This window comes from Bos javanicus, chromosome 25 (assembly GCF_032452875.1).
Source record: "Bos javanicus breed banteng chromosome 25, ARS-OSU_banteng_1.0, whole genome shotgun sequence".
In the NCBI taxonomy this organism is placed as follows: Eukaryota; Metazoa; Chordata; class Mammalia; order Artiodactyla; family Bovidae; genus Bos; species Bos javanicus.
In genome coordinates, this window is record NC_083892.1 from 39,194,911 (window position 1) to 39,433,356 (window position 238,446).

A 238,446-nucleotide genomic window follows, 5' to 3' on the forward strand; every position below is an offset into this window, starting at 1 on the left:
AGATGTGATGTGTATACACACAATGGAACATTACTTAGTCATAAAGAATGAAATTCTGCCACGTGCAACAGCATGGAAGAACGCAGAGAGCATTAAGCACAGTGAAATAAGTCAAAGACAGATACTGATTATCATTTATATGCAGAATCCAAAAAATGGAATTAATGAATAGAACAAAACAGACTCACAGAGCACATACTAGTCGTTATCGTGGAGACTGGGAACTGGGGAGGGGAAGGGGTTAAGAGGTACAAACCAGTATTAAACAAGGTACAGATACATGGTACAGCACAGGCAATGCAGTCAATATTTTATAACAACTTTAAATGTAATATAATCCAGTAAAATACTGAAGCACCGCATTGTACCCCTGAAACTGATACTGTAAATCAACTGTACTTCGACTTTTTGAAAAAGCTATTTTCCCTTAATAGAGCTTCTAAATTCAAACGAGCCTTAATTGGAATAGTGGAACTTGAGTATTGGAATGTATGTCCAAGATTGAAGGAAACAGAGACGTTTTTGGACGCAGTGGGAGAAAGCACTAGCCTAACAGATTTTCAAGGGTTTTTTTTGACTACAACAAACTTCTGCTCCATTCACAGCCTTTACAACCTAACACGTGTTCAAGATCTTGCTTCCCTAAGATCACAGGAGCCTCAGTTCAGTTCAGTCCTTCAGTCGTGTCCAACTCTTTGTGACCCCATGAATCGCAGCACTCCAGGCCTCCCTGTCCATCACCAACTCCCGGAGTTCACTGAGACTCACATCCATCAAGTCAGTGATGCCATCCAGCCATCTCATCCTCTGTCATCCCCTTCTCCTCCTGCCCCCAATTCCTCCCAGCAGCAGAGTCTTTTCCCATGAGTCAACTCTTAGCATGAGGTGGCCAAAGTACTGGAGTTTCAGCTTTAGCATCATTCCTTCCAAAAAAATCCCAGGGCTGATCTTCAGAATGGACTGGTTGGATCTCCTTGCAGTCCAAGGGACTCTCAAGGGTCTTCTCCAACACCACAGTTCAAAAGCATCAATTCTTCGGTGCTCAGCCTTCTTCACAGTCCAACTCTCACATCCATACATGACCACAGGAAAAACCATAGCCTTGATTAGATGGACCTTTGCTGGCGAAGTAATGTCTCTGCTTTTGAATATGCTATCTAGGTTGGACATAACTTTCCTTCAACGAGCCTAATTTTTTCCACCAACTGGTCTAGCTCCGAATCCATACCTGGATTTCCCTTTAAACCATGGTTCTGGCCGCCTTTGCTTCTCCTCGAGTAGCATCGAGTCTTACACTGACGGACTGCGGGATCTGGGTCCGAGTCTACATCTGTTTTCCCCCGTGAGTGGCTAGTTGGTGAGGAGAGAGCTACCGACTAGTCAGTGGGCGTCCAGAGGCGACCCGGGGCCAGAGGACGGAGGAGCATCCCCTCAACACGCCCAGCGCACCCGCGAGAATCTAAGTCACTAAACCCTTCGCGGCTCCCCGAAGCCGTCGGAAGGCACCGGACTCGCAAACCTCGCACACAGAGCCCGCCACGGCTCAGTCCAGCAGGCTCCCCGGCGCCTCTGTGGCTTTCCCGGCCCTGACGCCGCCGAGCCTCCGGCCCACCCGCGCGGGGCCCCAACCCGGCCAGCTTTCCGCTCTTCCCTCAGAGCGCCGCTCGGGGCCCGCCGCCTCCCCCGGACCGCCTCACGCCGGGCCCGGCCTCCTCCGAGGCCCCGCGCTGAGACCCACCGCCACACGCCCGAGACGTAAAGCGCGCTCACCTGGCCTGGCGGAGCAGACTCTCCGTCCCCGTCGCCAACATCCCGCCGCCACCGCCGCCCTGAGGGCGGGCCGCGCGCTCCAGACAGCGGCGACTCGCGAAGCAGTGCCCGCAGCGACGCCGGCTTCCGGGCCGCGCAGCGTGCCGCATCACGTGGGCTCGGCGCACGGCCCCCGACCAATAGGCTTCGACGCGGGGGGGGCGGGACTGTGCGCGGGGGGGGGGAGGGGGCGGGACTGTGCGCGGGGGGGGAGGGGGCGGGACTGTGCGCGGGGGGGGGAGGGGGCGGGACTGTGCGCGGGGGGAGGGGGCGGGACTGTGCGCGGGGGGGGGAGGGGGCGGGACTGTGCGCGGGGGGGGGGCGGGACTGTGCGCGGTGGGGGGGAGGGGGCGGGACTGTGCGCGGGGGGGGGAGGGGGCGGGACTGTGCGCGGGGGGGGGAGGGGGCGGGACTGTGCGCGGGGGGGTGGAGGGGGCGAGACTGTGGGCGGGCGGGGGGGAGGGGGCGGGACTGTGCCCGGGGGTACCTGCACGGGCTTCCGACGCTGTAAACCGCGGGTCCCGCGGCTGCGGGGGCCGGAGCCGCCTCACTCCGGGCGCCGTTAGGAGCCTCAGCCCAGCGCCCCCGCTCCGGGTTCTGTCCCACAAACGCCGTCCGCTCCGTCGCCGGCAGGTCTTGTGTGCAGCGCGGCTGAAACTGCTGCACACACCCCGGCCGTGGACTGGATCCGTGTCCAGAAGTTTGCAAGGAACAGCGGCAACTCTTAGAAGTTCCTTCCTAAAATTCCCATTTCATTTTTGCATCTAATGTAGGCTGTACCTGCCTCTTAAGAAAAAAAAACAACTTATCTCCACCATAATCACAGGCTCTCCGTATCTCGTTTTACAGATAAGGGCAACAGGCTCAGAGAGGAAAGGTCAAATTCAAGTTAATTCTGAAAGGTGTGCTGGCCACAGTATTTCCACCCTGCAGACCGCGTGGGGACACAGGGCGGGTCCTCTGCTCAGTGACAGTCCAACGGGATAAATGCTGTCACAGCCGAACCAGGAGTTCTCCGTGAGGGACATGAGGGACGGGTGCCTCAGATGAGCCCCGAGGGTGTCAGGCCAAGGGGTGGGAGGGAAAGGCAGAGGGAAGGTTCTGAAGGCAGTATGAAGACCTGCTTCTAGGGGCTTACATACGCCTGAGGGCAGCCTGCTGTCTGGCAGGAGAGGAGAGAATGGACTGGGGGCAGGGGGGTGGTGTAGAAAGCGCTGATCCAGAGTGAATGTGTGTGCGTGTGCATGGGTGTGTAGAAGGGGCTGATGCAGAGGAGAGAGGGAGGGAGGGAGGCTGCCTGAGCTAGGTAAGGGCCACGGGAGGAGGAACAGGGAAAACCAACGGTGCCAATAGCTTTCTGCTTTTAGGGTGGTGCCGTTCCGTCGGCGATGGGGCGGGAGAGGATGAAGAGGATTGTGGAATCATTCATTCATGGAACAAGCAATGATGGTGGCCCTGGGCTGTGCTCGGCAGCGTTTTAGGTTCTGGGGAACAAGAGAGGCTAAGTCCCTGTCCTCCCAGAATTTACAGCCAGAAACACGGCTATCAAATACATGATCATGTGCAGCTCAGTGGACAAACGCTCTGCAGGGTTGACGAAGGGAGGAGAGGGGAGGGCAAGGTTGGGTGTTTTTGCATAGGGCAGGTCAGCGAGGCCTAGGAAGGGTGAGCGGTGAGGAAGACCCTGGATGGGGGAAAGAGGGATGGCTCAGTGCTCATCAGGAAGGGAACGGGGGAAGGGAGCCTGGTCACAGGCCGTCTCGCTGAAGGCTTGCCACGCACTGCACAGCAGCCATCTCACACCTCACACGAGGAGGGCTGTTACTGAAGGAGGTGGCTGACGCTAAAGAACCGGCTCAGGGCCCGGGGTCATACCTGCAGAAGAGGAGGGATACGAACCGGTGGCCGGAGTCCCGGTGAGCTTGGAGCCGCTCTGCCCACTGCCTGCCGAGGAGTGGCCGGCGAAGCGGGAGGACAGCCAGGGACACATGGGGTCCCAGAGGCCACGGGACGCAGAGTCGAGTTCCAAGTGCCGCGGGGAGGCTGAGCGAGATCAGCCTGACTCGGGGCACCTGGTGTCCATCTGCGGCTGGTCTGGAGATGGAGGGCAAGTCATTTCATCAGAAGATTAGACAGAAAGAACTGCAGTGAGGTGTGGGAGACAAGCGAAGAGGGTGGAAGGGTTACAGCCCGGGACTTGGCCGAGGGATCCGGCACGGCTGACGTTGACCAGGGAGGAGGCCCGCAGGCTGGGACCACCAGATGCCATCAGCTGCTGTTGTCAGGACGCCTGCTGGAGCCGCCACCCCCCCGCCCCCACACCCTGCATCAGGCTGCCGGAAGTCGGGGAGCTGGCACAGCAGGGATGGGCTGGCAGAGGCCTAGCCCTGGAACCACGAGACAAGCTGGGTCTGCAGCTAGCTGACAGTAGCCTAACAAGGACACGTGGTTCTGGTGGGAGTCTGCTGGCCCAAGGGTGACTGTCCTGGGGCGGATGTGCACTCACTTCTCATTGGTCCACACCCAGGGTCACAGGGGAGCTTATTTTTCACTGAGAACTGTGTCCTCTCTCCCCACACACATCCGACTGAATTACCAAGGGTGATATTTGACGGTTTCCTACGAAAACATTGTGTAAAATGCTATTTTAAGGTCTTCACCAAAAACAAACCTTTAAGACCTCAACAGTTTAAAAAGATGCTAATTAGCCAACGTAGCTTCCGAAACTTAACCACTCTCGCTCCCGCTTGCTGTACGGCTGGACTCCCAGCCTCTGCTTAACCCGTTACCGCGGCATTAGGGCTTCACCGATCTGCCCTCTGGACTGGTGGCGGAGTTCCAGAAGGAGGAAGAGAGGTGCTGGAAGCTCCTTTAGCACCGCAGGCCACTGAGAGATCTGAAGAAGGCACGTAAGTCACAAACAAACACGGGAACCTTGACCAGGACGGATCAGCGACGAACTTTCCTCAGACCCCGGTCAGAGGCGGCCCGCAGTGCCGACGCCTGAGCGCCCCCTTCTGGTGATCTGTCAATCCGGCAGCACCTGCTTGTTGGAAAAGACCCTGATGCTGGGAAAGATGGAAGGAACAAGGGGAAGGGGGCAACAGAGGGTATGACGGTTGGATGGCATGAGTGTGAGCAAGTTCCGGGAGCTGGTGATGGACAGGGAAGCCTGGTGTGCTGCAGCCCGTGGGGTAGCAAAGAGTCGGACCCGACGGAGCGACTGAACAGTGAAAAAGCAAGCGGCAACTCCCTGCAGCTGAGAGGGGAGCCGAGTGCCCAGGGCACCTGCCTATCTGTCGTCTGTCCCTCAGCAGTCGCTCACAAGACCACGCGGAGCCCCATGTCGTTTCTTTAATATATAATTTTATTTCTGGTTATAGAAACAAATGCTAAGAGGAAAGACAAAACTTCCCCGTCCACATACAACAATTTAATAGATAAAAGAACAGTTAAATGAAAAAAAAAAGGTAGAAATTTTAAACTTTGTTATAGCTTTAAAACATTAACGTCTGGTACAATTAGAAATCACATTCAGATCTCAAACTTTTTTTTTTTTAAAAAGTATGGCTCCTTATTAAAAAAAAAATACTGTATCCCATTTGAAATGAAAACGCAGGCTGGCCTAGCTAAGGTGGGTCCCCCCTACTTGCACCCCTCCCCCCGCCCTGCCCAGGTGCTGGGGTGTATGTGTCCCTCCTGGGTGCCCCAGAGGCCAGAGCCCACACGTGGATGGTGAACCACGGTAATGCGCCGTGACTTCAGCCTCGCACCAAACACGCCGCGCAGCCCAATTCCCACTCTACAGGATACCGCCACTTTTTTAAAGCACTGATGATTAAACATATTGTCTAAAAAACTTTAGACGGCCACCATGAAAAAAAAAAAAAATGCACACAGACACACCCCCTAGCAACATCCGCCCCGCTGAAAGATCTTTACAGGCTAATTGTCAGTCAGGTAAGAAAACACAATCCGTGCTGGGTTTATCCCTTGCCCATGTGCACCAAGCTGCCCGGGATCTGGGTCTGAATATAAGCAAGAATTAAGGACACACTTTGGTCTCTCCTCCTCGTCCCTGTCCTAAAGCAGAAACGGAGCAGGGTCAGTCCCCCTTGACCAGGTACCCAGAAAGCCCATCCTGGAAGGAAGCTGGGAGAGGCCAGACTTAAGAATATTTGATTTTAAACCCTATTTTTACTTATTAAAAAAATTTTTTTTTGATAACTCAGAAATTTAGAGGCTAAGGTCTTAAGAAGCCATAGGCGAGGAGGGAGGAGGGTTCAGGATGGGGAACACATGTATACCTGTGGCGGATTCATTATGATATTTGGCAAAACTAATACAATTATGTAAAGTTTAAAAAAAAAAAAACCTGCAAAAAAAAAAAAAAGAAGCCACAGGCGTAGTTCCATAGCCTTTTGGCCAGTTAACTTCATGCACAAGAAATCCATTTCAGGTTCACGGGCCTCATTCCAGCTCAGCCAATATGCTCAGAATTTGGGGACAGCTCATAGCATTCCTTGGGGGTCATGGCAACAGCTTGAGAGGGGCCAGTCTTATCACTGCAGCTAAGAAGTAAGTAAATGAGTGAAAGTCGCTCAGTCGTGTCCGACCTTGTTACCCCATGAACTTATACAGTCCACGGAATTCTCCAGGCCAGAACACTGGAGTGGGTAGCCTTTCCCTTCTCCGGGGGATCTTCCCAACCCAGGGATCAAACCCAGGTCTCCTGCATTGCAGGCGGATTCTTTACCAGCTGAGCCACCAGCAACTAAGAAAAACCTTCACATGAGCAGCATGGAATCTTTAGTGAGTGGGACCAACACGATGGTAGCCCAGGGGGGTCACAGTGTTGAACAGCCACATCCCTCTCCGGTCTGGACTCCTCTGCACTTCTTACTGTTTTTCATGCGGAGTGAACCACCAATAAATATTTGGATGAGTCCAATGAGCCACTGATTGCAGAAAAAGGATCTCAAACAAAGAATAATGAACTAGAATTCTTCCAATTCTATTTTGACTCTTAACAGATCTGGGGCAAGAGAGTGAGAATAGCTTGGAGACCTCGTCTCCCTTGGAAGCAAAAGGGTGATGGAGGGTGTAACCTGAAGACCCCCTGGCTCATCAGAGCCGGGGGCGGGGGTGAGAGGTCCCATGTAGCCAGTGTTCAGCCCATCAACTAGAGAAAGAAGCCTGTCTGCTGCAGCTCCCCGCCTCCCCCTCCCCAATTGGTCTTCTCAGGAACCTGTACCAGTTGCTTCCAGCGTGACACGCAGGTCCAAGGAATGAAGGAAATCCTCTGAGTAAGATTCTTCCCTGGAGGAAAAGAAAGATGCCTAGAAAGAGTCTGCAGCCCTCAGTCTTTTCTAGAACACTGAGAGAGAGGAAGAGACGCTGAACACCCTGAGGCTTGCCTACTTGAAGAAATCACCTCGGGGGCCCCGTGAAGACACAGCATAAACGTCCCTCCTGGTCAGCGCTGAGCCCGCAGGAGGCCTCCTGTCACCGGGCGGTGGGCAGGGTCACTGGGCGGGGCCAGGCCTGCAGCTGGGGGCGGGGCCAGGCCTGCAGCTGGGGGTGGAGGCAGGGCAAGTTTTGCAGACAATCAGACCTCTCATGGTGGCTGCTGGGACATTAACTCAGACGTGATGGGGACAGAGGGGGGTCTTGTCAAACCCAGAGACATGAACCCTTCCAACCTCTATCCTCTGCTGAATCCCGTGTCCCCGGGGATGAGGGCAGAAGTGGATGACTCTGTGGGCTGGGGCAGAGCTGAGCCACGGCCCGAGCCCAGAGGACAGGCCTTCCACAGGGACGCCCAGACAACCCGGTGGTGCTGGGGGGGCACCGAAGACTCGGCAAGTGACCGTTCTTCTCAGCAGAAGAGCAAAACTACTTTCCCTAAACACACTCAGCCAACGAGCCCACTTTCTGTTTCCACTCAGAGCAGACGCTCGCGGTGTGTCAAACACAGTGCGCTGCAAGGCAGCTGTGACTCCGGGTGGGCCCCTTACGGTCGGATGAGGCCACCCCAGAGGCTGCGTGGTGACTGATGGCCCAGACCGGCCCTTAGACCCAGCGGGGAGCAGCTTCTGGGGGTAAGAGAAGAGGCAAGAGGCCGGGCCCGGCGGGAAGGGCGGGTCCGCGCGATGGAGACAAGCCTGGAGGAAGGGACGAGTGAGATGAGAGGAGTTCATGAAACGCATGAGAGCAGCCTGAGGGCCGAGGACAGAAGCCGCTGCTGCTCCCCTCGCCAAAGAGCCTCCCTCCTTCTGCGGCCCGTCCCCGCCTCGTAGCAGCACGTGTGAATAACATAAAGGAGGCGCGGTAAGTCACTTCACTTCTGGGCAGAGGCATCCCGGAGGGCGGCCTCGAGCGGCTGGCCGCGAGGGCGGGGCTCCCACTGGCACCCCCCCCGCCGCGGGGCCTGCCTAGCAGCTCCGTCCATTCCTTCTTGCACCAAAGCCTGAGGTGCAGCTGTGAGCTTGGCGGCGCCCGAGGCCGGTTCCCCGGGGCTCGGCAGCACCCCATCCCAGACGAAGCCGTCTTGGGGCAAAGCAGAACCTGGGGCTTGGGAAGAAGACAGCTCCTTCTCCGGCCTCAACCGCCCCTCAGTCTAAACCCTAGAGGAGCCGCGCGAAGGACCCTCTTCTCTAACACACGCTCACGTTCGGTCTTTTCTTTGCCTCCAAAAAGGAAGAAACTGACCAAAGGAAAAAAGCCAAAAGTTTCTGTCTCCTCCTGAATTTCAAGGGGCCAGCGAAGGAGTTTCTGTCTAGAGACCTTGGGACGCACCCCAGGAGCCGGGCGGCTCACTCTGACTGGTCCAGGCAGACCTTTCTTTAGGGGAAGTCAGCGCGCCAGCCGAACAAGGCCTGCTGCGACCTAAACCAGTCTCCCTCCAGGCCCAGCAGGGTCCAGATAAGCAGCCAGCAGCCTGGTGGCCCCACCAAGCCCACCCCCTCCCGCCTGAGAATCACCAATGCGTGTTGATTAGCAGCTCAGAAGTCCATTTTTCACCTTCTCCATTTGGCTTAATTCTGAAGCAGAAAAAACAACCTCCCACAAACAGCAACCGTGAAAGTGAGCCAACCTGGCAGCAGAAAGAGCCTGAGGGTCCCCTGCAGCAGAGGGAGTAGGAGGTGACGATGTCCAGCCCGGGGGCCCCCCTAGTGCTACTCCGACCTCACAGTGGATCCCAGGGGGGTGGGGGGAAGGACAGATGGTCCGAACCCCGACCACAGGCTCTGCTCGACAGCGCCAGGCGTCCTGGAGCTTCACATAGAGATGCAGGTGGCGGGCAAGGACACTCAGCGTCCACCACGGGCCCGCGAGAGGGTGACCCTGGCCGGAGGGGAGGACACTCAGCGGGGTAGGGCAGGGATTTCCGTGACGCCCGCCATGCAGAGCGGCGCCCTCCTGTATATGGCGCTGGTAAAGGGCGAGTACAGCTGGACGGGCAGGCCTGGTATCGATGGAGAGTGAGCAGCCATGACGACGGGCCTGAGCGCACCTGCCCGGCCGGCCCTCTGCGGAGTCCAGCCCCTGGGTGACCCGAGGCGGCCGTGGCCCCCGCGTCAGGCCAGGTTGCCTTTTTATTTCCCAGCCTCGGGTGGGTTGGTCCATGTGCCACAACCCAGGCATGTGGAAGACCACGGCTGCCGGCTCTCCTGGCTGCTCTGGCTCCTGCAGACGGGTGTGGTGGGGGCGTGTGTGGCCCCACGGCTTGGGGAGCTCTGAGGACACCAGAGATCTTTCCGGCTACAGCAGCATCTTCCCTGGGGAGCTGCCCACTCCTGGCCTCTTGGTCTCAGGACAAGTGCTGGCGGGTACCACGGGCTCTCTGGGGAGATGACCAAAAGCCCACCCAGAGGCTCACCAGGAACCTGGAGTGGCTGGTCCCCTGAACCTGGCCCCACGGGGTCCCTTCTGCCCAGAAGGAGCTAAAAAGGCACGCGCTCAGCACGTGGCAGAGCGTCACTGAGGACACCCCGTCCCCGTCTCCCTCCCAGTTCCAGCCACAGACCCCCCTCTGCTCCTTTCTCCCTGAACTACTGCCAGGATAGAACCGTGAGGGAGTCCACGGTAACACACAAAACCAAAATGCCTCGGAAGTCAGGAGAACACAGGGTGGGGCCGGACTGGTCGGGCCAGGCAGAGGGGACGGGGCTGGGCGTGTCCTCTGGCCAGCCGGCCTGGCGTCTGTCTCTGGGGGAGGCGAGCTGTGGCGCAGAGGATGGTCTGTGAGCAAGAAGGCATCTGAGCAAGACCCGCACAGCCCCAGGGCTGAGCAGCAACATAAGAAAGAGACGATGGCCCCCAGCCCTACCCAGGACCTGCGGAGCCAGCCTGGCAGCGCCTGGATGCCCGTCTCGACCCACTCAGTCTCACGCTCTGCACTCACACCAGACGGGAAGCCATAGAGAACGCCAGGGCGGCGTGGGTGCGGAGCCGGGCACCCGTCCTCCCGTCTCTGACCTCACGGGGGCACCACGGCCACGACGTAGGATGAGGGTCAGTGGCACGGACGCACCTGGCCTGTGGGCTGAGTGGACACCAGCCTGGAGGAAGGACACTCAACACCGGTCCCCGTGGGGGGCCTGGGGACAACCTTGGCAGCGCAAGCGGCCCGCACGCCTGCCCCTGCAGCCACTATGGCGATTTGGAAGCGGGGAGCCCATGTCCGTGGGGACCCCCAGGGCAGGGCCGACACCAGGCCGGACCTAAGCCACTCTTTGCAGACACACTGAACGTTTCCTGAGAGTGCTCTCCCGAGATGTGAAGGACCAGGGGTGCCCCGCTCTGCCCGAGGCCCCCTGAGGGCCCTTGAGCTGGCGAGGGCTGTGGGCCCAGACTGGGGCCTCTGGTGCCATGGGCCGCAGAGCCAGTTCTGGTCGGTCACGGCAGGCAGGCTGTCGGGCGGTAGAGACTCTGGCAGCTGGTGAGGAGGCTGGGCGGGCAGCCGCGGGGCCCCCGGACGTCAGAGCAGCCAGGAAACGGGGCCACTCAGCGTGACCGTTCTCCCGCGGGGGCGGCCACGTCCTTCCGACCCCAGCAACCTGGTGTGGCCGGAACGAGGGTGGACGCTGCAGGTGGGCCTCTCATCCAAACAGCTCTCTGCCTTGAGCGCCAGTCCGGGAGGCCGTCGGTCTTCCTTGAAGTTAGCAGACGGAGCGGCAAGAGTTCACTCTGTGGGGACCGATGCCGGGAAGACCCAGACACCCAGCTGTTAGAGCGTCTTTGGGTGGAAACCTCAGGAACGATCCCAGAAGGGCGATCCCTTCTGTGTCTGTCTCAGGCCGTCAGTGAAGCCTCGATTCCGCCTTTTAACAAAACCGGAAACACGTGGGGCTCAAAGCCAGACCAGACCCCTCCCCTCTGTCCAGCGAACGACGACACTTTCGGTGTCACTTTAGAAGCAGCAGCGACGGGGATGGTCTGACAGCTGGCAGCTCTGCGTCTCTCTCGCCCAGGTCCTGTCTCTTACAGACAGGGCTGGTGCCGCCGGCCCGTGCTTCCATACCATCTGGGGGTGAAGGTACCCCGGGAGCCTGGCTTCTGTGTGGGGCCGGGCCGCCTGGACATGTTCCAGGAGACGCTGGGCTGCGACCTTCTTCCCACGCCCTTGGCGAAAGGCCTGGGGAGAAAAGGCAGTGCTGGCAGAGTGGAGAAGGAAACGAAGAAAAAGAATTCCAGAATCGTACAATCAGCTGTCTGAACGAGTTTATGTGTTTTTGTTTGACTCCAGATTGGGGGCAGGAGGACGGGTGTCCGGGTGCGGGCAGGTGGAGGTGTCCCGCCCGTGGGGCCCTGCACTCGGCCCACTGGGAGCTTTCCCGTCTCAGTCCCAGGGGCGGCGGGGTCAGCCGCCCTGGTCCGGCCACGGAGCTCTGTCTGGCGTGTGTCCCACTCCACCTCCACGCCACAACGTCACTCCCCGGTCCCGGGGCCCTGCGGGCCGGCGGCTGCCATCACACCGGCCTGTGCAGTCACAGTCCCCACAGGCTCCTCCACTCGGGACCTCTTGACCTCGGGCTCTCCGGTGGGGGAGGCGGAGGTGGCGGTGGGGGGCGCCGTGCTGGTGGCTGCCGCTGGCTCCTCGGGCCCTACCTCGCACACGCGTGTGACCACCACCGGTGTGGACGAGCTAGCCTGGGCTGCGAGGAGCTGCAGAGGGCTGGTGAGGGCTAGGGTGGAGAGAGAGAGAGTCACGTTGCGGAGCTGGTCGGACCAGCGCCACCACACGAGGGCGAGGAGGGCGAGGAGACAGCTCCCCAGCACGCTGGGCACCTCCTGGTACAGCCAAGGGCAGCTCCTGGGCGCCAGCCCCTTCCGGCCCCCACCCCGGGGGGCCTCCAACCCTGTCCCCCCTCTTTCGGTTGCTTCTGTGTGGGGATCCCCTGTACACCCTGACGGCTCCCACGTCACCCCAGCGGGTCGAGCCCTGGCCTCGGGCGCCCTCGCCCCCGCCACTTTAACTGTGCAGTGCTGAGTGCCTTCCCATCCCCTCTGACGCTGTCCCCGCAGGGTGCTCCCTCGGGGCTCCCTCGGCCTCAAATCCCAGCCCGGACACAGAGCAAGTGCTCAGGAAACTGGCCGGATGAACTGAGGAGACATGCTCACTGAACTGACCCTGGTTGGGCTGGCGCTCAGGGCCGAGTGGGGCATAAGGGGCCGCCCCAGGTGGGGCCTCACCGTAAGCGTTGCCGGCGAGGCTGCTTGTGGGGACGGCATGCTTGCCGTTCTGAGTGACGGCCCGGACTGGGAGGTGGTGCTGCCCCAGAGTCACTGGTGTGGCTGGCTGCAGGATGGCGACTGTGTGTCCGGGGACCCCCGGGGCCATCTGGCTGGCCACCGTCTGGATCACCCGGCTGGCAGCAGGGATGGTGGCGAGTGCGATGGTGGGCTTCTCTTCCAAGCCTGCAGGGGCGGCACGCGTCAGAGCCACGGTCACGGCCCTGCGGGGGTGCCCCTGGGTGGGGCGGGGGGCCAAGGGCCTGAAGCCGGGACACTGGGCAAAGACCTGGGTTCTTAAAAGAAAACTCCCACTGATGGAATGTTTTGAAACAAGAGAAATACAAGCCATAGGGTTTTAGGGGAAATTTTAAATACTGCATACTTTAACCAAAGCAAGTTTAATCTAAGAAAGAATGGGTATCATCTGGAATGAAACGATTTGCACTTGGAGCTATGACCTAGCTTTCTCTCACCAAAATGCACGTTTTTAGGACGGGATCAGAAGGGATGTCACTGCTGGGATGAGCCGCCTGCCATCCCTAAGACACTGCTTCATTCAGAGTGTCGGCTCCAGGGCCTCCGAAAGCACTGATGGTATTCCCAACCATCACCGCGTTAATCCTCTGGGACTCTGACTTCTAACTCAGGACTCTGTGACTCTTTCACTCTGAAGGACATCTAAGGAGCCCTCGCTGGGGGCTCCAGTCTGAGGCCCCACACCTAGTCCAGGGGACGCCTGGAGCCCCAGCTGCTGCTTGCAGGGAGCGGCATTTCAGATGATCAGCGCTGCTTCATAGGAACGTACCCCCGGAAAACGGGAGGGTACGAGGGGTGACCCTTCAGAGACATCCCGCCCGAGATGGCCTGAGCCCCACGGCCCAGGCTGATGGCTCCACCTTGAAGACCCACGAGAGCCGGACGCGACCCCACCAAGGTGACCGTATGGTCAGCTTACCTCTCGCTTCGCCACCCAGGTCCAGCACGGCCGTGCCCGCTGCCTCGTGGGCGCCCCCCGCCGCCGCCTGGCTGGCAAGAATGTATCCGTTGGCAGAGCTGGCGGAGGTGGTGACCACCCTGAGCATGGTGACCGGGGGCGCCTGCTGCACCACGTGGATGGCGTGGCCCGAGGGCTGCTGGGCCGTCACTATGGAAGCCGGCACATAGGCTACGGGCTTGGCCACCAGGCTGGGCGGCCGGGGCGGCACGGCCACAATCACCGGCTGGGCACTGACCGGAGAGCCTGCAGAGGAGGGCTGGGTCAGCGGGGCCCCGCACACGCCCTGCTGGGGGGCTCGCGGCTCTGAGTCCCGGGACATCAGACGAGAGGGCGAGGCCGGGCTTACCGGGTGCGCTTTGGGAATAGCGGTACTCGGGAACAGAAGTTAACTTGGCCCCAAAGTCAGGGTCGTGTGGAATGGGCGAGCCCTCCCGGGACAGGCACTCTGGAGTCTGCAGGCCACTGGAACGCGGGGACATCAGCCCAGGGTGGGTGGGTGAAGCCGGGGCGCTCCTAGGAGACGGGGACACGGGACTGTGGCAGTGAGCGTGCCCGAGTGCTGCCCGACCCTGCGGCCACAGCTGGCCGCCCGCCACATGAACCACCGCCCCGCGATCCTGGGCCTGGGGAAGGCCACGACCAGCGCGTTCACCTCCGAGGGGCCTGGCCAGCCCCCCCTGGAAAGCGGCTTGTGCTTCTACATTAAGAACAGCAGTCCTGCTGGGATGGGCACCAACCTCCCCCGGGACAAACTAACACCCGGAGAGCAAAGCTCATCGTGGGAATCCGGCCGACGCCCTCTCCCTGCCTCTCGGGCCCAAGCTGGTCTCTCCGAGAAAAGGTGAGGCGGCTTCACTGGCCGCAGCCGTGGGGGTGGCGGGGCGGGGGCTCACCTGGACGACAGCGGCCCAAACGGGGTGCGGAAGCAGGAGACGCCCCGCTGCCTCCGTTTCCGGAACGCCTGCTCCACCAGCTTGGCCTCTGAAGCAGGGTCTATCCGCCAAAAGGATCCCTTCCCCGGCTCCTCCTGGGAGCGAGGGACCTTGATGAAGTAGCGGTTCAGGGAGAGGTTGTGGCGGATGGAGTTCTGTGGGCAGAGCGGGGAGTCACGGGTCATGGTGGGTGTGGCTCTGACCCGCGCAGGCCCGGCGTGGGTCAGGGCCGGAGGGGCCCTGGGCACAGAGGTGTCACAGTGGTCGTGCCTGTGAAAATTCAGCACGGGCTCATGAGCAGCCCTTACAGAAAAGCCAGAACGTTAAGGAGAAGCCCTTGTTCAGGGGACGCCAGGTTCAGAACGTGTGCTGAGCCAACTAGAATACTGGACGAAGGTCTTATGAACCTAAACAAGAAGTCTGTGGAGAGCAGGGACGCATGTTTGCAAGGTCACAGAGGAGCGCCCCGTGCACTGAGCCTGGGGACATTTTCCCGTCTGTGGGCTCCCAGGAGGGACGACGGACTCTGGGGGTAGGGTCGGGGTCACAGTGTACGGCCCGGGGATCGGGAAGGGGCGCACCTGCCAGCCCTTGTCGGCCGTGCGGTAGTAAGGGTAATGCTTGGTGATGTGTGCGTAGATTCCGCTCAGAGTCAGCTGCCGGTCCTGCGCGGACGAGATGGCCTGCACGATGAGCTGAGCGTACGAGTACGGCGGCTTCGACTCGTCCTGGGGGTGCAGACGAGGGGGTGAGCCTGGAGAGACGCATTTCCAATCCAGCCACCCCCCTCCAGAGAGGACACAGGTTCTCGGGGTGTCTAAGAACATCACCCCCACCTCCTCCTGGGGGTTTAGACTAGGAGGAGCCAATTCTGCCTCATGGGGGAAAGTCAGGTTTGATTCTGAAATTTCTCACCTCCTCTGCAAACTGATTTAAGGACAGCTGTCTGATGGGAACGAACTAAGACTAAGCTGGGAGGCGAGAAGCCTGACGCCCTCCCGGAAACTGTAAGGAGGCTCTGGAGCCGACCCGGCCCCGCAGACGAGACAAGGGGGGCTCGGGGAGGAGAGCAGGGACACCTGCACCCGCCGGGCACCAGCCAGTGCGCCCAGGGCTGAGACCTTGGGGCTGTCCCCTCCGGACGTGTCGGCCTGCTGCTCGGAGGCGGCCCTCGCGGCGAACTCTGCGGCCAGCTGCAGGTCGGAGGTCACGTTCTGGACGGAGCGGTAGCTGGAGGAGCCGGCCCCTCGGGGGCTAGCTGGGCAGGAGTTGGGGACACTGCGGAGAGAAAGGACACGTCCTGAGGTTTGACTCCGGACCGAGGCGGCCGCTGTCCGGCCCTACGGGACGTCCGCGCTGCACCGAGGGGGCGCGGTGCCCTCACTCGGCCACACGGGGGCGCCCGAGGGGAGGCCGCGCAGAGACACGTGCTCGGCCCGTTCCACCACCCTGAGCCCCGGCCTCCGGCTCGCGCTCCTCTCCGGTTGGAAACTGCGCGCCTGTCCGGGGGCGGGAAGCGGCGGGGCTCCCCCTCCGCACCGCAGTGCTTTCGGTGCAAGGGCCGCTCTGCCCGCCCTGTCCCGCCCAGGGCTCCACCAACAGGCGTGGCCCGGTTCCTGCCGCTAACAAGTTGGCTGCGGTTGTCAAGCCGTGTGGAAATTTTGGTTTTGAAAATTAAAAGTATTCAGAGAAAACCGTCATAAACTCTAAAAGTGGGTCACAAATCCAGGTATGAGGTGCCCCGAGCTGGGGGCTGACCAGAGCTTGGAGGTCACCGTCTCCTTCCACGCATCCCCAGCCTCCCTGCGTCCACCTCCCACCTGCAGGGGGCCTCCCAGGCCCACTCCCCACAGCCCGCGAGGGCGTCTTCCTTCACTGTCCAAGGGACAAGACGCCCCCAACTCCCCCGTAAGTCAAGTTCATATGAAAGCCCTCCATGCCAGTTTCCTGGACACAGACGCAGAGCCTCCTCTCTGGCTGGGCTGCTGTCTCTGGCTTCCCTGCCCGGCTCCTCCAAGGTGGGGAGCCATCTGTGGCTCACAGGAAGGGCTCAAGAGATAGTTACTGATCCCAGGGAGGGATGAAGGAAAAAGCAAAACACTGTGTCTGAGAAAAAGGGGACAGTTGATATTAATGATGAATTCCATCTCCGTCACCCACTTTGGGGTCGGGAGTCCCAGCAACCCAGGCGGGAATTTTCAGGAATCAGTCCCCTCTCAACTAGACTCTGCAGATACAGAGACAGGTTAAGTCGTGCAAGTATAGACCCTTTAACCAACAATAATAAACCAGCTGCTGAGAGGTAGGAAGCAGTAATAAAAACAGCTCTTTCTGAATTTCATTGTGAACCAAACATACAAAACCCAAGCTTTTAAAGTAAGGTGGGAGGGGAGGGAAAGTGTTTTACTGGTAACACGTTCACACACTCGGCATCAGGTTTCCAAACGTGTCCATCGGGGAACCAAACACCTCAGCACATGGGGGTTCAACTCGGACGGGGGTGGGGGAGGGGGTCCTGAAGATTCTCTCCTGAAGATGCTGCAGGACCTGCCACTGCAGAGGCGCCGGGGCACCGTCTCCAGTCCCAGAGGGGTTCAGTGCCGCTCTGGACAACACCTAGTCCATGCTCTGACCACAGGCGTGAGAAGCGTGCCCCAGAAACACACCAGCCCCCAGCAGACAGGTCAGGTGATGTCCAGCTTGGTGGGCGTGCAGGGCTCCTCTGGGAAAACCTCGCTGGCATCTGCCGTACGTGACCCACGCGGCATCCTGACTAGTGCAGACGGCAGACAGGACTCTGGGCTTGGGCTCTGGGGTCCACTGCCCATCCCACGTCCACACTTTGTAGAACATCTCAGAAGGTTTACATCTAACCCTCCAAAGGCAAAGCCCAGAGAAAAGGCTGTCACTCCCACAGAAGTTTCCAGTGGAAACAGACAGCAAGACTGGCTCCCCAGCAGGAGCAGAGGCCGCTTTCCACAGCGGGGGAGGCTGGCGCTGACAGCCCCTCCCCAGGGAAGCTTCCTTGGGCACAGAGCACCGCTGACGCCCAGAGGGCCTGGGGGGCTTGGTCTGGAGAGCGTGTGTTCATGCGTGTGGCGGCCCCAGCCTCAATAAACCTCATTCAGCTGTCTCTGCGGGCTGGCCTGAGCCCAGAGGGCTGTGCCTGGTACCCGGCCGCCCTGGGGTCACACGTCCCGGGTGGGCAGAGCTGGAGGCAGGCGAGCAGGACACCTCTGGGTGGAGAATGTGCGATTCAGAGATGACTGGAGAAATTGACCAACGCACTGAGTGTCCCCCAAGGGAGTTTCCTAGTCCAGGTCAAATCTCTTGACCATCCACAAAACAGGGAAGATCCACAGAATAAACACACAGGGCATCTCTAGAGGGTCCCTGCTGTGACACCAGGCTTGAGTAAAGAGCTGCTTGCTCCAGTGGCAACCAGTCCCAGGAGCTCAGGCTGAAGTGTGAACGGCACATGGCCACTCAGGGGACAGTAACCAACAATTGTGACATTGATCTCAGTGAGGAGGAAAAGCCAAGTCCTTTATCCAACAGGCAGGCAGTCCAATGATCTGAGACTGAGAAACCAGTGAGGAGGTGCCGAGGGGCATGAGGACCAGTGGGCGTGGCTAGCCTGCAGTAGCCTCTGCTTTCTTCAGTTCAGTCGCTCAGTCATGTCCGACTCTGCGACCCCACGGACTGCAGCACGCCAGGCTTCCCTGTCCATCACCAACTCCCAGAGCTTGTTCAGACTCATATCCATCAAGTCAGTGATGCCATCCAACCATCTCATCCTCTGTCATCCCCTTCCCCGCCTTCAATCTTTCCCAGCATCAGTGTCTTTTCCAATGAGTCAGCTCTTCGCATCTGGTGGCCAAAGTATTGGAGTTTCAGTTTCAGCATCGGTCCTTCCAATGAATATTCAAGACTGATTTCCTTTAGGACTGACTGGCTGGATCTCCTTGCAGTCCAAGGGACTCTCAAGAGTCTTCTGCAACACCACAGTTGAAAAGCACCAATTCTTCGGCGCTCAGCTTTCTTTATGGTCCAACTCTCACATCCATACATGACCACTGGGAAAACCACAGCTTTGATTGGACGGACCTTTGTTGGTAAAGTAATGTCTCTGCTTTTTAATATGCTGTCTAGGTTGGTCATAACTTTCCTTCCAAGGAGCAGGAGTCTTTTAATTTCATGGCTGAAGTCACCATCTGCAGTGATTCTGGAGCCTGAGAAAACAAGTCTGTCACTGTTTCCCTGTCTATTTGCCATGAAGTGATGGGACCAGATGCTATCTATGATCTTCATTTTTTGAATGCTGAATTTTAAGCCAGGTTTTTCACTCTCCTCTTTCATCAAGAGGCTCTTCAGTTCCTCTTTGCTTTCTGCCATAAGGATGTTGTCATCTGCATATATAAGATTACTGATATTTCTCCCAACAATCTTGATTCCAGCTTGTGCTTCATCCAGCATGTCTCATGCTATACTCTGCACATAAGTTAAATAAGCAGGGTGACAATATACAGCCGTGATATACTCCTTTTCCTATTTGGAACCAGTGTGTTGTTCCATGTCTAGTTCTAACTGTTGCTTCTTGACCTGCATACAGGTTTCCCAAGGAGCAGGTCAGGTGGTCTGGTATTGCCATCTCTTGAAGAATTTTCCACAGTTTGTTGTGATCCACACAGTCAAAGGCTTTGGTGTAGTCAGTAGAGCAGAAGTAGCGTGTGAGATGAGTGCAACTGTGCGGTTTGAGCATTCTTTGGCATTGCCCTTCTTTGGGAGTGGAATGAAAACTGACCTTTTCCAGCCATGTGATTGCTGCTGGGTTTTCCAAATTTGCTGGCATACTGAGTGCAGCACTTTCTCAGCATCATCTTTTAGGATTTGAAATAGCTCAATTGGAATTCCATCACCTCCACTAGCTTTGTTTGTAGTGATGCTTCCTAAGGCCCACTTGACTTCGCATTCCAGGATTTCTGGCTCTAGGTGAGTGAGCACACCATTGTGGTTATCTGGGTCGCTGAGATCTTTTTTGTATAGATTTGTGTATTCTTGCCACCTCGTCTTAATATTTTCTGCTTCTGTTAGGTGCATGTCCTTTATTGAGCCCATCTTTGCATGAAATGTTCCCTTGGTAGCTCTCATTTTCTTGAAGAGATCTCTAGTCTTTCCCATTCTATTATTTTCCTCTATTTCTTTGCATTGATCAGTTAGGAAGGCTTTATCTCTCTGGAACTCTGCATTCAAATGGGTATATCTTTCCTTTTCTCCTTTGCCTTCCATTTCTCTTTTCTCATCTATTTGTAAGACTTCCTCAGACAACCATTTTGCCTTTTTGCATTTCTTCTTCTTGGGGATGGTCTTGATCACCGCCTCCTATACAATGTCACAAACCTCCGTCCATAGTTCTTCAGGCATTCTGTCTATCAGACCTAATCCCTTGAATCTATTTGTCACTTCCACTGTATAATCATAAAGGATTTGATTTAGGTCATACCTGAATGGTCTAGTGGTTTTCCCTACTTTCTTCAATTTAAGTCTGAACTTGGCAATAAGGAGTTCATGATCTGAGCCACAGTCAGCTCCCAGTCTTGTTTTTGCTGACTGTATAGAGCTTCTCCATCTCTGGCTGCAAAGAATATAATCAATCTGATTTTGGTACTGACCATCTGGTGATGTCCATGTGTAGAGCCTTCTCTTGTGTTGTTGGAAGAGGGTGTTTGCTATGACCAGTGGGTTCTCTTGGCACAACTCTGTTAGCCTTTGACCTGCTTCATTTTGTACTCCAAGGCCAAATTTGCCTGTTACTCCAGGCATCTCTTGACCTCCTACTTTGGCATTCCAGTCCCCTATGATGAAAGGGGTTATTTCTAGAAGGTCTTGTAGGTCTCTCTTTTTTCTTTTTGGTGTTAATTCTAGAAGGTCTTGTAGGTCTTCACAGAACCGTCAGCTTCAGCTTCTTCTGCATCAGTCATTGGGTTTCTTTCTTAGGCGCACGTAGTATTTTGATAAGAATAAAAAGCATGAGCACAATTAGTACTGCCTTTCCCTGTGGGCGCCCGCTGAGCATGCAGCCCAGACACCCAATGGTTTTGCTGGAGAGAACGACCTCCGAGGAGCCTCGGTTTCCTCATCTGCAAAGAGCTGGATGGCTCTTTGCAGGGGAGTGCTGAGCAGGGAACTGCGGGGCGAAGGGTGTACTGGGCACCCCGCCCTCCTCGCAGGCCTGGCAGGAACGTCAGAGCCAGCTCTTTTTTAATCGCTGTTCTTAAAATGCTGTGGCTCACGACCCTAATGAGAGTATTGTAAACAAAATAATCAAAGCTCAGGGTTTGACGGCCTCAGCATGAGCCGTTTATAGACGTTTCAGAGAGGCGACGGGCTTCCCTGATGGCTCAGCTGGTAAAGAATCCGCCTGCAATGCAGGAGACCTGGGTTCAACCCCTGGGTTGGGAAGATCCCTTGGAGAAGGGAAAGGCTACCCTCTCCAGTATTCTGGCCTGGAGAAGTCCATGAACTATACAGTCCATGGGGTTGCAAAGAACTGGACACGACTAAGTGACTTTCATTCACTCACTCACTCAGAGAGGCGACTTCAAAGCAGACTGGCTGCTGAGCTGCCCACAAGACTAAGAAACCGGCAATGGCTGCGTGGCTCTTGTGGGGGAACTGGTCAACCGAGGCCATGTCAAAACAGTCTACCGTGCAGCCACGAGTGATGCGGTGACAAGGAAAGGGGCTGAGACAGAGGGACAGGAGGAAAGGGTCTCTGCAGGACCCTCTGGGCTCCACAGCGCCCTTCCGGGGCGGGGTCACAAGTACTGACACCCATGCGACGAGCTCTCTGCTCGTTCACATGAAGAGGCCCCTGTAGACGTCGCTCCAGGAGTGTCACTGAGGCGATTTCACTTTCTGAAACATCTCTATTTTGTGTAGTGCGCACATAGTATTTCTGTAATCTGGGGGGAAAACAAAGAACAGGCAAAGAGAATTCATGGAAGCCAGTTTCTCAGCACTCTCTTAACCAGGTCTGTGCCCCCGAAGAGAAACTCTGTGCTGTGAAACCCTGGGAAGTGACTGCAGAAGGGGGAGCTGGTGTCTGAAATGCATGTCGTGTCAGAACATTGGAGAGCCGGCCTGAGCTCAGACCTCCCAGCGCCTCTCTCTCCAAGCAGGCAGGGGGCAGATCTGGGAGCGGAGGGGGCCCCAGGCCTCCTTCTGCTCCTCCCCCTCGCTCTGCCTGCTTCCTGAACCACAGCTGTCATCTGGAAAGGAAGGGCCCTCGGTGGCAGGATGCCAGGCGGGCGCTGCCCTGAAGGCACAGCCAGGAACACCAGAGGCAGGATCTTCAGGGCCCCAGGGTCCCCCTGGAGACGGGGCTACAGCACAAGCCTAGCCCACCTCCTCTCAAGAACTGACGGCCCAAAGGCCCCCTGGTCCCAACTCCCAGAGAGGCAGGAAGAGAACCATAAAGAAGACGGAAGGCCGCATCTTTCTGTGTCCATGAACCAATTTTTATCTTTCCCCAGTTTCCAGATGAGGAAAGGGACCATGTGGGTGCGGGTGTGTGTGTGAGGTACGGTGAGGGCCACAGGTGCACAGGCAGCCTCCCCTCCGGGTCATCGGGAGAACCGAGGAAAGGCAGAGTAAGTCACTCTCAGGCAGGATCCAGAGTTTGCCAGAAACACAACAGCCGTTCTCACACCCCATCCAAGCTCAGAAGACACACAGCGTTGCAGAGCGAGTGAGGACTGACTCTCCCGCCACAGTGAAGCCGGAATGGACTGCCAGGTCAGGGTGACAAGTGGTTTAGGAACCGAGACCAGCGGCTTAATGTTTATTTCATACAGGGTTCCGCTAACCTTGGATGAATTCCACAAAGCAGGTTACTTTTGGTTTTGTGATCTCTATGTTAGAAAAATCAAGAAAGGCCTTTCTCAAGAAATAGCTTCCAGTCTTCGTTTAGACGTTCAGTTGTGTCCGACTCTTTGCGAGCCCATGGACTGCAGCCCAGCAGGCTCCTCTGTCCTTGGGATTCCCCAGGCAAGAATACTGGAGTGGGTTGCCATTTTCTCGTCCAGGGGAATCTTCCCGACCCAGGGGTCGAACCGAGGTCTCCCCCATTGCAGGAGGATTCTTGACTGTCTGAGCCACCAGTCCGCTGCTCTATCCCTGCCCCCCTTCTCAGGTTGAATTCCAGCAGTTTTCTTTAAACTGCAGCTCTAAGGATTAGTCTCTTTTTGTAACACTCGGAAAATGATTAACCAGTTGGTTCTTTCTTAAAGCCACCAGTTCAGTGCAAAACGGGGAAAGAAAAAAAAAAAGTCAACAAAACGCTGCTTAAGATAGCAGAACTTGTTTCAAAGAGAGTTCATTCATGTTCTGGGTGGAGTACTTCAGGGCAGGGAAAAAACCGCACACACCCGCCCCCGCCCCCGCCCCCACTCGGCCAGCAGGGAGGAGGGCGGGGCGGCGGGGCAGCCCCGACGGGTCCAGCCGCCCCCTAGTCCTGGAGAGGACCCGCCCCAAACCCGCTCCGGAGAGGGCCGGCCCAGACCGAGCTCTCCGAGCCCCAGCTAGCCGACAGACCCGGCTGCGGGCACAGACGCGGCAATAGAGGCCTGGGCGGGGGGAGGAGGAGGCGGGGTGCGCGGCCTACGGGAACCCCCGCGGCCCGGGCCGCAGCCTACCTCCCCGGCGATCCGCTGGGACCTGGTGCGCAGGGAGGGGCTGGGAAAGAGAGGGCAGCTGTTTGTAAACACGCCGGCCCCACCCAGCTCCTGCGCCTGGGCGGGAGCAAGGAGATCCGTGCAGTAAAACCTCAAAAGGCCCCTGAGGTTTCCAGCGCGCAGAGACAAGCGGATGTAAACAGAAATTCTTCCCTGTGACACTTAGAGGCCAAGAGTGCGGGAGCCCGTCTCAAAGCTATCGCCTTCCCGCAAAGATGCTCCAACCTGTGTGGGCACCGGAGACCCCATGCGGCCCGCCCCAGCCCCTCTCCAAGCCCCGCCCCCCCACCGGCCCCGCAGCCCCTCTCTGAGCCCCGCCCCCTACCCCCGGGCTAGGGCCAGTTCTGCTCAGGGAACCCCTTCTACCCTAACCCTGGCCCACTCAAGAGCCGCCGCCGCCTCCCCCAGGCACACAGGCCTCCACACTCGCGGGCTCACTACTCCAGCTCGACCTGCTGACCGCTGCTTTTATTCAAAATGTTACTGGGAATTATATTTATTCTATGAAGCTCTCCAGGAACAAACCAAAACACTTTCTGCTCGTAAAAGCCGTCCATGTGGCTGGATCCTAAGCTGATTGTTCACAGCCCCGTGCCAGTCTGAGCTGGTTTCGGCGGACGTGCAAGGGCCTGGGAGGGCCGCCGCGCCCGGCCGGAGACAGGCCCTTGGGCTCCCGGTGGCGTGGGGCACGTGCCTGGCCAGCGTCCCCGCCCCTGCCCCGAGGTGCTGCGGGGTGAAGGTGTCAGAGCAGGGCTTCGGTACCAGCTCCCCGCGCTATGCACGCCGCACAGTGCGCCCGTTTCCAGCGCACGACTCAGGGGCTTTTAGTGTCCGGAGTGGTGTGAACACCACCTCGCCCCACAACATGGTCATCACCCCAGAAAGAAGAAACCCAGGACAGGGGCCGTCAGTCCCTTAAACCTCGCGAGTCCCTGGCCACTGCTGTCTCCTGCCTCCTCTAAGGCTGTGCCTACGCTGGGCACTGCCTGTCAACGGAAGCACACGGCTTGTGGGCGCCTGCGGACTGGTTCCTTTCCTTCTGCATCACATTCTCAGGGGTCACCAGGTGCCAGCACTTTGCTCCCTTTTATTCTCCACGTGGTGGCTGTAACACGGTTTCCCTCCACTCAGCGGCTGATGGACAGCTGAGTTGTTTCCATTTTGGAGGCGGCTATGAATAACACTTAAAGCTCAACATTCAGAAAACGAAGATCATGGCATCCGGTCCCATCACTTCATGGGAAATAGACGGGGAAACAGTGGAAACAGTGTCAGACTTTATTTTTCTGGGCTCCAAAATCACTACAGATGGTGACTGCAGCCATGAAATTAAAAGACGCTTACTCCTTGGAAGGAAAGTTATGACCAACCTAGATAGCATATTGAAAAGTAGAGACATTACTTTGCCAACAAAGGTCTGTCTAGTCAAGGCTATGGTTTTTCCTGTGGTCATGTATGGATGTGAGAGTTGGACTGTGAAGAAGGCTGAGCGCCGAAGAATTGATGCTTTTGAACTGTGGTGTTGGAGAAGACTCTTGAGAGTCCCTTGGACTGCAAGGAGATCCAAACAGTCCATTCTGAAGGAGATCAGCCCTGGGATTTCTTTGGAAGGAATGATGCTAAAGCTGAAACTCCAGTACTTTGGCCACCTCATACGAAGAGTTGACTCATTGGAAAAGACTCTGATGCTGGGAGGGATTGGGGGCAAGAGGAGAAGGGGACGACAGAGGATGAGGTGGCTGGATGGCATCACTGACTCGATGGATGTGAGTCTCAGTGAACTCTGGGAGTTGGTGATGGACAGGAGGCCTGGCGTGCTGTGATTCATGGGGTCGCGAAGAGTCGGACACGACTGAGCGACTGATCTGATCTGATCTGATGAATAACACTGAGGTTTCCAAGGAGACCTCACGACCCAGTGCGTTGCTGGGCGGTTAAGGTAAACTTTTAATGTCTTGGAGAACTGCGAGACTGTTTCCCAAAGTGGCTGCTTCGTTTTACGACATAATTTTTTTATTGGTGCATAAATTACAGATGTATGAGTGCCAGAGCATTTTCATAGCATAGCTTCATCGTGAACTCAAGTGGAGCCCTCATGTTTTAGGCTGTTATCAGGATAGATGTCAGAAAGGGCAGGGAGGTGGTGTACATTTCAGGTTGGAGAACAGAGCTATTGCTGGAAACCTGAAAAGAGCTTAGGACGGAATCCCTCTCATAAATCCCTAAGGACTAAATAGAACAGTGTAGGTACAGCTGCTGAGCGGCAGGCCTGGCCCACGGCAGGTCTCGCCACTCACTGCTCCTCCCTGTCACCCCGGGCCACCGTGGGCTTCATCACCAGAGAAGACAAGGTCCGAGGAGGCTGCAGAGACCTGCTCCCGGGTCTCCCACCAACTAGAGATGCGGCCAGAACCAGAACTGGGGTCCCAGACCTGAGTTCTGGGCTGTGACATTTCAAAGGCATCCCTGAGCTCTTTCCGCGAGAGAAACACGCCTGCTCACCGGCTTGGGAGGGAACTGACTCCCGAAAGCTCAATGCAAATGACTCCCACCTGGTCACAGACACGGGGTTGAAGAACACGGGGCACACGTGAGGCCAGCGACCATGATGAGATGAACCAACCTGAGCTCCTAAATGTAAACCTTTAAAGGTGCAAAACCAGGGCCCCCACCCGGGCTGGTTGGCCAGAGAGTGACTGTCACTGATGACACCTGCGGGGTGCCGGGCGCCAGCTCTGCTGGGGGAGCACAATCAGAGTGTGGTCCCCAGGGACCCTGAGACCGTTTCAGGGGGGACATGAGCTCGAAACTAGCTTCATGTTGACCCCGAGACATGGTCTGCCTCTCTATCTCCAGGGCCCATCTCGTGTTAAAATGTCAACGAAGCAGTAAACTGCTTTAAAGTTTATTAAATCTCGATCCTCAAATCCATGTCTTCCAACGTGTTTTTACAACAAAAGGGGAAGAAGGCACAGGACCCGCTGTGTTCCTGGGGGGCAGCTCACCCCACCTCTCCCCCTCCCCAGCCTCTGGTTGTGGGCGTCACCCTCAAGCCTCCCCACAGGGGTTCTCTTTGTATAGCACGCCAAGGATGAGAACGTTTGAGGACCTGCCTTTCTTCGACATCTAGATTAATTTCTAAAACTTTGGAAAGGAGTTCTACAAGTTTAGAAAAGCCAAGTCCACCAAATCCGGGTATACAAACCCTCCTTTTAAATAGTTTCACTGTCTGTAAAACAAATGGTACCTATGCCTGCTTTCAGAGGCCCTAATGCACAGAATTTCACACTGGAAGAGTGACTAATAGGTAGTGATTCTTCACTTTGTAAGATCATTCTCCAGAGACTCGGTTCAAGTTGTCAGGTCCCCTGATGCGCTTAAAATAGTTTCAAATTTTCCGCCCACGGCCCATTTTCCAGAAACAGACTCCACAGTGTATCAAGCACAGAACACCCTCTTTGTATCACTTTCCTCTTCCTCAGCCGCGTTCTGGAGGCCAGCGCCCTGGGTTCGCTGGGCAGCGGCGGCACGGGGCCGGCCGGGCCGCTCACCTGATGGTGCCGGTCGGGGAGGGGATGGGGCTGACCAGGCTCCGGAGGTCCGGCTCCGGGATGTGGATCTTCAGCGGGGAGATCTGCGGGTAGAGCGGCCGCAGCGGGGACGCGGGGGCCTCCTCCTGGTGGTACAGCGACGTGAACTGGATCTTTATCGCCGTGCTGGGGAAGCGCAAGGTGCACCTGCAACGGAAGGGCAGCGGACGTTAGAGGGGTGCGGCGGCCGGTGCGCCCGTGCGTGCGATGGGCCTTGCCGTGCGCGCCCACGCGCCCAAACCGCGCCCGATGCGCGTCCTCGGCTCCCGGGACAGGACCGGCCGGGCACGGCACAGACCCTCGCCCCCACCCGGCCCCCACCCTACCCGTGTCCCCGCCCACGCCAGCAGCTGGCCGAGCGCTCCCCGCCCCGGAGCAGCAGCAGCAACAGCCGCATGTGCGGGCGGGGGGCTGGCAGGAAGCGAACCTCGTGTCCTCTACTGCAGGTGACCGCCCCCCAGCCCATCACAGACCCGAGTCCCCTCCGTGTGCGCACAGGAGCCCCGCGCTCCTCGCCTTCTGAGAAACCCCTGCCTGTACCGCAGGGCGTTGCCTGTCCGGCACACCACGCCGCCAAGTTCTCCACAAGCTGCTAATCCTGGAGCAGACACTGGGTCCACACCAAAAAGCGCCTTATATTTGGTCCTGTCAATCAATTCGGCATCTAAGTAGCAAATCGGGGATATAGCAAGCACCACTTCAGTTGCATTCCCTTTTCTCTCAGTAAAATAGGCTTTCAGAAGGGGGATTTAAGAACCAGTCAGAACAGGCTCGGGGACCCAGCAGGCAGGGACCCCAGCGCCCTCCAGCCAAGAGGGGTGTGTGCAAGCCTGCTGGGAGGGCTCACCTCGCCCTACATGACTCAGCAGTGCGAGCATCTACGCTCAGAGCCACTGCCTGCATGTCAGAGGACATCAGGAGCTTCATCTGGCTTGACTGGCCAGCGCAGATCCTTCCAGAGACACAGAGCAGAGAGGGCTGCGGGTGGCCATGAAGGCAGAGCCCCGCCTGTAGCAGGCGGGGCGGCACCCCCGTGCGGGACTCACGGCTGACGGGCTCGTATTTCCAAATCTAAAATCAGAACAAGGGGATCTTGATACTCTTCCAACAGACGCTGTCTTCCTGTTTGATGCTGTTCTGACTCAGCACCAGAATGTCACGGGGGGTCTGTAACGGCAACGTCATCCATGCTTCTGCTTAAAGGGCCACCAGGCTGTATAGAAACAGCCTGCTGTTTCCGTCTTGTAAGAAAGAAGCCTCCTGTCCCCTCCACTTTCCTCAGTCTCCCCACCACCCAATGGAGATGTGCTCCGTCCTAAGATGCCTTCTGAGGCCCAGGGTTTCCTCAGACCTGGAGGCCAGTCCGCTTCGGTAACTCGAAGTCAGTGTGCATCCATGCCGAGTCCAAGACGGGCCCAGCGTCCCCCAGCCTGGAAGCGGGCTGAGGACAGGTGAGCACCACCTACGAGCGAAGGGCCGTGATGAACAGCGGGGGAGTCTGTGTCCACGGACATACACACCCTCCTCTGCCACCAGTGCCAGGGAGGAAGGCAGTAACGGTGACAGGCAGTTAAAGAGTTTCTATGGCCCTTAACTGCTGCAAGTTAACAAAACAAGTTACGTGCTCCTCTCTGCCAGAGGAGGGCGGAGTTCTGACTTCCTGCGCTGTGAAAAGTCCCTGTGCTAACATGGCATCAGACCACAACCTTGAGGTCATCTTACAGCTACAACTGTCAAGACAAGTAGAGAGGGGATGTGGCTTCTGGCCTCTGGTAGAGGTCATAAGATGGTGGGGGAATCTTAGAAAACGGGGTTTGGGGTTCAGACGAGAAGACGCACGTGATCCCTGAGGGACGAGCTTGGGAGGAGGACCGGCGAGGTGCCGGGGAGCACTGTTAGGCCCCCGTCCCTCCACTTCCCAGCCTGACTTCTGCTCTGCGCCCACCTGCCCTAACACCTCTGGGGCCCTGCATACTCGGCAGGAGCAATCCCCTCCCGGGAGCTTTCCAGTCCAAACCCAAGGCGCCAGATAGATGGTCTGGGGCTTCAGTGAGACAAAACAGGGCTACTGACAGGTCAGGGACGTGGGCACGCTGTCAGCAGCAAAATCGACTGCCGTCGATAACTGATACCAGCAGGATCGTTTCTCACTGGAACAGCGATTTCCCAATTAGGCTTTAACCATAAATATTTTCACAGTATTTACTGCAACAGCTATTTCAGAGGCTTCTCCTGACTCACTCTTCCAAAATTATCCCGAGGCTGCCAATACGCTACTCAGGAGGAGGAGGAGGGGAGAAGAGGAGATACCGGGGAGCTCCTTGATTAAACAGATGCCTCCCCAGGGTGCCCGCAGAGCTGGCCCATTCTGGTTTAGGGCTCTGGCTGGAGTTTTAATGAGTGCGTTCTGCAGTTAAAGCTATTCTCCTGAAGGTGCCCACATGCAGTCTGAACCCGGGTGCAATCTGCCTGTGCTGGTGGGGCCCCGGCTGAATGTGTGGGTGCGTGCTGAAACCGCCGCCCACCAGCCCAGGGACGGCCCCTGGCAAGCATCCACCCACCTCGCGGGGTGGTCCCTTGAGAGCTTGCCTCAGAATTCTTGCCCTAATTGGCAGAGATGACAGCACTCTGGGGGCTGCCAGGGGTCGGGGAGGTGGGCATTCAGGGGTGCCTCCCCCAGAAAAACAGGGACCGAGTACTGTGGTAGTGGAGGTGGGGTGGGGACTGAAGAAAGCGTGTTCTAGGAGCAGCAGAGGAGCAGGACCACTGGCATCACCCAGGCCACAAATCCCCGGGGGTGCTGAGAGGGTAGACAGAGACAGCTAGTCCCCTGGACACACGTCTCTCTTGCTTCAACAACAAACTCCTTTCAGCTGGACACATGGCTGCTGGACTAAGGATGATGTTTCTCTGCATCGCGTGCACCCGTGAGACTGTGCTGGTCAGTGAGAGGTGGACGGTTCGTGTCCTCAGGAGAAAGAGAGCGTCTTCTTCACTTCTCCCCTTCCTGATGGCCAGAATGTGGGTGTGATGGCAGGAGCTGGAGCAGCCACAGTGGGCCATAAAATGGACAACGGGAAACGGAGCAACAGAATAGAGCCTGGAGCTTCCGTATCAGGTCACATCATGGGGCTGTTATGCGCAAAAGAAACCCACCTCACCCCTGTCATTATGACCTCTGTTACAAAACCAAACCTACCTCCCAATTATAAACAGCTGTCAAGGCTGTATATCGTCACCCTGCTTATTTAACGTATATGCAGAGTACATCATGAGAAATGTTGGCTTGGATGAAGCGTAAGTTGGCATCAACACTGCAGGGAGAAATATCAATAACCTCAGATATGCAGATGACACCACCCTTATGGCAGAAAGCAAAGAGGAACTAAAGAGCCTCTTGATGAAAGTGAAAGAGAGTGAAAAGGTGGCTTAAAACTCAACATTCAAAACACAAAGATCATGGCATCTGGTCCCATCACTTCATAGCAAATAGATGGGGAAACAATGACAGACTTTTATTTTCTTAGGCTCCAAAATCACTGCAGATGGTGACTACAGCCATGAAATTAAAAGATACTCGCTCCTTGGAAAAAAAGCTATGACCAACCTAGACAGTGTATTAAAAAGCTAAGACATTACTGACAAAAGTCTGTCTAGTCAAAGCTATGGTTTTTCTAGTAGACATGTATGGATGTGAGAGTTGGACCATAAAGAAAGCTGACTGCCGAAGAATTGATGCTTTTGAACTGTGGTGTTGGGGAAGACTCTTGAGAAACCCTTGGACTATAAGGAAATCAAACTAGTCAATCTTAAAGGAAATCAGTCCTGAATATTGACTGGAAGGACTGATGCTGAAGCTGAAACTCCAATACTTTGGCCACCTGATGAGAAGAGCTGACTCACTGGAAAAGACCCTGATGCTGGGAAAGATCGAAGGCAGGAGGAGAAGGGGACGACAGAGGATGAGATGGTTGGATGGCTTCACTGACTCGATGGACCTGAGTTTGAGCAAGCTCCAGGAGCTGGTGATGGACAGGGAAGCCTGGGGTGCTGCAGCCCATGGGGTCGCAGAGTCGGACACAACTGAGCGATTGCACTGGATGAGTCCCTGTGGGAACAGCTGAATGCACCAGGGCACCCATTCATGGAAGAATATCATTTAGCCATTTAAAAGGACGCCTTCCAGGACCGCGTGTCTCTGGGAAAATCTCTTAAAGCTTCCAATCCGTTCTCCTTATCAGGAAAACTGGGATGTTCTCGGTGTGTACGCTCTAAGAGTCTCGTGACTATTACATGGACTACTCCAGACAAAGCCGTTAGAAGTTCTCGTGGTGTTGAACAAGTAACGCACACGCTCAGCCACTTCAGTCACGTCTGGCTCTTTGCGACCCCCTGGGCAGGAGCCCACCAGGCTCTTCAGATTCTCCAGGCGAGAATACTGGAGTGGGCTGCCGTTTCCTCCTCCAGGGGATCTTCCTGACCCAGGGATTGAACCCGCGTCTCCTGAGTCCCCAGCAGGATTCTTTACCACTAGCACCAACTGGGAAGCCCTAACAAGTAACCGTCACTCGTTAAAACTGGCCCATGGAAGATGATTAAAAATGCTGATGATACTCTAAGAAATGAAAACAGCAGAGACTCAGTGGTCCGGCGTCATGGCAAAAGGCACAGGATTTGAAATCAGAGAACGGGCTGCTGGGATGAAGCAGGGGGACCTGGGGTGTGTGGCTCAATCTAATGCCTCTCCCTGGTAAACCAGAGACAAAGCACCAAGCCTGGGTGCAGGAGGAGCCCAGGGTGGGCGAGGCTGGCACCACAAGTGGCTGATGACATGGGCTCTGGTCCGTCGAGGCGGACGAGGACTAGGAGGAGGCGTGAGAGCAGCCCCGGGGAGAGGGTGGCCTGCAGAGGTCTGGAGTCTTTCAGAACGTTTTCTGGATGTTGCAACTGTGTCCTTAAAGAAATGAAAGACTCGAGAAGGAAAAAAGCCGTTACGTATTCGATGACCAGTATGTTCAAATTTTGTAAATAACCACAACCCAGGCGTGGGAAGATGGTCGGGCCTCTCCTTTCGGAAGGGAGGGCTGGGGCAGCTGACAGCCAGCAGCGCCTTCCGCCTACCCTCGCCGGGGCGTTCCAGGCACGGGCCAGTGGGCGGCTTGCCCAGGGTGGGCCCTGGGCCACAAGCAACCCCGTCTACAGAGGTCTGGAGCTGGACCCCCAGAGGCAGTAGAGGCTCTGAGTTCTATAAGAACAACCAAAGAAAAACACGACAGTTCAGCAAACGGTTTTGAGAAACGTTTTATATATACAACCCCCAAATCAAAGGAATCTGACAATCCTAAGTGTCTTTAACCTGAAATATCTATTTCCTATTAAAAACGTGATACATTTTGCTAGAACATTTTAAAAACCAACACAGAGCTGGGCCTAGGAGGCTGGAGACGGCAGAGGCCAGATGTCTGCTCTGCTGGGCAGCGGTGTGGACCAGGGACAGTGAACACGGGACAGACGGCCAGCAAGGTGAGGAGATGGATCTGAGCAGGGTCGGGGAGGGCCCCCCTCCAGAGGCCAGGCTGCCCGTGGCCTGCACCTCGGGCTCAGAGGGTCCCAGCAGAGCAGGGCCAGGCAGGGTCCCCGGGAGGACCCCAGGCCATATTCCCAGGGACATTCTTACCCCTCGGTGGGGAAGCTTCAAGTTTAAAACAAGCGAACGACAAGAAAATGACTCCTAAGTTGAGCTCCCAAGCTTTACAGTTTGGAAAATCAGACGGGGCAGGAAGTCCAATATATCTGAAAAAGCAAGTACCTTCCGGACCTGCCTGGAAAACATCAAAGGTGATCCAGTCAGGTGAACGGGGGAGCTACAGAGATCAGAATTACCACGTGGAAGGTCCTGGCTTCATGAGGGTCACTGCCCAGTGAATGGGTGCTGCAGCGGGGAGTCAAGTAGGGACCACAGGCCGGGCCTCTGGCAGCGGAGCCTCAGGTCGGACACCCGCTGAGCCCGCCGGCGCCGGGCTGCCGCCAGCTCAAGGCCCGGCTGCATCCCCGCGGATACATGGTCTCCAGGCTCCTGTCCCCAGGGCCACCCCTGCACAGAGCCCACCTTGGGCACCCCTGATCCTCCCTGCGGGGCTTCCCTCGGAGGGGGTCACCTCAGTGGCCACCTGTCCCTCCACACTGCATGCATGTGTGGTGCACACTGCAGGAGCGGACCACGTGTCACGGGGCGACGTGGGTGTGCACGCCGCAGGAGCGGACCACGCATCACCAGGTAACCAAGTCTACCAGGAGGTAAAGGCCAGGCCTGAGGCCGAAGGACCCTGATTCCTTCCACAGGGATGCAGCAGCCCGGAGGTCACGGCTGAAGCCCAGCATCCAAGCCCTAGTGCAAGGGTCAGACTTCCCTGACCCTGGGTGAACCGTGCCAGGAGATGGACCACACACCTGCTCTGTGTGTGCAGAGTCACAGGGCAGAGCGCCAGGGGACAGCTGGAGGCCCTCCCTGCCACCGGGGCGGGGAGGGGGGGGGATGCCGCCCGTGTCACCGCTCAGACCTGCACCCACGGTTTTTACGGAGAGAGGATCGACTGAGAACGGGAGTGAGAATGGGCTGAGACACCCCATGTGCAGAGCCCGGCGGGCTGGGCCACGCCCGGGTCCAGCGCCACCACAGAGGGGGCTGGGGGACTGCTGGGCTCTGTGCAGAGACCACCGCCCACCCACTGCGACACGCGCCTGGTCTGCGGTCAGGACCCAAGGTCACCCCCATTACGGCTCCCCTCTCCCTCCCTCCCAAGGACGAGGACGGGGTGTCTAAGCACAAAGACGAAGACCCAGGAAAGTGCCAAGTGCAAGAAACAAGAACGAGCCTGCAATGAGTAACACCCTCATCAACACTCAGACTCCACCCAGGGAGCGGCAGTAACCCCCGCCTCGGGGGTAGCAGGCCGCCCCCTCCCAAGGAAAGACGCTGATGCGACATCGGGAATTTGGGGCTGGCCAGGCCTTCTTCCCTGCTGGCTCAGCTGGTAAAGAGTCCGCCTGCCATGCAGGAGACCCTGGTTCGATTCCTGGGCCGGGAAGTTCCTCTGGAGAAGGGGCAGGCTACCCACTCCAGGATTCTCGTCTGGAGAGTCCCCGTGGACAGGGGAAGTCTGGCGGGCTGTGGTCCGTGGAGTTGCAGAGTCGGACAGGACTGAGCGCCTAGCACGCAGCACAGGGAGGCCGCTGTCAGCCGCTGGGGTGGAGCATGCGAGGTGCTCCGCAGAACTGAGATCAGACCTCAGTCAACGTGAAGTGTGAGAATACGACGATATGAGAACGTAGTATAATACGATGCAGCGAAAGACAGTGAAAAGGCAGCCTAGGCTGTCATTACACGTCCCTGGTAACCACAGGCTGGCAAGTTAAGTGTGTCAACTAACCAACATACTCCATTTCTCTGGACACTTGAGTTAAACACGTGTGTCTGGAGGACATTGTGGAGAGGGCCCTGTGCGATCACAGCTCCTGTAAGTCTGAGGCGCGGAAAGAAAAAGGCTCCAGGACGCCGTGGCTGGAGGAGAAACAGGAAAACAAAGCAGGAATCCACTCTGCACGCTGACTCTCTGGGTGCTGGCCCTTCTCTGTTGAACTTGGCCGGAAAACGCTGTCAGGAGCTGCGGGCAAAAGAGCCTGGGAAGGTGTGGGCACCCGGGCTGGCAGGGAAGGCCCGGGGCGGCCTCGTTCTTCCCGCGCAGACGGGTCCAGGTGGACCTGTGGGGCCTCCCGCTCAGGGTGCACCGCCACCCAAACCAAGGCCTTCCTTTCGATACCTGCCTCAGAGATAGCAGCGAAGCTCAGCAGGGAACCCCAAAGACAAACCTCAGCCCCGCCTCCAAAGAGAACACACAGCCTTTGCTGTTTAAAAAAAAAAGAAAGAAAGAAAGAAAAATGTTCCATTTGTCAGAACACAACAGGAACCCTGTCTGACTGCTTCCAGCTTAGCTCAGCTTGCCTTCCTAATTTGGAGAATCCGACAGGCACACACGGAAGCCGGACGGAGCCGCCCTGCACAGAGGCTGGGGAGGGGCGTGGGCGGCCCGAGAACTGCACTTGGCTGCCAGCCCATTTCCCCAAAGAACCGAAACCCCAGGAGGCACCTGGGGAGGTATCAGAGTCTACAGAGGTGGATGAACCCCTGCTGCACGTGGACGCGTTCGGGCCAGGTGGTGGGGGCCACCCTGTCCACCCCCATGCCCTGGCCACCCCACCCCGGCTCTCACCTCTGCTCAGGCGGCAGGGAGAAAGACCCTCCGACCCACCGCCGAGCCCCCTCCCCTCCTCCCACAGGCTCCAGCCAGAGGGGGGTAGGGCAGGGCGTCCCTGGAGGGAGACCCAGGGGCAGGGGCATTATTCCCGGGCAGCTCCCCCACCCACAGGAGCCCCGGCTTTCATGGGGCGAGCCGATCCTGGGGCTGCCCCTGGGAAGGTGGGGAAACCGGGTTCCTTGCAGGGCAGGCGTGACGTGAAGGGGTACGCCAGGGGGTACCCTGCCCCGACCCACTTCCCTCCCAGCGCTTCTCCCGGGATGCCGATGTCCCCAGGAGTGACTGATGGACAGTGGCGGGGGGAAGAGAGCAGAGGCCAGCAGACAGCTCCCGAGGGTGGATTCTTGCCCATCGTTCCTCCTCCCGCTCCTCGCCCGGAGTGGAAACGTGATGATCGGCTGCCAGCAACCACCCTGGGCAAGGAGGTCACCCTAAAGTGGGAACCCCACCCCCGGCCAGGACTGGACTGTGGGACAGAGAGATGGAAGCAGCCTCCACAGGCGCGAGGCCCGGGGCCCGGCCTGCCTGCAGGCCAAGCTAAACACACGGCTGGCTGTGTGATCCCTCTGTCCCTGATGCGTTCTGGACGAAACAAAACTAGTTGGCTTCAGAAAGGAAAATAAGCCAGAGCTCTCCACTGAGGGACAAACAAACCAGGGGCCATCTGCCGAGTCACAATGGGCAGGGTGGCTGCGTTTCCAGAGCCTGCTGCCGCCCAGCGGGGCACAGGGCGCGGCTGGCCCGGCACCGACCCCTCGCCGGGGTGGACGGAGAACCCAGCACAGCACGGCCTCCACCAACGGAGAAGCAGGAAGTGCAGGGCACGTCAGCTGCTTGACAATTAACGACAAAAGCCCGAACAGCGTCTGCTTGGAGGATGGACTCCCTGCCGTCTGCGCTGCCCTGCGGGGCCCTGCCTGGGGCCAAGGAGCTGGGGGGTGAGGGCACCCGGCGGGCGGGCGGGAGGGACGGCCAGCGTGGAGCTGGCTTCTCTGGGCTTCTGAGTCAGCTTCTCACAGCAAGACGGTTTGGAGACGGGCCTTGACCGCCGTCAGGGGACAGGGGCATGAGCATAGGGGCCTGGGCGCAGGGCGTGAGCGGACGATGAGGCCGGGGTTGGGCAGTGCTCACCAGCAAGTGCTCCGGCCCGACCTGCCGCTCCGTGGGAGCGCCCCCGGGCCTGTGCCTGCTCTGTCCTAAGACAGACCCCCAACCAGGAGGGGACCCAGCCTCAGGCTCAGGATCGCGAGGCTGACGGACGGGACGCTGGGACCCAAGTCTCTCGTCCAGGTGGCACAGTCTGGGGTGCCCCGCCTGCCCCTCCCTCTGGGGGTGTGTAGGGCAGAGACCCCGACAGACTCTGCACAGGGGCTTCTGGGCCTGAACCACAGGGAGAAAGGAGGGGGGCTGCAGAGTGGGGAGCTGGGGCCAGGGGGCCTGTGGACAAGGAGCAGGGACGGGCCGACCAGGCCGCTCAAGTCTCCGTAACTTTCTCGTAAATCAGGCCTCAGAAAGAGACCGGGAAACCACCTGTGATGGATAATGAGCAACAGTCCGCCCACAGCCAGCACCGCGGTTCACACACACATGTGCACACAGCTCTGACACCCCCAGCCCCCAAACACACACACACACCCCACTCCGAACACACCCCCAGCCCCCGAACACACACACACACCCCACTCCAAACACACACACACCCCCGTCTGAACACACACACACCCCTCTGAACACAAACACATACACACACACACACATAGCTCTGACCCCCCCACCCCCTGAACACACACACATACCCCACTCCGAACACACACACACACACACCCGTCCGAACACACACACACCCCTCTGAACACAAACACATACACACACACACAGCTCTGACCCCCCACCCCCCTGAACACACACACACACACACCCCTCCGAACACACACACACACCTCTGACCACACACACTGTGACCCCCCCATCCCCCCCACACCTGCGAACACACACACATACACACACACACACACACCCCCCTCTGAACACACACACACAGCTCTGACCCCCCCACCCGAACACACACACACTCCTCCGAACACACAGACACATACCTCTGACCACACACATACCACACCATATCTGAAAGCCCCCAACCCTGATCCCACCAACTTGGTCAGCATAGGACACGACCCAGGCCCAGGGCCTCACCCGAGTCAGCTCCCCCTCGAGTCCCTGTGGGCCAGGATGGGGGGCGGGGGCACGCGGGGGTCCACGCCCCACCCCTCGCCCCCCAGGGCCGCCAGGACACCCCGCAACGGACTTCAGTGGGGCAAGTCCCCAGCCCCTCGGTGGGGACACTGTGCGCCCCTGTCCTCGGTGGGGCAAGTCCCCGGCCCCTTGGTGGGGACAGCAAGTGCTGTCCCGCTGGGGCGGGAGTGACACGCTCAGCCGAGAAGGTGCCACAGTGCCCGGGAGAAAACGCGGACGTCTGCCGAGGGCACAGGCCAGGAAAAGAGGCAGAGCGACAGAGAAACTGCCTCTCAGCCACCGGCAGAGGGGACGCACGGGTCGGGTGCTGGGTTCCTCGCTCTCCATGAACGACTGTGCTCCGCGGGCCCACTGCCCGCCCACAGGCAACAGGCCTGCGGACTCCAGGAAGGCCGCCGAGGGGGCATGCCCACGGCAGAGGCCGAGGAGCTGCTGGGACTCCACGTCCACTTCCCCGGCCACACACGACGCTGGGCCCTGCCAACCTGAGTGGCCTTGTAAAGGAGCACGGCTCCACTTCCGCAGAAATCCGATGTCCAGGCAGCGACAGCAGCGCCCGGGGTCTCAGAGCAGAGAGTTACAAGGGAGATGGAGAGCTCTGAAGGCAGCCTTGACGGCATGGGGACGGAGGAGTCTCAGGCGCCCACGCCGTGACGGGGAAAAGCTAGAGAACTTAATCAGCCCAAGGACAAGAAGACCCAGCTGAACGGGAGACAGGCCGCTCGGCTTCTAAGACAGCTCACAACAGGCTGCTCTGATTCTCAGGACGCACGTGGCCAGCGGTCGGGAGAGGAAGCACCCCGCACTGGGGTGGGGGCGAGGTGGGTCCTGGCAGGTGAGGCTGCGGAGTCATGGCTCTGGCTCAGCCAGGGACCCAGAGGAGACCAGTCCTGCAGCCCACGCCTCCCCCACCCAGGGCGGGACCCACGTCCTCCCCGTGGAGTGTGGGGACGCAGCATGGGCACACCAAGGACGGGCGCACGCTGTCCCCACCGAGGGGCCGGGGACTTGCCCCACCGAGGACGGGGAGCACGCTGTCCCCACCGAGGGGCCGGGGACTTGCCCCACCGAGGACGGGGACGCACAGGCCAGTGCAGAGAGCCAGCAGCGGGCGGGTCTGGGGCGGGAGTGACACGTGAGTCCCTGGGCTCGTTCTCAGCACCTAGGGGGCCACGTGGGCAGTGACGGGGGCGGTCCCCCTTCGCCCAGAGGCGTGCTTATCAAACACTGGATTTAAATAAGGTCCAAAGTCTTCAGAGCTCGTTCCCCCAAACGTCCAGATTTCTGTTATGAGGAAAATCTCAAACAAAATGGGAAAAGGCGTGAAGACACCCACACAGGAGGATGCTGGTGTCAGAACACCGTTCCAGGGTTCTAAAGCAGTGATCTTAAAACGAGCAATTAAAGAAGCAGAAAAATCTCCGTAAGCAAAAGACCACCATGGGGAATGTTAGAACTAAACACGCAGTAACTGAAAACTCAATGAAGACTCAGACAGAATGAAAAGAATGAGAACAGAACCAGTGAACCTGAAGCCCAGAACAATGAAATTACCCAGCTGGAGCCACAAAGAGAGGAGAGCCTGAGGTAAAGCACAGGCGTCTAAGGAGCCTGTGTGACTGAAACAGAAGGTCGACGCCCAAGTCCCAGGAGAACAGAAAGTGGGTGGGGTAAAAAAAATAGCTGAGAAACCGCCAAACGCGGCAGCAAGGTAACCTACAGGTTCAAGAAGATGAGTGATCCCCAGACAGGCGAAACTCAGAGAAATCCACGCCAACCTTCAGAAAACGGAAGACAGACGGAAGGTCCTAAAAGCCTTAGTGAAAAGCTGTTATCACCCATGGGACGAAAAACCAGTGTGACTAGAGAGTGGACGCTTTGCTGCAGGGACCCACTGCCCATCGGGGGACACGGGGGGGCCACCCCGGAAGACGGCTGAAGCAGTGCCATCTCCCCGCCCTGCCGGTGGGACTGGAAGACCAGTGGGCAGTTCCTCAACTAGACACAGCCCGTGATGTGACCGATCCACTGCGCTCCTGGGCGCTCATCCCGAGAGGAAAGATCAGGTGGGCTGGAAACCTGCCCGCAGCTGCTCACGGCCGCTTTATCTGCAGGAGCCGCGATCAGCCACCGGGTCCCACAGGAAACACGGGGAACTGATACAGCGAGGCAGTGACGACTCAGCGGCGAATGGCCCAGACGGACGCACGATGCTGCGCCTGCAGGGCTGCGACGAGGCGGGACTGCGGGCCTGACTCAGAGCACCCGTCTGGGGCGCCCTGGACTCCCGGGGTGGGGGGCAGCTCCTTCCTCGGAACGAGGCAGACAGGGCTTCGCATCCTGACTGTGTGCATGGCCACTGCAGCCAGCCCACCGGGACGAGGGCAGCACACACTGACCACAGCTCTGCGGAGAGACCCCCGTCCTGCGGTCCTCACTTCTGGCCCCTACTCACAGCTTCCAGACTGTGGGGTCTACGCTAAAGCCTGGTGACCCCACCCTGGGGCCGGCCGCTGGAAGCACTGCTTTCCCAACGTCGCTCCACCTCCAGGGAACTGGCCGTGGCTCTGGGCGCTCTGGTGCTGGCATCTGCGAGCTGCCCCGGACTTCCAACGTGACCACATGCCCGGTGCAGCCACTTTGGCCAGACCCAGGTCCTAATCCGTCAGTTACAGAGAGAAACAAAGAACCCTGCTTCCTATTCCACAGCACCGGAGCACTTCGCACGGTCCTGGTTTGTTCTGAGCTTGGCTCTGCTCAAGCCAAACAATGATAAGCAGACGGCTTCTCACAGGTCAGGCTTCCAGCCTCTGCCTCCAGCCAGTGCAGGGCCAGCCGCGGGGCCGGCAGGGCGCACGGGGCCGGGACCCAGGCACACCAGGGGCCTGATGCTACGGGCTTTGCTCCTAGAGACTCTCTGCCAGACAGAGGCAGTCGGCCGTGACCCCTCCTGGAGAGGGAACACCCAGACCCAGCGCGGTCCCAGCCACGCTCCCACTGAGGGTTTTCTGTGTGGGATGAAGCCAGGAGACTCGCTGGCCAGCAGGGCGCCCCTCCCTGCCCAGGGACTTCTGCTTCTCTCTCTGGAGGTTTTGCTTCTGCGCCACGTTTAGGAGGACGCGATGCCCGGTGCTCTGGGTTCACGGGCGCTACCACGCGCGATCGGGCACAAGCGCAGGTGAGGACAGGCGTTCCTGGGGCTCTCTCTGTGGGAGGACGCTCCTCTCAGGTCTGCAGGACGCAGGCCGGGGGAGGGGACGAGGGGGGCCGCGGCCGTGAACCACCTCCTCAGACAGCACGCATGTCAAAACCTGTAAGATGCGTCCTAAAGGCAAGACGACCCCAAAGCAGCCCTTACGCTAGAAGTGGAGGTGAGATGAGCGAGAGGGCAAGAGTGCCATTAACCCAGAAACGATGTTAATCCTGAGACAACGCTCCGCCACTCGGCCCGCCCCGGAGGCAGCCGGGGTCACAGGGAGGAGGCAGCTGGAATCACTGGGAGGCCAGGGTCACCCAGAGAAGGAGGCGGCCGGGGTCACCGGGAGAAGGAGGCGGCTGGGGTCACCAGGAGGAGGCAGCTGGGGTCACCGGGAGGACGGGATCACCGGGAGGAGGCGGGCGGGGTCACCAGGAGGACAGGGTCACAGTGAGGAGGCGGCCAGGGTCAGCAGGAGGACAGGGAGGCCAGGGTCACTGGGAGGAAGCGGCTGGGGTCACTGGGAGGAGGCGGCCGGGGTCACCGGGAGGAGGTGGCCGGGATCACCAGGAGAATGGGGAGGCCGGGGTCACTGGGAGGGGGTGGCCAGGGTCACCGGGAGGAGGCAACTGGGATCACCGGGAGGAGGGGGAGGCTGGGGTCACCGGGAGGAAGAGGCAGCCAGGGTCACCAGGAGGAGGGGGAGGCCGGGGTCACTGGGAGGGGGGGGAGGCTGGGGTCACTCAGAGGGGGAGGCCGGGGTCATCAAGAGGAAGGGGAGGCGGGGGGTCACCGGGAGGAAGGGGAGGCCGGGGTCACTCGGAGGGGGAGGAGGCTGGGGTCACTGAGATCCCCATCAGCACCATGTGAGCCCTCAGAGGGTGGTGGCTCTCGGGACCTCCCTACTGGGAAGCCGACTTCCTGTGTTCCCGAGGGCAACGGGCCTCTCCAGGAGCCCCAGGCCTCTCCCAGGAGCCCCGACTCAGCCCACACACTGCAGTGCTGCACTGATTATGTAAAAAGACACTTTTCACTACTTAGAGCTCACACAGTTAAAGGTGACGAACACTTATGAACTTTCTCTGTTGACTGCTAAAAAATACAACTAACAGATGGAAAGGCCAGAAATAGAACTTTCTGAAGTTACGAATGTGCTTGAGTAAAACTCCCTGGGCCAGGCTGCCTGCCTGATTTCAGATCTGGAGATGAAGTTCATTGGCTACTGGAAGCCCGGGAGGAGGTCTGCCCCTCGGAGGTACTGACCTTCATCCCTTTTCTCACCGTGGGGTTACAATGAAATCTTGTTTGTAGTTCTGCAGAAGTCACAGAGCTGTGAGCACAATTTAAAAATAAATGTCATCTCTTGCCAACTGGAAATAAACAGAAGAGGGAGATAATTCACGCCAGCCCCGGCACGCCATCCTCGCCGGCTCTGCTCCAACCTGTGTCAATAACTCTCCCCCTGGGTGTTTGGGCAGTGTTTAATCATAAACGGATTCGAACGCACTCAGGAGCAGACATAGAACTAAACGCCACCTGCCCAGCAGAGGGGCAGGTCAGCACAGCGGGAGGACAGAAAACCCAGCTGTGAAGGGGGCAGCCAGCACACTTGACCCCAGCGCAGACAGGACCACCTTCCCATGACAAGAAGGAGCCCAGAACCCATGGAGCGGTGGTCTGGTTGTCAGCGGTTAGCATTCCTTCCCAAAGATGTATGAGCAGAACAGGCGGGTCTCATCCCTGACAGCAAACGGGCAGATGCTGGCCTGTCCTGTCCACAGCGGGCGGGGCTGTCTGCACATGCGGGCCGGGGGGCTAAGCCCCCGCGAAGGCCAGCCCCCACCGCAGAGGGCAGCCCTGTCCTCGGTCTGGATGCCTCAGTCCTTCTGACCGAGCAGACCCGCTGAGAGCATCCCTCCGGCTCCGTCCGAGGCAGGTGCACTCGCCAGCAAGTGGGGGACCGAATGGGCGCTGCGGGCTGCAGGAGCGCACACGCCACTGACCGCCGCGTGCGGACGCGGTTCCCACCCTCCCGGCCTGTCTCACACGTGAGGGGGCGAGGAAGGAATAAGCACCAACGAGCCACCTCCAACATCCGGGAACCGGGCGCCTGGCCTAGGCCCTGCTGGAGAATTCCCGAGGCCCCACCGCTGCCAGCCCCGTTCTGCACACAGTGCCCCAGCTCCAGTGCTGGCAGCCTGACCCCCCTCCTGAAGCCCCAGGCTCCTGCCCCGTGTGCCCGGGTGGCACTTTCTGCACCTGGAGCCGCTGCGACCCACTTCCGCTGCGTCTGAGCCGCTGGGTGTTTGTCACAACGCCCTGGCTTCCCCGACTGACACAGCGCACTAGTCAGACCCCGCGCAGCCTCACCTCTGCCTTCAGCGGAGCTGCCCAGCGCAGAGGGGCGGCAACTCACTGCCCGCGCAGGATCTACACTGGACTCGCGTAAATCCTGTCTTAGGCATGACATCCCGGGGAAAGCCTGTTTTAGTAGAGACAGCAGTGGTGCTGACCGAGGATCAGGAGACGTGGAGTCTGATCCCAGCATGGCCACCTGTACCCGACGTGGTGGTCAGGCTTGAGGTGACCCGCTCAGGGCTCTCTGGGCCCTTCTGAGCTCAGGGACGCTCCAGCTGCTCCGAGGGGGAGGGCTGTGGCCACGCAGCAGCAGCATCGGGCTCGTCCCGACGCGCACACGCCCCGCCACCTCCAGGAGGAACAACACGGAGCAGGGCCAGTGAGGGCACAGCCGTGAGACCGCCTGCGACGACTGGGGGAAGACGACGGCGTGGGGAGACTCCAGACGGCGCGCTGCTGTAGCTCCACGTGGGGGAGAGGCGAGGCTCTGGGTTCAGTTTCCATCAAAAGCAGCGTCAGTGGTGCAGACTGTCTGGCGCAGACCCTTCCCGCCACTGGGCAGCCCCAAGGCCAAGACCAGGCGTCCTGAGGCAGGAGAAATACCGACCACCGCACGTTTTCGTTGCGGGAGTCACATGGCAGTCGGCAGGGAATCCCGGCGCCCCGCCCCTGAGCCAAAAGCCAGTCAAAACCCCCGAAGGACATGCTGTTCCGTGAAGCCGCTGTGGGGGTCCTGGCAGGAAACGCCCCTTAACCCAGAACCTTTGCAGAGGCAGCCATGACCTCACCCTCCTCCGAGGTCAGCCCAGGAGCCCAGGGCGGCTCTGACCTCCCGACTCCCCCGGGGACGAAACAAAGACCACAATAAAACACCATTAAATAAAAACCCCAAAAACCTGCTGCTGAGTCAGCCTACCACCACACAGCTCACCATCTCCCGGGCCTGCTGGGCCCACCCTCTGCTGTCCTGTCATCACCCACAGGCGAGTGGCTGGCATCGTGGGGCGGTGGGCACTGCTCGGGTGCTCAGGAGGACGCTGGGCCCGGCCATCTGAACTCTGAGGCGGAAAATTAGTTCCCTTTTCCCAACGCGGAATCCTGAAACTTCACCCCCCTGCACTATGTCTTGCGGCCCACCCAGGAGCCACCACGAAAGCAACAGCTGTCGCGGGCATGGCAGATGCAGCTGAGGCCTGTGTGGGTCCCGGGGCCCCCGGGCCCAGCCGGACAGGGCCATCTGGGTCCACCGGGCGCCCGCTGACAGGGGAGGCCCCGCACGGGCCCCGAGGACGGCAGTGTTGCTCTCTCCAGGGAGACGGGCCTGTGAGCTGGGCAACCTGGCGGATGCGAGCTCGGGAGTAGAGCGCACGAGGGGCCCAGCACAGGCCCCCCCACCCCGAGCGGGAAGCACCCTGCCAGGTGGAGGCGGGGGCTCCCCGGGCATCAGCAGCGTGGACGACGCGGCCTGGTGACACGGCCGCCCGGCGCCCACCCGGAGCCCGTGGGTCGCCAGTCTCTGTCCCTGGAGCAGCACCTCACTGCCATCTTCACCCCCAAACCCCCTAGGACGGGGCAGCGGGGGTGGGGTGCCCGGGGCCCACTCCCAGCTGCTGGGGCTTCACCAGATGTCCAGGAGGAAACCCCTCCCGGCCACACAGAAGTAGAAGCTGACACCACTTGGAGCGCCCTGTCTCTATGACCCTGCTTTGCTACACTTTCACGGCCTCTTTCCCGTCTGTCACGTGAAATTCCGGACTAACCCAACAGGATCACTTGATAATCTGTGCTCACCTTAGATTTTAACCCCTCCAACCCTTTCCAAAGGAGCGCCCTTTCTCTGCTGACTGTGGGCCACTGAGAAAGACAGAAGCCGGAGCCCAGGAGGGAGGCGGCGTCTGCAAAGCAGAGGGGCTGCTTAGAGACCCCGAGCCAGCCCGGAGAAAACGCACACCTGGAAGAGGCCTCGGGCCTGTCCCAGGGCTCACCCCTGACGCCCCAGGAGCGGAGGAGAGCCCACCAGCATCCCGTGGCTGTCCGGCTCTCCCCGCGGCGTGAACGAGGACCGGGAGGAGCCCCGCGAGCGGTGCTGGTGGGCTGAGTGTGCGCACGCGCGGAGCGGGAGGGCCGGAGGGACCGCCCCAACCACGGCCCGCCAGCCCCGCGGGGCCGCTCCAGCACCACCGGCCCCCGCCAGCCGGGGCCATGTCTCCGCTCAGACATTAGCACCGCGGAGGAGAAACGACCCGTCTGGGGAAACTGGGTCATACAACAGGCTAATGACACAGAAACTGCGCCGGGAGAAGCCTGTGTTCAGCAGTGTGGGGGTAAACCAACCTGGCTTGTTATGTAAATTACAGCCTCAAACCCATCAGTTTATCCCGGATGGCCTATCGTCAGAACCGTTTTCTCTAAAATAAAGACTGAGCCAGACGCCCATCAGGGGTCCATACCCACCCTCCGGACAGGGCCAGCCCCACTGGGTCTCCAGGGGCCCGCCCTCTCCTCTGCTGTCTGGGCAGCACCTGCCTCCCCAGCCGGTTCAGGGAGCGGGGTAAGGGTCGGGGGCGGGCGGTCTTCTCTCCCTGCGGCTGGAGGCAGCCCCTCCGCCTGGGGGGCATCGCTCTGGTGTGTCTGCATCTTGGCCACGCAGCATCTCGGCCGCATGGGGACAAAGGCAGGGGACCCTCAGGTTTTATTTTTCACTTTTACAGAGAAAATGCAATGGAGTTCAGTTAAGGCATAAACCAGCTTGTATTTTTCATGACCTCTTGTGTTATTTATTCAGTTTCATTAAAATTATCTGTAGATAGACCCTGCAAAAAGTGTTCATGACACCAGGTCCTGTCTGTAGGGGGCAATTGCCCCGGCAGGGGAAGGAAGAATCAACCTTGACCTCTTGGTCAGACAGGACTTATAGCATTTACAGCCGGGGCAACGGCCCCTCCCCCCAAGGCTTCCAACATTCCACCCGCGATGAGTCTCCCACCAGGAGCATCTCGGCCTCTTCACCCACACTTCCCCACGCTGAAAACCACCCAGGAAGATGAGGAATGACGCTGCAGTTTGCTTCAGTTCAGTTCAGTCGCTCAGTCGTGTCCGACTCTTTGCGACCCCATGACTCGCAGCACGCCAGGCCTCCCTGTCCATCACCAGCTCCCGGAGTTCACTCAGACTCACGTCCATCGAGTTAGTGATGCCATCCAGCCAGCTCATCCTCTGTCGTCCCCTTCTTCTCCTGCCCCTAATCCCGCCGGGCATCAGAGTCTTTTCCAATGAGTCAACTCTTCGCATGAGGTGGCCAAAGTACTGGAGTTTCAGCTTTAGCATCATTCCTTCCAAAGAAATCCCAGGGCTGATCTCCTTCAGAATGGACTGGTTGGATCTCCTTGCAGTCCAAGGGACTCTCAAGAGTCTTCTCCAACACCACAGTTCAAAAGCACCAATTCTTCGGTGCTCAGCTTTCTTCACAGTCCAACTCTCACATCCATATATGACCACTGGAAAAACCATAGCCTTGACTAGACGGGCCTTTGTTGGCAAAGTAATGTCTCTGCTTTTCAATATGCTGTCTGGGTTGGTTATAACTTTCCTTCCAAGGAGTAAGCGTCTTTTAATTTCATGGCTGCAGTCACCATCTGCAGTGATTTGGGAGCCCCCCAAAATAAAGTCTGACACTGTTTCCACTGTTTCCCCATCTGTTTCCCATGAAGTGATGGGACCGGATGCCATGATCTTCATTTTTGAATGCTGAGTTTTAAGCCAACTTTTTCACTCTCCTCTTTCACCTTCATCAAGAGACTTTTTAGTTCCTCTTCACTTTCTGCTATAAGGGTGGTGTCATCTGCATATATAAGGTTATTGATATTTCTCCCAGCAATCTGGATTCCAGCTTGTGCTTCTTCCAGCCCAGCATTTCTCATGATGTACTCTGCACATAAGTTAAATAAGCAGGGTGACAATATACAGCCTTGACGTACTCCTTTTCCTATTTGGAACCAGTCTGTTGTTCCATGTCCAGTTCTAACTGTTGCTTCCTGACCTGCATACAAATTTCTCAAGAGGCAGATCAGGTGGTCTGGTATTTCCATCTCTTTCAGAATTTTCCACAGTTTATTGTGATCCACACAGTCAAAGGCTTTGGCATAGTCAATAAAGCAGAAATAGATGTTTTTCTGGAACTCTCTTGCTTTTTCCATGATCCAGCGGATGTGGGCAATTTGGTCTCTGGTTCCTCTGCCTTTTCGAAAACCAGCTTGAACATCTGGAAGTTCATGGTTCACGTATTGCTGAAGCCTGGCTTGGAGAATTTTGAGCATTACTTTACTAGCGTGTGAGATGAGTGCAATTGTGCAGTAGTCTGAGCATTCTTTGGCATTGCCTTTCTTTGGGATTGGAATGAAAACTGGCCTTTTCCAGTCCTGTGGCCACTGCTGAGTTTTCGAAATTTGCTGGCATATTGAGTGCAACACTTTCACAGCATCATCTTTCAGGATTTGAAATAGCTCAACTGGAATTCCATCACCTCCACTAGCTTTGTTCGTAGTGATGCTTTCTAAGGCCCACTTGACTTCACATTCCAGGATATCTGGCTCTAGGTGAGTGATCACACCATCGTGATTATCTGGGTCATGAAGATCTTTTTTGTATAGTTCTTCTGTGTATTCTTGCCATCTCTTCTTAATATCTTCTGCTTCTGTTAGGTCTATACCATTTCTGTCCTTTATCGAGCCCATCTTTGCATGAAATGTTCCCTTGGTATCTCTAATTTTCTTGAAGAGATCTCTAGTCTTTCCCATTCTGTTGTTTTCCTCTATTTCTTTGCATTGATCGCTGAAGAAGGCTTTCTTATCTCTTCTTGCTATTGTTTGGAACTCTGGAACCTGGAATGTCAGGTCCATGAATCAAGGCAAATTGAAAGTGGTCAAACAAGAGATGGCAAGAGTGAATGTTGACATTCTAGGAATCAGCGAACTAAAATGGACTGGAATGGGTGAATTTAACTCAGATGACCATTATATCTACTACTGCGGGCAGGAATCCCTTAGAAGAAATGGAGTAGCCATCATGGTCAACAAAAGAGTTTGAAATGCAGTACTTGGATGCAATCTCAAGAACGACAGAATGATCTCTGTTCGTTTCCAAGGCAAAACATTCAATATTACAGTAATCCAAGTCTATGCCCCAACCAGTAACGCTGAAGAAGCTGAAGTTGAACGGTCCTATGAAGACCTACAAGACCTTTTAGAACTAACACCCAAAAAAGATGTCCTTTTCATTATAGGGGACTGGAATGCAAAAGTAGGAAGTCAAGAAACACCTGGAGTAACAGGCAAATTTGGCCTTGGAATACAGAATGAAGCAGGGCAAAGACTAATAGAGTTTTGCCAAGAAAATGCACTGGTCATAGCAAACACCCTCTTCCAACAACACAAGAGAAGACTCTACACATGGACATCACCAGATGGTCAACACCGAAATCAGATGGATTATATTCTTTGCAGCCAAAGATGAAGAAGCTCTATACAGTCAACAAAAACAAGACCAAGAGCTGACTGTGGCTCAGATCATGAACTCCTTATTGCCAAATTCAGACTGAAATTGAAGAAAGTAGTGAAAACCACTAGACCGTTCAGGTGTGACCTAAATCAAATCCCTTACGATTATACAGTTGAAGTGAGAAATAGATTTAAGGGACTAGGTCTGATAGATAAGAGTGCCTGATGAACTATGGACTGAGGTTCGTGACTTTGTACAGGAGACAGGGATCAAGACCATCCCCATGGAAAAGAAATGCAAAAAAGCAAAATGGCTGTCTGGGGAGGCCTTAGCAATAGCGTTTTGGTTACCAAGAGCCTTATCTGATCTGGCCGCTAGGAACTGGGGCCCACGGGGATGGGGGAGGGGAGTCCCACCCCAACCCGCCCCCGACTCTGCCCAACCCCAGGGTATTAGGTCCCTAGGCCAGACTCTTCGGGGACCCTCCCTTCCGTTTAAAGACCAACTCCGGGCTCAGGGCCCTAATCTACTCAGCCACACAGATATTAACATAAAAAAGGTGCTTTAGAGCCCCTGGCTAGACGGATTCCAATTCCCCAGCAGCAGTGAAATTGCAAATATGCAGTTTCAGCAGAGCCCCTGCTCTAGTGTTTTGTTTTGTTTTTTAAAAAGGAAACAAGGCGCAAGGAACACTCCGAAGGCAGCAGCGGTCACCTCCGTGGGGGCCACTGTCTGGGGCTCTTCTCCCCACATTTCTGCGTTTTCCAAAGTTTGTATGGGCGCAGGTTGCATATGTAACACCAAAAGGTTTGAAATAGTAAAGGCTGCATAGATGTGTGATGTCAAGCTAATGTGTGTTTTTTTGGCTTTCTTTTAAAAACAGACTTTTCCAGAAAAGAAATGACTCTGAAGAATTTTGACTTTTAAGAAAATCAGATAATGCAGGCTGAGAAAGCAAACTCGCCAATAAGCTTGAGAATTCAAGACTTTCAACTCCTCTGCTCTGGCGAGGATTAACTACTGCGGTCGTTAGTCATGGAGTCATGGAGCCCTCTGGAAAAAAGCCTCTGGACAGACAAGTTCTCCAAAGATAGAGACCCTCACCGGTGCCTTTAAAAAAGTGACCGGCTTTATCAATTTTTCAGCATTAAAAAAAATAGTTATCATGTTAAAAACACATCAGATTTCCTTGGCTGCTTAAATGGCAGGGGGAAAAAAAATGAAATTACACTTCTGAAAATGATAAAAAGTGAAGGCTGAGACACTGATGACCAGAAGGAGCTGCGGGGCTTCCCGGTGGCTCAGCTGGTAAAGAATCTGCCTGCAATGCAGGAGACCTGGGTTCGATCCCTGGGTTGATCCCCTGGAGATCACCTGGGATCCCCTGGAGAAGTGAAAGGCTGCCCACTCCAGGATTCTGGCCTGGAGAATTCCACGGATTGTATAGTCCATGGGGTTGCAAAGAGTTGGACACGACTGAGCGACTTTCACTTCACTTCACAAGGAGCTGTAACAGAGAGACTGGTGGATCTGCCCAGAAAAGGGAGACACACCTGTGGGTGCTGAGTCCCCAGGGCTCCGGCTCAGTCCCTACAGGTCACAGGCCCGTCTAGAGGGAGAAACCTGCTGTTGCCCTTTGGTTGCTCAGTTGTGTCCCCATATGGGGACTGAGGTCCACCAGGCTCCTAGAGACTTGAAGAACCAACTGCCCCCAAATATGGGCCGAGTGTCTTACAGGACCCCTGTACTTGTGGACAGTGTCCGGGGACACCGGGCAGCTCGGAAGACGCCCGCAGGGGAGGTGGACGGCGGGGACAGGGCCCGCCGGCTCAGCCTGCTGCTGGGCGGGCAGGGCGGCCACCTGTCTGGCCAGGACTATTCCAAGCGTGGTTCCGAGTCCCGAGGCCCTTCCCACCCTGCTCTCCTCTGGGGTGCGCTGCGGGGCAAAGGCCCAGGTAACCCTGACCAACTGCCGCATGAACACTTCCATGCACGGACCTCACCCCCAAGACCTTCCAGGTTAGTGGGGCAGCAACACATACGTGTCACACGGGAAACGCACGGGTGTAAGCTCCAGGAAGACCCGGGGGACGCAGAGCACACATTGCTGGCCCACCCGGCCCCGCGGCAGCGCCACTGGGCGACCGCGGGCGCGCCAGGCAGGGGACCAGCGGAGGCCCGCTGGGGCCCCCCGGATCCAGCCGTGAGCTCAGGGATGGCGGCTGAGGGTGAGCCCGGGGCCCCGGATGGGATGAGGGGTGGGCAGGGATGCTGGGGTGAGGCCTAGGAGTGCACGGGTGCAGGGGTGTGAGCGCTGGAGCAGGCGGGACAGGGGAAGGAAGGCGGGACCGGAGGCTGCGGGGCCGGGAAGGGCAGCGGTCAGGCCTCGGGGCTGTGAAGACACGGTCGGCCGTGCATCTGACCGTCTCGCCCATGAAGCACTCCTCCTGCAGCCGTGGAAGCACACTGACGGTGAGACCCCACTCATGTAAATCGGCCCCCCGCCACCACAGACACACACACAACTGCACAAGCATCACTCGGAGACGGCTCTGGGTCGGGAAGGTATGACGAAGGACTAGAATCAAACTCCTAAGGCTCTCGGGAACTCAGGGGACCCCAAAGTCACCTGCGACCTGTTGTTTCTTTTGAAAAAAAAACAGAAAATGACCGGACATGACGGAGGACACGTTACACTGTCCTCTGCACTTTCCTGTATTTCTTAAAACGCCTTCCATAACGTGCGAGTTATTTCATCAGTCCCGGGCTTCCCCCTCCAAGGCACAGCTTTTCCTTTGCAAAGTGCCCTGCACCCCCGTTTGTGGTGCACGAACGCCGTGGTGATGGTCAGGCACACAGGAGGCTGGTGTGAGATTAGAGCCCCGCCTGCCCACCTCTCGGGGTCCTGCCCGGGGTGAGCCAGTCGCTGCCCCTGCCGGGGGGCCCAGCCAAGCCAACTCCCATCACTGAGAGTGAATTAAAACACTGCTATAGAAGGGGTAAATGTGGCTGGATTAGAAATTACTGTTTTATTCCAGTACCGAATCTCAGAGATTACTAATCACAAGAACACCAGTAACTATTTGGTGGAGGAGCCCGACAGCACAAAATCCTCCTAGTGGCCACACGATCCAGTCGAGAAGGCTCATGTGTGTGCAACACTCAGAAAGGGCACGCGGCCCGGGCCAGCGTTCCAGCCAGAGACGCTTCCCCAGAACCCAATCAGGACGTCGTCAGATTGGACAGACCGGCTGAAAATCGAGTCCCTCCGACTCAGTGACTCCTGTTTTCTCTTAAGAGCGTCAAGGTCACTGGAGACGGGGCCCTGGGTGCAGCCTCCAGCCTGGACCCAGCCCAGCTGGTGACGGAACCAAGAAGAGGGCCGCCGGAAAACAGGTTCTGTCACGCTGCCCGGACTCAGGGCCAGACCTGGCGATGGACACACTCTTACTCTGGGGAAATACACACTCCAGAGTGAAGGGAAAGGGCCCCCTTTTCCTACCTAGGAGCTCTGACCTTTAGAAAATGATCAGGGAGAAAAGTCCCCATCACGTTACCCAGCCCCGAGAGAAGTCTATAAACGCCCGGGATTAAATGTGACAAGGGGCATGGGGCTCCTAGTGAAGAGGACTTGCAGATTCTGGCTGTGATGCTGGCGACCATGCAGTCTGGATTCTGTAGCCCCGGCAGGTGCTACGTGCCGAGACACGGCGTGGCCGAACGCCAGGAAAACCTGACCAACAGGAGCCTGGGGAAGGGGCCCGGGCCCAAGCCCATCCAAGGGCCCCGCACGACTCCCTGCAGGCCGGGTGCAGACTGAGCTGATGAGGGGGTCAGGATGAGCGGACACGACACTGGACGGCACCTGCCTGGGTCCTGGCCTGGCCACTCAAAGAGTTTTCTAACCACTGGTCAGAAACAACTGTTTTGGACTTCCTGTGAGTAAGATGTTGGAACGGACCCTGTCCAGCCACCCGCAGGCCACACAAGATCAGGCACACAGATCTGCTCCACGGATGCGGAGTGTCCCAGGGGCCATGCGTGTGAGTGCCACCCTCAAGGAACCTCCAGATCCCTGAGAGGGACACAGGACCAGAGGGACGAGGGCCAGTGTCCACTCAGCAAGTGACTGGCCCAGGAAGTCCTGCCAGGTCAACACACGGGCCCCTCACAGGCACACAGACCAGAGCAACCTGGTCCAAGCAGGTGTCCACTCCAACTCTGGACAGGTACTCACCTGCTCAGCAAGGAGGGAAAAGTCTGCAAGGACAGAAACCCAAACACGAGCCTTAGGGAGCTGGACTCGCAGGGGATCTGTCCATAATCAACGTACCCAGGGCTACAAAGGGCCAGGGAGAGGGTTTTCACTGTTAACTTCCTGCAAAGCTGCAAATTTGCCTTCGTCTTCAACACCCACAGGAGTTGTGTCTCAGATCCCCTGACTTTCTTCCTCTGACTTCAAGTACTGAGGCAACGAAGGGAAACACAGAAGCCGTCCATCTGGACTTAGCTTCGGTTCAGGGTGGCAGACACTGAACGGGGCCCTCCTCTGCGGAAGGACCACTTGCCCCGCACGCGACCTGACCCCATGGCCTGGATCAGGCTTTCCCAACCCCACACCTCGAGGTACACGGCAGAAGCAAGACGCATGCTTCGGAGGCCAGTGGAGTAAACTGTGGTGGCAGCCATGCCCTGGGGCCTGGGCATCCACAGACCCACCACCTCCCCAAGGTTGCCCGGGGACAGCCCCACACACGGGCAGGACGGATGTGAGAGCTGGACCACAAAGAAGGCTGAGTGCCAGAGAACTGATGCTTTTGAGCTGTGGTGCTGGCGAAGACTCTTGAGAGTCCCTTGGACTGCAAGGAGATCCAACCGGTCCATCCTAAAGGAGATCAGTCCTGAATACTCATTGGAAGGACTAATGCTGAAGCTGAAACTCCCAATACTTTGGCCACCTGATGTGAAAAGCCGACTCATTGGGAAAAGCCCTGATGCTGAGAAAGATTAAAGGTGGGAGAAGAGGATGACAGAGAATGAGATGCTTGGATAGAATCACCAACTCAATGGACATGAGTTTTGAGCAAGCTCTGGGAGATAGTGAAGGACAGGAAGCCTGGTGTACTGCAGTCCATGGGGTCAGAGGGACTTGGACACAACTTATTGACTGATTGACAACAAAAACTGAAAAGCAAAATAAAAATTAGAACTCAGGGGCTCTCCTGGCAGTTCAGTGGCTGGGCCCCCTGAGTCCACTACAGGGGCCCTGGGTTCCACTCCTGGTTGGGAAACTAAGATCCCACACGCACACCACACAGCCAAAAAAAAATCAGCTCTCTGGTTACATGAGCCACATTTCAAGTGTCAACAGCCATGCGGGGCCCGGGCAGTCCTGCTGGGCACTTCTTTTGCTGCAGGGTGTTCCAAACACCGGGAAGATCCCCGCCCGGCCACCCGGGGAGGGGCCTGGAACCTGCTCCCAGTGCCACGCCAGGGAAAGACTGAACTGCTGAGAAAGCCCGACGGTCGGCTGAGCCACCCTGAGGGCCGGGCGCTGCAGGCAGCAGGCGCTGGTACACGTGGGGTCCAGCCCAGCCGGGCACTCTGAGCGAAGGTGTTTTCCTCCGGCCACAATGAGTCACTGTTCCCAGCGTGGGGCACGTAACTACCGAGCAGACCAGACACTTATGTCCCCGTGGCGGGGGCGGGGTGGGGGGGTGGGCACAAACTTCCACCGGGCCGTCGTCCTCTTCACGTGGGCCCTGGGCGCCAGCCGGTCTGCTGCCAGCCACTCCGTCATGAGAAGCATCGGGCTTCATCCTGACAGCCTTTCCACATGGGATCGGGAGCAGCACTGAGTTTACAGGCTACCTTTCACTGACGAACGCTCCAGCGAGGCTTCCTGGTAACACACGGAGGCTCCTCAACCTCCTCTGTAAACGCATCCAAACCAGACACGGGGGCGGGCGCGGGGTTTCCGGGCAGGCTCTCCAGGACCCACGCCCGGCTCCCTGCAGCCACCCCCAGCCCAGCACTGCGCGTCCCCAGCTGATGGCACGCTCGCCTCATCAGGTCAGCACCTAGACTGGCCCTTCACCTAGAGCATCTGTGACTCAGAGAAAGGAGACGATGGGGGTGTGTGTGTGGGGGGGCCGGTCCCAGCGCATCTGACCTCACAGCCGCTCATCCAGAAACACAGCAAGACCCTCGGGCTTTTCTGACACAAACCACGACAGGCAGTCTTTCCAGAATGGGACAGAAGACGAGCCTGATGCTGTGTGTGACGCCGAGCTACTGGGGGAGGGAAGACACAGACAGACAGACAGAAAGACATCCACTTGGAGGAGATGGGAGCAGGAGGAGGGAAGGAAGGTTTATGTTCACCAAAAGGGGCCCAGTCTTGTTTTATAATTGTGCTTAGAAATGGTTCACGAAAAATCCCAAACAAGGAATAATGCCATAAAATCCCATGTTGTCCCTGACGTCCTAGAGGGCTGAGTCACTCCATGACCGCTGGCCTCGCTCTCCCATTTCCTGGTGGGTCCACGGCCGCAGCTGGAGGGAAAGGGAGGGGAGCCCCCAGGGACCCCACGGCACCCCTCCAGGGGCAGGGAAGGAGCAGAAGTCACTGGTGGGCTGGACAGCTCCACCTGAGCTAATCCAGAACTGACTGCACATACGAAAACACTAAAATTTAAGCCAATCATGCCGCAGGATGCTCAGAAAGGCTGGCAACAACACTGACTTACTTCTACAAAATGTGCTCTCACTCAACTTTTAGAGCAAAATTAAACTACATCAGGAAGACTGATCCTTTCAAAGATTTCTATTTTCAAAGACGTGAGTTATTGGGTTCGAGTGGATCAAAAGTAACTAACGATAGAACAAAAATAAAACATTTGTATAATAAGATATGTTGACATTACATCTGCATAATTCAATTGGTATTTTCCTCAATGACCAAAGCATGAGGCTACAAAATCACCCATGGGTAAAGATTTTTTCAAAACACAAGAGAGGGCAACGGGTTTTAATGTTCGGTTTTAAAGTCCAGGGATGAGGTTGCAGATGGCATCCTGCAGTCAACTTTCAAGAAACCACTGCTGTCCAGCCTGGAGAGGCATGGGAGAACTCCCACAACTTGCCCAAAGACTAGAAAACTCTCCTCCCTTTCCCAGGAAACTTAGCTGAAGCAACGTATCACAACACGGTAAGCAGAGGCCGGCCGGGGAGAGTCAGGTCTTGCATCAATCAGGGCAGACTTAAAGGACGCTTACCAAGAAATGAACACCCATCCCAGTTTCTTTTGTTTGGGGAGACGGAGCTATTTTCTCATAGAAAGTTATTTTTGAAATAGGCCTCTTATTGCTATTTTTAAATAGATTAATAAATACATAAACCTTCTTTTCTCAGGGCAACTTCCAATGTGGCAACTGTAACAGACACACCCCATATAAACAAGAGCTCTCTGGGCTCCCCGGTAAACAAACAGTTAAACACGTCCCCGGTGACTAAGGACGAGAGTTCCTTCCTAACTCCTTTCTAACGGAGTCACCGCCAACAAATACCCACACCTGAGCTGGCTCTTAGGGGAGAGGAGCCTCAGGAACGGACGCGGAGCCCTCAGGGCTAAGCAAAGCGAGCCCCCCACGGGCTCGCCCCGCACCCAGGCAGAGCCCGCCAGGCCCCAGGGTGCAGCCGCGGGCCGGCGGCCACTGAGCCAGCGCGAGGCCGGGTGCACCGGGCCATGGTGCAGAGCCTCCCTCTCCGGGGCCGTGAAACGCGTGCACACAGGCAGGCTACATTTCTCTTTCTTTTTAGATCTACCAGCAACATTTTTTACCAGAAAACTAGAAACTCGTGAGAAGCCACAGAAGCCACGAGAATGAACTAGAAAATCTCATAACAAGTCACAAATGCGAGGGCCTATTTTCCAGGAAATCAAAGTAAATGCATTTTATATAACCCTCTCATTTTAATATGAAATGCTTTAAATGCAGGGTAATTATGGAAATGAGGCACTGCTGTAATTCGAGTTGTCATTAACTTAGCAAGTTTATCCCCTGACATTCGCAAGATGCAGAAACAGCACAGGGTAAATTACCGTATCTACACATCAAATGCTTTCCTTTCACGCCAGCATGTAATTGTGAACAGAGCCGTGTCTTTTTCAAAAGTACTATGAACACCACTAAAACTCTTCTCAATGCTCTTTTAGCACCTACCAATTCCATTCCTTCATCAACGATGAAGACTTTCATAAGTTTATTATAAATTCAACACATACTGCATAATAAAAACCATCCTTACCACAGATTGATTTTTTTAAGCACTATAGAAACTTTTTTACACAGGAGATGAGTCCAAAACAGCCAATGTGAATTCAATACTGGAACATAGATTCAATGCACGAACTCTCACTTTGCTATTAATACACGCCTACAAACGTTTATAAAGTAAGTTTTTAACAAGACACATTCTTTGAACTGGCATATGTGATAACACAATAATTGCCAACCGACGGCTCAACAGGTACGGAGTCCACCTGCAAAGCAGAAGATGCAGGAGATGTGGGCTTGATCCCTGGGTCGGGAAGACGCCCTGGAGGAAGGCACGGCAACCTGCTCCAGTATTCCTGCCTGGAGAATCCGATGGACAGAGGAGCCGGGAGGGCACGGTCCATGGGGTCACAAAGAGTCGGACATGACTGATGTGACTGAGCACACAGTAAGAAACACACAACAAAGCTCCTACTTAGAGAAAATGCCACATTTCGTATTTCAACTACACCATCCAGATCCGACTAGCTGGACTCCAAAGCTCCGTTTCTTCCACGGCACGCCCCTCCAACCTCCCCTGAGTTTCATTCCACGTGGGCACCGTGCCCGGAGCTTCTAGACACACGCCGCCTGGCCGGCTCCATCACCAGATGAGAGCACGCCTCCTTTAGGAGGCCTTTCGGCTGCATCTCTTCCTCTCCGGCCCCCCAGCCCCCCGCACCCAGTCCTCAGGGGTCAGGCCTGATGACCGTGTCCACGGGGCTCTATGGGCCCCTGGCTCCACACACGGCCGCACGCGGCCCTGCTCCCTGCCCACCGCTCTCCTCTCCACACGGAAACACAGCCAGCACCACGAAGTCTCACCTCTTCACCCCTGGGACCTGACGCCCTCCCTGCCCCAAAGGCGCCCCCAGCTCTGCATGCAGGCCTGCTCCCGACCTGCCGCCCAGGATGGAGAGACCGCGTCTGGGGGGCCCCCGCGGCACTCGGCGGGCTGAGGGTGGGGGTGGGGGACAGGGAGGAGGGTAGGGAGGACAGGAGCCAGCTGCTCTCCCTGGGGATGCTGGGCCCTGAGGCCTTCCACCCACACCTGCAGTCCTCACCAAGTCTTGGGCATTTTCCCATTAATTTCAATATATTTCAACCTGGTGACTACCCTAAGATGGTTAGTAACAAATTCAATATTCTTCCAGTGACCAGCTGGAACAGCAACAAGCATGTCCTGTATGGGTCCACAGTGCGCAAGCTCAGTTGTGTCCGACTCTTTGTGACCCCATGGACGGCAGCCTGCCAGGCCCCTCTCTTCATGGGATTTTCCAGGCGAGGGTACTGGAGCGGGTTGCCGTTTCCTTCTCCAGGGGACCTTTCCAACCCTGGGACCGAACCTGCGTCTCTTGTGTCTCCTGCGTTGGCAGGTAGGCTCCTTACCACAGGCGCCAGCAGGGAAGCCTGTATGTTTTCATAGCGCCTGAACAATTATTTATGTAGTTAAATGCTTTGGTGGTTACAATTAATTTTTATCACGGGATGCCTGCAGAGGCCATGATCCGTAACATCTCCGTTCACGACACGCCTTTCGGAGGGCGGACTGCGTCAGCACGGCCCGGGACACGTGCCGGCGGCCACCATCAACGATGGGAGGACTGGGGACAACAGGCCGAGGGGCGCGGGCAGCGCCCATCAGAAGCCCGCCACGGGGACAGGCACGTGCCTGCCCGGCCTCTGCCCGCGGGGCAGGCTTGGCCAAAAAAAAAAAGGCATTGGACCCGAGTCTGACCAAAGCTCCAGGTCCGAAAACTGATTTACAGAACGCCAAGGGAGAGGACGCAGTAGACACCACGGGAATGCAATCTGGGAAGAGAGACCGTGGGAAAGTGTACGGGACCAATGACCCTGTTTCTTCATCAGGGACAAAAAAAGGGAGAGAGGGGAGGGGGGATGAGACGAGCCTGCAGTTTGAAAGAGATGTGAGAGACACGCCAGCCAATCACAGCGTCTGGACCTGATTTGGTTCCTGATTCGAAGGAACTCACTGTGAGAAAAGAAAGAAAAGGGAAGGGAAATCCAAACACTCATTGGAAATTTGATGATAGTAAGAGATTGTTATTAATTTTTTACGTGTGATAACGACACTGTGGTTAGGTTTTTTGAAAAAGGAATCTTTATCTTTTGTTGAAATATTTACAGACGGAGTGCTCGGACAGTTGCGACGCGTGGCGGGCGGGGGGATGCAGATAAAACAAGCTTGGCCATAGCGCGGCAGCCGTGGGAGCTGGGCGACGGCACCGGGAACCACTGTCTCTACGCTTGAAACTTTCTGCAATGAAAAGTCTTCAAAAGAAGGAAAAAAAGACCTATGCTCATCACAGAAAACTTGGGACGCGCAGAAAAGTAAAAAGAATCCCATCAGTGTCACCGCCCGCGGAAGCCACCACAAGCAAAGTCTTGCTTTTACTGTAAAAACTCACGTCCACATGTTCACATGCTTATTTTATGACGCTTTTGGGAAAGACGGTTGGAAAGGGGAGACGAGAGAGCAAGCCCGAGGCCGTGCGGGGTCCCCCTCCTTTAGTTCACAGGTTCCATCTGATGCAAACTGCAGATCTGCTGGCCTGACGACCTCCAGCCACACACAGGAACCACGCCCGCCCGCAGGGCCCAGGAGAGGCCCGGCGACCACCCGCCTCAGAAACCCAGAGCCTCGGGACGCTCTTCCCCCCGGGGGGAGCTGCAGGCTCGGTCACTGATTCCTCATCGACAAACAAGCCTGTAAACACCGCGCTTTTTACACACCGAGTGCTGGGGGGCCTGTCTCCACGTGAAGCTGACGGGCGCCGCGCCCAGGCCTGGGGACCCGGGGGGCCCCGGAGATCTGCAGGGGAGGGGCCGCGGCGGGACTGACAGCATCGCCCCCCCAGTTCTCACGGTCACCCAGCGGGGTCGGCCCCCAGGGCTGTCACAAGCAGTTTTTCTTTTCCTGCCAGTAATTTCAAAAGTGTTTCATTTTAGTTTTGGAAAAACCTACTCGTAGTCACAAAGGTGGGTATATTCTGGGTTTCCTCGCCACCTCGTGCGTCCCTGAGTCGGGGGAGGGACAGAAGGGACGGCCCGGGGAGCTGTGTGGGGTGGCATGTGTGTGCGGGGCGGGGGGGGGGTGGTGGTGGTGTGCAGGGATGCATGTGTGTGTGTGTGGGGGGCGCGTGTGTATGCCCGGGTGCGTGTGTGTGTGGGGGGGCATGTGTGTGCCGGGGTGCGTGTGTGTGTGTGTGTGTGGGGTATGTGTCTGCAGGGGTGCGTGTGTGTGCGGGGCGGGGGGTGGTGGTGTGCAAGGGTGTGTGTGCAGGAGGGGTGTGTGTGTGTGTGTGCGGGGGCACGTGTGTGTGCAAGGGGGGGCATGTGTGCGCAGGGGTGCATGTGTGTGCAGGGCGGGGGTGGTGGTGTGCAAGGGTGCGTGTGTGGGGGGGCGCGTGTGTGTGCAGGAGGGTGTGTGTGTGTGTGCGGGGGGGTGCATGTGTGTGTGCAGGGGTGCGTGTGTGTGCGGGGCAGGGGTGGTGGTGTGCAGGGGTGCGTGTGTGTGTGGGGCGGGGGTGGTGGTGTGCAGGGGTGCTTGTGTGTGTGTGGGGGGGCACGTGTGTGTGCGGGAGGGGGTGCGTGTGTGTGCAGGGTGGCACACGGGGGCGCCCAGCAGGACGACCCGCACAAAGAGCCCCAGGTCTGGGGCAGCGCCCACCATAAGCGGGCGATGCAGCGCCCACTAGGGTAAGCACTCTCTCAAAGTACGACGGAGAAACACCACAGCTTCGTGCGCTCGTGGCGACACCGGCCACTGAGGCCTGAGAGGAAACGGACTTCGCTGCTGCCATTCTTTGACAGTCAGCAGCAAACTTCCCATCCCGAGGTGACACCCAGTGCGCACAGCCAACTTCCTTCCTCTGGGCTCAGTAACCCTGCCTGATCGCTTCTCCACGTGCTGAGCCGAAGCCCCTGCCCCAACTCGAAAGAGCAGCTCTCAACAGCCCCTCTGTCCCATGGACATGACCACCTAGGCTGAGCTTCCTCAAATAAAAACAACATCCAACCAGGCAGGCTCCAACACGTCTGTCCACAGGCCTGGACGGTCTGAGAAACAACTGCCCTCTCCCAGGAAGGCCGACTCGGATGTCCACGAGGGGTCTCTCCACCAGCATGCCCGTCCTGCTGTGTGGATTCTCCATCGCCCTGGCGCGTGAATCTGAACACAGCCCAACGAGCGCTGTGGGCAGGGTCCCGGACGGAGAGGGGCAGCCGTGCGGGCTGCTGGCTCCAAGGGCCAGGGAGGCAGCGTGATCACCAGTCACGTTTCACAAACAATGGGCCGGGGACTCGCCTATTCAGCGCGTGAACCGAGGGCTCCTCCGGCTGAAATTTCTTCCCCTTGACTTAGAGAAAATACTGGTGCATTCACGATTCGGTGAGCCTCGCCTCGCCAGGGCTGCACCCACTCAGCGGCTGGGCAGGGAGCTCTGAAAACAAGACTGCTGGGCGGACGCCCTTCCAGAACCTGAATTTATACAAAGAAGCCCTAGCAGACTGGGCCTCCGAGGGCTACAGGGCAGGGAGGGAAAGGCACTGCTTGCCTGTCACTTTCTCACCAGGCGAGGGGCTGGCCCCAGCACGCATCTAATGGCCTGGATGGGGAGTGTGTAGGTTGTGGAGAAGACACAACAGAGAGACAGCAACCACTGGATAAGACAATTCTGTTATTCATCAAGTCCTGGCTTTACAGAAACACACAGCTTTCATGTTTGGAAAACAAAGTTTGTCTACGCCTTCACCTTCCACCCCCCACACTCCCCAGGCCCTAAACACCAGTAAGTCCTTGCTGATGCTGAAAAATTACTCAGTACAATACTTAACAACCAAACGCGCTGAGATCTTAGAAAGGGGAGAAGGTTACAGAAACAGGCTTTGGGCCCTGGGACTCACCCCACCAAAAAATCCTGTAGACCCAGGGTGCTTATAAAAAGCGAGAGTAATTAGTCAGAGACAACTCTGGAACACAGGTCCGCTGCAGAAGCAGAACACTGGTGAGGAGTGGGAAGCAACTGCTACAGAGAAAAAGAAAGTGCCCAGCGCGGCATGACTACCTGCACAGCGACCTGACCGCAGACGGGAGAAAGCAAGGACCTCCGGGCTAGGGCGGTAGGCAGGCTGGGAACCGGAAGGGCCAGGGAACACGAGGGTGTTGCTGAAGTCCCACGGGGCATCGGCCGCCTGTCCCCCAAGCGTGGCGGGTCCCCCTCTCCCTGCCTCCTCGCTGGGACGTACCCTCCTGCCCAGGAACCCCGACTGTGCCCTGGATGCCCGAGTCATGGGGACCCCTGGCCCGCATCCTCAGATACACAGAGGAGAGGACACTTCCTGTCCTCACCCCAGCGCACTCACCTCTTGTCCCCTGAAGGGGCCTGACCTTCCCGGGTCCCCCCCCTCCACCCTGGGGACCCCGCAGACTGCCTGGCGCAACCCTTCCAGCCAGTCCATTTGAGAGCCACCGCAGTCCAGACAAGGGGCGGGGATAGAGGGTCCCTGGTGTCCAGGTTGTGCGGGAGGGCAAGGGCGACCCTCGACGCCCTGGGCGCCGTCAGGGCAGGGGTCAAGAGTGACCCCGTGTCCAGATCGGGAGGAGACGGGGAGACCCCACGCTCTGCTGGGAAGAGGGGCAAGGGCGACCCTGAGGCCCGGCCCGGGATGGGGGGTGGGGGCTGCCCCCGGCCCAAGGTAGGCTGGGGTCAGGAGGTGACTCCTGTCCAACGCGGGCAGGGATGGGGCGCGGGGGGCGGCGACCCCAAGCCCAGGGGCAAGGGCGACCGTCAGGGGTCGGAGGGCCGTCCTCGGGGCGGGGGCCGCGGCACTCACTGCTTGGGCAGCTGCAGGGCTGGCGCGCCGCGCCGCTGGAAGGCCCCGTCCACGAAGACGCCGTTCTTGCCGAGGCAGCGCAGGTAGAAGTGCGGCTCCTGGAAGCTGAGCTGCAGGTGGCGCCGCGAGATGAAGCTGGACAGGCCCATGCTCAGGTCCACCGAGCCCTGCGACGAGTTGCGGCCGATGGTGACGCTGGGCTGCCGCATGAGGAACTCGAACTCGCGGCCCTCCAGGCGCGCTAGCGCGGGCCCGGGGCTCCGGCGCACTGAGGCGGCGGCCGCGGCCACCAGGGCCTCGCCCGCCGCGCCCCCCGCGCCCCCGGCGATCGCGCCCGGCGGCGGCGGTGGGGGTGGCGGGGGCTGGGCGGGCGGCGGCGGCGGCGACGGAGCGGCGGCGGGCGCGGCGGGCGGGAAGGCGGCGGCGCACAGCACCGGGCTGCAGGGCGCCGAGCGCAGCGCCAGCAGGGCGCGGGCCCCGCCGTCCTCGCCGACCTCGGCCATGTTCGCGCAGCTCCGGGCGGCCTCCGGCGGCGGCGCGGCGCGTGGGGCGGGGCTCCGGGCGCGGCGGCCGCGGGATCCCGGCCCGGAGCGCTCGGAGCGGAGCCGCCGGGCGCGGCGCGCGCGGGGCCGCCAGGGGGACGTGTCCGCTCGCCGCGCCTAGCCCGCCGCGCCCGCCCGGGGGTGGGCCCTGGCCGCCGCTGCCGCCGCCGCCGCGCCCGGCCGTGGGAAGCCGCCTCCTCCGGCCCCGGGACGCGGGAGGGGAACCCCCGCCCTCACCCCCCCGCCCCCCAAGAAGCCGCACTGGAAAGTTTCGATCCTGGGTCACTCGCTGCAGAAAGGGACCACTGACGTCAGCAGCCTCCTGGGCTCTAGAGGCTCCACCCGACACCCCAAAGTGCGATCCTACTTAAGCACCAAGACTGAGGGGTCTCGCGCTGTAACTGGAGTTTGCTTGAAGGTGCTGGCGACCCCTGATGCCCTGTGTTCCAATTCGGAGTCATCCATTCACTCAACAAGTAGCTACACGAGTGACCCAGGACGCAGGCCAGGCGCCTAGGTCCTTACATCCGTTACAGTCTAATGCGGGGCGGGGGTGGGGCAGGGAGACAGATGCCTGCAGGGGGGTCTTCAGTGAAAAGGCAGATCCGGCTACTTCAGGCATCCTTCAGAAGTGCTTCATGCCCGTTCCTGAATCAGTCAGGGCCCTCCAGTGTTTGCGCGCTGTCATCATTTAATAATTATTGAGGTGGGGAGAAAACAGACCCTTCCTAGTAGAGCTTACAGTGTAGTGGGAGATGCAGGAAGAAATCAAGTAACATTCTAACAAATACAAAATTACAGCAGTCTCAAGTCTGAGGCCTTGTTGCAAGGTGACATATGTAGGGAGATGGGCCCAGCCCCCTCCCCTCCCCCCTCCCCAGGATAGGACGCTTGTCTGCTTAGCCACTGTCTAGTCTGGGGCTGCAGGAGGTTTTAACCCAACCATCATGTGATTGAAAACACAGAACAAACAGAATCAGTGCTTGCGGTTCAGGGCAAGTAAGACGCTTTTACAAGAAGCTGCAACAAGAGATGGTACTTGTCCATGGAACCAGGACAAGGTCGTGGGATCTGGGACCCTTCTCTGAGCCACGATGTGCTGAAATCCAAGGCTGTTGGGGGGTGGGGTGAGAGCTGGGGATGGCATTCCAGCCAAGGGACAGCGTGAGCTAAGGAAAGGGGGCAAGGTGCTTTCTAGGGACTGACAGGTAGCTGGGAAAGGGAAGAGCCCAGATCAGCAGTCATGTAACTTGGGTCTGATCCCAGAGCAGTGGGAACCACTGAAGGGTGGTGAGCAGAAGGGCATCACGCGGACCACAAATTCGAAATAGGATCACTGGCTGTCGTGCGAAGCCTGAGTTGCAGAGGGGCCAGCGTGACTGGGAGGCCGGTTAGGAAACCAGGAGGCCAGGCGAGAGGCTGCATCTGGGAGGTGGAGAGACACTGAGGGCGTCGAGTGGCGTTTATCTCAGACAGAGACGCTTCCAGGCATGCTGGCGGTGGGAATGGAAAACGGCGCGGCCCCTCTGGGAGACAGTGGGGCGGAAAACACACGCTCGTCTGACTCAGCAGGTCCACTTCAGATCTGTGCCCACAAGCACTGAAAGCAGGGTCCTGAGACGGGATTTGTGCTCTCACGTTCACAGCAGCGTTATTCGGAGTGCCCTGAGAAGCCAGAGGCCCGCCAACCTGTCCAATGGGACATTTTTCAGCCTTAAAAACAAAAGGAAGTTCTGACACCCATGACAACGGATGTACCCTGGGGACAAAGACACCAAGGGAAATCGCACAGTCACAGAGAGACAAGCGCTGCCCGAGTCCGCCGGGTGAGGTCCCTGGCAGAGTCAAGTTCACAGAGACAGACGGGGGACGGGTGGGCACGTCGCCGGGGGACAGGGAGTGAATGGGGAGTTAGTGTTCAGTGGGGACAGAGCTTCAGTTCTTCAAGATGAAAAAGCTCTGGAGGTGATGGCTGCACAACGCTGTGAATGGACTCTACCGAACTTTACACCTAAGATTGTTAGGGGACTTCCCTGGTGGCCCAGTGGCTAATTCGGGGTTGGGGGGGCGCGGTGGCGCTGGGTCTGACCTCTGGTCAGGGAACTCGATCTCACGGGCCGCCACAAAGACCCTTCTTACCACAATTAAGGCCTGGCACAGCCAAATAAAATATTTTAAAAAATAGTTAAGATGGTAAATTTTATGTATTTTACCACTTTTTTTTTTAATAAAAAGTTCTATATACAACCTCCCGAGTTCTTTCCTCTGGCTCATCTGGGGCGACTTCCCACTCTTTAAGGACAAGTCTGTGATACACGAGGGCCCCTCAGGCCCAATAACGTTAAATGTGAAGACTTCCGCGCAGACGGACAGTCATAGACAGTTCTTTTCCTGAAGAGCAGCAACCTGTCTGTGATAATGGCAGGAGCGTACAGGGCTGACTCACGATGACCTTGCAGTCCCAGACTCCCGTTTAACCTTGCAGTTCTTTTCTCCTTAAATGGGGAGCCTTCATATACACTGACAGCTTTGACATAGAGAGGGGCCAGAACAGGGGCAATAAAAAGGCATTAAAGATCCAGAATTGGAGAAAGTGAGCTCTTCTCACACTCCCTCTGGGTCTACGGGGCCTGCGAAAGTTGCTTCATGACGCCTTCACTTGAAAAAGGAAAAAGAAAAGGCTTGCAAGGGAGAACCTGGACAGCCACTGAGCCCGCGACACCCAGGCTCTCAGTGCAAGCCATGGGCGCAAGGCCCTGAGCCTGGTCACAGGAACAAAACAGGACAGAATTAACACCAAGACACTAAACCATCGACAAGAAACATACACTGTTTTGGGGGTGACGGTGAAGGCCCAGTTAAAAAGAGGCGACTGAGTGTCTGCAGAAACAACCCATTAAAATGAAAACCATGGACTTCCCTGCTGGTCCAATGGTTAAGAATCCTCCTATCAACCCAGGGGGACATGAGTTCAGTCCCTGCTCTGGGAAGATTCCACATGCTGTGAGCCTGTGAGCCACAGGAGAAGCCTCTGCAGTGAGAAGCCCGTGAACTGCACCTAGAGAGTAGCCCCTGCTTCTGCAACTAGAGAAAGCCTGCACGCAACACTGAAGACTCAGTGCAGCCAAAGATAATCAATAAAAAGTAAATCTAAAAACATGTGAACAGATCTTTCACTAAAGATACAAGTGTGACAAGCCCAGGAGAGGATGCTCAGCACCATTCATTGTTAGGGAGCAGATTAAAACCACACTGGTTAAAAAACCACACTGGTTTTAATCTCATCCGTTTTAAGTTCACCTATTAAACATTAAAATGGATGAGAACTTCTAGCATTCTTCCACAGGGCTTGGAGAATTCAAGATAGTACTGCCACTGTGGAAAAGTCTGGCACTTTCTTATCTAGTTCGACTGATTTACCAAATGGCCTGCAATCCCATGACTAGGTATTTATCCAAGTGAAGTGCAAACTTGGGTGGGCACAAAAATTGTTCATGATGGTCTACAGTGGCTTTTTCCTGACACCCCAAACTTCAACAACCCAACAACCCCAATGCACCCCACCTGGGGAAGGGGTAACATATGATGGAACACAGTGGATGCAGTACTAGGAAAGGAGCAGGGTTTGCATAACAGGACACCGCGGAGGACGCCGAGTGCAGAGCATATGCTTTCACTGGAGGACATTCTGGGAACAAAAGCAAAACTGTGGAGACAGAAACAGATGAGTGGTTCCAGGGGCTGGAGGTCTGGGGAGAGGCTGACCGCAAAACGACATGTGGGAATCTCGGCGGGGGGAGCGGTGCTGATTGTGGTGGCAATTATGTGACTCCACGTGCTTGTCAAAAGCACAACGGTGCACGAAAATAGAGAGTGAATCTTACTCTACAGGTACATCTACCTTAATTAAAAAATGGAAATATCAGGACTTCCCTGGTGGTCCAGTGGTTAAGAATCTGCTTTACACTGCGGGGGACTCGAGTTTGATCCTTGGTCAGGGAATGAAGATGCCACAAGCCACAGAGCAACTAAGTCAGCGGGCTGCAACTAGAGAGCTGGAACGCTGCAGCGGAAGATTCTGAGTGACGCAGCGAAGGTCTTGCGTGCGGCAACCAAGAGCCGGCATAGCCAAATAAACAAACACTGAAAAAATATGTATCCAGGGACCACCCTGGTGCTCTAGGGAGTGACAGTCGCTCAGTTGTGTCTGACTCTTTGCAACCCCATGGACCATACAGTCCATGGACTTCTCCAGGCCAGAATACTGGAGTGGGGCCTTTCCCTTCTCCGAGGGATCTTCCCAACCCAGGGATCCAACCCAGGTCTCTCGCACTGCAGGTGGATTCTTTACCAGCTGAGCCACAAGACTGGAGTGGGTAGCCTGTCCCTTCTCTGGGGATCTTCCTGACCCGAGAATGGAACAGGGGCCTCCTGCATTGCAGGCAGATTCTTCACCAGCTGAGCTAGTCTAGTGGTAAAAAATCTTGCCTTGCAATGCAGGGGGCATGGGTTCAATCCCTAGCCAGGGAACGAAGATCCCATATGCTATGGAGCAGCTAAACCTGCTCACCACAACTAGGGAGTCCTCACGTTCCAAGGTAAGATCCTGAGTAACTCTCAACTAAGGCCTGATGCAGCCAAATAAAAAAATATTTTAAAATATACACACACACACACACACACACACACACATCTAAAGAGACGGTATCATTATAGACCCAAAACAAGGGTCTGTTAAGGGCAATAGTGTCCAACTCAGAAGCCACCACTCACATCTGGCCATCTACACTTATCCCCTAATGAAGATGAAATGGAATGAAGCCCTTCGCTGTGACAGGCGGCCTGAGCCACATTTACGTGCTGGCTCTGGAGACCCACGTGGCTAACGGCTTCTGTGTGATCCGTGCAGACACACAAAGTAAGTCCTGGACCTTGCTGCTCTGGGGGTGGGGCTGTCGCTGGACTGCCTCTGCCCTCTCCTGCCGTCCTCCTCCGGAGTCAGGCAATCACAGCAACGCTGCGCACACAGAGCAGCCGGACAATGAGACCCCACCCCCACCCCCACCCCGGGGAGCACCGGTGGGCTCACCCTCTTGCTAAAGGGACTCAAGGACTGCTGTTCCGGGGGGGCTAAGGGCAAGGCAGCGGCAGGGAGGCCCCATCAGAAGACAGGGTCCCCCTCAGTCCTGGCTGAGTCTCCAGGCAGGCGAGTGGGGCTTAGGCGCCTCGGAGTCTGATAGCGTCCAGTCCACACTCACAGCCTCTGGGGCCTGGGGCTCGCTGCGGCATCTGCCGAATGGCCGGGGAAGCCAGACCACGCTCTGTGCTCTCCGCGCCCCTTCCTCTTCCTGTCTGCTCAGTGCCACTTCCTTCTCGGACCCTCCCCGCATCCCCCGTGCTGCTTCCTGTCTGTTCACCGAGTCCCTGGGGTGGTGGTGAACATCCCACGGTGATGGGCCTCTGACCACCGCCGAGAGAGGGACTGCAGCTTTGTATCACGCCAAAGGACAGAGGCAGCCAGGACAATCCTCCACGAAACACTTCCTCACCTGCTTGAGGCCCCCAAACCAGAGAGAGGGCCTCTGTGTCCTCAGCTCACTTACAGCAGCCTGGCTTGATTTTCTTTTACAGCCTCCTCTGGCCACCCTGTAGTTTAGCACCTGTCCATCCACGTTTCTGGAGCACCAATTCAGGAAAAGATAGGTCCGACTTCAACCCTGGAGGAAAGCTGTCCAAACAAAGCTGGGGTGAAAACTACTCTCGACAGAGCACATGGGTGTTGGCACTCGGGGAAAAAAAACTCATCCACTGCTGTGTAATATCGAACGGCTCCAAAACGTAGCGGCTAAAACCGTCAACGTGTGCCATCTCACCGTGTCCATGGGGCAGGGATTTAGGGGTGACCTGGCGGGGTGCTTTCGGCTTAGGGTCCCTCGTGAGACGTAGTGGGGCTGTGTTTTCTGGAAGCTCACTGGAGCCTGGAGGATTTGCCACGTTGAGACAAGGTGGCCTGGGACTTCGCTGTTGGTGCAGTGGCTACGACTCCGAGCTCCCAACGCAGGGGCCCCGGCTCCGTTCCTGGTCAGGGAACTAGATCCCACGTGCTGCAAGTAAAGACCCCACATGCTGCTGTAACGAAGCCTTGGTGCAGCCAAATGAAATAGAGTGAAAGCGAAAGTCTCGCAGTCCTGTCCGACTCCATGTGACCGCGTGGACTAAACAGCCCATGGAATTCTCCACACCAGAATACTGGAGTGCGTAGCCATTCCCTCCTCCAGGGGATCTTCCCAACCCAGGGATCAAACCCAGGTCTCCTGCATTGCAGGTGGATTTTTTACCAGCTGAGCCACAAGGGAAGCCCCCCCAAAAAACAGATAAATAAACTTGAAAAATTTTTTTTTAAATTTCTTAATTTAAAATTTAATTAAAATTAATTTTTATTTAACTTTTAATTTCTTAATTTTTATAATATCTTTATTATAAAAATAGATATTAAAAAATTAAGACAAAGCAGCATGACGGTGCCAGGGGAAGGACGAGCCAGCCCCACTATTAGCCAGCTCTGTGCCCCCAGATAAGTTATTTGGCCTCTGGACCTCAGTTTCCTCTGCTGTGAAATGGGCTGAGGGCTGTTGGGGGGACCCCGAGAGAGTCGCTCCTGCGACCTCAAGAAATGCAGAGTGTTTTGTAAGAACAGACTTAGAAGCCGGGAAAGCAAGGCTCTTAGCCCAAGGGCCAGCTCCGCAGAAGCCCCCAGAACCTGCTCAGCTGGCAGGCCTTGCAGAGAATAGGAAGAACACAATTACTGTTCTCCTGGGAACGAAGGAAGCTCGGGGTCTTTACTGTGAAAAGCCGACAGAGCTTCAGTGGTAAAACTCCTGGTCATGTCGGGGCCCCCAGGACAGGCCCCCAGGAGTGTGCGGCCTGCCAGCCCGGCCCTGGGCCGCTGCCTTTCCTGTTCTCTGGCCTCTGCTCTACTGTGCTGTGATCGGCACCTTCTTCCGTCCGTCCCTCCAACCTGGGGTGGCGGTTTGCCTGTGGCCTCACTTCTCTGATGTCTCTAAGAAGAGTTCATTCTTCAGCTCGTCAAGCGTTTTTCTTCCGTGGTCAGGAGTAACGTGTCACATTGTTGCTGCTGCTGTTCAGTTGTTCAGTCACGTCTGATTATTTGCGACCCCGTGGACTGCAGCAGCCAGGCCTGCCTGTCATCACCAACTCCTGGAACTTGCTCAAACTCATGTCCACTGAGTCGGTGATGCCATCCAACCATCTCATCCTCTGTCGTCCCCTTCTCCTCCTGCCTTCAATCTTTCCCAGCAGCAGGGTCTGTTCCAATGAGTCAATTCTTTGCATCAAGTGGCCAAAGTATTGGAGCTTCAGCTTCAGCATCAGTCCTTCCAATGAATATTCAGGACTGATTTCCTTTAGGATTGGCCAGGGGACTCTCAAGAGTCTTCTCCAGCACCACAATTTGAAAGCATCAGTTCTTCGACGCTAAGCGTTCTTCACGGTTCAACTCTCACATCCGTACATGGCTGCTGCTGGAAAAACAGTAGCTTTGACTATTCAGTCCAATGTGTCATAGACCAGCGTAAGCTCCATGCATGCAGGACTGGACACGGGAGTCATTCCAAGTGGTCACCGAGCAGCTCTGTCTCTTCTCTCTTCGAGGGTTTTCGTGGTGTCTCCACCAGGAACGGCTCAACTCGCTCAACAGCTCAGGGGTCTGCTCTTCTGGAGAGATGTCCGCTGGGCCCTGCAAGCCCCCTCTGTACTTGGTGGACAGGTCACATCAGATCTTTAAAGCTGCCGCCTAGAGTCGGCCCTCCCAGCAGCCCAGTCGGTGGTATCATCCTGGGGGAATGTCCCCACCTCAGACAGAACCCGCCTGGGACTGCTGAGCCACGGGGGCTGAGCCCTCAGTGGAGCCTCTGGTACCATCGTGAGAACAGAGCTGGTCGTTTTAAGGATGCTCGACCCAGAACATACGCAGAAACCCCCAAGGATGATGTACAGCCCCTTTATAATTTACAGCTTTTGAGCACCGAACACATAACGCAGCCAAAGCGGGACATGCCGTCTGTGTAAAACACACTACACCTGATTTCAAAGGCCTAGTTTTTTTTTTCTTTAAGCAAAGTGTTAGTGTTTTGTAAATCTATATTAGGGCTTTTCTTTTGGCTCAGTGGTAAGGATTCTGCCAGCCAAGCAGGAGACGCAGGTTCAATCCCTGGGTCAGGAAGATCCCCTGGAGAAGGAAATGGCAACCCACTCTGGTATTCTTGCCTGGGAAATCTCATGGAGAGAGCAGCCTGGCAGGAGGCTACAGTCCATGGGGTTGCAAAGAGTCAGACTTTGTGACTGAGCACATACACAAAACTATACTGATTATAGAAAAAAAAAAAAAGAACCAAAATGGTATTATTAGTATTTCACATACTTATATTGGCTATACTTTGAGATGGTAATATGTTGGATACATTGGGCTAAATAAAATGCACTACCCAAATTAATTTCACTTATTTCTTTTTGCCATTTTAATGCAATTACTGCTGCTGCTGCTGCTAAGTCACGTCAGTCGTGTCCGACTCTGTGCGACCCCATAGACAGCAGCCCACCAGGCTCCTCCGTCCCTGGGATTCTCCAGGCAAGAACTCTGGAGTGGGTTGCCATTTCCTTCTCCAATGCATGAAAGTGAAAGTGAAGTCGCTCAGTCGTGTCCGACTCTTAGCAGCCCCAAATGCAATCACTAGAAAGTTAAAAATTTTAATTTTTAAAATTCACATTTGTGGCTCATATTATATTCCTGTGAGATGGGGCTGTTAGAGACCAGTGTAACCTTTTTTGTCCCAATAGATGCTTCTGTCTTAATTATGACAATGCTCTGGGTTTGTGGCTCAGCTGGTAAAGAATCCGCCTGTAACGCAGGAGACCTGGGTTCGATCCCTGGGTTGGGAAGATCCTCTGGAGAAGGGAAAGGCTGCCCACTCCAGTATTCTGGCCTGGAGAAGTCCATGGACTGTTTAGTCCATGCGGTCACAAAGAGTCGGACACGACTGAGCGACTTTCACTTCACTTCACTTCTGGGTTTGTGTGTTAGTGGAGCAGGGGCGTGTTGCTATCAACCTGGTGTCTCTGTATCAAGTACATTCCCTCCTCTTTGTTTATCAGACCACTGTGTGGGAGTTTTCACGTTCAAAGGGTCAGCTGAGGGGTACAGAGAGGTTGAAAAGGGCACACCAATGATCTGGTGAGCTTGCTGTTTCCTTCGTTCGGCGCTTTGGTTTTCAGCCATGGAAATCCCCTCTGGCCAACTTCAACAAAAAGGGTATGTACTGGCACAGTGCTAGGGTGATCACAGAACTGCAGAGAGCCGAGATCTGGGTTTCAGAAAGGGCTGGAGGCAGAGGGGCCCTGGGGAGTTAGCTGCAAAAACCCCCAGGCTGGTCTCCCAGGATTGCCTGCACAGGGATTAACCGGTTCCAAACTTTTCCGGTTCTTGCATCATTCCGAAGGAGGCTGGAATCCCCAGGAGAAAGCCACTGAAGGGCTTAGTGCAGGGTCTGTGCCCAGGCCTGGGCCCAAGGCGGGCAGGCGCCAGGCGGGGCCGCGCCTGGAAGTCAGGCACGCAGCCCACCCTGCGGGGCTGGCCCATCCGGGGAGCGGGTCTGGTTCCTGTTAGTGCAGGGGGCGGGGCCGCCGGGCAGACAAACAATAGCTGGTCCACCTCCTCATTCCAGGCGGATGTCGTCAGGGGCTCGCTGGCTCCGGCCTGTTCTCAAGGACTCTTAAGCCCCTCTTTTAAAACTTTCACTTACCGGAACGTTGAACACACAGACAAAAGAGGACAGAATAATAAAGCAAACCTCCATGTGCCCCAAACCCAGCTCCAGCCCGATCTGTGTGCACTCAGCCTCGTTTCATCCACTTCATCCACAAGCCGCCCAAATCCTCTACTATTTTGAAGCCAGTCTTAGGCATTATATCATTTCCTATAATTCAGTGTGTATCCCCAGAAGATAAGAGTTGGTTTCAAAAATATCACTACAGGACTTCCCTGCTGGTCCAGTAAGCTAAGATTCCACGCTCACAACACAGGGGGCCCTGGTCAGGGAACCAGAGGCCATGTGCTGTAACTAAGCGTTTGAACACCACAGTTAAAGGATCCCGCAGGCAGCAATGAAGGCGAAGATCTTGAGGGCCATGACTAAGACCCAGCGTCACCAATAAATAAACAAAAACAAAATAAACAACACAAATGTAGACAAAAGATTAAGAAATTACCACAACACTGTCACCTCCAAAAGAAGCCGAATCCTGGCTTAACAGCATACGATTCCCGGCCAGTGTTCTCGCCTCTTTTTACTTTCATCTTTAAATAAACTTACGGAAGGACAATTTACTTCAACTAAGGAGTAATTTATTGTTGTTGCTGTTTTAGTTGCTAAGTCGTGTCAGACTCTTTTGAGACCCCATGGACTGTAGCCCACCAGGCTCCTCTGTCCATGGGACTGATTTTCCAGGCAAGAATACCGCAGTGGGTTGCCATTTCCTCCTCTAGGGGATCTTCCCGACCTAGGGATCGAACCCGAGTCTCTTCCGTCTCCTGCATTGTCAGATGGATCCTTTACCACTACTGAGCCACCTGGGAAGCCCACTGAGTGAATATACCACTGTGAAAATAATCAGTTCCTATGTGACAGACACACGGGGTGTCTCCAGGTTGGGTTTTATGAATGCTTCTGTCATAAACATTCATGCACAACTTGTTGGCATGTGCTTGCATTTCTCTCCTAGGGATGGAACTGCTGGGTCACACGCTGAATGTATATTTAGAGAAATTAACAGACCATTTTCCCAAGTGACTGCTGAATTGGATGTTCCCAGCAACGAGTACTCTCGCCTGGAAAATCCCATGGGCAGAGGAGCCTGGTAGGCTGCAGTCCATGGTGTCGCTAAGAGTCGGGCACGACTGAGTGACTTCCCTTTCACTTTTCACTTTCATGCATTGGAGAAGGAAATGGTAACCCACTCCAGTGTTCTTGCCTGGAGAATCCCAGGGACGGGGGAGCCTGGTGGGCTGCCATCTATGGGGTTGCACAGAGTCGGGCATGACTGAAGCGACTTAGCAGCAGCAGCAGCAGCGGCGAGTGAGGAATCTCTTAATCTCTGTTTCCCCTCCACCTCCTTTTCCCCCCTTTGCAATTTATTTTTAAAAACTGGGTCATTTGTTCATTAAAGTTTCCCAGACTCTGTTTCCCACTTTTACTGACTGCATCTCATGGAGTCTACATTCATCTGAACTAAAAAAAAAAAAAAAAAAGTGGAGAAACTGGAAAACAGGGAAACAGTGATGGAAACGAACAAGATTAAGCCACAGATAGAGTCAGCACACAAAGTAGAAACCTTAAAGTCTGAGACAGTTGGTAAAGATAAATGCTGGTTTTAATTCTGAGCTTCCGAACAGCGCCAGCAAAGAAGGAAACAGGTTCGGTTACAAGAGTCACTGTTCAGAAGATAAAAACAAACTGATTCCTCCCAGGAAACTGGCCTTTTCCTGCCAGAGACGGAAGAGAATTTCCACATTATCCCCTCTTCCTTACTGGGGACGTGGTAGGAATTCCTGGAGCGGCACCCCCACTGGTGACCTGGACAGTACACGGCAGTCTTTTTTGGGGAACGTCAGTGATTAAAAAAAAAAAGGCAGTAGGCGGAAGGAAAATTGGAGATCCTGTGTCCCACAACTACGCCCCGGCTCAGCCAGATAAATTTTAAAAAAATACATAAATATCTTTTTTTAAAGGTGGTAAGTAAGGTTGTTTGGGATCTGATGAGATAATATGAAAAGTCAGACTTTCAATCCTAGGTCAAAAAAGGCAACTTTCAACAACATTCAGGTCCTCACGTGAGTGTTTATCATCCAATTTCAATGTTGTGTAGCTGGGAAGAGAAAGAAACTCTGTAGTAAAGAGAATTTCTAACAAAGTACTTAGAACATCAGTTACCCTTCAGGTCTGTACCAAAACTCCCCCCAAAGACCAAAAGTATGCAAACAAAACAGAAATAACAAAAAACCCCACTGTCAAGTCATCCCGTTTTGTTTTGTTTTTAATTGACGTAGAGTTGATTTACAATGGGCTTCCCTAGTTAGGGCTTCCCTGGTAGCTCAGTTGGTAAAGAATCTGCCTGCAATGGAAGAGACCCCAGTTCAATTCCTGGGTCAGGAAGATCCCCTGGAGAAGGGATAGGCTACCCACGCCAGGATTCTTGGGGTTCCCTTGGGGCTCAGATGGTAAAGAATCTGCCCACAATGCGGGAGACCTGGTTTTGATCCCTGGGTTGGGAAGATCCCCTTCCCAAGAAGGGAAAGGCTGCCCACTCCAGGATTCTTGGGGTTCCCTTGGGGCTCAGATGGTAAAGAATCTGCCTGCAATACAGGAGACCTGGGTTCGATCCCTGGGTCGGGAAGATCCCCTGGAGAAGGGAAAGGCTGCCCACGCCAGGATTCTGGTGCAGTGTGTTAGTCTCAGTCCCGGAGCACAGGGATTCACTGTTGCGCCTTACTAGACTATCGTACTCATTGAATGTAGCTGATCCTGGCTGTTTATCTGTTTTATAGACAGTAGTGTGTATCTGCTAATCCCGAGGTCCTCATTCATTCCTCCCCTGTCTCTGAGAGTCTGTTTTGAAGTCAAGTTGGCGAGCAACCTTTTCATGCAGCTCATGGGCACCTTCTTCCGTGCCCACACTCTTGCCCTCGAGTGACAAGTGGGCTGGTGTCTGGGAAGTGCGGGGACAAGGACCGGAGGATGAGGCAGTGGCACCTTCCTGAGGAGGGCGACTGCCCGGCCAGCTTCCCACGCCTGGACCCCCTTCTCCCCGCAGGCCAGGTTCCCAGCTGACCTCGGAGGCCCCCAAGGAGCCCTCCCAGCCAAGGAGAGGCCTGGCTCTGGTCCTGGCTTGTTGCAAACCTGGCTTAAACGCCCGTCCTTCGGATTCTGTTTCCTTCCAAGGGTCATCTGTATGTCAGGGACCCCTCAGCACCTTTCACTGCACAAGGCGCACCTTGGATGGCTCCGTGGTGTCAAAGGGCACTGGACGGGGGCGACTTCTTAATATTCATTTACTCGTTCGGCTGCATCGGGCCTGAGTTCCGGCGTGTGGGGGCTTCACTGCAGCACGCAGGCTTCTCTCTAGTTGCAGCTGGCAGGTTTAGTTTCCCCAGGGTAGGTGGGATCCTGGTTTCCCGACCAGGGGTTGAACTCACATCCCCTGCGTTGGCAGGCGGAATCCTTACCATGGAGCCGGCAAGGAAGCCCCTAATTCCTGTTTTAAAGCCAGAGAAAAGGAAAAATGGAGCTTCCCACATCTAGAGGGAAGTCTGTATCGGAGAGAAAAAAAGGGAATTTGAGAAGCCCTGTCTTCCAGCCTGGCTCTCGGCCGTGGGCAAGGAGCGTGGCTGCACTGAACACGCTGGGCCGATGGAGAGCAGAGGAGACCAGCCTCCCGCTTGGCAGGGACCGTGCGGACTCGCCACCTTCGACAGCGGCGTGGGGCGAACACACGGGGATCGTGCAGGGCACACAGCCCCCGGCCGGCCGAGTCCTAACCATCACCCTGCCCCTGCTGGGCTGAACCGACTCAGGCATCAGGGGGAAGACCAAGTGGGCTAAGAGCCTTGCGAAGTTTCAGTTAATCAGAGATTAAATCTTCAAGACACGATACTGCCTCCCTCTTTGTATGTTTATTGTTGTCATAAAGAACAAGCAGCGGGCTGTTGAAATTCAAGTGAGTCAGCAGTGACTGACTGGCTTTGAAAATCCTCCCTGGCAAGGGTTTTCCTCCCAAGCTAAGAGCAAGAAACGCAGGTGTGGGTTCGTGCGTGCTCAGCCATCCGGCCAGGTCTGACTCTTTGGGACCCCGTGACTCCACTGGGCTCCTCCAGATTTCCCAGGCGAGAATACTGGAGTGAGTTATCATTCCCTTGTCCAGGCGTGTTCTTCTCTGGTGGCTCATCTGGTAAAGAATCTGCCTGCAAAATGGGAGACCTGGGATTGATCCCTGGGTTGGGAAGATCCCCTGGAGAAGGGAACAGCTACCTGCTCCAGTACTCTGGCCTGGAGAATTCCATGAACTGTATAGTCCATGGGGTCACAAAGAGTCAGACTCGACTGAGCGACTTTCACTTTCACTTTTCTTTCTCCAGGGGATCTTGCCGACCCAGGGATTGAACCCTCATCTCCTGCACTGGCAGGCGGATTCTTTACCACTGAGCCACCAGGGAAGCCCAGTAAATGCAGGTACTGAAGGATATACAGAATAAACCAGGATGCAATGATAATTAATGTCTGAGAAGAGCACCAAGTAAATACAAGATTAAAAGAAAGACAAGACCAAGATTCCTAAACCCCTCTCAAAAGGAAGAACTGAAAACCCGGAGTCCTGTTCAGATAGAGTGACTGTGAATGCAGAAAGGAAAATAGAACTTACGTAAAACACCACGTGTGATGTGGTGGCAAGAAGTACTGCCAGCCCTTCGGACTCAGGGTTGAAAGAGCCAGAAGGACAGGCACGATCCTCCCTTCTAAGCTGCCAGAAAGGAAGCGGAAGAGGCATCGCGTCCTAAGGGAGGCCACAGCCAGAGGACCCGGCTTCAGGCCACCACTCTGGCACAGCTGTGTCTCAGACAGTGCCCTCGGGGGCGTGGTGCTCAGTCTGGAGTTAAAAGGGCAGAACCACCGGCAGCCTCCCTTAGTCCATTCTGTCCTTCTCCCTAAGTAACACAACTCTGCTTTTTCCTAGATGGTAATGATGAGCCCAGCTAAACCTGCATTTCCCATCCTTTCTTGGAGCCAAGTGCAGTCGTAAGACGTAACTCAGGTTAACGAGTTGGGTGAAGTCACAGGATGACCAGCTCACTGCTGACACTTTCTCAATCTCAGGCCCGACACCCTGCGCCCCGGGTGACTGACTTCTCAGCCCTGCACGATCTGGATGGCTGGCCAGCCCCGAAGACGGCTCAGAGAAAGGGGAGATGCAGCTCCCGTCCGCCTGTGGCCCCTCACTGCACAGCACGCAGCCTCCATCCTGGAGGGGATGACGAGCCGACATGCATGAAGACAAGAGCCGCTGAGTTACGTTAACAGGAAGAACTTGATGGGAAGGACCGTGAACCAGGCACAAAGCGGTTTTCTCGGTGTAACCTGAAAGGGTCCAGAGGGAGCCCCAGCTCTTGGAGGCCGTGACTGAATGAGATGGATCATTTGGTGGTGGGCTGGGGGCAAGGGGGCTGGCTGTGCCGGGGGTCCCCAGGGGCCGTATGAGTTGTCTCTGTGGGCGTCAGAAGAGTGGCAGACGAGAAGCTGCTGCTGCCCGAATGAACCGAGGATGTGGTGGCAGGGAGGCGCTGCTGCCACAGTTTATGGGACTAAGGAGCAGGTGTAGACCCCAAGCGGGGTGCAGACGAGCCCCTTCTTCCCATCCTCTTTCCGCCCTGGTCTAGCGCCACCTACTGGATGATCCTGCCGGGGGGCAGCCGTCTGGACAGAAGCGGGAACGCAGGTTCCAGGCCCACAAAGCCGGGTCCGGGCTGATGACTGAATAACTGGCACCCTTCCCCTGGTCACATCACTTTCTCTTTCCCCCGGAGGAAACCATGGCACCGACTTCGATGCAGTTTTCTTGCTTTTCCATAGCTTTATCACATACCCATGCCACCCTGAGTAACAGGACTTGATTTTTTTTTACTTTTCAACATTTTGTGATTTGAACTGTACTGCACATGGGTGGTTCCGTGGTAAAGAACCTTACCAATGCAGGTTCCTGCCAATGCAGGAGACTTAAGAGACACGGGTTCGATCCCTGGGTTGGGAAGATCCTCTGGAGGAGGAAATGGCAACCCATTCCAGTATTCTCACCTGGGAAATCTCATGGACAGAGAAGCCTGGGGGCTACAGTCTGTAGGGGTCACAAAGAGTTGGGCACGACTGAACGACTTTCACTCACTGCACCCTTTATTCACGCAGCTGCCGGTGGACAGTCTTAGCGACGACTCTCAGGGCAGCTCCTACACGCGTGTCCTGCGGCACCAAGCACACATTTCTCCAGGCGGTTCTCAAAGTGTGGTCCCCGTGGCAGCAGTGTTAGCGTTTCCTGGGAGGGAACCTGTTAGCGATGCAGGCTCTGGGGTCCCATCCCACACCCACTGACTCAGACTCTGGAGGTGGGGCCCTGACGCCCCCTGGGGATTCTGATGTCTGCTCAAGTCTGAGAGCCGCTTCTCGAGGTTGCACCTCCAGAATAGGTCTGTGAGTCACTGCACGTGCAAAGGTCAAGGTTTCAAGAGGCTGTCACAGTTTTCCTGTCACTGGACCCATCTGTGCTGGCATCTGTGCTGTCTTAGACCCCCGGGGCTCAGTGTCGTTGCCACCACAGACTTTAAGGGCTTTGCGAGGCTGGAAGGTAAAAAGATGTCTCAGGATTTTAACGGGCACTCAGATAACTCCCAGCGAGGGGGACGCCTTTCTCACGAGTTTGTGGTCCTCTGGATTTGACCTTTTGGTGATGTGCCAGCTTCAGTCTTTTGCCTGTTTTTTTTTTTTTTTTTCTGTTGGGTTGTCTGTTTTTCCTTATCAGTGTGAAGTTCTTTAAATATTTTGAAAACTGGTTTTTCTTGGTTATATTTGGTCCAGGTATCTTCCACTGCTCTGAGACTGGCCTTCTCACCTCCACTTTCTCTTTGCAATCATCCTTTGATGAACAACTTCTTCATTTTAATTTATCGTTGCTTTTATTTATGATAAATGCTTTTAATGAGATAACTCATTAGTGACGAGGGCATTTTTGCAGAAACTAACACATGTGGCTGGTGAACTTTATTTTGGCTGGCCCCAAATTAATTCTGTTATTTCACTAACCCTTTGGGGGCTATTACATTCAGTACTTACACCTGACACCGTGAAGTCCTCTAATTTTACTGAAATGTCTTCAATCCACTCTTCTGTAAAAGCAGTGGGGCATTCTCCAGCACCGTGAGTTTCATTTTCACTTTTCATATCAGAATCAATCACTAAGGTTTTTGTCTTTCTGTTCATCTAATATTCACATCTGAATCAGAACCATATTCAGAAGAACTATCATATTAGTATATATTTTGCTTGGACAATCAGGAAAAAATATCTGCATACGTTTCACTGAAAAATTCTCCCTCGCTCAGAATTTAGCAATGTGTCATTTTTGAAAAATTTACATTTATAATATACGCAAGGTTGGGACAAAAACTTAATGAAGCAATGTGGATGATAGCGATAATTGTAAGCTGTATTCTGAACCCTTGATCAATTTTAAGCTCTAACAACTTTGCATGGTGGTGATGTGTGTGTGTTGGTTGCTCAGTCGTGTCCAACTCCTTTCGATCCCATGGACTGTAGCCCACCAGGCTCCTCTGTCCATGGGATTCCTCAGGCAAGAACACTGGAGTGGGTTGCCATTTCCTGCTCCAGGGGCTCCTCCTGACCCAGGGATTGAAGCCACGTCTCCTGCACTGGCAGGCGGATTCTTTACTGCTGAGTCACCAGGGGAGCCAGATGTTAATTGAGACACTCTCTAAAAATGTATTGATAAGTCTCTGTTCAATAACTTGTTATGAAATCATTCCCTGTCCCGAAGTCATGAAGATGGTCTCCCAAATGTCTTTTTCAAACTCTGTAGCTTTGCCTTTTACATTTAATCCTTAACTCCATCTAGAGCTGACTGTTGTGTGTAACGGGAGGTAGGGGTTCCGTTTCTTTCTTTCCCACGTGAATACCTAACTTCCTTAGCACCACTGGTTGAAAACCATGTCTCTGTACTGCCACCAATGCCATTGGTTACGTGTTCCAGTCCATCCCAAAGGAAACCCACCCGAACACCCACTGGAAGGAAGGCCTGACACTGAAGCGGAAGCTCCAATCCTTTGGGCACCAGATGCAAAGAGCTGCCTCACTGGAAAAGACCCTGAAGCTGGGAAAGACTGAGGGCGGGAGAAGGGATGGCAGAGGACGAGATGGTCGGATGGCATCGGCTATCACTGGACACGGATCTGAGCAAACTCTGGGAGATGGTGGAGGACAGAGGAACCTGGCGTGCTGCAGTCCATGGGGTCGCAAAGAGCTGGACATGACTTAGCGACTGAACGACATCAATGCACACGGGTCTGTGTCTGAGTGCTCTGTCGTTTCACTGGTGTATCTGCGGGCACTGGAGTGGGCACCTCAGTGTACGAGATGCCAGACCACTTCTTCTGTGGCCACCTGGGGTGGAAGGATCCTCCCTCTCGGAGGAGCCTGACGCCCTTGAGCTGGGCAGATCCTTTGCCCGGATCTCACTGCAGTCAGATGAGGCAACGGGGGTCGCCTGTGAATGTGCTTTTAGCTCAGTGTTTCTCTGCATCTTTGGGGCCCTCTCCCCATGCAGTGTTCCCGCCTGCTGACACTCCACCCTTCCTCCACGGCCTCTATAGGGCCACCGCTGCCAGTCACCTGAGACCAGAAGTGGCCCCTTCCCCCTCAGACACTCCTGCAGTGGGATCCGCGTGGGCTTGTTAGGGCCGCTGTCACAAAGTACCACCAACGTAGCAACTTCAACAGAAATCTATTCCTGTGCACCCTGGGGTCTGAGATCAAGGAGTCAGCAGGGCCGTGCTCCCCTGAAGGCTCCGGGGAGGGTCTGTCTGTCCCAACCCCGCCCCGCTCCCTTCCTGGTAGGTCAATCCTTGGCTCATGGCAGCATATCTCCAGTCTTCCCACGGGACTCTCCCTGTGGCCTGTCTGTCTCCAACTTCCCCTTTATAAGGACACTGATCACACTGGACTTGAGTCCCACCCGACTCTGCCCCGATATGGGGCTTCCCTGGTGGCTCTGATAGTAAAGATTCTGCCTGCAATGCAGGAGACCTAGGTTCGATCCCTGGGTCGGGAAGATCCTCTGGAAAAGGAAATGGCAACCCACTCCAGGATTCTGGCCCGGAGAATTCCAAGGACAGAGGAGGCTGGCAGGCTACAATCCATGGAGTTGCAAAGAGTCAAACATGACTGAGGGACTAACACTCTCACATCTATCCTGACTCGATTTCCAAAGAAGGTCCCACTTCCAGTTACAAGGGGTAGGGTTTCAGCAGGTGGATTTCTCAGGGACACAACTCAGTTTATAACAACAAATGTGTAACTGATCATCTGAAACAGGGGCACTCGGGACAGTGAAGCAGGACACTCGTGGTCTCTGCCCCAGGATCGAAGGCGGGACGGTGAGTGCTGGGGATGGTCTAGGAGGCCTGGGCTACCCCATGAGCGGGGAGCAGGGGGTGCCCGTCAGGCAAACGTTCAGTGTCAGCGCCCACTCAGACAGGAGGTTCTGACTGCAAATAATAGAAAACACGGCTCCAGCATGGAGGAGGGTTCCGACCTTACCGACGAGAACTCAGGAGAAAGGGCGGCCCTGGGGTAACTGGTGGACTCTGATGCCACCAGGGCTCAGGTTCTCCCAGCACTGGCCTCCTTCGTCCTTGACAGATCGACTCTCCTGATTTTGAGGTGGCTGCAGGTCTACATGAGGCCCCCAGACGCCCCATCTTCCCAAGCCAGGGTGTGGAGACCATTTTTGTTTCCCGAATCTCCTTCCTAGGAGCACTCGTCTCTCAGGACCTCTCTACCCAGCCCACCCCGCCTCGTGTCTTACTGGCCCAAAAAGACTGCACACGCTTCTGTCTAAACCACTTCCCAGTGAGGGCTCTGTGACCAGCGCGCTCTTCTTGGCCCAGCTGTGAGTCTCACTTAGGAGCCGGGCCCTGGCTCTCCTGAAGTGGATAGAAAGATGGTTTCAGGACAAAAACCTGGGTTCTCGTGGAAGGAAATAGAGAATACTGGGGAGGGGGCTGCTAGGTAGGCACCGTGAACACATTTGCTGCAGCAGGAGAGGGGACAGCATCCTGGAGACCAGCAGCATCTCAGGGAGAGATTTTTCACAGCTGGGCGTGGGACCAGGAACCACGGGTCTTTAAGCCATAGTTCTTTCTAGTACATTTATTAAATGTAACGTTTTGAGAAGTTGGCAGGGTAGCCACGTCTCCTAAGGTGGAGAGTGTGATAATTGAGGTCAGATAGTTCCCTTCATTGCCCTGGTTTGAAATCATTTCACACCGATTTGCTGCGCAATGCAGCACTGCCACAGAGCACCGATGAGGAAAAGGCAATCAGTAACAATGATTGTTACCAAGCAACCAGCGGCCACAGCAAGAATTAAATAAAAGGACCGTAAATGGACCACGAAAGTCAATCATCAGAAAAAGGCCCCATATGGGAGAAAAAGACTAGGAGAGAGTTGCCCAGTTTCTGTTAAATTTCACTGAAGAAACTACACACCACGATGCAACTCGAAATGTCTGTTCACTCGATGTAGAAAATTAGGAAAATATGTATCAAACAGAAAACTAATCACACGCATGACTTCACCGCCGATGACTTTTCAGAGCTGGGTACATTTTCTGCAGAACACGCACAAGCCTGATCTCCTATCTTGCTTCATCCACTTCACCTTACGGGGTGTTATTAGAAATCCTTAGTGGACGTCACTTTAAGTAACTGCACAGCACAGTCGCTGATCAGTTACTCTTTGCAGAACAGTATAAACTGGCGCTCTGGAAGGACGGTCACAGCAGGGGACGGGGGCGAGCTGAGAACCTAAGCCGGCCTTTCCTCACTGTTAGCTCTGTATTCAGCTCGAAGGTGTGGCTTCCTGCCAATCTCCAGTTTGGGAAAAATAAAAACCTGTGCTGGGAAGGGGGTGGGAGGAAGGTCTCTGGATTTTGGGGGTGGGTCCCTGTGCATTGCTTTGTGCTGCAAACCATAGAGCAAAACACAAAACTGGAATTATTAGAAGCATCCTTTTATTTTGGATTGGCCATCAAAGACCTTAGGGCTTCCTGGAATCACAGTGATTGGGCTTCAGCTGTAGCCTACATTTTCCCAGCTTCTCTGGTGTGACGGCTCCTTTGTAACCTCTAGAGCTATCATTATAATCATCTCTCCTAGGACAGTGCTATTATTATTTTTTTAATTAAAAAAATAAAACAACAACAACCCTCACCATAGCGAAGCTCCAGAGATACTTTCTAACTGCCAGGCTGGCAATTTCCCCTGCAATGTGATCATGGCACGGGCCAGGCTGGACACGCACACGTGACAGGGTGTGAACTCCAGTTGTTTAGCTTGGTTACGCCCTGCGGAAAGGGTGGGATTCGCCGAGCCTAAGTCCGGGGGCAGGATTTGACTCGGGTTTCTCTTTGCGAGAAGAGCATCTGCTCTCTGGGGTGGAAGCCCTGCATGGATGGTATCACGTGAAACTCTGTCCCCCTGGTCTCCTGGGCAGCGGCACATGAAGCCACCTGTCCCCACTGCCCCGAAGTGGGTTCTCTTAAAATTGTTCAAGTGGCCAAGTTCAGGGGAAGGAGCGTGGACTCGGAAGCAAGGTGGCCCTGGGCTTCGCTCCTACATCTGTGCTAAGTGGTCTCTTCCTGCGACTGGAGCTGGGCCCCCGCTTGGCCCGAGGCAGCCTTGCTGTTCTTGGCTGTAAAACAGGGAAATGACACCTGCTTGATGGGACCCAGGACTTAGCACAGGCTCAGGACGGAAGGAGGAAGGCCTGTGCTCAGAGCCCAAGGTCGTGTTCAAGGTGGGGCCTAACGCAAAGCGAGGCTGCGGCCCAGGCAGGCCAGAATCTGTGCCGGGAATCACGCCCCTGCCGTGCGTGGCGAGGCCAAGGAGGAGGCCCTTTCCACCAACTGCTGTCTCTTCATTCATCTGGTTTTCCAGGCTAACGCTCTGCACTGCTTCTGGACAGACTTCTGCCCTCAAATCTAAACGGACGACACGCCAATGCCCTCTGAGCCAGTTTTTTGTTTTTTGTTTTTTTTGAATTAAATTTTAATGAAAAAGAACGTGCCTGTGCTGAGAGGCATAAACATCCAGGACTGTTGCCCCTCCTGCCTGAAAAAGTGCCCCAGTGTCTGGATGAAAAGGTCATCTCTCTCTAGCAGGACAGTCCGGACACGGGACCAGAGACAACAGGCCTGGTTCTGGGGGGAGCGAAGGCCTGCTGGTGTCTGGGCTGGGCCGAGCCCTGTTCACAGAGAGAAGCCCAACTTCTGCTTACAGAGTGAGGCAGCCGCATCACCCCTCATTCATCAGGGTCATTCTCACTGCTGGTTCAGGCAGCTGGCAGCAGCAGGAGAAAGCAGACAAAGGGGCTGAGATTCAAGGTGACGTTGGAGAAAGAAAGGAGATGGGCTGTCTGTTTCTCTCTCCCACCCTCCAAGTGTGTGTCTACTTAAAAAAACAAACAAACAAACAAAAACGTCATTTAATTGGGTCGTGTTGGTTTTTAAAATAAATCAAGGTGGTGGCTGGTGGTGGGGGTGGTGTGCACGCAGGCCAGGATCCCTTGCGGGCTCTCCTGCTGTGGCCTTCTGGGGTCACCAGGCCAACAGGTTGCGGTCTGGACCTCTCTCCAGGGCACTTCTGTTCCCGTCGGTGAGTTTGGGAGGCCCAGGTAGGCAACTCATGTTACATTGGTGAGAGGGGCTGGGAGACTTGGCTTAGCTCTTCCTCTCGCTCTCTAGAAAGTTCTTTCGGCTTAGAAAAGAGGTTTTGTTTGACTCCTTTTCTGGCCTCGGAGGCACTAAAGGGAGAGATAAATAGGGACCCACCCTGAGGTTTCAACAGACCACTGTGCAGGCTCCAGGGCCCCGGCCTATTGTTCACTGGGCTGCGGCTGGGGGTGAGGCCTGCGCACGGGGTGGCCCAGGAAGCAGCATCCGGGCCTCGCCAAGCGCTGGGGCTGCAGACCCGGTTTTTTCTGTGAAAGTTGCTTCTATGGGGCCCCATGGACTGTAGCCCCCAGGCTCCTCTGTCCGTGGATTCTCCAGGCAAGTACACTGGAGTGGGTTGCCATGCCCTCCTCCAGGGGATCTTCCTGACCCAGGGATCGAACCGAGGTGTCCCACATTGCAGGCAGATTCATTACCAACTGAGCCATCACGGAAGCCCTTCTCCTGTGAAACCCGGCAGAAAACAGGAGGCAGGGGTGGAGAGGGGCAGACTCCAGGAGGCAGCCTGATGACTCTGCCTCCAGGCCTGGGGATAGGGATGTGATGCCTGGCCAGGCTCGGCCAGGCTGTGGGCAGGCTGAGCGGGGCCTCCTGTGACCACATGAGGGAGGTGGGCTTGCGACGTGGGAGGAAGGGGACCAGGCTCGGTGTGGGGAGGGGGCCGTTAAATAGGAAGGAGAGCAACCTGGCCCACCCAGGCCTGGAAACCACTGCCCGCCTGGAGCCCACAGCCTGACCTTTAGGGTAAGTGCTTCCTGATTTCCTTTGTAAGTAACCACTTTTAGTTTTTCCCCTTACCAAGGTGGGATCCATCTTCCTTAGGACCTGGGGCAGTGTCCCAGCACATACTCTGATATTTTAAAAACACGAAGCGGGGTAAACTTCTGAGAAACAATTGTACAGAGCAACCAGCAGTGGCAATTATGAGTCTTTAGGATAAAATGGCAGAAAAGGGGGAGAGTCTTTTTAATCTTGGTTAAGGCGCAGCTCAAATTTTTTACACTTAACAGAATAAACTCAAAAGGACAAAAAATAAAAGGCAACAGCCATAACAGTAACTACCATAGGCTCAGGGCTAAGTGTCAGTAGCCCCGCCGCGTCCAACTGTTTGTGACCTCATGGACTGTAGCCCACCAGGGTCCTCTGCCCATGGAATTCTCCAGGAAAGAACACTGAAGTGGCTTGCCACTTTCTTCTCCAGGGAATCTTCCTGACCCAGGGACTGAACCCAGGGCTCCTGCATTGCAGGCAGATTCGTAACCGTCTGAGCCACCAGGGAAGCCCTCAGTGCTAACCCCGAGCCAAACTGTTGCGTGCTGTGGTTTAGTCGCTCAGCCGTGCTCAACTCTTTGTGACCCCATGGACTTGCAGCCCGCCAGGCTCCTCTGTCCATAGCATTCTCCAGGCAAGAATACTGGAATGGGTTGCCGTTTGACCCAGGGATCGAACCTGAGTCTCCTGCATTGGCAGGCGGATTCTTTACCATAGAGCCACCAAGGGAAGCCCAAGCTTTTTACGCACTATCCCATAAATAAAACTTAAAAAAGTAGGCGAAGTAACAAAAAAAAAATCTGAATCAGCATTTCCTGAATAGTTAATGATTAACTCGCCCTCCGTTTATTGATTTGACCGAGCATTTACACCGCACCTACAGGCACCGGGCTCTGGGGAACCTAAACTGATGCCGGGCAGCGTCCAGCCGGCACACACTCTCTCCCAGAGTTATCACAACCTAGCGGCCCGACGTCTGCTTTTAGGTCAGAGCCGGCAGGCCGGGGCGGGGTCTGCTTTTAGGTCAGAGCCGGCAGGCCGGGGCGGGGCCCTGAGACCCCGCCAGCCCCACACGTGCGTCCCGGCGGCCGCCGGCCCCACGACGACGTAACGGGCGTGGCCCGACCACGGCGCACACCGGAAGGCGCGTCGTGACGCATTGTGCGCAGGCGCAACTGCAGCGCGGCGCCCAAACCCCGCCCGCCGCTAGGGGGCGCTGGGGCCGCCCGCGCTGTGGGGGAAGGGTGGCCGCGGCGCCAGGCAGGACCACGTGCGCACCACGTGGCGCCCCCTCCCCCCGGGCCGTCCCAGACCCCGGTAGGGCAGCTGGGCCGGCCACACCGCACGGCCTGCGGCCTGAGAAGCCAAACGGATGGGTCTCCTAGCCGGCGCGCCCGCTGACCTCTGACCCCACCACCTTTAGGGTTCGCCCCTCGCCTGTGGCCAGCGCCGTGTGTTTATAAACAGAACTCCGGGCGGGACCAAAAGCCCGGATCGCGGACTCACACCCCGGCGGGGAGCGGAGCCGTCCGTGCTGGGCGCCTCCCGCGCATGCGCCCCGCGCTCCGCCGCGAGGCTCCTCCCGCGCCTGCGCGCTGCCGGGCGGGGCGGGCGGGGCGCGCGGCCGGGAAGGGGCGGCCGGCGGCCGGGAAAGGTGGGCTGGGCTCCTGGGCCCCTCCCCGCCCGGTGCTGCCCCGGCCGCTCCCGGCCTTGTGACTTGGGCCGGCGCCTCGCCTGTACGGCGGGGCACAGGCGGGTGGTCGTGCGGGTGAACTGCTGGCCTTCCCTGGCTGTGTCCTCGGCCCGCACTGGCTCCACCCCAGGGCAGGGTTCACCTGGCCCTGAAGAGAGCCTTGGACACGCCCGTCCGCCCGTGCTGGTGAACGGTGAACTGAATGTGGTGTGTGCACGCAGTGGAAATGGTGTTCCACCTTAAGAAGCAACAGAGCAGAATGCGTGTCGTGTGTGTGTGTGTGTGTGTGTGTGTGTGTGTGTGTTAGTCACAGTATATGCTAACATGGGTGGGCCGGGGGGAATAATCCAGACTCACAATGACACGGGCTTTATGATTCCACGTCCGCCAGGTCTCTAGAATAGGCAGATTCACGGACACGGGCTGGGGAGGGGAGCAGTGTGAACGTCCTTAATGCCACCGAACTGTACACTTAAGGGGCTTCCCTGGTGGCATCACCGACTCAATGGACATGAGTTTGAGTAAACTCTGGGAGCTGGTGATGAACAGGGAGGCCTGGCCTGCTGCAGTCCACAGGATCGCAGAGTCGGACACGACTGCGCGACTGAACTGAACTGGTGGCTCAATGGTCAAGAATCCGCCTGCCATGCAGGAGACACAGGAGAGTCCTGTTTGATCCCTGGCTGGGGAAAATCCCCTGGAGGAGGAAATGGCTACGCACTCCAGTATTCCTGCCTGGAGAATCCCATGGACAGAGGGGCCTGGAGGGCTACAGTCCATGGGGTCACACCTGAGCATGCACACGCAGAATGTATACTTAAAAACAGTTGAGGCAAGTAAATTGTATATTACGTGTACCATCTCCCCCCCACCCCCTAGTCAGGTCACGTTGTACCTAATTTTCTTGCTGTGAAAATATCCAATGTTTTAAAAGGCCTGGGCCCCTCTCGTCCTGCCTGTGTCATCTCAAACCCCTGGAGCCCCAACCAGCTGTCTTTCTGACCCGGAACTTACCACCCTCGTCACTTGTCCTTGCTGTTCTCTGACGTGGCTGTGTCCTTCTTGTATATTCATCTATTTAATCGACATGGATCCCTGCTTAAGTTGTGCTAGACTTTCTGCAAGGAGCAGGGGGATACACGGGTGATCAAAGTGGGGGAGGGCTTTCCTCTCGAGGACTGTCTGGCAGAGGACACAGTCAACAAACAGACAGAAAACTAGCAGACGCTGCTCAAGGGTTTCAGAAGCCTCTGTGGATGTGACAGCAGCTGCTGATCTGAGATCTAATCTAGATCAGGTGACCCGAGGAGCCCTCTGAGGGCTGGCTGTTTGAACAGAGACCTTACGAGATAAGGAGACGGCCATGGAAGATGGGGGAAGGGAGGGGAATTTCCAGGGAGAGAGAGGGTGGCTCATGGAAACACCCGAGGCCAGAACTGCTGCATGTGTGTTTGAGGAACAGAAAAAAGACGCGGTGGTAGGAGCTGGTGAGCAAGAGAGGTTTCAGAAGTGAGGGCAGAGAGAGAGGTGCTCCCATCACTAAAACCAGGGGACAGATGACCCTTGAGCTTACTAGTGTAAGACAACCTTCATGTCTGACTCACAATCTGATGGCTCAGCCCGGCAGTTCTCGCTTGGGGGTGGTGGGGGCAGGTCTTGGGCAGTGACCAGGAGGAGATGGTGGGGAGGTATGGGCAGCTGATGGCTGGATGGGGCTAGATGTCCAGGTCGGCAGGTGATGCCGGCCATCAGCTGGAGGCTCAGATGGGGCTGCCCATCTGTGGCTTCCTTCGCGTGGTGGTCTCAGGGAAAGTGGACTTCTTGCAAAAAGCAAGGTGCCCAAAGGAGCCAGGTGGAAAGGGCCTATTTTAAGACATATCCATGGAAGTCACAGTCATACTGGTTGGCATCACCAACATGGTCGGTCGGAGCAACTGGAAACCTGCCCAGCTTCAAGGAGAGGTGATGGAGACCGACCTCTTGGCCAGAGAAGTGTCAAAGATTTTTGGACTCATGTTTTAAAAATCACTACACAAAGGGATGTCCTTGATGGTTCAGTGGCTAAAGCTCTGTGCTCCTCATGCAGGAGGCCTGGGTTTGTCCTTGTTCTGGGAACTTGCTACAACTAAGGCCCGGCACAGCCAAATAAGTAAATACTTTAAAAATATTTAATTATTTAAAAAAAGTCACTACACACAGGTGATCTTAGCTCTTAATAGGGATTGAGAAAATGATGCTTCCAGGCGAAGTGACTTGCCTAGGGTTAGAGGGTGGAGCCAGGCTGGGACTGAGTGATCCAGGCCCCTCCATCTGTCCTACCGCCCTTGGCTCCAGCCACAGGGAAGGGGCTTCAGGATCAGAGCCTCCTGACCCAGCTGTGGCTGAGCCGTCTTCTCTGGAGGCCTCTGGAGCACTGCCCTGCTGAAGCAGGGCACAGCCCTCGGGTTCATGACCCTGTTTTAGTGCCCTCGCAGCTCTTATCACTCAGATTGCGGTTCACTGTCTGTCTCATCCACTCCTGGGAGTCTAGTGTGTCTCACTCACAGCTGCCTTTGCAGCCTCCAGCTGGGGCTGAGCCTGCAGGAAGAGTTCATGAAGTCCCCAAGAGGAACCTATGAGTTTAATGCAAGTATCCCCAGGCTTCCTAACTGCTGCTTGCAACAGCCATGTAGCCATCGATGTGGTCCTCCCAGCAACCCTTGGACCCATTTTAAAGATCAGCAAATAGAGGCTCCAGAAAGGAGAACCAGGACTCAGGCTGCAGATGGGATCGTTTTTTCCACTGATGACAGCCCTCGCCCCCATAGCCCAAACTTGTTATGGGTTAAAGAGGCAGTAAGTGTGAGGTTTCAGTCAACTGTGGAGTCCCCCAGGGAATCGTGAGGAGTCCTTATTAAAATACGCGTGTCTGGGGCTTCCCTGGTGGTCCAGTGGCTAAGACTCTGCGGTCCCAATGCAGGGCGCCTGGGTTTGATCCCTGGACAGGGAACTAGATCCCAGATGCTGCAACTGAAGATTCCGTATGCTGCAACTAAGACCTGGTGTGGTCAAATACATAAATATTTAAAAAAACAAGAAACAAAAAACAAAATGTGTTTACGTCACACCTCATCTCGGAAAGAACACACACGCTTTGGCAGCCTCGCCTTCCTCAGTGGCACCGATGGTTGATTTTAAAACAAGACGCTTGGGGAGGCTAACTGCAGGGGATCCACAAGTCTCACCGCCTGCCAGCAGGGTGGGGAGGCCCAGCTGTGCCCGGCGGTCCCCAGGATCCAACAGGAAGACTCGGTGTCCCTGCCTCGCATGACTTGTCCCCCTGCCAGCAGAGCGGAGGAACTGGCGGCATCCCAGATACCGCTCGTCCTGAGTAGTGCCGTGAAGGTCTTGCAAGACACGGGGCCAGCGTGTTAATTTCAGGGCCCCAGACGTGGAGGCAGTTCTGCTGCTGCGGGAGCCACAAGGCCACGCGTGCTGCCCGTGACGCTAGTTCACTGTCACGGCAGACAGCTTCTCTGAAGCCTCTGTTTTTAAAGACTCCACGGTCCCTTGTCACCAAACGGTAATTTGCTCAGAATTTTTAAACTTTATTTTTGGCTCAGTTTCCTCTGGCAGTGTTTCACTCCCTCAAATCTGGAGAAAATCCAGGAACAATTTCAATATCAAGATATATTAGTATATCTATCTCTGGAATGTCCTGTATTCTTCATTTTTTTCTGGTTTTAGAAATAAAAAGTCTACTACACACACACACTTAATAATCCAGGTTCCTGTACTTTGCAGAAGCAGTCCGATCATGCAGTAATAAACGGAGTTTGGTAACTGAACACGTGAGAACGTATTACAGGGTATAGGGTTGGAATTCTAACATTTAATGCAGTTAGAGACAAGCTCTAAAACAATAACACTCAGTCATACTGAGTGAAGGAAGTCAGACAGAGAAGGAGAAATATCGTAGGACATCCCTTGTAAGTGGAATCTAAAAAGAAAGGTTACAAATGAACTTACAAAATGGAAAGAGACTCACAGATTTAGAAAATGAACTTATGGCTGCAGGGAGGAAGGAGAGTTAGGGAGTTTGGGAAGGTCGTGTACACACTGCTAGATTTTAAATGGATAACCAACAAAGACCTCCTGTATAGCACAGGGAACCCTGCTCGATGTTCTATGTGAGCCGAGATGGGCGGGGGATTTGGGAAAGAACGGGTATATGCATATAAATGGCCGAGTCCCTTCGCTGTTCACCTGCAGCTACCACAATATTGTTAACTGGCTATACCCCAATTAAAAAAAAAATTAAGCAACGACACTCAAAATGTTAAGTCTGTGGCCCACTCGTGGTCTGCCCAGTGTTTCCTGGTCCATGGCAAGAAAGCACAGAAATCGGAAATAAGTCTTTAGAAACCTCTTTAGCAATCTGACCTTCTAATGGCATCCAGGAATGGTTTCTGTAGGCCTGTCATCTGTTAATATTTTATAAAACTCAGTGGGAAGAAGACTCAAGTCTGGCCCTTCAGCACATGTAGAACTCACGGAAGACTTTTTTGTATATGATGTCAGCTCTACCTTACACCCTGTTTTAGAGAACTACCAGTTTTCTCATGGCCGTTGGGAAACTACCATACACGGGTAGGGGGACTTCCCTGGGGGTCCAGAGGCTCAGACTCTGTGCTCCCAAGTGCGGGGGGCCGGGGTTCAACCCCTGGTTGGGGAACTACATCTGACATGCCGCAACTAAGAGTTTGCATGCTGCAAGACCCAACGCAGCCAAATCAATCAATCAATCAATATTGAAAATAGAAGGGTGGGTATACAGCAGAAAAGAAAATCAATAGCAGCTCTATATACATATAACACCTCCTTAGAAAATAGAAGATCCGTACGCTTATGGCTGATTCATGCTGATGCAGGGCACAAACCACCAGCATTGTAAAGCAATGAGCCTCCAATTAAATAAATAAACGAAAAAAACAGAGGATCCCTTTTACAATGGAAGACGAAACTTCCCAGGAGTAAACTAAAAAATGTGCAAAGTCTTTAGGACAGATTATTCTCCTTTTAAGAACTGGAAGACATGAGGAATTTTCTTGATGAAACTGAGGTGTTGTAGCTGATGAAGAAGGACCCTGACCACTTTGCAATAGACTGGAAGAAGAGGGTCCAAGAACTCAGCTTTTTGAAGACACAGGAAAACATGTCTGCCTCTCTGAATCTGCCTAGTCCAGATATATCATGTAATAGGGCTCCTGCACGGCTTTCTTTCCTGTCTGGCCTCTCTAGCTTGGCTCATCATGTTTGCAAGGTCATCCACAGTGTGGCGTGCATCACGCCACTCCATTCCCTTCTATGGGTGATTAATATTCCATTGTGTGGCTAGGCCACATATAGTTTATCCATTCATCTGCTGGTAGACACTTGGGTTGTGTCTACTTTTGGGCTATTGTCAGTAATGCGGCAATGAGCTTGCATGAACAAACATCTGATTCCCCGTTTTCAATTCTTTGGGGTAAACAGCTAGGAGTGGAACTGCGGGGTCATATGGTAGCTCCGTTTTAACTTTTGGAGGAACTGACAGGCTGTCGGCACCACGTCACTCTACGTTCCACTGGCAGCGTGCGAGGGTCCCGGTCCCTGCCCGTGCTCACCGGCGCCTCTTACCGCCCGCCGACACAAGGATATGGCCCTAGTAGGTGGCCCTAGCTTACTGATGCCGAGCATGTTTTCTGTGCTTGTTGGCTATTTCTGTATCTTCCCCGGAGAAAAAATTTCCTGTAGGTATTAAGAAAACTATTAGCAAAATTTAATAAAATATTGATCAACTATTCTAATAGGAAGAAAAGCAGTTGGACTTTGTTTTCTGTTAGAATCACCTGGAGCGTTGAAAACAAAAAATCCCTGATATGCAGGTTGTAGCCAACACAGATTACATCAAGGTCATTTTTTAAAAGCTCGGCGGATGGTTTCAACATGCAGCTGGTCTTAAGGACCAGGGTTCTTGAGCGGAGCATCTCAGACTTTACCGTGTCTGTGAATCCCCTGTGGATCTGGTTTAAATACAGATTCTGGTCCAGAGAGTCTGGGGTGGGGCCTGAGGCTCTGTATTTGTAACAGACTCCTAGGTGCTGCTGCTGCCGCCCAGATGGGGACAGCATCGTGAGCAGCAAAACCCTGCCAGAGATGCTGATGTTAGAGCCCTTGCACCACAGTTTAAACGTCAAGATGGACTGCTGTGTCAGGCCAGCAGCGCCAGCATTGGCCATCTGCTAGAAATGCAGACTCCCAGGCCCCACCCCAGGCCACTGCCACGGAATCTGTACTTTGCATGATCCTGGGTTGGTTGCCAAGCACGTGGCCCTGGGATAAGCGCTGGTCCAGGGCAGCTCCTGCCTTGGCCCCGCGCTCTCTCCCGCTTGTGGAGTAGGGGACAGGCGGTGGGTGTCACCACTGTACAGCAGCATTGAGCAAGTCCTTCTCCAGAGCTCTGACCTTCCTCGGATCAAATGCTCTGATTATGAGGGTGATTGTGCGGTTCCGGCCAAGCTGGCCGCACCTCTGATCATCTCAGAGTGCCCTGGTGCCCTGGAGATGGCACTGCAGGATGGGAATTGAACAGAACCAAGCTGAGAAAAACCCGCAGCGGCTCCTCCCCGACTTTTTGCCGTCGGCCTGTCTGTTACTGCCAGGACTGACCTGGGGCTCTCCCAGGGGGTCCTCCCCTGCCCTCTGGCTTCCAGGATAAATGGGGGGTGTGAGCCAGGCCAGCACCCCTCCCTGAGTGATCCTCTAACAGGACAGCTTGGAGAGACACTGGTGGGAGGGTCACGTATATTGGCTGGAACCGGAGAGCGTTCATTCAATTACTGGACCAGCCTTTATTGATTGATTGCTGTGTGACAGGCAGCTGGCTAAGTGCTGGGGACACAGCTCCAGGGCGAGGAAAACAGTTGGTGATAAAGCATCACCCAAATGCATGGAAACCATGAACAAGCACTACCGAGGAGAGCCACCCTGTGCTCGGGATGGACGGAAGGTGGAGTTCTGACCTTGCCTGGGTGGAGGGACCTCAGGGGTAACCAGGAGTAGAACGCCCTGAGAAGGGGGATGGGCAAGCAGCAAGCAAAGAGGCTGTGAAACAGAAGGCAGAGCTCTGCCTGTGTGCGAACCACAGACTCCTTAGACTTTCCCCTTCTCCCTGGTGACAGTCTTGGCCAATCCAAGCTGGAGTTACGGGCCACTGTGTCACTCAGAAAGTGCCGTGAGCTCTTCTGTTGGGATGACCCCAAACTCCCGGGCAGCACCTGCCTTTGAGACAACAGCACGCACTCCCCAAGGGTGTGTCTCAAGCAAGACGGGGCCCCGGGTCATCCCCAGAAGCAGCAGCTGGGCTCTCGTCTGCAAAGAGCCCCTGGTCTTCCTGCAAAGACTGGAAGCCAAGGAGAAGAAAAAGAAACTGAGCATCGTGGTTTACAGAACAGCCAAAGAGGACCCGAAGGGTGGGGGGCTGTAACGAGGGCCCGGAGGGTGGGGGGCTGCTGGGGGTGGTTCAGAGGAAAGAGGGTGCTGAGAATGGGGTGGCCTCGTTGGGTGGGCAAGGTGGGGACACAGCGCAGACAAGAGGACTTGGGGGGGTGCGACTGACCCTGGAGGGGGGCTGGCGTGCTTTGTCTCAAGGGCACACGCCTGGACAGGTGCAGCTCGGATGGGAACCCAGGTATGACTGACGGCAGGGACCCCGTGCCACCCAGAACCCAACTGCTCAGTGGTAAGCACGTCGCATTTGCCAAGATGGCGGGCTTGTAGGTGGTTGCTCCAAAGGGCTCTCGTAGACGGGAAGGGGCTTGGTGTTGGAAAGCGTGGTAGGGCTCCCACTACACCCTTTCCTCCAGGACTCTGGTCTTCCTGCTCACGGAAGGTGTCCTCCAGGGGCTGCTCAAACATACCCGCTGATGGGGCTCCCCACCCCAAAGGGCCTCCAGTTCTTTTTTCCAGAGACGTTTGCTTGCTTAAGTCCTTGATCCTGAGCCAGCATCTATTTCTTAGTTTTTCTTTAAAAAAAAAAAAAATGATGAACAGGGTGGAGCTGAGAGGAGACGCGTGAGATCTCAAGACCTTCCTCCTGCTTGTCGTCGACCCATTCGTCACAACTCTGCATCTGGTCCATGAGCCTTCTCTTGAGTCTGTGTCTCTCAAACCCCCTCAGCCCATGGTGTCGAAACCCGCCCAGAGAGGCAGCCAGAGCACCTCTGTCAAATGTTCGGCTGAAACCCAGAGACATAACATCTTCAGTCTTATCCTCCCAGGAAGGAGAATGCCCTTGCTCCAGTATGAATGGTCTCTGTGGATCCAAGCACTTTCCCAGGGACCAGCTATCCCTGCCTTCTTCTCCCAGAGCCTACGAGAATGTAGAACATTTTTAAAAATTGTATTTATTTGGTTTTGGCTGTGCTGGGCCTTCTGGCTTTTTCTCTAGTTGTGGAGACTGGGGACTACTTTCCGTCACGGTGTGTGGGCTTCTCATCGAAGCGACTTCTCTTATCACGCAGCTCGGGCTCAAGGGCACACAGACTCAGTAGTTCCTCCGTGGCACGTGGGATCCTCCGGTGTCAGGGACTGAACCCACTGCATTGGCAGGTGGATTCTTTACCACCGAGCCACCAGAGAAGCCCAGAGTGTAGAATCTTTGCCCAGCCAGCCACCCAGCTGTGCAGCTTCCAGAACGTGCGTGTGCTTGCCTTTTTGTTTTTTCGCCAAGCTGGCCATCTGTACGCCTCTCCTCTCCGGGCGCCTCCCCAGTCCTCGGGGCTCTCTGAGGGTGCGGACTGCGCCTCCCACGGCCACTGCCTTGTTCCCCAGAGCCCAGCAAAGAGGAGGTGCTGGGTCACGGCGCTGTCTGCGCCAGACTGACTGGCTGCTGCCGAGTCTCGTTCCCCAGTTCTGTCCTGTCTGTGAGCGTCCTGATCTCCCAGATCCCCACCTGTCTGCTGCTGTTGAGATACATACACACCTATATATATAAAACAATTCTGTGAATGAATTAATGGTCTTTAAAAATATTTATTTATTTACTTGGCTGCGTTGAGTCTTAGTGTGGCCCTCGGCTCTTTTGTTGAGGGGCGTGGACTCTCTAGCTGTGGCTCGTGGGCTTAGTTGCTCCTTGGCATATGGGACCTTAGTTCCCCGACCAGGGACTAAACCCGAGTCCCCTGAACTGCAAGGTGGATTCTTAACCGTTGGACCACCAGGGACGTCCCTGTTACTACTGAAAAAAAAAAAACAAAACAAAAGCATATTCTCTCTCATAACCAGACGACACATGCCAAGCAACACATAGGGTCCTAAAAACAACCAAACAAAAATAATTCATAATTCAGTACTCAGAGGTGATGATGGCCAACAGTTTCTTCTTGACTCTGTCTGTGATCAGATTTCCAACTGCTGGTAGACTATTTCCATCAGGAAACATCTCAAGTCCTTCCTGACCCCAATCAACCTCGGCTTCTTCCCCACTCACACTGCTCCTGAGTTCCCCAGATGGGTACAGAGCAGCCCCACGCACCACATCACCCGGGAGAGAAAGCCTGTATTATCTCCCTTTCGACCCTCCACATCCCATTATTCACTGAGACTTGCCCAGTCTAGCTCCCTGGAATGCAGTTTTGCATCATCACCCTAGTTTCCCTGGTCTCCAGAGCAGTGCCTTATCGCTGCTCATCTGAATGACTGCAACATTCTTATGGGTCTCCTAACTTTTAATCTCTCCCACCGGAGCAATCTGATCTCTACATGGCCGCTGAGACAAGACCCAGATTATCTTTCTGCTCAAAACCCTTCCGTGACACCCCATTTTCCACAGAAAGCTTCAGGATGACATTCAGAGCTCCACATCCTTTGGTACAGATCTCTATCTTCATCCCCATCTTCTACTCAAATGTCACCTCCTCCAGGAAGCCTCCTCTGATCTGGAGGCTCAAAAGGAAAACAGCCCCCTTTGGCTGCTCCCCCACGGTGCTCTGGTTGGGCGCAGTTAGCAGGTCTTAGCAGTCATCATGCAGCTTATCTGTGTATATCTTGCTTTCCTTCTAGATCTTCATTTATCTCCGTGTGACCTGAGAGAATCACAGTGCTTTTCAGGTTGGCTTCAACACAGGATTCTTCTGGGCACAGAAACTCTTAATTTTTTAAAGGAAAAATTAACTTAAAATTTATCTACTTAGAGACTTCCCTGGTGGTTCAGCAGCTAAGACTCTGCACTCCCAATGCAGGGGCCCAGGTCCCACCCCTGGTCAGGGAACTAGATCCCACATGCCCCAGCTGAGGCCTGGCACAGCCAAATAAATAAATGAAAATATTTTAAAAATGTATATACTTAAAAATTTAAAATATATGTTTCCCAGCTGTCCATTTTCTCTGATCTCACTTGAGGTACTGCCAATCCCTTTCCCGTTGGATGCAGTTTGGTGGAGGGAGGGTGGGGTGGGGAGTACAACAAGGAGTCTGCCATCCTCAAGCCCAAGGGTGTCTAGACCCTCAGGAGACCCAACCAGATGCGTCTTCCCCTGTAAACGGAATCTGGGGCAAAAGAAGAAAGAGGCCAGAAATGAGTGGAGTTCTCCCCCACTCTCCCCTGCTCCTCCTTAGGGACCTTCCATCTTAGGGTCAGGCCCCCACCCCTTGTGGGTTAGGTCACACTCAGATATTTCTGCAGATTGCGAAATGGAGCTCTCAGGACTCTGAAGGGCTCTGCCAGCCTCCTGTTTCCCGTCCGACAGCACGTGAAGCCGTTTCAGATTTCGCCGCGGTACTTCCAGTTCTGCTGGAGACCCGCTTCATCACTTGTTAAACATCCTGGACCTCTGAGCTGGCAAGGCTCACCCGCTGGCGATCTGGGCACAAGCAACTGCCTACGGTTTACGGTTCAGCCGGGTGGAGAGATCTTTCGTGGTGGGGAAATGTGGGCACATGCACCCATTAATTCTTATTTTATTTGAGACACTGAAAGGGTAAATTTCTCTCTGGAACTACTCAAGAGTAAGCAAGCAAATCTCCAAAGTGGGACTTTTTGAAGGCAGATTTATAGACACGTGTGTTCTCTCTCGTCGTCCCAACCTATAGCTTTGCTTCCAGGAAAGGGTGTGGTTTGTTTTCAGAGACCGGTGACTGTTTGTTAACCCGCTGCTCCCTCGAGAAGGAGAATCATCAAGCCATGGTGCTGCAGTCATCCATAACTTTGTGTATGTTTCTTGCTTCTTAACTCTTGAGCTGCCTTGGTCCCTGCTCATTTCCAAGTCTGGTTCTTCAGATTCCTAGTGGTCCAGCGAGCGCTGGATCAGTTACAGATGAGTTTGCAGGCAGCAGCAAAAAGTGAAAGTGTTAGTCGCTCAGTTGTGTCCGACTCTTTGTGACGCCACGGACTGTAGGCCTCGAGGCTCCTTTGTCATGGGATTTCTCAGGCAAGAATACCGTAGTGGGTTGCCATTTCCTCTCCAGGGCATCTTCCTGACCCAGGGATCCAACCCGGGTCTCCTGCTTTGGCAGATTCTTTACTGTCTGAGCCGCCAGTGGCCTAAATGTTGGCAATAGACAGCCCATGTTTGGTCTGTGGCTCCACAGTCACCAATGTGCCAGACTCTTCCTCTGCTCCAGCCTTCCTCAGCATGTGGCCTCCATCCCCAAGGTCACATGCGGCCACAACTGCTGCTGCGGCACAAGCCATCACAATGACATTCCACAGAGCAGAGACAAGGAAGGGAGGAAGGTTGAAAGGACACTGCCAGCATGGCCAACCTCTTAAAATCTTTCCCAGAATTCCAACCCAGCTAGTTTCCGTTTATATCTTATTTTCCATAACATGACCGTCCCCAGTTTTAAGGGAAGCTAAGAAGTGTAGTTTACTGGGACACATTCCTACCCTGCAAACCAGGCTTCTGCTAGGAAGGAAGAGGTGGAGAGCGGCTGTTGGGTGGGCAAGTCTTGCTCTCTGTCTAGTTTCCAACACCCTCCTTTCATCTACATTAGTTTGAGTTACTTTCTGTGGCTTTCAACCAAAGAAGGCCCACACTATGTTTTTCTGATAAAAACAATGCATTCAGATTTATTGTGGGAAAAAGGGAAAACACAAGAAAAAGTGGAAGATCAAAGTCATTTGTGATCCCAGTGTGTGTGTATCAGTCGCTCAGTCATGCCCGACTCTTTGTGACCCCGTGGACTGGAGCCCGCCAGGCTGCTCTGTCCATGGGATTCTCCAGGCAAGCATACTGGAATGGGTTGCCATGCCCTCCTCCAGGGCAGCTTCCCGACACAGGGATTGAATCCCACTACTCAAGAGATAAATACCATTAATAATTGCTGTTGTCCAGTCGCTAAGTTGCGTCCAACTCTTGGCAACCCCATGAACTGCAGCATACTGGACTCCCCTGTCCTCCACTATCTCCCAGAGTTTGCTCAAATTCATGTCCATTGACTCAGTGATGCTCTCTAACCATCTCATCTAAACATCTCTGCCACCCTCTTCTTTTGCCTTCAGTCTTTCCCCGCATCAGGGTCTTTTCCCATGAGTTGGCTCTTCTCATCAGGTGGTCAAAGTATGGGTGTTTCAGCTTCAACATCAGTCCTTCCAATGAATATTCAGGGTTGATTTCCTATAGAATTGACTGGTTTGATCTCCTTGCAGTCCAAGGGACTCTCAAGAGTTTTCTCCAACACCACAGTTCGAAATCATCAATTCTTTGGCTCTCAGCCTTCTTTACGGTCCAGCACTCACATCCGTATAAGAAAGAAGAAAGAAAGAAAGCGCTAAGTCGTGTCCGACTCTTGTGACCCCATGGACTGTAGCCTGCCAGGTTCCTCTGTCCATGGGATTCTCCAGGCAAGAATACTGAAGTGGGTTGCCATTTCCTTCTCCAAGGGAACTTCCCAACCCAGGAATTGAACCCAGGTCTCCTGCATTGTGGGCAGATGCTTTATGGACTGAGCTACATACATGACTACTGGGAAAACCGTAGCTTTGACTATATGGATCTTTACTGGCAAAGTGATGTTTCTGCTTTTGAATATGCTATTTTTGTCATGACTTCTCTTCCAAGGAGCAAGTGTCTTTCAATTTCATGGCTTCGGTCACTATAAATTCACCCTTGTAAAGTGCACGGTTTGGTAGTTTTTATTACATTTGCAAAGTTGTTTGGTTTGGCAACCAAAAGTTGCCTCTGTTTGGTTCCAGAGCATTTTTCATCACCTCCAGAACAAACTCCAGACCCGTTCAAGGAGTCACTCTGCATTCTGCCCCTTCCCCCACACTCTATAAGCGGTTTTATGCATCTATGGAGTTGCCTGTTCTGGGTATTTCATTTCACATAAATGGAACTGTACGCTGCGTGGCCTTTCGTGTCTGGCTTCTCCCACTTGGCATCACGCCTGCAGCTTTTACCCACAACACAGCATGTGTCAGGATTTCATTTCCTCCCTTGGCTGGATCATGTCTTATCATGTACATACACCGCCTTTAGTCCATACGCTGTTAGGAGTGGAACTATGTGCTCCAGAAAAAGAAACCAAGTCCTAGCCTCTACTTCCTAGAAATGTGACCTTATTTGGAAATAGCTGCTGCTGCTAAGTCGCTTCAGTCGTGTCCGACTCTGTGCGTCCCCATAGACGGCAGCCCACCAGGCTCCCCCGTCCCTGGGATCCTCCAGGCAAGAACACTGGAGTGGGTTGCCATTTCCTTCTCCAATGCATGAAAGTGAAAAGTGAAAGTGAGGTCGCTCAGTCGCGTCCAACTCCCCATGGAGTGCAGCGCACCAGGCTCCTCCGTCCATGGGATTCTCCAGGCAAGAGTATTGGAGTGGGGTGCCATCATCGCTGCCAAATAATTAGTTAAAACAAGGTCATCCTGGAGTGAGCCTTTAATCCACGATGACCCATGTCCTTATACATGGAAAGAAGGTGGCCATGTGACGACACAGGCAGAGAGTGGTGGGAGGCAGCTACAAGCCAAGAGATGCCAAGGGCTGCCAGCAAAACCAGAAGCCCCAAGAGGCAGGCAACGGTTCCCCCACAGGTTTCAGCCCTGCCGACACCTGGATTTCAGACTTCTGGCCTCCAGGGCTGCGAGACGGTGCGTTCCTATCGTTTTAAGTCATTTGCTTTGCCGTAATTTGTTTCAGTAACCCTAAGAAATCAAAACACCCATTCCTCATGCAATGGTTATTTGGATGGTTTCCACGGTACGGCTGTCATGAATCATGCTGCTACGGACGTTCGCAGGCAGCTTTTCGTGTGGACACGTGTTTTCAATTCTCTGGGCTTTACACCTTGGAGTGGAATTGCTGAGTCATACGGTAACTTCAGTTTAACTTTCTGTGTGCGCGGCAAAAGGCACACAACATAAAAAAAATCTCTCATTCGAATCATTTTAAAGCGCGCACTTGGGTGGCGTGAAGTAATTCACAATACTGCGCAACCGTCGCCGCCATGGGGTTCCAGAACTCGGTCAATGCCCGCCAGGCCTGAAACCCCGCCCCACGATGTACTCACTTCGCCTCCCCGCTCCACTGGGCCGCCCAGCCTCTGGAAAGCAGGCATCTCCTTTCTGTCCCCATGGATCTGCTACTGTGGGTATTTCACGGACATGCGATCGTGCCATGCGTGTCCTTTGGGACCTGGCTTCTCTCATTTAGCATTACGTTTTCAAGTTCAACCACATTCTAGCATGTATCAGCACTCGATTCCTTTTATGGAGGAGAAACATCGACTGCGTGACAAACAAGCTCATCTAGAGAAGGACGCCGCCTGCCAAGGGGGAGAGTGGGAGGGGGAGGGAGGGGCTGGGAGGCTGGGCTGAGCAGATGCAAACTCGAGTACACAGGAGGGACGAGCAGCGAGGACCTACTGTGGAGCACCAGGAGCTCGCGTCAGCACCCTGCAACAAACCGTAATGGAAATGAATATGTGTCTATAACTGAGTCACCTTGCTGTACAGCAGAAATGAACATGGCATTATAAATCAACTACACGTCAATCAAATAAACTTAAAACAACCTACTGTACGGGCATGTCACATTTGGTTTGCCCACTCACCAACTGAGGGACACGGGTTGCTCCCACCCTTTGGCTGTGGCCAATAAGGCTGCAATGGAGATTACTACACACGATTCCGTTTGAGTTCCTGTTTCCAGTTCTTTGGGGTGTATACTCAGGAGTGGAACTGCTGGGTTGTGTGGTCATTCTATATAAAGGCGTCTGCAGCCTTAGAAGAGGGGTTCCCAGGTGGCACGGTGGTAAAAGAATCTGCCTGCCAATGCAGGAGATGTGGGTTCAATCCCTGGGTCAGGCAGATCCCCTGGAGGAGGAAATGGCAACCCACTCCAGTATTCTTTCCTGGAGAATCCCATGGACAGAGGAGCCTGGAGGGCTACAGTCCATAAGTCCATGGCGCTGCAAAGAATTGGGCACTTCTGAGCACGCACGCAACCTTAGAAGACGGTCCTCACCAGAATTCAGCTACGCTGGCACCCCAATCTGGGACCTCCAGCCTCTGCTGCTGCTGCTAAGTCGCTTCAGTCGTGTCCGACTCTGTGCGACCCCATAGATGGCAGCCCACCAGGCTCCGCCATCCCTGGGATTCTCCAGGCAAGAACACTGGAGTGGGTTGCCATTTCCTTCTCCAACCTCTAGAACCTGGAAAAATAAATTCTTGATGTTTACAAGGCACCCCGTCCACGGTGCTTTGTTAAAGCGGCATGAATGGAGTAAGACAGCTTTGCCTGCCTTTGAACTTGATCTGAATGGGCTCTGGCCGCACACAGGCGCTAACTTTGCTCAGTGTGGTGGGTGTGAGGGCCACACCTGTTACAGGAGGGGGCTTTGTTCACTCTCACTGCTGTATCGCACACGCCACGTGCTGCTTCCTCATCCACCGTTGGCAGACATTTGTTTCCAGCTTTTGCCTGTTATGAGCAGAGCCGCAGTGACGCGCTTGGACGTGTTTCTGGGGGGCCCACGCCCTTCCTCTGCTTGGGAATGAGGGAGCTGGCTGGGGCACAGGAGCCATGTGTGACTAGCTCCTGCGGATGCTCCCAAATGGATCTCCCAAGCAGCTTGGGAGAGAGTTTACTTTTGCGCAATCTGGTATCGCACTGAGACCTTTCTTGGTGTGTCTTGGATGGTCAGTGCCGTGAAGCACCGTTCCATATGCCTGTGTGCGCGTGATCCGTCGCTAAGTCCGACTCTGTGTGACTGTAGCCCGCCAGGCTCCTCTGTTCATGGGATTCTCCAGGCAAGAGTACTGGAGTGGGTGGCCATTTCCTTCTTCAGGGGAATCTTCCCAACCCAGGGACTGAACCCACGTCTCCTGTTTCTCCTGCACTGGCAGGCGGGTTGTTGCCTGCTGAGCCCCCGGGAAGCCCCCCGTATGCCTGCTGCCCGGTGAATATTTGCACGACGCTCGCTGTAAGGCTGAGAGGCTGGTGTCCTCGGGTCCGTGACCCAGACGGGGACATCTGAACGGGAGGCCAGCGCCTGTCTGGGGGAGAGTGGCCAGGAAGCGCCAGATCCCGGGTCTGTTCAGATGACACACGGAGCTCTCGGCCCCCGGCCTGTAGAGGAGCCTTGGTTCTGGGTGAGGACACCTTTCTCTTCCCCCTCAGACTGGAGGAAGAGCGCCCGGACTCAGATGGGCGGCTGACAGAATCACGATGGGCGACGCAGGGGTTAAGAGGGCGCTTCGGGGGCCGGCTTGGCCTGCGGTGGCGCGCCCGCTGATGTGAGCGGCCGCTGGTATTTTTGTGGGAAAGCGCAGCTGAGTTCCACGCCAGAGACTCGTCTCTGCTCCCAATGAAAACAGTACAACTTGAGCAAGGGCAGATCCTGGAAGTGATGACAAACTTGTTGCAAGAGACTCACTCTGTTTGCAGAAACCAGACCCACAGGCGAGTGTAGGGAGGCAGGAGGTCTGTGTGCTGGGGCTCAGGTTTCCACTTCTCCCAATAGTTGGAATCCATTCTCCCCTCCGTTTTAGTTCTGGGTCCCCAGAAACAAATTCTGAGATCAGAGTGTGTGTGCAGGGTGTTCCCGTGGGTCATCGTCCAGGGCAAGTCTGTAAGGGAGACCCAGAAGCCAACGCAGGGCAGGACTTCTGGGCTGCATTTGGCAATTTGGTTTTTAAAATGGCAACCCACTCCAGCACTCTTGCCTAGAAAACCCCATGGACGGAGGAGCCTGGTAGGCTATAGTCCATGAAGTCGCAAAGAGTCAGACACGACTGAGTGACTTCACTCACTTTTGGTTTTTAAAAAACAGTTACTATAAAGATATTGGCATATTCTTTTCTCTTTTTTTGACCAGATGGCATGTGAGATCTTAGTTTCCTGATCAGGGAGTGAACCTGCGTCCCTTGGATTGGAAGTACAGTGTCTTAACCACTGAACCATTGGGGAAGTCCCAGCATTGGCACTTTGAAAGCATCACTGGCCTCTTGTTTTCCAGAGGAAACCCAAACGCTGCAAGCAACCAATATCAGTTCAGATCGGTTCAGTCACTCAGTCGAGTCCGATTTTTTGCGACCCCATGGACTGCAGCACACTAGGCTTCCCTGTCCATCACCAACTCCCAGAGCTTACTCAAACTCACGTCCATCAAGTGGGTGATGCCATCCAAGCATCTTATCTTCTGTTGCCCACTTCTCCTCCTGCCCTCAATCTTTTCCAGCATCAAGGTCTTTTCCAATGAGTTGACTCTTCGTATCAAGTGGCCAAAATATTGGAGCTTAAACTTCAGTATCAGTCATTCCAATGAATATTCAGGGTTGATTTCCTTTAGGTTGGACTGGTTGGATCTCCTTGCAGTCCAAGGGACTCTCAAGAGTCTTCTCCAACACCACAATTCAAAAGCATCAATTCTTTGGTGCTCAGCTCTCTTTATGGTCCAAATCTCACATCCCTACATGACTACTGGAAAAACCACAGCTTTGACTAGACGGACCTTTGTTGGCAAGTAATGTCTCTGCTTTTTAATATGCTATCTACGTTGGTCATAACTTTTCTTCCAAGGAGCAAGCGTCTTTTAATTTCATGGCTGCAGTCACCACCTGCAGTGATTTTGGAGCCCAGAAAATAAAGTCTGTCACTTTTTCCATTGTTTTCTCATCTAATTGCCATGATCTTAGTTTTCTGAATGTTGAGTTTTAAGCCAACTTTTTCACTCTCCTCTTTCATTTTCATCAAGAGGCTCTAAATTTAGTTCTTCGCTTTCTATACCCTTGAACAATTCATCACCGCCTTGGGGCCTGATGAAGGTGATTTGTGATTCCAGCGGGACGGGCAGCCTCGCATCCCCCCTCTGAACTGGAGATGCCCGGGGAAAGCGGGGAGGTCAGCGTCTGGACCCCAGGTCCCTGAGCTCCCCCACATTCCCATGGTTCTTTCCAGCAAGGGATGCTTGGCTCTGGAACGCCTGCCCTGGGGCCACTCAGCCTGTGCGTGCAGACGGCAGGGGGTCTTCATCCTCCAGGTGAGCCCTCAGCCAAGCGCTGATGGGTGTGGGGCTCTGAAAGCCCAGCTCCCTTGCCTGTCGGGACAAACCTCGAGGTGTAACCTGCATTCCAGGGGCCTGGGACTCCACCTCAAAGTCCTGCCCTCGCTTGGCGGCTCTGTCTCCCTCGTGGATCTCCCGGGAGCCACATAAATGACCAGCACACAAACCCTCATCTCAGGGAAGCAAGGATTCCTGGTTCCCAAACCCTGTCCTATGCACCAACCCGTCGTTGACACGACCCGTCCAAGGATGCTGGCTTCCCCTAGTAATAGTGCGACGCCCATGACCTGGGCAGCCCTGGAGTGAACGTCGCACCTGGAGGTGCTGATGCCGGAACTTGGAGCTTTCCTCTGCCTCTCCTCCTCCAAAGCCCTTCCCTGCCCAGTGCACACCTGGGGGTCTCTGCTGTGACCCTCGTGTGTTGGTCTCGTGTGTACAGAAAGCATACAGTGCACGAGTCGATTTCCCAGAGACCCCATCCACATCAGCTCTCTAATGCAGGAAGCGAAGAGGAGCTAAAAAGCCTCCTGATGAGGGTGAAAGAGGGGAGTGAAAAAGCTGGCTTAAAATTCAACATTCATAAAAATGAAGTTCATGGCATCCAGTCCCATCACTTCATGGCAAATAAAGGGGAAACAAAGGAAACACTGACAGACTTTATTTTCTTGGGCTGCAAAATCACTGCAGATGGTGACTGAAGGCATGAAATTTAAAAAAAAAAAAAAGATGCTTGCTCCTTGGAAAAAAAGCTATGGCAAACCTAGACAGTTTACTTAAAAAACAGACATCACTTTGCCGACAAAGGTCTGTATAGTCAAAGCTGTGGTTTTTCCAGTATTCGTGTATGGATGTGAGAGTTGGACCATAAAGAAGGCTGAGCGTTGAAGAATTGATGCTTTTGAACTGTGGTGCTGGAGAAGACTCTTGAGAGTCCTTTGGACTGCAAGGAGATCCATCCAGTCCATCCTAAAGGAAATCAGTTCTGAATATTCAATAGAGGGACTGGTGATGAAGTTGAAGCTCCAATACTTTGGCCACCTGATGCAAAGAGCCAACTCATTGGAAAAGACCCTGATGCTGAGAAAGATTGAAGGCAGAAGGAGAAGGGGATGACAGAGGACAGAGGATGAGATGGTTGGATGATATCACCAACTCAGTGGACGTGAGTTTGACAAAGTCTGGGAGATAGTGAAGGGCAGGGAAGCCTGGTATGCTGCAGTCCATGGGGTTGCAAAGAGTCAGACACGACTTAGCGGTCAAACAACCACCACCACATCATCACCTGCAGGTCAAGCTCCAGAACCTCACCAGCACCCCAGGACAGTCCCCGAGTGCCCCTTAGGTCACCACCAGGCATCTAAGCCATCCTGGCTCCTGACACCACAGCTGATCTCTGCCTGCTGTTCGCCTTTGGTACGAATGAAATCCCCCAGGACACTCTTCTGTGGCTGCCTTCATGTACCTAACATTACTTTGAGCAGATTTTTCTGTATCCTGGTTCGTTTGCATTGCTGTCTGGTATCCACCCTGCAGATACACACTTTATTCATTTTTTCCATTTTTAATAGGCATTGCACCTCTTTCTGGTCTTGGCTCTCGGAAAGGGCATGCCCATGAATGTTCAAAACGTTTCCAGGCACACGTATGTTCGTGTGTGGTTGGGCACACGCCTAGTGGAATTGCTGGGTCATGGGTATTTGTATGTCCAGTTTGGGTAGGTGCTGCTAAAAACTTTCCAATGTGGGGGTGTATCAATTCACACTCCTCCTGTCCTTTGCCGCCACCCCCACTACCCCCGCCAGGGTAGTGCAATTTCTGTTTTTTCCACAACCTCACTAATGCTTGGTATTTGGAACTTCCACTTTGCAACCCAACCAGAATGGATGGGGTCTTCCATTGCAGTTTCCTCCCCGCTCAGGGCCGCTGCTGGTCCTTACACCTGCTCTGGGTGAATCTGAAGGAGGACACACCCCAGCCGGAAGACACGTCACATCCATCTGTTGAGACCGTGTGATGGGCTGACTTTGTCAGACTGTGAAATCGTACTGCCCTCTGCTGGACAACTGCTGAAATTTGCAGAACAAGTCTTAGCTGCCCTGGGACAGAAGAGGCCGCCTCTCAGGTGGGTGCCCTTGGGCAGTGCACGCTCCGGACAATCGTCCTGGTGACCCTGGCCACTCTCCACTTCCGTTCACACACACTGGAGGCGGTGGTGAGGACTGGCTGGAGGAGGCTCCATGAAGTCTCTCAAGGTGATGGCTCAGGAGCTGAATCTGGTCTACAGTTATATTTTCTCTGACTTACAGTGTCCAAAAAAAAAAAAAAAAAAAAAACCAAACTGAGCCAATATTTTAAAATTTGGGAGAATTTATGCAAAAATATGAAAAATCAGAGCAACTAGAAAAATTGGGCCATCACCCTCAAATTACGACAAAGAGGCTGCACAGGTCTCCAGCCTCAGCCTTGGTTTCCACCGGGCCCTGCTGTTCCCAGCGCCAAGCCTCTGTCAGTGGCAGCAACAAGACCAAAACAGCGAACCAGCGGTGTCAGGCCCCACCGCCTCCAAGCGTTGTCCCTTATTTATGGCAACTGCCTGGCTGCTCGGGGGATGTAAGTTTGTGATCACTCATTTTGACATTGATAAGGAAATAAAAAAAAACCATCCCAAGGGACATCCCTGGTGGTCCAGTGGTTAAGACTGTGCCTCCAATGCAGGGAGGTGGGGGGCACAGGTTCCATCTCTGGTTGGGAAACTAAGACCCTGCATGTTCTGTGGTGAGGTCAAAAAATTAAAAAACAAAAACTATCCCAAGCTGATCATTATAACGTGAGATAAAATGACCCCCATCTTCTGTTTGCTGGAGTAAAAAAAAGTCCCGCCTGACAAGGTTTCAGTGGAACTGGAGGGTCATAAGACCGGAGTTTATTGGCAGCTCTGCCCAAAGAGGCTGACGCTTTATGACCTGGTGGCCAAGAAATGAAGCATCAGGAGGCGGGGGCAGAATAAGCAGGTGAGGGGTGAGCAGACAGCATCTAGAACTTTCTCAGCAAAGCTCTGGCGTCCCAGGAATCGGGGCTGGGGGCAGCAGCCTAGCAAGTTAGGGGGCCGAGACTGAAAATTCCACATCTTTATGTTACACAGTTGAACCAACTAGTTTATCTATTCACATATTATCAGTATATAGCTGCTCCTGCTGCTGAGTCACTTCAGTCGTGTCTGACTCTGTGCGACCCCATAGACGGCAGCCCACCAGGCCCTGCTGTCCCTGGGATTCTCCGGGCAAGAACACTGGAGTGAGTTGCCATTTCCTCCTCCAATGCACGAAGGTGAAAAGTGACAGTGAAGTCGCTCAGTGGTGTCCGACCCTCAGCGACCTCATGGACTGCAGACTACCAGGCTCCTCCGTCCATGGGATTTTCCAGGCAAGAGTACTGGAGTGGAGTGCCATCGCCTTCTCCCAGCAATCTTGTTTAATCCAGAGGCTAAATCAACTACTATTTTTTGGCCTGGTGCTGCAACCTGCCATTGCTGTTTTAATTTGCTGTGTTCATTATCTTGAATGAATGAATGAAAACTAGTACTTTTTTTGTTTGTATTTTTGGTGGCACGTGGGATCTTGGTTCCCCCCATCAGGGATCAAACCTGTGGCCCCTGTATTGCAATCATGGAGTCTCAACCACTGAACCACCAGGGAAGTCCCTAAATCAGCTACCTCTGAAGTAGCTGTCTGTCATTTCCGTTCCACGTGAGAGATCATAAAACGAGCCGTGTTTCGCGGGCACTTACTATGTGCTGGGTCCCATCACCTCGTTTTTTCTTCACAGGGACGTCTCTGCCCCAGTGCGGACACTACCGTCCGCTCCGCCCCGGACACTTCCTTCGTAGACCGGCAGACTGAAGTTCAGAGGGGCTTTGTCAGTTCACCCTAAGACCACCCTGGATGGGAGGGGCTGGGTTTGAACCCAGATCCCCTGCTCAGATACCGTCTGACTCAGAAGCAGAACCTCTCCCTGCTGGCGCCAGATAAAAATCTAGGTTGGAAACCGGAGCTCTGTGATCATCACAGAAGTGACAGCATGCTTTCTCTGCCTGTGGGACATCTTTCTCGGAAATGTGGGTCTTTTTGATCTTTGATGGTGTGAGCTTTGAGGCCCCATGTGCTAGAAGCCACTGGGGTGCTACCCCACCTTCCTCTTACAGGGGTGGTCCCCCGTCGGGGAGGGGCTTACTAACATTCTGGACAGGGTCACTTGGCTTGTCTGTGGGCTCGGAATTGGGAGCTTGGTTCCCGACACATGCATTTCTTTACTCCCCGCTCCAGCATCTCATGTTGAGTCTAAGAGTTTCCCAATCCAGCACTTTTCTCTCTCTCTTTTTTTAATTAAAAAAATCTTATTTATTGTTTATTTTCATGTTTGGCTGTGCGAGGTCTTTGCTGCTGCGTGGGCTTTTCTCTCACTGTGGCAAGCTCTGCTGCGGTGCGCGGGCTTCTCATCGTGGTGGCCTCTCTCGTTGCAGACCACGGACTCTAGGCCGAGCAGGCTTTAGTAGCTGTGGCACACAGGCCTAACTGCCCTGAGTTAGGGCTTAGACCCGGGTTCCCTGTGCTGGCAGGTGGATTCTTCTCCACGTACCAGTGGGGAGTCCCCAGAATACTGCTCTCTAGACGGAGGGACGCAGTTGACGTCCTCGCCGGCAGGACATGGTCTGCCCCTCCCGTGGAGAGGCCTTCGTCACACTGAGATGCCAGTGGCCTTTCTCCCCCCACCCACGTGGCTCGCCCGCCCCGGGGCCTCTCAGCTCCCGTTTGATTCCAGCCGCGGGAGGCAGCCCCCACCTGCACACTGGCTCCACCAGACTCACTCCCGTCCCCCGCCTCGGCTCAGTGGGGGGAGGTGGGGTACACAGAGGTGCTCTCTGCCCTGGCGGGGGTGTGGAAAGGGTCAGGGGAGAGCTGTGTGTCCCACGCTGGGCAGACGCAGAGCATCCTGAAGACAGAGAACAGAAGGGCAGGAGGCGGCGGCGGGCAGGAAGGTGCTCTGGTTTCTGGGGAGTCAGATAAGGGCCCAAGGCCCCTCCTGGCCCCTCTGACCCTTCAGGGGCTCAGGCTTCTGGGCTGAGCCCCCTGACATTTTGCTACTGCACTCTTTATTTGCATGGGAGCCTTCCATGAAGACAGCTGCGGGGAGATCAAACAGAAGCTTTTCCAAGGCCACATAAAAGGTGATTATTTGCATCGTGTGTGAGTTGCCATCCATGACAATGAGAAACTCCCCTCTGAGAAGAGGAAGGTTGAGACTGGAGCCCTCGGGAGGGAAGGGGCTGCTAGGTGTGCAGAATCCTTCCGACGGGCCGAGGTCAAAACATGTTGGATGTGTTTACTTGTTTCGTCATTAGCAACAGCACCACCACCACTTGTTGATACGTAACTTGTCTTATGTGTGGACCCAACCCTCGGGGCCCAGCGTGTAGGCAGAGATGGACACTCACGTAGGGCACAGATGCCAGAAGAGCCGACCCTGCTGGGGAGGCAGGTGTTAGAATGTTCTGGAAACCAGGTGACGTTTGTATGAGGTCTTAGAGGATGTGGGAGATTTTCCCAACTGGACGAGGGAGAGGCTGGCGTTTGTGATGGAGGGACAGCACATGCAAAGGCCCTGAGGCGGGAAAGTGAGGGGCTTGGGGAGCAGAAAGCGCACCTGGGCGTAGCGGGGGGCTGACACCGGCTGTGAATAGCCTCGGACGCACGGCGGAGGGCCCCGTCCTGCTCTTTTCCTCATATTTCCATAGAAAGGAGGGCTGCTGGAACTTCCCTGGGGGTCCAGTGGTTAAGAATTCACCTTCCAGTACAGGCGACGTGGGTTCAATCCCTGGTCCGAGAACTAAGATTCCACACGTTGCAGAGCAGCTGAGCCCGAGCACCACAAGGGCAAGAGGGTGGAGTGCTGCAGCGAAGGTCCCGCACGCTGCGACCAAGACCCAACGCAGCCATAAAACGGAAGGAGGGCTGTTCATCTCTAGGAGGGCCAAACATCTCACAGGGTGTCATTCTCTGTGCCCCCTCACAGAAGGAGGATTGTCTTCTGATGTGTAGGCAGAGCTGAAAGTGAGAGATTTACCGCCCTGGACGTGAAGATAGATTATCTGGGGTTGGCTTCTGCTGACCTAGGTGGCACAGTGGTGAAAAACCCGCCTGCCAATGCGGGAGACGCAGGACACATGGGTTCGATCCTTGGGTTGGGGAGCTCCCCTGGAGGAGGAAATAGCAACCCACTCCAGTATTCTTGCCTGGAGAATCCCATGGACAGAGGAGGCTGGCAGGCTGCAGCCCGTGCGGTCGCAGAGAGTCAGACACGACTGTGTGACTGAGCATGCTGAACCCACCATGTTTTCACTCTCAGTCGCACGGAACGTGCGATTTCTTTTTCAGCGGTGTCCTTCCATCTCCCACAACACTCTGAAAGTGTCAAAGCGATCTTAGACATGGCATAATTTTATCTGCCTGCTGCATATTCCAGAGGCTTCAGGAAAGCAAGTATATGCTGTGGATTGTGGTGAAGAGGTACGGCTTTTCACTTAAGGATTCGAGAGGGGCCTGGACCGGACATAACGGGGTGGGGGGCGGGGGGGTGGCTCTTTAACTTGGGATGGTTCCCTCCTGCCCCAGAGTCCATACAAGCACAGGCCACAGGGAGCAGGCGGAGTGGGCGCCGATTCCCTCCTGGCACCTTTTGGGGACATCACCTCGGTGCTGCCTCCGGTTCAAAGCAAACCAGGGAATTTCTCTCCTGAACAAAACAGAAGGAATCTCGCTCCTAAAATGGAGAAGTAGAGTCTTTTAAAAATGTTTTTACTTTTCGTTTTTTTTTTTTTAATTTGGTTGCACCAGGTCTCAGTTTTGGCACACGGGATCCCTTAGTTGCGGCACGTGGGATCCAGTTCCCTGACCATGGATGGAGCCCGGGTCCCTGCATTGGGAACACAGAGACTTAGCCACTGGACCACCAGGGACGTCCCTAAAGTAGAGTCTTAAGTGTTTAAAATCTGAGTGAGGCTGCCAGGCGAGGTGCACGGGTGGTGCTCATGCTGAAGACTCCTGGGAGCCCCTTGGGCAGCAAGGAGTCAATCCTAAAGGGAATTAACTCTGAATGTCACCCTGCTTATTTAACTTACATGCACAGTCCATCATGCAAAATGTCAGACTGGATGAAGCACACACACGCAGGAATCAAGATTGCCGGGAGAAATATCAGTAACTTCAGATATGCAGATGATACCACCCTTATGGCAGGAAGTGAAGAAGAACTAAAGAGACTCTTGATGAAAGTGAAAGATGAGAGTGAAAAAGTTGGCTTAAAGCTCAACATTCAGAAAACTAAGATCATGGCATCTGGTCCCATCACTTCATGGCAAATAGATGGGAAAACAATGGAAATGGTGAGAGACTAATTTGGGGGGCTCCAAAATCACTGCAGATGGTGACTGCAGCCATGAAATTAAGACGCTTGTTCCTTGGAAGAAAAGCTATGACCAACCTAGACAGCATACTAAAAAGCAGAGACATTACTTTGCCAACAAAGGTCCGTCTAGTCTAAGCTATGGTTTTTCTAGTAGTCATGTATGGATGTGAGAGTTGGGACTATAAAGAAAGCTGAGTGCCAAAGAACTGATGCTTTTGAACTGTAGTGCTGGAGAAGACTCTTGAGAGTCTCTTGGACTGCAAGGAGATCCAACCAGTCCATCCTAAAGGAAATCAGTCCTGAATATCCATTGGAAGGACTGATGCTGAAGATGAAACTCCAGTACTTTGGCCACCTGATTAGAAGAACTGACTCCTTGGAAAAGCCTGGATGCTGGGAAAAATTGAATACAGGAGGAAAAGGGGACGACAGAGGATGAGATGGTTGGATGGTGTCACCGACTCAGTGGACATGAGTTTGAGCAAGCTCTGGGAGTTGGTGATGGGCAGGGAAGCTTGGCGTGCTGCAGTCCACAGGGTTGCAAAGAGTCATACACAACTTAGTGACTGAACAACAACAAAATGAATGAGTAAATAAGCCTAGACTTCCAAACCTGCTCAGGTTCAAGGGGAAGGACAGGGTCCCCATTACTCCAGGGGAGGAATGTCAAGCTGATGTTTTACGAAGAGCATTTGGGATGGGAGATATGGCTACGGACACGTTTGGAGAACACAACCTGTGCCAGACTGGAGGGAGGTGGTGACACTCGGGCGTCCAGAGACTCGGAAGGCCCCTCTGCCAATCCCAGCAAGGCCCTGTGTCCATGACTATGCCCAGGAAAGGCAGGAGAAGGAGTGTGGTCTGTGGTCCAAACCGCAGCTCATCAGCTTATTCTTGGAGTGACACTGGACCTGCATCCCTAACACCCGGCAGGTGTGCAGTGTCCCCCCAGACGGAGCGGACAGTCAGGGTGGTTGGGCTGCTTGTCAGCATCACCACGACTAGTTCCAGGTGGTCGGGCCTGCTGCAAAGCCCTCGAGCTGTGTGTGTGTGGTCTGACCCAAGGCGCACCACCTTGCAATAAGGGCTGATCCTGTTTGGTGCCGACTTGTGTGTTGGGATGACATAGAAGCTTGGCCGAAAAGCATATTCGTGTTTTTCTGTATGATGTTACAGAAACTCAAACAAAGTTTTTGGCCACCCCAGTATTTCCAGAAAGGAGGAAAATTTAGGACAGTTCAACAACCCAGAAGACTTGTGCTTGTTGAGACAAAGGCTTGGATCCAGTGAGCTACTGAGGGGGTGGCGGCTGGGGGAACAACACCTGATGGTGGGACTTAGCATCAGACCAGCTCCTGGGCGGGGGTGGGCGGACTGTGTGCTCACAAACCCACCGACAGGGGACTTACAGAGGCAGCCTCTGGGTTTGGGGAAATCCCTGTACTTGTCTCTGGGGAAGCACTGTGTGCTCGTAACATTTCCATCTTTGGTTACTTTCCACCCTAACCCCCAGTGGATCCTTGTGTTCAGTGGGTGGTGGTGGGGTGGTGGTGGGGGTGAGGGGGATGTGACTGTGCTCCACCCTGTAAGCAGGGCTTCCCTGGTGGCTCAGACGGTAAAGAAGCTGCCTGCAGTGCAGGAGACCTGGGTTCGATCCCTGGGTTGGGAAGATCCCCTGGAGAAGGGAATGGCAACCTACTCCAGTATTCTTGCCTGGAGAATTCCACGGACAGAGGAGCCTGACGGGCTACAGTTCATGAGGTTGCAAAGGGTCGGACACGACTCAGCACGAAAGCATGCAGTACAGAGAGATGCCCCATCCTGGCCCCCACCCAGAGGCTACACGGCTGACTCTATATTCTCCCAGGCCTAGAGGGGGCAGAGGAGATGGGGTGACAGGACCCCTCTTTCCTGGGGCTGCGGAGCTGAGCCAAGCTTTTGCTAACACTCAACACCATGCTCCTGACTAGCACCCCACACAACGTTCTGTGCTGGTATTTTCCCATCTGTAAAATCTCTTTCCCTCCCCTAACTACCTCCCGGGGCTATAAAATGCCTGCAGAGTGCTTTCATGTTCGTCAGACAAAAAGAGCAAAAAAAAAAAAAAAAGCACCACCGAAATAGAAAAGATTATTAAGACTGTAAGACTGTAAAAATGGTGGTCAGGGAATTGGGAATTACAGTGTGATGGGACAGCACACGGCAGTGAATGTTTTAGAAATAAAACACATACATGATAAAAGCATTATCAGAGCGGACTAATTATAGAACGGAGCTTATTAAGGGAAGCAAGGAGAATCTATGCTGAGAGAAAAATGAGGAGAAATTGGTGAGCAGAGAACGTGGAAAACGGGCTGGGAGGGGAATATTTATGCTTGTCTTCTGCACGAGCAGCATCTGCGATGTGACGGCTGCGAGGCGTAGGAGTCGTTTGAGTAGGGAAAAGCGCTCATCACGGAACACGAATGATTTATCCCTTTTCTTTTTCTGGCTGCCCCAAGCAGGCGGCATGTGGGATTGTGGTTCTCCAACTGGGGATCGAACCTGTGCCTCCTGCCGTGCAAGAGTGGGGTCCTGACCACTGAACCGCCAGGTAGGTCCCCGAAGGATTGACTACGCACTTCTTCAAACCGAAGGCGGTGCCACTGAGCTGTGACCGACGTGGACAGAAATCCGTCCTTTCTTGGTGTGCGGTCCTGTGAACTCGGACGGATAGATGGAGTCATGGAACCTCGCCCAGAATGCAGATCTAGAACATTACACCACTTCCGGAAGTCCGGGCTCCACGCCCTCTTCCGCACCCACGGTCCTCTCCGGTGTCAGTCGCCGGCATCCCCCCGGGGAAGGCTCTGCTCGTGGCCCGGACTAACTTCTTGACGACCAAGTTTAGGGGACACATGGGAGACGTTTAGTCGGTGGCAATCGGTGTGGAGGAGGGGTGATGGAGGCGCAGGTGTGGGTGGGGGTCCAGGGGAAATGGCGGAGCACAGACCTGGGGGTCTCAGTCATCTCAGGGTGGGGGGCCAGCTCGTTTTCTCAGAGGGAGGGGCCTGGGGCGTTGGATGAGGGTCTTAGGGGCGCGGTGAGAACCAGGAAGGGTCAGGAGGAAGAGGAGGGAGGTTGGAACCTGTCTGCTGGCTCCCTTTACTGCCTTTGAGATGCTGGCATCACGGAGCCGGGGCAGACTGGGAAGGGGACGTGGTCAGAGGCCTGCAGGGGCGGGTGCCCAGGCAGTGGCGGGGGCCAAGACTGAGAGCCTCGAGGGCCGGGTTAGCTGTCCCCACCCGACCCCTGGCCGCCAGGGGCCTTGCAAGTGCAGCGGAAACAGGACTCGGCTCTTCAGACGCGCCCGACCACGGCCCTTGTTGGCTGTTCCAGATCTCCTTGAGCAAACAGTCCCGCCAACGGCTCCCTCCGCACCTGTCCCGTGGCCCCTGGGGGCGAGCGGACGTGGGCGCCCGGCTCTGACAAGGACTCATCCAGGGTTTTCTGTCTCCAGATCCGAGGGTCATCCTCCACTCTGGGACGGCTCAGGCGAGGCTGAGCGGTGAAGCCAGCCTTGGGCCTTCGTGTTCTGATGAATCTAGACTCCTGCCCATCCATCATTTTCTGAACCGTCAGGGGGGCTCCCACACCTGGAAGATCTGTTTTTCCTCCACGGTGTTGGAAGTGGGAAAAAAAATCGCCCTGGCATCTGGTGTTGGCTCGCAGACTGCCAGGAGGATAAACCATGAGATACAGAGTGAATGATGGTCTGAGGATGGAGGCTGGGAACTCAGACGACCAAGCATCCCAGGATGATCTGTGGAGTTCTGGCGCGGGACTTGGTGAGAGATGAGGGTTGCTGTCGTGACTACAAAGCTTGAGAGCGGCTGGCTTCATGGGGGAACCAGGCAGCTTAGGAGCAGAAGTACTGAGTGGGGCCGGAGTCAGAATTCGATGCCGCCCTGCAGAGCCAATGCCTCGCACTCGAGTGACACAGCGCTGACCCCGGGGCAACGTGAGTATTAGGGAGACGGTGGGAGGCGCCGAGCCGTCCGGGCAGACAGACACGGGTGGCACTGGAGGACACAGTGGAGCGTCAGGACCTGGGGACTGGATTTCACCCGCGGGGCCCTTCTCAGTGGCGACGAGGGTGCAGCGTGACGTCGTCCTGGAGGAAACGGCTGCATCTTCTGGGGGCCCCACCTTGGCCGGCTGCTGTGGTGATCAGTGATCTCGAGGAGCGCTTTCGTATGCAAACCCACGCAGACGGTCCCGGTTGAGGAGGAACGGGTCCATTTAAACTGAAAGCTCCAGGCTTTACTTCTTGTTGTGCTGGCGGCTCTGCACCAGGACCCCGCCCCCGCTGAGGGCTGGCGCATGCGCTCTGCCCGTGGGGGCGCGTGAACCAAGGTGTTGCGGTAAAGGGCGTTTCTCCAGAGAAGCCATGTCGGGCCAAGGCAGTGCGCGTCCTCGGCGGGGCTGTGGGGACCTGCTGGAGCTCGGCTTCGAGTCCTGGGGGTCCCGTCTGCGGAGGCGCCCCTGGGCCGCTGGAACAGCCGCCTTCCCACCCGCCCACCCACCCCCTCCCCCTGGCTGGCTTCTCCTGGGAGAAAGTCCTTGGTGTGTCCTCCCGGCTCGCGCCCTTGGCCACAGAAGGCTGGCCTTTCCCAGCGCCCAGCCTGGGCCTTGCGTCTCCACGTACAGGCCCCGCCTTGGCGATCTCAGCTGCACTCAGATCAGACGTCTGTCCGGCCGGGGTTCTGTCCAATGCTGCTCCCGCGACCACCCCCACCGGGGCCTGTGCCCCCTGCCCGCGGCCTTCACCCCGCCCCCCACCTGGCCTCTCTCCTGGGTCACTGCCACCCCTGGGCACTGTCCCTTTCCAGGCAGGTCTCTGTGACGCGGTCAGGATGGCCTCCCGTCCCGCTCCGCAGAGACAGTCCCCCAGGCGTCCGGGCGGCCAGGCGGCTCAGGAACCCAAGGTCGAGGTAGAGCTGCCCCTTTGAGGCTCGTTCGAGCCAGGGCAGATCCAAGGCGCCAAACCAACAAGCCCAACAGAGCGACTCCCTGCAAGTCAGACTTGGCGACAACTGAACTTTCCCAGCCTGCAGGTGTCTGCCAGGATACAGCGGTTTTAACTGCTTCTCACAGCCCGATGACTTAAGCTAGGAGCCGCTTTCTGTTCAGTTTAAAGCTGATTATTTCGTTTATCTGTAATTCAAAATATTAAACACATTCAGTAGCTGTCACAGATTCAAGAATCCTGTACTATTTGTCCAAGGTAAGAAATACAGTATCACACAGGAGGATGGTCAACTTCACCTTCTAATTACAAACAGCTTGTGCTCAATGTAAGAGAGAAAAAAAATCAAAACCAAACAAAAAACAACCCACAGAAAACACACAGATTAAATATCTGGCTTTATGCTTTCTGCCACCCAGAGACAACCACTACTACTAATATGTTGATATTGACATTGTGGTTTAAAAATATGTACACACCCCCCCCCACACACATCAGTTATATGTACTTACAGGTTGCCCATGATTTACAGATAATTATACCATTATATATTCGTGTAAAACTACAAAATGTGCACCTTGACAAAATCAGAGGCATACTCATGAACATACTTGGGTGTCTTTTTCTCTCTTTGTGATGTATTATGAACCTTTCTGCATAACAAATTTTCTTCCTCAACATCATTTTCTTTTTTAGGAAACCTATTATGTGATGTGTCCAATTGTTTCCCACAGGCAGATTTTCTCGTGCATCCTTTCTATCCCCGGGCGCGTTCCTAATGCCTGTCTCACCTGATTCTCACAGCAGCTGGTAAGGAAGTCTCATCATTTTGTAGGAGAGCCAGTCCAGCAGCCACTGGCCACGGTGGGTCGTGATAAGTGGTGAGCGTGTCTGAGCAGCCTCAGGGGAACTGGGACAAGCCCGCAGGGGCTGGAGCTGGGGTGGGCGCCCCTGCGGCCGTGGTGAGGATTCTGGACTGCGGCTCAAGAACAATGGAAGCCGTGGACTGTTGTAAGCTGGGGAGCTGGAACGATGGAGTGGGAAAGGCGTGTGCGGACCGTGGCCGGCCAGGAGGCTGCTGCGTCGGGTCAGGAGGGAGAGAAAGAACAGCCCGGGCCGGGACATGGCCCCCGACTCGCCAACACAGACGCCAAAGCACAGAGCATTTACGTTATCTCTGATGCCCGGAACTGTGTGTAAAGGCCGTGGTTCATCTCTCTAACGTTTGGGGACAGTCTGACTTCTGCTTGGATGTTGCGTGGCTGGATTTGACATTTCCCAGGGTGAAAGTTCATGAGACATGAAAAGTTAAATGCAGGAGATTGAATAATAGTCACATATTTCCTCTTGGGCTGTTAATAATAAATGAACGGTTTTAAAAAATTAAAGACCTTGCCGAGGTCACGCCCCTCGGAAGTGGCTGAGCCAGGCCGTGGACCTGGGGCTCTGCCCCTGGAGGCTTCTCCGCAAACTGTCCTCTTGACCGTGACATTTGCTAAATTAATCACAGAGTCTGTCGCCACCGCCAGAAGCCTGCATGCGCTCCAATTAGCGAGCATAGATTTAAAGGTGCCGAGCTCATCCAGCTGGCGTGGGGGTGATGCTGAAATGCAGGTGGACCATGTTTCCGAGTGACTGACCAAGGCCTCCTTTTTTTCTTTTTTCTCACTGGGGTGAAGCCCGCATAACACAGAGTGGACTTTTCCAACGTGTATGATCCCATGGCATTTGGAACATCCACAGCGTTGTCCAGCCCTCCCCTGTGATTTTAAACCGTCACTGGCGTTTTCTCATGCCTGATGTCTCCTTTGACCTTGCCTGTAGTGCCTCAAAGAAAGACTGCAAAGCAGAAACGTAGAGAGAGAGAAAGAGCCACGGCTGTGGTGTGGAGGTTTCTGTCCCCGCAAAATTGTGTGTTGAAACCCTAACCCCCAAGGTGATGGTACTGGGAGGTGAGGCCTTTGTGGGGAGGGGTCAAGGGTGGAGTCCTCATGGATGAGATTAGTGTTATTTTTTCTTTTTTTATTTATTCATTTGGCTGCACTGGGTCTTCATTACATCATGGGGTGGGGGGCGGGGGGGCAGTCTTCCGTTGTGGTGCAGACTCTCGAGTTATGGCGTGCAGGCTTGTTTGCTCTGAGGTCAGTGGGAACTTAGTTTTCTGACTAAGGATCGAACCCATGCCCCTACATTGTAAGGCAGATTCTTGACCACTGGACCACCAGGGAAGCCCACGGGGATTAGTGTTCTTCTAAAAGGGACCCCACAGAGCTCCCCTGGCCCTTTCTACTACGTGCGGACTCAGCAAGGAGGCCCCAGCAGTGAACCAGGAAGTGGTCCTCACCATGATGCAACCAAGCTGGTCTTGCCCTTGGACTTCCAGCCTCTAGAACTGGGAGAAATAAACGCCACCCAGGCTGAGGGATCTTGTTATCACAGCCTGAACAGACTAAGATAAGTCATCTCATGGCTTTAGGTTTCAGAAGCCTGGGCCTCAAAGGCTGAGAAAGTTCTCTCATATGCAGATAGAGATGGGGGAGAACAGGATGAAAAGGATTTAAAAAAAGCATTCCACATGCAAGACCAGAAAGGCTTCCCTGGTTCCCTGGCTGGGGAGAGTCAGCGTGGCGGGTGGGGGTGAGTGATCTAGGCAGGGTGGGGGTGGGGTGGGGGCGGAGGACATGTGAGGGGCTTCACGGAGCAGAACGTGACCAGCACGGCCGGCTTCTGGAGGCAGAATCTCCACCACCGGTTTTTATTACTTCTCCTTCAATCTCTGACTCATCAGAACCCTTGCCACTGGAGTCATCCCATGATGCAGAATTCTACTTGATCTCGTGGCTTGGCCAAGAGGGCCGGCCTGAGTGGGGTGAGCCAGGACTCCTGACTGGTGGCCCACGGGGTCAGCGGAGCTGCGAGGGGTCAGCCTAGACCAGCGAAGGCTGTGACAAGCCCGTGGCTGTGAGCATCTGGAGGCCAACACCCTGCAGGAAGATAAAGCTGGTGATCCAGGAGGACTAGTGCAGGGGGACGCAGTGGAGTGGCACGCACACACTTACCCACACACACTCACACACATATGTTGTCATCATCTGTTCTAGCTGGCCTCTATCTCCCACTCCTTCTGCCGCAGTCTGACCTCTGTGGCACCCCCACTTCTGTGCACTCAGTGACAACCCTAAAGGACACCCTCCTATAATGAGTCCAAACGCCCATGGGTCACCCTATTGAGTGAGCTACTGCATGCCAGGGCCCTTGCCTGGTCAGTGTGGGCAGTGCCATCTGTGTTTTCCGACCAATGATTTGAGCACCTTATTGCTTTCTGCCCTCATATTTCACAATCACACTCTCATAAATCCTGTACTGCTAACCCTAGTGCTAAGAAGAGCGTGGCGATGAGAGAAAGCACTGGGTGTGTGGAAAGTGGCGAGCTCTTCCATAGGTGGGCTCAACGGGGAATGAAAGAAAATGAAAGAACACGCAAAACGGTTGGACTGTAACACCGAGGTTGTCTCGACGGGGCCCCCCCCTTCAGTTCTGCGGTTATGCTCACAATTACGGTTTATTATAGCAAGAGGATATCGATGAAAATCAGCAAAGGTAAGAGAATTGCGGGACAGAGTCCGTGAGCAGGCTTCCCACTGTCTTTTCCCGGTGGAACGGAACGGACGATTCTTAGTTCTCCTGATAATGATGTGCGATGACGCACATGACTTGGTGTCAGCCAGGGAGCCTGCCCGGGCCTTGCCTTCCAGGCGTGCTGCTGGGGGTCAGGCGCATAAGGATGGACTGTCCGTGTGGCTGACCTTAGTTGTTCAGTCTTCAGCCCCTCTAGAGGTCAAACAGGTGTGGTTCGGCCCAAGACCACTTTCATGAGCCACACTGTCGGCATTAACAATCTGGTGTGGCCCACAGCCCCCATGGAACTCTTATCAGGCCGGAAATACCTTGACCTTCAAGGTTATCTCCCTGGAGCTGGTCGAGATCAGCCCTTTCCTCGGAAAGTGCAGGATATGGACAACTCAGTCCTGCTGGGTTGTCATTCAAGATGCAGCACGTGGAAAAACGGGACAGCTACATGTGAAGGAATGAAACTAGAACATTCTCCAACACCACACACAAAAATGAACGCAGAATGGATTGATGACCTGAACGTAAGACCGGATACTATAAAACTCTTATCAGAGGAGAACATAGGCAGAACACTCTTTGACATAAATCACAGCAGTATCTTTTTTGAATTCACCTCCTAGAGGAATAAAAGTAAAAACAAAAAACAAATGGGACCTAATTAAACTTAAAAGCTTTTGCACAGCAATGGAAACCATAAACAAAATGAAACACAAGCCACGGAACGGGCGAAAATATCTGCAAACTTTACAATCAACAGGGGATCGATTTCCAAAGTATACAAGCGGCTCATGCAGCTCTATGTCAAAAAAACAAGCAACCCAATCGGAAAATGGGCGTAAGATCTAAATAGACATTTCTCCAAAGAAGACATACAGATAAGCCAAAAAGCACGTGAAAAGATGGTCAACGTCGCTAATTATTAGAGAAATGCAAACCAAGACCACGGTGAGGCGTCACCCCACGCCGGTCAGAACGGCCACCACCTAAACGTCTACAAACAACCAATGCCGGAGAGGGCGTGGAGCAAAGGGGGCCTCCAGCACTGAGGGGGAATGCAAATTGGTACGGCCGCTGTGGGGAACACGCTGGAAGTCTCTTAAAACAGAGCTACCCTGTGACCCAGCAGTCACTCCTGGGCATATACTTGGAAAAAACTATAATTCAAAAGGATACATGCACTCCAGTATTCATAGCAGCAGTATTCCCAATAGCCAGAACATGGAACAATCTTAAATGTCCATCGACAGAAGACTGGACAAAGAAGATGTTTTATATACACACACACACGCACACACACACAGTGGAAAATTACTCAGCCGTAAAAAACAACGAAATAATGCCATTTGCATCAACATGGATGGACCTAGAGGTTATCATACTGAGTGAAGTCAGACAAAGAAGGACATGTGCGACATCACTCGTGCGTGGAATCTAATTTAAAAAAATGATAGACGTGAACTTAAACACAGACTCACAAATTTCAAAAACAAACTTATTATTACCAAAGGGGAAGTGTTGGCGGGAGGAATACATTAGGAGGTTTGGATTAACATACGCACACTACTGTATATAAAATAAATAACCAACAGGGACCTGCTGGATAGCACAGGGAACTCTAATCAATATTCCGTAGTGACCGTATGTGGAGTGGATATATGGTCACCGAATCACTTTGCCACACACCGGAAATGAACACAACATTGTCAATCAACTATATTCCAATACAACTACCAAAAAAGCAAAGTCCTTGATTTCAGTTTTGGATTTAAGATGTCCTTTTGAAAGAAGGCATGGGGAGCTTAGATCAACAGAGGGGAAACTATTTTTGCTCAGTGTCTTTTGTTTTTTTAACCTCCTTGCCAATTGTGGAGTTTCCTCCTTTCAGTTTTAAGTGAAGCCTTTTCAATAGAAGTGTAAATAATAATTACTTCCTCTCTATTCCTCTGACTCTGAACAGATATCAGGGGGTGACTTTGTGGCAAGGCCTCAGCTGACTGCAGAGGTGGCTGCTCCCTTCTGGAGCTGCTAGAGGTTCGGTGAGCACGGGGGCGAGGTGACCACCCTCAGCAGATGAGGCGACTGTTCCCTAAAAGGCAGTGGGAGGAGGTTTTACCTCCCTTCACCTTTTCATCTTGGCTCAGTGGACAAAGCTGGGAGAACTGGATATATTTACACAGAATGGAGAAAATAAATATTTCTTTATCCACACCCAGTGATGCAGATAAGCTTGCTCCCTCTCAAAAACAGACCTGACGTATAGTTTATTTCTGTGATGGAAATACTCTCATCACCGTCAATTTCAAGTTACTGATGGTTTGGTGACCAGCTCACAAAATTCCTGAGTGTGTAGCAGTTGGTTCTAGAGTAAGAGATGGCACATTTACAACATACCCCAGTATCTCTATCTTCCATTTACACCTGTCTATTTAGTCACTCAGTTGTGCCCAACTCTTCTACGACCCCATGGAACAGCCCACCAGGCTACTCTGCCCATGAGATTTCCCAGGCAAGGATACTGGAAGGGTTATCTATCTTTTATTTATCATCCATCTTTATCATTCATTCATCTATCTCTGTCTTCACTCTATCTACCTATTTAGCCATTACCCATCTGCATCTACCGATCTATCTTCATCATCTGTGGATCTGTCTAGAAAGATAGAAGTGTCTCAGAAACCCCAGGCACCCCACTTCCCAGCTGTTTGAGTCTTTCCAATCCAGACATGTGAAGAGAACCTTTGGGATGACCCCAGCTCCAGCTGGAAACATTAAATTACTGTACAATCAGTGTGACAAGTGTCACCAAAGCTACATTCATGAAGTGCCACCAGGAGCCCAGAGGAGGACGTCAAAAGGGGCTTCCTGGAGAAGGGGGCACATCACTTGCGAGGAAAGGACCCACCTAGTCACGCTCTCTGCCTGAGGACGTGGTGTGTGAGATTTGCCAGTGAACAGGAATGGAGTTAATCTCATATCATAAAGAGCTTGTGCCCTGATGCTTTGAAGGACTTTTTGAAATATCAAGAAACATAAAGAAAAATGTAACCAGTACAATGCCCTATTTGTCAGAATACAGGATTTAAACCATTAAAATGTTGTCATTTTTATTTCAAATCACTATTTTTTAATATTTAAAGGAGCTAGAATAATATAATAAAGATGAAGTACCCTTTACATCCATCCCCAGCTTCAAGCTCCTTTCTCTCTCCCCAGGAGCAATATTATCATAAATTTCAGATGTATTTGTCTACTCTATTTAAAATAATTTTTCATCATGTTTCAGTGAATATATATCTCTGTATCATATCACTGGGTAGCATTTTATGCATTTAAAACTTCTACAGAAGTTCTCTGTTATGCATCACATAACATCCTAAAGCTTGATTTTTTTTATTCCACATTATGCCTTCTAAGATACAGCCATCCTGATATATGTATTAGCGTATTAATTTTAAGAATGCTGTAGTGCATTCTCCCGCTCAATGACTGTTTCATGATTATTTATACATTTTCCTATTGATGGACATTTAGGTTGCTTCCACTTTCTGGCTCTTCCCAACAGCGTTGCAAGAAGCTCTGTTTACACATCTCCAGAGAGAAAACCGCACACATTTTTGGATTGCAGACTACCAGCATCCCACCAAATAATACCGCCCTGCTCTCCACAGCGGCTGAATCAGTTTCCACGCCCACCAGCACTTAACGCATCTTCATATTATACCCTCGGTATTGTCTGGCTTAGTGCTCTGCTGATGAGATGTGTGAAGCGGCATCTCATTGCTGGAACCGGTTTGGGTTACTCAGGAGAGCTGATCACATGCATCTCTTCCCGACTCTGGGTTCGATGACATCACAATGTTAGCTTGAAATGAGCCAGGACGGGAGTATTTACACCATGGACAGTGGCAAACGTGGCAACTCAGGATTGTCCCCGGTCCCCCTGCAGAGAAGGTGTTAAACACTGACAGACACGTCACTGCTTACTCACATCAGCCCTACGGTCCACCCGGCTCCTCCACCTTCACTCACAGGCCCCAGGTGGGTCTCACATCACCAGGCGGATGTGGTTCTTACCGTTTGTGGCTGTGAGTCTTACACGGGGCGGTCGAGGAAACTGCTGCTACCGTGGAATTAACACTGTCTTAGCTGTTCCAGGATGAAGCGGGCACCAGGCGAGAGGTTTTCCTGAAAGCAAAAAAGCAAAAAAAAAAAAAAAAAAAAGAATATGTGCATGTCAACGGTTTCTTGATTGAGAGGGCGTGCAAATACATATTTAAATATAGGAATACATTCTATTTGTATGATTTTTGGGCAAAATGTCTATTCAACTCTTTTAAGTATCTTCAGTTGGGTTATAGCAGGTCCTTATATAGTCTGGATACAAGTTACCAGGTGTATGATTTGCAAATCTCTCAGTCTGTGGCTTGCCTTTTTTCTTTCTTAATGATGTCTTCCCAAGAGCAAAAGTTTTTAATTTTGATGAAGCCTAACTTACCACCTTTTTTTTTTTTTAAAAAAGGATTGTGATATTGCTGTTACATCTAAGAAATTTCTGCCTACTCCAAAGTCAGACACACAATGAAGAGTGTTTTTCTTTGGCCGTTTCTAGGATCTCGCTCTTACATTTAAGTCTCTGACCCATTTTGGGTTAAAGTTTGTTTACAGTGTGAGCCAAGGATAACATCATTTTTTACCCACATGCCACTTGTTCTGGCACCAGTAATTGAAAAGGCAATCTCTCCTTCTGGCACCTTTGCAGTGAATCAATGGACTATGCATATGCGAGCCTATTTCTGAATTCATTTCTTCTGTCTATATGTGTATCTTTTCAGTGGGCTTTTAAATATTCCTGGAGATCAGTTCCGTCGCTCAGTCGTGTCGACTCTTTGTGACCCCATGGACTGCAGCACGCCAGGCCTCCCTGTCCATCACCAACTCCCGGAGCTTGTTCAAACTCATGTCCATCGAGGCAGTGATGCCATCCAACCATCGCATCCTCTGTCGTCCCCTTCTCCTCCCACCTTCAATCTTTCCCAGGAAAGACTTTCCAATGAGTCTTTTCCAATGAGTCAGCTCTTCGCATCAGGTGGCCAAAGTGGAGATATCACTTTTAAAAAAATGTATTTCTGTGGCTGCTCACTACCTAGCCTGCTTTTCTTGGGAATCTGGTCCAACCCCTTCTAAGGGTCGGGTCAGGTGAGGTGCACCCCAGTGTGCAGGGATGCCCTCTGAAAGTCTCTCAGTTATTCTTCCTCTGCCCCCACCCATTCCCCAGGCCCCGTGTATACACAGGAACTTCTGTTTAAGAATGCGTTCCTGCCCCACTGCACAGTTTCCTAGGAATCTTAGGCCTGGGCCCGGCCAGGAACCCATTTGTTATCTCTCTGTGGAGCCTTCCTGAGCCCCTGATGGCCCCAAAGTTTGCCCCCAAATTCCAGGGACACCAGCCTAAGACCCTCTGCTCTGCTTATAACGGAGGGAGGAGATTCACCACCAAGTCACATGGTGTGTGTTTACACCCATAATAATCTCATTAAAACTTATTTTCTCTTGTTTTGGCAGCATGCGGGATCTTAGTTCACCAACTAGGGATCGAATCTGTGCCCCCTGCGGTGGAAGTTTAGAGTTCCCACCAGTGGGCCTCCAGAGAAGTCCCTATAATCCCATTTTAATGACATTCTATCTCCCAATAGTTGGGTCTTCACTCTCAGCCCCCAGTGGCTAAGAGAATGTCAGATACCCTCATACCTTCAGGCACCCTGCCCCACGCAGCCCACGTCTACTGGGGAGACACGTGTAGACAGGCAAACATGCGGCCAACACATCATGGAGAGGGCGGCTGTAGAGATCCAGGCATGATGAAGAGGGGGCCCAGAGAGACACCTGCAACCCTCGGAGCTGTCGCTGCTTCGCTGCTGAGTCATGTCTGGCTCGTTGCCACCCCATGGACCGCAGCCTGCCAGGCTCCCCTGTCTTTCACCACCTCCCAGAGTTTGCTCAAACTCAACGTCCATTGAGTCCATGATGCCATCCAACCATCTCACAGCATTTGAGTGGGTTCGGTCAAAAGATGAGAAAAAGCAGGGAAAGAACCCCAGGGAGGGGAAGCAGAATTGGCAAACCTCCCCAGGTGTAGACCTGCAGAGTATCACCAGTGGGTTAGGAATTCGGGTCAAACTGCAAAGCCCAAAGGGGGAGCAGAGGGAGGCTGAGGCCAGAGGGCTTGCATCCACTCTGTGACTTCACCCCACTTAAAAACTTTAACAATTGTGGTAAAACACGTCTTAACCGATTCTAAGCATAAGGGTCAGTGGAGTTAAGCGCATTCATGGTATTGTGCAGCCGGCACCAGCCTTCTTCTCTACAAGACTCTATCCTGTAACAGAATCACATGGATTTGTCTTCTCGTGACTGACAGTTCACTTAGCAGAGTGTCCTCAAGGTCCGTCCGTGCTGAAACAGGTGTCAGTGTTACCGAGCCGGGTTTGTTTTGCCCACTCACAGCAGGTCAAACCGCTGAGACACCCAGGTCCGCAGCGTAGAGCGGGATTATTGGCAAGGCAGCCAATCGAGGAGATGGAAAACAAATGTCAAGCCTCCCTTCCCCATGGCAAGGGGCTGGGGGGTTTATGGGATGAGGAATAAAGAAGCAGGGTGGTTCACAGGCGTGGGAGAGATGGTGGCAAACTGCGTGGTCACGGTCCTCGGCCAGCGGGTGGCGTCTTCCTTACACATCTGGCCAGATGTGTTCTCTGTCGCTGCTCAGAGTCCTGACCCCACCCCTGCCAAGCCCCCCCGCCCTGTATGAACACTCTCCATCCACCTCCTGCAACCTCGGACCAGGACCGCATGTCAGACAGATGGACGATAAAAGGATGCAGATGAAAAATCAGGGAGAACGAACTTAATCCTGAGCCTTTCCGCTGAGATCTGGGTCCTCCTGTCTCCTTTCTGTGTCTCTTTCTCTCAGTGCGCCCGTGTGAGCGCTTACCTCCCTTTCATCGGGTCAGAGGGCGGCGGGTGTTCTCGACGAGCTCGTGGGCCGTTATAGGGATCAGATGAGATTAGGGATGAGCAAGCACTCGAGGCTGAAGTGCTCTGCCAATGTAGAGGATTATTATTAATCTCCCATTGATTTCTTAATACAGGGGGAAAAAAAAAAAACACCTTCTCCCGTGGGGTTTCCATGGCAAAGAGATGACTGTGCCTCTCATGTTTCCAGCCCCACCTCCCCTCCTCTGCTGGATCCAAAGTTCTGGCCTGGAAATTTAACCGCCCTGTGATTTATCACTGATTAGACCTCGCCATAAATCAGAGGTTTCACATCTTTTCTGAATCAGGTGCATACATTAGTTTTACTGGGCTCATTGTAGGTTTTAAAGACTTTTTTTAAAAAGATGAGTTTTTTTTTTTTTTTTGATTGTGGATCATTTTTTAGAAGTCTTTATTGAGTTTATCGGAATACTGCTTCTGTTTCATTTTTTTTTTTTTTAATTTTGGCCCAGAGGCAACCAGGGATGGAATCTGCACGTCCTGCATTGGAGGGCAAAGTCTTCATCACTGGAGTGCCAGGGAAGTCTCGAAAAATTATCTTTAGTTGGCAATGTACAGAAACAAGAAAAATGAATTCAGGTTTCTGATTTTTGGGGAAAAGTCAGAAGACTTGGCTGACTTTCCTGGTGGCTCAGTGTAAACAATCTGCTTGCCAATGTAGGAGACCTGGGTTTGATCCCTGGGTCAGGAAGATCCCCTGGAGAAAGAAATGGGAACCCACTCAGTGTTCTTGCCTGGAGAATCCCATGGACAGAGAAGCCTGGCAGGCTACCGTCCACGGGGTTGCAGAGTCCAACACGACTGAGCAACTAACACATCCACTTTTTTTGCACCCTACAAAAGTGCTCCTGCAGGAGCTCTGGGATCCAGGTGTGAGGCTGTAAAAGCTCAGTGCAATCCTAGATGGAGGAGAGGATTTTGAGAGGGAAAGCTCGTACCTGGCAAAGGAGCTGCTGACGAGGGTCCCAGCTACAGAGCCAGAAGCAGCTCTGTACCCCTGAGAACTCAGCCTCAGCCCCATATGGCTTGGTCCTGGCATGGCACCATATGCCAAGGGAGCTGGAGCCAGACCCAGAGTTAGGCCCGCCCACAGCTCAGGTGTCAGGCATACAGACCCGGGTCCTGCCTGTGGGCCCTGAAGCACCCGTGAACTGGCTCCAGCCCCTCTTGGCTGTGGTCTGGGAACCCCTGGAGGTAAGTCCAGTCAGTCTGTACAAAGTCAGACTGTAGATCCTGAAAGTACCCTCTAACTAGGCTCCAGAAACAGAAAAAAACACTAAAATTCAAGTGGAACCATGACAGATCCCTAACAGCTGAAACAATCTTAAGAAGAAAGAAGAAAGCTGGAGGCATCGCAGTTCCTTTTTTTGGCCACACCTTGAGACTTTCAGGATCTTAATTCCCTGAGCAGGGGCTGGACCCCGGACTTCAGCAGCCAAAGTGCAGAGTCCTAACTGCCATGAAACTCCGAGCATCACACTTACTGATTTAAAACTTGACAGTAAATCTACAGCAGTCACACAGCATGGTACTGGCATAAAAACTGGGCTTCCCAGCTAGCGCAGCAGTAAAGAATCCGCCTGTCGATACAGGAGACGCAGGAGACAGGGGTTCAATCCTCAGCCTGGGAAGATCCCCTGGCTGAGGAAATGGCAACTTGCTCCAGTACTCTTGCCTGAAGAATCTCATGGACAGAGGAGCCTGGCGAGCTAGGGTCCAAAGGGTCGCGAAGGGTTGGACAGGACTGAGCGATGAAGCACGCGTGCCAATGGAGGAGACACGGGGGTCTATCCCGGGTCTGGGAAGAACCCACACGCTGAGGGGCGGCGAAGCCCGGGCGCCACAACTACTGAGCCTGCGCTCTAGATCCCGGGAGCCGCAACTGCGGGAGCCCGAGCGCCCAGAGCCGGTGCTCCGCAACAAAGGAAGCCGCTGCGGCGAGAAGCCCGCGCACCGCAACCAGAGAGGAGCCCCCACCTTCTGCAACTAGAGCAGAGAGCACACGCAGCTAAGACGACTCAGCACAGTCAGACAAATAAACAAGTAAAAATTATATACAATGTATACAATGCGATATGTCAATAACTCTGGAAAATATTTTTTAAATCTTGAATTCAGTAGGGGCTATCTATACCCAGGGCTTCCCTGGTGGCTCAGAGGTTAAAGCTTCTGCCTGGAATGCTGGAGACCCAGGTTCAATCCCTACCCACTCCAGTACTCTTGCCTGGAGAATCCCATGGAGGGAGGAGCCTGGTGTGCTACAGTCCATGGGGTCCCAAAGAGTCGGACACGACTGAGCGACTTCACTTTCACTTACACTTATCTATACCCCGGGTGATGAGTAAAACATTGATTCCGGACAAAAATCAAAAAAATCTTTAAAAAATCTTTGTTGTTTTAGTAACTTTCCTCTGCCTCCCAGTAAAAATTTGGCTAGCCCACAAATTTTGGGTTCATTTTTACAGGACAGGCATTCCCAGGTCAGTTTAGAAGCAAAAAACAATCTCAAATCAACTTGTCTGACTTGAGACATTATCAAAACTCCAAGCCTGTTTTAGCGTTGACTCTCCCTTCTGGGTTGGACTGTGCTGGGCTGGAAGCCTGCATTTAATAGTACTATGCCAATTTTCTGTTTCTTCTTGTGTCAGTTTTGGTGAGGTGTGGTGGTGTTCTGTGTATTTGCCAATGTCACCTAAATTCTCAAGTGTATAACTTTGCTCCCATTAGCAAATTCGCTCTTATTTTTACTGTCTAAATATCTGTAGAAACGTTATCTTATTTACCCTTAATGTTTATTTATTCATTCTCTTTTCTTGCCAGAGAACCACTAATCTTACTCTACTGATTTTATCTTTTCAAAGATAGGACTTTTGGCTTTTTTATCCTCCCTGTTGTATATTTTTAAAAAATTAATTTCTTTTCTTTAATATTTCCTTCTTGTCTTCTTATTTTAGTTTATTTTGCAGCTTACTTTTTTTAAGTTCTTGAGATGATGGGTAATTTTTGGTCTCACTGAATTTTGATCTTCCTTTTTAATTTTGGACTAACGAGCAGATTTTAAAGTTATGTTATGAATTAGCTTATTGTTAAAATTATGTTATGAATTAACTTAAAGTAAAATTTCCATCTTACTCCACATATAGCTTAAAATGCATAGTAATTACCTGTTTTCTTAACGTTAACTAGAAGCCGTCTTTTTGTTATCTCTTTAATTGCAAACTTTCTGTGTCATTTGTCTCAGGTCATTTGTTTTAAATACACATAGCGGCTACTATCTGATACGTTCTAAACAGTTTTTCCTCTTAATAGGAGAACTTTACAGGTTTTTACTTGTTGCTGTTACCAATATGTTTTAATATTAATACATTCTCCCCATCTTAATTTATGTTTTATTTCCTGTCTTTTGAAGATTGACCATATCATGTTTATTATTTTTCCTCCAGTGGTTTGAAATTAAGAAGTTATACATATAATTCTATTTTTGCAATAACTGTTTTAAAATTTAAAACATGTCCAGAGTTAATCAGATTTTTAATTTTCTCTTCAGCAAGACTAGACTTTTCACATAATTTTACTCCTCTTATTTCCTACCAGCCTCCTTCTCTTCTTGCTAACACACCTTTCCCAAGTGGGATTCTTTAGGTGTTTTCAGCTTAAAGTTTTCAATGACACGTTTAAGACTGTTATGCCTCCTGAATTGTCAGACCTAATTTTTTGTCCCCTCCATTCTCTCAGCTGTCTACACGTGGAGCTCGTGAGATGACTGTTGGAGTGATTTAATTTTTTCTCGTATAGTTACTTGCATCTTGTGCTGCCTTCTTAAATTCATTATTTTTGTTTTAGTGGAGCAAATCCTTAACAAATTTGTTCAAAAGAGATTTATGGATGGTCAATGCTTTCAGTTCTGGTATGTCTGAAGTGTCTTGATTTTGATCTCACACTGAAGTCCTGCTTTTGGACTGCGTCTGAAATGCTGGTTCAGGGTAGTTTTATCCTCAGACTGTTCAGGTTGCTGCCCCTTTGTATTGTCTATCCACTGTTGCCAATGAGAGGGCAGAACCTAATTTTATTCCTGCTCTTTCTCTTGTCTGCTTTGTAATCTTTTTGGACTTTCTCTTCACTCCATGGTTTTGCTTCTCTGTTTTCATGCATTCTGATCAACTTACGGTGAACCTATTCAACCCCAATATTGTGTCTTTTAACTCTGGATAATTTTATTATTAATTTTTTTCCTCTCCTCCATTCTTTAATTCTCTACTTATGAAATTCATGTTAGATGGCTTTGGAATGGTTCAATTATTCAGGAAATAATCCATTTTTAGCTTTTTTTCCTTTTTTTTTTGGGTGGGGGGAACTCACAGGGCATGTGGGATCTTAGTTCCCTGACCAGGGATTGAACCTGAGTCCCCCTGAAGTGGAAGCATGGTGATTTACCACTGGACCTCCAGGGACGTCAGGAAATAATCTATTTTTAGTTCTATCAATCTCCTACTCATTTGTTGAGTTTAAAATTTTCAGTATCATATTCAAAATTTCTAAGACCTCAAATTATTAAAAAAAAATCATGCACCCCATTTCTGCCATAATATCATTATACACTACTTTTCTGGAGCAACAAAATACTTTGTGAAAAAACAGAAACCCCCTCAGTGTTACCTAGTATTTTAAATGACTTGAGAATTATGCATTCACAGTTGACCTTGACCTTGGTCAAGAACAGAAAGAACTGCAGAAAGTAGTGCATCTGGAAGTCATACTGTTGAAGACAGAATTAGCCCCGTCAAGGGTAAGATTATCCATCTTGAGATTCTTTGTAAACCAAAGCAACACGGACTCACTGTGGTCCCAAAAGAGGAACAAGCAAGCTGAGTAGACGCTGAAACGCTTTAGGAACTCTGCCACTGCGATTGTGACTTGTCATACAGCCTGATCTGTAAACCTAAATTTAGACTGTTCCTTGTTACGAAACCAGGACATTCCATTTCTGTTCAAAAAGGAATGAAGCAGAAGTCAATTCAGCTGCTTTTAATTCATGAAACAGATTTAAATTCAGCCAAGGAAATAAAGATGTCAATTACAGCATTATTTATAATAGCACAAATTGGAAACAACCCAAATGGTCAAAAAGAAGGAAAAAAGAAAATAAATCATAATCAACGTATATTATGTAGATGTTAAAAACAAAAGCTGTGAAGATTCAGTGACAAGATGGCAAATATGTTCAGTTCAGTTCAGTTCAGTCGCTCAGTCGTGTCCGACTCTTTGCCACCCCATGAATCGCAGCACGCCAGGCCTCCCTGTCCACCACCAACTCCCGGAGTTCACTCAAACTCTCGTCCATCGAGTCGGTGATGCCATCCAGCCATCTCACCCTCTGTCGTCCCCTCTTCCTCCTGTCCCCAAATATGTTATATAAGGTTAAATGAAAAACAGGACAAAAACTTGTAGGCCTGCTTCTCTTACAAATAAGCGTATGTAAAATATACTTGAACATAGGAAAATGTAAAAGAAATGCTATTTGTGGTAATGAACCGGGATGCTTTTCTCCCATTGTACTTTATTTATTTTTTATTGTTATTTTCTTCTTTCCCATTATGGTTTATTACAGGACACTGAATATAGTTCTTTTGCTATAAGTAGGACCTTGTTGTTTATGCGATGCTTTTTAGTGGGGGAATTTTTCTTTCTTCCTTTCTTCTGATCTTAGTTTCATTTAAAGTTGTTCTTTATTGGAGTGCAATTGCTTTACAGTGTGTGCTAGTCTCTGTTGTGCACACAGTCGGCCCTCCCTCTGGGACCTCCCCTCCCACGCTCCCCAACTCCCAATCCCAGCCCCTCTGCGTCATCGCAGAGCACCGAGCTGAGCTCCCTGTGCGTTGTAAGTTCTATAACCTGTTGCTCAGTCGCTCAGTTGTGTCTGACTCTTTGCAATCCCATGGACCACAGCACACCAGGCTTCCCTTCCTTCACTGTCTCTCGGAGTTTGCTCAAACTCATGTCCATCGAGTGGATGATGCCGTCCAACCATCTCCTCTTCTGTGGCCCCCTTCTCCTCCTGCCCTCAGTCTTTGCCAACACCAGGGTCTTGTCCAGTGAGTCAGCTCTCCGCATCAGGTGGCCAAAGTATTGTAACTTGAGATCACTTTTAAAATACTAACTTACTTAGGCAAACGTTTGGCAGAGAGAAGGACTGTGAGGGAGAAGTCAGCGGGTGCAGCCAGGTGCCCTGGGCTCTCGTCCCAGCTGTCCTGTGGGCTCAGAACATCCTTCAACGACACCCCCAGCTTTCCTGTTGCTTTTGGGCTACTGCTTTTGTTGTCTTTTCTCCCTCCATAGATCATGTTCTGTGTGCTTTCTAATCTTCAGAAAATCTTCTAGTTGGAGAGGGAAGGACAGGGAGGTTGGGGTTAGCAGATACGAACTATTATATAGAGAACGGATGAACAGTAAGGTCCTGCTGCATAGCACAGGGAACTAGATCTGATATCCTATGATAAACCATAAAGGACACTTCCCCGGAGGTCCAGTGGTTGAGAATCTGCCTTGCAATGCAGTCGGCACGGGTTCGATCCCTGGCTGGGAACTAGGATCCCACATCCCATGGAGCAGCTGAGCCCACGCGCGGCAGAGCCCGTACACTAGAGAGTCCACTTCCCACAACGCAAGAGCCCATGTGATGCAAATAAAACCCTGGGTGCTGCAACTAGGACCTCAGGCAGCCAAATAAAGACACAGATAGATATTTGAAAAAACCACAGTAGAAAAGCGTATAAAAAAGAATGTATACACATGCATAATGGAATCATCTTCCTATATAGTAGAAATCAGCAGAACACTGTAAGATCAACTACACTTCAATAAAATAAAAAAAAAAAAACTCTTCTACAGTCAGTCTAGTCCTATTATGTATTCACTCTCATTAAAACTACATTTTCTGCTGTTTTTACGGGGGTTGGAGTCAGGAAAGTGGTGCTGAGCCCAGCAGTTTGTTCTGTCTCTGTTTATTTTTTGTTAACTAATCGATAATTCTAAAGACACGCTGATTCACAACCTTTGTTCTCCTAATGTTACTTCTCCCTTAAATCTTTGTTTTTTTAACCAGTAAGTCTCATCTGATTGCTTTTAAAAACTTAATCCATGAGGCGGGCATAGAATATTATAGGTTAGTTTTAACTAACACTTATTTTAAGATTTATTTCCGTCTTTTAACAATTTCTTGCCTCTTAGAGTTAAATAAACTTTGTATTACTCATGGTATTGATCACAGATCTAGCATCCTGCTCTTTGCTCTCCTGAGCCAGGCTGGGAGGAGATGTTTAGCGCTGAGTACACAGTTTCGCCTGGAGAAGGGAATGGCAGCCCACTCCAGTATCCTTGCCTGGGAAATGCCGTGGACAGAGGAGCCTGGTGGGCTAGTCCATGGGGTCACAAAGAGTCGGACACGACTGAGCGACTAACACTAACAACTTCACATAACATTGCACTGAAGTCACAACTCATGGGCTCAGCTTTCAGCTGAGGCTCCAGCCTATGGACCGACTGAGCCTGTTTTATTTCACCTGATGCACACTTCATGACACCCCATTGCCCGTGTTTGCCAGGCTGGGTTCATTCATAAAACAGTGCCTGCGGGTACTGGGTGACTAAACTACACGTTATTAATATAGCAGTCCAATAGCTGCCTGCCTTGTAATATGTGGTTACCAGAAAATTCAAAATGATACCTGCTACTTATGTTTATAGCTTGGGTTCTATTTCTCTTGGACTGTGATGGAATAGAGAGCCCAGGAATACAGCCATACATATATGATTAATTTGTGACAAAGATGCCAAAGCAAATCAGCAAGGGGGAATATTCTCTTCAACAAATGGTGCTAGACGGGCCTACAGACACGGAAGACAAACGCATGGTTCTGAAGGGGCAGGAAGGGGTTGGGATTAACATACAGACACTACTGTATTTGGATTGCTGCTGTTTAGTTGCTCAGTTGTGCCTGACTCTTCTGCGGCCCCATGGACTGTAGCTCGCCAGGAACACCACAGCATACCTAATATTAATTGAAAAAGGAACACAGACCTGGGACTTCCCTGGTGGCTCAGTGGATAAGAGTCTGCCTGCCAGTGCAGGGGACACGGGTTCAATCCCTGGTCTGGGAAGATAAACTATGTCTCGGAGCAACTACCCGTGCACCACAACTCCTGAAGCCCACGCGCCCCAGAGTCCGTGCTCTGCAACTCGAGAAGCCGTCACCGTGAGAATCCCCAGCATTGTAGCGAAGAGTAGCCCTGGTTGCCGCAACTAGACAAAGCCTGCACGCAGACCCGGTCTGTAGTGGAGACCCAGTGCAGCCAGAGAAACAGACCTCAACGTGAAAGCTCACACGACGAAGCCCGGAGAGGAACGCAGAGGGAGAAAACGTCTGCAGCCGAGGGCAGGCAAGAATTAATTTTTGAGATGTGCATTAGAAATTTAATTTCCAATCAGAGAAATAGCAAGAACAGTGAGACTTCATGGAAAATGGGGAGGTTTGGATACAGAAACTCCATCAAACGGGTAAGGAGGCAAATCACAGACCGCGAGGTGGGTGTGCCAGGTGCTGGGGTTTTTTTTGGCCGCACAGTACAGCCGGCGGGATCTTTAGTTCCCTGACCAGGGATCGAACCTGGGCCTTCGGCAATGAGAGCACAGAGTCCTAACCGCTGGACCACCAGGGAATTCCCCCAGGTCCTTGCTGGCTGCACTCTGCATTGGTGACGTCATCCCAGCCTCATTCCCAGCAGCCCGGGGAAGGGTCACCTCTGCTTCACCGAGCAGACAGACAAGAAAACGGAAGCTCCCAGCGTGTGACCTGCCCGCAGGGACCTCCCTGGTGGTCCAGTGGCTAAGACTCCCTGTCCCAGGGGGAGTGAGGGCCCAGAGGGCTGTCTGAATACACTGGGAGGAGGGACCTCCAACTCTGATTTCCCTGTCGGATGTGCTGGTGGTTTAGTCACTACTAAGCTGTGTCTGACTCTGTGCGACCCCGTGGACTGCAGCCCACCAGGCTCCTCTGTCCATGGGATTCTCCAGGCACGAATCCCGGAGTGAATTGCCATTTCCTCCTCTAGGAGATCTTCCCCATCCAGGAACCGAATCCGTGTCTTCTTCACTGTGGGCAGATGCTTCACCGCCAAGCCTGTGGATACAGGTACCTAAATGCCCATCTTACCACAGGACCGGGGGGCTGGGGAACGCCAGGCATGGAGGGGGGAGGGGTAAACGTACCGTGGGGTTTATTTTGTGCGTCACTTCGGGGGCTGTTTTGGGATGAGATGAACGTTGAGATTGGTGAACTCTGAGTTAGCAGCTTGCCCTCCACACTCTGGGAGCCGCATGCGGGGAGCTAGAGGGCACGACGCCCTGCCGTTTGCTGCCACTGCTGACCGGTCAGGATTATCCCGGGGGCCCAGAGCCCGGGCAGCCTCTCTAGACACTGGGCGCAGAACAGGCATGAGCATCTTGCCTAACTGGAGCCGCTGGGCTCCGCAGGGAGGCAGCCTCCAGCAGGAGGTCCCCTTTGGGGTTTGGGGCTTGTGGTTTTGATGTAGCTACTAGATAACATGGCTCGTGAAAAGCCGCTATCAGCTTGCTACCGAGGTCTTGCTGAAACCAGATGCCTGGCCCGCAGAAGCCTGGGGGGATGCCTTGTGAGGGGAGTGGGGGAGCTGAACTTTGTGAGCAGTGGGAAGGGCCCAAAGCCGCACGGCGCAGTGGGCCTGGGGTCTTGGAGACTGCAGTCAGCCTGGCCCCAGAGCAGCTCAGCTTTACAGGAGGAAGTGGCCACGCGGGTGTGATGCGGGGCTTCGCTGGTGGTCCAGTGGCTAAGACTCCACTCTCCCAAATCCAGGCTTCGATCGTTGGTCAGGGAACTGGATCCCACAGGCCACAACTAAGACTCGGCTCAGCCAAACAAATAATTTTTTTTTTTTTAAGCGGGAGTTACTGGCTCTTAAGGGTCCTCCCGTCACCAATGTCCCCCTAAGCACCGGGGCCGAGCGGAGCTGACAATGACATTGTTGGCCCTGGCTTTCCAGCCTGCAGGGCTGAGGCCGGACACGCCCTGGTGGGGCAGGGGGCTGCAGACCCCCAGGCCAGGGCAGGCCAAGGACATCCCTCTCCGGGGTCATGAAGGGTGGGAACAGGTCAAGGCTGCTGCCCGGATGGTCTGGCCGTGGCTATGCGTCAGCATGTGGCCGTGACAAAGGCCGTGACCGAGGCAGGTACCAAGGCCGTGGGCACTGGACGCCTGCTCTGTGCTCCAGAGGGATCCCGGGAAGCACGTGGCCGATGGGGCCTGAAACCTGTTTTCGGTTTTTCACAAAGTCATTCAGGGCACGGCTTATACACAAATGGGTTGGGGGGTGGGTCTGCTGCTAAGTCGCTTCAGTCGTGTCCGACTCTGTGCGACCCCAGAGACGGCAGCCCACCAGGCTCCCCCATCCCTGGGATTCTCCAGGCAAGAACACTGGAGTGGGTTGCCATTTCCTTCTCCAATGCATGAAAGTGAAAAGTGAAAGTGAAGTTGCTCAGTCGTGTCCGACTCCCAGCGACCCCATGGACTGCAGCCTACCAGCTCCCCTGTCCATGGGATTTTCCAGGCAAGAGTACTGGGGTGGGGTGCCATCGCTTTCTCCAAGGGGGGTGGGTCTAGAGAGTCAGAACTCTTCAGACTGGGGGTATGAGAATTTAAAATGTTTACAGGGACTTCCCTGGTGGTCTGGGGGTTAAGACTCTGCCCTTCTGCTGCAGGGGGTGAGAGCTCAAGCCCTGGTCTGGGAGCTAAGCTTCCACGAGCCTGGTGGCCAGAAAACCAAAACATGGAACAGACACAATATTGTAATAAGTTTAATAAAGACCTTAAAAACGGTTCACGTCAGACTTTCCCGGTGGTACAGAGGATAAGAATCTGCCTGGCCAGTTCAGGGGTTCGATCCCTGGTCTGGGAAGATCCCACGTGCTGTGGAGCAACTGAGCCCGTGAGCCACAATTACTGAGGCCGTGAGTCACGATTACTGAGGCTATGAGCCACAATTACTGAGCCCGTGAGCCACAATTACTGAGGCCGTGAGTCACGATTACTGAGGCCGTGAACCACAATTACTGAGCCCGTGAGCCACAATTACTGAGGCCGTGAGTCACGATTACTGAGGCCGTGAGCCATGATTACTGAGGCTGTGAGCCACAATCACTGAGCCCGTGAGCCATAATCACTGAGCCCGTGAGCCACAATCACTGAGGCTATGAGCCACAATTACTGAGCCCGTGAGCCACAATTACTGAGCCCGTGAGCCACAATCACTGAGGCTGTGAGCCACAATCACTGAGGCCGTGAGCCACAATCACTGAGCCCGAATGCTCTAGAGCCTGTGCGCCGAAACAGGAGAAGCCTCCGCAACGAGAGGCCGGGTGCCACCACCCAGAGCAGCCCCCATGGGCCACAGCTAGGGAAGCCTGTGTGCAGCAGTAAAGACCTAGCACGGCCAAAAGATAAATAAATGAAATAATTTTTAAAAACGGGGCACATCAAAAAAATCTTAAAAACAAAAAATGTTTACCGATGCTGATCGTCTGCCTTCTGAAGCAGGATACAAGTGACAGGAGTCCTCATTTCCCTCTGCTTTATAATACAGGGCTGTAAAATATGTTTTACTAAAACACAGAGCCTCTGGCTCTGTTCCATCACACCGTGTCTGTTCTGGAAGCTCCGGTTTTGTCCAGCACCTGAGGCACTGCTTCCCTCTGGGAAACACGCATGGGGCATCGAGTCTCTGAGGAGTGAGCACCCAGCCGGAAGCAAGACAGACCCACGTCCCCGCGGCTGCAGCTGGGAGTGGAGGAGCCGCTGGATCAGCACATGGGATGGTGGGCGGGGAGCCGGGTGTGTGACCTTGAGACAGGATGATGGAAAAAGCCTCTCTAACGCGCCAATGTTTGAGCTAAGATCAGAATGAAGCGATCCAGATCAGAGGATCAATAAATGTGGACTAAGTGAGCTGATGCTGTATGTGAAACACTTCCACTTTCTGGCACTGCTTGGCCAGATCACCCAACTGGCCCCTGGTCACTACCGCTGACAGAGGGCCATGCCCAAGGACTGAGCCCTGACTCCGACTAACCCCCGGCCCCTTCAGTGTGGGTCGAAGATGTTTTCCAGACCAGGGAATGACAGGGCCAGTGCTGACCCACTGTGCACACCTCTGGACTCGCTCTGTGCACAGCAGCCTTTGTCAGTCTTGTGACCAGCATGACCACCAGGGTCCCTGTCCAGAATCTAAACCCCGTGTTTCTGCTCAGCACTTTCCTGCTGGGACACGCGCCCCCTCTGTCTGCACCAGCAGACTCGCTCTGTACGTTTTGTCTAAGCTCTGAGATCTCAGCTTTGTTCTTTGACGGCATCTATTCTGTTCCACCAGTCAACCCTACAGGAAATCAACCCTGAATACTCCCTTGAAGGACTGATGCTGAAGCTCCAATACTTTGGCCACCTGATTCGAAGAGCTGACTCATTGGGAAAGACCTTGATGCTGGGAAAGATTGAAGGGAGGAGGAAAAAGGACGGCAGAGGATGAGATGGCTGGATGGCATCATCAACTCAATGGACGTGGGTTTGAACAAGCTCTGGAGATAGTGGAGGGCAGGGGAGCCTTGTGTGCTGCAGTTCAGGTCGCAAACAGCTGGACACGACTGAGTGACTGAACAACAACAACAACATTCTCATCTAAATAAACCAAGAATATAAAGAGTCTAAGATGTCAAAAGGCCAGAAGTAATTTTTAACTTATCCATGAAGCCTTGCACGTGTGGGGATAAGTTTAATTCTGGTTTGTCTGTCATCTGTGGACTGTGGCTGATCCCCTGAAGATGTGGCACCCTGAAAGGCAATGCCAAAGAATGCTCAAACTACCGCACAATTGCACTCATCTCACACGCTAGTAAAGTAATGCTCAAAATTCTCCAAGCCAGGCTTCAGCAACATGTGAACCGTGAACTTCCAGATGTTCAAGCTGGTTTTCGAAAAGGCAGAGGAACCAGAGATCAAATTGCCAACATCCGCTGGATCATGGAAAAAGCAAGAGAGTTCCAGAAAAACATCTATTTCTGCTTTATTGACTATGCCAAAGCCTTTGACTGTGTGGATCACAATAAACTGTGGAAAATTCTGAAAGAGGTGGGAATACCAGACCACCTGACCTGCCTCTTGAGAAACCGATATGCAGGTCAGGAAGCAACAGTTAGAACCTGACATGGAACAACAGACTGGTTTCAAATAGGAAAAGGAGTACGTCAAGGCTGTATGTTGTCACCCTGCTTATTTAACTTCTATGCAGAGTACATCATGAGAAACGCTGGGCTGGAAGAAGCACAAGCTGGAATCAAGGTTGCCGGGAGAAATATCAATAACCTCAGATATGCAGATGACACCACCCTTATGGCAGAAAGTGAAGAGGAACTCAAAAGCCTCTTCATGAAACTGAAAGAGGGGAGTGAAAAAGTTGGCTTAAAGCTCAACATTCAGAAAACAAATATCATGACATCCGGTCCCATCACTTCATGGGAAATAGATGGGGAAACAGTGGAAACAGTGTCAGACTTTATTTTTTTGGGGCTCCAAAATCACTGCAGATGGTGATTGCAGCCATGAAATTAAAAGACGCTTACTCCTTGGAAGGAAAGTTATGACCAACCTAGACAGCATATTAAAAAGCAGAGACATTACTTTGCCAATAAAGGTCTGTCTAGTCAAGGCTATGGTTTTTCCTGTGGTCATGTATGGACTATGAAGAAAGCTGAGCGCTGAAGAATTGATGCTTTTGAACTGTGGTGTTGGAGAAGACTTTTGAGAGTCCCTTGGACTGTAAGGAGATCCAACCAGTCCATTCTAAAGGAGATCAGTCCTGGGTGTTCTTTGGAAGGAATGATGCTAAAGCTGAAACTCCATTACTTTGGCCACCTCATGCGAAGAGTTGACTCATTGGAAAAGACTCTGATGCTGGGAGGGATTGGGGGCAGGAGGAGAAGGGGACGACAGAGGATGAGCTGGCTGGATGGCATCACTGACTTGATGGACATGAGTCTGAGTGAACTCCGGGAGTTGGTGATGGACAGGGAGGCCTGGTGTGCTGTGATTCATGGGGTCACGAAGAGTCGGACACGACTGAGTGACTGAACTGAACTGACACTTTTGGTGCCCTACCCTGAGGTTGTGCCAGGAACAACGGCCGCAGGTGGACACTCACTCCCAGAGACTCTCACACAGTAGAAAGGCTGGAGAAAAATCACCTTGAAATTCAGGAAGCAAGACTGAGCTTACTTCCTGCAGCAGGTGAGCTGCTGGAGGGGTCTCCTGCCCTTTCTGCTGTCTTGTCGCTAAGGCTAGCAGGCTGCTCTGGACACTCAGCCAACAGAGATGCGTGAGCGGAAGACCTGAGCCGTCCCTCAGCAGCTTCTGTTCAGGATGCTGGCGATCACACTTAACAGTTAATGCTGTGATTCAGTAAAGACGTAACAGGAACATAAAAGAACTGTCTGATGGCTCGTGTTCTCTCCAAAGTGGCGTCCACAGTGCGTACTACACAGTAATGTCAATTAATATTGATGTGTTATATCCAATATAACATAAGCCAGAGGGTGATTTGGTTGTTTGATCTCAGTCCTGGATCTCAGTCCTTAAAGAGGTACAGCTTTCAATCACATGAAGCAGAAATTCAATTTGACAAATTCAAATGGTTAAAATAGCTAAGGATTGGGACTTCCCTGGTTGTCTGGCAGTTACAAATCCACCTGCCAATGCAGGAGTCACCGGTTTGACCCCTGGGTCGGGAAGATCCCCTGGAGGAGGAAATTGCAACCCACTCCAGAATTCTTGTCTGGAAAATCCCAAGGACAGAGGAGCTGTGGGGTGCAACCCCATGGACTGCAAAGAGTTGGCTACGACTTAGTGACTAAAGAACAAAAAATATATAAAAAAAAACAACAACACAAAAAACCCCCAAAAAGACTTCAACAGAAAGGAGATGTATCAGTTCAGACATTGGGAATGAGGAGGAACCGTCCTGGCTTTCATGACTCAAATGATGTCATCGGGACTCAGTGTTTCCGGCCCCACTCACCACCAAGAGGAGGCTGGTTCCCTCACCTTCTCACTCCTGTGCTCCTGTTCTTCCCCGACAGGCCCCGTAGTGCTGGGGCGCCTCCAGACCTCATGGTACAGATTCTCCCGGCAGCCTCGGAAGGAGCGCACCCTGCCCACATCTCGATCCTGGGCTTCTGGCCTCCGGAACAGGGAGACAATGCATCTCTGCTCTTTCAGCCATACGGCCGTCACTCTGTGATGACACCCCCAGCTCTCCAGCACTTGCCGCCACTCAGTGACCACCCATCCCTGCTGATGCTGTTCCCTCCCCCCAGCTCATCCACCACCCACGGCCCCCAGAAATGTCCCGGTGCTGGGAGAGGTCCCATCCCCAGGGTTTCTGATTCAGCAGGTCTGGGGAGGGGCCTGAGAACCTCCGATGATGCTCAGGCCCGGGGTCTGAGGACCCTGCCCTGAACCGCCCTATTTTCCAGCCTCCCTCAGAGACTCTAGGTTCTTTTCTTCACTGCTTTGTATTATTTCTTAAGAATGTCCTCGTTCCTCTCACCCGGCCATGTTTAAGCCCCAGGGGAATCCTGTGTGCTCCTCCTCCTTTGGGACACTGATTGCTAGCTGGTGTCCAGACTTGAGAGGAAAAGGCAGAAAGCCTCCTTGATGGTCTGTGTGCTCAGTCATGCCTGACTCTGTGCGACTCTATGGACTATAGTCTGCCAGGCTCCTCTGTCGTGGGATTCTCCAGGCAAGAACACTGGGGAGGGTCGCCATTTCCTCCTCCAGGGGATCTTCCTGACCCAGGGGTCGAATCCACGCCTCTTACACCTCCTGTGTTGGCAGGAGGGTTCTTTAGCACTGAGCTACCGTTGGTTGGTCACTAAAGGCTGCAGAAGTTCCCTCCCACCCACTCTTTTTTGCAACTTTCCTAACGTCGTTCGCGTTTGTGCACATCCCAATGTACAGTCCGTCCCCAGGAACCCAACCTAATCGGTGACTTGAGAGGATGACACTGCATACTCTTTCCTTGAAGACTTACAGCAAGGAGTTGTCAGTGTGGTGCTGCTGCTACTCGACAACTCGAGAGAAATGGAAATACCCCTTGGCTAGCGCCATTAGAGCCCCGTGGACGGGCCTCCTGCCTCCCACTGTACCAACGGCCGTGTATGGTCTCACATGGAGAGGAAGTGGACGCGAGTCTCCCCTCAGCCCCCAAGGATGCTCTCTGTACAAGCTGGGAAGTCCCTTTGTGTCCCGATGACTAAGAGACAAGAAAAGACACGCCGATCCCAACCAGAGGAGTGCCCTTTCCCTGCAAAGACTTCCAAGAGAGTAAGAGCTTGGTCAGCTGAGTCACTGGTCATGACTTCCTACAATGCACCCTTGCTGTGGTCTTCCTGCCCCGTGGATGCTGGGCACTGGCTTTGGCTCATGGGATGCCCCAGGCAGGGGGTGGAAGTGTGCCTGCAATGTTGGGTGTGAACTCTTGACCTTCTATCGTTGACAAAAGACAGGCTTCCCCTGAATAGTTTCTGTCTCTTTAACCTGGAACCTAAGTGAATGCAGAAGGCATGGGCTAGAGTCTGAATCCCAGAGGGGGAAGGCAGGGAGGGGCCAGCCAGACTTGTAGTTTGAAGAAGCAGAACCTCTCCAGATGAGCCCAGCCTAGATGGACAAACAGGTGCATTTTTCTGCTCCCTGAGATTTCTGTGGGTGTTCCTTACGCAGCAATAGCTGACTGATACAGGCAGTGGCAACACTGTGAGGAAGTTGGGGATGCGAAGTACACCTTTCTCAAAGGTGCCCACCAGGCCCTGCTCCCGTCACAGAGGTCGCAGGTCCATGCACGGCTTTCCCAAACACCTAATTCACTTTTGCCTCCCTCGTCACAATTTGCAGGATAATAATGCCATCAAGTAAATCTTCCCTGGTGGCTCAGATGGTAAAGCGTCTGCCTATAATGTGGGAGACCTGGGTTCAATCCCTGGGTCGGGAAGGTCTCCTGGAGAAGGCAATGGCACCCCACTCCAGTACTCTTGCCTGGGAAATACCATGGACAGAGGAGCCTGGAGGGCGACAGTTCATGGGGTTGCACAGAATCAGACATGACTGAGCGACTTCACTTTCACTTTTCACTTTCAATGCCATCAAGCAGTTTTAAAAAACTCTCCCATGAGCTGGGAGATGGGGTCATAATCCACACTTTGGCAAGCTTTCAGAACTGAAGGGGAGTTGTGGGGAGGGTTCATTTATAATAAAATGGAATGACTTGGAGATTTTAGTTTTCACTTAGGAAAGTTCAAGTGCCAAAGGCTCAGCTGTGCAATTTGGTTCTTAGCTGTTTTCAGCACTTGACATCTAAATACCCAGTCAGCCAACAGTCCTAATGGCGTTCTTATTACCTGCGGTGCTGTGTGTGGGGCTGTGGAGAGAAGGGAGAAAAACACTCTGGGAATTTATAACTTAGAGTACACATGAGCCACAAAACAGATCAATTATTCATTGAAATGCTGAGAGAAAACTTACCAACACACCCTTTGGTAACTTTATTTTCATAAGTTACTATCATCATTTGTGTTATTTTGAATAACTTACAAAATACATAAAAAAGAGAAAAAATAGGTTGCAAGTAATCCTAACATTCAAATAACCATTCACAGCATTTTGATGAATCACCTTTCGGGCATGTTTTTTAAGGTGTGTGTGTTTTCACACACATATTTCTTTTTCAAACAGACGTACTACTCTACCGCCGTTTTCATGGCCGTCTTTCCGCGTCAGTGAGGACTGAACTGCAGCATAGGTTTACGCCTGTGAAAGGTCTTCCTTTTCTGCTTGTGCCATGATTTGTTTCATCAGTTTTCTATCAACCGTCATTTAGGTTATTCTCTGATTTTCTCCAAAACAAAGAGCAGTGCAGTTAATATTATCATATACTTATCTGTGTCCGATGGTCCCTTTATGACTTAAGACAAGCTCGTACGTGTGGAACTTTCAGGTCAAAGGTACGCTTTCTGGATAAAGCACTCCGAGGGCTCAGGTAAACTGACTTCCAAAGTTGCCATTTTAAATGTCTTCTCCAAAAGTTCAGTGATTTTGGTAAGATGATCATGTCACCATTGAAACATGTTAAAGGCTATTCTTTTCAAGTTTGTAAGTTGGTTTTATTTATTTATTTTGTAAGTTGGTTTTAAAAGCTTGATGCCCGGTGGCTCAATCAAAACTCTGAATTCTGGTCCTTTCAACTCAGTGTTCCTCAGAGGGGATCAGCTACACATATGCAGGGAAAATAAAATACAAACAACAAACCGAGACAGAAGACTCGGCTCCAACGTGCTGTGTCCGCGTGTACCTTACTCATCACCCTACCCGCCGCCCCCGGCTACCAGCCCCACGACAGTGACTGCTTCCGACAAACCAGTGCCCGTCGCCAATCACCAGACGCCCCCCAGTGACGGGGAAATCTCTTCATAGGTGGGACCAGCACGTCTGCTCTCACAGGCCTCCCGGATCCCCGCTGATTACGGCCGGTTGCTTCACTTACTTCCCCTGCTTCTCTGGCCCTACTGGGGAAAAAGGAAATGGCAACCCACTCCAGCATTCTTGCCTGGAGAATCCCATGGGCAGAGGAACCTGGCGGGCCACAGTCCACGGGGTCGCAAACAGGTGGACACAACTGAAGCGACTTAGCATACATAATCCTTACACGCAACTCCAAAACTCAAAGTTCTGCAGACTGGAAGTTTTGGGGATTCTTTTAGCTGCAAAACCTGACCTGATCTGATGAGAGGCTATTTACAATCATTACTTTCCCCGCTTACTCTGAATATTCATATACTTTCCTGCAAAAATATTAATGGGTTTGATTACAGGCTGCTGCCCCGGGTCCTCCTGGGTTTTTAATGTGATAGGAAGCCCACGGGGTGCGTTCTCCAGGAAGCTGCGAAGTTCTGAATCTGAAAGCACGTTCCGCCCCAGTGGTGTTGACGAGGCGTGCTGGCCTCTCATGGCGATGGGCCACAATGCAGTCGTAGTTCAGTGTATAAGCACAGTGCTCGACTCCGGGTGGGGGAAGAGGTGAGGGGCTTGAGGACTCAGGTGGGCAGCACTTAGTGGGCATCGGGACACGAAGCAGAGGTGCTCGGGGCAGTTTGGGGAGAGAGAAGGGAACTGTGGGGGAGTTCCACTGAGAGAAAATCTCTAGTTTTTCCCAAAAGGGACTCCTGAGGCCCCTTCTGCTACAAGTCGCACTCACTCACCTCGAGGCAAACGCTCCTAGTCTGTTGGTTTCCTGCCCCGCCGTCCTCTCCTCCTCCTCTTTTTCCACGGAGACGCCCTGTCCCAGATCACACGTGGTCTCCAGTTGGGGAAATGCCCTGTGCACACTTCAGACCTGGGTCTGGGGAGGACATGCAGAGGATGGAGGGCTTCCTGCCCCTCGGGTCTGGGGTCACCGGCTCAGGGGTTGACACTGGGCGGTGCTGATCAGGGGGTGCATGTCCAGTTGTTAGGACCTGTTGACCGAAACTGCCCACTTCGGGCAGGCGTGATGATAACCACTTGCATGAGTTGTCACACGACAGGAGGTCCTGATAAGAAACGTCGTGTTGCTGCCGAAAACTAAAGGGGAGAATTTGGGAGGGGCCCAAAAGAATGCATGAGATGCCAGCCTACAATATGTCTCGTAAAATTAACAGGGAGAATCTGAGAGGGGCTGAACGGAGGGACGAGACACTGACCTCCCAGAATCCTTCACTCTGGAATCCATCTTGGCTGAGTGATGGTCACACCACCAGCAAGGACCCTGAGTCAGACCATCTGTGGGCCAAGCAGGAAGACCGGCCAGAGACAACCCGGACAGGAACCTCACATACCCTGCTTGCTCTCCGCCCGGGCGCCCCTTCCCAATAAAGGCTCTTGCTTCGTCAGCGCGTGTGTCTTCTCAGACAATTCATCACCGAGAGTTAAATGAGAGCCCACTCACGGGACCTGGAAGGGGCCCATCCTTCCTGCAATGCTCAGCCTGAGCCTGGGCTGCAAGGGAGGCTGGGAGAGTGCGTGTCTGGCACTTGGTCTTGTGAGCTGTCCCTACGCCCTCCCCACACCAAGCAGCTGTGGGCTCCTTGAGTGGAAAGCAGAAGTAGAAAACCAATGAGATTGTGGAAATTTCTAAACGATCTATCATTTGGCTTTAGTTTTTTTCCGTTCTCTCAGATGCCAATCTTTGCTCCCCATCCTCTCTTCTCACTTGAGATCAAATTAAGCTTTCAAAAGCTAGTCATTTTTAATGGGCTGATTGAGTGACTTCATTGACTTGAAAGAACTTTCTGCCAACTGCCTTTAATTGCTTTTTTTCCCCTTTAAATCAAAGGTGCTTATACTCAGTTCTGGATCCGCTCCAAATTAAGTGATTATATGTTGTTGCCTCCACACTCTCTCTAATTTCTTCAAAGCAAATGGACTATTCACATCCCCGCTGAAAAGTAATGACCCATTCGCAGAGGGGGCACTGCCATGGTGGGTGATTGCTTTCCTGGGGAGAGGTGAATTTTCCCCAGCAGGCAACGCCCTCAGAATTCATATAAAAAAGAGCCAAACAAAAAAGGGAAAGGTAAAAAAAAGATAAGGGAAACAGTTGGTCTCCAGGAAGACAAATTAAGGAGAATTGTGGCTGTGATTGCGTTGCTTTGCCGGGCTTTGGATTTGATTCATTAAGACATGGGAAGAGACTGAACACCTTTTTTGCAGAAGCTTTTAGGACAGACCTCTGAGGCTTAGGGATGAGGACAATAGAGGGGAGAGGCCCAGCTCAAAGACACAGAGGTGGCCATGAAAAAAGGCATGATTGGGTCTATCTCTGGGGTCTCAAGAGGACATGAGGTCTCTGGACCCATGCCAGTTTTCCTATATTCTGTAGGAACAGCTTCCCATGGCTATAAACCTTTTGGAAATTCAGTTTCTAGGGTACCCCGAGAAGCAAAGATACAAGTTGCAATCATGAAATGGAATCTAGTTAGAATAAATTGCCCAGGCATGAAGGTGAATTAGCTACAGAGACGCTGACAGGCGGGGAAGGCTGGATTTGGTGATTGCCATCTGCTCAATTATCAGGGTGATAATTATCTGAAATGACCTTCCAGCCCATCTCTGGGTTAGTACAGAAGAGTGAACGTGTTCCCCAGTCCACGAACTGTGCGTGTGTGTCACGTTTGTGTCTCTGTTCGGTTGGAATGAAAGGAATTCAGAACAAATTGAGGTGAGCGTGCTTAGGAAACAAACTCCAACGGCTTTCCCCAGATGTGAGGGCTCTGCTAAGAGGGGTGCAGGGGAAAAGAACCTGGGAAAGCAATGCAGAAGGAATGAAGGACGGGAAGAAGGAAGGCGGGAGGGGAAGGAGGGAGGGAAGAAAGAAAAAGAGAAAAAGAAAGAGAAAGAAGGAAGAGGAGGGCACGTCCCTTCTCTGCTCTGTTTCGGTCCATCTCTACACAAGATCTTGGTGCCCGCTGCAAGCATCACCCCCCAGATGGCCTGGATATTTCCTCTCTTCCTGGCTGTAGACTTCACCAGAGGACCAATCTTGAATGTGAGCATTTTGCTGGCTTTCTTTCCCTCCAATGTTTTCAAGCCCCTCCTTCAGAGTCCGCATCTCCAACTGTGACCCCAGCCCCTGCTCTGGGTCTGCACCTGTCCGCTAGGCATCTCTCCTCAGGGACCCTGGCTTGATCTCAAAATCAACAGGTCCCGATAATGGCAAACGGCCCCTGCCAGCCCACTTCCTGTCCATGTGTTTCCATCAATGGAATCACTATTCACAGAGCCTGGAAACCCTCCTTTTCCTGTCTGCTGACTTCTGAATCCAAATCACGCAGGAAGGTAATGTTTGCCTTCAAAATCTGTCATGAGTTCTTCCTTCTCTTAAAAAAACCCCCAAAACCCACCTTTTAGTGGCGGTCTAACATACATGCAGTGCAATGTACTAATGTCAAGCACACGCTGTACGTGTGTCCGTCTGTGCGCATGTAACCATCACCCCATGAAAAAAGCTTAGAACATTTCCACATTCCTAGGACCCTAACCCTGGGGCCTCCACCTAGTCCGTCTCTGACCTGCAGAGTGACCGCCAACCTGAAGTCTGTCGTCAGAGCTGGGTTTCACCTGTCTCACGCTGCTCATGCCTGGGACCACACACTGGGTCCTTTCTTGTGTCTGGTGGCTTTCAGACAGGGAAATTCTGTAAGTTTCATCCAAGCTATTATTTGTCACGATCTTTTTTTTAAAAACTGAAATATAGTCTTTCCCACTGAGCCACCTGGGAAGAATGATAGCTTTAGTAGACACTAAACAATTAGCCAAGGGGGCTTTGCGGTTACACTCCCACCAGCAGCGTATCAAGCTTCCAGTTATTTCCTGTGCTTGCCAACATATGCGTGGCATCACCAGTCTTTTAAAATTCTTTTTTCCTTAAAAAAAAAAAACAAACCAGCCATTCTGCTGGATCTGTAATGGTATCTCATTGTGACTGTAATTTGCTCTTCCTGCTGAAGATGCTTTTGTCCACTGATTGAGTAGTTGATATTTTCTTTTGTGAACTGTTCGAATCTGTGGCCCATCTTCTAATTGGATTGCTTATCTTCCTCTTCTCACTTATGTTTACACATGGCTCCCCTGTCAGACATATGCAACGAGACTATCTCATCCATGTCTACGCGTTGTCTGTTCCCACCCTTAATGGTGCTTCTGACAAAGAGAAGGCTTCAGTTTTAATGCAGTCTGCTGTCTGAGAGCTCTCTTTCATGGTAAGCCCCTTTGGCGTTGTCTTTAAGAAATCTCCACACGTGCCAGCGTCCTCACAATCATGGGTCACGTTGTTTTTCTGGTCATGTGTAGATCTATGACCTATGACCTACCTCAAATAAAGTATTTCTGGAATATGATGGGGAGGCAGTTGTCAGAATTTCCTGCTGATCTGCAGTGGTGTCCTTGTCAGGGACGAAGTGACCTCCTAGGTGCGATCTGAGACTGGACCTCTGCCCACGGACAGTGGTCCGCCTCTCTCCCCGAGTCGCTGGCGCTTTGTAAACTCACCGCTATCGCTTTAGGCTACGTCTGTATTCAGACCTCAGTTGACCCAGACGACCTCGTTTTTCACAGTTTCTGTGAAATGATCTCTCTAGTTTGGCAAGGCCAACTTCTCTTTTTGTTTCTTTGCCTCATGATTTTTGCTTTCAGAAGTCAAAACAGAGGACTTCCCTGGTTGTCCAGTGGTTAAGAACCTGCCTGCCAATGCAGGGGAGTCCGGTTCGAGCCCTGGTCTGAGAAGATCCCACCTGCCATGGAGCGACTCAACCCGGGCGCCACAGCTACCGAGCCTGTGCTCAGAGCCCGGGAGCCACAGCTACAGAGCCCACGTGCTGCAACTACTGAAGTCCACACACCCCGGGGCCCCTGCTCTGCAACAAAGGAGTCACTGTTATGAGAAGCCCACACACCGCAGCCAGAGAGCAGCCCCCGCTTGCCGCAACTAGAGAGAGGCCACGCAGCAATGAACACCCAGCACGGCCGAAAATAAATAAATAGATGATCGGATAAGGCAGAAAATCCCACGGATACCCACAGGTGAAACCACCAGGCCTTGACCTCTGCGTCTGGGGCCGGGGTGAGGGAGCAAGGCTGAAGCCCGGCCACGTGGTCCCCCTCCCTGCTCCTCTCCACTCATCACTCAGTCATGTGTTTATTCCATATCTTCCTGTTGAGCACCTACCATGTGCCAGGCCTGTGCAATGTGCCCGGGAAACAGTGGTAAGCCAAGAAGCAGACATGGTCTCCTTAGAGCTTCCGGTTTAGAGGAAGAGACAGGTAAGAATGGAAACCACGCGTGAGTTGTGTAATTATATTGTAAACAGGGGAGCAGAATCTGGTGAAACACACCAACAAACGGAAAATGCCTTATAAAGGTGCTCAGGGCATATCGCGGATGAGAAGGAGCCCGCTCTGTAAAGAACAGAGTGTCCTGAGCAGGAGAAAAAGCAGGTTCAAAGGTCCTGAGGCCGCAGTTCACTGCTGCCCACCATTCTAAAACCTGAAGGCAAGTAAATACGGTTGCAGTGAAATTAAAAAAAAGTTATTGATCCCCTCTTCAGTTATGTTTTCTTCTACTACATAATCAATTCCTTTTTTTTTAAAAGATTTTTTTGATGTGGACCATTTTTAAAGTCTTCATTGAATTTGTTACAGTATTGCTGTGTCTTATGTTTGATTTTCTGGCTGAAAGGCATGTGGGGTCTTCGTTCTCCCTGCAGGGACATTTCTTGCATGTGGGGTCTTAGTTCTCCCCGCAGGGACATTTCTTAAGTGATGGATTCATCTGGAACTGGTTTCTCTTTTGGTAGTTAAGTTCCCTGAGCATCAGGGTTGGGTCTGGTAATATTTTGGAATTCCTCAAATAATTTGCCGTAGCTGGGAGAGCACGGGGGCGATGGGGATGTGTTCGTGGAAGGGGACTGTCAACACCTTGTCAGAGACTTGAGGCCGTGACTTGGAAGGCTGCCAAGTCCACCTGTGGCTTTTCCCACGGGCAAATGATTTTTCTTAAGTGTCGGAAAGAGAAAGACATCAAATTAATAACCCCACAGGAGCCTGCCCCAGGCCTTATGGCTTATATTTAAAGATTTAATGTCACTCGTTTATCACAACTTCATTAATTTATGAGCTTATGGTGCTCTTAGTTACCTAAGACCCTTTTAGGGACATTGCAGGACGTGAAGAAACAAGTAAATAATCACAGTGATAATGTCGTCTGAACCGGAGGCCCGTGAAAATAAAGCCTCGGCTGACGCAGGCTATTTACTGGACTGACCGCAAACCACTGCTTCCTTGTTAATGAACTCAATCACGGAAAACTTCAGAGGCGTCAGAAATAAGACCCAGCACTTGGAGGAGAATTTCGTATAGTTAATGACATTATGTTGAGGCTTCCCCTGTGGCTCAGTAGGGGTAAAGAACCCGCCTGTCAATGCAGGAGATGAGGGTTTGATCCCTGGGTTGGGAAGATCCCCTGGAGGAGGAAATGGCAACCCACTCCAGTCTTCCTGCCTGGAGAATCGCATGGACAGAGGAGCCTGGTGGGCTACAGTCCATGGGGTCGCAGGGGCAGACATGACTGCAGCGACTGAGCGCGCGCTCAGCAATGACCCATGTGCCCTGGCGGTGAAACGGTGGACAAACGCACCACACACACGGTCGCGAGAGGACCCGATGCAGCGTCAGGGCGGTCGCAGAGGCAGACACGTGTCTCCCACTCACCGCTCTGCCATCCCTGGCTGTCTGACTCGAGGCAGTCACTGAACACTCCCAGGCTCTTCATCCATAAAGGTATCATTTCAGTTACTCCCCTTCTTGGGGTTGCTGTGGCCTTGAAATGCTTTAACAGGGCCTGTTGGCTAAACCTGATCTCTACCCATACAGCCTGTGAGCTAAAAATGATTTTTACATTTTTAAGTGGTTGGAACCCTGCCCCCCCGCCCCCCCCCCCAAAAAAAAACCCCAAATAAAGCAAACAGAAGAATAATATTTCGTGGCGCACTGGGTAAGAAGCCGCCTGCCAAGGCAGGAGACATGGGCTGGATCCCTTATCTGGGAAGATCCCACGTGCCGCGGAGTAATGAAGCCCATCACCACAACTGCTGATGCTGGCCTGCCCTGGAACCTGTGCTCCACGACAGGAGAAGCCGCTGCAGTGAGAAGCCTGCACTTCACGACTAGAGAGCAGCTCCCGCTTGGCGCAGCTAGAGAATAGGCCAAGCAGCAATGAAGACTCAGGACAGTCAGAAACAAACAAATAAAATTATAAAGAAATTTTCTGTGGCATGTGAAATTCAAATTTCGACATCTGTACATGTATTGCTGGCTTATATGTCATCTCTGTCTGATTTCAGACTACACAGCAAAGATGGGTATTTGGACAGAGACCACGTGGCTGGCAAAGCCTAAACTACTTTTTACCAAACTCAGAGGCCCTGCCATTTGAAGCTCCTGGCCAGCATCTTGCTGACACTTAAGCTGGATTTCTGCTGACAAATTTCCTTCATGCCACTCAAAGCTATAACCAATGTTAATGGAGAAGTCATCTTGTGAGTGTGTAATTATCATTGACCCGAAAGGGTAAGAATCACATCAGGGAATAAAAGATAAATTTTACAAAAATATATGTATGGATTTAAATATAAATTTAAATGTGAATTCCAAAATTTTATGTGTTCAATAAATCGAGTTCAGTAGGGTGTCTATTTTTCAATGGTTGCTCACTAAATGTGTATCTTGTTAATACAGTCATATTTCCCCCTAAATAAATCACAATGAAACATTCCATTGCATCAGGCCCGCCTTTCTAACTTGTCCTAATAGCTTACTTTTGCTGCATCGTTTAGCAGTTACCTGGTGCAGCTGCTGGAACTTGATCTAGAAGTTCCCTTCCAGGGTCACTAGATTTAGAGGTTATGAGGTGGAGACAGTGGTCGTTTCTGGTATTTTTTTGCCACAACTTTCTATTTGTGGGTTTTTCTTGATTTGCAGCAAATGCTGACCCTAAAGGACCGTCAAAGGTGGGTATCCCCGGGGTGCGTTTCTGTGATGCTCTCAACGGTAGCACCTTGCGCTAAGGCAGGGCTGGGACGTTTCTCCTCCTTTTCCTAAAACAGCGGTGTTGGGTAACTCGTGGGCTTCTGCTGGAAGTCTGAAATTCTATGATCCCAGGCTTTCCAAAAATAGGTTCACGGCCTTTGCCTTTCAGCAATCTTGAGGATGTGGGGTTCATTTTAAAGAAATAGTGGCCCTGCCACTCTGGACATTTATGTCCTAAGAAGGGTTATTTTCTTAAGGTATATGCTCTCTGGGGTTTTGGTACAGATAAGGAAGTCTTTTTAGCATCACAAAAGATTTCTGATCAGCCAAACATGGTTATAAGACGCTTGTGGTTACACAGTTCGAGATGGTGGAATTTCTACTACAGAAGAATCACTGTCCTTTTCCCCACACGACTTGCAACTCAGAGGGAAAGAAAGGCTCTGGATGGGCTTTATCTTCAGGAATAAACTACGGAGTTGTCCCAGGACAGTGGCATGGAAGCCTGGCTGTCTCGGACAAATCAAAGAACACAAAGAGCACTCAACAAACTGTCGATAAAGAAGCACCCTGGGACTTCCCTGCTGGCCCAGGGGCTAAGACTCTCAGTTCCCAAAGCAGGGGCTGGGGTCCAATCCCCGGTCAGGGAACTAGATGCTGCGTGCCACAGCTAAGACATGCACGCATGGTCAGTCGCGTCCGGCTCTGCGACCTCGAGGCCTACAGCCTGCCAGGCTCCTCTGTGCATGGGGCTCTCCAGGCAAGAGTACTGGAGCGGGCTGCCATTTCCTCCTCCAGGGACTAAGGCCTGGCAGAGCCAACAAGTAAGTAAACGAGCAAGCATCACTGGCTTCCATGTACACCGACTTGTTCAGCGCCTGGTAAGGCAGGGCTGTGCTGAATTTCTGGGACCTGGGACTTTGTTACCACACCCAGTTGGTTTTGCCCCAGTGCTCAGCAGGTCAAAATGCTGAGACAGTGAGGTTTGCAGCAAAGAGAGGGATTATGCACAAGGGAGCCAAGTGAAGGGGTGACCAGGTCCTAGGCCGGCTCCCTGAGGCCCAGGCGGTGGAGTAGTTATGGGATGAGGACTAAAGAGGCAGGGTGGTCAGAGGTGTGGGGAGCATGGGGAGAAGCAATGGGAAAGGTGTGTTATGGTCGTTCTGTGCAGTGTAACTGAGCCATTCAGACCTCAGCACCTCACCCCACGACAAACCTCACTTCACAAATTGGAATCTTTCAAAGGGTGACGCTTGAGCCAGCCCCGAAGAACACTCACCTTTTTAACTCCTGAGCTCTTAGCTCCTGTTTAATCCCTTATGAGTCACAGAAACAGGAATGAAAAACAGGAGTTCAGCGGTCAGGGCGCCTTTGTGCTGGGAGTATCAGACCCTCGCGGCTGTTTTCCCCAATTAGAACGTTTTCTGGACAGTCTGCTTGAGAACCAGGTCGTAACCTGTTCAGCTTTCTCCGTCTGAGAAAGCCCGCTGATTCCGTGTCTGTGTTTCAGTGTTGTTTTTTTTTTTTAAAGTGCCTGTTGTATCAATTCAACTTTTGATTCAACTTTGGAAAGAGTGAGTTTATCCAGAGAAAGTTGTGTGTGTTGCTCAGTCGTGTCCGACTCCTTGTGACCCCGTGGATTGTAGCCCGCCAGGCTCCTCTGTCCGTGGAATCCTCCAGGCAAGAAGACTAGGGTGGGTAGCCACTGCCAGGGAATCTTCCCAACCCAGGGACGGAACCCGGGCCTCCTGCACTGCAGGCAGATTCTTTGCCGCCCGAGCCACGGGGGAGCCATAATCGAGAGACGACACAGCAGGACGACCTTGGTCTCCCACGTGTGCTTGTGGTTCACATGGTTTACTGCGTTCAAGAACCAACCAAGAGATCGGAGAGACGGAAACTGGCCCTTGATTTTTTGAAAATGGATAAATCCACTGAAAACAAGAAGTACAAAAGTGGCGCACGGGAGTTTTCGGGTTTTTAAAACCGGAGACGGATGGAGCCGTCCGGAGCTCCTCGGCGGGGCTCATCTCCAGCTGGCTTTGTGAGAAAGGTCCCGTTTTGATCAAGCACTGCTGATGTTTGTTCTGTTGGGGGAAGGGATGTTTATCTTGCTGGAGAAGAACAAAACAAAACAAAACAAAACAAAACTCTGTCCCAGATGAGAAATGATCACAGGGAACAATTTAGAGGATGGGGCTTGTGAACTCTACAGCTGACTGGGGCATCACGTTCTCTCTTCAAGGACCTGATGGTCTCCGGGAAGGGGGTCTTCATGAGTCCAGCCCTCCTCCGCCAGCGCTCAGGCAGCACTGCCGGTACCCTTCCCGGGTCTCTCCTCGGCTTCAGTATTTGAGACCGAGTTCTGTTTTGTAAATGAGTTCATTTGGTCATTCTGTTTTTTTAAAGCTCTCCATATAAGAAATATTACGTGATATTTGCCTTTCTTGGATTTAGTTCATTTGGTGCGGTCATCTCTAGGCCCATCCATGTTGCTACAGGCGAGTATATTTCTCAGAATGTGTCTGAGAAACACCCCATTGTGTACCTGTACCACATCCTCCTTCATCCATCCATCGGTTGATGGACATTTGGGTTGCTCGCACACCTTGTCAATTGTAAACACTGGGATGCATGTATCTTTTTCAATTGTGTATAGTATGGGACACTATACCCATTATTTTGTAAAACCCTATAAAGGAAAAGAATTTGAAAAGGAATCTATATTCAGTCATCTGTATATCTGTTCAGTTATATACAGATATCAATATATATCACTTTTCAAATTTTTATGTGTATGTGTATGTATGTGTTTTCCTGGTGCTTCGATGGTAAAGAATCCACCTGCCAATTAAGGGAGACACAAGTTCAGTCCCTAGGTTGGGAAGATCCTCTGGAGAAGGAAATGGCAATCCACTCTAGTATTCTTACCTGGGAAATCCTGTGGACAGAGAAATCTGGCGGGTTACAGTCCATGCGGTCACAAAGAGTTGGACATGACTTATTGACTAAATAACAACAACTACACACACACACACATTATATGTCCCATGGACAGAGGAGCCTGGCAGGCTGTAGTCCGTGGGGTTGCAAGGGTCAGACATGACTTAGTGACAAAACCACCACACACACACACACACACCCATAACTGAAGCGCTCTGCCGGTCACCCGAAACTAAGACAACATTGTAAATCAACCTAATACTTCCAATTAAAAATAAATTTAAAAGTACTGAAAGGAGAAAAAAGGAAAAAAAAGACTGTGTTCTAATTGGTCTTCAGGAAATAATTACAGGGCCTGATTATGAACATGCCTGGTGGCTCAGACGGTGAAGAATCCACTTGCAACACGGGAGACCTGGGTTCTATCCTCGGGTGGGAAGACCCCCTTTGAGGAGGGCATGGCAACCCACTCCAGGGTTCTTGCTTGGAGAATCCCCCACGGGCAGAGGCGCCTGGTGGGCTGTAGTCCACGGGGCCGCAGGGTCGGACACGGCTGAGCGCACTGTGCGGGCTGAACGCGTGTGCAGGGTAACCTGTCTTCAAGGGCTTTTCTCGATCCTTGGGGAGGCAATGGCAACCCACTTCAGTGCTCTTGCCTGGAGAATCCCAGGGATGGGGGAGCCTGGTGGGCTGCCGTCTATGGGGTCGCACAGAGTCGGACACGACTGAAGCGACTTAGCAAGCAAGCAAGGGGAGGCAAGGCAGGGCCTCAGACAGGCACTGCGCCAGGCGGCATGGGACATGAGTCAGCAGAAAGCTGTAAGAGCTTCGGGAGTTTGGAGAGGCAGCGTCCGTGTGGATGGAGACTCTTCCTGGGAGATTACAGGAGGGCGCAGCTGAGCAGTGTGAAGGTATCTCAATAGGAGACGACCTTGAGGGCAGAGGGACAGGACTGACTGATGAGCCTTCACTCTGGCGTCTGAGTGATGGGAGGATGGCTCTGTAGTAACCAAGACAGGAGCCCAGCGAGAGCTGGGTGTGGGGTGGGCCAGGAGTCCCGTTTTTCAGCCCCAAGGTGGGGAAGCCTGCTAGGCATCGGGTGGGGGGAGGAAGCAGGGTTCTGAGTCCGAGGGCTGGGAAAGGACGGGGCTGAGGATCTGTATACATTTGGGGCCATGGGCTTCCGCCTGGAAGGGGTGATCACTAGGGGGCAGAGCCCCGGAGACTGGAGGGAGGGAAGAGGAAGCAGCAGCAAAGGGATGGGGGAGCAGGGGATTTCAGCCAGAGACGTGGGAGGGAAGCCCAGAGGGTCTGGCATCCTGAAATCCAAATGAAGCAAGTGGCTGGATGAGAAGGGGGTGATCGGCTGTACCAAGTGTTGCTACTGGAACACTGGTAAAGACCCTGATGCTGGAAAGACTGAGGGCAGGAGAAGGGGGCGACAGAGGATGAGATGCTTGGATGGCATCACTGACTCAATGGACATGAGTTTGAGCAGGCTCCAGGAGATGGTGAAGGACAGAGAGGCCTGGCGTGCTGCAGTCCACGAGGTCGCAAGAGTCGGACACTGAAATGAAGAGGATGAAGGCCGAACACTGGGGTGTGGGATTCAACAGCGTTGAATTCTTGCTGAAGGAGACAACGAGCAGCTGAGACGGAAAGGTCTGTAAGCTCTGACTGCCGTCTGCCGGAGAGATGTCAGGAGGAGGGGAGGGCAGCGCTTCTAGAAGCAGCATCGGGACCAATGGGTGATGGTTTTACACGAAAGCGCACAAGGCACCTGGGTCGCCATGTCGGCTCCTCATCCACAGGGACCTCCCCTCCACGGGACCTGGTCCTGGGAAACTGGATCTGCACATCTGAGCGTGTCCACCGCACGAAGAGGGCTGCGTGAGACGACTCACGGGGTCACTCGCCGCTCCAAGACTCCATCACTCACTCGGCTGTGGGCTCCCTGACAGTCGGCCAGGGTCACATTATCGAGCGAGTGAACGCACCTCGTTCCAGGGACAGCATCAAGGCAGATGGATGCTCCTGCAGAGGACTGCGCTTCTTCTCGTGAGTTCTTTTTCTTCTCACAATGGTATTTACATTCCTGGCTCCTCTTCTTACAACGCTGAATACAAGCCAAGTCCCCAGAGAAGTCCCAGAATTCTTCATAGGATCAATAAGCAAAATTCAAAGAAAATCGTCTAAAAGAAACCTGCACGGGAAGCGGGGCCTCCCTGTGGAGAGGAAACACATGTTCTTAAATGAATAATGATCGTAAAACTCATTCCTAAATCGAGCTGAGCTGGGTGTCAAGAGTATAAAAGGCCTAGAAAACTTTGTTTAAATGAAAGGAATCTTCAGAGGAGTGGGTGAGCACCGTCTCGGGGAGCGGAGCAAAGCCACGTTGTTGCTTTCAATTAGAAGGTGACTGGATTTTTGAGAAAAGCGTTTGGTGCTCGGTACCATTTCTCACCAATGTTATTTTATATTTTGGCCAGAATGATTCACCTTTCTGGCATCACTCTTTACACGCTTTTGTTTTCTTCAAGGTGTGTGTGTGTGTGTGCATGCGTGCATGTGTTCGTGTGTGCTGTCCATTCAGTCCTGTCTGACTCTTTGCAACCCTATGGACTGTAGCCCACGAGGCTCCTATGTCCACAGAGATTCTCCAGGCAAGAATGCTGGAGGGGTTGCCACGCCCTCCTCCAGGGGATCTTCCTGACCGAGGGATCAAACCCGAGTCTCTGACGTCTCTTGCACTGGCAGGGGGCTTCTCCACCCCTCACACCACCCGGGAGACCCTCCAGGTGGGTACTGTGGTTCAAAATGATCCTTTTACTTAACAGCAATAGGTGTCTCGTCTCCGTTTCTTGAAGACTGAAATCTCCCGTCTTGTACATTGATTGATGGTTAACAGATGCTCAATAGGAGTTTGTTTACCAACCCTGACTTTCTGTGGCTGGGGCTATGACACCAACCTACTTCACCAGTGTTTGGGAGTTGCTGTGATCTTTGGGATGAACCCTAATTTAAATAGATGTTCAGGACTTCCCTGGTGGTCAAATGGTTGAGAAGCTGCCTGCCAATTCAGAGGACATGGGTTCCATCCCTGGTCCGGGAAGATCCCACGTGCCGAGGGGCCACTGAGCCCGTGTGCCACGGCTACGGAGCCCAGGTGCCCTGGACCCTGTGCTCCCACCAGAGGAGCCTCAGCAACTACAGAAACTAGCCTGTGAACCACAGCTAGAAAGCAGCCCTTCCTCATCCCAACTAGAAAGAGCCTGTGCACAGCAACGAGGAGCCAGTGCAGCCCCAGTAAATAAATGAATAAGACAGTCATTAAAAAAACAGATGCTATCAGAAAACAACCATCTCCAGCTCCCTTCCTTTTTCCTTTCCACTTTGGAAAATGGAAAATGACCAGACGTTTGCTTTCCCACTTTTCTTTTTTTGCCACAAAGGGATTGTCATATATCATAGTCCCAAGGGAACATGCTGAAAAACTTCAACAAAGGCTTTTCTGTTGGTGATCATAAAAGAGAATCGCTTCAGAAAACAACCTTTTGCTACTGCACCCTTTGCTCCCTGCTTTTGAATAAAGCCGTGATGCCTGGAGCTGCAGCAGCCATCTTGGGACCATGAAACAAGCAGCATGAGATCAAAAAGCTCACATCGTGAAGGTGAAAGAAGCAAAGAATGGAGTGCTCTTGGATTCTCAACAACTCTTTAACGCTAAGGGCAGCCACCACCTATCTCTTTGCTAAGTGAGTAAAGCTTCCATGAGTTGAGTTTTCTGCTACTTGCAGCTAAGGTGTTCTAAATGATACCATAATGAGCACACCACATCACAACACACTGGGTTTTCCAGACAGCTCCCAGGATGTTAATGAGTCATGTACATGGCTGATTCTTATCTTTTCTATGCCTAGGACCAAATAGAGAGAGGCACAAATGAGTTTACTAACTTGATCAAGTTCACCTAGCGAGGACTGGGACACCAGAACTTGGATTCAAACCCAAGTGTCCCAATTTCAAGACTGCTAGTCTCTCCACCCACTGGAGGGAGCGGATGAAGGCAGGGCAAGCCCAGTGGGCTGGATGTACACAGACTTTAATGGACTTACAGGAGCTGCTTTTCAAGGCATGGTCTACTTAGTGACAGCTACCTGGAAGGCGTGTGATTTGGTGATAACATACACGTTACTTTTAAGAAATTTTAGAAGTGATGAATGTCAAAGAGACCTTTTCCCAAAAGATATTTGTTCATGATTAGCATTATGTAGATACCTGGACATGAACACTGGCTGGGCTTTGTTGTTGTTCAGTCGCTAAGTTGAGTCCAACACCCTGGGACTCCATGTACCACAGCACGCCAGGCTCCCTGTCCTTCACTGTCTCCTGAGGTTTGCTCAAACTCATGTCCATTGAACTGATGATGCCATCCAACCATCTCCTCCTCTGTCATCCCTTTCTCCTCCTGCCCTCAATCTTTCCCAGCATCAGGGTCTTTTCCAATGCGCTGGCTATTCACATCAGGTGGCCAAAGTATTGGAGCTTCAGCTTCAGCATCAGTCCTTCCAGTGAATATTCAGGGTTGATTTCCTTTAGGATTGACTGGTTTGATCTCCTTTCTGTCCAAGGGACTCTCAAGAGTCTTCTCCAGGACCACAATTTGAAAGCATCTGTTCTTCAGCACTCAGGTAGTCTTTGGTCCTCTAATAAAACATTCACTACTTACACTTTTATTTCTTGCTGATTGATTCTACAAAGGAAATATATCACAGTGAAATTCACGTTCATTGGCATGGTATATGTAGAACAATTATTTAAAAGTTTATGATACACAATATCAGTTAGGATACTTTACAAGTAACTGAAAACTTGATTAAATAAATAGGATGTTTAGGACAATCAGGGGCTTTCCAGGTGGCGCAGTAGTAAAGAACCTGTCTGCCAATGCAGAATACAGAAGACTCAGGTTCAATCTTTGGGTTGGGAAGATCCCCTGGAGCAGGAAATGGCAACTCACCCCAGTATTCTTGCTTGGAAAATTCCATGGACAGAGGAGCGCTACAGTCCATGGGGTCGCAAGATCAAATGCAACTGAGCTCACAGGCTCTGTTCAGAGCAGGACAATCAGAGTCAATGGCACAGGCACGTAGTCCCTCTCACTGCGAGACGTCCAGCAGTCAGTCATTCCAGGACTGGGTATTTCAGTGGAGCCATGAAGACATCAAAACTTGGGTCCTTTCTCTCTTTCTGATCAGGAGTCCTCAGCTTTCTTCCTTAGGTGATTTTCCTCCTGGTCACCACATGGCTACCACAGCTCCAGACATCACACCTTTACCCACTCATGTCCAAAAGGAGAGAGAGGACTTAATTCTCTCATGCCCTGCTTGACTGGGGACTTTCTTTCCGCAGATGTCCTCTGATGACCCCCTAGACCAGAGTTGGGCCAGCCTAGCTGCAAGGGAGGCTGGAATGCACGTGTTTTTCACTTTCAGCCGCTGTGGTGGGAGGTGGGTTCTGCCCTCTGGGAGGAGGGCGGAGCATGGAATGACAAAAAGTCTGCTCCAAGGGCTCACGGCACAGGGCAATGCTGTGAGTCCACATCAACATGCTGGGAAAGGAAGTCTTCATGAAACTGAATCTCATAATGCGGTGTGATCGCTCTCTCTCCACAGGATGGCATTGCAGGGAAATTATTCTTCATGAAATCTTTCCATCGTGCGCTTCCGTTTGAGGCCATTGGGACCCAGTCAGGGACTCCTGCTGGTATCCTTATATATTTTTCTCCGTTCATTTCAAAAAAGGTTTTTAAGTTAAAATGAAACTTCCCTCCTGTCAATGTCTCCCAGTCCTCCTCCCTAGAAGCAGCCTCTGATACCAGCTCCCTGTTATCTTTTGAGAAATATTCTTCGAACTGGCAAGCTACACACACATGGACATTACACGATGCCTCTGCGTGTGAATTTCAACCATAATGGCTCTTAAAAGTTACAGCACTTAAAACACAAACCTTTCATTTATTTCTTTCAAGCTTTAAACTTTCTATTTTCTACTGGAGTATAGCCAATTAACAATGTTGTGTTTGTTTCAGATGAACAGCAAAGGGACTCAGCCATACATGCATCCATTCTCTCCCAAACCCCCTCCCGTCCAGGCTGATTCGTAACGTTAAGCAGACTTCCCTGTGCTGCACAGGAGGTCCTTGCTGGTTATCTATTTTAAATACAGCACCGTGTACTGAGCCTTCCCAAACCCCCAACTATCCCTTCCTCTCGGCTATCATAAGTTCATTTTCTAAGTAAAAGTTACAGCACTTTTTAAAAATATGACTCCTTGTGTGTACAGATGTATGCACACAAGCGTCACGACTTTCTCATCAAAAGCACTCTAAATAAATATGCTACAAAGATGCCATATTTTGACATCAGTTTCAAGCAAGGACAGAGCACTTACTTTACAGTTCCTCACTGGAGAACGACTGTATAAACTATAATAAATTTTAATTGCATACCAACATACTTTGCTTTCCTGTATTCACCAGCTGAGTGGGATGGAAGGTCTTATTTTCAACAAGCCTTTGGTGTGTTGTGTGGAAGCTGTATTTCCACATTTCAGCTTTGAACACTTCTCATGTTCTGCCTTTATTTTGCCCTCAAGGTGATTTTATGCATCATTACTTTATTTTTAAGTTCACTTTGAGTCACCAGGCGCCCCAGAAGGTTGAAAAATCAGTGAAGGAAGTGCTGAAAGAAGACAAAAGAGCAAATACACTAAAACTTTATTACACACTTTATTTTGTGGACAAACTGTATCTATTTACTCTAAGAGTGTTACTCTTTATAACTGGGTTTTCCTTGTTCAATTTGTATTTTATCTGTGAAAACTGTTTGGATATTTGGGTCCAGGATGGAACACATCACAATTTTTACTGTGAATAGTGGAAACGTTAGTTCACCTAATAGCTTTTCACTCAGGGGCAGGGCTTTTCAGAAGTAAATGAAGATTGCTAAGTGAGGCCATGAAATTCAAAGACGCTTACTCCTTATGCAAACTAGCACAGCCACTATGGAGAACAGTGTGGAGATTCCTTAAAAAACTGGAAATAGAACTGCCTTACGATCCAGCAGTCCCACTACTGGGCATACACACTGAGGAAACCAGAAGGGAAAGAGACACGTGTACCCCAATGTTCATCGCAGCACTGTTTATAATAGCCAGGACATGGAAGCAACCTAGATGCCCATCAGCAGATGAATGGATAAGAAAGCTGTGGTCCATATACACAATGGAGTATTGCTCAGCCATTAAAAAGAATATATTTGAGTCAGTTCTAATGAGGTGGATGAAACTGGAGCCTATTATACAGAGTGAAGTAAGCCAGAAAGAAAAACACCAATACAGTATACTAACGCATATATATGGAATTTAGAAAGATGGTAACAATAATCCTGTGTACAAGACAGCAAAAGAGACACTGATGTAGAGATCAGTCTTATGGACTCTGTGGGAGAGGGAGAGGGTGGGGAGATTTGGGAGAATGGCATTGAAACATGTTTAATATCATGTATGAAACGAGTTGCCAGTCCAGGTTCAATGCACGATACTGGATGCTTGGGGCTGGTGCACTGGGACAACCCAGAGGGAGGGTATGAGGAGGGAGGAGGGAGGAGGGTTCAGGTTGGGGAATACAGGTATACCTGTGGCGGATTCATTTCGATATTTGGCAAAACTAATACAATATTGTAAAGTTTAAAAAAAATAAAATTAAAAAAAAATAAAAGACGCTTACTCCTTGGAAGGAAAGTTATGACCAACCTAGATAGCATATTCAAAAGCAGAGACATTACTTTGCCAACAAAGGTTCGTCTAGTCAAGGCTATGGTTTTTCCTGTGGTCATGTATAGATGTGAGAGTTGGACTGTGAAGAAGGCTGAGTGCCAAAGAATTGATGCTTTTGAACTGTGGTGTTAGAGAAGACTCTTGAGAGTCCCTTGGACTGCAAGGAGATCCAACCAGTCCATTCTGAAGGAGATCAGCCCTGGGATTTTTTTGGAAGGAATGATGCTAAAGCTGAAACTCCAGTACTTTGGCCACCTCATGCTAAGAGTTGACTCACTGGAAAAGACTCTGCTGCTGGGAGGGATTGGGGGCAGGAGGAGAAGGGGACGACAGAGGATGAGACGGCTGGATGGCATCACTGACTTGATGGATATGAGTCTGAGTGAACTCCGGGAGTTGGTGATGGACAGGGAGGCCTGGTGTGCTGCGATTCATGGGGTCAAAGAGTCGGACACGACTGAGTGACTGATCTGATCTGATCTGAAGTGAGGTATAGATATTGTGGATAGATATTGCTCCTTAAACCCACAAAAAGTACACGACATTTTACCTCTATGCTCTTAACCACTTGCTGATTTATTCACTTGGCTGAAATAATGGTTCCCCCCCCAAACAATACTGACATCATAAACCTCTGACCATTATTATTACGCTTAGGTATATGATGTATTAATTAGCTGTGTATAGAGCGGAGTTTGATTTTTTAAACTGAAGTACAGTGTTGTGTTAATTTCTGCTGTTCAGCAAGGTGATTCAGTTTTACATATATACACATGCCCACGTTCTTTTTCATATTCTTTCCCACTGTGGTCTACCACGGGGTACTGAATACAGGGTCCTGTGCGGTACAGCAGGGCCTTGTTCTTTCACCGCCCTGCATCTAACAGCCTGCATCTGTTACCCACAAACTCCCAGCCCATGCCTCTGCCCGTGCGCAAGGCTGTTCTCTGTCCATGATTCTGCTTCCATTCCATAGATGGGCTCTTTTGGGTTATTAATACGAGTCCACATGAGAGTGGTACCCTACGGTGTCTGCCCTTCTCTTTCTGACTCACTTCACTGAGTGTGATCGTCTCTGGTTGGTCCCTGTTGCTGGAGATGGCACTATCCCGTTCTTTCTCACGCCCGAGTGGCGCTCCACTGTGCATGTGGGCTGCATCTTCTGTGTCCACTCCTCTGTTGACGGGCACATAGGTTGCTTCCCTGTTTTGTCTGTTGTGAATCTGCTGCTGGGAACGTAGGGCTGTGTGTCTTTTAGGATTAGAGTTCGGTCTGGACGCATGCCCGGGAGTGGGACTGAGGGACCATATGGTAGTTCTGTCTTTTGTTTTTTGATAAGCACCCACACTGGTTCCCACAGTGGCCGCACCAACTCACTTTACCACCAGGGGTGCAGGATACTTCCCTTTTCTCAGAGTTTGATTTTAAAGTCGTCATGTGTGGTTCGGTCAATGTTGTGCTTGGAAATGTCGCGTCTACGTGATGGCGAGTTTGATGTGTTCACCTGCAGGCCTGCAAGACCCAGGCATCTAAGCAGACACAGATCCAGCTGTGGCTCCAGAGCTCCGGGAGGAAGTGGGAACACTGCACGGTCAGCTGACTTCTGTAAAGGCCATGATCCTCTCTATCAGCTGGAGGCCTAAGAGCACAAACTTGAGATTTCTTGGAGAAGAACTTCAGCCTCAAAACTGTAGCATCAACTCCTGCCTGAGTTTCTGGCCTGCTGGACTCTCCTACAGGTTTTAACTTTCCCATCTCCACAGTTATGCCAGGCCATTCCTTAAAATAAGTATCTAAATCAATGTATCTTATACAATTGTAATTTGCATAATCAATACTTGCACACAGATATTATTTGTAACACTTTGTAATTGTAAGTATGTTAATTGCATTAGCTATTCTACAATGCATCTGCGTACTAATATACACATAGTTGACACACAGTGTCAGGCATACACAGAGTGGTTAGAGTGCACAGGCTGAAAAGTAAGCGTCTATAAACGTGAGGATCACAGCCACTCACAGCTGACGACACACACAGTACCAAGCGGAGTGTGCGTGGGATGCGGCTACACTGCATCCCAACTTGGTCTCAACCATCTATTGAGTTTCCACCCACTTGTGGGCAGAGCTGGGCTCTCAAGTGTTACAGCGACCAAGGAGCAAGGGCAGGGAAAGCAGTTATGCGGAGGTTTCTAGGTAACAGAGTCAGGTGTCTTTGAGGCTTGGAGAGCCCCCAACCCAGGAATTCCTGCGACCCCTGGACCACACCTTAGACAAGCAGCCCCTCGTCACCCCCAGTCTGAGTTCCTCCACAGTGAGGAACCGGGGAGACATGAGGAGCGGAGTGCCCCCGAATCCTGCAGCCTGGAATCTTCTGGAAGGCTTTGCTGGAAATGTCCCTTGAGCTTATTACAGAAAACGTCAACTTCTAAAAGATATATGTGCCAGAGAATTCATTTTATCAAACTGCAAACCCAGTCTTCTGCAGAGCTACTTCAGGGACTAAATTAATATATGGCAGCCCTGAATCATTCTCACGCATCTCTGTCCCCGACGAACAATGACAACAGCAACAGTCCCTGCCCCGTGACAAGTCACACACAGAGGGGCGCCCATCTCAGCCTGGCACGCAGGGAGAGAGCAGGCAAAGCGTGGGAGAAAAGGGCAGACACTCCAATTCCAGGCAGAGATAAACGCGTAAGCACGGGCTCCTGCAATGTTCCAGAAGCTGCCAGGATGTCAAAGCAAGCGGTGCTCCTTAAAAGCTCCCACAGGTTTCTCTTTCTAAAAAATGCCTGTTATTTACTTATTGGGCTGCATCGGGTCTTGGTCTCAGCACACGGGATCTTTCATCGAGGTGCGTGGACTCTAGTTACGGCCTTCGGGCTCAGTCACTGCGGCACGAAGACTCAACTGCCCCATAGCGTGAGATTTTAGTTCCCCCATCAGGGATAGAACCCACCTCCCCTGCACTGCCACACAGATTCTCAACCACTGGACCACCAGGGAAGCTCCGACGTGTTTCTGACCAGAGAGGGAAACGGGCGGTGATTTGGAAATAGCTCGTATGGAAAAAAATCATGGTTTTTTTTTTTCCTTCTCGGTACAAACCGCCGCTCTCTTTTTATCTTGGACCTGTATGTGAAAAATGTTGGCCAGCGTGCCTCTTTCCTGTCTCTGGGCCACGTTCTTCTCTTCGGGAGAGAGAAGTATTTATACTCCTTGGGGTAAAGGAAACAGTCAGACAACACAGGCTTTAGGTCACGAGCAGGTGATGCAAAGGGAGACGGGCATTGCACCTCGAAGGATGTGGAGGGAAGTGGGCATAGGGTCCACCGACTGCAGAGGGCAGCGCTTGCTGGGAAAGGGAGCGACCATAAACGGTGCCCGACGCATCCTCAAGAAACCGTCCAGGCACAGGATGAGCCGGCGCCTCAGACTCTCACCTCCCCATTTTGCCAAGAAGCCTGCCATGGGGCTTCCCACCCGACGGGCGCCCTTCACCACGCTCCTGACCAAGTGGAAGGGCCCCTCCTCTAGAGCCTGGTCCAGCCTGGTGCAGCCCCCACCAGCGGAGGGCAATGGAGGGGATGCTCCATGACTCCCAAGGCTGCCTCACGAGAACGCCATCCTATCCTGAGGCCTCAACTTTGGAATCCAGCCGCCAAGTGTGAGTGCGAGCATATGGAGAGGAACCAGGATCCAGCGCCCACCCCCACCCAACCACGGCCCCGGCTGGGCTCCCTGCCAACCACCAGCCCCATGAATGTGCCATCTTGAAAGTGGATCCTGTGGTCCCCAATGAACTCCCCTAGCTAAAGCTCTTTGGAGGAGAGATGAGCTGTCTGAACCCTGTGGATTGTGAGCAAAATAAATAACTGTTATGGTACTACGTTTTGGGGTGGTTTGTGGGGCAGTCACGGATAATCCATTTTGAAATTAACCTCCCTCTTGCCCAAAACCATCTCTCATTCCATGCCCTCTTCTTACAGTTTGACACTGAGGCTCTTCATCAAGGCACAGGATCTATGTGCCCTCCCCTGGAATCTGGGTCTGCTTGTGACTAGGGCATAAGTGAGACTCAAAAGTGAAAGTACTGGTCACTCAGTCGTGTCTGACTCTCTGCGACCCCATGGACTGTAGCCTGCCAGGCTCCTCTGTCCATGGGATTCTCCAGCCAAGGATACAGGAGTGGGCAGCCATTCCCTTCTCCAGGGGATCTTGCAGACCCAGGGATAGAACCCAGGTCTCCTGCGCTGCAGGTGGACTCTTTACAGTCTGAGCCACCAGGGAAGCCCCTAAGGGACACTGTCTGACCCCTGAGCCTAGGTCCTGAAAGGTGACACAGCTTCCTGCTGGTCCTCTGTGGGCACTCACTCCTGGAACCCTGCTGCCAGGCCATGAGGAGGCCCAACTAGCCCAGGCAGAGTCCCCATGGCAAGGTCGCCCAGGCGGTCCAGCCACCAGTGCCAACTGCCAGACGCACGGGCAAAGCTGACCCCATGTGCTATCCAACAGGGAAGCCAGTGGTCACAGGTGGTTATTCATATCGAGATTAACTGGACTTAAATACAATTTAAGATTCAGTTCCTCTGCTGCACTTGCCCCTGTCTCAGGCTCCCAAAGGCCACACGTCCACGATTATCATCTAGAGGTTTTTCCTTCCACGCTTATTCCCATCTACATGTGGTAGGTGGTTTTTTTTTAAACAAAATTAGGATTATACTCCGTATCTAGTTGTGACCTGTTTCTCTCGCTTAAATACACATTCCACTTTCCATGCAATTTTCTTCTAATTCAAATGAACTTTCTAACCAGAGCTGAAGAAAAGAGGATGAATAGTTGATGTAATTTATGCTCATTTGCTGTTGAAATTTTTGAAGTTACGGCCTCTTAGGTGAGGGTCAAAGGATACAAATCTATTGCCTGAAAAGATGTTGTTAATTAGAGGATTTAAATAGGTTAAGTAAGAGAAAGAATTGACAATACATGTCTCTAAAGGATGCTTATCTGTGAGGCTGGGCCAATTCTAAAACAACTCTTTGAAATTAATGAAGAGTCACGAATTTAGCTGACAGAAGCAAAAGGCAGGTCTATTTATAGTAAATGTTATCTCCAGGACTTCTTTATTGCAACTGAGGAAACTTTGGCTCCCACGGGGTTTAGACCCTGGCATTTGTGGGCAGGGGAAGGACATCCAGGCTTCTCAGGTGACGCCAGTGGTAAAGAACCTGCCTGCCAACACAGGAGACATAAGAGACTTGGGTTTGATCCCTGGGTCGGGAAGATCCCTTGGAGGAGAGCACAGCAATCCACCCCAGTATTCTTCCTTGGGGAATCCCAGGGACAGAGGAGCCTGGCAGGCTACGGTCCACAGGGTCACAGAGTTGGACACGACTGAAGTGACTTAGCACACACACACGAGGGACATCCGTGATTAGCGGTTGCCATGGGCTGAATATCTGTGTTCCCCCTAGTTCATATGTTGAAATCCCAAATGTGATGGAATATGGGGACGGTGTCTTGAGGAGGTGATTAGGTCAGGGGATGGAGCCCTCGTGAACGTGATTAGTGCCTTTGTAAGAAGAACCGGAGATGGTCTGTTCCCTTAACGTCTCTCTCTCTGCCATGAGAAGACGCACTTAGAAGGCAGCCGTCAGCTCTCCCCAAGAGCCTGACCACACTGGCACCCCAATCTTCAACCTCCAGCCTCCAGAACAGTGAGAAACCACCGTCTCGTTTAAACCACCCCGTCTATGGCATTTTTGTTAATGGCGGCTGGAGCCGACTAAGACAGTGGTAACAAAGACCATGGAGGAGCAAAAGGACCTCAGCGCCTCTGGGTCTTGTATTCACATTTTGTACGTGTGCATCACAGGGTGCTGTGGCCCCATGCAGGTTCTCCCAGACCACCCTGGGGTCCAATGACTCATGAGAAGGGCTCACGAACCAGGGACGATGTTATGCTCACAGTTATGGTTTATTCCAGCAAAAAAAAAAGTACAGGTTGGAATCAGTAAAGGGAAGAGGTATGTGGGGTAGAGCTCCATCCCAGTGGGGCCATGCAGGCAGCAAGGACACGTGAGGACATATAAGGAGCACTGCCAACCAGGATGCTCACCCATGCCTTGGTGCCCTAAGTTCTCAGCTGTTGTTGTTCAGGCCCTAAGTCGTGTCCAACTCTTTGCAGCCCCATGGACTATAGCCCACCAGGATCCTCTGTCCCTGGGATTTCCCAGGCAAGAATACTAGATGGGTTCCCATTCCCTTCTCCAGAAGATCTTCCCGGGGATTAAACCAGCATCTCCTGCATTGGCAGGTGGCTGAGCCACCAGGGAAGCCCTGTCCTAATGTTCTTATTGGTGGTCAGTTGCAGCAGTGTGGCTGGCCACCTGAGTCAGGAACCTGGTCTCTAGTCCTTCCAGTGGTCAAGCTGACACTGTGTGGTCCGAGGCCCCACCCTACATCCCATCACTGGCATAGACTCTCCAGCACATTTTAAGGCCCCAGATAAACAGAGGTGCTTGTATCACCCAGGACACGCTAAAGGCTCAGAACAGCTCCCAGGAGCCAGTCAAGAGCCAAACCTGTTACGTGGAGGTTTGGGCAACCTGGGCTTGCTGATATAAACCTTCGCTGCCCTGGGTCCCTTTCACCAATGGTTACCTATTCATTTAAACTCTGGTTTAAACCCTGCTGTGCCATTCATGCCCTTGATCTGAAGTTCATTTGGGCTGAGATGACAAAGAACATCCTTACTGGGATTTCCTCAGCTGCTTCTCTTCTCTAGGTTTTGAATCTAATGAAGAAACTAAGACGGGGTTTATTTATGACAGATGGTGATGTTGTGCCTGATGTGCTGATATGGAAGAGATGGATTAGAACAAAATGCTAGCTACATATGATGAGATAATCTTGGACTGTGATCAAAGTACAAGGTAACTATTCAGAATCTGATGCAACCATGTAGAATTGGTACTGTTCAGATCCCATAGGTAACTGTGTGGTTTAATGAATACAAATATAGGTTAATAGTAACAGTGAAATTTCAGTAAATGTGAAGGAATTGTGATGGTGGTAATCGTGATATTATTATTTATAACTTTAGGCTCAAATCATTATGAGGATCCCCATAAAAAAGCACTACTTAATAACTGTCATCATGAACACTCTCCTAGGGAGCTTGAAGAATTTTCCTTGACAAAAATCCTCAGAGTGAACAAAGACTCCCCCTACCCAACACACACCTTCCTAGACCACACACATGGACACATGACTTAAGGAATTAAGCACTCAATATCAGACTATTTTTAAAAAGACATCACTAGACAAAAGGCGTATGCAAACATGATCGACCGCGTTAGTAATCACGGACATGCGCTGAAAGTCACGCTTACCCAGGTGGCAGAACTCGGAAGAGCTGACTCCAGCAAACACTGGTGAGAATGTGAGTCAGTAGGAATATTCGTATACTGCCAACACAGTGACAGCAAGGCACAACAATCTTGGAAGGCCACCTGGCAAGACCCGGAGCCGTTAATGACACCCGCGCTCTGCCAAACAGCAATTCCGACTTCAGGTGCAGAGCCTGGAGAGAACCCGCTCAGACACTCACAAGGATTTGGCTGAGAACATTCACAGCAGCACTCTACAAAGACGAAGTGATGGGACCGACATGCACACCCACCCCCAGGAGACCGCGCGATGGTCCAGACACCCCACGGATGCCAGTGGCTGGCCCTTGTGGGTGGGGACCCCTAGCTTCCAATGTACCTGGGAGCCCGATCAACCCTCATCCAACAAAGCTAGAAGTTCCGGGGTGTTAACAGCCCCCAGCCCCTGAGAGCTGAGTTCAATGACTGGTGGAAGGTGGTGGGTAACTCACTCCAGCTCCATGACCCCTCCAAGACCTCTCCAAGATGAGACAAGGGTGGGGGAGGAGCCTCCTCCCCCAGGCAGTCTCCCAGCGTGGGATGGAACCCCCTGGGCCCACGATGCTCAATGGGATATTTATTATTATTTAATATTGCTATCTATTATTATTATTTTTACATTTTCCTCCAGAAGAATGATGTGGACTCCCATCCTTAACTCAGGGCTAAATCCAGGCTACAACTTGGCTTGAAACAAGCTGTCTTTGGGAAAGTTCCTGAAATTCTTTTAAATGCCCAAGCAGGCTTGCCATCCTTCCAAGGGTAGAAGCATGAGTCGCCTCTTCATTTTTTTGGGGGGGGTTTATTTTGTATTGGGGTTGTTGCTGTTCAGTTGCTCAGTCACGTCCGACTCTTTTTGAGTAGTGGGGTATAGCAGATTAACAGTTTTGTGATAGTTTTAGCTGAACAGTTTATGGCGAAGGGATTCAGCCGTACACAGAAATACATCCATTCTCCCCCACCCCCATCTCCCATCTAGGCTGCCAACATGACATCGAGCAGAGTTCCATGTGCTATACAACTGGCCCTTGTTGGCTATCCATTTTAAATCTAGCAGTGTCTACATGACCATCCCAAACTCCCTAACCATCCCTTCCCCCAGACAACCATAAGTTCGTTTTCTAAGTCTATGAGTCTCTGTTTTGTAAGTGTAAGTTCATTTGTATCTAAATCGCCTCTTTAATTCATTCATTTCTCTCAGCTGATTCCTGAACCCTCTTCTCTGTAGCTCAAGGGGAAGAGGAAAGGCTCTGATCTCTGGGGCAAGTTCTCACTGGTTTCCCAAGAGATCAGCTCACTTACTCCCTAACTTCATGCCGAACAGTTTATTTATTCCCGTAAAATGCCTCTGCTAAGTCTCAGAAGCTCCCGCTGTCCTTAACACACAACTCATGCCAGAGGACGCAGACAGACAAAAGTCCGTTTCCCACTCTCAGACTTTGAGGTTCCTGAGGACAAATTGGACTTGTTTCTGAACAAAATCACACAATTCCACCCAACTGTTTTGATAAAGGACTTTGTTGTATACTTGTGTCCCCCCTCATCATATTCTGGAAAGTCATACTGCTCTCCCCTCCCAGACTGGGGAGGGGTCCGATAACATCTGGATTGATTGACTTTCAAATTAAAAAGGCATACAGTAAGCTATCTGAATGGCACCTGAACATGGATGTTCTCTAAGCCATATTCATAATTTGTTTCCTGGTGGTAAGGAGTAGTCAGATAAATGATTAAATACGAAATCACATAAAACCTATTTAGTTTTCACCCTAAACTTATTTACCATAAAAGCTAATCAAGGTAAAATTATTCAAACTTGAAACTGGCCACCTCAACTAAAAGCAGGACAGACCCTGAAAAGAACTCTGAAAATCTTTAGTGAGGCCATGGCACCCCACTCCAGTACTCTTGCCTGGAAAATCCCATGGATGGAGGAGCCTGGTAGGCTGTAGTCCATGGGGTCGATACAGTTGGACACGACTGGGCGACTTCACTTTCACTTTTCACTTTCATGCACTGGAGAAGGAAATGGCAACCCACTCCAGTGTTCTTGCCTGGAGAATCCCAGGGACAAGGGAGCCTGGTGGGCTGCCGTCTGTGGCGTCGCAAAGAGTCGGACATGACTGAAGCGACTTGGCAGCAGCAGCAGCAGTAATTTACTAATAATTGTAAGGTTAAAAGGTGGGATGTCCATGTCTTTTTATGTTGCCTTAGATCTACTCTGGGACAAGAAAGGTTATAAGATGAGGTAACCATATAACTTTTTCTGTCCAGACTGGAAAAATTTTGAAACTGGAAAGTGATGCTAAAATAGAAATAATTTTAAAATTATTTATTTACTGACTGACAAACTGGTTTCATGTATTGGTGCAGCTATAAAGTAATTATTTAAAAAATATTAAAAAACTAACCAAAATCTACATGCATTAAAGGTAAAAGAATTAAAAAATCTTTATATGAATTAACACTAGATAATAACATAGGAAGAACAATTATTCTTGGCAGCTGTTCACATACTTCCTCAATTGATTAGCCATCTCTACTTTAAATACCATCTCATTGGTATTTTTCTGAAAAAGGAAGGTTTTCAATATTGTTCTATTTTGTTTTTCATAAAATTGCCTGCAATCTTCCTCCAAGGTGGTTTTTATGACTAATGCATTTGAAATTGTTGACACCTTCCATTGATTTTTCCCAGTCAATCATAACATTTTAAGTTGCAAAAACATTCCTCTCTACAGGTGCTGAGGTATCCAGTAGACTCAGAATAATTCTGATAAATGGAGGTTATTATCAATTTTATTATTTTTGTGGTAAAATGTGTAAATATTTCAGTCTGAAAATTTACAGAGACTCTTTTTTTTTATTCCATTCAGAATACCTTCTTTTATTCAATGGTGAAAAGCAGAAAGCATTTCCCCTAAGATTAGGAACAAGACAAGGATGTCCATTCTCGCCTCTTCTATGCATCATAGTTTCGGAATGGCAGTCCATCTAGTCGTGACAATCCAAGAAGAAAAGGGAAGAAAAGGAATTCAAATTGGAAAACAAGTTAAACTGTCACTGTTTGCAGATGACATGATACTATGCATAGAAAAAGATGCTAACAGAAAACTACCAGAGCTCATCAAGGAATTCAGTAAAGTTGCAGGATGCAAAATTAATGCACAGAAAGATACTGTATCTCTATACACTAACCACAAAAGATCAGAAAGAGAATTTAAGGAAAACAATCCCACTGACCATTGCATCAAAAAGAATAAAAGATCTAGGAATAAATCTACCTACAGAGGCAAAAGATCTGTACCCAGAAAACTATAAGACACTGATGAAAGAAATCAAAGAGGATGTGAAGAGATGGATGGAAAGACTTACCATGTTCTTGGATTGGAAGAATCAATACTGCCAAAATGACTATTCTGTCCCAGGGAATCCACAGACTCAATGCAATCCTTATCAGATCATGAATGGCTTTTTTTTTTTTTTTTTTTTGCACATCTAGAACAAAAGATCTTAAAATTTGTATGGGAACATAAAAGACCCCAAGTAGGCAAAGCAATCTTGAGAAAAAAAATGGAACTGGAGGAATCAGGCCCCTTGACTTCAGACTGTACTGTGAAGCTATAGTAATCACAGCAGTGTGGTACTGGCACAGAAACGCGGAACAGAACTGGAAGTCCAGAAGGAAACCCACACAACCACGATCAATCCATTTACAACAAAGGAGGAAAGAGTCTACAACGGAGACGTTCTCTTCAATAAGTGGTGCTGGGAAAACCGGACAGCTACATGTAAAAGAATTGAATTAGAACATTCTCTAACACCATATACAAAATAAACTCAAAAATCGATTAAAGACCTAACTGTAAGACCAGATACTGTAAAACTCTAAGAGGAAAACAGGCAGAACACTCTTAGACATAAATTGCAGCAGTATCTTTTTGGATCCACCTCCTAGAGTAATGAAAATAAAAATGAACAAGTGGGACCTAATTAAAAGCTTTTGCAGAGCAAAGGAAACCATAAACAATATGAAAAGACAATCCACAGAACGGGAGAAAAAATTGCAAATGATGTGATCAACAAGGGATTAATCCCCAATATATAAAAACAGTTCATGAAGCTCAGTGTTAAAAAAAGCAAACAACGCAATCAAAAAGTGGGCAGAAGATCTGAGTATTTCTCCGAAGAAAACATATAGATGACCAAAAGGCACATGAAACAATGCTCAACATGACTCACCACCAGAAAGATGCAAACCCAAACTGCAATGAGGTATTGATTACTCACACCGGTCAGAGAACTCATTCAATATTCTGCAATAACTTACGTGGGAAAAGAATCTGAAAAAAGAACACGTGTGTTTATGTGTAACTGAATCATTTTGCTGTACACCCGAAACTAAAACAACATTGTAAATAAACTCTACTCCAATGGAAAATAAAGACTAAAGAATTTCTGTGAAGAGAGTTTATTATATGACTGTCTTGAGTTTCACTAATCAAAGATGCTGTGAAACTGTAAGGACTGTTAATTTATCAAATTAAAAAATAGAGGGGCTCCATCTGAAGATTCTTTCTGCAAGTTTAAAAATTCCCAATCACAATTTTAGAATTTTAAAATTAAATCCTGTACATGGTTTGAACTCATTTATTTCCTTGCTTACTTTTGTGGGGACAAATTTCAATACCTTCCTGATTACAGACTTTATTTTCAATAATTGCATTTTGCTGAGATCCTTAAGTTTGAAAGATCTTTTGGCATCCATGATTAATTAAAAATTTCCAATGTATTTGGGAAAAATGTGCCCTAAATTTGGAGGATTCATTTTTTAAACTTAAAGCAAACCCCCTCCCCGCAAAAAAAAAAAAAAAAAAAAAACGCTCACTGACATTGTTGTTCACTCAGTCGTGGCCGACTCTTTGCGACCCCATGGACTGCAGCACGCCAGGCCGCCCTGCCCATCACCAACTCCTGGAGCTTGCTCAAACTCATGTCCATTGAGTCGGTGATGCCATCCAGCCATCTCATCCTCTGTCGTCCCCTTCTCCTCCTGGCTTCAATCTTTCCCAGCAACAGGGTCTTTTCCAATGAGTCAGTTCTTCACATCAGGTGGTCAAAGTATTAGAGCTTCAACTTCAGCATCAGTCCTTCCAATGAATATTCAGGGTTGATTTCCCTTAGGACTGACTGGTTTGCTTAAATGAAATAGTTTTTTTTTTTTTTTTCCCTCAACATTGAAACATTTCTAAAATGCACTGATGATGGGAAGCAAAGAGAGAAAGTTTTGAAATTTTTTCTTTTAAATTTAGCATCATCATTGAAATGATTTTGTAGTTGAGTTACTCTGTGAATACAAAGCTGTTTGCAAATGGTGACAGACACAGTTTCTGTTCCTATTGGTAGAATCTTGCTTCATATTTGAAACAATTATGTGGGTACCACAACCAGTTCCAACTATGCTTTTGCTGCACAGATTTTAATAATTTAGTAAGAGTGCTATTTTTACCTCAACATTATTCTTCATAAAATTTTGTATTATATAATCAGTCCCCCAAATCATTTTATCTTCAATGTTGAAGCTTTTAACTGAATTTTCAAAGATTCAGATTTGAAACTGAAGTTTCAAAGATTTTTTAAGAGGTTTCGCCTTCAAAGAGATGACTTCTCAAAGGCTTTACTTTGATTGTGTGAACTGGATGAAAAAGACCACACTAATATTGGATTGAACTGATTTTCTATTTGAAACATCTCATGGTGTTGATATAATACCAGCACCATTTAACTGTTTGTGAAATTCTTCTGATGAAATAGACATTTTAATAGCTATTGCTTCACTTTTTATAGATACGCAGCAAAACTGGGGAGTAAAAATGAGCAACACTGATTGAGAAGTACACTCATTTGATCTAGATGAAAAGTCATGCTCCCAAGAGTCTCATGGAAACCGACCTTCTACAGCTGCAGAGGTTACGCTGTCATCTTGGTCATTTTAAACCCGCTGTGCTCAATTAACCTACGAAGTAGATACTGGAGTGTTTTCAGCAGGTGGCCTTTCTTCTGGCTTCCGTGGGAGGACTGCCGTCCCCATGGCCCCCACTGTCGTTGTTCAGTCATTAAGTCGTGTGACCCCATGGAGAGCAGCGCGCCAGGCTTCCCTGTCCTCCGCTATCTCCCAGAGCTTGGTCAAACTCACGTCCATCGAGTCGGTGATGCCGTCCAACCGCCCCATCTTGTGCTGTCCTCCTCTCCTCCTGCCCTCCATCTTTCCCAGCGTCATGGTGAGTGGTAAATGTTGACAAGCATTTTGTGTCCATTATGTACTTGTCATCAGCTTTCTGCAGATGTGGAAATGCAGTCCTTAGTTTTTCTTAAACGTGCACTTTCACTTTTCATTTCCAGTTGATTGTTACTGTAAGAGTTTGTTGTAAAATAAAAAGGCGTTCAGTTCAGTTCAGTTCAGTCACTCAGTCATGTCCGACTCTTTGCGACCCCATGACTCGCAGCACTCCAGGCCTCCCTGTCCATCACCAACTCCCGGAGTTCACCCAGACTCACGTCCATCAAGTCAGTGATGCCATCCAGCCATCTCATCCTCTGTCGTCCCCTTCTCCTCCTGCCCCCAATCCCTCCCAGCAGCAGAGTCTTTTCCAATGAGTCAACTCTTCACAGCAGGTGGCCAAAGTACTGGAGTTTCAGCTTTAGCATCATTCCTTCCAAAGAAATCCCAGGGCTGATCTGCTTCAGAATGGACTGGTTGGATCTCCTTGCAGTCCAAGGGACTCTCAAGAGTCTTCTCCAACACCACAGTTCAAAAGCATCAATTCTTCGGCGCTCAGCCTTCTTCACAGTCCAGCTCTCACATCCATACATGACCACAGGAAAAACCACAGCCTTGACTAGACGGACCTTTGTTGGCAAAGTAATGTCTCTGCTTTTGAATATGCTATCTAGGTTGGTCATAACTTTCCTTTCAAGGAGTAAGCGTCTTTTAATATCATGGCTGCAGTCACCATCTGTAGTGATTTTGGAGCCCCCCAAAATAAAGTCTGACACTGACTGGATGCCATGATCTTTGTTTTCTGAATGTTGATCTTTAAGCCAACTTTTTCATTCTTCACTTTCACTTTTTAGTTCCTCTTCACTTTCTGCCGTAAGGGTGGTGTCATCTGCATATCTGAGGGTATTGACATTACCCAACCATAAAATACATAACTAGGTGTTGGTCTAGCCCATGTAATAAATGTCCAAACTGCTACAGCAAGAGTGCCCATGATTCTAACACACTCACCAACAGGGGCTCAAGTCTCTGTTTCTCATATAAATTCCACACACACCTACATATATTTTCTTCCCCATTTCTCACCAGCTTCACCAAGTGCTGGAATGGCAGCTTCACACATTCTGCAGGTCAAAGCACAGGCAGCTACAGTGAATACTTCCCTTCAACCCAAGTTGGACTATAAAGAAGGGTGAGTGCCAAAAAACTGATGCTTTTCAACTGTGGTGCTGGAGAAGACTCTCTAGAGTCCCTTGGGTAGCATGGAGATCAAACCAGTCAATCCTAAAAGAAATCAACCCTGATGCTGAAGCTCCAATACTTTGGTCATCTGATGCAAAGAGCCGACTCACTGGAAAAGACCCTGATGCTGGGAAAGAGTGAGGGCAGGACAAGAAGGGGGCGACAAGAGATGAGATGGTTGGACGGCATCACCGACTCAATGGACACGAGTTTGAGCAAACTCTGGAAGATAGCGAACGACAGAGAAGCCTGGCGTGCTGCAGTCCATGGGGTCGCAAAAGAGTTGGACACAACTTAGCAACAGAACCACCACCACCCGTCGAAAATGGAGTCAGCACTGTGCAGCCTCTCCTGAGTCCACTCATTTATCAGCAAGCCCACTGTTTCCTCAGGGGGCCCTCAACATGCTCTCTTTGAAACGCAGGTGTCACTTTCTGTTGGAAATGTGAGGAAGCACAGGGTGGATGATCCCAGATTGCCTTTCAGATTTTTCTCACGTGAGTGAAAACTCCATCCCCTGCATGTACATTTCACACACTGCCGGACGAGGTGAGGGCTGAAGCTCCAGGTACACAGAGAGTCCTTCCCACCTGGGCTTATTCTTCCACAGTGATTATAGCCCTGCGGAGTCAGAAATCAGAAATCTAGACAAATGCTGCCCTGGACAACAGGAATAAACGACTTCAGGCAAATCAGGAGGTTGGGTCACCCTAGTGGTGATGCATAGGAGATTGGCCTGTGATAAATAGGTAAGTAATACATGATAGTCACACAGATGACAGATGATGATACTGAGTCCTCCTATAACCGAGTTCCTCTGATGAGTCTGATGAGTTTATGATTAACCCCTGCCTCTCCAAACACCTGTTCCCCTCTAGATACATTAAACCATCTTTCTTGTCCAACACCTGTTTCCCTCTAGAGAGTGCAGAAGCCAACAAGAGGGTGACCGAAACCGAGCAGGACCCTGTGAGGCCCTCCTGGGCATTAAGGCCTTTCCGTGTTCCCCATTTCTTGTTTGTGGGACTTTCAGCCTCCTAGACCTTCTCTGAGCTCCATAGGGCAGTGCGTGCATGTGTGTGTGTGTGTGATTAGTTACTCAGTCGTGTCTGACTCTGTGACAGTCCATGGACTGTAGCCCACCAGGCTCCTCTGTCCATGGGATTTCCCAGGCGACAATCCTGGAGTGGGTAGCCATTTCCTTCTCCAGGGGATGTTCCTGACCCAGGGATCAAACCTGTGTCTCCTGCATTGCAGGTGGATTCTTTACTGCTGAGCCACTGGGGAAGTACCTCCAAAGAGCAGGTTCAGTTACTAACTGGAGACACGCAGAAAGATGCATTTCCTGACTGCTCCTCAGGCACGTGGGTAACCATGTGATATGGATCACTGATCTCTTCTGCAGGAACCAAGGCAGAACCCCGTCCTGGTGGCTGAGCACTGCAGGCTGAGCACAAGCCTAGGGACCCCAGACTGGCTGATGACCGACATCCCTGTTCCCTCACCACCAACCAGTCAGGGGAGGGTCACACACACTGCAGTCCTCCCCCAGATCTTGCCTAGAAAAACTTCTTCCCTGAAACTCATCAGGGACTCCAAGTCTTTTTTCTGTTTTTGGCTGCACTGAGGGGCGTGCGGGATCTTAGTGGAAGCCTGGAGTCCTAACCACTGGACTGCCAAGTGGATCCCACTTCTGAGTCTTCTGAACACAAGCCCCCATTCTCCTTCCTTGGTCCCGCAATGAACCTTTCTCTGCTCTAAACTCTGATGCTTCAGGTTGGCCCCACTGTGCGTCAGGGACATGGACCTGGGCTCGACAACAATGACACCTGGGTAACATACAGATAAGTGATACACAGACAGAGGATAGACACGTGACGGGTGGAGAGACAGGCGACAGGTACAGAGAGACGATACATAAGGGTGGACAACAGGTAAGTAACTGAAAGATAATACCCAGATGATAGATGATAATTCTGTGTGTGTGTATGTATGCATGTAGATAATAGATGATAAATGGGCTTCCCAGGTGACTCAGTGGTAAAGAATCTGCCTGCCAAACAGGAGATGTGGGTTTGATCCCTGGGTGGGGAAGATCCCCTGGAGAAGGAAACACCAACCCACTCCAGTGTTCTTGCCTGGATAATCCCATGGACAGAGGAGCCTGGCGGGCTGCAGTCCATGGGGTCACAGAGTCTGACACGACTGAGTGACTAAACAGTGACAGCAACAAAAAGGTGATAAACTCAGGATACACAGATGACACGCAGATGACAGATGGTGAACAGTTACGTGACAGGTGATAAATGATGACAGACCGATCAATTAATCATTTTGCTGTCAAATACTATTAGAGCTAGTAATTGACCATGCTCGAGGGGTCCACTGATATTTGGTAAATTCACTATTTTGTGTAATGTTAAGCAGAGTTTGGTCTGAGAAGTCTTCTACTCAAGGAACTTAGCGTTAATCTAAGCTTTAGCTCCCTTATCTTTAAAATGAGGGTAACAAACACTTCTGGAGCCTAATACAAAGGTGTACTATTGAATAAGATGGTTCTGTGAGTGCACTTTGAAAACTGTGAAGTAAAAGCACCATCCTTTCATTAGAGAAGGAGCTCCGATGTAAAACTCAGTCAGTGCAGACCGCCTCAGCATTTCTGCCAAATCCATCAGGGAAGAAGAATGCGCGGTTTCCTCCGGCGAGATGAGAGACGCGGAACAGCGATGGCAGTTTATCGTCCTCCGTGGATTTTCTTTTCTTCCGACTAAAAGATATCACCTATTGTGTTCGATCTTTTAATTAAAAATATTTATCAAAGTATCATGCACATGTGGCTAAAAAATCAAACAGTATCACAAGGCTCATAAGGAAAATCAGTCTTCCCACCCCCAAGTCCTGTTCCTCACAGATAACTGCTTTTAACTTTTTTTGTTGTGGTAAAATAAATGCACCATAAAACTGATGATTTTAACCGTTTATCAGGGCTTCCCTGATAGCTCAGTTGGTAAAGAATCCACCCGCAATGCAGGAGACCTGGGTTCGATTCCTGGGTCGGGAAGATCCGCTAGAGAAGGGAAAGGCTACCCACTCCAGTATCCTGGCCTGGAGAATTCCACGGACTGTATAGTCTGTGGGGTCACAAAGAATCGGGCATGACTGAGCGACTTGCACTTTCAACCATTTTCAAGTGACTGGTTCTGTGGCGGTGAGCACACTCACAGGGCTGTGCAGCCGTCACCACCACCATCTCCAGAATCATCTCATTTTACCAAATGGAGACTCTGTGCCCATTAAACACTAACCTCCCACCCTCCTCCCCCAGACCCTGGTACCCACGAAATTTCCCATTTTCTGTCTCTGTGACCCTGACTCCTCCAGGGACCCCCCAGAAGTGGACTCGCAGTGTCTGTTCTTCTGTATCTGGCTTATTTCACTGAGTATCACATCCTCACGTCCGTCGGTGTTGTAGCAGCTGTCAGAATTTCATTGCTTTTTAAGGCTGAGTAATGTTCCCTCTATACAGGCATTTATGTATAAATGGAATACACTATTGATAAAATACCATATATAAAATGTGCAGACCGCACGCTGCTTGTCCGTTCACCTGCCACCTGGATGGTCGCCACTTCTTGTCCACCGTGACTGACGCTGCCTCGAACACGAGGCTCAGCAGCAAGTGCTGCGTCTGAAACCGTTCACGTTGGAGTCCACCCAGCCCCACAGACAGGATACCTGGTCTTCCCATCTAGGCAGGATCCGCCGCTTGGAGACCCAGCATTGCTCCTTCAGCTGCCTCTGCAGGAAACCCTCCTTGCTGTGAACAAAGCCGCGCCGTGGTAAATTAATCCTTGTCGAGAGGTTGGCAACATGGGGTATGAATCTAAGTGGAAACTTTCAGTTGCTTCAGATGAAGAGACGAACCTACTGGTCACTGGTTTCTCTCTCAGGTGTTAGGGTGTCTTGGAGGCAGGAACCCAAGCGATGCTGTGACACTCTCTGCGGCCCCTCCACCTGCCGGAGGAGGGAGTGAGTGACGTGTCACGGGGACCAGTGAGGACCCCCCAGGGCTGAGTATGTCATCCTCCACTGGGAACACGGTCGGATGAAGTCTGCAGGACCACTCCAGCTCCAGACGTGGGGCTCAAAGGGTCTCGCCAGCCCTGCCCTTTCGCCCTCTGGTTTCTGGGAGCAGCCAGGGAAACACCACCGTCCACATTTCCAGAGAAAGCTCATTGGGCAGTGGTGAAGCCTTCCTGCATTTCCAAGAAACCCCTTCACTGATGAGCTGGAGAAAACGGACTCTGAGAAGGGCAGGGAAGCACTGTGGGCAGTCTCGAACACCCGAGAGGACAGAGGTAGAGCTCCGTGGGAGGTGGGGGATGATGGACTCTGAGGATGGGGGGCAGGTGGGGCCAGGCTGGCGCCTCTGGGCATTGAGGGGCGCTGACCCCCCCAGCCAGAGCGTTCCCAACCCCCGTTCCCCCGCACGAGTGCTGCCCAGAGAGATGGGGACGGTGGATGCGCTTCCTCCTGGGAGCGTGCTCGTCTGTCGGCGTCTCAGCAGCACCTTCGCGCTGCGCCTCTCCGTCTCTGTGTGCCCTCGCCAGCTCCTCCTCTGCAGCTCACCCTGGAGATGTCAGTGTTGCCAGAGACTTAGGGCTTGGAGCTCGTTCCTTCTCCCCCTGGTTATGTAGAGCCCCATCCACCCCGGGTGTACCACAAATAATGAAAAGCATCCCAGGTGATATGAATGTAGGTGGGAACGGTTTTGTGCTATAAAGCCTATTTCTCTTGCAGGCCCCGACCTGCAGGACAAACACCAGATGCCTCCTGCCAGCAGCCCTCAAACAGCAACCCTCAGGTTATGTGCTTAGCTGACCTGCCGAGCCCGGGTCGGCCCTCGGACAGCACCCCCGTTCGGGAGTCTAGGTGCCCTGGTCCCCCTCTTGCCCCTTAAGATGAGCTGTTAGCACGTAACCCCTGCAGCATCTCAGGTGTGACCCCGCTCAGGTGTGGAAAGCAAGTGCAGCTTCTCCTCTTCCTGCCAGGGTCTCGCTTTCCTTATGAGGCAACCCCTCCCTGGTGGATGGAAGGGTGGGAGGGAGACTTACATTTGCCCGGTCAGCCTCTGCCACACCCAATACCACCTTCTGGGCAAACACTCAGCTGTCCAGCCTTCCTGTTCCCCAAGGAGGCAGCTGTGGGCCCAGGGGCAGCCTCCTCCTCAGGGCACTGGGTCCAGGGAGAAGCCCCCAGCCTCACCCCTGCGGGTTTCCAACAAGAGGGGGCTGCTCTGCCCCTGGTTCTCGGCTCCTGTCCGCTGAGAAGTGGGCTTCCTCGTTCTGCTCCTGGGGGCTCAGTGGGAGCCTACAGCTCCTTCCTGGGTAACTGGGGTCTGTTTTCTTGCCCCCAAGGAGCAGCTTGGCCATTCCAGGCCCTGCCTCGTGGCAGTGTGGTGCTGACACCCCAGAAGTGTGGCTGAAACCCCACCAGATGTTGGATCCCAACAGCAACTCCCCCTGACGTCACTTGCTTCCAGAACTTCTTCACAATCAGCTTATCTGAATCACAGGTTCTCACACAGGCCCAGTCCAGGACATGTGACTGCTCAGCTGGACCAAGCAGGGGCTCATCAAACGGAGTGTCTTCCTCAAAACTCCCTCCAGCTCCTTCCTCGGGGCACCCATCAGTCTAAGCTGTTACTATGAGAACGTTGCCAGGTCCTGCTACGATCGCCTCACTGAAAAAGACCCACCATAAACTGCTGAAGACACGTGGTGAACTGAATGGTGCTCCCTCCCCCACAAAGACACGTCCATGTCCTAATCCTGGCAATCCGAGAATGTGATCTTATTCGGAAAATAAAGGTCTCTGGAGATGTAATTAAGGCTCCTAAGACGAAGAGACCATCCTGGGTTATCTGGGCAGCCCCCAAGTCAGTGACCAGCACCCTTAAGAAGGACAGAGAGCACTGTGACCAGAGGCAGAGACTGCAGCGACGTGGCCACAGCTAGGAGCAGTGACAGCTGCCGGAAGCTGGGGGAGGCCAAGAACGGGCTCTCCTCCGGATTTTGGACTTCTGGCCTCCACAGCCATGAGAGGAGACACTTCTGCTGTTCTGAGCTGCTCAGCACGTGACAGCTTGTTACAGAAGCTGCAGGAAACGGACACAGGCCTGGACCTCAGAACCACACACGTCAGCCCCAGACCCCTCACCCGAGACTCACCGTCCGCTGATGGACTGGGCTCAGGTTTAACCGCTGTGGGTGAAAACCCAGCGCTGCTTGGTCAGTGGGTGAATCGTCTTCCGAGGAGCTGACAGTCGGTGATGTTCTCATCTCAGACCCTTTCTATTCACCATCTTATAGCATCTCCCCAGACTCTGCAAAGAAAATACCCATTAGTGGTGCATAGGCCTGTCTGTCTCTCTCTGTGTCTCTATATCTCTGTCTCTCTCTCTCACATGCAAGAACGATCGCCTTAGGGTCATGCTTTTTCATAAGAATTCTCTCCTCGAAATATGTTTCATTTGTTCTGTGGCCTCTTGGTCCAGAAAACTGATGGACTAATTCACTTGTTCACCCTTTATGCATTTACTGGATGCTGTTTCGTTTACGTAATATTTTTTACCAAGGCCCTTGGGAAACAAGAGTTAGTACGGAAGAACAGTTGATGGTGTGTAGAGTGGGGAAAGCTGAAACCAAATAGAGAAGAGGGGAGAAAGCAGGTGTCTGAAACGTGCACTGTGAGTGCCTGATGCCCGGTTCTGTGCTAGTGTGGCTGCCTCACTCGGGACGGAGCCTGCTCGTGCTAACAGCAGTTGCCCCAAACAACAGAAGAATCGCAGTATGCTTAAGAACACGTAGGAAAGGAAGAAGATCACATTCAACAGCACTCAACGTGAGGGCGACTGTAAACATCCGCATGGCACCTACATGCCACAAGATTTTACATGACAGCTCTGATTTCAAATATTCTGTCTTTTGGTCAGATTCCGTGTTATAATTTGAGCACCGAGCTATAGGCACAAGCCTCTTAACCATGAAAACTATCTGTTCATCTATTCAACAAACGGCTGAGTGACACAAAGTGGAAAATCACAGATTCTGGACTCAGGTACCATCTCATGGGCCTCTGCCCCCACTTCTTCACCTGTGAAGTAAGGATGGTCTCTAGTAGGGAGGCAAGAAGATCATCCAAGTTCTGGGGTGGGACTGTGGAGAGCTGACCACGTTCTTTTTCCTCTGTTAGACCCTCATTCATAACTACAGGGCCTCCCGAGCAGCCCTCAGCACAAGGGTGGGGGACGGCAGGGGCACCAAATCAAATCACTGAATCTTAAGTTCAAAAGAACTAAGTCCTAGACGTAAGACAGACTGAGTACAAGCTCTGCAGCGTCAACATTCCAAAACTTCACGTCACTCCCAAGGAAGTCAATCTCCCATGACTTTGTGGAGGAGAAGGGACTTGGAAGAGAACAGAGCTGAGATGCTGGTGAGGTTTCTGCCGCCTGAATCCCCCCACCAGGTGAATGCGAAGGTTGCAGGAAGCTGGGGCAGGGTGGTCTGCACGTGTGGGCTCAGCAAGAGTCAGTAGGTGAATGAACAAAGAAGACATTGATCGCACCTATAAAAACTCCCGCAGAACATGGAGATGTGAATTCTAGACACCACCTTTTCAAAGAGCTTACCTCGCCTGCACCATGGGAACACCTACCACGTATAACAGAAAGAATATGGGTCACTGGAGTCGGGAAAATTCGAGTTCAGATTCTACCTACAGCAGGAGATACTGTACCAGGCGGGCCTGGGGGACTGAGAACACGGCCAAAGCCATGGCTTGTCCTGTCTGGGTCAGGTTATAGAAGACAGTGCAGTGCCCATCCTGAGCTGCCCCTCTCCGAACCCTCATGCTGCCGGGAGCCGGCTACTGTGTCTTGAGCAGCCCTTTGGAGGGGCTCACCCAGTGAGGACCTGATGGCCACATCTGGGAAAGTGGGAGCCCATCTTCCAGTCCGGTCAAGCCTTCAACTTCAGCCCTGGCTAACTTGACTGTGCTCATGAGACCCCACCCCGCCCCGCCCCCACGCCAGCACCACCGGCCACTCCCTTCCCAGGTTTCCAAGCCCTAGAAACCATGCGGGATAATCAGTATGTGGTACTTCAAGTTTCGAGGTTCAGGGTAATTTGCTGCATGGCTTCCCAGGTGGCGCTAGTGGTCAAGAACTGGCCTGCCAATGCAGGAGACACAAAGAGACGTGGGTTTGATTCCTGGGTCGGGAAGGTCTCCTGGAGGAGGAAGTGGCAACCCATTCCAGTATTCTTGCCTGGAAAATTCCACGGACAGAGGGGCGTGGCAGGCTACAGTCCACGGGGTCTCAGAGTCAGACACGACTGAGCGCCTGAGTACACAAATGCCAGCTACTACGCCACCTCTTCCTCGGAGAAGGCAATGGCAGCCCACTCCAGTACTCTTGCCTGGAAAATCCCATGGATGGAGGAGCCTGGTGGGCTGCAGTCCATGGGGTCGCACAGAGTCGGACACGACTGAGCGACTTCACTTTCACCTTTCACTTTCATGCATTGGAGGAGGAAATGGCAACCCACTCCAGTGTTCTTGCCTGGAGAATCCCAGGGATGCGGGAGCCTGGTGGGCTGCCGTCTATGGGGTCGCACAGAGTCGGACACGACTGAAGCAACTTAGCAGCAGCAGCACACCACCTCTCCCAGCTCCTCCTGGGTAACCGTGGGCACCTGCCGCTCCTCGCTTCTTATCCATAAAGCGGGTCTGGGCAGTCACTGCCTGCCCACCCACATGCCCTGGACTCTCCTAGAGGTCCCTGCAAGGGGGTCTTATACACACCGCGCATCTTAGCAAGAAGGCAAATTCCCAAATGCTGAGCCCAGGAGTGAAGGTTGACTGGACGGTCAGCAAGCCCAGCGTCTGGGCTATGCCTCACACCCACAACCTAACATCTGGATTCTGACTAAATCACAGCCCCACTCGCAGAGAGCAGGCCCCGGGGCTCAGAGGTGCAGGTGGGCACGAGAACGAGGAGGGCGTGGTCTCACCCGGAGCCCAGCTCTGTCCACGTTCTGCGGGCTGGCGCCCTCTCAACTGAGCTGAACCTCAGATGCTTTCGACAAGTTTCACTTATTCCTGCTGGGAGCGCTGAGCACACTGAAGGGGTCAGAGGCTGGTGGAAGCGCACAAGGTGACCGGACCTCCTCTTGCCGCCTTGCTGGGGCACTGGTGCCCTGTGAGAGCAGACCAGTGGTGCCACGTGGGTTTCCGAGGTGGTGCTAGTGGTAAAGAACCCGCCCACCAATGTAGGAGACTTAAGAGACGTGGGTTTGATCCCTAAGTGGGAAAGAGCCCCTGGAGAAGGAAATGGCAACCCACTCCAGTATTCTTGCCTGGAGAATCCCATGGACAGAGGAGCCTGGCGGGCCACAGTCCATGGGGTCACAAGGAGCTGGACACGACTGAAGCGACTTGGCACGCACGCCTGGTGCCATATTAGGCAAAGCCCATTAAAACCATGACTACACACGGTCAGTGAGACCCAGAGCCTCGTTCTTCTGCCAGTAATGATCCACGATTTACAGAGACATCTGCCCTCTTAAGGGGCAACCCCTTGGATCGCTGGCTTGGAGTTCAAGGATGGCCGGAGGGGCGAGCGGTATTCTTACAGTTCCCCCAGATACTGACCGCCTAACACTGGCCTCGTTAGCAGCCTGCTGTAAGGATGTGGCCCAGACAGAAGCCGCCCTCAGCAAAACCCGGCCGTTACACGACCTGAGAAAGTGGCAGGCTCCTCTATTTCTCCCGGCCACACCTCTTAACACCAGTGTTTGAAAGAACTGTAACCGGTGTTGTTAACTGACTGTTGTGTACTCCAGGGAAGTTCACGCATTCTCATCCACTTAGCGAGGGTCTTTTTTATGGAAATCATTATAAACAATGTAAAAACAACCACCCTAAGTATATAAAGTTAAAACCTCTCCCTCTTTAAAGTTGATGAACAGCTTTGTGAATAGATAATGCATTTGTTGGTGTTTAGTCTCTTAAGTCGTGACTCTTTGCGACCCTGTGGACTGTCCGCCAGGCTTCTCTGTCTGTGGGATTTCCCAGGCGAGAATCCTGGAGTGGGTGGCCATTTCCTTCTCCAGGGGATCTTCCGGACCCAGGGATCAAACTCACGTCACCTGCATTGGCAGGCGGGTTCTCTACCTCTGAGCCACTAGGGAAGCCCTAGATAATACATTTATGTGGTTCAAATTTCACAAGCTACAAAATAGGATCTACTGAAACTCCTCCTTCCAGCCCGCCTCAGGCTACCTAGCTCTTTTCTCAAGATGCAACTGATATCATCTCATCACACACGTGCACCGTCTGCCCTCTGCACCTGCGGATGCAGGAGCACAGATACAGGGGTGGGGGTGGAGTGATGCTGTAGGACCATTGACTATAAGGGGCTTGAACATCCGCGGATTCTGGTGTCTACTGGGGTCCTGGAACCCGTGCCCTGTGAATACCGAGCAGCAACTGTATATGTTTCCAGACATATTTTTAATGTACAACCAACTAGGTGTGTGCGTGTGTATGTAGGTCTACACACGTGCGCATACACAGTCAGCCATGTGTGCACACCGTGGTGGGCAGAGTGGATGCGCTGCCGCGGAGAACTGGCTGCGGGGAAGGAGGTCCTGATTGTGTGGTGGCAGAACGCTTAGCCAGTGGTTGCCATGGTAACATGGGAGCCAGGAAATGCTTGTAATGACCGGATGGATCTGGCTAAGATTTCCAGGCAAAATGGCCAAAATGCCTGCTGGTCCTTTGTGCTAAATTTCCTCGTCTCTGAACCTTCTCTTCATAGCCTTTGTCCTTAAAAACTTCTGTCACCAGCGTCTTATGAGGGAACTTAGGCCTTGTGATATGAACGGCAAACGCTTTTCTAAGTTTGTCGTCTGTCTCGTGAGTCTGCTTAGGGTGGGCTGTCGTGTAGAAGTTACTATTACTGCTATTATGTGATCAGATCTGCTTTTTTTCTCTTACGGTTTCTGAATTTGTATCATGGATAAACAGTTCTCCAAATCCAAGATTATTTTATAACCTAACATTTTCCTTGATTACGTTTGTGGCTTTCTTTTAAAAATAATTTTGTTCTAAGTTATTATTTTTGTGGATGTGGGACTGACTGCCCAGTTGTGCTCACACTCCTGAGACACCGACTTTGTCACAAACGAGTTTTCGTAAATGTTTGCGTCTATTTCTGGCCTTTTATTCTGTTCCGTTGACTTTTCTGTCTGTTCACGCGTAGGTCCCACAGTGTTTTAGAGGAGGTGGGTTTAAAATATGTTTTAATATCTGGTAGGGCTGTTCTTCTCTTTTTCAGACGTTCCTTTCTGTTTTCACCTGGTTTTCCACACCAACTTGACATCATTCAAGTCTATTGGACACACACACACGCACACACACACACTCTATTGGTATTGTGATAGGGTGATGGCAGACTTGGTTTTGGAAGTCATTTTGGAAGTGTGGGCCTCTCCTTCTGTAGATCTTCTGATGCAAGAAAGTGATATATGTTCCCTCTTATTCTAGACTGATTCTGAGCCCCCAGGAGTGTATTAAAGTTCCTTCATAATGAACCTGCATATTTTATTCTTCGGTATTTCATCTTTGCGGTTGGGCTGCCCCTGCCTTTTTAAGGGAATTACTCCTGTGTTATATCTTCTATTAGTTGTGGTATAAGGTAAGCCATTCTTTATGTATTAGTACTGTTTCTTTTTCTTTCCTTCTCGCCTACGGTTTTATACAAAGCCTCTCTTCTCTCTGTGGCCTCCACTCTGCCCCCACCCCACCGCGCCTTCTCACACCCAGCCTCCCCTTTCAGGGGAGCGTCTGACTCGGGCTGGCGTCTGGTTTATGCGGCTGCAGACTTGGCAGGGCCTTCTTCCATGAGCAGTGTGCTTGCAGCCTTTCCTGAGCCGTGGAGCTCTGCTGCTCAGAGGTCGTCTTGTTTGCAAAGACAATTCTAATCCACAGAGAAGATGACGTGGTAAATGCAGAGATCAGCAACGGAGCTGGGCTTGGCCTGACGACATCAATCCTGGACCAAGGGGAGGACTGCCCTTGGACTTCTCGGTCACACAAAGCAGCAAACGCTGTTTTGTATGAAACCAGACTGACTTGATCCATTTCACCCCCATGCCCAAAGCTTCCCCCCGTGACCCAGCCGATGACCTCCCTCTGTCCTCCCAGCCCCATTCGCTGAGCGCCACTTCGTGACAGACAGGTGTCATGGCCGGGGGACGTCCACAGTCAGATACTGGAGATTCATTCTGTTCTCTTGAATGAGTCCTGTCTTCCTGATTCTTGGTGTTGCTTGTAGCTTTGCGCTGGTGTCTGCATGTTTGAAGAAACGGCCCCCTCTAGGTCTTGTGGACTGGCGTTGACCGAAAAGACCTTTGCCAGCCAGGTGGTAGGGCGCTGGGCCTCCGTTCCTCCCTGCCCGCACGTCCAGTCTTTTCTCTTGGTCTGGCTGCCGTCCGACGGGGAGGCGAGCTAGGAACCGGCCCCACAGGCCCCTGATGGCGACGGGAGCTCGAATGGCGGTGTCTGCCGCTCCGCCATCTGCTCTGTCACTTGCAGAACGACTCAGGCCGCCGAGCAGGCTTGACCACTATGAAGTTTTAAGTGGTTTTTAATTGTGCAATTTTACATGGTTGTCATCCTTAGCCATGGCTCGGAGCATACGCGGCCCAGACCACTATTCAAAGGTGGGAAGCATACTGAACTCTGAATTTTAAATACAAGTTAAATAGGAGAATAAAAAAGAAATACAGAGACTTCAAATTTGTCTCTAGATGACACTTGGCAGCTCTTTATGACAGTCATAAATTACCACTGCTGTGTCAAAAATGGCACACTGAGGTTCCTTTCTATTTTAAAAACTAGTGTTACAGCAGGAAGCCATGGCCCTGCCTGACTTGTCCCCCATCTTCCGGAAGAGTCTACCCAGCTCTCTCCCTAATTCCCTGTTTGTGCAGAGATGCTCACAGGTGGCGCTTGAGACCACCTCTCTCATCTTTTCACTTACAATAAAACACAAGACTTGTTTCTAAAACAGTTAGTTTTGAAATCGAAGCTGCAAAAATAGCAAACATCTACCCAACTTTTGGGTAGACTGTAAGGAGTCCAAACCTCGGACTGCAAGGAGATTAAACCGGTCAATCTTAAGGGAAATCAACCCTGAATATTATTTGGAAGGACTGGTGCTGAAGCTCCAATACTTTGGCCACCTGACTTGAGGAGTTGACTCATTGGAAAACACCCTGATGCTGGGAAAGATTGAGGGCAAAAGGAGAAGGGGGTGACAGATGAAGAGATGGTTGGACGACATCACCCACTAAATGGACATGAGTTTGAGCAAATCCTGGGAGACAGCGGAGGACAGAGGAGCCTGGTGTGCTGCAGTCCACGGGTCACAAAGACCTGGACATGACTTAGCAACTGAACGACAACGTTTGTCCACGTGCCCATTTTTAGGACACAATGGATCGCTGAAATTCAAGGCAGATTTCAATATAAATTTTTTATTTTTAATTTTAAATAAATCTAGCCTTTTCTATGGTTTTGGAAAACCCTATCTATTTCCCTACATTTCATGAAATAAATGTTTATATAATTACTTGTGTTAAATATTCTTTCAAAGTTATGCAGACCCACATGAAGTGGTTTTAACTCTACTTCATGCATGCACAGTTACCTGATCACCTTGGCTGAGGCTGAGAACCCCATGTCTGAGTTCCGCCCTACAAGCTTCTGGATAGGGTTAGTGGGAAGAGGACTTTACAGGAGATTTGAGGGAGGGATGAGCAGCAGCTGCTGTTCCCGGAACACCCTGAGCAGACACAGGTGGGGGCAGATGCCAAGGGTCCCTGGGACAGTGGTCTCCATCACCCCCAGTCTGCCAGGGTGGCCAGCACACCCTCTGGGCTCCGAGTCACAGCATCCTCTCCTCTTTCCACCTGCAGACCCCTGGCCATGGTCCAGGGGGGACAGTGGCCATCCAGGTGTCCCATCGTCCTCGCCATGGAGTCCCAGTCGCCGTGCTTGGAACCGCCGCCGGTGCTCTCGGTCCTGTATCTCCCCCGAGGACCCACCCTGCCCACTGCTCTGTGCTCCGGGGGAAGCTGCTGAGTGACTTTTCTACGATCTCCCAGAACTACCCTCCAACCCTTCACTTCCCACGTGTGTAAAGGACCAGCGTCTACAGAAAACCCCTGGATCCAAAAAACTCATGGTGGCCCTGCTTCTCTGACCAAGAAGAAGCTGTGAAATGGTTAAATGCCTGCAGTGGTTCTGGTACGTGTGCACACTCAGTTGCGTCAGACTCTGCGATCCGAAGGACTGCAGCCCACCAGACTCCCCTCTCCATGGAGCTTCGCAGGCTGAATACTGCAGTGGGTTGCCATTTCCTTCTCCAGGGTCTCTTCCTGACCCAGGGATTGAATCCATGTCTCCTGCATTGGCAGGCAGATTCTCTACCACTGAGCTTCCTAGGAAGCCTTGAGATGGTTCCTATGATGACATAATACTGTGAAAGAGGCTGGTATTCAGAAAATACAGGGAAACCCTCAAGTAAATTCATAACTAAATGTGATTTTGTTTTTATTCCTTTGCATGATATTTCTCAAGCCCTGAAACCCAGAGCCAACAATCCCCCAGATCCCACGAAGCCGTATCTGGAGGAGGACACAGTCGCTGTATCTGCACCTTATCTTCTGGACCTGGCACAGACGTGTCACGACGACTCTGAAGTGGCTGGTATTTTCCACTCTCCGCTTTTGTGTGCTTCTTGCCAGGGATTCAGAAAGCCTCTCCTAGTCTGACTCCTGCTGCAAAGGCGGCTTTTGGATTCAGGTAGAATGTGGCTATTTGTGAAACCTCATCCTGGTGGCAAGTCCTTCCATTCCTCTTGGGATTTAAATGAACGCTCTCAGCCACTGGCTGGCAGTCAGGACTGAATCTATTTGGGGTTTTAATTTGACACATGCAGGGCTTTTTTTTTTTTTTTGAACTTGAATTAGTTAACAGCTTTTACACATTAGATGACATCCCAGTAAAATCTTGATTTCTGACCCCTCCCAGAAACCAATCAGAACCATCAACATTGTGGGTCCTCAAACCTGCCAACAGGTAGGGAAGGGGCTCGAGCAGCAGCTGCCCTTTGGGGCTATAAGCCCTGGTCCCCACCAAGCCCTGCTGTCCGAACCCGAGCCTGCTGCGTGCATTCACTCGCCCGCCGGGCTCCCCTGTGGGCGGCAGGTCGGAGCCTCGGTCCTTCCCGGGACACCTCCCCAGGCACTGCCCCAGACATCATGAACTGCAAGGCGCTCTTCTCTGGCCGCTGGGTCCTTCACAGGCTGTCCGGCGCCCGGCCCTGCGAGCTCTCTGGACACTCACTGCTGTCCTAGGCAACGCAAGGTGAGCAGGGGACGTCTCTCCCCACGTAGAAACTTATACTTCAGTCAACTGACATTTTTTTCATTTTTTCTGTCTGGGAGATTTCAGCCCACTTCTACGCTTTTTATTCTCCTGTGTTTTTCTCCAATTCTTTGCTGCCTTTCAGAGCCTGTCAGTCTGGATGACATTATCAGTCTGTCCATATCAGGCACAGCTGCAAAGTCAGGTCTCCTCTGGAGGTGCCAGCACTTTCTGGGGTGGCTGTGTTACTTATTACGGCATGGATTTCACATTGAATTTTTCTTCCTCTATATCAAAGTCTCTCTCCTAATCATTTTCAGCTTTTTACACCAGATTCTTTCCAGAGGACTTTAGAAGCGGCTGTTGGGTCTGGTTGCAATGGGGTGCAGACCCCCAATTCCGGCCCCATGGCAGCCTGCCTGCCCCTAACATCCCATACGGCAGCCAGACTGAATGCCAGCAGACCCATGGGCAATGCACATCTCTCTTCTTTTTGCTGAAGAGCTCCTTCCCCTCCCGTAAGCTGCCTGATAAATCTCAGTTTGAGTTGCCTTCCCTAAGAAGGGTACCCCATCCTAATAGGGAAGTACAAATCCGACTCCATGCTGGATCTCTTTCTTTCACTTTAAGCTTCTGCTACCAGTTAAGAATGTTGCCTATAAGGTGGCAGGGAGGTTCAGGAGGGAGGGGATATATATATATATATATACACACACACACACACACACACACACTTGTGGCTGATTCATGTTGATGTATGGCAGAAAAACACAACATTGTAATTATTCCAATTAAAAATAAATTAAAAAAAAGAAAACTGTCTATAGCCTGAAATACACAGGGGAGCCCATTCTCAAGGCTCCGACTTTTCAGGTATAACACTTCTCCATTTACACAGAGGTAAACATTGGCAGGGGCTTCCCAGGGGCACTAGTGGTAAAGAATCCACCTGCCAATGCAGGAGATGCAAGAGACTTGGGTTCAATCCCTGGGTCAGGAAGACCCCCCTGGAGTTGAAAATGGCAGCCCACTCCAGTAATCTTGCCTGGGGAATCCCATGGACAGAGGAGCCTGGCAGGCTACGGTCCATGGGGTTGCAAAGAGTCGGACGAGACTGAGTGACTGAGCCCACAGCAAAGCCCCAGAGCTCTCTGTGAACAGTGACAAGCACTTGCTTTTGGCTCGCATGTCTGCCGGGTGGTGGGGATTTCGCTCATCTCCGCTAGGTTTGGCTGTGTTTGGCCACAGTTTGCCTGCTCTGTGCTTATCTGTGGAAGTTGGACCCCAGAGGCAAGCAGTGTGCAGCCCAACTGCACTGGAAGGGCACATTTTAGGCCTCAGCATCTCGCCTGCTAACCCCATATGAGCCAAAGCATGACATGCGGCCAAACCCAGTGTCCAGTGCTAAGAAAATACTCTGCCCTCCATGAAGCCGTGGCCAAGATCTGGATGCGCAATAAACTACAGGGGAGGGAAGAAGTCACACCAGCGGTTCCGTCTGCCTCAGGGTACTTAGGATATTTACGGAATCAGCAAATATGGGCTGTTCAAGGAATTATGAAAGACTCCTCAGGCTGAAGCTGAAGCTCCAACACTTTGGCCACCTGATGTGAAGCGCCAACTCACTAGATAAGACCCTGATGCTGGGAAAGACTGAGGGCAGGAGGAGAAGGGGGCGACAGAGGATGAGATGGTGGGATGGCATCACCGACTCCATGGACGTGAGTTTGAGCAAGCTCTGGAAGATGGGGAAGGACAGGGAAGCCAGGCGTGCTGCTGTCCATGGGGTCGCAAAGAGCTGGACACATCTTAACACCTGAGCAACAGAAAGCTCATTGGCTGCATAGAACGTATCAACAGCACTGGCACATGTGCCCACATGAGGACCAACTTCGGGTGGTTGCTCCCCACAGGACTCCCAGCATCACCATCCCCCGCCCCCCCATTTCTAAAAGCAGCACTGACCGGTTCAAACCCACCTGGAGAGTAAGTGCCACAGATGGACAGCAGCCTTGCCTGGGACATTCCGTTCCCCATGAGCGGATGCACAAGGCTCCATCTGGGCGGACATGCCTCCAGTCCCCACATCCACCTCCTCGATTAATGTTTGTTCTTTTGATTACTTGAGGAATTTCATTACAGAAAATCAAGGGAGATGGGCCCTTTCCAAGATTCTGCCTGTGGACGTTAATCCTGGGGATTTTCACGCAATGTAATTTGTTTTTAAGTTTTTTTTTGTCTGGTTGGTGCAGAATTTTCCTTTACCATTTGAAGAGAGGCAGAGGTCAGGAATAATATGCATAAATATTTATTTCCCAAAGTTAATTCTTACTCTTAAGATGATTTGGGAAAGTGGAGGGGAATAAATTTTCATTATGTAGCAGAAAATGTTGAATCATTTAACAGGCATTTTCAAATACCTGCCTGTGAAATAAAGGCAAGGCACACAAAGCGAAGGAATGCCTGGGACTGTTCAGGTGGGAAATGTGCCCAGCACAGCGTGGACGGGAGAGGGACAGCAGCTGACAGAAGGGCGTTGTGGTCAGTGAGGGGCTGCGGGCTGCAAATCCCACTGACCGGGTTCTTATTGCTGAGGCTGGAGATGGAGAACGACACGCGGGCAATCGTGTCGCTAATCGCCGTGGACAGGAAGTCCTCACCGCCTTTGTGGACATCATTCAACAGGGCAGCTCTCACAACTCGTGTACAGAGATAAGCTTTGCTGAGAAATGTCTCATCATCACTGTTTTCCATAAAAACCACATGTGCTCTTCCAGGGCGCCCTCAGTTACAGGGGTAGCTTTTAGACTGTGTGTTTCTCTTCTCCAGGTTTCTCCACTTTGCACCATGGAGCTTCTTTGTTGGGGGGTGTTCCGTGCGCTGCCAGATGGTCAGCTGCATCCCAGGTCTCCACACTCTAGAGGCCAGAAGCCCCGCTCACCCAGCCTGACAACCAGAAAAGTCTGCAGACTTGGCTACGTTGATGCTGGAGGGCGTCCCATCACCCCTGGTTGAGAACCCCTGCCTTAGTCCCACCTACAAACAACTGTGTGCTTGCTGGCCAGGGAGATGCAGATGAACACAAGAATTCAGTGCTGCTCCCTCCCCGGGTTTGCAGGAATGGCACACTGAAGAACTCAGAGTGCTGGGAAAGAACCGAGGCAGGCTGTCCTAGCGGAGCGCTGGGACGAGGATTGTGGGGGCAACTGGTGGAGTCCATCCAAACTGAAAAGGCCCATTTCCAAGACCTCTCGCAGCATCCACTCGGCAGGCAGCAATCCTGGCGCCTTTACCACGAGGAAGTATTTAAATGATGTTTGTCGCAAAATTACTTGAGTGAGTGAAAAATGGGAAACCTCCCACGTGCCCATCAACAGAAGAGAAGCTCATTAAACAGCTAAAAATAACGAGGTGCAACGGGGTGTGTGAACTGCGGACAACTGAGACAAAGCACTCAGAAGATGAAAAGCACGTTACGGAGTCAAAGGCCCGGAATACGGTCATTATGTCGCTCTCACTCCCTCCCTGCCTTCCATAAACGCCATGTTTTCTTCAGTGGCACGGTGGTGAATGGAAATAGAAGTACTTGGGAAAGTGTCTGGAAGCAGTCTTGGGGAGGGGCAGGGCCACTGTGACCCGTCTCCTTCTCCTGAAGGCCTGAGGAAGGCTTTGGCGGTGACTGGGCTGGGAGTCCTGGGGTGGGGGGTGGACAGAAGCACAGGCTGGGGTGAATGGAGACGTGGCACAAGCCAGTGTCCGTTTCAAAGGCAGGGTGGCTGCACGCAAGTTCACAGCATCATCATCATCATTTTTAAAAGTCTTCTTTTGTTACAATACTGCTTTTATGTTCTAGCTTTTGAGCTGCAAGGCAAGTGGGATCTTAGTTTCCCGAGCAGAGATTGAACCCATAACCCCCTGCACTGAAGGTGAAGTCTTAACTATTGGACCGCCAGGGACGTCCCCACAGCATCGTTATTTACAGTAACCAAAAGGCAGATCAACCCAAACGTCCAGCATCGGTAAACCCATAGAGACAGAAAGGATATTAGCATCTGTCATGGGGTGGGGGGTGCGACTGATGGGTACAGGGTCTCTTTCTGACACAAAAAAGTTATAGAATTAAAGGCAATGTTTGCACAACCCTATGAATGGACTTAAATGCCACTGAACTGTTCATTATAAAGTGGGCAGTTTTACCGGATGTGAATTTCACCTCAACAAAAATACATTCTTAAAAAGCAGAGCGGCACTTATTTTGAGAACCAGGTGGGATCAACCATGAGCACCACCCAGATCTGTTCCTCCAGGAAGGATCTGGGTCGTGACACCAGAGCCAGGATGACCCTTGATGAAGGACATGTTTGTTGTTGAGGACATGGGGAAATGTTCGCTCCCAATTAACAAAAGTCAAACACTCGGATTCGTGACAAAATGCTAAGGTAACAACTCCACTCCGCCAGACACTTGGTAGAAAAATGTGAAGAAGGTACTGACCTGGCCTTCAGGGCCTCTAGGGGTAGAAACGGTCATGAAAACAAACCATCATGTGATAAATTGAGTGCCAGAAGGGTGCTGACCATTTAGGGAAAACACAAAGAAGGAAATTACTACCTCCCTGAAATGTCAAACAAGCACACCTCTGAGTTGGGGGGTCCTTTAGGGTCCCCCTGTCATGGGGGGAGGAGGGGAACGCAGAAGGAAAGCGCCTGAATGCATCTTTAAGATGCAGATAAAAATGCCCATTTTCTAGCGTAGTGAGGTTAGATTTCCTGTATGCTCAGGCGTCCAGCCGGGCTGACCAAGGGCAAGGCTCTCCCTGCCCCCAGGGCCTCCCCTAGGCCCTCTCAGCAGCTCCCGTGTCTCCGATCCATGACTGTTTTGAATCTCAAACCCACCCCCCATTTTAAGACAATGACTTTGCATCCTTCTCCACCTGAAATGGAAGCTGCCAGTGTGAAAGCCTTCACTTTCCCAGGCTGCGCCCACAAGTCTCCCCACATCTGGGCTGCCTCCTCCTTCGCTCCTGCTGCTCTGGGGCCCCCCAGATTAGGACCTTCCCCCCCGCCCCCCCCCGTGCTCCAGAGCCCCTGCCTTCAAGTTCCCCTGCCGTTTCCATCTTATCAGTGTGGGACGTTACAACTAAGGGGACAATACTGCTGCGCTGTCATGAACTGAGTCTATCGTTTCCACAACGGCTGATTCTTTGCATCTTACGACCTGACCTGCGGGTTGACAAAGGTATCTACCATGACTGTATCAGGCAGAGTCCTCTCACTGCCCTGAAAATCCCCTGTGCTCGCTTATTCCTCCTGCCTTCTCCCAAGCCCTGGCACCACCCATCTTCCACTGTCGCCATAGTTTCGCTCTTTCCAAAATGTTATACACTTGGCATCACGGTCCATAGGCCTTTCAGCCTCGCTGCATTCGCTGAGGGGTACGCATTTAAGGCTCCTCCATGCCTGTCCATGGCGTGACAGCTCATTTCTTTTCAGTGCTGAGTAATAATCTGCTTACCGGAATAACCATAAGTATCCCCGCATCGGCCGAGGGCATCTTGGTTGCTTCCACTGTTGGGTGACTTTGGTGAAGCTGCTGAGTATCCGGGGGGCGGGTCTTGGCGTTTTAACCCAGGCGAGTCTCCCCGCCGCATTCTCTCCCCCGCGGCTCCTTCTCCATCTCCTTCCCCGTCTCTCCCTTTCTTCCCTCACCTCCCACTACCCCGTCTAGCCTCCTTTCTTGGCATGTTTCCAAACCAGGTTTGGCGGGCCTGTGTGCGCGGAGCAGGTCAAAACGTGGAGACGCTGAGGTCTGCAGCACAGAGAGGCGGGGTATTTGCAAGGTGGCCGAGTGGGGAGACAGAACAGGTCTCAGACCAGCTGCCCCGAAGGAAAGGGGCTGACGGACTGTGGGATAAAGCCACGCGCTGTGGGGGGCGCGTGGGGTAGGTGATGTGATAAGGGGCGGGCAGGACGGTTCTGCACAGGCACAACTAAGCCACGGCACCCCCTGAGCGTGGTGTTTCCGCCCTCTGACGTCAACGTTCCTGGGCGCGCACTCGCGCATGCTCAGTTGGGGGTCTTAACAGGCTCTGCTCCAAGCGTGCGTGGTTCAAGTCACTTCGGTCGTGTACGACTCTTTGGGACCACTCCATGCTGTGTAGCCCACCAGGGTTCCTCTGTCCATGGGATTCTCCAGGCAAGCACACTGGAGTGGGTTGCCATTTCCTCCTCCAGGGGATCTTCCCAATCCAGGGATCGAACCCATGTCTCTTACATCTCCTGCATTGGCAGGTGGGTTCTTTACCATAAGCGCCACGTGGGAAAGCCCACAGCTGACTCCAAATTCCTGGACCACAACTCGGGCAAACAACTTGTAGTTTATGCTTTGTGCTGCTTGGAGGGTGGTGCAAGTTTTATGCAGACGACCTTTGATGAGTGAAGGCACATGAAATGGATTTGAGTAATGACTACCCAGGGCTTTGGTAAGTTTCACAAAGCGGTTCTCCAAGTCTGGTGTCTAGAGCAGCAGCAGCAGCTGCAGCATCACCACTTGAGAACTCACTAGAAATGCAGTCACCGGCCACCCCGGGCCTGCTGAGTCAGACAGGGGAGTCACGCTGTCTTCTGCGTTTTAATTTCCCTGCATGATACTGATGAGCCTCTGAGTTTGGGAACTACAGCGCTAGACACACAGCCCAGGACGATCCTGGCATCTCTGAGCTTAACAGCACCCAAAGACAGTGTGCAATACCGTCTCACACCCTCCAGAACAGGGACATCCAACACTCTGAAACAACAAGTGTCCACCAGGACGTGGAGGAACTGGAACCGTCACACACTGCTGGTGGGCACGCACAACGGTACTTCCACTGCAGGAAAGCCTGGTGTCTCTGGGGCTGAACACAGTTAGCAACAACCCAGCAGTTCCAGTCCTACACACCCACGAGAGAGGAAGACATACACCCTTGTGAAAACCTGCACACCCAGGTTCCCAGTAGCACTATTTACACTAGCCTAAAGGTAGAGGCAGCCCACATGTCCATAGATGAAAGGATAAACACAATGTGATCTACTCATGAGGGAATACTCTCAGCCATAAAAAGGGATGAAGAACTGACACACGTGCTACAACATGGATGACCCTTGAACACACACAGTGCTCAGTGGAAAAAGCTAGTCTCGGAGGAAACCACGACTGTATGGTTCCATTTGCATGTGATGTCCAGAAGCAGCAAATCCAGAGAGACGGGGGGGAGGGGGGGTTGTTGCCAGGGGCTACAGTGGGGGTGGGGAACAGTGGGCTGATGGGCTGATGTCTACATCATCAGAGTATGGGGCCTCTTCTTGAGATGAAGAAAATGTCCTCAAGTTGCCTGTGGAGACAGCTGCACATATCTGGATTATCTGGAGAGCCACTGACAGCGGACACTTTAAATAGACGGACTGTAGCCTGATGAAGCTGCTTAAAACACACACACAGCTCCCCACTGCTTTTAATATCAAGTCAGGAGTCTTTTCACCCACTCCAGTGTTCTTGCCTGGAGAATCCCAGGGAGGGGGAGCCTGGTAGACTCCCGTCTATGGGGTCACACAAAGTCTGACACAACTGAAGCGACTTAGCAGCAGCAGGAGTCTTTTCAGCAGCCTACAATCCAGTCCCATCACTTCATGGCAAACAGATAGGGGAAAAGTAGAAGCTGTGGAAGAAAAGCTATGACCAACCTAGACAGCAAAAAGCAGAGACATCACTTTGCTGACGAAGGTCCATCTAGTCAAAGCTATGGTTTTTCCAGTAGTCATGTACAGATGTGAGATTTGGACCATAAAGAAGGCTGAGCACCAAAGAATTAATGCTTTCAAACCGTGGTGCTGGAGAAGACTCTTGAGAGTCCCTTGGACTGCAAGGAGATGATACCAGTCAATTCTAAAGGAAATGAACCCTGAATAATCATTGGAAGGACTGATGCTGAAGCTCCAATACTTTGGTCACCTCATGGGAAGAACTGACTCACTGGAAAAGACCCTGATGCTGGGAGATTGAGGGTAGGAGGAGAAGGGGACGACAGAGGCTGAGATGGTTGGATGGCATCACTGACTCAATGGACATGAGTTTGAGTAAACTCCAGGAGATAGTGAAGGACAGGGGAGCCCGGCTTGCTGCAGTCCGTGGGGTCGAAAAGAGTATCACGTGACCTAGAAACTGAACGCCACCACAAAGCCCTGAGTGGCTGCAGAATGCCCCGGGGAGGCTGTCTCTCCACTTCGATGCTTTTGTTTTTCCTCAGAAGCAGCTCACTGGGGTCCCTTCCGCTCTCTCAGGGTGCCGTGCCTTCCCCTTCACCGTGCTCGTCAGTTTGTGAGCTGTCTTTGCTTTTGTTTCATTAGCGCCTGGTTCTCCCACGAGACCCTGAGCTCCGCCGTGCCAGCACCAGGTCTCTTCTGTCTGCAGCACCAAGCACGGTGCCTGGCACAGAGCGGGCGCTCAGCAGACAGTAATCACATTAACTGATATTAACGGAAATGCTAATGAGCTTCCACACACCTGTGGGGAAAGCATCAATACTCTTCAAATGCATGCAAAAATCATTCTAATTGCTTTTCTTCTTCGCTGAGCATAAATTTCATATAATTGCCCACCTTTGGGCTGGAAATAAACTTGGAGAGGTCGCTGTCATTGATTGCATGCGTTAAAAAGCCCCTAATCCCAGCTGACCTTTTCATCTATCAACTCCTAATCTGGCATAGGGGGAAGGTGTATGATTAGGTGAGAGGCTCTGTAAAAAGTCAGATGGAACCTGGGAGCATCCACCTTCATTATCCTATCTGAAAGACAGGCCTCTGTCGGAATCTTGACATAAATTTATCAAAGTTGTCCACTCACGTCAGTCTTGGGTTTCAAGATATTTATTATTTCTTGAAGGTTTGTGACAGGAAGGTCAAAGAAAAGCATGACAATGCAGACTGATGTCAGGAGAACAAGATTTTCCAAGGATGGAGTCGGGGGGCGCTTATCAGCGATGCTGACGGTCCACGGCTGCGTTCGCTTGTTAGGGCTCATATCACAGAGCACCAGGGGGCTTCCCAGGGGCCGCTGGTGGTAAAGAATCCGCCGGCCAATCCAGGAGACCTAAGAGAAGCGGCTCTGATCCCTGGGCCGGGAAGATCCCCTGGAGGGCACGGCAGTCCACTCCAGTACTCTTGTCTAGAGAATCCCATGGACAGAAGAGCCTGGTGGCTGCAGTCACAAAAAACTCAGACGTGACTTAGTGACTAAACAACAAAAGAAAATGCGGGCATTAGATAGTCCTTGGATGGCATTTTGATCACATGGCGTATATTCTCTCATCACTGCAACAGGGTTACTTACTAAATACATCTAAGAGGAACTCTGACAGTCCTGAGAAATCTGACCACGTGACTCTGGCACAACACAGATGCTTAGTGACGACATTCCAGCAGGTGAGAGGTGATACTTCCCGTACTTGCCCTTTGCGTGTCCCTGATGGTCAGTCATGTGGAATGTCTTCGAATAGGCCTGTTGGTCATTTTGATGCCCTCTTTGGAAAAATGTCTATTTTGTTCTCCTGCCCCTTTTTAATTAATGTGTTTTTCTTCCTGTTATTAAGTTCTGTAAATTCTTTACCTATTTTGCATATTCTCTTATCTGACACATGGTTTGCAAAATCTTTCCCCCCATCCTGCAAGGTCTCTTTCCCTTTTGTTAATTGTTTTTCTGGGCAGAAACATTTGTCGGATGTAGTCCCATGTGTTGATTTCTGCTTCGCTGTTTGTGCTTTTGGAGTCATGTTAAAAAAGAAAAAAAAAAAAATTCCCCAAGGCCAACACTCAGGAGCTCCTCCCTACGTTTCTTTTAGGAGTGTTATGGTGTCAGGTCTTACATTTCAGTCTTTGATCTTCTAATGATTTAAAGATGTTTTTCATCAGCGGTTGTGTCATGCTACTATAAACAAAGACAGTTTCTCATCTTACTGGAGGGCTCCACGCAGCCCTGTGTTTTTTTCATCAGGTATCTTCATATACCTTTGGAGACAATTCCTCACCGTCAGTTTTCAGGGGACAGGACTGAGTGGTGAGTGTTTTCAAGACCTGAAGGTTGACTAAGAGATATTTTTGGACAAAACACTGGTCCTGCCTCTGATCTCTTCTCCCCAAGGACCTACCTAGGAGCTGCCGTCATCAACAGTGCTTCATCTGGCTAGCGGCTGGGGCTAAGCTATCCTTGCTGACATGTTTGTTGGTTTTTTATTTAACTAACAAATATTTTTCCCCTAGCATTTTCCTTAGCAGAAGACCTAGGAAAACCCCATTTGCTCTGCTCAGTGTGATTATGGAGCCATCTGTGTGTGCCAAGCATGGTGCAAGGTGCTGGTTTGACTGGAACTTATCTTTGATTCTGGATCAAGTCTCTCCCTTCAATAATGAAAAATTTCTAGGTATTTCTCAAAGTGTGGCCCCAAAGATTTCTTCCCGTCAACTGGGACACTTGTTAAAAATTCAGATTAGAACTTACCTGGGGCTTCCAGGTGTTGCAGTGGTCAAGAATCTGCCTGCCAATGCAGGAGATGCAGGTTCAATCCTTGGGCTGGGAAGTTCCTCTGCAGGAGGAAATGGCAACCTACTCCAGTATTCCTGCCTGGGAAATCCCATGGACAGAGGAGCCTGGTGGGCTACAGCTAAGGAAGACACTTAGACGGAAAATAGAATCCAAGCAGCCCTCAGATGTGGTCACAGCTGTTTGCTGTTGTTCAGTTGCTCAGTCGTGTCCTACTCTTTGCGACCCCATGGACCGTACGTAGCCCGCCAGGCCCCTCTGTCCATGGGATTCCCAGGCAGGAATACTGGACTGGGCCACCATTCCCTTCTCCAGTTGTCCCAGTTAACACTCTAAGAGCGAGAGAGAATCCTTACAATATCCTCATGGAAGGAGGTTGTGAGCCATGGTTTTATATCCAGCCAAACTTTGCTTGCAATGTACAGACTACCCACAAAGCTGTGTTTGACTAAGAAGACATCATCCTGTGAGACCTTCTCAGGAAATTACTAAAGAAGGCTGAGCCCTGAAGAACTGATGCTTTCAAATCATGGCGCTGGAGAAAAGATTCTTGAGAGTTCCTTGGACAGCAAGGAGAGTAAACTAGTCATTCTTAAAGGAAGTCAACCCTTGAATATTCATTGGAAGGACTGATGCTAAAGCTGAAGCTCCAATACTCTGGCCACCTGATGCAAAGAGCTGACTCATTAGAAAAGACTCCGATGCTGACAAAGATTGAGGGCAAGAAGAGAGGGGGTGACAGAGGATAAGATGGTTGGATGGCATCACTGACTCAATGGACCTGAGTTTGAGCAAACTCTAGAGAAGCCTGGAATGCTGTAGTCCATGGGGTCTCAAAGACCTGGACTCGACTTAGCGAATGAGCAACACAACAGCCAAGCAGCGTGTGAACAGAAAAAGAAGAAAATCTGTTACTTTCTTTTCTTGGGAAGAGCATAAGCTTGATATTAATACCTGACAGACTGCAGTAGCAGCATACATAGAACCGCCACTAGTTACCATGAATGATAATAGAGTGGATAATAATCCACTATCAGCCACTCTCACCCATGAGTGCAGATGCAAAATTTCTAAATAAAATACTGTACTAGTGAATGAATCGAGTAATGGTATCAAATACATCACAACCAAGAACTTTATTATGGACTATAAGAACAATTCAATTTGAGGAAATCTAATAAAATAATGTAATTCAATGGGAAATGAAAAGATAATCATTTTATGCTGAAAGGGCATTGAAAAATTTCAGTATCCATTCTAATTTTTAAAAAAGGCACCCAAAGAAATAGGGATAGGATACATGGATACCCTATTCAAAGATACCCAATAAAACATATTTGTCCCTGCTTAGCACCCAGCATCATTCTCAAGCACTGTCGCTGGGGTCAGTGACGTGACAGTGACGGTGGCTGTCCCTGTTACTGTGACTTCAGCCTACCGGAGAGTCTCGACCGTGCAGTGAGGAAGGGTGGACACCACATCCAGCATATCGTATCCTCCCAAAGGGATTAAACGTGGGTCTATTCAGCCTCTGGAGCCAGTCACCAATGTGCAGGAACTACAGAGACCAGGGGGTCCTGCTGAAGGGCACTGGGGAGACGCAATCGGCCAAAAGCACCTCAGATTTTTCTGCAGTAAAAGTGCAAGGGAAAAAGATGGAAGGGAAATCCTGAGATGGAATGAGACTTAAAAGACAACATCACTTTTTTAAAAAGTGGGCAAGACTGAGCTAGACTGTCCTGCGGAAGCACACTGGGCCATCAGTTTTTTTCCCCCAGAAATGCAAGAAGTCCATCCGAGGAACACACTGAAAAAACCCTCACCCATGAGCCCTGAGACAGACGCATATGGGGAGGCTCATTCCAGCACTGCTGGTAACTGCTCAGAGCCCAACAACGGGAGAACTGATAAAGGGCCTGCCGTTCCTTCTCCCAGTGAAGGCCTACACAGCATTAAACAGAGGAACTGTGGCCACACGCATCGACATGGATAAATCTCCGAAGCAGTCCAGGACGACAAAACCAGCCGAAAGGCCTGAACAGAAGGTTAGCTTCCAGAGGGGCCTCCCAGGTGGCTCAGTGGTGAAGGACTCACCGGCCAGTGCAGGAGCAGGAATCGCAGGTTCAGTCCCTGAGCTGGAAGATCCCCTGGGGGAGGAACCTGCTCCAGTGTTCTTGCCAGGAGAATCCCACGGACAGAGGAGCCTGCTGGGCCACAGTCCACAGGGTCCCCAGAGTTGGACGCGACTGAGCAACTGAGCACACTACCTTCAATATAGTGAAGTGAAGCCGCTCAGTCGTGTCCAACTCTTTGCGACCCCTCCGTCCATGGGATTTTCCAGGCAAGGATACTGGAGTGGGTTGCCATTTCCTTCTCCAGGAGATCTTCCCAACCCAGGGATTGAACCCTGGTCTCCCGCCTTGTAGGCAGATGCTTTACCGTCTGAGCCACCAGGGAAGACAATATATGGGGCTGTAACAATGGAAAGAATACCCTACAAAATCCATGGAAATATCTCTGTGTATTAATAGCAAAACCCATAAAAACTAACTCTAACCCCTAACCTCAACACAAACCCCTAACCCTAACCCTTGACCCCGAACTGTGGCCCTTCGGGAGTGTGTGGAGGGGCTGCAGGCACTCCTGGGGGGCCTCTGGCAATGGCTGTCTGGGACTGCACTCCGGAGAGAAACCCCCTGTTCCCAGTGCTTCCTCTGCAATGGAGCCAGCGCGAGGGATCTGCTGCACCATGCAAAGTGGGGAGGCTTCTCAATCTGGCAAATGAGAGGGGAAAAAATGACAACCATTTTGGCAAAGCTGAAGATCTTCATATTTCAAAATGCTACAGCACAGACATTGTGTTTTGATGACCACACGATTTCATTTATTTCGTGATCCCCGCAAATGCACTTTGTGAGGAAAGAAAAGAGCTGACACTTTTCCTCCCACTTATTTCTTCAACAAATATTTATCGAATCTGGCACGCTCTGGGTGACAGATCAGAGAATACAGAAAGTAAAAATTCCTGCCGGCTTGGGGTTGACACTCTAGCCAGAGACGCAGACAATAAACAAACAGCACACAAAGGAAGGGCAGAACGTGACGGGAGCGTTAGGGGGCAGGACAGAACGACGGGCGTGCCGGTGGTAGGGCAGTGTCTGCAACGAGTGGTCAATGAGATCTTACTGAGAAAGCGGACATCTGAACAAAGACTGAAGGGGGAGAGGTGTCGAGCCATCCTGCTGTCAAGGACGAACGTTCCAAGGAGATGAAGTGGTCTGTGCAAAGGCCCCGGGGCATTCGGGGACAGCAAGGAGGCTGGAGCAGGATGGATGAGAGCAGGTGAGAAAAGGGCAGAGACAGACCAGCCGGTGGACCTGGAAATCCAGCACGTGGAGGCAGAGGAAGGTTCTCAGAGTCTGGGTTCATACCTTCAAAGTGCGTGAAATTAAAAGATGCTTGCTCCTTGGAAGAAAAGCTATGACAAACCTAGACAGTGTATTAAAAAGCAGAGGCATCACTTGCTGACAAAGGTCCAGATAGTCAAAGCTATAGTTTTTCCAGTAGTCATGTATGGATGTGAGAGCTGGACCATAAAGAAGGCTGAGCGCCAAAGAATTGAATTGTGGTGCTGGAGAAGACTCTTGAGTCCCTTGGACAACAAGGAGATCAACCCTGAATATTCACTGGCAGGACTGAAGCTGAAGCTCCAATACTTTATCCACCTGATGAGAAGAGCTGACTCATTGGAAAAGACCCTGATGCTGGGAAAGATTGAAGCAAAAGGAGAAAGGGGCCGTCAGGGGATAAGATGGTTGGAGGGCATCATCGACTCAACAGACAGGAGTTTGAGCAAACTCTGGGAGATGGTGAAGGATAGGCAAGCCTGGCGGGCTGCAGTCCATGGGGTCGAAGAGAGTCAGAGACGACTGAGCAACTGAACCACCTCCACCTTCAAAGTGGGAGCTACGAGAGTCCCTGATGGTTTGGCTGTGAAATCTTAGAGTCAAGAGTGCCTTTAAGGTTTCAGGCTGAGTGGCTGCAAAGAAGGCAACATCAGCTTGGAGGGGGAGGCTCTGGGTGTGGGGGCTTCAGAGGAAGACCCGGGGCTCAGCCTTGGACACATCAATGTGAGGGGACTGCCAGCCGTTGCACTATCTCCTGCCGTAACAAACGACCACAAGCCAGGGAGTTTAAGACAACAGACAACTGTGCATCCTCTCTCACAGCTCTGGGGCCACAGGGGTCATGATCCCTGGGGGCCAGTCTTGCTCCCTTCTCTGGGGCAAAGTCTTGGCAAGTGGCGAGGGTGGGCATCTTAGGCAGAGAGACAGCAGGTGACAGAGAGCCTCTGTGGCATCGCTGGTGGGACCTTCAGGGACCCTGCGAGAAGCAGGGTGGAGGTTCCCCACCCCATCAGCACAGGGACAGTACCATTGCCCAGGGCCGCTAAGCGGTGGCATCACATACTATCAGGAATGACTTCTTAGTTACATACATCATCACGAGACCTTCAGAGAGCTTCCCAGGAGGCTGTGGTAAAGAACCCGTCTGCCAACGCAAAAGCCACAGGAGACGCAGGTTCCATCCCGGGGCTGGGAAGATTCCCCTGGAGGAGGAACACTGGGAAGGTCGGGAAGATTCCTGGAGGAGGAAATGGCAACCTACCCTAGTATTCTTGCCTGGAGAATCCCATGGACAGAGAAGCCTGCCAGGCTACAGTCTGTGGGGTCGGAAAGAGTGGACATGACTGAGTGACTGCACACGCGCACACGAGACCTTCAGATCATTTGCTGGAACTCTTGAATTCTTAGGTGAGCAGGCCCAGAGACAGGAAAACGAGGATCTCATTATGGTTAGATGATGCGGGAAGGAGGGAGCTGGGTTTCAAACTCCAACCTCCATCTCTTCTTGGCCTCTCTGCCATGGTGACCTTCAAACCCAAGTGACCAACCCTCAGAGCAGAAGAGTGTTTGGACTGAGGGTTTGAGTTACAAGCAACAGAAACAGAATCTGGCTCAAACCCTGGAGGAAGCTTTGCCAATGACCACATCGAAAACTCCAAAGAGCAAGGACCCCCTGTGCAGCACAGGGAACTGTACTCAGTAACTTATAAGAACCTATAATGGTAAAGAATGAGAAAGAGTATGTCTACGGAATGGAATCACTCTGCCGAACGCCTGAAACTACACAAGACTGTCAATCAACTCTGCTGCTGCTGCTGCTAAGTAGCTTCAGTCGTGTCCGACTCTGTGCGACCCCACAGACGGCAGCCCACCAGGCTCCCCGTCCCTGGGATTCTTCAGGCAAGAACACTGGAGTGGGTTGCCATTTCCTTCTCCAATGCATGGAAGTGAAAAGTGAAAGTGAAGTCGCTCAGTCATGTCCGACTCTTCAAGACCCCATGGACTGCAGCCCACCAGGCTCCTCCGTCCATGGGATTTTCCAGGCAAGAGTACTGGAGTGGGGTGCCATTGCCTTCTCTGTCAATCAACTCTACTTCAATTTAAATCATCAACAAAGCCCAGATTCACACGGGAAGACACTGCAGCCCCACCCCAGGCACCGCTTGCATGGCACACACTCGGGCTGCCTCAGTGGCTGGCTCCCGACACTGCACCCAGAAGCTCTGCCGTGGTCACTCTTGGCAGGATGGACCCACGAGGTCCCTTTTCCTTGAGCTCCTGGCACCGATTCCAAGACTGGAGAAACTGTAGCCTAGGGAACAAGCCCTCGCCCACTTTCCAGGTGGCCTGGCAGGATGCAGAGGCCATTCTGCTTGGTTCCCCAGACCCAGAGGAGAGGCTAGGGTACGGGGCGGCCAGGATTTGCAGCAGGGTTCACAGTGAGGGGCTGGAAGTGCCCCCTTGACACAGTGACAAACAACGATCCTCCAAGAATACAGGCAGACCTCAGACTGTGGACCATTCCAGACCACTGCAGTGAATCAAGTCACCTGGATTTGTTTGTGATTTCCCAGGGCATAGAAAAGTTATGTTTTCACTACACTAACGTCTATTAAGTGTGCAATGGCATTATGTCTAAAAAACAACAGGCATACCTTAGTTAAAAATACTGCTATAAAATGCAAACCATCATCTGAGCTTTCGTCAAGTCTTAAAGTTTTTGCTGGCGGAAGATCTCGCCTCAGTGTTGGTGGTTGCTGGCTGATGGGGGGTGATGCTGAAATTTCTTAAAATAAGACAACAATGATGTCTGCTGCATCAATTGACTTTTCCTTTTATGAACAATTTCCTTGTAGCCTGCAGTGCTGTCTGATAGCATTTTACCCACAGAACTACTTTCAAAATCTAATCCTCTCAAACTCTGCCACTGCCTTATCAACTAAGTTTATGTTATTTCTAAATCCTCTGCTGTCATCTCAACAATTAAGTTCACCATCTTACACGGGTACAGTTCACGACACCCCAAAACAATTTGAATAGTAGCATCAAAGGTTGAACGCAAAGGTGGAGGGGACATATGTATATTTATAGCTGATTCACGTTGTTGCACAGAGAAACCAACACGACATTGTAAAGCGATTATTCCTCAATTAAAAAGAATAAAAATCACAAAAAATGAAAAAAGATTAATCACAGGTCACTGTAAGTATATTGAAAACAACAGTAAAACATTTGAAACACGGCCAGGTTTACCACACTGGGCGCAGAGACACGAAGGGAGCAAACGCCGTTGGACAAATGGTGCGCACAGACCTACTGGACTCGGAGTGGCCACGGACCTTCAATTTGTAAAAAGAAAACAAAAAACAGTATCAGTGAGCACAAGAAAGCAGAGCTTGTACCGTGTCGGCGGCGTCAGGCTTAGACTAAACTCAGTGCATCCCGGGTAATACACAACAGCGGCCGCCTGGGGCAGCCCGGTGCTTGCCTCCGCCCGGTCTGTCCAGGCTCAGCTCTCACTCTGTCACCTCCCACCCCCACTCAGTTCAGCAGCAACACACCGCATGCTCTGCAGACCCTCCGCCCATTTTCTGTCTGCTGCATGTGTTTCTTTTTCGGGTAAAATTTACATACAGTGAAACACACAAGTCCTCCTTGCAATCTGATGAGCATGGACAAGTGCACACAGCCAGGCCCTCCTCAAGATCTAGAGCTTTCCAGTACCCGGTCATTCTCTCAGCACCCATGCCTAGAAGCAAATACTGACCCGCTTCCATCACGATGGGTTTGTTTTGCCTGTTCTAGAATTTCATACCCCTGAATCCAAGCATGTACTTGTGCCCAGTTCTATCACTTAGCAAACCGTTTATGAGACTCTCCGCGGGTTGCCGTGAACATTAGCTGTGAGTCTGTGACTTCTACTCACTATAATGGGATCAAGGGGTCCGTGTGGACTGCAGAGAGGCTGGGAGACTCAAGCTTTCAACAAGGATTCTTCTGATCCCTGAGGCTGGCAGAGGGAAGGGGGGGCCCTGAACCCACCACAATCAGGCTGGTTTTCAACTCTTTACACAATGACAATTTGGCTAAGATTGCATTTGGGGAGCGGAGAAGGCAGTGGCACCCCACTCCACTACTCTTGCCTGGAAAATCCCATGGGCGGAGGAGCCTGGTGGGCTGCAGTCCATGGGGTCACTAAGAGTCGAACACAACTGAGCGACTTCACTTTCACACATTGGAGAAGGAAATGGCAGCCCACTCTAGTGTTCTTGCCTGGAGCGTCCCAGGGATGGCCGGCCCTGGTGGGCTGCCATCTACGGGGTCACACAGAGTCGGACACGACTAAAGTGACTTAGCAGCAGCAGCAGCATTTGGGGAGAAGAAGACTTTTTTTCTATAGAACGAGCATCATCTGAGAAACACGAACTGTGGACGTCAGATCTGCTTGTTTTTCTCAGAATACAGCACATCCTCTAACTAGAGACCATTTCACAACCAACAGGCTGAGATTTTAGAAAATCAATGAACGAGTGTCTGGCTGCCCAGCGTGGGTGAAAGAGCCCTTAGACTCGGTAGAGAACTCGGGAGAGGTTCAGCTAACCGTTCTGGGGGCGCAGATAAGGGTGAGGGGAGGGGCGGGGTGGGGATAAGGGTGAGGGGAGGGGTGGGGGTTGGTGGGGGTAAGGATGGGGCGGGGGTAAGTGGGAGTGTGGGGGGTGTTGCAGAGAAGACATCTCTGAGTTACGCAACAGTTGAGGCTTTCTGGGTAAACTTTTCGGTGAGCTGGGCTCCTGGAAGAAATGCAAGCAGCAGAAGCTCACCGGAGACGGCGCAGGCGGAGCGGCGGCGGGAGACGCGGAGCTTCTGTCGGCCCTGGAGGGGGGCCCGCTCACCGCATCCCCGCGGAGCCCGCCGGCACTGGCCTAGGTTCCTGCCGGCCCACCCCTGGGCGCCCGTTCACACGACGGCTGAGCCATGCAGGGTGCGGGGGACGCGTCCAGGAGCCACAGCCCCTGTCAGCTCTCCTCACACCGCAGTCCTGGGGCGCCCGGCCCGGCTGCCGGGGGTGGGGGGGTCCCCGAGCCTCCGTGCACCGCTGGCACCCGGGAGCCAGCCCTGTGACCACACTGGTGGGCCAGACTTCGGGGAAGACGGAGAGACGCCGCCGGAGTCCAGCACAGGGGGCTGCCTCGGGCACCAGCCGTGCGGCCCTCCCGCTCGCACCCCATTGGCCCCTCAGAGCCACGTGAGGACGTGGCGCGCCGTGGGGGCGGGGCTGGGGCACGCGGGCGGCCACGTGCTCAAGGATGGCGCTCTGTTAACACGTGAAAAGGAGAGACGGGACTTCGCTGGTTGGCCCTTGGGGGAGCGCGGAAACGTGTCAGCCCCTGGGAGGGCATTTTTCTCTCCTGCCAGAGTGGGGCGACTTCTCACCCAGTTTCTTTTTTTAAATTGAGTGAAAGATTCTTTAAATCCTACAGTGCCTTTCCAAAGTTTCACCCGCCTGATTTCATATCATCTCACAGTAACCCTTTTTCCCCTTCCCACCCCTATACTGCCCCACTTTCCCCTCTCCCCACTGGTAACCACTTGTATGTTCTTTGTGACTCTGCTGCTTTTTTGTTTTATTTACCAGTTGTATTTTTTAGACTCCATATCTGAGTGATACACAGTATCTTTCTCTGATTGATTGCACTAGGCATAATGCCCTCGAGGTCGCTCCCTGTTGCTGCAAATGGCACACTTCATTCTTCTTTATGGCTGAGTATCACTCCCGTGTATACATATTCTATTCCTTTAGCCACTCATCTGTCGATGGGCACTTGGACTGCTCCCCTGCCTTGGCTATTGTAAATAATGCTGTTATAAACATTAGGGTGCATTCTATTTTCAGTCAGTGTTTTTTCCCCAAGGTATACACCCAGGAATGGAGTTGCTGAGTCATATAGTAACTAGTTTTTTTGAGGACCTGCCACACTGTTCTCCACAGTGGCTGCACGGATTTACACTCCCACCACTAGCAGAGGAGGCCTGCTTTTTTCCCGCCTCCTCTCCAACATCTGTCATTTGTGTTCTTTTTGATGCAGGCCATTCTGACAGGTGTGGGATCACATCTCATTGTGGTTGGGTTGCACTTTCCTCTTGTCAGACAGGCTTTACAGTCTGGCCTCCTCGGCTTCTCTGAACAAAACTCGTCCGAGGATGCTCCCCCGCCGCCTCCCGCCCCGGCCCCCACACCACTGTTGCTGAACCCCTCATCTGAAACACAGCATTCCTCCCTGCCACTGGTGCCCCACGTCCTTCCCTGCCTCCCCTCCTGTCGGGTCTGCTTTGTCAGTCTGCACACGTACTTTGAACTCTGCGGACTGTATCTATTTTCTGGTTTCCCCAAAAATAGAGTTGATAGGGCTTTGAAATTCTCCTTGCTCCTAATGCATGATTTCCAGGAGGAAACGCAGAAAAACGTTCCTACGCAGCCACGTTCATTCTGAAAGGCGATGGGACAGTTTAACGAGTCACTTTGTTCTGGTTAGAAGGAGCCAAGGACGCAGCCTCTTGAGACGGCGGTAGAAGGGATTGCTCTGGGAGGCAAAGGGACTGCGGCAAGTAGCAATTTAAGCCGGTGACAGAAAATCTACTTGATGGACTGACAACGAGAGCGCGCAAGGAGGAGAGAATGCGTCTGGGTTAGTGCCTTCCTGACTGCCAGTCCTGACATCCTTGGTAATTCTGTCCCGGGCAAAATCTAAGCCAGAGCTCTCCACAGACAGTGGGCCAGATGCACTTCGGAGACAGGTAATGATCCTACAAAAACAGGAAAAACTCCAAGGAAATGAATGTACAAGCACCACTGAGAAAATGGAAAGCAGAATCTCGGTGGGCGCCACCAACCCCTGCCGGGCATTGTAACTGCGGGATGGAAATGAAGCGATGAGAGAGCTGACAGCGCTGCTGCTAGGGCCGTGTCTGCCGCCGTGTGGCTCTCCAGGCGGATAAAGACGAGGGCCGCTCACTTCATCCTCTTGACCGTGACTTTCAGCGCTAAGGTTTCTCTAGGGCATCCAATTGTGGTGTTGTTTTCCCTTTTGAAGCAGATGCTGATCTCAGAGCCAGAACTATGAACATTTCTGGGTCCCCACAATGTAACCTGTCGCCAGGTTAATTCTAGACAGCGTGTGCCGTGTTTGGATAGAGGATGTGGCCAGGTGCCCTTCTGGGATTGCCTTCATTTGGGACGTCCTTCCACAGCTAGCCACCCTGCTGGGGACTGAGGACAGGGCATTGTTCTCAGTAGTGATAGGTGGTGTTGCTGCAGCCATTTTGTGACCCCAAGGCAAAAAACCAAACACGAGTTTGCTCAGATTCATGTCCACTGAGTTGGTGATGCTATCTAACCGTCTCATCCTCTGTCACCCCCTCTTCCTTTTTGCCTTCAATCTTCCCCAGCATCACCCGACTTTTCCAGTGAGTCCTCTCTTTGCATCGGATGGCCGATGTTATCGGAGCTTCAGCTTTAATCCTTCCAATGAATATTCAGGATTGATTTCCTTTAGGATTGACTGGTTGGATCTCCTTGCAGTCCACGGGACTCTTGAGAGTCTTCTCCAACACCACAGTTCAAAAGCATCAAGTCTTTGGTGCTCAGCCTTCTTTATGGTCCAACCCTCACATCCATACATGACTACTGGGAAAACCATGTAGCTTTGACTACATGGACCTTTGTCAGCAATGTAATGTCTCTGCTTTTTAATATGCTGCTTAGGTTTGTCATAGCTTTCCTTCCAAGGAGCAAGCGTCTTTTGAATTTCATGGCTGCAGGCACTGTCTGCAGTGATTTTGGAGCCCAAGAAAATAAAATCTGTCACTGCTTCCACTTTTTCCCCTTCTGTTTGCCGTGAGGCTAAGTTGGGAAGATGCTACAAGGGTGAGGGTTTGAGGGGCACCTAAGGGGTGCTTCTACGTAACATTTTGTGGCACGTGGGCCTCAAAGGTGGAGATCAGATTATCAAAGGGATCAAGGACCATCTCCGGACTCCCTGTGCTCTTTGGGTGCTGATTTCACCAACCGGCCTCTCTCCACAGCCATGGACAACAGATGAGGCGGTTTCCCTCCCCCAGCCCCGCCCTGGGTCTTAGTCCCGAGAGTCGGTACTTGGGGCTCACCTGGTGGCCTCTGTTTTCTCTCTCTTTTTTTTTCAATATGCCTATTTTTTTGTTAGGCAAAGATTCATGTGTTCTAAAATATATGCATTATACGTATTACTTAAATATATACATAGAAAAGCTTTTCTAATGCTTGATAAGGGCTTGAGGAAGAACATAAAAAGAAGAATTGGAGACATTGGCAAACAAACGAAACGAAATGGGACACTGAGTAGGAAACAGAAAACGTGCGACTAACTAGGTAGGCCCGTTTTCTCTTAGTGGCTGCTGCGGGAGGGTGCCCCTTGTGCCAGGCTGGAGTCGGGGCGAGTCCTCACGTCCACGAGCTCACGAGCGCACAGCACCACGGGGCACGTTTGGGCAATAAACAGCCGAAGTGCTGGGAAGGGGGAGGCGCCTACGGCAGTTCTCTTTCTAGAGACATTGAATCTCTTTCTAAAGAGACTATCTTCTCTTTAAGAGAAGGGGTTTGAGGTAGAGTTAATGGCGACCTCCAGGCGGGTTTGTGCCAAGGGGCACCTTCAGGGGCTGCCGCCGCCGGCGCCCCCGTCCCCGCGGTGAGCCACTGCCGACCTCCAGCACGAGCTGGAAAGAGTAACGGCTGAGATGCAGAGATACAGATGGCGAGACAACGTGGAAAAGGAAACAGAGATCAACCAAAGAACACCAAGGGCCACGGGCAACCAGCAGAAGCTGAGAGAAGAGCATGGAAAATGCTTCCCTCAGACCCGCCAGGAAGGGCCAGCTGTCTGAGAAACCTTAATTCTGGCCTGGTGGTTTCCAGAACTGTGAGACAATACATTTCGTTTGGTAAAAAAAAAAAGGGTTTGGGGGCATTTGTTTGAACTTCGCTCTTACTTTTGCGAACCTGGAGGCAGAGTTCTCTTTCCATGAGACGAACCATATATGGAATACATTCCCAGAAGACAGAAGACATTTAGCGGATCTCCAGGAGGGAGGGCTGTTTTAAAACAGGAAAGGCATTTCACAAGAAAGGCACTGAGAATAAAGTCCTTCCATCCCTACATTAACTCTCGATTCTGAAGAGAAAGCACCACCAAGGTCTCCCCATCTCATCCAGACGGAGGCCTGGGAGCCGCGTGACTCTTGACTACAGACCTTGGCCAGACGAGGGGGGAGCTGAAATTCAAGGTGAAGGGAGGCCCGAGAAGGAGAGATACGTTTTTCCGCCATTGAGATCAGCTCTGTGTCGGGCCCCTGCTTTCATCTGGAGACATAATGAACGTCAGGGGGGAGGACAAGGCAGGACACAGCAAAGGGACTCGGCAGAAATGAGAGCTGGTCATTGACCTCAGCGCCGGGGAGAAAACCAATCAGGGAGGCGGGATACAGCCAGGAACGCAGGGTGCCTCCCGGCCCCCCGGTTCGTGCACGGCCCTCTCTTGGGATGAGCAATTGTTAATCTGCGAGCAATAAAATAAGAACCGCACATAAACAATACTCAGTATCTTAAAAAATGAAGCCATTAGTGGAACTGCATATGCTGCTCATCCTTCCGCCCCCGAGACGTATGAAAAATCCTTTCTCCAGGGCCAATTAGGATCCTCCACCATTTGCTCAAGCAAAGCCACTTATTATAGGTGACAGTGTAATGCTAAAAAGACGCTTAGAAATAAAACCCAGGCTGTAATCGTTTGGCTGAATAAGACTCCCTGGTTTTGACGGCCTCATATATCTGTTAAAAATTCTTCTTTCCGCAAAGGCTACGTCTCCGTTTACTATTTATTTTGGTGCGTGTGGGGCTGGGGTAGGGGTGCTGTGGAGGGGGCTCTCCATCCACAACTTGGGTGTTTCAGAAATGTCCTATGTCTTCAGGGTCTTTACATCAGCTCAGGTGTGTCTTTGAGTTCCTGTCCTGCTTGGCTGGTGGGAACACGAGAGGGTTTTCATGACCGGCTCCCACCCTGGCTGCTTCTGTAAGTCAATCCTGGGATTTGGAGTTCCCGGTGGCGCAGAGAGCTGGGGGCTGCATGGGTCAGAGACCAGTGAGAAGACGGTGGCGCAGAGAGCTGGGGGCTGCATGGGTCAGAGACCAGTGAGAAGAGACATCCAGTGCCAGCTCCTACGGACCCTCCAAGTCTGGAGCTCGCTTGTCTGCCCCTGAACCAGCTCTGGGGCGGTGGACGGTCCAGACTGAGATCCATGCCCCGGGGACATCATTGGCTGTCGCCTCTGAGGTCTGGGCACAGCGTGGGGCCTATAGGCCTGGCCCCGGCCCCGTCGTTGAGGGGGGCTGTAGCTCTTACCTCACGTGCCCAGGAGACGCTGCTTTTTCATCTGAGAGAAACTCCCTCTGCTTCCGTGTTGCCCCCAGAAGCTCACTTCTCTCAGCAAACTATATTCCCAATGAGCTTAGCCCTAGGGCTGGGGTTGGGAGGGAAATGGGCCTGTGTTGCTGTTGTTTACTCGCTAAGTTGTGTTGGACTGTTTGCGACACCATGGACTGTAGCCCACCAGGCTCCTCTGTCCATGGGATTCTCCAGGCAAGAATACTGGAGTAGGTTGCCGTTGCCTTCTCCAGGGGATCTTCTGGATCCAGAGATCGAATCCCTGTCTCCTGTGTCTCCTGCATCGAAGGCAGATTCTTTGCCACTGAGCCATCGGGGAAGTCAAATATAGTTGACTTACAACTATATTTTTATTAAAAAATTGTGTTTCAGGTGTACAGCCATGTGATTCATATATATGAATCAGTTATATACATGTATATAACTGAATTGCTTTGCTGTATACTTGAAACACAATTTTTAAATTGAAGTATAGTCAACTGTATGTCAATACAAATTTTTAACAAAACCACTGAATTGCACCCTTTAAATGGTAAATCTGAAGAATGAAATGGCAACCCATTCCAGAATTTTTGCCTGGAAAACCCCATGGACAGAGGAGCCTCATGTGCTACGGTCTATGGGGTTGCAAAGAGTCAGACACGACTTGGTGTCTGAACAATGAGAAAATGGTAAATTATATGGCACATGAACTCGATAAGCTGCTAAAGAAAAGAAAGATGAAGCACATGCCTCTGGCTGATTCTCAGGGTCTCTGTGTTGCTGCTGTCTTCAACCTCACTGTTGGTGAGTGTGGCAAGAGCACAATGTTCTGGGGTGAGTTCTTGGCCAGCCTACACTTTGGTGTGAATGGTGTTGGCTTTGGCCCCACGTATTTATCAGAGTGGATGCCTGCCTCCATCACTTTGAGAGCCAGAGTCAAGCTCCGCCCCCCGCCCCCACAAACACTGCCCTGGAGATGCCGTGAGAGTCCCCACTGGTGCCCAGTGTTTGTGCCCAGTCTGGGTTACGGTCCTGGTCTTGGGGGGCACAGACAGGCATCTGGAGCAGATGGAAAAAATGCCGCCTTGCGGAGAGCTCGAAGCCCACCGATGAGCCACAAGATGAGCGGTGAGATGTGGTGGTCGCTGTGCTTTATCAGCCGTCTCTCCGCCGCCTGCTCTCCCCACAGCTGCTCCCCGGCTGCGTCCAGCCAATGACCCTGCCTTGTCCCCCATCCCGCCTGAGGAAGGAGGCTGAAGTCACCACGCTACTGAACATCTTCCCAAATATCCAGCTCGGAGACCATGGTTTTAGGGCCGTGAATATAACTCTGAGTGGAAAAAATCATCTTCCAGAGGAGGTGCTGGGCTAACCTGGGCAGGATGACTCTGGGTTCACAAAGCAGCCAGTTAATATGAATTACATTATTTTGTTTGGCTCAAAAATGATCCCAAGTCTTCTTTATCATCCATGTCTCAGTAGCTCCCCAGAAACCTTTCAGCTGCTCTCATCAACAGATTAGACAGACCCACCAAAGAGGGTTTCAGGACTTCACTGTTATGCTCGTCTCTACTCCCTAGAAATCTGGGTCATCTTGTGCATTACTGAGGGCTTCCACTGCCTGTGTTCACTTGCTGTGATTGTGTTGGTGGCCAAAGGGTGAGAAGGAATCCAGGATTCTGCAAAGTCTAGTTCACGGGTGGAGCAAGAGAGGCCTCTATAGAAAGCAAGTGGCTTTGGGGGGCCAGGACCCCACTCCCCCGTGCTTTACACAGGTGGCCTCAGCCCTCTGATATGGTCCTGTGACTTTTGACAAAGCACCTGCAATCCCCACCTCTATGAGCCCGTAGTGACAGCCTGTTCTGATGAAAGGGATAGTCAATTATGAACTGGACATCAAACAATAAAGAAAACCCGTTAAAATGTTTGTGTTGTGGGTTACAATCTTGGGTTTTATTTCACACAGGGACAATGGACTGAAAATTCTCTCTAAATTCATCTGTTATAAATCTAGAGGGTAAAGGTACAGAGAGCGAGTTTCCTCATCTAGCCCCTCTCTCCCCATCCTCTGTCTGTCCTGCTTTGGTTCTGTGGTTGTCGTTCAGTCGCTGAGTTGTGTCCGACTCTGTGACCCCATGGACTGCAGCCCACCAGGCTCATGTGACATCCAGTGCCACCAGCTGGGGAAGCTCCCCAAGCCAAGGTTTCCACTGGACGCCAGCACTTGGCTTGGCCAACTCCGTGTGGCCTCTCTGGAGGTTAACATCCCCCAACTCAAAGCCCCAGGCCTATTTCACATTTTGACTATTTGCTGTGGCCTGAGATCCCCTGGAGGACGGCACAGTCACCCACTCCAGTAGAGTTGCCTGGAGAGTCCCAGGGACAGAGGCGCCTGGCACGTGTACAGGACCTCTGGCAAAACAAACACTTCTATCAGGCATGACATCCCCAGGGCTCTGAGATCATCTCCCAAAGCTGAGGGCAAGGAAGGGCCAGACTTCTTGGGGGCAGGTTAAATTCTTTGTGATGCTGTGAGGGCACCATGAAGATGTAATACCTGGGAGTTTCACACCCCCACATTGCAAGGTAAACCTGTTACAAAATACAAAATACAGAATCATAGGACTCTGGAATTTGGGAAGAATTTTAAGAACCAACATCAGTGGCTATCAGGAAAACGCTAATCAAAGCCACAATCAGATACCACTTCACACCAGGTAGGACAGCTAGGATCAGAAACTCAGACGGAAACAGGAGTTGGGGGACTTCCCTTGTGATCCAGTGGTTAAGAATCTACCTTCCAACGCAGGGAACATGGGTTCCATCCCCGGTTGGGGAACCACGATCCCACACGCCACCGGGCAACTAAGCCCGAGCGCTGCAATGAATGGGCCCACGAGAGAAGCCTGTTCCACGAGCTACAACTAAGGCCGGACGAGGCCAAAAACAAACAAATATTGAAAACGAACAAGAGTTGGCAAAGACGTGCAGAAATCAGAGCCGTCACCCGCTGCTGGTGGGAATGGGAAGCGGTGCAGACGCTGGGGAAACAGTCTGGTCCATCAGACAATGAAACACCGACTCGCCACTGACCCAGCCTTCCATCCTGCGTGCACACGCAAGACTCCTGGGCCAGTCCTCTTTGCGCTAGAGCCTCCTCATGCTGGGGTTCAAGGTCGAGAGGGGGACGTCTCCCCACTTGCTACCGCCCGTCATCACCCCAGAGCAGAGAGGCAGGAGAGCCGTGTTTGCCGAGGACCACACTTAGCAAGCCTGTCTTCACCTGAGCCTTTGCCTCTGAAAGAAACTACAAATGAGGGAAAACTCCTTCAGAGGCCTGCCTGGGGCTCAGAGTTGGTGGAACAGGCCAAGGAGGGGGCCGACCGGGCTCTGCAGGGGCCACGGCTGCTCTGACCATGGACAGGCTCTGCCGTCCCTGCTCCAAGGTGGACACAGAATCAGCTCCTGCTCTGCCCGACCTGTCCTGAAAAGCCATCTACTTAGCTACGTTCCAGGCGATCCCCTTGATTGTGACCCTGCGGATTTATGCAGAGAAGGACGCGGACCTGGCCTCCTCCCTGGGGGCCATGCCCGGGGCAGATCCGGCCACATCCTCTCCGCTCCGCTGTGTGCCTGCCTCCGACGCATCCTTCTGGGCCGGCCTCCTTCGTTAGGCTGCGACCCTACAGCCAAGCCGGAAAATGGCTTGCTCGTAACCACAGCTGGAAAATTAAATTTTATTTTTGACACATCTTTACCCTTCTTGCTGCTGATCTGTCTGGCTCCGAGCCAGTCTCCCCACGGCTTTGGTTTTAATATGTGGCCATAAACCCCTCAGAGTTACAGCCGTTCCAAGCTGGTCCTGGTGTCAGTTTCCTCAACACAGTTAATTAAATTCCGAGCACAGTGTGCACACGGATGGTAAAACCCCTGGGCTGAGAGAGTGGGGTGGATGCGTCTGGGCGAACATTCGAATTATCTTTTTACAACGGTGTCGGCACTGAGTGGGCGGAGGCCGTCTTGGATTGGCCAGAAAGCACCACGTCTGCGTTCCTTCAGAAAAATTCTACGATGCATCCACCTCTCGAGATCAGCCCCGGGGAAGTGGAGACGTGGGCCCCCAGAAGGCTTTGTTGAGAATGATGGTGGCAACAGGGTTGGTTTTAGCCCCAAACTGGGGACAACTCGGGTGTCTGTGCCCGGGAGATGGCTAAGCATCCATACGAGGGACGATTTTGCGGTAACAAAAGGGGACAGATGATGTGAAAATACAGACCGGATGAGCCCAATTTCTGAAGGTCAGCGGCCAGCCAGACTAATCTACAGTCACAGAAGTCAGAATGGCGGTTCCTCATGGGGGTGTGCAGCCCGGCTTGAAAGGGGCCCCCGGGAATCTCCCACGGCGATAAAACTATTCCGTGTCCTGAGTGGTGCGGTGGTCATGCTGGTATGTGTGTGTTTTTTTTCTTTTAAAGACTTTTTTTGATGTGTACCATTTTAAAAGTCTTCACTGAATTTGTCAAAACATGGCTTCTGCTTTATGTTTTGGTTTTCTGGCCCTGAGGCATGTGGGCTTAGCTCCCTGACCAGGGATCGAACCTGAACCCCCTGCAATGGAAGATTTAAGTCTAACCACTGGAAAGGCAGGGAGTCCTGGTATATATGTTTATCAGAGCTCATTCACGGCATGCTTATGGCCTGGGCATTTTACTGTGTATAAACTTATTTCCTAATCTACAGAAGTTCCAAGATGACACAACCCTGAGAATTACCAGGAATTTGAGTGTCCAGCCTGCTTACCTTTCAGAATTCAACTCCTCAGGTTCTGGTCTTGTGATCGGGGACCAGAACTCAGATGGGGGTCATCAGCAGTGTTCTCTTGGAGAGGGTCACCCCACGGATCTTCAGGGTTTTCTTACAGACGCCCTCGAGATGTTCCCTGGGGACTAGAGCCTGAGGGACTCATTCACCTCTAGGGGTCCACCTGCTGGAAAGAATTGTGTTTATTAAGTGGCTACTGAACGTGTCCAAGGCTGGATACTAAGACAAATAACTCTGCCTTTCAGAATTCAACTAGGGCACCTCTGCTTGCCCAGGGCCAGCGGAGTAACTATCGAGGACGCTGAGAGCTGAGGGTGAGATTGTGCTGGACTGTCCCGTATCTCGTTGGACGTCATCCTGTATTTACTGCCGAGTCTCTTGTGCTGGGCTGCGGTGGTCGGGTGTGAGACGGAGGCCCGCTGGTTACTTTCAGGGCTCTTTTAGGGTTCGTGTAAAAGCGGAGATTGTATTGAAAAGCAGAGACATTACTCTGCCAACAAAGGTCCATATAGTCAAGGCTATGGTCTTCTCAGTGGTCACGTATAGTTGTGAGAACTGGACCATAAAGAAGGTAGAGCACTGAAGAATTGGTGCCTTTGAACTACGGTGCTGGAGGAGACGCCTGAGAGTCGCTTGGACAGCAAGGAGACCAAACAGTCAATCTTCAGGGAAATCCACCCTGAATACTCACTGGAAGGACTGATGCTGAGGTTGAAACGCCAGTGTTTTGGCCATCTGATGCGAACAGCTGACTCATTGGGAAAGTCCCTGATGATGAGAAAGACTGAGGGCAGAAGGAGAAGAGGGCATCAAAGGGTGAGATGGCTGGATGGCATCACCGATGCAACGGACATGAACTTGGGCCAACTTCAGGAGATGGTGAGGGGCAGGGAGGCCTGGTGTGCCACAGTCCACGGGGTCACAAACAGTCAGATACAATTGGGCAACTGAACAACAACAACAATCTTTCCTTTCTCAGAAGAGTCTGTGCCTAGGTGTGTATGGGTGTCAGGGTCCACCCAGTGTCTCCCCGAGGCGGCTAACCCAACGTGGCCAAACTCACTTCTCTGTCCCCGTCAGACTGTTCCTCCCAACTCCCTGTCAGCGCTCCTGCCCTCTACCCACTTGCACAGACACAAACCCTCAACGCTGCCCCTGACTCTCTGTTTTTAAACACACCCCATCCCATCCAGCAGCAAGTCTCATTGGTGTCATCCCCCGAATCTCTCAGGTCCAGGCAACGTCTCCACGTCTACTGCGCTGTCTCCCGCCGGGACCTCAGCCTCCTCGCTGGTCTCCCTGCCTCCATTTTCGCCCCGTGCGTGGGTCCCAGCCCATCACCCCGCTCAGTGGTTTCTCACTGCGGAGAACTCACAGCCCAGCTCCATCCCATCTACAAAGCCCTAAGGATCTGGACCTGCCCGCCTCCCCTGATTTATCTGCACCCCAGCTACCCTGGCCTTCTCCCTGGGTTCACGGAGCCCATTCTGGCCCTCCACCTGGGACACTCTGTCCTAAGGCTGCCTCCTCCGAGGGGCATTCTAGAACACCTGACCCCACGTGCGCCCTCCACGCAAGCCAGTCCCCAGCCTCTGCCCAGCTCCCGCTCCCTAGCCTGGGGCCCGCTGCCGTTCTCCCACCCAGTGTATCACCGTCTGCATTTGTCTTGCTGCTTCGCTGGTTGATTTGTTTCCTGCTCATCTGCCTCCTCCCCACCCAGGAGTATTTACACAAACCTGCAGGGCTCGGTGCAAAACGGAAACGCGGGCGCCCTAGTTCAAACATCAGTAAGACTTGCGATCAGAACAGGAGATCAAGGTGTGGCCCCGTGTGTCTGCTCAGGCCTCCCACCTGGGAGCCAACCCGTCTCTGCCCATCACGCCTGGAAGGAGTGCATACTGAGGCCAGAGACCTCGCCCTGCTCGTCAACACTGGATCAGTGGCGGTGAAGGCAAGGGAACAGGATAAAGAACCCTGTCAGGAGACCCCAGCTCAGGACCCAGCCCTGTGACGCGACTTCCCAACGTTCAGCTCCCCAGGGTCCCCCAGCCCTGCCCCCCACTTTCTTGCAGTCCCCCAGGGTTCCCAGCCCTGACCCCCAGCTTGTCCGCAGCCGCCGGGGTTTCCCGCCCGCCCGGCTGGATGGGCCTCCACACTTCACAGCCTGGCCAGCAGGTGCGTGGAGCTCACAGATGACCAAAGCCTGGGGCCGTAACTTCCAGCTCCATATCTTTTTATACCTGCTCTTAGTTCACGTGGGCTCTGAGCCTTTCAGGCCGTCCTAATAAAGTGCAGGCCGGGGAGGAGGCAGATGGGGCCCATCTGGCTTCACACGATGATCTATAAAAGGGCGAAGAAAATCGTGGCTATTTACGCCCACGCTGCTGGACCAGCGCCCCCGTCGTCCACGTGCTCCAGCTCCTGGATGCAGAGAGACCCAGCTGCCGCCTCTCCCCTCCCTGGCGGCCGCAGACTCTTCTGCCCTCACGAACTCATCCTAGGCCCCTGCCCTCTTGATGTTTTGCAGAAGAAGGGCCCTGGCGATGGACGAGGGCAAATGTCTGAAGCACAGTCCCGGCCATGCAGCCTCCACATGTCGGTGTGGCCAGTGCCCACGGGACGTGTGGGTGCGTCTAGCACAAACCCTCTGTTAGCCAGAATTGTGGAAGCACGGGGGTGGATGGGGAGGGTTCAGGTGAATTAAAACAGCAGGAGATACTCTGATCCCTCAGATTGAGCAAGCAAAGTGAAAGTGAAAAAGTGTTAGTTGCTCAGTCGTGTCTGACTCTTTGTGACCCCATGGACTAGAGCCCACCAGGCTCCTCTGTCCATGGGATTCTTCAGGCAAGAATACTGGAGTGGGTTGCCATTTCCTTCTCCAGGGCATCTTCCCAACCCAGGAATTGAATCTGGGTCTTCTGTGTTGTGGGGAGAGTCTTTACAGTCTGAGCCACCAGGGAAGCCCAGATTGAGCAAGAAAAGGACTTCTATTTCATGATGGGTCTAAACACGTTTTTGAAGCCTGAATTGACTTTCCTGCTTCTGCTGGTCCGGCCTCCGAATATAAACCTTCCTGGGGCCTAACGACCAGGTGAGCTGCAGCCGTCACTGTGCGGGAGAGGGGGCTGGTCTGGATCCTTGGTGGAGGGTTAGCGTGGGTGTGCAGGTAGGTGTCTAAGCTCCTAACTCTCCAGGGAACAGGCTGTGGTCTGGGGTCTTCACCACTTGCCATGGGGTGGGCCCTCTCCCAGGGCTGGCCTCAGGCTGCATGGGACATTCCTGATTGTCACCTGGGGCTGAGTGTGCCACAGCTGGCTCAGGCACGGGGCACAAGACTGCGGTTGCCCTCCCAGGGGCCCCTTCAGCTTCACTTCTAAGAATTTCCACTCTGTGTTCACTCTGCTGTCTTCTGGCCCTTTCTGCCTCAAAGGCGAGTGCAGCTCAAACACGAATGGCTGAGCAGGTGCCACATGGGGCCTCCCCTGCTGGGCTCTGAGTGGCTGGGACCTGCTGGCAGGGTTCCCAAGGTGTCACTGCCCATGTCCCAGGGGTGAGCGGGAAATGGGACAAACGAGTAGCCAATGGTAGAAATGTAGTTCATGACCAGTGGACAGGAGGGGTCTGCCCGGGACCTCTCACACCCCGTACAGAGGCCACCAGCTGGGAAAGGCCTGGAGTCTTACACAGGGAACCCGTTCAGATCCTAGCCGCCTTAACATACAGCTATTTTAACTTCAGCAAAGAGATAAATTGTATTTTGGGAGCCACCACGGGTGCACGTATTTTGGCATTAACTTGTCTTCATGTTCTAAAAAGGACCTCAATTCGGAGGCAAATTTTCCACATCTTACACGCTGGCATGACTGCCAAGGTGCCAAACGGTATTTTTCAAAGCTATCCGAGTATGAAATGAACAATGAATATGAAAAAGGGCTTTAAGCCTATTAGCTGTGATTAATTTCTGTCTCGGGTCTAGAGGGAGGGAAAGGAAGCTGTCAGCTCGTGGAGGCTGTGTTTGACTCGCTTCTGGTCAAGAGCACAGACAGGAGGAGCAACCCCATGTCGGGACCCACCCTTCGGCCTGGGGGACACTGGGCCGTCTCCCCCAGTGGATTCTGGGATTCTGTCTGCATCAGCTTCTACTTGGGTCCACTCATTTCTCAAGACTTTCCTCAGCTATCGCCCTGTCCAAGAAGGTTCTGGAAATATGAGCCCTAGCCCTGTACCTGATTCAGGGCCCTGCACATAGTTGGGGTTCAAATTATTGTTGCCGTTTAGTTGCTAAGTCATGTCCGACTCTTTGCAACCCCATGGACTCCTCTGTCCACGGGAGTCTCCAAGCAAGAACACTGGAGTGGGTTGCCATTTCCTTCTCCAGGGGATCTTCCTGACCCAGGAGGTTGAACCCAGGTCTTTTGGATTCTTTACCATCTGGGCCATCAGGGAAGCCCATCCAGAAGGAGCTCAGGCATTAATGGAAACCACCAGCTCCTGGCCAGTGAAGATCCCCATGCAGGGACAGGAAAAGCAGTGTCTTCAACAGCTGTCTGTGAGGTTCAACCTAAAAAGTCAGCACCAGCTGGCGCCTGCGTTCCAAACTCGTCCAAGAAGTGGGGCTGAGCCGCAGTGGGTGGATTTATTGTGGAAACAGTCTCCACGCTCCTGGCTGTGCCTCGGCATTCTCGGTGCCGAGACAGCTTTGGATGGAGATGAATGTGGCTTCCCCAGAGCAGAGGACAGATGTGGCTTCCAGGAAATGAGCAAAGATGGAGCCTGGAATTCCGGAGTTGTGAATCCGCCTGGGCTGGGGGCTTGGCAAAGGGCCTTGTTTCCTCCTCCGGCCAGGCATGCCCTCTCCTCCCGTGGGGACCCAGTAACTGCCCCGGGTCCATGCTTCTTTCCTCTTTGCTTTCCTGACTCCATCTCTCTACTTCAGAGTGCCCCAAGACAGAGGACAAAAGAACCAGAATCAGCTGGACAAACCAAAGGGCGCAACTGCTGGGGGAGAATGACTCGGAAACATACTCACCTTTCAAGATTCCCCAAAAAATGTCCCATTGAGGGGTAGAGGTCCAGCAACAGTCTCCTATGACAATTATCCACCATATCCCAACCTGTGATGGAGAGAGAGGCTGTGAGTCCGGGTGCTCTGTCCATTACAATGTCCCCAACGATGGAAATGAGCCATCATCTGCGCTAGAATGGCGGGCGTTACCCACAAGTGATGCCGAACCCCCGAATGGTGACTGGTCTGAGGAAGTACATTTTAAGTTTTTAATTAATCTAAGTAGCCACATGTGCTGGGGGCTCCTGTACTGGACAGCACAGCTCCAGGCTGAGTGTGTCTAAGGGCGGGTGAGAGAGTAAAACGAGCCAAGACAGCCCCGCGGTCCATCTGCCTCCTCTCTTCCTTGGCAGGACGAACTGGAGGGGGCTGTGGACATTCTACAGGGTCATGTGGTTGCTGAGGGATGGTGCAGGGTTTCAGGGAGGAGAGCCGGGTCAGCTACAGAAAATAAAGTTTCCTCGCGGCCCCCCTCGTTTGCAACTACGACTGTGAAGCTCAAGCCTCTGTCAAGTTTACAATCTGATGGTGACCTTGGGGGCTTCCCTGGTGGCTCAGATGGTAAAGAATCTGCCTGCAATGCAAGAGGCCCGGGTTGGATCCCTGGGTCAGGAAGAGCCTCTACAGAATGAAATGGCAACCCACTCCAGTATTCTTGCCTAGAGAATCCCATGGACAGAGGAGCCTGGTGGGCTACAGTCTGCGGGGTCACAAAAGAGTCAGACACGACCAAGCGACTAAACAACAACTCCTAGTAGATGTGTCGGGGTGCCTCGCTGTGATTTTTTAAAACTTACTTAAAAATGATTACAGATGCACAGGAAGCTGCATGAGAACTGTAACACACCTTCACCGAGTCTTCCCCAGCGGTCCTCGCTCACGTAACTACCGTATGGGAGCAAAACCAGGCAACCGACATTGCTGAAACGTGTGGCCAGGTCTCTATCACACTCAGGATTTGGGTGACCAGCAGCGCAACGCCAGCACGGACGCTTCGGTGCCCTCCTGCTGCCTCTTGTAGTGACAACACCTCCCCATCCCACCCTCCTGGCTCCTGGCAGCCATGAATCTTCTATCTCGATGTTCGTGTCACTTCAAGAACGTTATGTAAGTGGAATCATACAGTTTGTGGCTTAAAAATTTTTTTCTGATGTGGACCACTTTTTAAAGTCTTTACTGAATTTGTTTTTAAAATAGTATTGCTTCTGTTTTATGTGTTGGTTTTTGGGCCATGAGGCATGTGGGATCTTAGTTGTCTGACCTGGGATCGAACCCGCACCCCCTGCATTGGAAGGCAAAGTATTAACCACTGGACACCAGGGAAGTCCCCAGTATGTGGCTTTTTCAGATCATTTTAATTTATTTATTTTCACTCAACATAAAACCCTTGAGCCCCATCCGTGCTCTTCACACCAGCTGTTCAGCCTTCTTATTGTTGAGCTGTATTCCACTGTATGGATGCACCAGAGCTGACTTAAACAGTCACTTACTATGGGATAATTTGGTTGTTTCAGGGTTTTTTTTTCTTATTTTGGCTATCACAAATAAAGGTGCCGTGAGCAATCACGTACAGGTGTTTGTGATGACGTAAGTTTTCATTTCTCTGGGATAAATGCCCAACAGAGCACTTGCTGGGTCATGTGTCAAAGGTCTTTTTTTAAAGTGTTTTTAAGAAACGGCCCTGCTGAAACATTGATATTCTCACCAGCAGTTGAGGAGAGATCCAGGTTTTCTACATACTCACCAGCATTTGGTATTGTCAGTATTTTTATTTTAGCTGTTTTGATAGGTGTGTATTGATGGCTCATCATAGCATTTCCCTAAAGCTAGTGATGTTGAACATCTTTGGTGAACTGTTTCTTTATGCATTAACCCATTATTCTACTTGGATTTTTTTTCTCAATTTTTATGAATATTTTACTGTTGATTTTGAAAGCTCTTTATATATCCTAGTCCTTGGCCAGATATGTGATTTTCAAATGTTTTCTAGTAGTATGTGGCGTGTCTATAGTATGCGGCGTGTCTGTAGTATGTATGTGGCGTGCCTGTAGTATGTGGCGTGTCTGTAGCGTGTGGCTTGTATGTATGTAACGCGTCTGTCGTATGTAGCATGTCTGTCATATGTGGTGTGTCTGTAGTATGTATGTGGAGAGTCTGTCGTGTGTATGTGGCGTGTCTGTCATATGTGGTGTGTCTGTAGTATGTATGTGGCGTGTCTGTCGTGTGTATGTGGCGTGCCTGTCGTATGTGGCGTGTCTGTAGTGTGTGGCTTGGCTGTAGTATGTAGCGTGTCTGTCGTATGTAGCATGTCTGTAGTATGCATGTGGCGTGTCTGTCATATGTGGCATGCCTGTTGTATGTGGAGTGTCTGTAGTATGTGGCTTGGCTGTAGTATGTATGTGGCATGTCTGTAGTGTGTGGTGTGTCATATGTAGCATGTCTGTCGTATGTATGTGGCATGCCTGTCATATGTGGCGTGTCTGTAGTATGTGGCGTGTCTGTCGTATGTATGTGGCTTGTCTGTAGTATGTGGCTTGGCTGTAGTATATATGTAGCGTGTCTGTCGTATGTATGGCATGTCTGTCATATGTATGTGGCATGTCTGTCATATGTGGCGTGTCTGTAGTATGTGGCTTGGCTGTAGTATGTGGCGTGTCTGTAGTATATAGTGTGTCTGTCGTGTGTGGTGTGTCTGTAGTATGTATGTGGCGTGCCTGTAGTATGTATGTGGCGTGTCTGTCGTATGTATGTGGCGTGTCTGTCGTATGTATGTGGCGTGTCTGTAGCGTGCGGCTTGTATGTAGTATGTAGTGTGTCTGTCGTATGTAGCATGTCTGTAATACGTGGCGTGTCTGTAGTATGTATGTGGCGTGTCTGTCGTGTGTATGTGGCGTGTCTGTCATATGTGGCGTGCCTGTCGTATGTGGCGTGTCTGTAGTGTGTGGCTTGGCTGTAGTATGTAGCGTGTCTGTCGTATGTAGCATGTCTGTAGTATGTATGTGGCATGTCTGTAGTGTGTGGTGTGTCTGTTGTATGTAGCGTCTGTCGTATGTAGCATGTCTGTAGTATGCATGTGGCATGCCTGTCATATGTGGCGTGTCTGTAGTATGTGGCTTGGCTGTAGTATGTGGTGTGTCTGTAGTATGTGGCGTGTCTGTCGTATGTATGTGGCTTGGCTGTAGTATGTGGCGTGTCTGTCATATGTGGTGTGCCTGTAGTATGTGGCGTGTCTGTAGTATGTAGTGTGTCTGTCGTATGTGGTGTGTCTGTAGTATGTGGCTTGGCTTTTCATCCTCTTTCACGTGGTCTTTCACAAGGCACACCTTTTTAATTTTGATGAAGTCCAGTTTATCGATTTTTTTCTTTTTGTGCTTTTGATGTCAAGTCTAATTCTTTACCCAGACATGGACCCCTAAGATGTCTTATGTTTTTTCTCTAAAAGTTGTATAATTTTATGTTTTACACTTAAATCTAGAATCCATTTTGAGTTCACGTTGATATGGGCTCTATAACCACTAGGAAGGAGGAGACACAGGTGAAGCTAACTTTGGCATATTGCTCCAGCTTTGGTCTGACTGCTTCAGAATTATTTCTGAAAAAGAGTTGCCTTTCTCCATTGAATTGCTTTTACACTTTTGTCAAAAATCAGTTGGCCTGGGACTTCTCTGGTGGGCCAATGGTTAAGACGTTGCCTTCCAATGGAGAGAGTGTGGGTTTGATCTCTAGTTGGGAACTAAGATCCCACATATCTTGTCATCAAAAAATCCCCCAAAACATAAAAACAAAAACCAAGGCAAAACAAACAAAAAAAATCCCAGGAGCAATATTGTGACAAATTCAATAAACTTCAAAAATGACCCATATCAAAAAAATTATTTAAAACAACCAGTTGGCCATACTAATATGCAGCTATTCAGTGCCATGATCTGTATTTGGTGCCATGATCTGTATCTAACCTCTGTCAATAGCACACTATTTTTTGTTTTTAAATTTATTTATTTATTTGGCTGCATCAGGTCTTAAGTTACGGCACTCAGGATCTTTCACTGTAATCAGGGTGTGGACTCTGTGGTTGGGGTGTGGACCCTGTAGGTGGGGTGTGGACTCTGTAGCTGGGATGTGGACTCTGTAGGTGGGGTGTGGACTCTGTGGGTGGGGTGTGGACTCTGTGGTCAGGGTGTGGACTCTGTAGGTGGGGTGTGGATTCTGTGGTCCAGGTGTGGACTCTGTGGGGGGGTGTGGACTCTTTGGTTGGGGTGTGGACTCTGTAGGTGGGGTGTCGACTCTGTGGTCCAGGTGTGGACTCTGTGGTCAGGGTGTGGACTCTGTGGGTGGGGTGTGGACTCTGTAGGTGGGGTGTGGACTCTTTGGTTGGGGTGTGGAATCTGTAGGTGGGGTGTGGACTCTGTAGGTGGGGTGTGGACTCTGTAGTATGGACTCTGTGGTCGGGGTGTGGACTCTGTGGTCGGGGTGTGGACTCTAGGTGGGATGTGGACTCTGTAGGTGGGGTGTGGACTCTGTGGGTGGGGTGTGGACTCTGTGGTCAGGGTGTGGACTCTGTAGGTGGGGTGTGGACTCTTTGGTTGGGGTGTGGAATCTGTAGGTGGGGTGTGGACTCTGTAGGTGGGGTGTGGACTCTGTAGTATGGACTCTGTGGTCGGGGTGTGGACTCTGTGGTCGGGGTGTGGACTCTAGGTGGGATGTGGACTCTGTAGGTGGGGTGTGGACTCTGTGGGTGGGGTGTGGACTCTGTGGTCAGGGTGTGGACTCTGTAGGTGGGGTGTGGATTCTGTGGTCCAGGTGTGGACTCTGTGGGGGGTGTGGACTCTGTGGGTGGGGTGTGGACTCTGTGGTCGGGGTGTGGACTCTGTGGTCGGGGTGTGGACTCTGTAGGTGGGGTGTGGACTCTGTGGGGGGGTGTGGACTCTGTGGGTGGGGTGTGGACTCTGTGGGTGGGGTGTGGACTCTGTAGGTGGGGTGTGGACTCTGTAGGTGGGGTGTGGACTCTGTGGGTGGGGTGTGGACTCTGTAGGTGGGGTGTGGACTCTCTAGGTGGGGTGAGGACTCTGTAGTCACAGTGTGGATTCTGTGGTCGGGGTGTGGACTCTGTAGGTGGGGTGTGGACACTGTAGGTGGGGTGTGGAGCCTGTGGTCAGGGTGTGGACCCTGTGGTCGGGGTGTGGACCCTGTAGGTGGGGTGTGGACCCTGTAGGTGGGGTGTGGACTCTGTGGGTGGGGTGTGGACTCTGTAGGTGGGGTGTGGACTCTCTAGGTGGGGTGAGGACTCTGTAGTCACAGTGTGGATTCTGTGGTCGGGGTTTGGACTCTGTGGTTGGTGTGTGGACTCTGTAGGTGGGGTGTGGACTCTGTGGGTGGGGTGTGTGGTTGGGGTGTGTGGGCTTCATGGCTTTGTGGCACATGGGATCCTAGTTCCCTGACCAGGGCTGGAGCCCACATCTCCTGCACTTCAAGGCGGATCTCAACCCCTGGACCACCAGGGATGTCCTTCTGCTTCCCTTCCTGTTTATCATTGCAAGCAGCCTCCACAGCTTACTTTTAATTATGCCTGCTGTTTATTCCTGGCTCCTCTTACTTAAAAGTCAATCCCGTGGGTGGACCATTGTAAAGAACTCGACACTGATGTCTTGAATGAATTAATGATTACTGAGAAATACTTAGCTTTCCTTTTGTTAGTGTTTTAAGAGTCGAGTACAATAATAATATTCGTAACTACCATTTTGTGAATATTACTTGTGTTTTACAGATGGGAGAACCAACTCCAAGTCATGAAGCCAATAACTACAGGGCTGAGGTGTGAATCCAGACACTGTTTTTTGCAGGCTCCATGGCAGTGTCCCCAGTGTGGGGCTGTTATTTCACACCAATGTCACCTTAGTGGGAAGCAAAGGGCCTATATGGCTGAAGAAGTTAGGGAAAAGAGGTAACTTTTGGTTGCAATTTTGAAGTATTGAAAGAATCCTATGAAAGCTCCTGTGTGGACCTCTGAACAGGCTGGAGAGGTGAGAGAATATGACTCTGGAAAACAGAGCTTAATATGCAGGTGTGTTTTGATTTAGAGAAATGTAAACAAATGCTTTTGAACTGTGGTGCTGGAAAATATTCTTGAGAGTCCTTTGGACTGCAAGGAGATCAAGCCAGTCAATCCTAAAGGGAATCAGTCCTGAAAATTCATTGGAAGGACTGATGCTGAAGCTGAATCTCCAA

The 238,446-nt window shown here is 52.1% G+C and overlaps 2 protein-coding genes, 1 long non-coding RNA gene and 1 other non-coding gene across 9 annotated transcripts in view; all 4 read right to left on the reverse strand.

Annotated features, from left to right (window-relative positions):
- The window catches only part of AP5Z1 (adaptor related protein complex 5 subunit zeta 1), a 15,704-nt gene extending 13,783 nt beyond the window's left edge, over positions 1-1,921 (reverse strand). Inside the window, exon 1 of the mRNA XM_061402288.1 lies at positions 1,771-1,921. Coding sequence (XP_061258272.1) covers positions 1,771-1,919 — 149 coding nt within the window. The 5' untranslated portion in view covers positions 1,920-1,921. The remainder of the gene's footprint in view (positions 1-1,770) is intronic.
- A 9,432-nt stretch (positions 1,922-11,353) lies between these two features.
- FOXK1 (forkhead box K1) lies at positions 11,354-63,147 on the reverse strand. Of its 3 annotated transcripts, none has more exons than XM_061402282.1 (9): positions 62,596-63,147; positions 26,765-26,950; positions 15,558-15,756; positions 15,060-15,206; positions 14,440-14,633; positions 13,893-14,059; positions 13,505-13,789; positions 12,508-12,732; positions 11,354-11,999 (listed from the first exon to the last, which is right to left on the reverse strand). In XM_061402282.1, exons 1-9 carry the CDS (start codon positions 63,096-63,098, stop codon positions 11,743-11,745), a joined length of 2,163 nt encoding a protein of 720 aa, XP_061258266.1. In that variant the 5' UTR covers positions 63,099-63,147; the 3' UTR covers positions 11,354-11,742. The 3 variants fall into 3 exon arrangements, with proteins under 3 accessions (XP_061258266.1, XP_061258267.1, XP_061258268.1); XM_061402283.1 differs by having other exon boundaries at positions 15,600-15,756; positions 62,596-63,145; XM_061402284.1 differs by lacking the exon at positions 62,596-63,147 and adding an exon at positions 27,651-32,930.
- A 31,941-nt stretch (positions 63,148-95,088) lies between these two features.
- On the reverse strand, positions 95,089-217,581 carry LOC133238796 (uncharacterized). 4 transcript variants are annotated; one of them, XR_009733631.1, is made up of 5 exons: positions 216,702-217,581; positions 188,635-188,789; positions 186,140-186,418; positions 126,942-127,052; positions 95,089-96,285 (listed from the first exon to the last, which is right to left on the reverse strand). It is a non-coding gene; the product is annotated as an uncharacterized LOC133238796 (long non-coding RNA). The 4 variants fall into 4 exon arrangements; XR_009733630.1 differs by lacking the exon at positions 186,140-186,418 and having other exon boundaries at positions 216,702-217,563; XR_009733633.1 differs by lacking the exons at positions 95,089-96,285; positions 186,140-186,418 and adding an exon at positions 96,296-121,073 and having other exon boundaries at positions 216,702-217,566.
- On the reverse strand, positions 138,563-138,635 carry TRNAE-CUC (transfer RNA glutamic acid (anticodon CUC)). The gene has a single exon. It is a non-coding gene; the product is annotated as a tRNA-Glu (tRNA).
- Positions 217,582-238,446: the final 20,865 nt, after the last annotated feature.

Excerpts from the sequence above, each read along its gene's own strand:
- FOXK1 (XM_061402282.1), bottom strand. The coding sequence starts at position 63,098 with ATGGCCGAGGTCGGCGAGGACGGCGGGGCCCGCGCCCTGCTGGCGCTG. Across the intron at positions 26,951-62,595 it reads GCCCTGCAGCTGCCCAAGCA|GTGCACCTTGCGCTTCCCCA; the intron begins GTGAGTGCCGCG and ends CTTCCGTTGCAG. Across the intron at positions 14,060-14,439 it reads TTTGGGCCGCTGTCGTCCAG|GAGCGCCCCGGCTTCACCCA; the intron begins GTGAGCCCCCGC and ends CCCGTCTCCTAG.